The sequence below is a fragment of the Pan paniscus genome, chromosome X (genome assembly GCF_029289425.2).
Source record: "Pan paniscus chromosome X, NHGRI_mPanPan1-v2.0_pri, whole genome shotgun sequence".
NCBI classification, from domain to species: domain Eukaryota; kingdom Metazoa; phylum Chordata; class Mammalia; order Primates; family Hominidae; genus Pan; species Pan paniscus.
Window position 1 is genome coordinate 17,082,390 of NC_073272.2, and position 213,528 is coordinate 17,295,917.

At 39.6% G+C, this 213,528-nt stretch overlaps 4 protein-coding genes across 11 annotated transcripts; all 4 read right to left on the reverse strand.

Moving 5' to 3' along the window:
- Positions 1-425: 425 nt before the first annotated feature.
- ASB11 (ankyrin repeat and SOCS box containing 11) lies at positions 426-32,516 on the reverse strand. Of its 3 annotated transcripts, none has more exons than XM_055106337.1 (7): positions 32,336-32,516; positions 19,767-19,846; positions 14,637-14,693; positions 10,158-10,308; positions 6,490-6,624; positions 4,861-5,052; positions 426-620 (listed from the first exon to the last, which is right to left on the reverse strand). In XM_055106337.1, exons 1-7 carry the CDS (start codon positions 32,514-32,516, stop codon positions 496-498), a joined length of 921 nt encoding a protein of 306 aa, XP_054962312.1. In that variant the 3' UTR covers positions 426-495. The 3 variants fall into 3 exon arrangements, with proteins under 3 accessions (XP_054962312.1, XP_008972369.1, XP_008972374.1); XM_008974121.3 differs by having other exon boundaries at positions 14,637-14,744; XM_008974126.4 differs by lacking the exon at positions 32,336-32,516 and adding an exon at positions 31,281-31,719 and having other exon boundaries at positions 14,637-14,744.
- Positions 32,517-36,400: 3,884 nt separating this feature from the next.
- PIGA (phosphatidylinositol glycan anchor biosynthesis class A) lies at positions 36,401-53,283 on the reverse strand. Of its 3 annotated transcripts, none has more exons than XM_003805712.5 (6): positions 52,422-53,283; positions 48,140-48,916; positions 42,877-43,009; positions 41,972-42,104; positions 41,617-41,823; positions 36,401-38,724 (listed from the first exon to the last, which is right to left on the reverse strand). In XM_003805712.5, the coding sequence occupies exons 2-6, from the start codon at positions 48,852-48,854 to the stop codon at positions 38,458-38,460; spliced, it is 1,455 nt and encodes a 484-aa protein (XP_003805760.1). In that variant the 5' UTR covers positions 48,855-48,916; positions 52,422-53,283; the 3' UTR covers positions 36,401-38,457. The 3 variants fall into 3 exon arrangements, with proteins under 3 accessions (XP_003805760.1, XP_054962313.1, XP_057157065.1); XM_055106338.2 differs by having other exon boundaries at positions 48,798-48,916; positions 52,422-52,441; XM_057301082.1 differs by lacking the exon at positions 52,422-53,283 and having other exon boundaries at positions 48,514-48,522.
- A 9,197-nt stretch (positions 53,284-62,480) lies between these two features.
- VEGFD (vascular endothelial growth factor D) lies at positions 62,481-101,492 on the reverse strand. The gene is made up of 7 exons (XM_003805717.5): positions 100,658-101,492; positions 79,607-79,817; positions 74,519-74,709; positions 71,676-71,824; positions 69,594-69,694; positions 64,050-64,245; positions 62,481-63,144 (listed from the first exon to the last, which is right to left on the reverse strand). The coding sequence occupies exons 1-7, from the start codon at positions 100,745-100,747 to the stop codon at positions 63,018-63,020; spliced, it is 1,065 nt and encodes a 354-aa protein (XP_003805765.1). The 5' UTR covers positions 100,748-101,492; the 3' UTR covers positions 62,481-63,017.
- A 118-nt stretch (positions 101,493-101,610) lies between these two features.
- PIR (pirin) lies at positions 101,611-212,146 on the reverse strand. Of its 4 annotated transcripts, none has more exons than XM_003805716.4 (10): positions 211,808-212,141; positions 209,816-209,963; positions 198,349-198,441; positions 178,248-178,331; positions 174,417-174,623; positions 142,601-142,685; positions 124,210-124,254; positions 114,160-114,242; positions 106,986-107,052; positions 101,611-101,928 (listed from the first exon to the last, which is right to left on the reverse strand). In XM_003805716.4, the coding sequence occupies exons 2-10, from the start codon at positions 209,909-209,911 to the stop codon at positions 101,816-101,818; spliced, it is 873 nt and encodes a 290-aa protein (XP_003805764.1). In that variant the 5' UTR covers positions 209,912-209,963; positions 211,808-212,141; the 3' UTR covers positions 101,611-101,815. The 4 variants fall into 4 exon arrangements, with proteins under 4 accessions (XP_003805764.1, XP_003805763.1, XP_063457814.1 ...); XM_003805715.6 differs by having other exon boundaries at positions 211,842-212,136; XM_063601744.1 differs by lacking the exon at positions 178,248-178,331 and having other exon boundaries at positions 211,808-212,146.
- Positions 212,147-213,528: the final 1,382 nt, after the last annotated feature.

Consider the following 213,528-nt stretch of genomic DNA (forward strand, 5'->3'; position numbering starts at 1 on the left):
ATACGTGTATATATATACAAAAAATCAAAATTATACCAGATTTATTCAAGGAAAGAAAGAAAAAAAGTGGGGAAGGGCTGAAGGAAGGAACTAAATCAAGAACATATCTTGGAATACCTAACATTTGTTATAATCTTATCCACCTGAATTTATATGTGTCTATACAATATTCAGAATGTTGACTTTTAGGTACAAGAAGATCCCGAATCATCAAAAAACAGCCTATTGTTTTCACTCTACTTCACAGTTTTTTTAAGTTTCTTAACAACAAGAGCTAAAAGCTAAATGGTTTCTACTTGCCCCTTGGTTAATGAGAACATTAAACTAACCAGGAGTTTCCACTCCTCAAGTGTTCTAGCTCATGGGGGATTTACTTCGACTGAGCTCATTTAAAGATACTAAGAGTCTAAGCTGTTGAGCTTCTACATTAGGTACTCTAGGTACAGCAGACAACAATCTGTGTCATTCCAAGTATCTTCCCAGGAACACTTAGGACTATTGGTATAGGAGGAATCGTTCGAGTGGCTCTGGCAGATGTAGCTTGTGGATGGCTTGATGACATGCTCGACCGAGACACTTCCGGACACACAGGCGGCAGAGCTGGGAAAGAGCAGGTGGGCCTGAGAGAGAAATAAAAATGGTGTTAACTTCATAGTGGTGGGAGGTGGGGTGGAAGGGGGAAATCAGAGAACTGGAAGAGGCGGAAATTTTCTAAAAGCAGAAGAGAAGCTGGATCTGTATAGGAACTATAGAATGAGGTAGCAGACACTAAATACAGACAGCAGATCCTGATTTGCCCCTCTGGAAGGGATGCATTTCTTTAAGTTAATCTTCCAATGGTACTTGGATTACCAATGTTGAAGAATGAAGCTAACCAGAGGCAAGTTAGGAATGAGGTGTGGGGTCTAAAGGGAATGCATCTCATTCATGTATTGAATGTGCCAATGAAAGTGATACACGGGGCCGGGCACGGTGGCTCACGCCTGTAATCCCAGCACTTTGGGAGGCCAAGGTGGGCGGATCACGAGGTCAGGAGATGGAGACCATCCTGGCTAACATGGTGAAACCCCATCTCTACTAAAAATACAAAAAATTAGCCGGGTGTGGTGGCACGCGCCTATGGTCCCAGCTACTCGGGAGGCTGAGGCAGGAGAATGGCGTGAACCCGGGAGGCGGAGCTTGCAGTGAGCTGAGATCGCACCACTGCACTCCAGCCTGGGAGACAGAGCGAGACTCCGCCTCAAAAAAAAAAAAAAAAAGAAAGAAAGAAAGTAAGTAATACACTGGCCAAGGAGAAAATGCAAATGGAAGGACTGAACACGCAGGACTCCAAGACACAGCCACAGAACAGAGGGACAATACGGAAAGGGTGTCAGCGGGAAGTTCCACCTGTGTGGTGACAGAGGCAGTGTTAGGAGATGTGCCAGGGGCCAGATATTCAGCCCTCAAAGTACTCCTGGACCTACCGGTTCTAGCTGCCCATGAGGTGGTGCTGGCTGGGTCTCAACTTAAATCTGAAGAGGCCCTTTATTCTTGCAAGGATTCCAGCTCAATAGAGATCTGCAAGAAGGACTCAAGTCAGACCCTATTGTTCCCTGAAACTGAGTCTCATGGACTCTCAAGGAGTCTCACAGAATCATCATGCCCATGGCTTTGAATGGCTCTGAATCCTTAAGGAAAATCAGCTGATGAGAGTCCAGAACATGGTTGAATAGGATGAATGAGCTTTTGGCTGCAATACTAGTTGCACAGTCATTATTTCCTAACCTGACTGTATCAGTAAAGATCTCTTCAAGAAAACCTAATTACTGGTCTACACAAAGTTTTCCTTTTCAAAAAAATCCACTGTAACAGCATCTCACACCCCATGAAGAATGATGGACTGCATATGCGAATAGCCAGGTTAACATTTGGCTTCACATTGCCAAGGAGCATCCATGAGATAGAAAGCTACCTGGAGGACCAAACAATCGATCTTAGTTAAAATCTTGGGAAGCAAGAATAGAAAACTTCTTTACCTGTTGTCCTACTTAACCTCCTCTGCAAAATGGTAATGTAGACAAATTGTCCAGTGCCCAGAGACACTGACAGGAGAGTGAACTCTGATGTAGTTGGTATTTAATCTTTTTTTTTTTTTTTTGACGGAATCTCACTCGGTCGCCCAGGCTGAAATGCAGTGGTTCAATCTCAGCTCACTGCAACCTCTGCCTCCCGGGTTTAGGCAGTTCTCTGCCTCAGCCTCCCGGGTAGGTGGGATTACAGGCGGGTGCCACCAAACCCAGCTAATTTTTGTATTTTTAGTAGAGACAGGGTTTCACCATCTTAGCCAGGCTGGTCTTGAACTCCTGACCTCATGGTCTACCCGCCTGGGCCTCCCAAAGTGCTGGGATTACAGGTGTGAGCCACCGCGCCCAGCCAGTATTAATCTTTCTAGAGCAAGTGGCTATATTTATGAAGACAAAGGACAGAGGAGCTAGGCCCTGTCCAGGATATCCAGGTCTACAAATCCTAGTCCTAGAAACATTTTTGATGGAAGAAAATAGGAAATGTAAAAACTTCTATAAACTATAGTCTCTGCTAACAGTTGGAAAGTACCTGGTATTTCCAAGCTCGGATCTGCTAAGGAAGATCATAATTCTTCTGGTGAAGATTCAAATAAAAGAACAATGATTAATGATCTAGACTGTTGAAAATAATCCTGGCCAGGCGCGGTGGCTCACGCCTGAAATCCCTGCACTTTGGGAGGCTGAGGCGGGTGGATCACCTGAGGTCAGGAGTTCAAGACCAGCCTAGCCAACATGATGAAACCCCATCTCTACTAAAAATACAAAAAATTAGCTGGGCGTGGTGGCGCGCGCCTGTAATCGCAGCTACTCAGGAGGCTGAAGCAGGAGAATTGCTTGAACCCGGGAGGCGGAGGTTGCAGTGAGCCGAGATCACGCCACTGCACTCCAGCCTGGGCAACAAGAGCAAAACTCCGTCTAAAATAATAATAATGATAATAATAACAATAATAATAATCTAGACCAGTGGTACGCAAAGTGTGGTCCTCAGACCAGCACCATCAACATCACGTGGGAGCCTGCTAGACATGCAGAGTCACAGGTCCCATCCTAGACCTCCTGAATGAGAATCTGTATTTTAAGGAAATCCTCAAGTGAACTGATATGCATGTTAAATCTTAAGAAGCACTGATTTAGAAAGACTATTCCTAAAATGGTTAAAACCAAGCATTCTACTTGGAAGGTATATATGATGGAGTGGTTTCACAAAATGGAACTGGTGAGTGAAATAAGACCCTCCTCACTGAATGTTTCAAAAGATTCAGGGTTGGGGCCTTATGACATTAAGAGTGCACATTCTGATGGCCAGGTGCAGTGGCTCACACCTGTAATCCCAGCACTTTGGAAGGCTGAGGCGGGCGGATCACAGTGTCAAGAGATCGAGACCATCCTGGCTAACATGGTGAAACCCCGTCTCTACTAAAAATACAAAAATTAGCTGGATGTGGTGGTGCACGCCTGTAGTCCCAGCTACTCAAGAGGCTGAGGCAGAAAAATCGCTTGAACCCGGGAGGCAGAGGTTGCAGTGAGCCGAGATCGCACCACTGCACTCCAGCCTGGAGACAGAGTGAGACTCCATCTCAAAAAAAAAAAAAAAAAAAAAGTGCACACTCTGGGGTCGGATGGCTCAGAATCCTACCTAATTCTATTATGTAGCTAGCTGTGTGACCTTGTCAATGCTTTTCTTTTCCCATTTGTACCTGGCATAGCAACCAGCTACTACCATATAAAGTTCCCACTGCTCTAAAGTTTTAAAAATTCAGTGAGATTGATCTATGTTTCAAATTTAGCCCAGTGCCTGGCATACGTAAAGCTGAATAATTATAATGATCTTTAATATTCTTCAAGCACACAAATAATCAATATAGGCTCCGAAAATATTTTCTTACTGTATAGACATAAGAGGTTCTCTTCTGAATTGGTTCTCTTCTGAATTTCAGATGCTCGCCTTACCTCTTCTGGCATCAGTAGTTGCTCTTAATGCTCATGGTGGAAACGGGAATGAAGCAATGAAGAATGCAGACCCACCTACTCCCTGATCTGGAGAACAGGCAAACAACCTCACCATTTAGTCGGGTTTCTGAAATACTCTGTGTCCTCCCCTACAGACTCTGACTCAAGTCTTTTGAATTTGCCATCAGATTGTCTCCCAATATTACAAAGCAGAGTTTTGGTTTGCTCAATCATACGCTTATGCCAGGACAGAAATGGAAATTCAAGATTTTCGGGGTATAAACAAGGTTTTCTGGTTTCTTTTTTTTGAGACGGAGTCTCGCTCTGTCACCCAGGCTGGAATGCAGTGGTGTGATCTCTGCTCATTGCAACCTCCGCCTCCCAGGTTCAAGCGATTCTCCTGCCTCAGCCTCCCAAGTAGCTGGAACTACAGGCGCCAGCCACCACATCCGGCTAATTTCTGTATGTTTAGTAGAGACAGGATTTCACCATGCTGGCCAGGCTGGTCTCAAACTCCTGACCTTGTGATCCACCCGCCTCAGCCTCCCAAAGTGCTGGGATTACAGGCGTGAGCCACCACGCCCAGCCGGTTTTCTGGTTATTTTCTTGTTATGTAAAATACAAAGCAACACTCTGGTTATATGTAAATGCCCTTTGGTTGTTAGTGAATATACACAGCATATAAAATCCCAGAAGACAGGTCAGTGACGGCAGGGCCTATCACCTCCCACAATGCCACCTTCAATTAAAAAGAGAAAAGAAAAAGGAAAAAATGCTACAGATGAGACAGGAAGGGGAGAGAATGTGCTTATGGAAGAGGAATGGATACCCAGCCCTTGGTTACCTTCACGGAGCAAGAGCGCCTGCTCCACGCTGCTTTTTGGAGCCGCCAGATCAAGCGCACTTTTGCCCTGAGCATTTCTACGCTTCAGGTTAGCTCCATAGTCGGTTAGCAGGTGGATGACCTCCACATTGGACTGCCTCGCTGCAGCATGGAGTGGGGTGTCCAGCCACTGGCCATGGTCGACACTGGCTCCTTAACAAAACAGATGGCCACAATTCAACACTAAATGTAATGTAAAGCACAATGAGCTTCAAATATAGTCATTGCATATAAAGACATTTTAAGTACCATGACATACTTGACAAATGTTTGAAAATATGCAACTCAAGCCTAGAACCTCAGCAATGCCTACTAAGACTACTTGAAATTCTTTGGTGAGAAAAGTGAATTTAGATAGTTTTAGTCATTTTAAATACTTGCTTTCCCATATAAACTGTGTGGCATACAAAATAAAGTATTTGAGGCTCCTGTTACATAGTTATTATGTTTTGGGACAAAAGATAAAGCTAAGTTTATTTAGTATTTATATTATTTGGGGCTCAAAAAATGATTTCTGAACTTACTATAGAGAATAGTAAATGATGGGAAATAAAAAAGACAAAAACTTCCTCAAGATAAAAATTCACAACTAAAGGTTTTTACTAAATCTCCACCTTTATGTCAGGGGCTAAGTTTGTTGAATCTTTAACCAAAGAATAGTTTCAAGATATTTCATTTTTCCGGCCGGGCACAGTGGCTCACACCTGTAATCCCAGCACTTTGGGAGACTGAGGAAGGTGGATCACCTGAGGTCAGGAGTTCGAGACCAGCCTGGCCAACATGGTAAAATCCTGTCTCTACTAAAAATACAATAAATTAGCCGGGTGTAGTGGTGTGCGTCTGTAATCCCAGCTACTCCGGAGGCTAGGGCAGGAGAATCGCTTGAACCCTGGAGGTGGAGGTTGCAGTGAGCTGAGGTCGCGCCATTGCACTCCAACCTGGGCAATAAGAGCGAAACTTCATCTCAAAAAAAAAAAAAAAGATATTTCATTTTTCCACGGACTCTCGGTTTCTGTATATGCCTTTTAGAATTGCTTTTAAAATGACTAGATACTGTAGCAGGATAGATATAAACTAGCCTGTAGCAAATGTCTGTTGTTTTTACTGTCCAGCATCTTCCTGGCAAGCATACCTAGATTTCCCAAAGGGAAACCACCCTCTTGTTAGTTTCAGTTCTCGTGTTTCCAGTGAAGCCTAATAAATGCAGAGTAGGCTGAAATCTAGGCCTAAACTAATCAATATATTGTATTCCCTTGGCCCCCATGAGGGGTTCAAAGATGGGCATGTGACTTAAAAAGAGCCAATGCTCTTTCTTGCTGCGTATGGATAAGGAGGGCTGTAAGCCCAGGTATTGCTGGCAGCTATCTTGTGACAACCAGGGAGAACAGTACCAGGTAAATGGAGTTAACATCAAAGGAAGCAGGACTGAGAAATACAGACACTCATTTCTCTAGAGAAGTTTTGTTTTTAGCATTCAAACATAAAATGCTAACCGAATATTTTTCAACCATGACAAGAACTTCATCTTTGAAGCTGTAGAAAATCAACAAAGTTAACAGGTTTCTTCATGAAAATAATTTTGGAAATTACCTAATTCTAGAAGTTTCTTCACACAGTCTACCCTCTGGTAGGTGCAGGCCACATATAGGGGAGTTCCGAGCTGAGGCACCTCATGGTCAATGTTAACATTATTTGCCAGCAGGATCTCCATGCACTCTCTGTGACCTGGTGGAACACAAGATACCCTCACTCAAGTAAAGGACATATTAAATATTAACAGAATTATAGGATCGCTTATCTGAAATGGGCTTTAGAAATAACCTAGGTTGGCCGGGTGTGGTGGCTCACGCCTGTAATCTCAGCTTTTTGGGAGGCTGAGACTGGCGGATTCCCTGAGGTCAGGAGTTCGAGACCAGCCTGGCCAACATGGTGAAACCCCATCTCTACTAAAAATACAAAAATTAGCTGGGCATGGTGGCACACACCCATAATCCCAGCTACTCGGGAAGCTGAGGCAGGAGAATCGCTTGAACCGGGGAGGAGGAGGTTACAGTGAGCCGAGATAGCGCCACTGCACTCCAGCCTGGCCGACAAAGCGAGACTCTGTCTCAAAATAAATAAATTAATTAATTAATTAAATAACCTAGATCTCTTTTTGTAGCATAAAAACATTTTTGTGTTTGTTTTTGGAAATCTTAGGTAGAAACCACCAAAATAATACCAATAAAAAGAGGAGCATGCCCATGCTTCCCCACTCCAGCTCCTCTTTACAGCCCAAGTTAACTTTAACTAAACTAAGGGCTCCAAGTAGCACAGTTGAAATCACTCTCCAGAATGATGCCACCATTTTACAAATGGAAGTGACAAGACCCAGAGGGACAAACGACTAGGCCTATTATTACTCTGAAAAGCTAGTGCTCAAACCCAAGAGAACCCTGTCGCCTCTCCATTACAAATCTCTCATTCTCTTCTTTATCCATGCATGTGAGATTGGATATATGGCCTGCAACATTACTTTGGTTAGTCTGAAAAATACCTATGAGAAAGAATAAAGAAGTCTTAAGTATAGAATATATTTAAATACACTTTCATATTCAGTGGCTAACAACTATGTAAGCAAGCATTCTCTTTTGAGAGTTTGCCCAATAAATAGATAGACATGATAAATTTGCAACCTGTGAATGCTTTGTTCAGGAGAGAGTGCTTCTGAGGTATTGATGGGAGCTTGCCAAGAGTTAGTTCTCTTTGAAGATTTAAATATCTCCCTAAAAAATCATGTCATTACTAATTAATTTAGCCAACCTATTTTTTGTAGATAACATAAAAGTAAGCTTCATTTTAGACCTACCTGATTTATCACAAATTCTAAATTAAGTATAAATATGCATTAAAATGTACAAATCAGGACTGTCAATTCAAACTATTTGTTCACATAATTAAATATTATACCTGAATTACAGCATCAATATGTCAAGGTATTGACTCAAACTATGACTCAGCTTGTTCATAGAGGTTTAGAGCTATAAGAATCCAGAAATAATATCTAGTAAGTCCCTAAAACTACTTGGAAAATACAGGGTATTTAATACATATTTTTGAATAATTCTTGTCTTTTTTTTGAAGAACAAGAAACAGCCTAGTTTGAGTTAAATTTAAATATTCTCAGAAAGTTTTAAAAATGAATACAGAAAAGTTAAATAGCTAGCACTAATACAAGTGTATAAAATAATGAATTTGCTAATCATGCTTACATTCTGTGGATATTTATCCTTAACATGCTTTTACAATACAGAAAAATATACAGAGACACACAAATTATGTGTTTATTATAAGCATATATATGTTTTATAGGCACATAGATACCAAAAGCTCCAAATATAATCAGTCAAGCACTGCAGACATACTTAATTAATTCAAACCATTCCCAGTACTTATCAATTTTTAAACATTTGTATGGAAATACAAATAATATTAATTTTTACTTCAAAAATTTACTTCAAATCAATATTAAATTTTTAATAAAGACTTTTTGTAATACCAGCACTTTGGAAGGCTGAGGTGGGTGGATCACCTGAGGTCAGGAGTTTGAGACCAGCCTGGCCAACATGATGAAACCCTGTCTTTACTAAAAAATACAAAAATTAGCTGGGCACTGTGACAGGTGCCTGTAATCTCAGCTACGTAGGAGGCTGAGGCAGGAGAATTGCTTGAACCCAGGAGGTGGAGGTTGCAGTGAGCCGAGATTGTGCCATTGCACTCCAGCCTGTGAGACAGAGCAAGACTCTGTCTCAAAAAATTTAAAAAAATTAAAAAAAATTAAAAAAAAAAAGACTTATATGGCTGAGCACGGTGGCTCATGCCTGTAATACCAGCACTTTGGGAGGCCGAGTCAGGTGGATCACCTGAGGTCGAGTTCGAGACCAGAGTGGCCAACATGGTGAAACCCCATCTCTACTAAAAATACAAAAATTAGCCAATTGTGGTGGCGGGCACCTGTAATCCCAGCTACTTGGGAGGCTGAGGCAGGAGAATCGCTTGAACCCAGGAGCCAGAGGTTGCAATGAGCAGAAATCATGCCACTGCACTCCAGCCTGGGCAACAGCACGAGACTCTGTCGAAAAAAAAAAAAAAAAAAAGAAAGAAAGACATTTATATCATTTCCAAAGTAGTTCATTACTCTACAACTTAAAGGACTTACATGATGTTTGGGAAATGACTAACATCAGCTATTAATTAATAAATATGTATTAAATACATTTAGAACATAAAATACATAGATAAATTTAGATTTGGGTCTTTGTATTATCATTTAAAGTAATCCACTGGAAAAAATTGGCAAGTGACATGTTTAATAACCTGGAACAAATCTTTCACTTTTGCTTTTTGAAATAAAATATTTCATCTCCAGTTACACCAGCAAAGATCACTATTCTAGAGTGTTTTAACTTCACCATTGTATTTCTGATCTCAGTATAAGAGAACAACTCCCTCACTTGCTATCATCAAAATGTTGCTCTTTGGGTGTGACCTTTGACAAATGGCCTTCTCCTTTCAGTGGCATCTTCTCGGTTCAGGTCTAGTCTGTACATACAGTCTTTAAATTCCTTAAATTTACTATTTTCCTTCACTTGGAAATTAACTGACAACACAAGAGTCTAGAGTCAGCTTCAAGATTACCAATGCTATACTTTGGAAAGTTGCAGCCTTTTCTTTTCAATAACTATGACCTTGAAGTCATCAGCCCATCTAGATTGTGTAACTTATTATGAACAGTTATATTTACTATTCCATTAGAGATAGTATCAGCCTTGGCTTTCAGATACTTTCATAGTTTATTTTAGGTTAGTGGTTGGTATCTTATGGGCTTTAGAGGATAAGCTATTCTTGCCTACTAAGGACAGAGACATAAGCATAGTACAATTCAGGGAAGTCAGAACTACTGCCTTGGCTGTACCAGCTGCCACCAAAACACCAGCAAAGAGGATCTGGAAAGGCCTGCCAATAGACCATCCCCAGGAAATGGGAAATTGGAGTCAGGAAAGCATTCTGAAGTTATAAGTAGGGCTCTTTTGTGCCACACTGGTATTTCCTGAAGATTTAGGCAAATTGAAGTTACTGCTGTGGGATTTCTAGGCCACACATATTCTAATGGTGAGGAAGATCAGGGTCACCCTTGAATGACTAACACTAGACCATTGATTCATACAGATTGGAGTGAGCCCATCAATGTTTCACATGCATTGTGGTGGCTCATTTACCTCTCTTCACTGCCTCATGGATGGGCGAGGCCAGGTGCACCTCGAACTGGGCCTTGGCTCCGAACTCCAGCAACACATTGACACATGCAGCACTGCCGCTGCAGCAAGCATTGAAGAGGGGTGTGGCTCCGTGAACTGTCACTCCATTGACCTAATGATGGGCAAGGAGAGACCCAGAGGATTTGTTATTTCATTCTCACCATCTCCAAGTATTTCTTCCTATGTATTTGCCTAGAGGAATTCCCCATGCTGGTGAATAAGTGAGGGAACTCCACATCTTTACAGTATTATGAAACCTCATGAAGTTATTGGGTGGATCGAGCGAGTTACTATATGTAAACACTTAAAACATTATATGTCACCCAGTAAGCACTCAATAAGCATTTGCAACAACAATTATTTCCATTTTCCATTTTCCATTAATAAGACTCCCCTCTGAATCATGAACAAACATGGCAGGCTGTGGTCCCAAAATCCATGCTTACAAAATCCTTGGCAATTCTCCACAGATCTACTGTCTTTCTTGCCACAACTTCCTCTCTGGTCTACTATAATCCATGCAAATTACACATGCCAGCTGTTACTTCTAGAGATAGCATGACCAAGCCAAAGGGACATAGAAAATAGCCATCAACATTTTCTTAATCCAGTCTATCATTGTTGGACATTTGGGTTGGTTCCACAGGAAGGGGAACATCACACACCGGGGACTGTTGTGGGGTGGGGGGAGGGGGGAGGGATAGCATTAGGATGTAAATGACGAGTTAATGGGTGCAGCACACCAACATGGCACATGTATACATATGTAACAAACCTGCACGTTGTGCACATGTACTCTAAAACTTAATATATATAATAAAAAATATAAAGTATTTTTATTATATATATTAATAAAATATAAATAAAAAATATAAATAAAAAAATAAAAAATAAAAAGTATAATAAAAAATAAAAATAAAAATAAATAAATAAAATTAAAAGATTAAATTAAAAAAAAGAAAAGAAAATAGCCATCAACATGGTGTCTGCAACCATCTTTGGTACCTTGTAGGGATGTGGGAAGCACATGAGAACCAGCAGAGCTGGGAGACATCTTTGTGTATCAGCAATAGATTGGAAAGAACATCGGGAACCGCAGGAGTGGTAGGGAGCCTCTGATGCCATTGAAATATAGGACAGTCAAGTTTGTGATGTGAAACAATTTTGCTTCAACAACTAAGAATGCACGCTTGTGATAATCAGGATTCTAAATGTCCTTGCTTTGGACACAAAAAAAGACTTGTTTCCAGAGTTGCAATATAACCCGTGAAACAGGGTCTTGCTCTGCTATCCAGGCTGGAGTGCAGTGTCATGATCATAGCTCACTGCAGCCTCGAATTCCTAGGCTCAAATGATCCTCCTGCCTCAGCCTCCTGAGCAGCTGGGACTACAGGCGTGCACCACCATGACCCACAAATTTAGAAAAATTATTTGTAGGCAGGGTCTAGCTATCTTGCCCAGGCTGGTCTCAAACTCCTGGGTTCAAATGATCCTCCTGCCTCAGCCTGCCAAAGGGCAGGGATTACAGGTATGAGCCACCACACCCAGCCTAACCTCCATTAAATTGGAAAGTTAAAGATAATATGCTAAGATGGCAGAGACAGACAAGGTCAGGGGAAAATGTGTGTAAATTTATATTGCTAGGGGTTTCTATATTTTTACTAAAAAATATTTGGTAGGACCAGTTTGATTTGTGTTTTACTAAGTTTCATCCTCACCCTCAGTCTAGGAAGTTGTCTTCTTATGCGATTTCCTATAAATTTCTCTCTTAGTTCACGTCAACAAACATTTATTGAGCATCTACTAGGTGCTAATGTTTTGGAAACAATGATAAGACAATTGCCTCTCCTTGAGTGGGCTGAACAATTGCCTCTCCTTGACTAGGCTGAATTCCATTAGGGAAGACAAATACAAAAAGAATTTTTTTTAATTTTTTTATTTTTTAGATGGAGTCTTGCTCTGTTGCCAGGCTGGAGTGCAGTGGTGTGATCTCGGCTCACTGCAACCTCCGCCTCCTGGGTTCAAGAGATTCTGCTGCCTTAGGCTCCCAAGAAGCTGGGATTACAGGCGTGTGCCACCATGCCTAGCTAGTTTTTGTATTTTTAGTAGAGACGGGGTTTCACCATGTTGGCCAGGATGGTCTTGATCTCATGATCCACCTGCCTCAGCCTCCCAAAGTGCTGGGATTACAGGCGTGAGCCACTGTGCCTGGCCAAAAAGAAATCATTTTGAAAATATAATAAATAATTTAGATGACTATGGGAGTAGGACAAAGGAGAGGATAGACTTGGGAAAAACTTAGAAAGTAAAATTAGCAGGAGTTTTTAATTAATTAGATAGGGAGATGAAAGAAATAAGATGACTCTCAGGTTTGCAGCTTGGGAAACCAAGAGGATGTTTCTTTCACCAGGCCTCTGAAACTAGGAACCCAAGATGAGGAGCAGGTCCCAGAGGGAAGAACATGATAAGCTCAGTTACAAATGCACTGAGTTTGAGGTATTCATGGGACTGCCAATTGTGGGGGACTTTCTACTGATGGACCAACTTTCTCTTATTTCATTTCTCATTCTGATTTAAATGTTAAATGGTGTGCTACAGTATTTATTGGCTGTTTCTTTATAAAATTGACAAAGACAAGGAAACATGACTTATTCTTCTCTTTGTGCCCAACAAAACCTCCTCTCTGACCTGATATTGTCAGCAGTCTGCTTGTGACTCCAGTCATCTAGCTTGAAAGGAAATGGCTCTCACACAGCCTTCCTTCATCATTACCCATGAGCTGACTAAGTGGTAACTTAGAGAAGCACTACCTAATGAAAATGCATGACCACTTGGCAGGGCACGGTGGCTCACTCCTGTAATCCCAGCACTTTGGGAGGCCAAGGCGGGCGGATCACCTGAGGTCAGGAGTCTGAAACCAGCATCGCTGGTTTCACTAAAAATACAAAAATTACTGCACTAAAAATACAAAAATTAGCTGGACGTGGTGGCGGGCACCTGTAATCCCAGTTACTCAGGAGGCTGAGGCAGGGGAATCGTTCGAATCTGGGAAGTGGAGGTTGCAGTGAGCTGAGATTGTGCCACTGCACTCCAGCTTGGGCAACAGTGTTAGTGAGACTCTGTCTAAAAATAAAAAGATGGAAAAACAAAAACAAAAAAAGAAAATGCACGACCACAATGGCATCAGGAAAATTAGTTTTCACAAGGAAGACTTTTATATTCAGTTCTACATGTAGAAACCCGATTTCCGTATAAAGTGTTTTAAATTGTCATTAAGCACTAAAAACATTGCAGCTCATAAAGTAAATAATGCAAGGACTGAGTTAAACAACAAAATTAGAAACAAAGAACATCCGGCAACTAAACACAGAAGATTTTTAGAAGTTGTGATTTTATGATTCTATTCTGATATCTGTATTATATATTGCACCTCAGTCACCCTTTGAAAAAAGTTTGGAGATAAATTTAAAATAAGATAAAGTTCAATTCTGTAGGTTTCCCCCAATGTATTATTTATTAAAAGCTCATTCATTTTGATAATTTTGCTCAATAAAAATAGTTGTTCATTTAAGGTGTTGAATTAAGAGTGTTTTCTATTGTTCTTTAAAATCTTGTTATTAAGCCTCATACAATGTTAGCGGGATTATAAATTAGTACAACCATTATGGGGAACAGTTTGGAGGTTCATCAGAAAACTAAAAACAGAGATACCATATGATCCAACAATCTTACTGCTGGGTATATACCCAGAAGAAAGGAAAACAGTATATCCAAGAGATATCTGCACTCCCATGTCTGATGCAGCACTGTTCACAATTGCAAAGACCTGAAAGCAACCCAAGTGTCCACCAACAGATGAATGCATAAAGAAAACATGGTACAAGGCCGAGCGCGGTGGCTCACGCCTGTAATCCCAGCACTTTGGGAGGCCGAGGCAGGTGGATCACAAGGTCAGGAGATCAAGACCATCCTGGCTAACACAGTGAAACTCTGTCTCTACTAAAAATACAAAAATTAGCCGGGCGTGGCGGCGTGTGCCTGTAGTCCCAGCTGCTGGGGAGGCTGAGGCAGGAGAATGGCGTGAACCCCGGCAGAGCTTGCAGTGAGCGGAGATTGTGCCACTGCACTCCAGCCTGGGCGACAGAGTGAGACTCCGTTTCAAAAACAAAACAAAACAAAACAAAAACATGGTACAATAAAGATTTCTTAAGGTCAGCAACACAGTTTTAAAAGGTTCCTGTGAGTTGCCATGTCTGAATATTTACACACAGGGGGGTAAGCTGAAGAGAGAGGAGTAACCTAAATGATGGAATACGGACATGGATAGAACCAGCCCAGCCCTTACCCACAGTGGGTAAGCCATCTGGAAGGTAAACTATCATTAAACATTAACAGATGCATCTGGCCAGACAGACCCAAGTGGGCAGGGGCAGTACTCACGTGTGCACCATTTTCCAATAAGGCTTTGGCACAGGCCACGTGACCTCCAAGGCATGCCTCGTGGAGAGAAGACACCCGGTTAATTGTCACAAGGTTCACATTGACACCCTATAATTTAGAAAGAAGAGAGTTTATTTATTTTTTACAGACTGGGGTCTCACTGTGTTGCCCAGGCTGGTCTCAAACTCCTGGCTTCAAGTGATCTTCCTGCCTCAGCATCCTGAGTAGCTGGGATTTCAAGTGCAAGCCACCAAGCCCAGCAGAAGAGAGTGAAATACTGCATTAGTGATAGCAATGAAAGCAATGTTGTTTCACATGTTTCTGACATTTTCACAGTCTGTGGGTGTAATATTAGTACCATAGAGAGAGAAGTAGAAGTTACGATCAGGGGAGCCTAAAGACAGCATGACAGCCTCACATTCATTTATCCAAAAGAATGTTAATTCTGCATTCTGGAGCAGGTAATGTACTAGGACCTGGGTCTTCAAAACTTATGACATGGGTCTCTCTTCTCCCAGAGCCTACTGGGGAGGCAGAAATGAAAGACAAAAGAGCAAGAATATTGCTATACTGGAAGCATGTCCAAAATTAGTTTGGGAGCATAGGATATCCTTGAATCTGGCTTGGGGAGTAAGAAAAACCTTGCAAATGAGGTAGTATTTAGCTAAGACTTGAAGCATAAAATGTTTCAAGCTGTGAAGACCAAGAAAGAGTATGCCATTAGGAGAGAATAGAAACTGCAAATTCAGGAAGCAACAGGAAGTTATTTCCTGTTGCTTCCTGTTGCTTCCTGTGGCAGGCCCACAGTCGGATTTCTGGAACAGAAAGAACCCACAGAAAGTAGAAGCAGGAGATGGGAGGAGACAAAGGAGGACAGTAAGCTGGAGCTAGGTCATGAAAGGCCTTGATTTCCAAACAAGGAGGGCATGTCTTAGAGGAAATGGAGCACCTATGAAGTCTGCTAGGCTGCGGAGGGTCTGGAGCTAATAGATTAGCCTTTTTAGAAGCTTACTGGTAGCAGCATGGAGGGTTGATTGCAGGAGTAGGGATGTAAGACCAAAGCAAGGAGAGCCACAGAGATGTCACTATGAGTCTAGGAACAGGCTGGCATGGGCCTGCTGTGGCTGTGAATAACAGTAGGTATGAGGTATAGATGATGGAGTGCAGACAATTTCAGGAGGTCGAGCTGGATCTGGAACAAAACAGTAACTCCCAGGCTTAAGAGTAAGTAGACTGTGCTCCTAGGATTCATGTGCTGTGGAGTAGCAGCACTGCTTCAGCCATGACTCCACTGTGTGCAGAGGTCTCTGAAGTCCTAGAGTCCGGGGCCAGCGGACTTCTCCTAACTTTCATTTCCTCACCCAGGTGTGAGTGCCTCCACCCTGTCCTAACACATTCTCCCTCCCCATACTACCATGTGTCCCCTTCCTTGTCCTGGACTCCATGTGACAGATGACAAGGTCAGCCTAGCTGCTGGACAACTCTGACTTCATAACCTGATTTTAACAACTTGGCTCTTACCATTTCCCTCCCTCTGATGATCACGTTCTATCTGCAAAAGTGTTGACAAAAACAGTCAAACTCTAAAATATTTGAAGAGATTTATTCTGAGCCAAATATAAGTGACCAATGGCCTGTGACAAGCTCTCAGGAGATCCAGAGAACATGTGCCCAGGGTAGTCAGGGCACAGCCTAGTTTTATACATTTTAGGGAGACATGAGACATCAATCAAATACATGTAAAATGTACATTTGTTTGGCCTGGGAAGGTTGGACAACTCAAAGTGGGGGCCTGGGGCTCCAGATTATAGACAGATTGAAAATTTTTCTGATTGGCAATTGGTTGAAAGAGTTATTATCAATAGAAATGTCTGTCTGGGTTACAATAAGGGGTTGTGGAGACAAAAGTTTTATCATGTGGATGAAGCCTCCAGGTAGCAGGCTTCAGAGAGAATAGATTGTAAATGTTTCTTATCAGACTTAAGGTCTGTGTTGATGTTAAATTCTGGTCATCTTTTCCTGAGTTCCAAAAGGGAGGAGGGTATAATGAGGCATGTTCAACCCCCCTTTCCTGTCATGGCCTGAACCAGTTTTTCAGGTTAGTTTTGGAATGCCCTGGCTGAGAGGAGGGGTACATTCAGATGGTTGGAGAGGGGGTGCTTAGAATTTTATTTTTGATTTATAAAAGGAATTAGGTCCCTGGTCTGTTCTTCCCAGCTGAGTCCTGCTTTTGATCCTATGCCTTGTAACTGACCAACTGAAAGCTTCCAAAACCCAATGCCATGACCCTGAACCCCAAACTCCTACTTACACGGCCACCATCTCCTGCCAGATCTCTGGCTGCATCCTTGCTGTGGCCAGCAGCTGTGATTTCCCAGAATTGTCCCTTCATCATAAGGCCTCTTTTTGACTCCTGAATTCTGTCTATTTTCATGTCCTGAATATGACATCATTACTCTAGATCTGTGCTACATATTTCAAACTGGGCATCTAATAAGAGTTAGAAAAAGTCTTTTCATTTTTCTTTTCCTTTTGAGAAAATAAGAAAAAACAGACTAGTCCACAAGGTGGCAGAAGTGTGCTAGAAAAAACTGTTATGGTGCAAAATCTCAGAATCCCTGAAATTGTAGAAATGTAATGCTGGAAAGGCCTGAAAGATCATCTAGAGTAGATCACCTCAATTGTGCATGAGAAAATGGAGGAGTAGAATGTTCAAATACTTTTTAAGACTGGTTGTCAGTGACAGCCAGCAGTGTAACCAAGAGCTCCTGAATCTTGGTTTAATGTTTTACTCACATTTACTCACATTAGCTTAATGTTTTACTCATATCGGTTTAATGTTTTACTCACATCGATCATATTATCTAAATGTAAAATAAAGTTTATAAAAGTAGACAAATACATTTTTTAACAGTGTATAAGAGTAAAGAAGTAGGGGGGTAAAAGAAAAAGTTGAACTTTTGTATAAAGAATGCCCCCTTACACATTTAATCATATTATTGAAGCTAATATGCTTATTAAGTATAGTTAGTGCAATGTGGGATCCTGGAACAGAAATAGGACATGAGAGGAAAAACTGGTGAAATCACAATAGTGTGCAGTTTAGTCAGTGGTATTGTATCAATGTTAACTTCGTATTTTTGACTAATGTACCATAGCTATGTAAGATATCAATATTAAAGGAAGTTGGGTGAAGGGTACAGTGTATATGGGAACTGTCTGTATCCTTTTCAACTCTTCTTTAAAATTATACAAAAATTTAAAAAGCCTATTAAAAATATACCAATGAAAGTATTGAGGTGGGAGACTGAGAGAGAAGAGGTGGGTGCAAGACGTTTCATTGTGCACCTTTTTAATTTTATTTATTTATTTATTTTATTGAGACAGAGTTTCACTCTTTCACCCAGGCTGGAGTGAAGTGACGCGATCTCGGTTCACTGCAACCTCCACCCCACCAGGTTCAAACGATTTTCCTGCCTCAGCTTCCCAAGTAGCTGGGATTATAGGTGCCCACCACCACACCTGGCTAATTTTTGTACTTTTAGTACAGATGGGGTTTCACCATGTTGCCCAGGCTGGTCTCGAACTCCTGACCTCAGGTGATCCACCCACCTTGGCCTCCTAAAGTGCTAGGATTACAGGCGTGAGCCACCACATCCGGCCAGTCCACCTTTTTAAATAATTGTAATTTTTGAACTATGTGAATATATTACATATTAAAAATAATCAAATCACATCCAATTTAAAGTACTTAAAAATAAATAAGCAAGTGATAAAATCAGGTACAAAGTTCATTTGATCATTGCTGGCAGTGCTGATTTCCATTTACCTCTACTTTTTAAGAAGTAACACAACTCATAAAGGAGAAATCAAAAAACAAATAAATGAAAAATACATACACATGCACACACAGACAGAGAGAGAGAGACAGAGAGAGAGAGAAAGAAAGAAAAAGAGAGAGAGAGAGCAGTGCACCCAGTGGTTTAAATTCAAAGTAGCAAGAAAGCCAGATGATTGCCTAGTTGTGGAAGAAAGACATGATGGCTTACCTCCTCTGTATAAATGTAGACCCTAAAACATACAAAGCAAATGGAGCCTGCACACTTTCATTCATTCATTTCACAAATACTTACCAGGCCCCTACCCATTTTTCAAGGTGCTGGGGATGTAGTCATAAATATAAATAAAGTAGCCTTCATAACTAAGACTTCAATAAATGTTCCCTGGGGAGTCAGATTTACCCATTGTCAACCTATTTTAATGCTTGTTCTTAAAATAATGTATCATTGGGATAGGCAGCCTCTAAGATAGCACCCAGTAATCCTGGAATCCAGGTATTGCCTCCCTTGTATAATCCCTGCCCCTTGAGTGTGGGCTGGACTTGTTGACTCATACCTAATGAGTAGAATATGGCAGAAGTGACAGAATGTCACTTCGGAGATGAGGTTATAAAACAACTGTGACTTCCTTCTTAGGTACCTCTTGCACTCTCTCTGAGAGAAGCCAGCTGCCATCTCATGACACAGCCCTGTGGAGAGGGTCATGTGGCAAGGAATTGAGGTTTCCCAACAACCACGTGAGTGAGTTTGAAAGCAGATCCTGCCCGCCTTGAGCCATGAGATGACTGCAGCCCTGGCTGACACGTGGCAGCCTGTGAGAGACCCAGAGCCAGAATCACCTAGCTAAGCTGCTCCCTGGCCCACAGAAACCATGAAAATCCAAGTTTCTGTTGTTTTCAGCCATTATGCTTTGAGGTCATTTTTTAGGCAGCAATAGCTGACTAACTTAGCTTCAGGACTGCTGGTGCTAATGCATGCTGGAAGAGCATGAGGTGAGTTAGTGCAACAAACATTTGAGAGCATTCTCTATCATTCCTCATAGGGAAACTTCTTATGAGGTAAAGGAAGGCCCAGAGGAAAAGGAGGGAACTGGGCTGAAAATGAAGGAGCTCTCCAGGAAAGGAGAGGCAGGAGGAGGAGAGGCAGTGAGGTATGAGAGGACATACGTGCCTCGAATGGCAATGGTGGGACCTGGATAGGGTGAGCCACACCTCTGCTACAGCCAAAGCTAATAAAGAATGATGTGTAATTACAGCATAAGCATGAAGGATCAAGTCTTCAGTTCACTTACTTGTGCAATTAAAGTTTTAAGGGCCAGTAAGCGCCCCTGAGCTGCAGCTTCATGAAGTGGGGATCGATCAGCCCAGCAATCTGAAACACAAATCAAGCTCAAAGTCAAGGCCTGGAGACTTCTTCCTGTAACTTGTCCATGCTGCCCACCCACTGTGAGAGGAGGTTTGGGGGAAGAGGAGGGAAGAGGAGGGAAGCAGGTATCACGCATCAGGCTCTCTCGTCAGCCACTTTCAGCGAGACAAGCTACTGAATGTTAAATTCCTTTACGGTTTGGTGGTGCGTGCCAAGAGAAGGAACAGTCAATCTCTCTGGCTTTTGGGAGGCAATTTTAATAAGCAATAGATTTAGTTCAAAAATATAGTGCCCAGTGCTTGAATCCGATAGCTCTATGTAAGGCAAAATGAAGGGCCAAGAAAGTCAATGAGCTTCCACATTTTTATCCTTCCCCTGCCTTCCACCTTCATCCACACCCTAAAGACTCAACAGCCTGTGTATTATGAAGGAGACTCTAAGGCAGGGGTGTCCAATCTTTTGGTTTCCCTGGGCCACATTGGAAGGAGTATTGTCTTGGGCCACATATGAAATATACTAACACTAACAATATCTGATGAGCTAAAAAATAAAAATCACAAAAAAATCTCGTAAGTTTTACGAAAATTTATGAATTTGTGTTGGGCCACATTCACAGCCATCCTGGGCCACGAGTTGGACAAGCTTGCTCTGAGGGATCAGTGAAAATGTTTTTTTCCCCAAATTCCCTAGGTAATTTTATCTGCTTCATTTGATAATGAAGACATACCTATTATACTGCAGAATGTCATTTTTCAGACAATTTAATCTCCCAAAAGTTTTTCCCTAAAAGCTTTGTTGTGGGCAGCTTAGTGTGATGACTGAGCATGGGCCAGTGGAGCCAGACTGCTAGGGTTCAAGTCCTACCTTGATCACTTTCTCTGCCAAATTCAGCAAGTTACCAAAATTACTTGAACCCCAGTTTCCTTACTGGTAAAATGGAAATATAATAATCTGATATTTGTCAAGTGCATTGGTCTCTAAGTAGGCCAATCAAATACAACCACGATGTTAAGTGCTCCGGACATTGTATGATTAATAAGTAGGCACAGTAGAGCAGTGCCATAAGGAACAGCCTTAGAGCCGCCTTCCAGACATATTTTTCTTATAATTGCTTATCTGCAAACAAGACTAACTAGTTTAAATGAGCATTTGAGAAGTAACCCCCCATTAAACCTGCCAAAGGGCAATCAATTGTTTTGGAAGAAAACCTACTCCAGTTTGCAAAATGTAGGACTTTTTCACATCATGGTTGTGCTTTTCATGCACTGAATAGAATGTAATATAATTTGGATTTAACACAAAGGCTCCTCAACCTCTTGTGGGTGATCCTGATGGTGTTAAAAACTCAGGTTTCCATACCTATAAACTTGGTGAAACGAAAATCCCAGCAAAAATGGAATTGTGTGAATTTGAAATAACTGAAGGCCTTAAGGAAAGAAAGAATTTTTCCAGTGGTTGAGAATCAGGGTTAGAAACATTTCAATAAGCCCTCCTCCTACACTGAAACTCAATGTATGAACTTCTCTCACCCTTTGGGTTCTGAAAATGGGGGAAACTTGAATGCACTTTACGAGGTTGGATTGATATTGGAGCAATTAGCATGAAAATGTGATTTTCAATATATCTAGATATAAAAGTAAATTTAAATGTAAAACATAGATGTGCGTATATACGTATTTTTTTTTTAGCATGGTGCACTGAGAAAACCTGAACCTGGACTCCTTAGAGAAATGTTGATCCCAGGTCTGGGCCAGGTAAAATACAAGATGGGCCTTAAACATCTTCCAAGAAAGTAAGAAAGTGCTGGCCAGGCTCACGCCTGTAATCCCAGCACTTTGGGAAGCTGAGGCGGGCAGATCACGAGGTTAGGAGTTCGAGACCAGCCTGGCCAGCATGGTGAAACCCTGTCTCTGATAAAAATACAAAAATTAGGGTGTGGTGGCACACGCCTGTAGTGCCAGCTACTCAGGAGGCTGAGGCAGAAGAATCGCTTGAACCCGGGAGGCAGAGGTTGCAGTGAGCCAAGATTATGCCACTGTACTCTGGCCTGGGTGACAAAAAGACACAGATGCTGGCTTGATGGGGCTTCCATTGGCCAAATATGGGAAAACCTGATTATCAAAATAAACAATAAGAGATTATATCTTATCAAATAAAATGGTAATCTAGAAGTCCTCACTGATATAAATGAATATATAAAGACAGAGAAGAGAAAGTGCTTCCTTATAATAAAATCCCAACTTAGAAATTGAAGAAATAATAGAATCAGCTTCAACTCATCTCCCTGCAAAATAATGACTAACTAGAAAAGGAACAGGGATAATTTTATAGAACAGAATTGTAGACATCACTTTGCCCAAGTGATCAAAGTTAACATCAGCAAAGTTAACACCAGTGATGGAACAGATTGTCATCTGATGGAATGCGATGAGCAACATCATGTGCCATAAGAAGAAACATAATGAGAAGAACACACCACCGCTTCTGTGATATTTCTGCCCAAAATGCATAACCAAAATCTGATAAGGAGGAAACTGTGCACCAACCCAAACTGAGGGGACATTTTACAAAATAATTGGAGAGACTGAGGAACAGTTCCAGATTGAAAGGGATGATGAAACGCGCTATCTAAAGGCAAGACACCTGATCCTTTTGCTATAAAGGACATTATTAGGACCGTTGGCTAAACATGAATGGAGTCTCTGGGTGAAGAGAAGCAGGAATTTTTTGTACTGTTCTTGTAACTTTTCTGTCGGCTGAAATTATTTCCAAACATTTTAACAAGAAAAAAAAAGATTAGATAGAGAGAGAGAGAGAGAGAGAGATAGATAGATAGATAGATAGATAGATAGATAGATAGATAGAATCACTGGTGATCCCATACTCCTGATATGAATGTGTATTGCTTTTTATAATAACAAAGAAAAACAGATAAAAAATTTTCCAAAGAAAATAATTATATGCAATAGACATCATCAATTTTATGTTTTTTGACTTTTATCTTAAGTTCAGGGGTACATGTGCAGGATGTGCAGGTTTGTTCCATAGGTAAACTTGTGCCATGGGGGTTTGTTTTACAGAGTATTTCATCGCCCAGGTATTAAGCCTAGTATCCTTTAGTTATTTTTCCTGATCGTCTCCCTTCTCCTACCCTCCACCCTCCAATAGGCCCCAGTGTATGTTGTTCCCCTCTACGTGTCCATGTGTTCTCATCATTTAGCTCCACTTATAAGTGAGAACATGTGGCATTTGGTTTTCTGTTCCTGTTAGTTTTCTAAGGATAGTGGCCTCCAGCTCCATCCATGTCTCTGCAAAGGACATGATCTCATTCTTTTTTATGACTACATAGTATTGCATAATGTATATGTACCACATTTTCTTTACCCAGTCTGTCATTGATGGGCATTTGGGTTGAGTCCATGTCTTTGTTATTGTGATTAGTGCTGTAATGAACATATGCATGTATGTGTCCTTATAACAGAACAATTCATATGCCTTTAGGTATATACCCAGTAATGGGATTGCTGAATCGAATGGTATTTCAAAAACAGATAAAAATTTTTAACATGAGCATATATTGCATTTGTATTTACCCTTGTCTTTAGTTGGTTGAAAGCTGACAAGTAGAATATTTTAAACTCTCTTTGAGGCCGGGTGCAGTGGCTCACGCTGTAATCCCAGCACTTTGGGAGGCTGAGGCAGGAGAATCACTTGAACCCGGGAGGTGGAGGCTGCAGTGAGCCAAGATCGCTCCATTGCACTCCAGCTTGGGTGACACAGTGACACTTTGTCTCAAAAAACAACAACAACAACAACTCTTTGGATATTTATAATTTGCATAAACTGGAAATAATGAGACAATGTATGCATATAATTACCAATTAGTGAGGCTTTTCCTCTAATACATCTGCATCTCATTCAATATGAAATGTACTTCAGACATGTTACGCTCTTGCCTAGTTGCTCTTGGAAGTGAATGCATGCACTGGGGTTGGTAGGACAGTCTTTACCCATGGCTGCCAGCTCGGCACCCTGACCAATGGAAGAGGCAAACCCATAACTGTGGCTTTGTCATTTCATTGTTCTGACAATAACCAGTCAACCTGAGTCACTCGAAGGTACTGTAAGTATTCCATTTAAAAATAAAAACAGGATTTAAGTGGCAACTTGCAATTAAAAGAGTTAACATGGGTTATCAACATGAATGTTTTCATTATTTCTAAAACTTGTCTCCAAGTGGGCTGTGGTGATCCTCATTTTCTAGTAACTTTCCGTTACTTATCAGTCCCATTAGACTCAACTCATATACACAACATGGATAAATCTCACAAACCTAATGTTGCGTGAAAGAAGCCAGACACAAAAGAACATGTACCGTGTGATTTGGTTTCTATAAAGCAGCAGTCCCCAACCTTTTTGCCACCAAGGACTGGTTTCAGGGAAGACAATTTTTCCACAGATGAGGGTGGGCAGGGGATGGTTTCAGGATGACACTGTACCACCTCAGATCATCAGGCATTAGATTCTCATAAAGACAGTGTAATCTAGGTCCCTTGCATGTGCAGTTCACAATAGGGCTCACACTCCTATGAGAATCTAATGCCACCACTGATCTGACAGAAGGCGGAGCTCAAGCAGTAATGTCCCTCACCTGCCGCTCACCTCCTGCTGTATGGCCCAGTTCCTAACAGGCCATGGACTGGTACTGGTCTGCGGCCTGGGGGTTGGAGACCCCTGCTATAAAGTACACAAGGAAGGGAAACTTGCCTTGGGTGTTAGGAGTCAAAAGCACCCCGAGGAGAGGTGAGGACTGTTTGCAAGAGGGCATGGTGGGGGCCATGCTGATAATATGCAATTTCTTGCTCTTAGGTGCTGGTTCCTGACTGTGTTCACTTTGTGAAAATTCATGTGGTTGTTCACTTACGATTTGTGCATGTCTCTGTATTTACATCATACTTTCATGAAGAGTTTCTAAAGTAACACAGACTAGCCCTCTTTCTAACTGTAATCTCTGATCCTCTTCACAGCTCCTGGCCTTTTCCCACTCCCAGGGCAGGGTATGGCCTTCTCCAGCCCACCCAGCAGCTGGAGACAGAAGGGCAGCATGTTCTTCACATGCTTCCCACCTCCTTCTTCTAGGGTCCAACCCTCTAGTGCCTTGGGAGTGGGGAGAAACAAGAGGGACAGGAAAGGGAAACGGGATGGGAAGTGTTAACTGGAAGAGGAGGCTGGTCCTGCTTGATCAGTCTCAACTTCAGGCCTCACTCCAGGTCTGTGGCATGCCCTTCACACTGGGGCTTACACCCATGCACCTTTTCTACCCATTGGCATTTGGCCACCTCTCCTAGTGTCTGTCATCACTGCAGCATCCTCTGATGTCCCCAACTCCGATCCTGTGCCTCTGAGATCAAGGTTAACAAGCCTGTGGTGCCATCTTTCATTCCACCAAGAAAGAGGGAATGGTGGTTGTCCTGGGCTTCTCCCTCACCACATTGCTGCTTTCCAATTGTCTTCCTCATACTCATCTGGCATGGGGGGTTCAGCAAGTTGTCTCTCTAAGCAGATTTCCAACTTGAGAGTGAAATTCCAGGCTCCCCTCCTTTTGAATGCCCCTTATCTAAACTTGTATTGCTCCCAGAGTACCCATCCCATAGCTTCCAGTGAAGGGGAGAAAAGCCTTGCTTTGCTGAATGGTAACACCCCAAAATGCATGACAACCACTGCTCCACATGAAGCTGTCTCATGGCTAGGAAGTATCAGAAATAGGACTGAAACCCTAGTTATGGGGACTTTAGAACACACCTTGTTCTGGTTTTAAGAACTATTGGTTTTTAATTTCTCCTTATTCTCGTGGTAGATTGACTTGTCTTGGGTTGCTCTGACATCCACCTCCTCTCTATAAATCAGGGGTCCCTAACCCCTGGGCCATTCCGTGGCCTGTTAGGAACCGGGCTGCACAGCAGGAGGTGAGCAGCAGGTGAGCAAGTGAAGCTTCTTCTGTATTTTTCTTTTTTGAGATTGAGTCTCGCTCTGTCCCCTAGGCTGGAGTGCAGTGGTGCAATCTCGGCTTACTGCAACCTCTGCCTCCCAGGTTCAAGAGATTCTCCGGCCTCAGCCTCCCGAGTAGCTGGGACTACAGACACACATCACCACTCCCAGCTAATTTTAGTATTTTTAGTAGAGACGGGATTTCGCCATGTTGCCCAGGCTGGTCTTGAACTCCTGACCTCAAGTGATCCACTTTCCTCGGCCTCCCAAAATGCTGGCATTACAGGCATGAGCCACTGTACCCGGATGCTTCTTCTGTATTTACAGCCACTCCCCATTGCAAGCATTACCTCCTGAGCTCTGCCTCCTGTCAGATCATCAGTGGCACTAGATTCTTATAAGAGTGTGAACCGCACATACAAGGGATCTAGGATGGGCACTCCTTATGAGTCTAATGCCTGATGATCTGTCACTGTCTCCCATCACCCCTAGATGGGACCATCTAGTTGCAGGAAAACAAGCTCAGGGCTCCCACAGATTCTACATTATGGTGAGTTGTATAATTATTTGATTATATATTACAATGTAATAATAATACAAATAAAGTGCACAATAAATGTAATGCACAAGAATCATCCCAAAACCATCCCCTTACACCCTGGTCCATGGAAAAATTATCTTCCATGAAACCGGTCCCTGGTGCCAAAAAGGTTGGGGACCACTGCTATAAATGGTGTGAAATAAACCAATTGTACCACCCTAAAAGTAGAGATCCAGGGCTGGGTGCGGTGGCTCACGCCTGTAATCCCAGCACTTTGGTAGGCTGAGGCGGTCGGATCACGAGGTCAGGAGATCGAGACCATCCTGGCTAACATGGTGAAACCCCGTCTCTACTAAATGTACAAAAAAATTAGCCAGGCGTGGTGGCGGGCGCCTGTAGTCCCAGCTACTTGGGAGGCTGAGGCAGGAGAATGGTGTGAACCCGAGAGACGGAGCTCGCAGTGAGCCGAGATCACGCCACTGCACTCCAGCCTGGGCGACAGAGCAAGACTCCGTCTCAAAAAAAAAAAAAAAAAAAAAGTAGAAGTCCTTTTTGTTTCCCAACTGGAAACGAAGTAACTCTCAAGAAAGTAGCCTTTCTAGTTCCATCATTTCCCAGAACTTGCTTCAAAGGACCTTCAAGGGTTTTCACACAGAACCCTTTTCCAAAAACTGCCACAGTGGGGTCTCCTGCTTTTCTATCCTTGTTCCCAACAGAGTCTCTCACTCTTACCATTCTCATTTTGCAAATTGGAGCTAATTGTGAGAAATTGAGGATAAAAGTTACTTGGCAGCTTGGGAGTTTTTCCATTCCCTTCAGGAAGTATGCAACTGAGCTCTCCAAATAAATGAATGCTTAAGTAGGACTCAATCATTCTCTTCTAAGGCAATCTATTTTTAGTTTTTTGGCAGATCGCCCATGTCACAGGGCTGCAAACACATTATGAAGATAGTTTACTCTACAAATATGTTTGCTTATTCCTGATGAGGTGTACGGAAAATGTTCAAATACTTTTTCATTTCCCCCTTTGAATTTTTCTCAGAATGTGATTTGTATCTCAGACTGTTTGAATGACAACTTCACAACAACTTCTAAAACCGTATATATTTCAATAACATTGGTTCAGATGGAGTACAGCTGTCTAAGTTCCAACCATTTGAGATAAAAAACGATTAAACTGTTTTTGTAATTTTTACTCTAATTTCAACAAGTATTTCAGATTACTGTTTTTTTATTTAAAAAGATGACCCAACAGCCGGGCGCGGTGGCTCATGCCTGTAATCCCAGCACTTTGGGAGGTCGAGGCAGGTGGATCACCTAAGGTCAGGAGTTCGAGACCAGCCTGGCCAACACGGTAAAACCCTGTCTCTACTAAAAATACAAAAATTAGCCAGTGTGGTGGCGGGCGCCTGTAGTCCCAGCTACTCAGGAGGCTGAGGCAGGAGAATCACTTGAACCCAGGAGGCAGAGGTTGCAGTGAGCCGAGATCACATCACTGCACTCCAGCTTGGGCAATAAGAGCGAAACTCCAACTCAAAAAATAAAAAATAAAATCATATGAAACAACATCTTCTGTAGCATTTATTAAGGAAAAGAAAATTCATAAGGAATTTTAATTTTGAACCAAAATACAGGCAAGAGCCTAGCAGAATTAATGGTATTTTATGTGAAACAAAGGTAACTGGGAAAATAGAATATATTTCCTGAGATATCTAAAATATTGTAATAAAACTGAGTTAAAATAAATATTCTCCAGAATGTCCAGTCCTAGAGAGGAGATGAGACACAGTGAGCTGTGTTAGACACAATTAACTATGTTGCAGTGTATTAGAAAGAAGGCTCCTTTGAACTCTGAAGGGTGGGAGAGCTGAGCTAAAGGAGACTGGTGGAAGGTAGAGCCTCTGCCAAGGACTGGTTGTCCCAACCTAGGAAAAGCCAGCAGGCACCTGATATGCAACTTAGAGGATGGTTAGGCCAATGTTTGTGGAGACAACCAGCAAAACTAAATAAGAGCAGAAGGCTAGGTCGAGGTTTGGGCAAGAATGAAACTAAGGCGATCCTATTGGAATGGAAAAGACAGGAAAAAGGATTCAGAATGCTGAGTTAGGCAGAGGCATAGCTGTCAAATCATGGTCAGTCCATCAACAAGTGATTTTAAGCATAAAACTTAGAATAGGACTGATCTTTTAGACACAGCTTAAAATAGCCCCCCCCTTTTTTTTTTTTTGAAAGAGGGCACTACAGTTCTACAACGTCTTATCTGCACTTGTAAAGTTCCTCCAATTCTGAAAACCAAGCTTTACCCCAAATTTGATGCAAACTTGTTTAGCAGCAAAGCATGGCCAGGACTTAGGTTAAGCAATTTATTATTTGTTTTATATTTCCATCTAGTGTGAATACCTACATGTTCACTATAGAAAGATCAAAATGTTTGACTGTGGGAGGCAGCTCCAGGCCCCACCAGAAGTGCTGTGCAATAGACAGTATGCACATTGTATGATCTTTCTAACATTCAAAAGCTATTGAATTCTGAAACATGGCTGGCTGAAGGGTTATGAATAACAGATGATCAATCTGTATCTACACTATATTTTCTTTCTTGATGACCAAGTCATAGTACTAAACATAGCTTAATACAAATTAGCAAAGCTTGAAAAATCATACAATACATCTCTCCTGAGAAAGTGCCTGCAGAAATATCTATGGACTGAAGGTGGGATCCAGTGATCCATCTGGTGCTCTAGGCATAACACCAAAGGCCAAGGACAATGTATTAAACTTTAAAAAAGAAAAAATATATACATATAATAGACAAAATAAACAAAGAAGCTTAAAAACCAAAACTAATAACAGTCAACCATGGCTTAATTCAACTATGATGAGTGATCAGCAAATGTAATAGTTTAAGCCACAAAGACATATAAAATAATGTATTCCAGACTATGAAATCCACTCCCACCCGCCCACTGCACAAAAAAAAAAAAAAAAAAACTTTCCAAAAGGTTTTACAGCACAAAGAATGATATTTAATGAGGCATGTGGTGTTAAATGCAGCTTCCAAAAAAAAAAGAGTGCTCTGGACCTACAAAAGTCTAACCTGTGTGCTGGCTAGGTTTTTCCTGCCCTTCCTTGCTTTTGACATTGCTGACAATAGTTTACAGAAATAGCATATGCTAGCAGACTCAAGAAACTTAACCTTGGGCTGGGACTTTTGTAAGTCAATTAGCTAATTTACTGATTAAATGTCATATATTTTCCCAACAAACATTTGTCTGACCAGTGCAAAAGTGACCAAAAACAAAGGTGATTTCTGGTTTGAGTTTGATTTCTGGTTTAACACTTTCACAAAATTTTGTTCTTGATTTTTAATACGCCTAACTTTAAATATATTGTTATGGGATAATTTAGGAATTAGAGAGACTGAGGGGTTGAGGAGGATTTATTGTTTAGGTGTATTGGCCTAGTTGCATCAATATTTAAAGGACTGGGTTTTGAATAAAGAGTTGTTATTTTTAAAGTATTTTGTGGGGCGGGGGAAGATTTGTAATAATATAGTATCCGACTGTTAACAGTAGTATCAAAAGAAAAAACACAGAACCATGTGAAAAATACTGGTCCAGGCATGTTATTGCCTACATTCTTATAGAAAGACTTATTTAGCGGCCGGGCACAGGTGCTCACACCTATAATCCCAGCACTTTGGGAGGGCAAGGTGGGCGGATCACTTGAGGTCAGGAGTTCGAGACCAGCCTGGCCAACATAACGAAACCCCATCTCTACTAAAAATACAAAAATTAGCTGGGCGTGGTGGCGTGCGCCTATAATCCCAGCTACTCAGGAGGCTGAGGCACAAGAATTGTTTGAACCCCAGAGGAGGAGGTTGCACTGAGCCAAGATCGTGCCACTGAACTCCAGCCTGGGTGACAGAGCAAGAATCCATCTCAAAACAAACAAAAAAAACCAGAAAGTCTTATTTACCAAATCTTGGTAAATTTGGGGGTGGGGGGATTCTTGTATATGTATACACACACACACACACATACATATATATATGAAAGAAATAAAACTGGGAAATTAACATGCACCATTCCCTGCCTCTTTAACAATAATTGAAAAATGTTTTTGACCTTAGAATACTATGCTACTTGCAAATTAACCTATTTTAAGAGATTGAACAAGTAAAGATATTTGCACTACAGAATGAATGAACTGTATTTAAGAGATTTGTATTCCAGCTCCAGATTAAATTCAAACCATGCTTACATGGGTTTTGACTATAAGGAGGTTTTATACCTTTTTTAAGAGTGCACTTGAGGCCGGGCGCGGTGGCTCACGCCTGTAATCCCAGCACTTTGCGAGGCCGAGGCGGGCGGATCATGAGTTCAGGAGTTCAAGACCAGCCTGGCCAACATGGTGAAACCCTGTCTCTACTAAAAATACAAAAAAATTAGCTGGGCATGGTGGCGTGTGCCTGTAATCCCAGCTACTCAGGAGGCTAAGACAGGAGAATTGCTTCAACCAGGACCTGGGAGGCGGAGGTTGCAGTGAGCCGAGATGGTGCCACTGCACTCCAGCCTGGGCTACAGAGCGAGACTCCATCTCAAAAAAAAAAAAAAAAAAAAAGAGTGCACTTAATTAAAGACCACAAAGACAGAAATAATGTGCAGGTGCAACAGGAGAAAACATTTTTAACATGTTCTTGCCAATATTGACTTTGTTGGACTTCATCTAATTTAGACCAGAAGAATGATTTATCTATGAGAACACCAAAACTATTACTGAAAATTTTAGAAAGCCCTTGCCCAAATTGACAAATTAAATTAGAAGATAACTTTTCAGATCATGCTTAACTTGAAACTTATCAGAAGCATTACTTTTTTTTTTTTTTTGTAACTAGTCAAAGTAACATACCTCCCTGAAATGTGTGACAAATATAATCCCCAAAAGAAATCTCTTTCCATGGTCCGGACCTTCTGATACTTTCTGAAACTTCACAATTCTTCTCATTTTCCCCAGTTAATTGAAGCATTCTGATGCTTCGTCCTTGGAGGTCTTATTTCTTTAGATAAGACTGCTGTTGTCTAGTGTCTTCTGAGTTGTCTAGTGTATTGGAATCACATAAGACTATTTTGAAAGAGAATCCTGGATGCAAATTGAAATGGATACTAGATAAATAATGATGTAATCCTGGAACCCCTGCAAACACTAAAAATACACGGGGAAATTCTGAACTCTGTTTATGAATAAATACTCCTCTATTAAGTGACAATCCCAGGAGTGACAGGGATATCTGACTCATTTACTTTTGTAGCATCTCACCACAATTAAAGTAAATCATTTCTTGAAAGAAATGGACACTATTCTCTACAAAGCATGAGAATTTAAAATGTTTTGCCCAAATCTTGGCATTCATGTTAGAATAAACTTTGTTTGGAGTGCTTTGCATGCTACCATATAAAATGGGTTTAGTGAAGAGCTTTTCCTGACAGTGACAAGTGGTTAATCAATTCCAGTTGCAAATGACAGCAAAAAAAATACACATAGCTTGCCACGTTTGCTGCTTTAATTATAATTTATTAGTCATTCTATTTCCTGAGAGAATTTAGTCTGGTTAGAATGCCCTTCATTGTTAAAGTTTGCTTTAAAATATTAAAGAAAATAATTATATACAAGTGATTACTTTGGCTAGTAGAAATGAAGTTTCTCAAAATACTCTTAGTAAGCCACTACCTATTTACTTCTTAAATAACAACTGCTACAAGATCTACGAACTTGCAAAAAATAAAGCTGAAAATCCTCCACAAATTGATGCAGCCAACAGCATTTGCTACTTTAAGTGACAATTTTTCAAACTACCCACTTAAAATCAAAGTATAAATATAATCTGCCTTCCAGAAATACTAGTCATATGAATTATCTAGGAGGGATTTTCTTTAAATATTAGGAACAAATTCATGTACTTTTACCTGAAATTCCACCATAGATCTCTTCTGCTATCCTAGCCGCTTCTTTTCTATTTCCTTTGACGATATAGAAATGGGTTAGGAGAGCCAAAAAAACTTTAATTAAAAGCTTAAAGAAAAAAAAGGTAGCAAACATTGTAATAAAAATGTTTTTAAAGCCATAGAAAACAGGACCATCTTCCATTTTGGCTTATGCTCTGTATAGGGTCCTAGGACTGTAAAATTTCACTGAGTTATAATTGGTATCATATGACATCTATTTTAAACCTTCTAGCACTCAGTGCTCCTGTTACCGAGAACTCTGTAGGTTCTAATCTAACTGATTTGGCGACTGCATGTGCTGACTCCACAGCAGTGTTAAATAAACTAAAGAAACTTCCTTCTAACCAGAAACATCCAATAGTTCTAGAACTACATGACTCAGTACTATCTAACAAATAAGATTCATTTCCAAACATTTTATATTCCTAAACCCCTATTTTTCCTATTTTATGTTAGAAAGCAGGGTTGGAAAGATAGAAACTTCTCGGCTTCCACAGAAACAAAGCAAGTTATTTGACATACAAAAGAAGTGCAAATATGCTGTATGTTCTAAGTGGGAAATACTACTCCCTGGAGCATTTCATTTTCTCTTAATTCTGAAGTTTATAGAGGATTAAATCCAAATCTAAAATAAGACCAGTTAAAAAAGACCATTTACCTGGCCGGGCGCGGTGGTTGACTCCTCTAATCCCAGCACTTTGGGAGGCTGAAGCAGGCGGATCACCTGAGGTCAGGAGTTTGCGACCAGCCTGGCCAACATGGCGAAACCCCCGTCTCTACTAAAAGTACAAAAATTAGCTGGGCGTGGTGGCAGGTGCCTGTAATCCCAGCTACTCAGGAGGCTGAGGCAGGAGAATTGCTTGAACCTGGGAGGCGAAGGTTGCAGTGAGCCGAGATCGCGCCACTGCACTCCAGCCTGGGTGACAAGAGCAAGATTCTGTCTCAAAAAAAAAAAAAAAAAAAAAAAGACAATTTACCCTAAAGCTGTATGTCTGTATGTATGTATGTATGTATGCATGTATGCATGTATGTATGTATTTAGTTTTAAGATGGAGTCTTACTCTGTTGCCCAGGCTGGAGTGCAATGGTGCGATCGTGGCTCACTGCAACCTCTGCCTCCTGGGTTCAAGCAATTCTCCTGCCTCAGCCTCCCAAGAAGCTGGGATTACAGGCATGCGTCACCACGCCTGGATAATTTTCATATTTTTAGTAGAGACGAGGTTTCGCCATGTTGGCCAGGCTGGTCTCGAACCCCTGACCTCAGGTGATCCACCCACCTTGGCCTCCCAAAGTGCTAGGATTACAGGTGTGAGCCACTGCACCCGGCCAAGCCTGTATTTAATAAAAGGCCTATCTTGGATGCCTCTCCAAGTAAGTGTCACACTAGAAGCATCAGACTACTCGCCATGGTAGTTCCATCTGGGACAAGGTCCCATGGCAAGGTTCCCTCCTGATCATTCACTTGCATTTCAAGCATTGGTAAAGGTGGTGCCCATTTCTGAAAAATGTGGGCTATCCTTGATCATGGAAGAGTCATAGTGAAATGGACAAAAGAGATGCCCTAGGTTCTGGATGAAGTACCCAAATATTTCATGAATCAACCTTCTCTAGTTGGGCAATTTTCTCTTATCAGCTGGCCAACACAAGTGAAATGGGTTTATTTTTAGTTTTCCTCATCACTGTAGGTCTCTGCCTTCATTCTTGGCTATGTTCGATTTTGTAAATTTTAAAAATCAATTGAAAAGACAAGCCAAAATATAGTTATACAAGTGGCCTAATAAATCTTAACAAATGATTTATGCAAAAATATGGGAATTTCTCCTAGCATGCAGGCAAATTAGAATGACTGCCTGGTTAAGAACTGTTTCACTACATTAAAAAGCTGACATGTAAGAATACAATCTTGAGTCACAACATACAGCTCATCGATTTCAGTGTATCAGAGCACTATAAAGACCTTGAGTCGTCTTAACTCTCAAGGAACAGACATTAACATAAGATTTACTTTACTGAGCTTATATTACCTGGTAGAATGCCAGTGTATGAAAATACATGAATACAACTCTTTTAGTCCTTTTCATTTATCTTTCTTCAATTATACTCTAAGTAGGCAATCATTTAGTCATGTCAGACCAGTGATGTACGTTGTTCTATAACATTATTCAATCTTGTTTTGGTCTTTTCATTTAAAACATGGCTGTCCTATGTTTTACACGCCAAAAAAGTTGGCCATGAAAAGCTCAACTTTATTAAGGTTCAAATGGGTGTCTATACTATTTCTAAGAGACCATCTTTTTTTTTTTTTTTTTTTTTTTTTTTTTTTTTTTTTTTTTTTTGAGACGGAGTCTCGCTCTGACTCCTAGGCTGGAGTGCAGTGGCGCAATCTCGGCTCACTGCAAGCTCCGCCTCCCGGGTTCACGCCATTCTCCTGCCTCAGCCTCCCAAGTAGCTGGGACTACAGGTGCCCGCCACCATGCCCGGCTAATTTTTTGTATTTTTAGTAGACACGGGGTTTCACCGTGTTAGCCAGGATGGTCTCGATCTCCTGACCTCGTGATCCGCCCGCCTCGGCCTCGCAAAGTGCTGGGATTACAGGCGTGAGCCACCATGCCCGGCAAGACCATCTTTACTATATTTGAACATTACATTTGTGATGGGCATAAAAGGCTACTGATATATAAGGACAGTTGATTCATGCTATCTTTCACAGATGAAATCATCAACAGCACCAAGGTTTCTCAGCCTCAGCACTATTGACATTTTGGGACAGATACATCTGTTGTGGGGGATGGCCCAGAGCATCGTGGAATGCTTAGCAGCAACCCTGACCTCTACTCACTTGATGCCAATGCCCCACCCCACCTAGTAGTAACAACCAGACATTGCCAGATGTCCCCTGGGAAACAAAACTGTCCCCCCAAGCCCTAGTTGAGAACCACTGAGCCATACCCAAATAGAAATGATAAAGGATAAAAATCAGTTCCCCCAAGTACTAAAGGCTACAAATCAAATTCTACATAGAACTTTTTCATAATTTTATATTAAAAAATCCAGCCACAGGATGATACAATTTAACATCTAGCCACATCCATTTGGGAATGCAGAGATGGATAAAGAGGCTTTAAAATTACTTCACAAAAGTAAACACAGACCTATACTACCCTGACTTTGCCAAAAATAAGTTTTGGCATAAGATAAATCAAAACATAAACATAGGTGACTGCTTTCCACTGCTTCCCACAAAAGGAGTGGGAGAAACTAAATCAGGGATGTCCAATCTTTTGGCTTCCCTGGGCCACATTGGAAGATTTGTCTTGGGCCACACATAAAATACACTAACAGCAGATCATGAGATCAGGAGTTCGAGATCAGCCCGGCCAAAATGGTGAAACCCCATCTCTACTAAAAAATACTAAAGTTAGCCAGTGTGGTGGTGGGCACCCGTAATCCCAGCTACTCAGGAGGCTGAGGCGGGAGAATCATTTGAACCCGGGAGGCGGAGGTTGCAGTGAGCCAAGATCGTGCCACTGCACTCCAGCCTGGGCAACAAGAGCAAAACTCCGTCTCAAAAATATATAAATAAATAAATGAAAATACACTAATAGCTGATGAGCTAAAAAAGAAAGAAAGAAAGAAAGAAAGAAAGAAAATCACAAGTCTCATAATGTTTTAAGAAAGTTTATGAATTTGTGTTGGGCAAAGTAGAAAGCATAATTATGTAGCTCACATACACAGTATAGTTTGTAGATATTTTCCTTGTCTCACGTGATAATGCTAGGGCAGTGAAAAACAAGGGCTTATTTGGGTAAGGGAACAAAGGCACAATTGAACTCACTATTCCATGAGTGAGAGAAGATATTCTAGAAACAAAAAATGACAGAGTAATTCATCGCCCAAAGGGTATTTCTTGTTTTACTAATAGACCAAGCAACACATCCAAATTGCACTGAAAAAGAATGTGTCAGGGGCAGGGATAGCCTGTTCCACTAGTAAATAATAGTCTGTTCATAAAATAAGACAAACTCAGAAAATTATCAAAATGTCATTCTGGTCTTTATTTTTGGACATGTAGCATGTTTTAACAAATCAGTTTTTCATAGGCAACCTTTTGAAACATCAAAAGAAATACAATATATTTTTCACAAATTTCTCATCACTGTAAATTCACTTTAAAATCAACGTAAGTAGCAGGGTAGAGCAATGTGTTTCCATATACCGACCAGTGCAAACTGACAGTTACAATTAAGGTATCCAGAAAGGTTGAAAATTAAGATTTACGTGAAACAAATTTACTTCCATTTGTTAAAAAAAAAGAAAAATAATAATTTGCAAATCACATGTTTTACAGGCAAAGGCAACTAACTTTAGATCTTATTTCCATCTCAAATAAATGACAGTTTAAGAATTAAATGACAATTTAAAAAAATTAAGCAAAAATATAAGGAAAAAATGGTGGCATGCCTCTAAAACCTGTTGAATAGAATAATGGCCAAATATTACAGTTTCTCACTTTCCTATGAATACTGGCACTGTTTACTTCATGTTTATATGTGAGTTTCTATGCATAAAAATCCCAATAAGACTGAATAGTTTAAAGATCAGTCCATTTTTCTCCAACAAAACCCCTAACTTCTAGATTTTAAAAATTGCACTCTTGCTTTTGCATTTTAGTACAAACAAAACACAAATATATTTCCTTTATATCAGTGCAACCAGTTAATAGGCATGTTATTTTTTAAAAAGTAATAAATTTTGTGAATGCTGTCATTTTTAAAAATCCTATACAGAATCACAACACTGTCAGAATCTATGTAGTGCACCCACAAGTGCCTCATTGTTTTGAATTCACAGTCCTTTTCTCACAAAAACCTTAAGAGTTCAAAGAATTCATAATACACACCATGTGGATAATTTGGGGTTAAAAAACCCATGGCTCTGGGCAACAACAATTACAGTTAATAACATCCACCCACAAAGACTGTTTCTAAAATTTTCAACTTGGTTTGCTATAAATAAACCATTCTGAAGTAAAGCCTTTTCCACACTGACAATACTTATCAGACATCAGCGAGGCCACAGTGAAGGGGAGTGACTTACATTAAAAGGACAGGGTAGCAGCTGGTTTTGGGATGGCACACCTCGTACATTCTGCTCAGAAAACACGAAGGCATTTATAGAAAACTCAATTATGCACTGAAAAATGTGGAGGGTTTCTCTGCACTATCAACAGTGATATCGGTCCCCAGTATTTAAAAAGCAAAAAATACCTTCAAAAACACAACTGAAGATGGAGGCTCTACCTAGGAGAATGCATACAACAGGAACAAAGTACTAGTAGTGTGTCGGTGATATTTTTCCTGGCATTAACTGGCATGAGCATTTTTGGCATGTTGGATATTGATCTCATATCAACCACAATTACGATGAAGTAAGCCATCTGAATGGTAAACAAAGAGTGAATGCACCCCTGGTCCTTAATGGCGGGAAGCATCTAGTTCAACATTCTACACAGAGCAGGGGTTCAAAATGTGCTGGTAACTGATGGACTATCTTACTCAAGGAACCTGTTAATTATATGTAACACCTACTGAGTGAACCTAATAAATGTTCAAAGACATGATTTAGATTCCTAATAAATGTATATGAACATGATATAAAACAGTTCATATAATTGTTGTAGTTCCCCTAAAGAAAACTTGTAAACATCTGGTGAGTGTCTAATGGTGTAACATTAAAAACTGGCCAAAAAATGCCCAGAAAACGTTTGGCCCTTCAGCACCCAAAGCTCTCAAAATATAATGTTAAAACATCTCTGCTACAGGGATTTCAGTAGTCTGAAAAATTTCATACCTGAGTGGCTTAAATGTTCTCTCCTAAATTTTAAATAAGTGCAAGAAGTTTCTACACTCAGGAATTGCATAAATTTTTATCTTTCCTCAACAGAAAATATTGAATGATATAGAGGTAGCATAACTTACTAAATTAACTCTAAAAAAACAAAAACCCCCCAAAAGCAAGGTTATTTTCCATAGTCTTTATAGAACTATTACAAATGTTTAAAATCTTACAATCTAGGCTTCCTTCTACCTGGTTTCGGATATCTCATTGTTCTCACCCCCTCTTTTACTGTGAGAATAGTTATTAGTCCAGGCACCCCGTGGCCCAGTGGCATCTATTGCAACATCAATGATAGAATCTGGAGTCATCCATCTCAAGAAAATGAGGAAGAGGAAGTTGAAAACTGCCAACAAAGCAAAGATGTAGCCTGTTACTGGGCCGCAGTGAGAAATAAGTCTGTCCAGTCGTTTGTCCATTGGCAACACAGCTTCCACTGATACCCGGTCATATACCTGGAGGGAGAGAAGCCAAGTGTGAGCACTTTCACCTATCACCCCATCACCTGTCCCATGATAAACAATGACCCGATCCTGCAGGAACATTTTATAAACAAATACAAACAAAAGTTGCTTGTGTTTTGTTGTTGTTGTCATAGTAATGATATCCTTAATGAACTTAATCACGATAATTATTGCCATTTGATTCAAAACTTATTGGGTACTTATTCTGGGCAAGACACCGGGCTAGAGGCTGTGTGATACAAAGAATAAGCCACAGTTCCTCTCCCCTAGGGAGTCACCATCAATTTTAGCCAACTACTAGAATTCCAAAGTCCCGCAAAGTCTGAACAGCTTTTGGGGTCACCACTGTAGGGTCAATATTTAATTCAGCAGTGACTTCAGCAGTACTGAAGCAGGATTTGCCTTTGAAGATTCCTTGACTAAGCTGAGATGCTCTCACCGGCATCTGGCAGACATCAACCACAAGCAGAGAGCTACAATCTAGCATACTTCTGGGAACACAGAGGCTCCTCTTTCAACAGCCACATGAGGCTGTACATGTTGCTGAGCATGGATGGTGAGGACATGCAGAAGCATTTCATGGATTTCAAATAAAAGAAGATAAAGAGATGGGGGAAATTTCAGTAGATAGTATAGGTCAAATGCTGGCAAATGAAATAAAGTTTTTTGCTGAGCAAGTAGGTGGCTTGCTTTTTAAAACACTGCTAAGTACTAAGCTCTAAAATATCAAAAAACGAAGATCTTTAAACATACTTGTTCAGAACACATCAAATGGGCCAACATTCATATTTTGTAATTTGAGTATTACTTGTGCTTAGTCTCATATATTAGACCTTTAAACCGTCTCCTTTTGAACTCAAGAAAGTTATAACATGCAGTGCATGTTGTACAGGTCAACAGCCCTTGAAAGGTACGGCATGTTTTCATCGAGCTCTTTTACCCTGAGGACATTCTGAATACAAACATTTTAATCAGAATTATGTTGAGAATTATGCTGAGACTGGTGAATTGCAATTGAAAAAGTATGTTTACAGCATGAACTCCAAATTAATTTCATGATCGATTTCCTAAATAGCACAGTTAAACTAAGAAGGAGGAGTTGAAATGAATTAAAATGTCATAGGGTTAAAAGAGTAACTACAAACTGACTTTTTTGTCCAGCTTTATTTCAGATCAATTAATCTACTTATAGTTTTAAGTGATAAAATAACAATTTACTATTATGAAGAGAATGTTAGTGATGACAATCCATTATAGGCAAGGATTTACTTTTTTCTAAAAGTGTATTATAAATCACCATAGAATTAAAAAAAATACAGATGCTGTACTATTACTTTAACCAAAAGAAAAATGTGGTTACCAAAAAAATCCCAATTAGCTCCTTTACTATATGCTGACAAACCGCCACCACAGTTCTTTCCCTGTTAACTTATTACCTACAGTGGCTCACGCTTCTGGGGTTTATACGATGTCAATCAAGAAGGTCAAGTCACAACTTAACAGTGCCGTGGTTCTCAAAGGGAGTGGAGATCAGGATGGTATCATCAAAATAACCTGTCTGACCAAATATCCCTGCCAATTATACCCCCAATTCTATCTCTGCTCCTAAAGGATAACATTGGAATCTAGGGAGTGGTTGGGGAGGCAGGGGGACATCAAGATGGAGTAGAGAGAGTCTGAAAAGGCTGCCCGGGGACTCTGACATGTACTCCCAACAGGTAAGCACTAGACTCCAACTTTCCATGTTTCATATGGGGGAGATAGTACAAGACTTGTAGAAGGTCAGAATGTCTCAAAATGCTTCAGTCAAAAATGTTTGACTGTCGCAAACATCTCATGTTTCAATGGAAAATGTATAAGACAATTTTTAGAGATAAGTTTTTAGAACTTCCATTCAAATATGAGTTCATCTTATATACTGGAATTCATCATTCAAACCAAGTAAGAAAGCCTTACAGTAAAGAGCTATTCTCCTCAGCTCCAACTTGCTATCTACTCTAGGCTAAAAACTCATTGCTCCACTGAATATCACGTTGGTAGCATTACTCTAAACTACTACCTTCTCCATGTTCCACCTGGTTATCTTTCTGGTTCACAATTTCTACATACTAAGAAGCTGAGTTGTTTCTGTTCAGCTTGTTACATGGTAATAAGAGGTATGAGGCAGAGAACATCATGAAAAGGACGTAAAGGATGAAACTGAGAATGAAAGCAGTCCCTAATTCAAATTCAGGAAGCATTTCCCACAACGGTAATCTCCTACCTAAGGGTGTTAATCTATTTCCTATACCTGTCCTTTTGGAAATTCTCTGTTGCTGCTTTTTATTTGTGATTTTTCCCACGTTTGTCACGTACATTTTGAATTCTAACTTACTATGTTCTCAATCAGCCCAAAGATGCAAAAATCCTTTTCCTGGAGAAAATCACAGTAGTTAGCAAAACGGCTACAAGAGGTTTAGGAAGTAGCCTGAATTAAATATTCACAAGTTATAAAGTTGCTGCCATCAGCAAAACCATGCATTTCCTAATAGAGATGTTTGCTTTAGAATTATCAACAGCTTCAAGAAAATATCTAAGAGTAGATTTAATACTCGTCTTGTCTCTACTCATTGTGACTTTTAGAAAATTTTGTAACTTCTTTATGCCCAGTTTAATGAGGGGGCTAGACTGTATTACTGCTATTTTCAAATGTCAAACGCAATAATTTGACCAGACACTTAGCCCGGTGTGTGTACCAAAATCTGTTTCTTTTCATCTGGAAGAGATTTCATCAACTTAAGCAATAGAACAAAAATGGTAAACATCTATGTAAGAAAAAGCAAATATGTACGTGAAACATCAAGTAAGAGTTTAGACACAATCTTTTCTCAGCATGTGACATACCTTTTCAGTTCTTTCTGCAACATTCCTCCAGGTGTAGAAAGTCTTTACTATGTTATGGATGTTTTCTGGAGCTGGCAATGTCCCTGACTTCAGTTGGAAAATAGCCTTTTCCAATCCTTCACACAAAGATTTTACTGAAGGCTCACATAAAATAATAAGGTTTTCTGGAAGCACCTCAGGAATTCCACCAACTCTGGTACTTACAACCTTAAAAAGAAAGAAAGAACACATACTCCACCATAATCATACCTCAGGAAGATCAACAAAACCAGTTAAAACATTATTATGGAATGTGTCTCATTATTTTTCAAAATACACAGAAATCCCAACCATGAATGCCCTCAAAGCTTTTTACCTGTAAACCACAACTGGCTGCTTCCACGATCGCCATGCAGAATGCTTCAGTAAGGGAGGTATTCAGAAAAATATGTCCTTGAACTAAGACATTTCTAACATCCTTGTGTTCTAAAGCTCCCAAAAGACGCACCCTGATTTTTTAAATGAGAGGGGAAGAAAGAAGGGAGTGAAAACTCATGCTACAAAAGAAATTTAATTTATAAACCAAGTCTGCTATTTATATTACACTTAAATTCTTATTGCTGCTAATGTTCTCCACCTCAAAAGATTAGTATCACCAAACACTGATCTAATAGAAACAGCCTTATAAAGCAGTTGGGTTAAAACTCATACAGCGAACATTATTTCTAACTTTTGTTACACATATCAAACTTTATCTTCTCCAAAACTAGTCTGTATGTAATAATATTAATAAACTTTGATAATTTAATGTTAAAGTGCCATTTGTAAACAGGAAAATGGCCTTTTTATTAAAATTGATGCTTTACACGTACAAGCCTTGTGTTGTGTAAGTTATTGAGGAAGAGACTTGTCCAAATCTGTATGTGCAGAGCAATTTACATGATTTGAGCCCTATTACTTAAATCACTACACAGTATGGCCTGGAAATCTGCAAACGCTTCCAGTTAAAGCAGCTGTTTTTTGTGCCTTTCATGGTGCCTCCAACAATGGCCCCCCAAAGTCAAATAATATTGGGCTAATGGAAAAAATAAAATTGTGAATTAACTAGGTTTCCTATTTATATAAAAATTTTGAAAACAGTCCTTGCATTAGATTTATATCAATTATATGTATATCAATTACATGCAGGAGAAGCAACACATCTAAGGTACGCATGCAGTTAAAACCAAATAGAGATAATTGATATCTTCTCCCTCAAGACAACATGAAATTCATCAATACCTGTCATGCAGCTGGTATCTTTCCCGAACTTCTTCCAAAATGATTCTCTTTGGTCCCTCTCCTCCAATTATGAAATTTAAATCTGGATATTTCTGACAGAGTTCAGGTATTATACCACTAAGCAAATCGATCCCTGAAAATATAAAGTTGAATGTTGGAGATATTAATATTTAAACTTAAAAAAATTCACCAGAACGACTGAGAATCCACTCATTTTGAGAAGTATTAGCTATGCACTCCATAAAGGAGAGAAACTCTCTTAAACCTTTTCCAGGAGTGGAATTGTTTGCAAACTGGCAGTGGTCCCCCAAGAGTTACAATTCTTGAAGACGTAGACCTTGACATGCATTACCTTCCACACACCCAAAATATGGACTATTCTGTTTCATCTCAACAGACTATTCTTTAAGTTATTCACTTGTGTTTATACATTGCGTACTTCTAAAAAAGGTACATTTAAGGTGGCTAAGGTTTGAGTTCGTTTTCTCCAGAGCAGGCAGCTGATTGGAGATCTGGGTCTTTTCCCAGCTTTTTTTACCAGTAAGCCCATTGATCGTGGGGAAGTTTCATGATCTATAAAATAAAGATACCTATGTACCTAAAGTCTCTTTCAGCTATAAAATTCTATCAGTCTGTGATCCCACTTACTGCCACAGGAAAAGGCTAAGCAACGAAATCTAACTGCTGCCTCCACTTTGTTTAAAATGTGGCTGGTACAGAGAATTTTGCAGTGAACACTACATTATCGCAAAATTTAAGTTCAAACCAGCTATAGCCCACTTTCCTGGAGTGAGGGTAAATGAAGGCAGCAGGGCATCAACTGTTAGATCACTACAGTCCATAGAACAAAAGGATGCATCTTGGCTCCTTTTTTCTCCAAAATGATTTTCTTATAATATATAAACACAATCTCAGGTAATAGAAAACAATAAAGTAAATTATGCCCTATTAGTCTGAAAAAGTGAGTGGCTATCCAAAGTCCCAACAATGTCAACACTATTTAAGAATCTAGTTCATTAACAATTACAAAACGTACATATTCAAAAGTAAGAGTAGGCAGGGGGCGGTGGCTCACGCCTGTAATCCCAGCATTTCGGGAGGCCAAGGCAGGCGGATCACAAGGTCAGGAAATTGAGACCATCCTGACTAACATGGTGAAACCCCGTCTCTACTAAAAATACAAAAAATTAGCCGGGCATGGTGGCGGGCGCCTGTAGTCCCAGCTACGCGGGAGGCTGAGGCAGGAGAATGGCGTGAACCCGGGAGGTGGAGTTTGCAGTGAGCCGAGATTGCGCCACTGCACTCCAGCCTGGGAGACAGAGCGAGACTCCGTCTCAAAAAAAAAAAAAAAAAAGTAAAAGTAAATATAAAATAATCCACCTAGAGCTAAGTTTATTAATTTTAAAAATGCACACACACATAAGAATTGTATTTCTTAATCTTCCACCCCAAATAGGCAGATCAGTTATAAAATAGATGACAGGAGAAATGACATATATATATAGGGTCATTTTTATTAAATAATACAAAGTAGAATCCATTAAGTAAACTCTGCTAGTACTTTCAAACTATTATTGTATGTATCAAAAATTCCCATGCAGCTTTTCTGAATATGAAGGCTTCTCATTAAAATCATAGCTATCTTTGTTTCATGTCTACTAACAAATCACTCAATTGGATTTCTAGATAAACCAGAAGGTAGTTTAATGACTTTTAACATTTAGTCTCCTACAATTCCTTCAATCCATTTTCTTCCTCACCCTTTTCTTTCTCATACAAGGTTAAGAGCCCATTCTTCAAACAAACAAAAAACAACATACAGCAATAGTCATAAATGATAATAGCTAACAGTAACAGAGTGCTTGCTATGACAGGCAATATACTTTAAATTCATTATGTCATTTAATCCTGACAACTATCTCATAAGAAATGGAACTGATTACTATTACCAATGATCTATATTCTTATTCTAAGAATAAGGGCTTTTCCCCACCACTATAAAAAAATTTATTCTGGAGCCTCTAAGAAGGGTATAATGCAATGGAACCTAGAGACTTTCGACTGCCATGTGAACACAAAACAGACAATGAAAATCTCTGATCCAAACTGCTTTTAAAGCTCAGTCTAACAATATTTTTAAGAACCTTCTGATCTACACCTAGGATATGAGTGGCTGGGCATGGGTGGAGGAAGAGGAGAACTTAGCTCCAGAAAAGCTGAACTCGTGTGTCATCTCTGTTACTTACTGTGTAACCTGGGTGAGTTACTTACCCTCTCAGACTCAATTTCATGTAGATAACATCTACCCTACAGTTGTTGGGAGGGTCAAATGAGGTATTGTACCACGAACAGGCTTTATCAACTGCAGAATACAAATGTAGGTTGTCATTACCACTACAGAAGGAAGCAGGCGAGCGTGCCTACACATGCAGAGTGCTGGTAAATCCTGACTGAGAGCAAAACAGGCTTGGAAGAGAAGGCTCAGGAAAAAGACATCCAAAAAGCCTGGATAAGGAAAACTTTGATTTATCCTCTCTCTCACTTAAGACATTCCAGTGGGACTTTGATATCTGGTCCAATAAACTCCTGAGGAAATTAATTTGTTAATAAGGAATGGACCATTAATACAACTACTCACTTTTGGGCTACAGGCATGGCTGTTCCTTTTCAGAATGTTACTTTCTGCAGGGTGCCTGGCATCTGGAGAGGGTTCGATAAATAACTGTTCAATTACTGAATTGAGTACAGGAAAGGCCATACCATCACTCCATTGGTGGTTAGCTCAGCTGGTTAAAATACCACATTAGGGAAGTAAAGGTAACAGGTTTAATCTTTGCATGGGTAGTTAGTTTTGCTGATCCTTGATCACACATGTGTCATACTCTTTCTCAGCTAGCCATCTCAAGAAGATATGCTATTTGGTTAAAAAATAAATTAGGTACAATTCCTAAGTTACAAAAAAACACATCACTAATGTCCCAGGAGGAATTCAGAATACAGAATGCCAGTCGGTTCACATGTTCCTGATTAAAGAATGAAAGCATGTCATTGCCTTCAAACCAGAAAATGAAGTTCAGGCCAAGTTTCCTTGCCAACCTCCACTTAAATGGACTGCTGGGTCAATCAAGGTTCTCCATTCCAAACGTAAACTGACCAAGGCCCACATCTAGATTTTAGGCCACTCCCTAGCACACTGGCACACCACTGAATTCAGTGCTTGTCAAGAATCAGTTGTTTGTTCACACATCTGTCTGATGTCAGTTGTACTTGTTATCGTCGTGTTGAGTAATTTAATTATCATATAAACTGACAAAAAGAGTGTCCACAAAAACTAAGCTGAACAGTTTGAAAAATCCAATAAAGGAATGTCACAGAAAAAAGTTCTTGGCAGATGAGGGGTGTCCTAAACTACTGTATAAAATTGAAAACAAATTAAAACTCCTGAAGCATATCAGTTCATACGCCTTTAAGTTCTGACCCCACCCAAAAGAAACTCAAAGTAGCAATGGTAGATTATGTTTTATGAAGGAGGGTGTACAAGATGCAGCTGAAACCAGTGGCCCAGCACTCAAAGCCTGCAATCCTACATCAAACTACGGGCAACTCAGTGTGTATTAATATTTTGAGTTTAATTCAAATATTAACTATTTAAAGGGGTATGTATTTATGTATTTTTTTTAATGATTCCCTACTATAAATGACACTTTTGATTAGTGGACAGGTTTTCAAATAGCACTCAGAAGACACTGTTTTTTTATAACCAGACTGTGTCAGACTTTTAGTAAACAAGCCTCCACACATTCAACTGCAGTGTCCATTAAGTGCTGTAGAGGTACAAAAAACAGCCTCCTTGGCCAGGTGCAGTGGCTCACGCCTGTTAATCCCAGCATTTTGGGAGGCCGGGGCAGGTGGATCACGAGGTCAGGAGTTTGAGACCAGCCTGGCCAACATAGTGAAACCTTGTCTCTACTAAAAATACAAAAAATTAGCTGGGCTTGGTGGTGGGCGCCTGTAATCCCAGCTACTTGGGAGGCTGAGGCAGGAGAATCGCTTGAACCTGGGAGGCAGAGGTTGCAGTGAGCTGAGATCACGTCACTGCACTCCAGCCCGGGGGGTGACAGTGCGAGACTCCGTCTCAAAAAAAAAACCCAAAAACCTCCTTGATAATAGTGGACAGTTACAAACTAGGCTAATAGTTTATAGGAACTATCACTGAACCCTTGCGAGGTTCCCAATGTTGCTTACATTACACGAATGAAAAAACTGAGACTTAGAGATGTTAAGCTACTTGTCCTCGATCACACAGCAGGACAGACCCATCATCTGATCCCAGGACATCTAATCCCCTTTTCTTCATCACTTACCTGCCAATATGTTACTAATGTCTTATACATGATGAAATGAAACAAGCAAGCTACAATACAGTAACGTGCAGAGCAAGCCCACTGATTTTCAGTATATGTACGTACACATAAAAAAGACAGGAAAGCTATAAATCAAAATACTCATTAGGGTATCTCTGAATAATACAGTTACAGCTGATTTTAGTTTTCACCTTTGTGCTTTTCTTAGTTTCCAAAATATCTGCAATGAAAAGACATTACTTTGGCAATCAGAAGAAAAAAGCCATCTGTGAGCTCTGCCCTTTACTTCTTTTTTTTTTCTTTAGAGACGGAGTCTCGTTCTGTCGCCCAGGCTGGAGTGCAGTGGCACGATCTCTGCTCACTGCAAGCTCCGCCTCCCAAGTTCACGCCATTCTCCTGCCTCAGCCTCCGGAGTAGCTGGGACTACAGGAGCCTGCCACCATGCCCAGCTAATTTTTTGTATTTTTAGTTGAGACAGGGTTTCACCATGTTAGCCAGGATGGTCTCAACCTCCTGACCCCGTGATCTGCCTGCCTCAGCCTCCCAAAGTGCTGAGATTACAGGTGTGAGCCACCGTACACGGCCTGCCCTCTACTTCTTTACCACATGTGCAGGGCTGTTTTAATTTTTAAAAAGACCTGAAATTTAACAGCATCAGGTTATTCTTATTTTTAGTAACCATTAAAACATCAAAGGTTGGGGGACAGCATTCACCACCATCCTGAAAAATCTCTCTTCTTGGATATATAAACCAATATTAGAACTTTCTTTGCTATAATTTATAGCATTATAAAACCATAAAACAAAATGAAAAGCCAAACAATCATTATATACAAGTATTCAACAGCTTTCTATAGGGAAAAAAGTCTACAATGCAATTATAGCTATCATTTCATTACCTTTTCTGTAAACAAGTCTGCTGACAACAACAATAGTTATACTATCATGCCTTCTAAATGGGTCTGGAGTGAAGTCAGTAGGATCTACAGCATTAGGAATGACGGACACTATTTCAGGATTCAGTGCTGCTCTTAGTACAGTATTTTCCTTACTAGTATAAGACACACAAATGATGTGGTTTGTATCACAAAGAGACACGGTTAGAAGCTTGTTTGTAAGCACCGAGCTGACATCAGCAAATCCAAAAAGGGAATGGTCCGTGAAGACTGTCTGAAGCCCCATTGTCTTGGCGTGGAAGAGAGCATCATGGGCCATAGCAGAAAAAGAACTATGTGAATGGATTATCGTGACTCTCTCCCGAACAAATATGTACCTGAGCAATGGCAGACTGTGAAAGAGGGTCGTGGCTGTAGACTGGTTGTACATGACTTTCAGAGGCAAGTAATAGACTTTGAGGCCATTGGTGAGGTAACGGATGCCTTTTCGATTTCCATAAGCATGGGTGACAATTATAACCTTATGCCCTCTTTCAATCAGGCACTGAGAGAGCTGGTAAATGTGGCTTTCCACGCCTCCCATATTTGGGTAGAAAAAGTCAGATACCATGCATATATTATGGGTACGGGTTCTACATGTGTAAAGACTTCCAGGGCTAACCCGAGAGAGTGTAGCTGAGGCACGGTGGCCATTCCCAGCTCCTCCTCTACAGGCCATGCTGAGACGGTTTAGACATCAGTTCTTAGAGCAACCCAGTTAAGAGATGTGTCCTCTATTACCTGAAAAAGAGTAAAACAGGATCTCAGCTCAGAAACAAAACACATTCCATATTACAAATCCAGATATAGATACTGTTTTAATGTTAATGTAAATTTGTTAGCTTTCCCCAGAATTAAAAATAAAGCAAATCATCAATTTACTCATTTGACATTTACTTGCTTGGCATTTACATACAACAAAACTAGGTTCTACCATGTCTTAATTTTGCCCTAAAAATACTGCTACATGTAACTTTAAATAGTAAGTTTGTTACACCACAGCATATCATGGTTTACCATGTTAACAAACCAGTCTCTTCCAATAATTAAGTATATATACACACATACATACACACATTTATATATTTCCCCTTTACTCTTATACTTTACCAGCTTCTATTAATACTTATTAAATGGCCACTATACATCAGCTACTACATGCTAAGACTCTTCTATATCTTATTGCAGCCTCACCAAAACTCCATGAGTTATCAACTCCATCTTATAAATGGAAAGTCTAAAGCTTAAAGGGGTTAAGAAATTTGTTCAGTTATTCAGTGCTTAGAGGTAACACAATGTAGCAGTCTGATTCATTAGCGGTCATGTCTTCCGGTATTTATGCCCTTCTATAGTATAGTCCCTTCCCGTTGCATTTGGACCTGGTTTAGCCCATAGAAGGTAGTGAAAGTGATGTGCAAATTTTTGGCCTCGGCCTAAAAAAGGTGTGGTGGTTTCCAAGGTGTGGTGGTTTTCACTTGTGCACTCTTAGATATCCTAAGCCAAAGTGTAAGGAATCCATCTACTGTGCTAGAGGGGCAAGGGAAGAGATAATATGGAGAAGGAAGAGCTCTGAGACTACATGGAAAGAGCCAGAGGCCCAGCCAACCAGCCAACTTACCAGCTAAATGCAGCCTCCTAGTGACCACTGGCAAGACCAAGAGAACCACCCAGCTGAGCCTAGCTCACTGCAGTATCATGAAACATACCAAAATGGCTATTGTTTTACATCGTCTTGGGGTGGTTTGGTAAAAAATAACAGACAACTAAAACAGGCCAGGATCCAAACTCGGTTATACTGGTCCACTGCCTGTTTTTGTAAAGTTTTATAGGCTCATAGGTGTGCCCATTCATTTATGTGAATGGCTACTTTTGTGCTACAAGAGCAGAGTAGCTACAACAGAGACCATATGACCCACATAGCTGAAAATATTTACCATCTGGTCCTCTACAAAAGTTTGCCAACCCCTGCTCTATAGCTTAGCCACTGATTGAATTACTCTCAAAGTTTTGCTAGCATTACCTTTGTGGTTTACACTAAAACACACCCGGAGCTCGAACTATCTTTTTGAGAGCACCTTTTTCAAATGTCACCAGAGCACATGCTGCACACATGTTCTCCTTCCTTATTCAAAGAGGGTGATTATTTAGGCCGGGTGCGGTGGCTCACGCCTGTAATCCTAGCACTTTGGGAGGCTGAGGTGGGTGGATCACCTGAGGTCAGGAGTTCAAGACCAGCCTGGCCAACATGAAGAAACCTCATCTCTATTAAAAATACAAAAATTAGCTGGGCGTGGTGGTGCCTGCCTGTGGTCCTCGCTACTCGGGAGGCTGAGGCAGGAGAATCGCTTGAACCCGGGAGTCCGAAGTTGCAGTGAGCCGAGATCGCGCCGCTGCACTCCAGCCAGGGTGACACAGCGAGACTCCATCTCAAAAAAACAAAACAAAACAAAAACAAAAAACAGAAACACAAAAACCAAAGAGGGTGATTATGTAACTGCTCCCTTCACTTTTTAAACTTTTCTATCAGTTATGCAGGCCTTTCAAACTCAATGAGTGTCCCTCCCTTCAGTGCGGTGTCTAAAGATAAAGGCTAAACTAGAGATGGGCTGTATCTGGGACCATTTTCTCAATTTAAAGTGCGAAATGTTTATCTCAGGGGTCCCCTAAAGCTTTATTAATGTGAAATGCCCACTCAATATTTAGTACTACTGTACATTCTTAGACACCTAAAGCTAAAAAGAATCTTGGATATCTAGTCAAAATCTTCCTCAGCTTTACAAATGAGATTTCCAAGGCTCCAAAAAACAAACAACTATACAATGAGAAGCCATCCTAAAGCTCTGAGTTTCCGGTTTCACCTGCAAACTCAGAAAATGCCAATTAACTGTATGTGCAAAGGCTTAACTGTCTAGTCTCTCCAACAAATTCATCTACTTTTTTTTTTTTTTTTTTGAGACGGAGTCTCACTCTGTTGCCCAGGCTAGTGTGCAGTGGAGCGATCTCGTCTCACTGCAGCCTCTGCCTCCCGAGTTCAAGCGATTCTCCCACTTCAGCCTCCTGAATAGCTGGAATTACAGGCGCACACCACGACGCCCAGCTAATTTTTGTATTTTTAGTAGAGACGGGGTTTCATCATGTTGGCCAGGCTGGTCTCGAACCCCTGACCTCAGGTGATCCGCCAGCCTCGGCCTCCCAAAGTGCTGGGATTACAGGTGTGAGCCACCGTACCCGGCCTCATCTACATTTTAAATATACTCTCAGAAAGACCCCAGAAGTGTTTGTTGACCTGAGTTTACTAATTAAGATTCAATATTACCAAATATTGAAATTCCCCAAGTTTGTACTTTTAGGTGGCTTAACTAACATTTTCTTACTGTGGTCACCTAAACCCGAACTTCCAGTTCTACCAGTTTTAAAAGATGAACGATAGCAAAAACAGTGAGTAATGAACCAAATGATATCATTTAAAATGTTGTCATTAGCCTGCAACGTTCTGTGAGGAGTCTGCCCACTTCCGCCAGGTTTTCAGTCCAAACATCTTTGACATAAAAGTTCATTATGCTGCACAATCGCAGAATCTTAGCTCTTAAAGCCGAAATAAGGCTTGGAGCTCTAGTGAATACCTCTCTCGTTTTACAAATGAGAACCCAGACAAGTTGAGTGATTTGTCCAAGGTTCCCACCCAGCCACTTAAAGTGGCAAAGACATTACCGTAAAATTCTCGACCACGACCAACGAGCCCTGGGCAATCATTAGCAGTAGAGGTTCCTGAAGAACCTTAGGGAGACCTGGCAGGAGTTGTGGGTCAAGAGAATGGTACTTCCACCGACAATTCCTGGGCACTGTCTGAGCTTCATTCCCTGATTCCCTGAGAGGTCGCTGGGGAAACGCTCGGGCCAAGGAGGGGATACCCCTGCTCAGACAGCGACCCCGCTGGGTTCATGGCGGGGATGGCCAGGCCCAAAGAGAGAAAGAAAACAACCAAAGAGTGGACGTTGGTCTCAGGCCCGGGGTTCCGGAGACCCCAGTCCCTCGACCCACCCGCCTGAGCCAAGGAACCCAGCGCGTCCGCCCTAAACGCACCCTCAGCCCCAACCTACTCTGGAGACCCTCCGACCCAACTTCCGGGCTTCGAACCGGGTCGGTTTCACCCCCTCCACCACCCGCCACGATCCCACGCGCGCAGAACAGCCCCATCCGAAAGCGGCCCAGAGCGCTGGAGAGGGGCGGCGCGACGCGCACTCACCGGTGAGTTCCATGGCCGCCAGTGTCCGGACCTCCCGCGGCTGCAGCCGGAGTCCCTCCCTGCTGTCCCGCAGCACCAATCTAGGGCGTCCGCGCCCAAGGGCCGCGCCCCCGAGGCAGCCAATCACAAAGAGGCGCTGAGGTCACGTCCGAGAGAGACGCTCTGTCGTCCCCACCCTTAAGCGCGAGATGTAACGTCAGCGCGCGCCTGCGCCCGTCTCCTAGAAGCGGCCGACGGTAGGGTGGGTGCTCACCCTGGTTTCCTGGTTACAGCGTCTCTATTCCGGACGCCAGTTCTCTGCGCGCTTGCTTCTGATTGGAGAGACTTTTTGTTTGTAATCAGCTGTGCCACGGCAAAACCGTGCCGGTTCTTACCGCTTTGGGACGTTTGCCAGATAAATAAATAAAAATACACAAAAAGTCAAAACAGATGAAACTATGAAGTTTTAATTTCAGATAAAGCACAAATGATGTTTAATACAAGCATGTACCAAATATTGGGGACTTCACTACACATTCGTTTTTTATCTGACATGTAAATTTAACTAGACATCTTGTTATTTACATGGCAACTCTACACTCTGAGGGAAACATACGAGGTCTGATCTGAAATATCAACTCCCACTCGACTGGTTCAACTAGTTACGATGGTGCTTGACTAGGAAGCTAAAGAATCAGTGAGAGTGGTGTGACGGTCATCCATGCGTCACAGCTGGTACTTGGAATCCCCCATCCCTGCCATACGTGCGTTTTCGAGAAGAAATTCCTTTCTGAGTACCATCACCGCCACCATTACTGGCACCCATTTTATTAAGCCTAGTGTAAGCCTATTCATCCCTGAAAATGTCTGCTCCTTTCTGATGCTTTCCCCAAGCCTCCAGAGAATGAAATACTCTCACTTTTTAATTTTAATAGTACTTTGGCCACATGCTGGCCAAAGTATAACATTTATCAGATGATATTCAAGTTGTTTGCCTGATTGCATTCTCCCTCCTCACCCTGATCCTTGATTACTTGTCTCTTGAGATCTCACATGGACTTCTTTCTGAAAACGGAAATTGTATTTGCTTGTTAAATGTCTGCCTTCCCTGCCAGATAGTAAACTGAGGCAGGATCTGTTCTTGGTAATGGATGTTGAGGAAGTTTTAGTTTAATACATGAATTTCTTTACCCAATGTCAGCACACTCCCTGACACATATTAGATGCTCACAATAAAATGTATTGAAAGTATTTCATGGAGTGTACCTTATACAAATTACAGTGCAATAACATCATTGAAAGAGCATTTTAGTTGTGAGATTTGAAGCGAATTAATGAGTTGATGAGTAAGACTAGAGTAGCAATCGATACTTTGCCCTGTGTTAATATTGATGAAGCATCGGAGAATTACAGTGATGAAGACTCAAGGACACTTAATTAAGCTTTATAATTTGTAGTTGCTTTCACAGATAACAGCGACATTACCAGATAGGTACAGCATTTGGCCTCCTTTTCATTTTTGTAATAGGTTTTAAGACAAAGAGTGGGGGTAGAAATCCTGGAAGGTATAAATGAGGGTTAAGCCTCACTTATTGAGCCCCTGGTTTGCCCCTGCCATAGTTCTGATCACAGTACACGTTTGAAATTCCACCATGAATCTTTTTTCAAAATATAACAAATATTTCTTATTTTTATCATCAAACATTTACTGGATGTCTGCTCTGTAAAAGGCCTTGTGGGGAATACAAGAAATATTAAGCATAGTCCCTGTGTTTCAACAGCTTTTTATTTTTTCTAGCTTTTCCTATACATGTTATCAATAGTCAAAAGAAATCCACCTTTCTTAAAAGGTTCTTTGTGTTTCAAATATAGAATAGGCTGACCTTTATAAATAGATATTAATAGAGGCACACTGTTGCTGAGTCTCTGTGGGGGAGGGCGTTGAGGAGCCTGCAGGCTGTTCCAACAAAGTCTGAAAACATTGAACATTTATTTAAAGCTCCAGCTTCTGTCCTAGGCACTGAGCATTAAAAGATAAATAAATCATTATTCCGACTCCCAAGGGTTCATAATCTCACCTGGGTACATGACTTCATTTATAGTCAGTTAAGTAAAGGTCTCCATTTAAGGCTATATTCTAAAAAGTCAAAAGAAATTTGTAGTAGCAAGATTAAGATATAAATCTGGAGATGATTCTAATTATGGTGTCCTGCCTTAATGTATGGTCTCAAGGTATGTCTTGAGAGAATTTTCTCCGGAACCACTAAAATTAGACTAAGATACTTACATGCATTATATTCTGATTGCACTTAATAAAATATGAGGGCAATTGGTACCAGTTTTAGTATTAAACGACCTGAGATGATGAAGATGTAAAATAAATGTAGATATCATCTTCCCTTGAAATTCAGTTTTTGCAACTTCATATGTAAATTAGCTCTTTGGGATAATCTTGGAGTGGGAAGGCAACAAATATGTCTTGAGAACCTACTATCTGTGTACAAAGCACGATGCAGAGAAAACCTGGCATGAGCTTTACTTGCAAGGAAACAATACAGAGTTAAGGCGTATGTAAATATCTACGATAAAAAGCAGGAAGTGATAAATGCCATAAGAGAAATATAAGAAAAATATTGGGAGTTCAAAGGGAAAGAGTATTTCTAGCTGCCAGCATTTAGCTAGAAGAATAAGTAGATGGTGTCATGCAACTCTTGGGAACAGGATAATTCCAAGAACAACATGAATGAGGTACAGACAGGTGCTGTCCAGCAAACACTGCTTTGTAATCACAAAGGAAAAGAGAAGGGAAAGTGGGCAGACAGAAGAAGAGTGGCATTATCAATGAAGGTTAGAGCAAACTGGTAGAAGATATTACTAAGGAAAATGGGCTTGATGTTGAGGCGGACTTCCAGCCAAGATCACATTTTCAATTAGTATTTTGAGACTCCTAACTCCTGATTCTGCTTCAAATATAACAATAAGTGATACAATATAAATGAGAAAATTTAATGTTTTACCTGTGATTTAAACAAGAAGATAAACATTTCTGTGTATCAGAAACAGAACCAATATGCAAAATGGTGATCAGGAACAAAGCCACATAGGTCCTGGATTCTGTATGTGGCAGCAGGAAGATGTGAACCAGGGTTCAGCCCCTGTAGAATAATAGACTAACAGGGTTCCATGTGTGGCTTGATACAGGACCCAGTTTTGTGAGAGACTGTTACAACGGTGACCTTCAATAAACCAGTATTCCATATTGGCAGCCTTGTCTAATCCTCTCCCACATTGGCTCTGGGTTTGGGCATGTGACTGGAATGGCCAAATGAGATGCCACAGATGCTTAATAAGTGTTTATTTACTGGGATGCATCTTGTTGGAACCTTTCCTCTTGAAAGCCAATGACCATGCTGTGAAGCTCAGACAAGATATTGGATAATGGCAAGCCACATGGAGAGAAGCCCTGAAGAATGAGAGGTCATCTTGGGCATTCCAGCAGTAAGTGAGTTCCCAATTTAATATAACCACTGGAGTGACTTCAGCCTATACTATGTGGAAAGAACCACTTAGCTGATCCTAACTAACCCACAGAATTATGAGAAATAATAAATTGTTATTGTCTCAAAACATTAAGTTTTTGGGTGATTTGTTACATAGCAATAGATAACCAAGCCTTGTTGCTTAACCATCTCCCCTACTTGTGAATAGACATTGAAAGAAATTTTTGCCAACAGTCTGAGGATATAACTTTGCTAACAGAACTGAGCCAAGCAACATAATTTGCAATTTTCCACTATCACTGCTAGTCTGGGGGATATAAGCACACACACACACACACACACACACACGGGGAGAGGAGAGAGTGAGAGCGAGAGAGAGAGAGAGCTCTCAAGATTGGTTTATCAACCAAAATTCAAAAACAATGGAAGATATATAATATTAAGAAAGACAACACACAAATGTAACAATGGAAGAAGAATTCACTCTAGACGCAATTCAAATAATTTTTGAAATGACATTTTTAAAGGAATAAGAATTTGGAAATAAAAACATGCAGAAATTAAACAAACACCAGTGGATATAAAAGAATCAATTAGATACCTTGAACATGAAGATGTTACTAGCATTTTTAAAACTCATATTGATAAGCTTTAGGCTACACACTGTTGAAACAAAGGTTAGTGTGGTGGAAAAGAGTAACTAAGGCAGTTACTTCTTTTTGATGCAGAATATGAGATGAAATGTCAAACCACAATCAAAGCTTTGACCTAGGAAGATTGTTCCAAGAACTGGAGAAAAGGAAGGTGAAAGAGTGGCACAGCTGGAGAAGAGACCAGTTAGGCTGTTCCAGTAGTCCAGAAGCCTCCTTGCAATTTAAAGTAGGGGCTGCAGATCAGCAACAGCAACTGGGAGCTGGTCAGAAATGCAGACTCTCAGATTCTCCAGACCTGCTAAATCAGAATCTGCAATTTAACAAGATCTGGAATGATAGTATGCACATTATAGCTTAAGAAACTAGCTCTAGACTAGAGGCAATGAGGACCTGATGTTTTCTCGTGGCAATAAAAAAAAAAGAGAGAGAGACAAGGAAAATCACAGGATATTGGGATTTGTTTGAGTGATGTCTTCCTTTTCGTTTTAGCACCCTTTTTTGAAGACCGTCCTCCAGTAGCCTCCTAAAGAAGACTGCATGGGAGATCAGGGGATTTTCTAAGAACTTTAATGTCTGAAAATTTATTTTTCAGCCCTCCAATTTTATTGATAGTTTGGGTGCCAAATAGTAGGCCAGAAATTATTTTCCTTCAGAAGTTTAGCAGCATTGCTCTAGCCTGCTAGCTTTTGGTGTTGCTATTGAGAAAACTAATTTCATTCGGATTCCTGGCCCTTTGTTTGAAGTTATCATAATTTTTCTTTACTCTGGAAACTTATACATTATCTCTTAGTCTCCCGTGTCCTGAAATTTCATCATTTTGTGCCTTGGTATAGGCATAGTTTCACCTTTTGGACTAGGGACTCAGAGAGCCTTTTCACTTGCCAACTCATGTGCTTCGAAATTCTCTTGAATTTTTAAATTGTTGATTACATCTCCTATTGTGTCTCTTCTCATTTCCTGTAACTTCAGTTATTCTGATGTTAGACCTTCTTATCTTTTCACTTTTAATTTCTTATTTATTCTACTTCATAGGAAATTTCTTCAACTCTGTCTTCCTTTTTTGTTCTATTGAATTTTCAATTTATTATAATAGTTTTAGTTTCCTAGGGCTCAATTATGTCCTCTGACATTTTCTTTTTTAATAACACCTTCATTTTATTTATTAGTTGCACTGTCTCACCTTCTTCCCTCATCCCCTGGCTATTAATGATTTGAAGTTTTCTTCTGTTTCCTCCAAATTGCCTTTTTCTGTGTGTTTTACTCTCTGTCTTTCATGTTAGAAATTTTCCCTGGAGGTCTGGGAATTCATGCTTGCTTGCTCATACTTAAAAGAAAGGGACAAAGGAGCTGATCTGAGGTCTGAGCCCAGGAATGGGGCTTGTTGACCTCTTTGGGCTGTTCCATTTGATAGTCCCTCCCCCAGCTAATTTCAGTCCTTTTTAGGTCTTTTCTCTTAGGCTGGTAAGATTCCCCCTAGAGAAATACTTTTCCAGTACAGATCCAACTGCCTGAATTGTGGTTGCACCTAGTATGTACGCGTTCACTTAATCCTCTTGTTAGTTCAGCACCCTGCCCTCATGGATGTCAGGCATCCCCCATTCAGGATGCTCTCTCTTTTACCTTAGCCAAATGACTAATAACCCATCTTTTGCCTGGGCTTGGAAGGAGCAGTCACTCCACCACAGGGAATGTGGGAGAAGATTTGGGATCAAACTGTTTCTTATACAGATTTTTGGAATGAACCTCATTTTAGCACCCCTCTCATCCCTCCCACTTCTAGAGGTGCTTGGGACACCCACTTCTGAGCCTTTTGGGAATTCATCTTTCCAGACTGTTGGCTTAAATTATTTTTTTTTTCAGGTCGGCCACATCATTTACAACTTATCTACGTGCTTTTCAGCTTTCAGAACATTGTTGTTTCTGTTGATTTTATCATTTACCCTGTCCTTGCGGGCTTATGCTTTAAAAAAAAAAAAAAAATCCTGGTCCGGGTGCGGTGGCTCACGCCTGTAATCCCAGCACTTTGGGAGGCCGAGGCGGGTGGATCACAAGGTCAGGAGATCGAGACCATCCTGGCTAACATAGTGAAACTCCGTCTCTACTAAAAAATACAAAAATTAGCTAGGCATGGTGGCGGGCGCCTGTAGCCTGTAATCTCAGCTACTCAGGAGGCTGAGGCAGCAGAATCACTTGAACTTGGGAGGCAGAGGTTGCAGTGAGCCGAGGTTGTGCCACTGCACTCCAGCCTGGGTGACAGAGTGAGACTCTGTCTCAAAAAAAAAAAAAAAAAAAATCCCCTTACTCTTTAGGAGTATTTACTTTACCCAGGGCATTGGAAAAAAGAGAAAAAACAAACAAACAAACAAAAACTAATATGTTTATGCACTATCTCTATTTAGAGTCCACGCCATCAACACTAACATTTTAGAGCTATACCACAAACATAACTAGAACCCATCAATAAATGTATCCATGACTTTATTTGAATTGTGGAAACCTGAAATTTAAATCATTGTAACTTTTTAGCTTCATTGGGTTGCACACTACACAATGACTCAAATAAGGTGAGGCCAGTTGATTCCAACAATCGATCAAGGCCAGGTAAAAGTGCCATTTCTTATAGGGGTTCAAGAAGCAGTCTAATTCATTATATTTAATGTTCATTGATGACGTGATAAAATAAGAAATATTTTTACACAAGCGGTTGGCTAACTTTTTCTGTAATGGACCAAAGAGTAAATATTTTAGGCATTGCAAGCCATACAGTCTCTGTCCCCAACTACTCAACTCTGCTGTTGTAGAATAAAAGTAGCCATAGACAACACATCAGCAAATGAGCATAACTGTGTTCCAATAAAGCAGTATTTACCAAAACAACAGGCAGTGAGCTGAAAGTGGCCTATGGCCCATAGCTTACTGACCACTGTTTCAGAACAATATCAGTGATAAAATTACCAAAGGCAGACTTTCTTTCATTAAGCCATTAATAAGGGTCAAATAACAGAATTTTTTTGCTCCTTTTCATTTCATAAATATTTTGAGAATAGATTAAATTCCTTTCTAGAGTTGCAACATCTGAATAATTCAGACATGCATATAATTTAGCTGAGTTTGAAAAACATGAGCTATGTAAAATTACTCTTCACTTTTTAAAGAGATAATTTCATTGGCTGGCCACAAAATCAATGTAATAATTTATTATTTATTAAATATTTATTGAGTACCTAATATATGCAAGACATTGTTCTCACACTGAGGATTAAGACTAAATTAGGCAAAGTCCAGCTCTTGCTGACCAAATCTATTAAGCTCACAATTTTCACTGAACTATGGCTTTTCTTAAGGGCATTAAAACGTAATGTTTGTATAATTTCCTTTATCAAGTCTCTCAGACAGTATTTTAATCTTCATTCAACTCTGATCATCATGCTGCCTAATCTGTTTCCATCTCTAAAGGGCCTCCTGCCACACTGTTTTAGTCATAGATTTGTGACGTGTGCTGTCACATTAATAATTCTCTGGCCCTGTGGCGTAATCAGGGACATCATGCATTGCTGGCATTTATTGTGTTTGCTTAAAGCTCTTGGAGTTTCTCACATACTTTTATTTTGCAACAAGTTGAGGATTTTCAACTCACGTTCCAGGGCTGTTAGTATGACAAATATTCCTGTGCAATGTCTAGTGAACTCTAAGAAAGCAACAGGCCAGTTACCCCACCTCCGCCCTCAAGGACCAGACCCATCCTGACCCAGCGTCAGGGATCCAAGTGCAGATCTTGATGGTAATTGGGAATTAAGGAGGAAGAAGAGGGAGGGGTTTTAGAAGCACAAAGCCAGATCACATTGAGTTTTGGCTTAGCTTAGAATTCCCTATGATAATCTCCATCTAAATGGCAATTATGAAGCCAGAGGCATTTCGAGCCAAAACATGGTTTGAGTTGGTTTTAGGACAGATCCAAGGATCCAGTATAAGCCAAGAACATCTCAGAGGTCCCAAGCTTCTGAGATTTGCTCAGTCTTGCTTTTTTCCTTCAGAATAATTCCTTTGAGCTATAAGGTACATTGTATTGTTCAATTTCTTTTTTCACTAATCGTAACTCTAATGAAATTATCAATTCTGAGATTTAGGGAAATGAGATTATCATTTACATTTGACAGATGAGAAAACTGAGGCTCGATGACATTGTTCAGGCTTACAATGTGTTTAGGTGGCAGAGTCTGTCCTTAAATTCAGGTCTTTTCTCCTTAGTGATACATCCCCTCTTTTTACCAGTCGAGGATAAGCAAAGTAACTCCTTTAATTGTGTGGTATCCTTGAATTGTCTTCTGCCCCAGATCTCAAAGGAATTTAAGCAAATATCATGGAGAAGTTGGGAGTGGTAGAAACTGAACGAAAAGGCAAAGCAAAGAGTCGAATGCCAAGTATGTTTTAAAAAACTAAGTTATGTGCAAGCATTTTCAGAAGCCTGATTAAAAATACAGTAAAATGAGAAGGAAGAAGCCTGTTGACATCAAGGTCATAAAGTGAGGGCAAAAAGAACAGTGGCAAAAGAGGAGTGACTGGGTTGGCACCAGTAAATGACAAGAGCAATGACAATGGCAGCACAGTGGGGAGTGGTTCCAAGGCCAGGTGAAGGTTAGCTCATGTCCCCAGGGCAGGGACTGAGAGTTAACGCCAGGGAAGCATCAAAGGACCTGGAGCCCCAGGCTTCAGAGAATTTCAGTGAATGAAGGGAGAATTCAGGAACTGCTTAGAAACCCTGGCAGAGGAAGGGTAGGGATTTGGGCCAGGATCAAACAATGCCACTACCATGGGGCTACATTTGTTTACTATTCCATTGTTTATCATTGTCTTTCTCCTTTTGATTGTACTGTTCCAGGGTGTTCTGGCCTGAGAAAGTTGGGTTACACAAATTTGATCAGGACACCGTTTCCAATCATAATGAGGTCACAGTATGGTGGGGAGATAAACAGGAACACTACTATTTACACAAATGTGTTGTAAGTACCATAATGAGTTGTGTGTGTCTATGTACATATCTATCTATGCAAGATACTATGCAGGGATTAATTTTAAGTTATTTAATACATAACTTAAATCTGCTAATGCTGCTAAATTCTGTTATGGCAAAATTTCAATAAAGTCTACATCATTAACAAATTAGATGTAGGAGTACTTTGAGGAAAAAGGCTTTATGTGGCTGGGCGCGCTGGCTCATGCCTGTAATCCTAGCACTTTGGGAGGCTGAGGAGGGTGGATCACAAGGTCAAGAGCTTGAGACCATCCTGGCCAACACGGTGAAACCCCGTCTCTACTAAAAATACAAAAATTAGCTGGGCGTGGTGGTGTGCATCTGTAGACCCAGCTACTCGGGAGGCTGAGGCAGGAGAATCACTTGAACCTGGGAGGCAGAGGTTGCAGTGAGCCAAGATCGCACCACTGCACTCCAGCCTGGCGACAGAGTGAGACTCCGTCTAAAAAAACAAAAAACAAAACAAAACAAAACAAAAAGTGATAGCTGTAGAACAGAGAGAAGAACTGTGTTGCCATGAGAGTTGGGGTGTCCATGACACTGAGATTTGAGTAAGTGCAGAAACTTGGAGCCAGAAGTGGCTAGAAGAAATGCAAACTCTCAAAGAGGTCAAGGGCATGGATGGGTTCCCCTCTGCCATGGGATGGGGATCAGGTCAAGTTCAATTTAACCTCAAAGCACAGAGTGATTCGCAGTGGATTCTTGGGTCACATTTGCTTAGCCTCATTTAGGATCTTAACCTTTCTGAGAGCTATTCCCTTGGTTTCCCAAAACTGAGGTCCAGTGTTTGTGTCTCTTCCTGCACCTTCCACTTCGAAATTCCTTTCTTTCTTTAAAACACTTTTTCTTTAGCATAAATATAGAGTGGAAACATATTAAATAACATAAAATTATATGGCTTGAATAATGGTGTTTATTTTCTTTAAATACACTTAAATATGAAACATCAGATGGTAGTTCATTAAACTGGAAAACTATAAGCTGGACAGTAATCAGAAAATCAGTACTGATCATACGAATCAAATTCTGCATAAAAAAGAATCAGAATAATTCACAAGAGTTGCGATTAGCAAAGGACTCAGAGACTACAGTTTTCCTCATCTGCTCTGAGTAATCAGTCATATGACACCTGCCATTCCATGACCAGCACACCTTTCTCATTCACCAAAAAACAAAAACAAAACTAAACAAAAGGATTACATGGGTCCCCTCCTCTCCATTCCTTGGTGTGCAGAGGCATCTGCAGCTAGAAGACATCCATCAATGAACCAGGGACTCCTTAGCTGGTGTGAATGGAAGGTTGGTCTGGATTCACTGTGGTGCTGTGTAAAATGGATTTTTTTTTTAACACCTGGGAAAAAAACAGTGACAGCAACTTGGCAAAGCAGCATGCTGTTAAAAATGACAGGGATGGGGAACTTGGAACGCTGAATCAAGGATTCTTTCGGCTGTGGGGCCCCTGGGCAGCCCTTTTCTCCTTTGGAAAGCGGCAATGCTTTGCACATGCTGTTTTGCCACTTGCACATGGTCTGGTATGAAAGGGGCATCTGTCCTCACAGCTGTTGCAAAAGAAAATAAAGATGAGAATTCAGAATCAATGACTGGATTCGAAAGAATAACTCTGCTCTGATTTGATTAAGTTTTCCAGACATGTATTTAAAATGTCAGTATAAAATCCTGCATGGTTATCCCACATGGATTCAAAATCTACTAAAGTGAATCAGTAACCTCCAAGTGTTCTATTCATGAATAAATTACTTGCTATATAAATCCAATGATATTCCCTCCATTAAAGAAAAAAAAACAAACATATATAGACATATACAATGAGAGATTGAAATAAACAGGTTGATGATCTGAAACCTCCCCTTCCTAAAATATTATTATTAAGCAATATCCTAATAACTGCTTAAATTTTACCAATTTCATTGTTGTTTAAGAGCTCTAAACCCCGGGTGGGCGCGGTGGCTCATGCCTGTAATCCCAGCACTTTGGGAGGCCGAGACGGGTGGATCATGAGGTCAGGAGATCAAGACTATCCTGGCCAACATGGTGAAACCCCGTCTCTACTGAAATACAAAAATTAGCTGGGTGTGGTGGCACGTGCCTGTAATCCCAGCTACTTGGGAGGCTGAGGCAGGAGACTCCCTTGAACCAGAGTCGGAGGTTGCAGTGAGCCCAGATCGCGCCACTGCACTCCAGCCTGGAGACAGAGCGAGACTCCGTCTAAAAAAAAAAAAGCTCTACACACATAATAACAGGCAGGATTGATTTTCTTAATTTCATGATTAATCATGACTCGGTATACTCTTGCTTATTCCTTAGCTGCTAAACCTCTGTTCTATTATCCAAAAGGGACTCAGGCACCAAGGGGAAAAATTAGCTTACTAAGGAATCCCACCAAATTAAAATGGCATTTACGTTAAATGTCATGAGTAAAGGCAAGACAACTCAAGGCATTTACCTGCAGGTGTCTGGGTGAAATAGCTTGTGCTTCTGGCAGCAGGTCTCCAGACTTTCTTTGCACTCAAAGCAACTGCAGTTTTTGGGGTGCTGGATTAGATCTTTGGGACATGGTGTTTTACAGACACACTCGCAACGATCTTCGTCAAACATCATGTGTGGCCCACAGAGAGCTGGTTCCTGGAGATAAGAGTGGTCTAAAGAGAAACAGAAACGTGTTGGTCAGATAGTTGTAGTGTGGCAATTGGATCACCAAAGTTGATTGTATCTTTTATGTCATCCGTAAGTAAATTGGATTCACCCAATCTCCTTCCTATAGATTTATGCCCCTAATTTTTTCACAGGGTGAGGAAGATTAACCTCTGATTTCACAATACAAACACAGGTTTGTGTGTTTTCTTAGGTTTGTGATTTTTAAAATATCATAAGCTGAATATTTTTCATAAAATATTTTTAGAGATTTTTATGTTGATGACTTGTTTAAAATGCAAACTTCCACAACCAAGTATTAGTAATAAAATATAGGATGTCTAAGGGTTATGAGTCTAGCTGTCTCCATTTTTTGGTGGAGATTAAAAGGAGAGACACACAAAATAATTGGTGTTGTAGAAATACACCTCAGACATTCCAGGCCAGGCGTAGCAATAGCAATGCATGTCCTCACTGCAGATCATAACACTAGTATAAAAGATATAGGAGCAATAATGAACTTTGATTCCACCAACATCTGCTGGAAGATACATTCAAGTAAAGGGGAGGGTCTGAGAAGTTTTTGACATACTCATCTGACAAATATTTCTTCTAGAAGGTGTATAAAACAATTGAATAGCTACTACTCCAAATCCATTTCTGATTAACAAGTTGAAATTCATTGCAAAATAAATGGAAGAGACAGAAACTTTGGAAGAACTTGACTCTGTCCCTTTAGCATTCTTGAAGGTTTTGGAGGGACGTACATGTTTAGTAGTTTTCTCCCCAAATCTGCTTCTCTCCCAGTTTGCCTCATTTAGGGAATGGTGACATCATTCTTGACTCACCGGCTCTGGTAAGTCTGAGCATCATGTCCGCTCAGTTCTGCCTCTCTAAATTTGTTCTTTATTTTCCATCCCCACTACCACTGCCACAATTCAGTCTGTACCTTGTGTTTCTTGTGTAGATGGCTGTCGCTCTGTCACTCATCTCACCGCCACAAGTTTTATCCCTCCAACCTATTCTTCTTCACATGATTAACAAATGCAAACCAAATCACTTCATTCCACTGCTTTGAATGCATTAAAAGGTTCCCTTCCCACAATAAAAACCAATTTTCCCACCAGGACATACAAGGCCCTCCATGAACTGGATCGTAATAACCTCACAGACTCATCTTCTGTTTCTTGCTTTCATATATCCTGTGTGTTCCATTTATACCAAATGACAGCACTTTCTGTTGCCCTGATATTCCAGTGCCTCCCAGTCCCATGCCTTTGGCCTTGTCTTTCCTTCTGCCATCCCTTTTCCCTGACATCTTTCCCAATGTCTGCAGGTTTAGCTAAGTGTCCTTATCCTGTGCATATTTCCGTCCGATTCTTTCTTGCACTGATTACATTTGTCTGTTTACTTGTATGTTTCCCCCATTAAGTAAAATGTCCTGAAGGAGAAGGAGCAGGTCTCATTGTTCTGATATAAAATAGGCACTCGATGGATGTTTGTTGGGTTTATTTGGTGTAATAAAAGGGTCCTGAAGCAGGCCGATGTATGGAGCTTCTGGGAATCCCATCCAGCATTCCAAGCCATTGGGTTAAACCATATGTTCTTGCCAATATCTGACTTTAATGACATATCAAAATGAGAATCTCGTGCGGTTCAACTTTATAGTTTAAACTGTTCTGTAATGGACGACGTTTGAGAATGGGTGCTGGAAGGCTAAATCTGAGAAGTCTCCATTTTGAACTTTGTGAAGAGGGAAAATGTGAGCTCTGTAAGTCATATGCCAGTGAGGCAGATGCCGCTTTGGGGTAAGACAAGAGTAACTTGTTAAAGGATAAAAAGGCTTTTTAAAAATTCGCAATGATCACTAGGTGGCAGCAGAAGTTCACTAAGAATACTTCAGACAGGCCCAAGGCCATTGTTGGACAGGGTTGTTTAGGGAAACACAATCCACAAGGTGTTTGCAGAACTTCAGCAGGCTGTTTGGCAGAGTCTGTGCTCACATCCTTATAGCCAAGTTAAAAGAAACAAAAACTGGATGCAAGAGAACTGGTGGTGGAACAGCAAGTAGCTGAGGGTGATATCTTGAAGTATTATGTATTGATTTCCGTCCCTAGAGAGTCTGATGATATGTTCTGTTCTCAGCTTTGTTCCTTTTACCATTTTTATCAATAAACTGATAGAATTTTTTCAAAATAAATTCTTGAAATTGTAGCTCTCTTCAAGAAGGAAGGGATATATTAAGTATTTTAAAATACAGAATTGGGACCTCCTCAATTTATTCTTTTGTGTGTGTGTGTGTTTGTGTATATCGTTTGTTTTAACAATTTAGAGCAATGACCTGACTCTAACAAGACTCAATTAAATTAGACTTGGATTCACTAACCTAAATGTGCTCATCTGGGCAAGAGAAGTCACTGTAGAAAAGGCAGTTGGCTTAACAGTCACTTGTGCGGAAAAAAAGTATAGTGAGCAGTAAGCTCAGTAAATCCCATCAATTTGATGGGGCCACTGGAGAAATGAATGTGAACTTGATCCACATTGGGGACTTATAGGAGATGAGAATGAGAAACAATTGTGATCCAGTCCACCCTGCGCCTCTCACTTACATCATTGCTACAACTTCCCAAAAGGTTTCCTGCCTCCTTCCCTGCCCCGAGTCAACGCATCCTCTTCTACACTGTTGCTGATATGATTTTGTTAAAATTCTAATGGGTACTGTCACTCTCCTGCTTGAGCCAGTTGTGTGGTTTCCCTTTGTCCTTAGTATCACATCCAAGCTCCCACGCAAGAATTACAAGGTCCTTCTGCTTTGCCCCTGTGAGCCTGTCCAGCGTCTTCTCTCACATCTAACCAGCCCCTTCCCCATTATGTCCCCACCCATTATATCCCCACCATGCTGAACTTCTTCCAGTATGTTCTCTCACCTCCAGCCCTGAGTGCTCATATACCCCCTGCTTAGAACAGCACTTCTCTTCTTCCCTATTCTTCTTACCACCCTCTACACACGTGTACTGGCTGAGTGCCTTCCTAAGAATTATCTCCAGCAGAAATAAGCTGCCTCACCTAAGGCTACATCCCCTCTCCAAGGCAGCCAATGAACGGTCTACAGGGCTCAGCCTCTTCACCTAGATTTAAGACTTACCCCCGCAGGGGTTCCCAGCTTCAACTTCCCATTGGCTTAGGCTGATGCCTCTTAGCAACTGCGCTGTGGTCTGCTGCCTCTCTCTTTACCCTTTAATGCCTTGTGCCTGCCTACAAACCTCCTCCGTACAAAACTGTCTCAGAGGCTTTGTGCCAGGAAATCCTCAGCTAGAGCCTTTAAGCTCTAAGTATATTGCCCTTCCCACAGTAACTTACTTTCTTTCTCTTTCTTTCTTTCTATCCTTCCTTCCTTTCTTTTTCTTTCTTTTCTTTCTTTCTTTCTCTTTCTTTCTTTTCTTTTCTTTCTTTCTTTCTCTCTCTTTTCTTTTCCTCTTTCTCTCTTTCTTTCTTTCTTTCTTTTTTTGGAGGCAGAGTCTCACTCTGTCATCCAGGCCCGAGTGCGGTGGCATGACCTCGGCTCACTGCAACCTCTGCCTCCCAGGTTCAAGAGATTCTCATGCCTCAGCCTCCTGAGTAGCTGGGACTACAGGCGCACATCACCATGCCCAGCTATTTTTTTTTTTTTTTTAGTAGTAGTAGAGATGGGATTTCGCCATGCTGGCCCGGCTGGTTTTCAAACTCCCAACCTCAAGTGATCCTCCCATCTCGGCCTCCCAAAGTGCTAGGATTACAGGCATGAGCCACCATTCCCGGCCAACCCCACAAAAATTTTCTAACACTTTTAGAACATGAGTCACATGGAGAAAGAATTAGATTTGTTTTACATGGTTCTATAGGGTAAAACCTGAACTAATGAGTTGATGCTCTTGAGCTGGGCTGTCCAACAAGGTAGCTATGGGCCATATGTGACTATTGGGCATGAAATAGAGAGTCTAAATTGAGATGTGCTGTAAGTGTACAACACACACTGGATTTCAAAGACTTAGCACAAAGAATGTAGGCTAGCTCATAAATTTTTTATATTGATTGCATGTTGAAATGATAGTACATTGGATAGATTGGATTAAATAAAATATATTAAGATAAATTTCACTTGTTTCTTTTTATCTTTTTAATGTAAAATGTGAGTTACATATATGACTCTTATTGTATTCCATTGGGCAGTCTGGTCTGTTCTGGAGAGAGATTTCATTTCAGTATAACAACAGGAGTGTGCCCACCCCTTGGTGCTGCCTCACTGGATGGTGAGTCTCCAAATAACTGATGTATGTTCTGGTAGAGGATGGCTGAACACTTGGTGGGAAGGGTGTAAAGAACATTCAAGATCGGCATGGGCATTTAAACCACATAAATATTAAATTTCCCCACATGCTCTGTGCTGAGCTTTCGTGAAAACATTTAGAAGGAAGCTGAGAGGCAGAAGAATGGAGAGTAGGTTGCTATTTACAGTTTATAGGACAGATTTCTTAGAGTTTAGCCCTTACTGTTCTTGCTTATAGATTATAGTTTAAAACAAGCAAGGTTAAAACTGCATGACTACTTGTGACTTTTTTTTTCTTTCTTTTTTTTTTTTTTTGGTGGAACCATGTAAAGCTCTCTGGAAAATACATTAAAATGCATTCATTTTCAAGCAAATGTTCATCACCCAAAGTTACAGAATTACGGATTATGAGCAATGACAATTTGAGTATATCTCATTTTGCTCCCAGCTCCCCTTAGACCAATAGCCATATTTTGCTTTTGCTTTGCCCTAATTCCAGAAAAATTTTCTCTTATTCCCCATTTCTTTTTTCAAATTACTGGCGTGTTTTCATATGATGCAGCTGACAGAAACCAAGTCCAAAATTACTTTATGTTCCTGTGAGACTTTTATACAAATAAATTAGTAAACTGCAGTTGACTAGTATTTAGCTCTGAAGCAGCTTTCATTCAAGTTTAACATCCCCTTTCAATGTCAGTGTTTCAGGATGCTCCAACCACTCTGGGCTTTTCTTTGAGATTAAAAAGCAGAGTGATGCATTGATGGACTTACTATATGATTATGGTACAGAGGGTTCTGGAATCTGACCACTTCTATCACTCTCAGCTGTGTGACCTTGAGGAAATTACTCGATATCTTGGTGTGTCCATTTTGTAATTGTAAAAAAAGAAATAACAATAGTACATTACAGGGTTGTTGTGAGAATTAAATGAGTTAAAACATATAAAAGATTTACAACATTGTCTGGTCATACTAAGTACTCAATAACGGTTGCTGCTATTGTTGCTACTTTTATTATTACTGTTATTATTTTACTACTACCATCATTACCTTCTGTTCCAGCAAGTGGATTTTCCTCCTGTAAAACACATTTACATTTGTTGCTATCCCATAGCATGTCAATAGGACAGAGTTTCTTGGAATGGGAACAACTAGGAAAAGAAAACAATGAACCAGATTTAAAAGCTTTCAAGGATAATCAAAACTTTGGAACATTAAATAAATTCCTGAGTAGATAATAGTTAAGATTTTTTAAATTTATTTTTTGCTTTTTATACTCAGTTTGGAGAAATAAGGTTTTGAGATCTATTGCACAGCATGGTAACTATAGTCAATAATAATAATGTATTTTATATTTCCAAATTGCTAAGAGAGTAAATTTCAAATGTTCTCACCACAAAATGATAAGGATGTGAGAAGACTTAAGATTTTAAAGGAGCGGGCCAGGTGCGGTGGCTTACGCCTGTAATCCCAGCACTTTGGGAGTCCGAGGCGGGCAGATCACCTGAGGTCGGGAGTTCGAGACCAGCCTGACTAATATGGAGAAACCCCATCTCTACTAAAAAATACAAAATTAGCCGGGCGTGGCGGAACATGCCTGTAATCCCAGCTACTTGGAAGGCTGAGGCAGGAGAATCACTTGAACCTGGGAGGCAGAGGTTGCAGTGAGCCGAGATCTCGCCATTGCACTCCAGCCGGGGCAACAAGAGCGAAACTCCGTCTCAAAAAAAAAAAAAGATTTTAAAGGAGCTTAATTTGTATTTATGAACTGCATCTTACTAGATAGTGATTCTGTAATTATAAATATTCTATGTGGAAATGTTTAGAAACTAAACTGTAATTTTGGAAATTGTAATCTTCTTAAGAAGGTATATGTTAAAACTATGCAAATTATAGCTGTCAACAGTTTATTTACGAAAATTAAATATGTTCTAACATACCTCCTAAGATTATTTTCTTTTCTTTTTTTTTTGACGGAGTCTCCCTCTGTTGCCCAGGCTGGAGTGCAGTGGCGCGATCTTGGCTCACTGCAAGCTCCACCTCCCAGGTTCATGCCATTCTCCTGCCTCAGCCTCCCAAGTAACTGGGACTACAGGCACCCACCACCACACCCGGCTAATTTTTTAAATATTTTTAGTAGAGACGGAGTTGCACCGTGTTAGCCAGGATGGTCTCAATCTCCTGACCTCGTGATCTGCCCGCCTCAGCCTCCCATACTGCTGGGATTACAGGTGTGAGCCACCGTGCCCGGCCTCTAAGATTATTTTCTTTAAAATAAAGATAAAAGCATTGGCCAGAATAACAGGAACATCTTGAGAATAAATGTTGCTTTTCTACAAGTTTTCTTTTCTGCTGGAGAGAGGCGGAGGTGTCTTCTTGGTTCAATGTTAACTAATCACCAGCTTACTCTTTTACTTGCCACTCACACAATATATTTATTGCTTTACTTTTGCAAAGTCTAAGTATCTAACTAATGATCTTTTCATTCAGTTACCCTTTACTTGTTTCTTTATATTAAATCCTTTTTTTTCTTCAAATAAGTGATCCTTACCTTTGGTTTTGTCGTTTGTCTTATAAATAATCACAAAATTAATCTCAAGAGAATTTCAAAGCCAAATTAATTTTAAGTCATTTTAATTTAAAATAAGGGTTTTCCATTTGGTAATCTTAAGGGGGAAAGATTAGAAAGTTGCAAAACTCACGTGCTGCTAGTTTTGTCACTCCCCAATGACCCCAGGAATCTTCTTTGTTTTCTCTCATTTCAGGATGTAAATATACAAACAGCCTGAAATAAGTTTTATTTAATGCTTGTTCTGGAACATGTGCTAAATTTGAGGTTAGAGCGGTTTTACACCTGCAGTAGACTATGCATATTAAGAACAAACGTGTCTACAAGTAGACATGACAAGCTCATACCACTGAGCGTTTTGGTCCTACCACAATATATATCTAACATCTAATAAAAATATGTATTTGCCAGTTATTACCAGTAGGTTCAGGTTAGAAGCTAAAATATGAATAATTTGAAGATAAATTGATAACTCTACATTAATGAAAAATCCTCTACACACAGTTTTGGCAAGGCAAAAATAAGCATAATCCAGTATAAAAAAAAAAAACAAAAGTGCTTACCGATCTTCTTCAGGGATCTGGATGGATCTTCTGATAATTGAGTATGGATGGCGGGGGGCTGTTGGCAAGCACTTACAACCTGTATGATTGGCAACTTTAACAGGCACTAATTCAGGTACTGATGTCAAAGGCACTGATATCTCAAAGAGCTACAGCAGAGAAAGATAACCACAATATTTTTTTTAATTTTATATATTATTTTTAAAGTTGTTCTAGTCTGAATTTTTGCCTTTGTCATTTATGGCAATGACTTTAGCCAAGTTGTCCATTAAGAATGGAACTAAACAGTCTCATCTAACTTTATGAAGTGTTTAAGTTTGGTCAAATCTTTTAACTTTTTGATCATTGATACTCTTGTAAAATGGTACTGTTAATCCCTGCTCCTGCTTTAAATTTGAGTGTAAATCATAAGGGTTAAATGAGATTAAAGCTATGCAGTTTCTTTAGGATTTTATTAGAATAGATTATTATTCAAACTATTTATTCATCCCTTCTCACACCATCTCTATTGAAGAAATATAGTTTCCTGTCTCTTGACTTTTTATTTGGCCATGTCACTTTCTTTGGCTAGTGGGATGTTAGCAGACATGACAGAAGTACAAATTTGAACTGTGCATGTTTTATGGGGCTTGTTTTCTCAAACTTATGCTGTAGCCATGAAAAGAACATAATCCGGCAGGCTTGCTGGTCCAAGCGATGGGAAACATAGAAGTTGACTTGGACTCACACTGCAGCTTAGAGTCAAGCCCAGCTGAATCCACCCTAAACTAACTGAACCTCAGATACATAAGTGAGAGTAAATCATTGTTGTTTGGAACCACTGAGTTTTAGTGTGTTTGTTATGTAGCACTGTGTATTAATAGCTGACTGATACAAGATCATCATGCCCAAACAAATAATTATAGCTAACATGTATATCATTCTTTCTACGCTTTCCATAGGCCAGGCCCTGTTGTAAGTGCTTTCATGTTAACTCATTTACCCCTTATAACAATATTATGGGGTGGGTTTTTATTATCCCCATCTTACAGGTGAAGAAACAGATGTACAGAGAGATTATACAACTTTCTTGAGTGGTTCTATGATGTGTGGATGAGTTTGAAGTTGATTTTAATGCATTGTCCATTCAATCACCATTCCACGTAGTCCTTACTACATAGAGTATTCATTTGTTCACTTTGTTTCTAAGAGGTGGTTTGCCAAATAGTCCATAACTTTGGGGCGAGAGATAGTTTTTTAAAAACTACTATTAAAATGTTCAAAAATGCATATTTGGAAGAAAAACTGCTGTACACTTACACTTAAGTACATTGTATGAAATTAATCATTTGTTGAGTGCAGCAGTCAAAATAAAGTACTCAACTATTAAGTGGAAGCAATCCATTAAGGTTGTGTTTATTCTGACATCTCAATATGTAATGGAACTTCCATGAGTCTCAGTGAGAGTGTTTTTGTAGTGTTTACTTTGCATAAACTTCATCTTCTTGCACAATTTTTTGGCTATGCTCTAGGGAATCACATGATCATGAACTAAACCCTCTTACGTTATGCAAGCTTTTTTTCTACTAAGAATTGATGCTTAGCCCTACTTGGGTCATTTTTTTTCCTAATTGTCAAATAGTAGAGGTTAAAATACACACAAGCTCCAAGATTCTCTAAAAGAATTTAGAAAAAGAAACTCTGCAGTTTAAAGGATATTTTAGAGGGTGGAGGAACAAAATTAAGGATAAGTAAATCTATTAACAAAACAAATCAGCATTAAGAAAATTACCTAACATGGATATATTCAGTGCATGTAATTTTCTTGTACTACCTCTTTTTGCAGTTAAAAGGAGAATAAACCATATAGGCAAACTGACAAATAAGTATATCAACATTCAAAGAATTTGCAACAGATACCAAAAATAATGTAGTTTGATGTACAGTTTTTTAGTATTGCTTTCCCAAGTTTGTTACTGCTGCTCTCATATGCGACATTTATTAAAAACATGGTAACCAGAGAAAGGAAAACTTACCTACTAAGCAAAGGGAGTTTTATAAGATGAAGAGGGCTGAATTATTTCTTTCATGGGGACTGCAGAATTATTTCCAAATGTCTTTTGTGCTAGATATTCTCTCTTTGCCCCTCCAGAGACACCATCCTCTCTCCTTCCTTCCCCATCAGGCTCTGTGCCCCAGGACGCTGCTCTCCATGGGCTACATCTATAAACCCTCTTGCCTCTCCCAGCCCCTGCCCCTACTCCCTGCCAGGCTAAGAGTTGACAGTGGCCAGTCCAGAAACCCTCTTCTCCGCTTTCCCTCTGGGTTCCCATAACTGCTCCCTCCCCTTGTCTCCTCAGTCGAAGGGTGGGGAAATCTCACCCTTTTTGCTAGCTTCAGGTGCTTCACTGTCCCATCCCTCTTTCCCCAATTCTGCCCACAACCTTCATTAAATTTTTCTCAATCACTCCATTTGAGCAACACAGAAACTGCCATCAGCTATCTTCATTCCTTTTAACATCCTGTCCTAGTAACTTCCATATGGTTTTCTGAGTCTTGACATCATAGCATCAGAGAGACAATAACTGATAAGAGTTCAGGCTCTGGCCTCCCACAGACCTGGGTTTGAATCCCAGCTCTGCTATTTATCAGCCGTGTAAACTTGGATAAGTAAGTTACCTCTCTGAGCCTCAGTTTCCTCATCTATAAAGGAGCATAAAATACCCTCTTGATTTGTTTCAAAGATTAAATGCGATTATGCACATAAAGCATTTAGTACAGTGTTTGGCAACAAGGTTGTTGTAGCTATCAACACTATTATCATCAGGGCTTTAGAGACGGCAGGCTTGCCGATGTCCTCATACCTGTTTGGAAATGTACGAGGTGCTGGTGTTCATACAGATAAGGCTCTCTTCATTGCAACAGCCACCACATCGGAACACGTTCACACAAGGGGGCTTGAAGAATGTGTTGGTACTCTTCCCCAGCTCACTGGCCACCTCCACGCACGTTTCTCTAGGGCTGCACTGAGTTCTTTGCCATTCTTCATCTATAACTGCAGAGAGAAAGAAAGCTCACTGGGGCTAGCAGGTGGAATGGCCCTGGTGTGCCAACATGTGCCAGGGTTATGCTGAACACAGTCATTTTCACATTTCTACTGCTTGTTTCTTTTACTAGATGGATATTTTTTGTCAGTCCTTTAACCAAAGATTGTTTGCAGAGAAGTTACAACCAATCTCTGTGCTCTTTCCCATTTATACCATACCTTGTAGAATATAAGTATTTTATTTCCCTTTGAGGTAGAACACCATGTCCTGTACATAATTACATTGAATACATCTGGAGAAGCTGGCTAATAGGGAAGTAAATAGAAGCGTGTAAAGAAATAACATGTAAATATTATTTATCAAGCAATTTACAGGATACAGCTGGATAGCATTTCTTCTGCTTTAAAGCCAGGTGTAGGTAGGTTTTAGCATCATCAAGAAATATGTTTCTGTTGGTTGCTTAAGTAACTACAGTAGGATTTAAACTTGGCAAACGCATAAATGGAAATTGAAGTGAAACTAATCCTTACTCAAATCAGAGTTTTCTCATTTGCAAGTGCCCGATACTGATATTTATGGAAATGATAAAATAAGCCTGTTCTTATTACTGGAATGAGCAATCCTTTGACCATAGTTAATTTGAAGGTAACAAAAAAAGAAGCCTATGGGAATAAAAAAATTATATACTTTCTTGTAAAACAGTACTTGCTTTTCTCTCATAATTTATTTTTTAAATTAGATTTTGACCCTTTGATACTTAATGCTGCATAGCCTTTCTACAGGTGTTTTGGGGGAAAGATTCAATTTTATGATAAAGACAACACAAAGACTTCCTTGTAGCTTGCCATGGAACTGTAGAGTTTATTTATTATGTGTGGGGTTGTGGTGCTGGTGAAAATCTCTTGTGGTACGCAGCTTTGAAACTAACCCCCAGTGGTCCCCATCTCCTGATAGTCATGCCCTTGTGTAAATGCCTTCCCCTTGTGTGTGAGCTGAACCTAGTAACTTGCTTCTTATGAAGAGAATACAGCAAAAGTGATGGGATACCACTTCCATGATGAAGTTAAAAAAGATTGCAGTCTTGTTTCTACTTATTGCAAGCTCCCTTCTTTCTTACTCTGTCTCACTTTCTCACACACACACACTCTCTCTCCTTCTCCTTCTCCACTTGCAGGCTTTTTTTTTTTTTTTTTTTTTTAGCTTATTTTACTTTAAGTTCTGGGATACATGTGCAGAACGTGCAGGTTTGTCACACAGGTATGCATGTGCCACGGTGGTTTGCTGCACCCGTCAACCCGTCATCTAGGTTTCAAGCCCCGCATGCATTAGGTATTTGTCCTAATGCTCTCCCTCCCTTTGCCCCCCACCCACCAACAGGCCCTGGTTTGTGATGTTCCCCTCCTTGTGTATATGTGTTCTCATTGTTCAACTCCCACTTATGAGTGAGAACATGCAGTGTTTGGTTTTCTGTTCTTGTGTTAGTTTGCCGCCATGTTAGAAAGGTCCACACGACAAGGAACTTGAGGCAGCCTCTGGCCAATAGCCAGCGAGGAACTAAGACCCTCAGTCCAACAGCCTGTGAGGAATTGAGTCCTGCAAACAACAGCTGACTGAACTTGAAAGCACACTCTGCTTCAGCTGTGCCCTAAGATGCCTGCAGCCCAAGCCAACATCTTAACTGCAGCCTCCAGAGACATCTGAAGCAGAAAAACTCATCTAGGCCATGTCAGCATTTCTGGCCCACAGAAACTGAGATAAATATTGTTTTAAGTAGCTAAGTTTTGTGGTAATGTGTTATGCAACAATAGGCAAACTCTCCTTTATTTTTACTGCATTTTCAAGAACTCTCCTGAGATTATTCTGAAGTCCCATATAGGGGAATAGAAGGAATAGAGAAAACCTCTGTTTGAAGTATACTGATACAATATTACCATTTGAGATGTGACCCTAGTCCCTAAATTATTCCCTTATAACATCTTCTCCATTCCTTTCTCCTTTTTCATCCCTTAATACCAATTTTTTTCATATGTTGCTTCTTCAATCACTGAAAACATAATATGAGTTGTCTGGAGCACTGCATTATACTACACAGTCTACCTAAACTTTGTTTTTTTTTAATTTTTTTCCTCATAATAAAACATTCTATCCTGAGAAACTTTTTGTTTTTTTTTGAGACAGGGTCTCACTCTGTTGCCAGGCTGGAGTGCAGCGGCGCGATCTCGGCTCACTGCAACCTCCACCTCCTGGGTTCAAGCGATTCTCCTGCCTCAGCCTCCCAAGTAGCTGGGATTACAGGTATGCGCCACCATGCCCAGCTAATTTTTGTATTTTTAGTAGAGACGGAGTTTCACCATGTTGGCCAGGCTGGTCTTGATCTCTTAACCTTGTGATCCGCTCACCTCAGCCTCCCAAAGTGCTGGGATTAAAGGCGTGAGCCACTGTGCCCAGCCCCCAAGAAACCTTTTTAAAAATTTCTGATTATTAATATTTATATAAAAAGCCTGAAGGCTGAACACATGAGAGATAAATTACTCAGTTAAGTATTATTATGGTTATTATTTAATTCACTATAATTAATCATGAATCCTTGAAAAAACAAGAAACCAACCTATGAAAATATTCCCAATTTAAAATTCTACTTAAAGGTTGCTTTCCATTTGCTTTTTCTCTTTTTATAAAACTAAGTTTTGAAATTGGAGTGGTAAGCTTTTAATCAAAATCATATGCAATTATGACCAACATCACTGATTAAAGGCTTCATAACTCTACTATTCTTTACTGCTTCCCAGCAGGACTGCTCTGCCTCAGGAAATTACCTTGAAATCCACAAGGGAGAGTTGATAACAAATTCTAATTGGTGTAACATGCTGATTTCATTATTGACTGCTTCTAACTTAGTAAATAACTTTAGATGATCCCCTAGAAATTACGAGATAAATTCATAGGGTTTGCAAATTCCGTGATATTTTAATGGTTTTCTCCTTAGAAAATGTCAATGTCATTGACTTTTTTAAGATCACCTAGTCTTGGTTTTATGGTAACGTTCATCTTCATGAAATAGCTCCAGGTTCACCTCAGGCCTTCAGTCAGGTAATCTGGTTAAGGTCTTTGACCTCTAGATGAGGTGCCAACCCTTTGTTCTCATGAAGGCTATATTAATTCACCACATAGAAACATCTAGAGCTTCAAATTTCTGTCTGAAGTGAGCTCGAGGCTATGGTTCCTACCACATCAACTCACTTAGACACACAGTCATACACATGAACACAAAGAATCCTCTTCACACTCATGCCCAAGGTGCTACCAAAGAATATGTCCCCATCTATGCACAGCTCTCCCCACAGCCAACAACAGAGGTCTGTGCAACCCCAACATCTTTTTACAAATGGGAAAAAACAAATACAATTTTAGGTAGAAAGAAAAAAATAGTTTTGGCCTAGTGGTTAATTTGAATTATGCTATATATATAGTCAGTTACCAGGTAATCATGTTAATCAAATCTAGAATGCTAGATCAGCAATGCTGTAGCAGCTTCTTGTGTTGTTTTGACATGACATCAAAAAATTAAGTGCCTAATCAGAAACCACAGAACTTTACTTGACAAGCATTTTATTCATTATGACAGTACCTACTCACACTGGTTTTCTTTCTTTCTTTCTTTGTTTTTTGTTTTTTTGTTTTTTAAGATGGAGTTTCACTCTTGTTGCCCAGGTTGGAGTGCAATGGTGCAATCTTGGCTCACTGCAACCTCCGCCTCCTGGGTTCAAGCGATTCTCCTGCCTCAGCCTCCCAAGTAGTTGGGATTACAGGCATGCACCGCCATGCCTGGCTAATTTTGTATTTTTAGTAGAGATGGGTTTTCACCATGTTGGTCAGGCTGGTCTCGAACTCCTGACCTCAGGTGATCCACCTGCCTCGACCTCCCAAAATGCTGGGATTACAGGTGTCATCCACCACACCTGGCCTGATTTTCTTTTAAAGAATCTTCATACGTTACTAGGGAACGATCATTACCCTTATTTCAAATTATGTTATTTTCTAGTCTGGAGTTTTGATCATTTTGTCTTGAGAATTTTCTCCCTTCATTATTCTCCTAGCAATACCAGTACCCAATATTACAACTCAGTGTCTAACTTTTACTTTTCACTTTTACTAAAAAATCATACAACTTTGCAGAAATAAAAAAAAAGCTATACCTAATCTATTGGTTCGGGGAGGGGGTGGTTTTTTTGAGACAGGATCTTGCTCTGTTGCCCAGGCTGGAGTGCAGTAGCATGATCATGGCTCACTGCAGCCTCGACCTCCTGGGCTCAGCCGATCCTCCCACCTCAGCCTCCCAAGTAGCTGGGAATACAGGCACGTACCACAATGTTCAGCTATTTTTTTCTATTTTTTTGTAGAGATGGGGTCTCGTCATGTTGCCCAGGCTGGTTTCAAACTCCTGGGCTCAAGCGATCTGCCGTCCTTGGCCTCCCAAAGTGCTGGGATTACAGGCATGAGCCACCATGCCTGGCCATCTTTGGTTTTTGTCTATGTATGTATGGCAGTAGAATACTCCTTGTGGATGAATCCCCAGGTTTTATTTTCTAAGTAAACCTGATGATTGTTTTTCTATTGAGAACAATAGTCTTCCTGGGTTTTCTTTGCCCCCACATCCTTGAGTTAAATTTATTTCTATATTTTGAGATGTTCTTTTGTGTTTTTTATCTCAAAATCATATTGAATATATTTCTCTGTGAAGTAAACATTAAAAAATCAAGATTCTGCACTAATACTGGAAATCAAAGACCGACTTTCATTCTCCCTCTGACACGTGTCTGCCCTACGCAGACTTTTGGAGAAAGTAAGTGTGTTTGTCACTATCTGATAAAGAGAAAGAATTTGTCTCCACATCCACACACCTACCTTTTAGTGTTTCAATGTCATAGAAAGTTGCCGCAAACCTAGTGGACCGATGGGATGCTGAGCGAGAGTCCATACTGGTAAAACTTTTGAGCCTCAGCCTGCATCTCCACAGCTTCCAGTCCTCAGAGTGAGTAATTCGAAGTAGTTCCTCCAAACTAGAAGCAGCCCTGATCTGCTGTTCAGATCGTTCTAATGTGGACTGAGATGATCGCTTAAAAAAACAAAAATACCAGTTTAAAAACAAGTTACTAAATTTTAAATTTGTCATAATAATCTTCATTTCTGACACTTAGAAGTGTAAATACATCTGTAATTAGAGATACTATTGAAATGTATGCCAGTGCCTAGGAAAAAGGATATCTTCTAGTATTTTTGGTTTACATTCTGCTCATTTTTGATTGAATCAGAGGATTTACTTATTCTTCCTGGGTTCTCAGAACACTTACAAAGAAAATTGTAGTGCATTGAATGGTGGGCCTCAAAATGATATGTCCACATCCTAACCCACAGAACCTGTGAACATTACCTTAATTTGGACAAAGGATCTGTACAGATGTAATGAAGTTAAGGATCTTAAAATGAGATCCTCCTGGATTATCTATGTGGACCCTAAATACTGTACAATGACAAGTGTCCTTATAAGAGACAGAAGAGAAGACAGGGACACAGAGGAAGGCCATTTGAAGATGGGGGCAGAGACCAGAGTGATGCAGTCACAAGCGGGGGATTGCCTAGAGCCATCAGAAGCTGGATGAAGCAAGAAAAGATTCTCTCCAAGAGTGTTTGGAGGGCGTGCAGCCTTGCTGACCCTTCCATTTTGGAATTCTGGACTCTGGAGCTGTGAGAAAATACATTTCTGTTATTTTAAGCCACCAAGTTTGTGATAATTAGTTGTGGCGGCCATAGGAAACGAATAGATGTTTATCATATTATTTTTGTGACAGTAGCTACTGACAGTTGTTTTCATCTCTGTTATTTGTTTGAGAAATTGATCCACAAAGGCCTGGGTAACCTGACTACAGTCACAAAAAAAAGATATCAAGCCCCTGATAACCTGAATTTTCTTACTTCTAACTCTCTTTGTTTTCTTTTAAAACCTACTATTTCAAAAACATGATTTTCTTCTGACAAAATACTTTTCTGGGGTTTTACGCTCTAGAAGTATAAGAGTTTAATATTCTTATAGAGTTATCAAATACTCTTCTAGAGTTTGCTTTCCATACAGTTGCATGAACTGTATTGGCGGATACAGTGCAACTGTATTGGATGGGTTTGTAAGAAAAAAAAGACTTGGTAGATAAAAGATTTTCAGTATGTAGCCTCTTGTTCAAAATTGGGGGCTTAGTTATATAAATAATGATATATGCATACAATGAATTCTATGTGACCATCAAAACAAAGGATGTAGAGGTATATTGGGACAGAACGAATTGAGATCCTTCCTGGAATGTGCTGGAGAAATGATAAGGTGATCTATCTATGGCTAGGGCCTCCGATTTTCTCTTGCTGACCCGGTAGTTACTAGATGTTTGTTTTGCTGGATGGTTGGAATATGCAGGCTGAGGCCATTTGTAGAGCTGGGATGAGGGAGGAGGCAAAGGACCAGTGCTGAGAGAGGAGGGTGGAAGGGAAAAGTGAATGTCAGCTGCCTGCTGCAGGGCGAGGAACAGTGAAGGAAAACAAAGATGAGCAAAAGGGGCTGTTAAAAGGCTTTGCATTGGGTAGTGTGATGTACACTCTCCTCCACTGAGCCTCAAAAGCTGTAGTTAAAATCTACATCATGCATTAGCATTTTAGGAGGAGAAATTTTTTTTAGACATGCTAGTGGACACTGAGAGTTGTCCAAAAATGGGTACTCAGAAGAGCAAGTGTGGTCTAAGTCATGTGTGATTCAGCTATGATATAACCTCTTTTAAAATTACTTATGTATTTTTACTTATGCACTTATGTACATCATATATACATACTTATATGGATATATGAGGAACATCTGGAGACATATACATGAAAATGTAAACAAAGGTTATTCTTTATTTATTTATTTTCGAGACCGAGTCTGGCTCTGTCATCCAGGCTGGAGTGCAGTGGCACCATCTCCGCTCACTGCAACCTCAGCCTCCCAGGTTCAAGCGATTCTCCTGCCTCAGCCTCCTAAGTAGCTGGGACTACAGGAGCCTGCCACCATGCCCGGCTAATTTTTGTACTTTTAGTAGAGATGGGGTTTCGCCATGTTGCGCAGGCTGGTCTTGAACTCCTGGGCTCAAGTGATCTGCCCGCCTTGGCCGCCCAAAGTGTTGTGATTACAGACATGAGCCGCTGCGCCTGGCCAACAATGGTTATTCTTTAGATCAAGAGCTGTCAAACTATGACCTCCCAGCCTAATTTAGCCTGCTGCCTGCCTGTTTTTGTAAATCAAGTTGTATTGACACACAGCCATGTCCATTCATTTACTTATTGTCTATGGCTGCTTTCATACTACAAAAGCAGAGTTGAGAATTTGAGACAGAGACCTTCATGGCAGTTTCAATCTGAGGCCACTTGTCTTTTTTATTCTCAATTCTTTAATATTCTCAGCCATTATCATTTTCATTATTCCACCTATAATATTGCCTCTACTCTCTTTTTTGAAAAATGTTGGAGGCTTTTAATCATCTTACATGTCTCTTAAATGTGCTTTTATATTTAGCTATTTTTTCCTCTTCACCTCTCTCTAATGTGTTATGGGTAAATTAATTGGTTCATCTTTCCAATCACCAACTCTCCAATTGTTGTGAGTGTAGAGTTTACTTTGTTAAGGTTTTAATTTCAATCACCGTATTTCTAATTTCAAGCATTTCTACTTCATTCTTCTTCCTATCTACTTTCTGTTACATTTCTGTATATTCTTCCTAGTTTGTTTTTTTTTTTTTTTTTTTTTTTTTTTTTGAGACCGAGTCTCATTCTGTTGCCCAGGCTAGAGTGCAGTGGCGCGATCTCGGCTCACTGCAAGCTCCACCTCCCGGGTTCACGCCATTCTCCCTCCTCAGCCTCCTGAGTAGCTGGGACTACAGGCGCCCACCACCACGCCCGGCTTATTTTGTTTTTGTATTTTTATTAGAGACAGGGTTTCACCGTGTTAGCCAGGATGGTCTCGATCTCCTGACTTTGTGATCCACCCACCTCGGCCTCCCACAGTGCTGGGATTACAGGCGTGAGCCACTGCGCCCTGCCCCTAGTTTGTCATTTTAATTTTATGAATATTATTTCTTTATCTCTTTGAGGGTTGCAAATATATTTAAGTATTTCTTCAAATTATTTTAGATTTTAACTTTATAGGTATGACATATCCTGATTATTCATTTTGTTGCTGTCATTCTTAGTAATAATTATATTAACGTGATTTGGAATTTTGGTTAGTAGTTCCATTTTCATTCAGAGATTCATTTTTCTTTCTCATTATTCTTTCTCCAACATTTAGAAGTTTTATGGTTGTACCCCATAATTCCCTGGGTCCTGAATCCGAATCTTGTTGAGTATTTATGATTCAGGGATCAGCTCAGCTCACGTCCTAGTTGCAAGGAAGTATCTGCTTCCTCCTTTGCCCCGTTAAGTAATTTCATAGAAGTCACAGCTCCAGGCAGCAATGAGCAGTAACTCTTCCTTCCTCTTTCATGGATCTGATGTAGTGCACTAAAAGAGCCGATTTCCAACTGAAGCTAAATTTTTGATGGCCCCTGTCTTCTAGCCCGGATCCATAAGTCCTGCAGCTTCAGCTTCATGGCTTTAGTGCCATTTCTGTAAATGATTGTCATCTGCAGATGTTTGCCATCATTCAATCAATTTTATATTCTACGGACTAAGAACGATCTGAAAATATGAATCTACAAGGTTATCGCACTTGGGAATCCAGATGTGAGTGTGTGTCTGTGGGTGCATGTTTTTAATAAAAGCGGGAGAATTATAAGCTGGGGGAAAGAGGCAACAGACAGGAAGAAAGAAAAAGCATATGCAGGAGAGCTAAGGCAGGACCTAGAGGGGTTGTTTTGACATAAGTGCCAGAGATAAGTGGATGTAGTGTGACTAGATGAGAGGATCACTGTCAGAAACAAGAGGAAAATACAGAATGACATGGGTTTGTAGATGGCAAGACTGCCTGGGAAGCTCAGTGAGCTCATACCTGTGGTTTCTCACTTTTCTATAAAGTTTGAATCAAGGCAAAATTGTGGGAGTGAGAGGAGTGGGGAGCATGAGGATCATAGATCGGGTTTGTGAAATTGGCTTGCCACAGCTTCCTCATCTAAGAAATCTGGAGATGAAACTGAACAATTGCTAATGTCTCTGGCAGCTTTGAAATTCAATGCTTCTCCATTAAGTCTTATTTGTCAATAGTCTCTCTTTTCCTGATTATTCATTCTCTTCTAGTTGGACAGTACTCCATATACAATTCAGTCTTCAAAATAAAACTTTGTGACAATGCTGCTTCCACGTGAAAATAATGAAACCAAGCAGCTTTTTAAAGATTTTAGAGTTGAAGCATATTGAAAGGATTTTTATGTATTGAGGCAAATTTCACTCAATACTATCCAAAAATACAAGGCCAGGCATGGTGGCTTACACTTGTAATCCCAGCACTTTGGGAAGCCGAGGTGGGAGGATTGCCTGAGCCCAAGAGTTCAAGATCAGACTGGAAACATGGTGAGACCCTGTCTCTACTAAAAATACAAAAATTAGCCAGACATGCTGGTGCATGCCTGTACTCCCAGCTACTCAGGAGACTGAGGTGGGAGAATCACCTGAGCCTGGGGAGGTCAAGGTTGCAGTGAGCCATGATCTCGCCACTTGCACTCCAGCCTGGGCAATGGAGCAAGATCTTGAAAAAGAAAGAAAGAAAGAAACAAAGAACGAAAGAAAGAAAGAAAGAAAGAAAGAAAGAAAGAAAGAAAGAAAGAAAGAAAGAAAGAAAGAAAGAAAGGAAGGAAAGAAAACAAAGAAAGAAAAGAAGGAAAGAAAGAAAGGAGAGAAAGAAAGAGAAAGAAAGAGGAGAGAAAGAGAAAGAAAGAAAGAAAAGAAAGGAGAGAAAGAGAAAGAAAGAAAACAGGCAGATGTATGGTTTTATTATAGTTCTTACAGGATTCAATTCAATCTTAGAAATATTTTTAAACTATCCAACTGTGAGAACTCAGGAGAAAATATCAAATCTCTGGATTGAATTAAAGTAATTAAATGGCTCATACAACTTGCCTCATCATAAAAAATGCAGTGTTTACTCAAGTACTCAGAGTTATTTAAGCTTACTTTCCAACCCCAGAATTTAAAACCTAGTTTGAAATAACAGAAATTGCAGACAGTCATTTTGCTATTTTAAGTGGAAGTACTAACAATTAAACTTAAGTAGAAACCTGACAACTAATTCATCAAGGGCATACATTTTCAAAGGGTTCAAGAATGGTTGTTTGTTTCCAATCGGCTTTCTGCACTGGTTGATTTTTGTATAATGAACTTTATGTTATCCACTTGGGTAAGACAAAAATAACAATTAAAAATGTGTTTATCCCAAATACATACTTAAACCATTGATTTCAGTGGTTTTAATTACTAAACCTTTGCCAAGTAAATTGCTCCTAATTTCTTCCTATTTTCTGATGGAAGTGCTAATCAAAATCAAAATAATTAAAAGGTTTTCATCTAGAGGAAGAAAGTGAATGAAGCAGGGTTACCAGATCTCTGCTTTTTATTACAGCGGCAGCTTTTTTATGGTAATTAATTCAAGACTACTAGCAATTTCACTCTTAAATAACAAATCATTCTCTAATTTCTTGGCTACCACAAGCCAGCTTCTAAATTGGGAGGCTTAAAGTCTTTTTAATAAGACTTCACCATCATTTGAATGTATGCTCCTTTCTGTGGTACAATTTCAAGGGTAGTCATTTCTCCTTTTGCTAATTTCTAAGTTCACACAGCATTCTCCCCTGAGGAAGCATGAGCATCTCCATAGCTTCCTAAGTATTAATTTAGGTCATGGGTGACCAAGATGGCAGGCAAGATATTTGGAAAGGTATAGTGGTGGGGTTTGTAGGAGAAACTTAGAAGTGTCCCATGTTGTGAGGAAGTCAACGGCCTTCTGTACTCCTACCAATTTCATCTCTCAATTTCCAGCCCCTCTCCTTCACCAAAAATACATATCCAGTCAAGTAACACATTCAAAGAATGAAGAAAGGCATAATTTGGGGATATCAACGAGCCTCAGTGGAAAAAAAAACAGCAAGGGGTTCACTTTGGTTGGGCATAGAGCAAGTTTAGAAGTGGGGAATCTGGCAAATAAGTTAGGAAGAGGGGCTGGTGAAATGAGATACCACTTCACACCCAGTAGAATGGCTATAAACAAAAGGACTGACAATACCAAGTGTTGTAATGGATATGGAGCAACAGGAACCCTCACACATGGCTGATGAAACTGTAAAATTGTATTGTTGCTTTGGAAAAGAGTTCAGCAGTTCTCTAATAAGCTAAATTTATTATACAACCAACTAATTCCAATCCTAAGTTTCCAGCCCCTAGAGACAGAAAATAGATTATTGGCTGCCTGAGGCTGGGAGTGAGAATGGAGGGTTCATTGCAAAGGGACATAACGGACCTTATATGGATGATAGCTATACAACTCAGTAAATTTCCTAATATACTTGAATGAAATTTTATAGTATGTAAATTCTATATTAATATAGTTGTATAAAATTTTTAAAAAGAGGAAGGACTGGAGGCATGAAGACCAGGCTACTTTGACCCAATTTGGGAGGCAATGAAAAATGTTGCATAGTTGAACAATGGAATATTATTGGACATCCATTTTATCAACTTGCTCTTTCGTTCATTTCTTCTTGTTTTGACCTTAGTCCATGCTGTTTCCTTTGCCTGGAATGCCATTCACTCTTTGTCTAACTAAATCTTTCTCAGCTTAGATGTTACCTACTCAGGGAAACCTCCTCCATAACTCCCACCCCTGCCTAGGTCTGGTCCGTCACATGGATTTCTAGCACCCCATCCTTGTCCTTCACAGCGCTACCAGTAACACTAATGAATTGTGTCATTTCTTGTTATCTGCTTGTCTTCCCCACTAGGTTGTAAAAACCACCTGAGCAGTAATGGTATCTGTCTTATAGCAATAGTAAGAGCTGAATAAATATTTATTAAATGTATGAATAAACAACTTGATTCACCAAAAGCTATAGAAAAAGTAACCCTGAGATTATTCATGTATTCAAAACTACATCACTACATCACTTGTCTTTTGAATATCTTCTTTCAGTTCTCATTCCAGGTCCAAAATAAATGCCACTTCTTTCATCAAGCATTTTATGAAGTCCCTAACTTAGACTATATTATTTATGAACACATTGTATTTCCCTTACTAGACTGAGATCTCTTTGAGGGTAGGATATGTGTCTGATTCATCTTTTTAAAGTAATAAGCACGTAATACATATCTGATGAAGGAATTTATAAGTAATAAATACATACATGTATCTGACAAATAGCAATTGGGCCCAGGTTTGTGTGGTCTGTTGCATATTTTATATGTAGTACTGCCTCTCAAAACTTAATGTGCATACCTGGGGATCTTGTTAAAATGCAGATTCTGACGCAGTGGGTTTGGGGCAAGACAGGATGCTGCATTTCTTTTTCTTTTTTCTTTCTTTTTTTTTTTTTTTTTTTTGGCTGAGTACAGGGAACTTTATTGGTGGTACATGACAAAGTGGGGCTCCCTAAGCCCTTCCCTCTTCAGGGGGTCTGCATGGAAATTGTGAGGAGAGGAGATCCTCAGTGTGGTGGGGACTGAGCGTGGCAGGGATTCCCAAGCAGCTGAGGGCCTCTCTCTTTCTCTCATGCTCTCACTGGGGCTGATGGTCCTGGGGTGTTACTCCTTGGAGGCCATGTGGACCATGAGGTCCACCACCCTGTTGCTGTAGCCAGATTCATTGTCATACCAGGAAATGAGTTTGACAAAGTGGGGTCTAACAAGTTCCCAGGTGATGGCAATACTGTTGATTGGCTGACTGCACTTTGAGAAGGGTTTAAAGCAGGGGTTCACATTGTTAATTTTAAAGCTAGCAATCTATAAAGTGCACCAGGTAAACTTGAATAAAAACACTATCACAGCCAGGTTTGCCAGTTTGCAGAAACTATCTAACTCTTCTCTCTCACATCAACATTTGTAAAATTAATGTTATAGTGGAAAATAACATGCAGGTTAAACAAGAAAATTTTTATCTTTTTTTCAAGAATATAGCTGGCAATCTTTAAGAAAGATGATATATCCTAAATAGCTTTGCAAGTAATTTTCTTTTTTCTTTCTAGCATTTGATGTCTAGATAATTTTGGACATCTTTTTATTAGACCATGTTTCTGTCTTAATCTTAAACCTGATAACACTTGATTTGCCTTCTATAACCTATTTATTTCAAGCGTTCATATTTGAATTTCTTTGGGAAGAAAGTAAATCTGATGGCTCACTGATTTTTGAAAAGCCTGAATAAAATTGGAATGGACAGAAAGTTAGGAGAACTGACTAGATAAACTGCTACAGTATGAAATTGGTATTACAGGAGGGAAAAGTAAAATTATTCATTACCCAAAACTGACTTCTTACAGCTAGTGCATTGTGCTCATTCCAAATTCAGCAGCAGTTCTATCAGTAGTGCCATTGAACCTGGGTATACTTATGATTTCTTTCAACGTTAAAAAGAAACATAGTGTTGCTCTTTTTCTTAAAGCATCAGTGAAATTATGGAAAATTACTTAAAAAATGAATACATCATAACAGTAAAATTTATTATGAGAGCACGTAGTATGTATCTGTAGCCCTAACACACGGGATGAACATTTTACTACTACCCAGATTTGTGTTGAACGAAAACATCGTGTATTGGAAAGGAGAATTCAACAATTAACTGTTGAAATTGTGAGATTGATGCTTAAAAAGATTTACACCTATTTACAATTTGGGGACAAAAAGGCAGGCTTCGTTTTTCATATATTTGATGAAAACTGGCTTAAGATATTTGTAAATAGAATCAAGAGCAAAACTGCAGAAACTTGCACATTGGAAAGCGCAACAAGTTCCTATGATTGCAGTAAAAATATTTACTATTCTAAAAAAATGAGAATTGAAGACTTAGCCAGTCAGATGAGGTTTTTCATGAACCCATTGTGGAAATTATTGGATTAACTGAGCCAAAGTGGTTATGCGTTCTCCATCTATTTAGTTAGCACTTTGTATCGTTATATACAATTTACAATACATGTATAACTTGTAGCTATAAACATTTTGTGCCATTAAAGCTCTCACAAAAAAAAAATAATAAAGCAGGGGTTCAAAATCTTGGCTTCTTCTTGAATCTACCTGGGAATAAGCTTCAAAGAAATACTGATGCTCGAATCTTAAATCTCACAGATTCTCATTTTTTGGGTCTGGGCTGCAGCTTTGCCATCAGGATTTTTTTTAAAAAAACTTCCCAGGTGTTAGCCTTAGAGGAAGATAGGTGAGGGCTATATAGGAACTCTCTATATTGTCTCTCTACTACTAATTTAGGGCATGAGAAATGCTGTTTTTAAGTTACAAGACCCAGGTTAACTCCTGAACTTCATACAAGTCCACTAGTCTTCAAACGGTCGATGCATGCTCAGAAATAGTCTTAGTCTTTAAATCTATTTGATGTATACCTTGGGTTCAAAATATTTGTATGAGTATCTTGCTGACCTGGATTTGTAAATCCTTTTCCTATCTCAAGATACCTGACCATTTGCAGGTCAGCTCCCAACCTGTACGACTTTTTCAAGGTTGAAGATCAACAATATCGCTTTTCAGGCTAAATAGCATGATGAAGTTGGCTGCCTTATATGATGCCATCCTAAATGACAGACTAAATTGCCTCTCAAATTCCCCAAAAGCCAAACCAACCAATTTTTCAAAATAAAATTAAAGATAATAGGTACTGCTTTAACCTACTGAATTCAACAAAAAAGTACAAATTATAATCCTTTCAAAAGGCAACCCTAAAAGGTATTTGAAAGAAGATATGAGAATATAAATATACATGCCAAGTGGAAGAGGCTTTGGTTTGGGAGTACCTAGCCGGTTCCAATGCTGGTTTTGAGCTGTAAGGCGATCAACAAAGAAGGTTTAAGGGGGGACCCTGGCTACTTTTCTCAAAGAGCTTCAAAAAGCTTTTCTTGAGCCATTCCAATCCCATGCTATTAACAATCCTCCTGTTCTATATATATGGAAAAGGAGGCCAGCCTTGCTAGATTCATCCCTGGACCTCTAGAGAGCCATGGGTCTGAGACTATCCTTCCAAGGCTTTAAAAAGCTGTTGGTGCTATTTTCTTTGTCAAATTGTGTTGGCAATATGCCTTCAGGAAGCTTGGTGATAAAACGGTGTGATGAATAGAATTTGTATATTTAGAATACCCAGAAGCTTTAGGGTGAGTTATGGAAGGGACACATTTTACACAACTTTCCCTAGATTTGCTTAAAAATTTACAAGTGTTCCCTGGGGGGCGTGGTTCTCTTCTTACTCACCCTGGAGTTCAGGGACATTGCAGTCAGCAATTTCCCTTTGCAGTGAGTTTGGGGAGGTGGATTCGATTGCAATACAAATAGTTCCATGTTCCCTCTACCTCTTAGCAGCTTCTTCTGTTTCACTGGAAGAGCATTTTGCATTTCCTGTTTAACCTGATGGTTCAAGCTCAACCAAAACCACCAAATTTTTCCTGGTTTTGGGGTCCAAGTAGCAATGTCTCACTCCACTCCCGGCCTTCCTCAGCAGATGTTCTCCCTCCCCCACCTGTCGAGGTATCTTCCCAGATCAAGTTAGATTTGTGAGTCTGAGCTGAAGGTTTGTGACTTTGCCTCCCATAGCTCTCAGTTGGAAATAACATTCCCCAAGATGAAGCTTTGCCTAATATAGTAAACCACTCTGTCATCTGGAGAAACAGCTTACTGGAAAGAAAAAGCATAGATTTGAATTGTTCAAAACTGGCTTTGAATGGTATAACACTCTGGAAAATGTGTTTGCAGTTTCTTATAAACATATGCTCACCATATGACCCAACAGTCCTACTTCTGGGGATTTTACCCTTGATAAATGAAGCCTTATGTTCACATAAATACATGTACATGAATGTTTGTAGTAGCTTTATTCACAATAGCCAAAAAACTAGAAACAACTTATGTGTCATTCAATGGGTGAATGGTTCAGCAATCGATGGAATACTACTCAGCAATAAAAAGGAATGAACTACTGGGACACTGGTAGAATCTCAAAGGCAGTATGAGTGAAAGAAGCCAATCTCAAACTGCTACATACTGTATGATTCAATTTATATGACATTCCCAAAAAACCAAAATGACAGTGAACCAAAAATACAAAACGACAGTGAAGGAGAACAGATCAGTGATTGCCAGAGGTTGGGAGGCTGGGAGGAGGGTCTGACTATAAAAGGATAACGTAAGTGAATTTTTGGGGGGTGATGGAATAGTTCTGTATCCTAATTATGGTTGTGGTTATATAAATCTATACATGTGTTAGAATTCATAGAACTACACACCAAAAGGGAAAAAATCCATTTTACTCTATAAGTTAAAAAAATAAGCTGTCTTTGAATCCAGGCACTACCTTTTCTTTTTCTTTTCTTTTTTTTTTTTTTTTTTAGCTATTTGACTGAGGATATGATATTTGACTTCCTTAAGGCTTGGTTTCCTCATTTATAAAGCAGCATTGTTAATAATAGGTCACCTCATAAAGCTCATGAAGAGATTATATGTGGTCATATGTAGGAAAGGGTCAGGTATATGGTAGGCACACAATAAATGTTGCATTCCTTTCTTTCCTTCCTCTTTCCTTTCTTTCCTTCCTCTTTCCTTTCTTTCCACACTTAGGTGTGTCCTGTGTGTTGGGGTTTAGAAGTCTGTGTTTTAGGGTCCCTGATATTCCTTAGAAGCCGGACAGGTGAGCTTGAAAAGAGCAAGACACGGCAACTCCATAGTAAATAAACATTAAAAAATTTTTTAAAAGACAACTTTCCCAGTGTCAACCAAAGACAAACTTTTTCTCTCCACCTTGCCTCCATCTCCTTTTTAAAATGGTTCTAGGAGGTATTTTCAGATAGAAGATGAATTTTAAGGTATCTGCTCAGGCTTTAAATGTCTTTAGAAGTGTGTAAAGAAAAAGCAACCCACATTTTACATTTTGATGTTTTGTTATTAGGGTCTGACTTTACCTAGAACAGATGACACCTGATGGTATAGGGTGTACTAACTAGGGCAGGGAGAACGCACACTTGCTAATAATTATTACTGTAGCTATGGCTGCTGTGGCTGCTCAGATGGAACCTGCCAAGGGTCTGATCTTGCTTCTCTGAAATCCAGAAACCTGGCCATTTAAGGTTGGGGTGGGCTCGTCTTTCATTTCAGAGGCCTCATGCTACCATTGGTGGTTCTGGTGGCTCTTTTCTTTATGCAATTCTATATTTAAATGAATATATATGAAATCCAAGTTGTTTAATTAAACTTAGACTGAGGAAAGGAACTACAAATGCAGGAAAAGAGTGTGTGTGTGAATGTATGTGTGTGTGCGTGTGCATTTGTGTGAGTGTGTGTGCATGGCTGTCTGGGTTTTTTAAGGACATACTAGGGGACTAAATGCCTGGGACCTCCACATCCTCCAATTTGATGAAGACTGCTTGTGGTTTTCTCCCAGCCAGATCATCTAGCACTGGGGGAGATGGCCATGCCCTGCCTTTATGTGTTTGAAATCTGTGCTCCACTCAAATGCCTCTGTTCTCACTTGACATAACTGTGCTTAGGATATGTGGGGGCAGATGGGTGTGGGATGGGCTTGAATGGCAAGACAACCCCAGACCCTCTAGAAGTATGCTCTGAATAACTCCAAGGGGTTTCTGAGGTCTGTTACAGTCTATCACTGATCTCCAAGATCAAGGGCCCAGTGTGCCACCCAAAGCCTTTATGGTGATTAGGCTATTGTTAAAAACAATTTCATTTCCACTCCTGACTCTCTGAGGGAGGGATATATTTCCCAGCCCTACTGACCAATGAGACATTACAAGACATGATGCAAGGAGAGGCTTGAAACTCACCTATGATTGCACGTTTTTCTATTTCCACCATCATTGCAAGCACATGCTCCTGCTAGCCCACTGATCAAAGGAGGATGAGAGACACCTGGGGCTGACCTGCACCAAACCTAAGCCTTGAGCCTTAATCCTCTGACTCCCAGCTGACTTGGAGACATAAGTGAGAATAAGGTAGTGATGTTTTAAGCCACTGAAATTTGAACTGCTTTGTTACACAGCATTATTGTGGCAATAGCTAACTGCTACAGCCCTATTCCAGCTAAAGTATAGCATAATCCATTGGATGGGAAAAAGGATCCTTATGCAAAACTTTATTGTCCCTTCTACAAAGCAGCCTTGCTATGCCAGCGGCAGTCAGCCCAGAATACCCTCTTTCACATTTCTTCCCTAAGGATCTAGTGTCCCATATCAAAAATCCACTGATCTCCTCTTCCTCTTCCTTATCAACATCCTCTGCACTCTCTAAGATGCCCAATCATCCCTAGTCTTGCTGTGACAATGTACTTATAAATGAAGCACACCATTGCAAAGTTGTTTTCACTTTTTCATTCCACTCTGTTCTTTTTGTGCAGTTTCTTATTTAGGGTGTTTTTTTTAGCATATTCATTCAATCAAAATTACACTCTTTCTAACACTCTCCATAATGGAACAGTAAGTAACAGCAAGAATTTGCCATAGGGACATTCAACACATGTTATTTTCTCTTTCCAGAAGCAATGTTAGCCAAATCTAGATTTCAGGAAACCAATACTCATCTCCAATATGTGAGTGTTATAGTTACTTAGGAATACTCAGTGAATGACAAAAAGAGAATCAGCATAAAAATTTACATTACTAAAGTTTCAGGCATAAAATTATCCTTCCCACTGGCCAAATTGAACTCCCTGACTGTTAGTAAGACATGCAAATACTTAAGACATCTTTATTTTATAAAAACATCATTTCCACTCATATGTCTGGCACATGGTAGACATTCCACAAATATTTACTGAGATGAATATGTGTCTTTCCTTTTCCCAGGGAGAAGATGCCTCCTGAGAAATAAACCTGTCTTCCTTCAGCACACTTTACCCCATTGACCAGCCATGGTTGTTTCCCATCTTCACTAAAGTTGTTCTGAATGTGGTAATGTGATTTCCTAAGCAAAGTATACATTCTTCCGTGCATTAAAGGAGGCATGACACATGACAGAAATCAGTGAATTTTTTTTATTCCATCTCCTTCTACTCCTCCCAAGTTGTCTCAATACAATTCATTTTCCAGCACTGCTGTAAAATTGAGAATGTTTTTGACATTCTACAGTCAAAGGTGTGTTCAGAAGCACTTAGAAGTCACCAATGTGAAGAACTCACCATGTGTCACAGTCATTAATACGGTTTGTCAAATATTTCTATCTCTCTGCCTTCTGAGCGCATGGTGGGATTGCACTTCCTGGCCCTTTGTGGCTAGATGGGGCAGTGGGTCAAGGGGCTGCAACTAGAAGTAATATGTGTCACTTCTGGGCCAGAGAATTTAAGTGCCAGGGTGAGGCGCTCTCAGGCTCTCCCTCCCTCTGTCATAGTGATTCCTAACATTCAAGATCGGATACTCAGCCAGCTTCATCCCCATGTGGATTTGACCCCAGATGAACCAGGCTGGTCATGTGGTATAAGCAATAAATAAGTCTCTGTTGTTTATGAACCACCAAGATTTTGGGGGTGTTTGTTTTCACAGCATATCCTGGCCTAACCTGATAAAGTATCTGACCAGAGTATTTTGCCATAATTTACCATGATTTTACAAACAACCTAGCATAAAATGAAAGCATAGGTAGCATTTCTAAGGATCTCAGGGATGAAGGAAAACATCAAGATGTTGAAGTTTTGTCCAGACCCCTGTGCAGCCAAATGCTACTTTGCTCATCTCTCTTTCTGTTACCAACAGGCTGGAATAATGGGCTCAGATGACTTCCTTCTATACCTCTGGCTCCTAAAAGGGAACGCCTTATAGGATGGCTTGTGCCTGGAAGGACAGTGGAGAAGTCTTTGATACATCCACACAAACCCTATCCTATGCCCACAGGAAAATAGCACAGGGTGAATATACTGCCTTAAAAATGCTTTAGAATTTTTTTTAAATCATGAAGTCAGACAAGCCATCATGAGAGTAGATGTTGGAGATGATTTAATGCAGTAGTTCATATCCTGATCCTGGATATCTAAAAATCCTGAGGTCTAGTTCATCAATCAGTCAACAAATACTGTTTTTAGTATCTACTCTATTACAGGCTTTTCACTGGTGATTGGGATGCTGCAGTAAACAAGACAATTAAGAGCTCCTTTTCTCAAAAACTTGTATTCTAGTAGATGGCGACAAAGCAATAAATGTATACACAGGCAAATAAAACATGTCAGGTATGGATGTGTACCATGATGAAGATAAAATAGTGTAATAATTTATATATAACACAATTGCCAAACTATGACCCATGGGCCAAATCTAACCTGCAGCCTGTTTTTGTATGGCCTGTTAGCTAAAACAATTTTTTACATTTTCCAATGGTTGAAACAATTTTTTTTTTAATTTCATGATGCAGGAAAATTACATAAAATTCCATTTTTAGTGTCCATAAAGTTTTATGGGAGCACAGTCACACCTTACATGATCTTCTCTGGCTACTTCTCCAACCTCAACAACTGCACTTCTGGCCTCCACTCACCCCACCTCCAGCTGCACCGGCTCCCTGGCTAATACCCAGACATCGAAGCCAACTTGCTGCGCCCACCATGGCCACTGCACTGATGGTTGCCTCTGTCTCTCTTATTACCTTCAGGACTCTGTAGAGACATAACTGAATCAGAAAGGTCTCCTCTGATTTATTCAGTACTGTATCCGCTCCCCCTACTTGACTTTCTTCATAGCATTTATCACACCTGACATGTTACAGATTTGCATATTGTCTGCCTCTACCCATCACACTTGGAATGCAAATTCCAAGAGAATTGAAACATTGTCTTATTTCCTGCTGCATTCCCAGCCCCTAGACTTATTTCCTGCTTCATTCCCAGCCCCTAGATCAATGCCTAGATATATAGGTGCCCAATAAATACCTGTTGAAAAAAATAAATGAATGAATTGTCAAATATTGGAAAGCTCTAATGAGAGACAAGGCAGATTCTTTATGAACTAGGACATCACAACCAGCTAAGGCTTTCATGATGCAGTAGCAGGGGGCCTCAGGGTGTGTTTGCTGTATAATGCCCTAGTGTCTTGGTAGGGACTGCAAGAACTAGTGGCAAGGAAGACAGAAGAGTGAACTTACCACCAGAAAAGCAAGGGAAGAAGAAATGCTTCCATGTCATCTTTGTCTCATCTCAGTCACATTCCCAATTATATACAGTTTCCACTCTCTCTGTTCATCCTAAGTTGTAGAAAAAAGTTGAGCCTAGAAATGTTCTCAGAAACAATTTTACTGTCATTTGTGTGCCTATTTCTGTAGCACCTCTATCCAATTGTGGTAATAATAAATGTATCTGGGAGTCCCAGATCTTATTACCTCAAGTTCTACATGGAATCATGTGTGTGGGCAAATACTATATTCTCATTCCAGAAATTGTCTCTGGGATTTATAGTAAAGGTTTATCCACAGGTCTAAAACAGGATTTTTATGTTAAGAAATAAGTCATACAAGGAAGTACTATATTGAAGATGTAAGATATTGAGGATTCTATTGTATCCTGGGTACCAATAATACGCTATAGTGATATAAAAGTTTCAGCCACCAGTTATAAGTGAGTAACTGGATTAAAACAGATGTGTATAGAAGCATATAATTCAACACACTTAACTACAAGGTCATAAATAAAGAAGAAATTAATGGGAAGTATTTCAGATGTCTTTTGTGCCAAGGACTGTGTCTGACAGAAAAGTGGACAAAAGCTTGCTGGGCCATTTGACCAACATCAAAGTCAATGGACTTCCCTGTACATGACTTTGGAACTGGAAATCGGGCAGGGAGAAGGAGTGGGACTGCTTCCTGGAATTAAAAATATGGAAAATACACCTCAGTCCTTGTTATTTGATTCACTGTAGAGACAATTTCAGAAGAAGGCAAGTAACACAAATGTAAAGAAGTCTTGTGAGCCATGTGGCTTCTCATGAAAGAAGTATCCCACATTCCTGTGGATCTTGGACTGATTCTAGTCTTACACAGAATGTGAAAGACTCCATCACCCACCAATATTCTTCTACCAGTGTAATTAAGAAAGAGGGTGGATTAAAAAAGATAGTACACAGGGAAGACAAAGCAGAAAGAAACAAATTCTGTCAGAAAAAAGTTGTGAAAGCCTACTATGGCCTGGTATTCCTTTGTTGCAATAGTGACATGTCTTCATTAGTGACATTGAAAAGATTTATGAAGGCTGGCTTTCCCCAGCATCTTCAGAAGACTCACAGAATTTCTGGGGACAAGAATTGTTTATTAAATAAACCAGAAATAGTGCTGGCCAGAAGGCCAAATTATTTACCAAATGTCCAGAGTGTCTACCACATTGTACTTAGGGCTGTCACATACAGATATGTCTATATGCATGGAGCACCCTAGAGTTGTGCAGTGCACATCGTGTACAACTGTATATGACTGTCTGAGCTGTATTAAAAAGCTGGAGAAAATAGAAACAGAAATAAATTCCACATCTAGGCCGTAATCTGATTATATTAATGAATGATGCATAGGTACTGGGTTAAGCTTATTTCTAGAGGAAAACGTGTTCTTCTTAGACTGAGAAACTTAACAGCTAAATAGTATACACAGTGGATTTGGAATCTTAAGTTGAGATTTTCAAACAGATTTGTCTCAGTTCACATGTTCCATGCACTGCTGACTCCAAACAGCTATCCTTGCAAGCACAAGTGGTAAGACTAATGAAATTAGGAGGCCTTACACCCAAATGGCATTAAGCACAATCATCCAGAGCACTAGTAGCTATTTCATGATTGCTACAGGAAAAAAAAAAAATCTTCACAGATACCTAGAACTATCGTAGAGGCAATGCTAGTCTAAGCTGGAAAACTGGACAATCTTCAAAGCCAGAAAGTGAAAACTGGGCTGGGGGTGGCTGGAGGACAACCTAGGAGCAAAATTGGCATCACCATCCATTCTGGAAAAGAGGTGGTTAGAAGAGGGGAGGGTGAGGAGAAAGAAATACATATGGACCAAGTACCGAGGAAGACCATGAATTTCTTATAATAAATAAAACATTTTATTTCAAAAAGTAAAAAAAAAAAAACAAAAAATTCAAATACCACCACCCTAAACCATTACCACCATGAATACGTTTTCACACTACATTTTAATTTTAACAAGAATAACTTTAACATTTAGAAACATTATTTCCTCTTAGATTTTCTTTTCTTAAAAGTTGGGGAAAAAAGAAAACTATAACCAATATTATATATCTCATTATCCTTTACCACTCAGTCATATCTATGCCAAAACTTCTGTTTAGCTATAGGCAATCCTTTCCTTCATATCAGAAATAATTTTTTTTTTTTTTTGAGATGGAGTCTCGCTCTGTCGCCCAGGCTGTAGCGCAGTGGCGCGATCTCTGCTCACTGCAAGCTCCGCCTCCCAGGTTCATGCCATTCTCCTGCCTCAGCCTCCCGAGCAGCTGCGACTACAGGCGCCCGCCACCGCGCCCAGCTAATTTTTTGTATTTTTAGTAGAGACGGGGTTTCACCGTGTTAGCCAGGATGGTCTCGATCTCCTGACCTCGTGATCCACCCGCCTCGGCCTCCCAAAGTGTTGGGATTACAGGCGTGAGCCACTGCGCCCGGCCCATATCAGAAATAATTTAATTGAGCGAGGGGTAGGGTGGATATAAGTTCAGTATATGTAGCTTCACTTTTTAAAGGAAATTCTGATATATTCTGAAAAAAAAATTGCTAATCGTATTAGTAAGCATAGAATGAAAAAAATTGCTAATCATATTAGTAAGTATATAGTGCTGCATCCTCCACGTGTAACAACTTGTTTTCTGTCACATGCAAATTCAGCTGCTTTCCTTCGTTACTCCATTCAACAAATTTATATATTAACAGTACATTCAAAGCTTTTAAAACTTCACAGTGCCAGCCGGGCGCGGTGGCTCACGCCTGTAATCCCAGAACTTTGGGAGGCCAAGGCGGGCAGATCATCAGGTCAGGAGATCGAGACCATCCTGGCTAACACAGTGAAACCCTGTCTCTACTAAAAATACAAAAAATTAGCCCGGCATGGTGGCACGTGCCTATAATTCCAGCTACTCGAGAGGCTGAGGCAGGAGAATCGCTTGAACCCGGGAGGCAGAGGTTGCAGCGAGCTGAGATTGCATCACTACACTCCAGCCTGGGTGACAGAGCGAGACTCCGTCTCAAATAAATAAATAAATAAATAAAACTTCACAGTGCCCAGGACACCTGAGACATTCTTGGTGCTTGTGCTCTTTGAAAGAGCTGAGCAACCTAAAGAATATGACTTATGTCCAACAATTCAGTCTCCTTTATTATACCATCAGATAAAGTGATGTTTTACAAGGAAAATGGAAATATTTTAAAACTCGAGGAGCCCAGCACATCTAAAGGATTTCCGTTTTATGAACTTACGAAAAAGCTGGACAGTCGGAAAAGTCTTACTTGCTTCAAACAAGTCAGACTGTTTTCTCCTGTTACCTATGCTTACAGTCAGATTCCCATTTACCTACAATCTGGCCTTGAGATCCAATATCAAGGCTGGTGGCAGTAAAATGGAGCCAAACACTGTGATTTCTCCCATGTAAATTCGGAATTTGAAAAGTTAGAAAAGTGCTGGCTGCCAGACAAGGTGACTTCCCACTCACCTCCAGCTCAGTGTTCAACATTTTAAAATATCAGCCCCCACCCTTGCCAGGCCACCAACGCCAGCCAGGAGCCTTTGAAGACACTTTCCCCGTATGCAATTTGAATGTATAACGTATTTTAAACTACATACCATATGTACTGTATGTATGTCTGTGCGTGATGTATCAAAAGGGTAAAACTTTTTCATCCCTCCACGAACCAATTTTCCCCTGCTGAGGGCGATATCACCCCTGTTGAAAATGCACGTCCTAAACAACAGCTACAAAAACTCAAACTCACATTTAATTGTCTTTTCAAGGCCAGAAGTTCCTAAATCAATAATGATTTAGCACCACTTCAGTCAAAACAATTACATCCGAATCATTTTCAAAATAGAAGCTTAAAATATACATAATCCATGAAATGCATAAAATTGGGCTAAGTATTGTTCCAGCAGTCAGCAACATTCTGGTTAATTTTTTGCATTACTCTCTGTTCGTTAAGCTCTATTTGATGCTTGCTCATAGAACCAAAGATTTGATTAGTGTTGAATTTTACACCTTTCAAGAAGCGAAAAAACCAAACACTCTCTGAGAAAACATTTTTCTGGATGGCAGCAATTGGTAATTTGCAAAAGCAGATAGAAAATGTTCATAGAAAGCACTGCAATTTTCAATTTACCAAACGAATAAACTAACCTCTGCTGCTCACAAAGACCTGAAAATAAATGGCCCACAAAGTTATCAGTCATAAAAACAAATCGGTGTTTCATTAAAAAACCACTGTGCCATCTGCATATGCAACCGAGGAGAAACTTCTCCATCCAAAAAGATTCCAGACTGCTCATGTTCTACCATAACTTCAAAAAACAACCAACCCCCACCCCAGCATTTTCAAATACTCATGGCCAGAAGTTTAATAAGACTAAGAAACAGAACAGTCACCAAGAAATGCAGGATATATCCTGTCCAGTCCACTACTAGGATGGTTCTGCATTTTTATATTGTTTCAAAAATAGTGAGGGCAAAGAAAGTCCTCTGTATGAGCCAATAAAAAGAACTTCATCACATTAAAAATTGAGCTCACCTACCTTCACTGGTCCATGTTCATTACTGGAGCCCTGCACCAGCTGGACGTACAACATCATGAAAATATTCACCACTACCCACTCTCTGTACATTTTGAATATTTCAATATCCACTGATTACTAAGCAGTTGACATCAGGCAGCTAGAGAAAATTGTTTCAAAAGGCATTCTCCAGAAGGAAAGTTTGAAACCTCAAAACTTCACACAGAAAACCAAATAATCAGTTCTGATCAAAATCCAATGAAATTATTTCAATTAGGCAAGGTACGCTTTTTTTTGCACAATCTTAGGGGTGGGGAGAGAGAGATGAAAAAAATCAAAATGTTCTCATGCTCCAAAAATAATCAGAAGGTGGACATGTCTTCCACCTGAAATTAGAAAGCACTCTAAATTTACTTCATGTCCAGAAAATTAAAAAAATCTCTCCAACATATGCCGCAGGTTCTAGTTGCTTTGTAAGGAGGTGGTGTGGCCACCAATGCTTACAGCTACAGAAAGCTGGAACCCAACTCTGGATTGAAACTTTTTTGCACAACCTTCATGGAAGCTTGCAGAAGCATGTGTCTTAAATCTGACACAGATTTTGGCAGAAAATGCAGAGAAGTCTTGGCTGTAATCCTGTTGCGTCCCTACCAATAGCAGGGCAGTTTTAAGAACTGACTCAAATGTTCAGGGCTGCCGTTATTTTAAAGCAGATAACCTGTAACATGAAACCCCAGCACATAGCTTTGACCTTTCTATCTCAGTGGGATTGCTTAAGAAGGGACCTCAGATGCTCATGCATCTGCTGCCAATGACACACAGAAAGCAATCAAATATGATTTTTAAAACCTGCACATGCACAAAAATAATAAAAACATCCATCCATACATGCAAAAAAAGGCAAACATACATACACAAAACGACTTTTTAAACAGAAGCTTAGTAACTTAGGTATCTCAAATGAAAAACACTGATTTTTAAAGAAACAATGATTAGGTTTATTTGCATGTGCCAGGAAATATCCTACATTTATTGTTACGAAAACCATGTTATCACGTTAGTGTGGAATTCTTTAGAAGCACCGGCTAAATAAGCTTTATAAATGGAATGCCTTCAATGGCTCAATCTCAGAAATGGCAAAATTCTAGGACACATCGAGACCTGCTCTTCTGCTTTCCACTAGTTCCCAATCTTTGATTTCCAGATTTTGGCCCTTTCAAACCCATTTTTTGCGTTTCTGAAATCAAGAATAGCTTGAGAAATCTCTTCATTGGTGTTCATCACAAATGGACCTAAGGCAGAAAGAGACATTCAGAAAGTTCTGGGTGGCAATATTTTCCTCTACCACTAGAAATGATATATATTTCTGTAGTTCTTAATTTAAAACAAAATCCAAGCACAACCGAAGAGTAAAAGTTTATTTTCACAGTGTTCAATCCCCAAGGACTGTAAGATGAGTTTCTTGACTAGGATTGTATATGATTATTGATTATAAAGACGAAACTTCAGATAAATGCAATGGCATCTCACCCATTCAGTATAGGTTTCTCACCAGCAATGGTGATCTTTTTTATTAAAAAGAGTCTTAGATTTGGTTCTATTACAACCATTTTTGTAGTTATTTTTATAACATTAGCTGATGTCAAGAATTGAACCCATCTGATACAAAGAACTGACAAATCTTATCATAGCTTTGGTGTCTAAGCAGCATATAAGGCTGTATACTTATTTGAGGATTCTAAGTCATTTTTTGAAAATCAGCAGCACCTATTGACAATAAACAGAAGATTATAAAAATTTCAAGTCGAAGAGCATCATTTTTTAAAAGTTTTCTAGGGGTTGGCAAATGTTTGCTAGGAAGGGCTAGATAGTATGTATTTTAGATTTTGTGGGTCAAACAGTGTCTGTCTCAACTACTCAACTCTTTCATCAAAGTGCAAAAGCAGCCATAGATAATGCAAAAGTGAATAGGTATGGCTGTGTCCCAATAAAACTTCATTTACAAAAACATGCAGTGGGCAGATGTAGCCCATCGACCATAGTTTGCTGACCCTTTTGTCTAATTGCTGGGTCTGAACTCGGATTTTGCTAAAAATGTACAAGAAGTCCTCCCCTAATCTACCAGGAGGCAATGTGTGTTTCTTCCCCTTTCTTCATATATTGTAGGGGCAGAGAGGCACTGGACTGTCTCACCCCCATGATCTGCTAGATGAACAAGGCCAGCTTTTATATGGCATTGACAGTGTCTTTAGAGCAGTTGACAGACTTGTTCACTCAGTGTATGTCCTCATCCAGCCTGCAGAAGTTCCTGACATTCCTTTTATGGAACTGCCTGCTCTAAGGGGCTTTCTCTGGGAGATTCTGATTAATATATAACTGTATTGCTTAGAGAAAATAACATATTCAAACTTCTTAACCATTGTTATCATATCAACATGGATTTGGTGATCACTATAATTTAAATCTTCAGAAGGAAGACACAGGATAATATGTCTTGATGATGCTGAAATCTTTGGAGAGGATGTGGGGAATAGAATACAAGTAGAAAGAAAACACCCAGGCATCTAAATCCATTCATTCAATTACCTATCTATTACGTACTGAATGCCCATTAAATGACAGACATTGTGCTAGAAGCTAGAGACATAAAGATGAAAGACAAATAAATGGCAGACTCCCTCTCCTCAAGGATTCAAATCTATCACACAGATATGAAAAGAAATCATTACAAAACTGTTTGAAATATGGAAGGATAAAAGTGTAAAAACTATAAAATCAACACAGAAAGGGGGAGGAGGAGAAATCCAGGAAAGGATTCACAGAGGGAGTGATGTTTGAGCAGTCACACACGGAGGAAAGGCATGTCCAGGCTTAGTATGCTGGAGGAATACTGGAGGGGATAGGGGTACAGTGGTGGAAGGAGGGATCAAAGGGGGAAAGAATGGCGATCTGAAATATAGGAAGAAACCAGACCCTTCTGGGCTTTGGATGCAATCTACAGGAAGAAGTTTGGACCTACTTTTGCAGGTGATTATGAATCACTGTAAGGTTAAGTAGGGAGTAATATAATATGATTTATAATTTTTAAAGAAGACTTTGGCATCGAGGTAGAAGAGCAGGTATCTAATTTGGGAGGCTGAGTCAATGGTGGAATTGTTAAGGGTATTTGAGATACAGGACGTGGGAGGCTTTGGATGGAGCAAGGTGTTCGGTTCTGGATATTTTTTGTTTTGTTTTTCTTTTCTTTTCTTTTCTTTCTTTTTTTTTTTTTTTTGAGACCGAGTCTTGCTCTGTCGCCCAGGCTGGAGTGCAGTGGTGAGTGGTGCGATCTTGGCTCACTGCAACCTCCGCCTCCCGGGTTCAAGTAATTCTCACACCTCAGCCTCCCCAGTAGCTGGGATTACAGGCACGTGCCACCATGCCCGGCTAAATTTTTGTATTTTTAGTAGAGATGGGGTTTCACCATGTTGGCCAGGCTGGTCTCAAACTCCTGACCTCAAGTGATCTGCCAGCCTCGACCTCCCATAGTGCTGGGATTACAGGCGTGAGCCACCGCGCCCGGCCCAGTTCTGAGTATTTTAACATAGAAGTACTAGAGACAATAAAGTGGTTTCCCAAGCAGAGGTTTTTGGTACATTGTTGAAACTATGGATCTGGAGCTCATGAGAGAAATTTCATCTGGAAATGGAGGTTTGGACTATATCAGGTAGGAAAGAAAAAGAGAGTTAACATATGCAGAATAAACAATAAACCCAAGAGGTACCCTGGGGAAGACAACTTTTTAAAGGACACGCAGGGGAAAGGGAAATGCAACTTGGAAGATGGGAGCAGGTACTGAGTCAAGGACCAAATTCTTGTGCCTCATAATTTTGCTATGGTTGGGACTTGTGGAGCAGTACTCCCATCCCCCAACTATTTTCTGTAACAATGGTGTGCTTCTAGGCTTCCATTTTGACACTTTCTGGGGTACTCTGCCATGTTTCTCAATTTATAACGTGCACATGAATCAGCTGGGAATCTTATTAAAATGCAGATTCTGATTCAGGAGGTCTGGAGTGAGGCCTGAGATTCTGCATTTCTAACTATCTCCCAAGTGATGCTGATACTGCTGGTCCATGGACCACACTTTAGGAAACAAGTATAACCTCTGTTATACAGGGAAGCATTGGAAGCTTAGAGTCCCCTAAAGCTAACTGATGAAGCTTATCTCCTCAAATCTTCAAGGAGAAAACTGAATCCAGAAAGCATGTTTTTAAATTGATCAACTACAAGGGTTGTGAACAAGAAAATTATTTGATAGTTATCTATAATTCTCTTTCAAATTATAGCTTTCATCACTTCTCTAATTAAGCCTCTGAAGCCCCCCTCTTGTATAAAATGGTGTGTCTAACCTCTTGTTATGTAGAACTTTGGTAGAGTGGAGCGAACATAAGACATGGGGTCAGGAGACTAGGGTTCGAGTCCCAGCTCCACTGCTGACAATCACTTTCCATTAGAGAAGCTACAGGGCAGAGCAATGGACGACCAGCATGGTAAGAGGCAGAAGGGCAGGGTGTTTGGAAAACAGACAGCCTGAGTGTGAATCCAGCTATGTAACCTTGAGTAAGCCAATGAACCTTTGACCTTCTGCTTCTTCATCTGTAAAATGGGCATGAGAGTACCAACCTCATAGGGTTGTTTTGAAGGTTAAACGGATTAACATTAGGAAACTGCTTTAACCAATGTCTAGGAAATAGTAAATTCTATGCAAGTATCTGTTAAGTAAATAAATAAAATATCTGGATTTTATTTTCCTCATCTATAAAAGAGGCATGACTACATCATGGCTAAGGTTATTTTCTATCCTAACATTCTATGATTTCCTGTGCTTAATCTGTGGATGAATAATTAAGGACACACGATGATAAGAGGAGAAAGGGTCTTAGGTAATTCATGAGATCTGTGCAAGTTCCCAATCAAGAGATGGTTGTGGCTGTCTTTAAACACACATAAGTAAAAGAAAAACTTAAATGTCTGAGTTTTTAAAAGTTAAAAAATAAAAACAAAATGCTTTGCTTCTCAGTAACTGAACTTTCAAGGGACATATTTATTTTGTCTGATTACTCTGAGTTTGTATGTGCAGGCATACCTAGTGTCCCTGTGTTCCAAGCCACTGGGAGAGGATCCACACGACCCCAGTGTAGGGTGGCTTTGAGCAGTCCCACTCCTTTGATCTGTCACCTAATTCAGTTAGACTCTTGCTTTTCATTATTGGTACAGAGGAGATTGCCTAAAATAAGACTTCCATCTCACACGTTTTTCCCACCTAAATGTTAGTTACTAGGAATAAAGATTATGACCCTACTCAGTTTGTCTGAAGGCTTTTTCCAGAAAAACAAACTATAATATTGCAGTGCTTTTCAGTTGAGAGAAAAGGAAACAAGAACCACAAACCTTTGGAATGGAAATCGGATGCGTACAAAATGGCTGTCAAATGCTACAGGCAAGGCAGGGTACAATTTAATGTTCCCCCTGAAGTAGTTAGTAGAACAAAAAAGACTATTTTTAAAGCAATCCGTGTTCTTTAAATTCATGAGCAGCTGGGGTTTATCTGCAATCATTGTGTGTACCTGGGAATTCATGCAAGGCAGGGAAATGCAATGGGATTTTAATGCATGTTGAAGTTAATAATTGGTGAAGTGGACATATGTTTTGTAAGCATTTATCTAAATAATAAAATGGGTTTTAATTGCTTTTAGATGTTCCTCATTTAATCAAACAACAATGATATGAAGAAGTCAAAACCCAAAGAGTTGAAGTAATCGTTATGGGTACTTAAGCCAGGATTTTCTGCCTCTAAGTATAGTACTATTTCGGCTATATCAGTTACCTCTACTCATTTTTTTAAATAAACAAAAAATAACAACTATTTTCTTAAAAATACTATTCCTAAGAGTTTCATATTTTTTACTAAAAATGCAATAGACTACAGGACAGTATTGAAATCACCTTTATTTTTGATAAAGATAAAAAGGATGTTAAAGTTCCCAATAGACTGTAGACTCTTTTTTCAAGTTAAAATTCCCTATGACATAATACAAAAATACTATTTTTGTTCTTCCCACAGTTCCAAACTCAATATCCTATACATAATAGGTATCTAAGAAATGTTTCTTTAAAAAAAAAGAGATGAATAAACGTCACATATATATTTCCCTCTGATGTCAGAAAAATTAAACAATCCTCAGATTTATAGATGGAGAGACAGGACAAAAAAAACCAGCTATTCTTCCCAACAATAGTATACATGTATACTGTTTTCAAAGAAAAGGAAAATCAGCCGAGAAAATCATTGTCATTTTGGTCTTACCATGTTGGACAACTGGTTCTCTTAATGGCTCCCCAGCAATTAAGACAAAGTGGCTTCTCTTGGGATCCTAAAGTTAACAAAGAAAAAATCAAACAATAAACAGGCTTATTTTCGAAGATCAAATTGTGAACAATTTGAAATTGACATGCTAGCCAAATAGGCGATGTTCCTAATTCTGAATATAATTTTCAAAAATATTTTCTGTGCAACACTCAATATAGGCATGTTTATTTCTTACGTTGTTTAGTAGCAAGTAGAACTCAAGAATAAGTCCAGGCCACCAAAATATTAACATTCTCAAATTTAAGAAGGAGAACTTAAATTAAGATTTCTTTAACTGGAAATATCTTCACGACAAACCATGTGATTAAATGGCTTATCATGGGATTTATGATTTCTCAGTTACCATATAATTTTTAAAAGGGAAGATTAGTTATGCAAATCCAAAATAAGATTTTATTACTTTTGAAAATTATTACTAATAATGTAAAATATGCCCCGGAAATATTGCACTAAATGGAACCTTATAAAAACAGAGCATCCAAGGGACATCTGCCCAAGCAAATTTCCCTCCAAAAGGGTCCTATTACGTTAAAGTCTCTAAAAGTTTTTGCTTAGAATTAAGGATTCAATTTTTTTCCTGAAACTGGAAAAAATATTAACCATAATATCCAGTGCTAGTATGGATACAGGGAAAAATACACTTTCATATATCGTTTGGGAGATTTTCAATTGGTGCAGTAATCCTTCCAGAGAGCAATTTGACAATATGACTCAAAACCCCCAATATTGCTAATGTCCTCCGATCCAGTAATGACAGTTTTAGCAATATAGTGTAAGGGAATTTCACTGTCGTAGCACTATTTATCACAGCAGAAATTGAAAACATTTCTCCAAAAGTGAGGGGTTGGTTAAATAATTATATGTTTATAAGAAAAACTATCAAGTGGCTATTAAAATTCATTTTCTCAACAAATATTTAAGTGTGTAATAAAATGTTCATAATGTCTTGTAAGTTTTGTAAATATCACAAAATGGTATGTATATACTATGGATTAAAAATACCAAAATATTAGCATTTATTATTTCTGAATAATGAGAATTAAAGCAAATTTTATTTTCTTCTTTATGCTTTTCTGTATTATTTTCAAATTGCTACAAAAATTTGCTAATTTTAAAAGTTAAAAGGGAACATAAAATATATATTTTCTAAAGTTTGTGTTTGGGGAATTGTTTTGTAATCAAATGCATTTCTGGTTTAACAATCATTAGATCATTTCATTATATAAAACTAAGTATTTTAAGCAATTCACATGTTATAATTGTAAGAGTCCTATCTATCAAAATCATACGTATATCATACATATATACACTTTTCAGTAATTTTATTTGTTAGAAATGGGTGTTTGATTTGAAATTAAGGAGAACTGTAGTTCCGTCAGAAGTGAATTACATATGTACTTAGATACACTTCTATGTGGTGTTTTGTGCCCTGGTAACTTAGTTAAGTTGAGACAATGTGGCGGTTAGTTGTAACAGGTAGTCAGAGGTGCTGCTAGACTTTAGCTTGTCCTCATCCTCCTGCATGCCATGTCCAGCTCTTCTTCCTGACTGCTAATTCTGCTAAGAACGGCCGCAGCTCCATCCCTAGACACTAAGCTGCAGAACTACAGACTTCTCCACTAGACTTCTTTTGTGGCCTCATTTTAGTGCCTGAATATGCTTGGCATTCCAGATTAACTGGTTGGTGACTTCTCTGATTCCCCAGCTTCTGCTTTCCTATCTTCATTTCCACAGCTCCTCCCATAAGCAAATGCTCCCTCTCTGGGAAGCTGTCTTGTGACTGCCCTCTCGCGAGGAATCCCAAACTAGCCAAATGGAGGGGCCACCTAGAGCAGAACTGAGGCATCTCTAAACAACAGCCCCAGCAGAGCCCAGCTCCCAGCCTGCCAGCCACATGAGTGACCCCAGAGAAACCGGCATTAGAACTCCCCACCACATGGAGAAATAATAAATGATTGTTATTTTAAGCCACTAAATTTTAGCGTGGTTACTCACTAATAGATAACTGAACATTATATATCTCTTTTCAGGCTTCTTTTAGGTATATCTTATTTAGAATAAAACAATAAACAAAGCCAAAATGATTACGCACTTTAAAATGAAGCCTTCAAAATTTTTGAAACTTCACCCCAATTCTAATAATATAGCATATTTCTAAATATGTAAGTCAATATTATACTATATCATACTTCTATTAATGCAAAGCTCTTTAATTAGAAATTATTGTAATGTTACTAGTTCCAGAAGATTTATTACTGGATTCAATAAAATTAATAATTAATTCCTTAATCTTCCATGTATTTAATAAAAACTATCATATTTCACATGACTGAAATTTGTTTCCCTTTCCTGCCTTCAACTTAAAAAATAAATGGGACTGTAGGGTAGAATGGTTTCTTCAAAAGTCTTGATTTACTCCCTACAATCTCAGGGCTGGGGTCATTTAATACATCCACTCAATTATGATGTTTTGATCACTTCTTTACATTTTAAAAAGTCTCTGTTTAACCATTGCAAGGCCTATATTTATTTATGTACCATCACTTTACTTATCCATAACCCAACTAGCTGTCAAAATATGCAAACATGAACCTAGATGACATTTTCTTTCCTTAACTTGCCTTCTTTGGTGAAATCTAATAATCTTTCCAGATATTCCAGAAAATACAGTGATGATGTAGCTGAAAGTCTCAGTTGCTGTTATCTTGAAAAGTCCTTGTCTATGATAACTTTGTCTATGGTGTCAAATGATGAAAATCATGCAAAAGCCAAGAGAATTAAATACCCATTTAAAACCCAAGTCCTTGCACGGTTCTAAATGCCTTTATGGGATTTGATTTTAAAAACCCATACAAAAGTAGCAGAGGTCCACTTACTACTTCACCCCAACTAACGTTCACCATCTTTTGGCACCATGTCTTTTGCTTTGGTGCACCTTTTCAGAGTTTCTGGTACAGAGTTAAGCTCTTCTGGGTTTACTTAATAATTTACTTTTTTAAGTTGCTCTTGTTATTCCATAAGTATTTTTGCCAAGATATGTCTCGAGTTCTGCTGATACCAACAATAAATGATCAAAGCCCAGATGAAAGTTTTATGGTTCACTTAATATGTTGATAACTTCTAAACTATGAGTAGCTACTCAGTTTGATCAACTATAAATATAAAACTCAAGATGGCAGTAGGACTCTGAGTATGAATCTAAGGCATGGGTCCCCAACCCCCAGGCCATGGACCAGTACCAATTGGTGGTCTGTTAGGAACTGGGCTGCACAACAGGTGAGTGGCAGGTGAGGTAGTGAAGCTTCATCTGTATGTACAGCCACTCCCCATTGCTCGAATTACCACCCCAGCTCTGCCTCCTGTCAGATCAGCAGTGGTGCTGGATTCTCATAGGAGCACAAATCCTGTTGTGAACTGCACATGTGAAGGACCTACTTTGCAAACTCCTTATGAGAATCTAATGCCTAATGATCTGTCACTGTCTCCCATCAACCCCGGATGGGACCATCTAGTTGCAGGAAAACAAATTCGGGGCTCCTACTGATTCTACATTATGGTGAGTTATAGAATTATTTCATTATATATTACAATGTAATAATAATAGAAATAAAGTACACAATAAAGGTAATGCGCTTGAAGCATCCCCAAACCATTCCCAGCCACCCCCATCTGAGGAAAAATTGTCTTCCAGGAAATTGGTCCCTGATGCCAAAAAGGTTGGGGACTGCTGATCGAAGGGCATGTTTTTGCATCAATAACATTGATTATAGTGATATATTACCTGAAAAAAAATTACCAGAAAGAAACTGTGCTTTAGCATGACTTATTGCATGCATTTGTTCCTACCAGACTTCATTGTTTATACTCTTGGGCCAATTAAAAGATCAAACAAGTAACTGTTATCAGCTTAAAAATTTAGTAGTTTATTTCATCATGAACTTTTACACTAAACAAGCAAAAAAGTTTTCTCTAGTTTTAACAGGATGTTTTGTTTTATTTCTGTCTTTCAATGTTTATTTTAATCAAATGCTATATATAGTCAAATGTTAATCTTTATTATATTAATGAGTTTTCCATGAATAGTGCCAGTTAAAAAGCACTGTTACAGTGAAGTATGGCTTTGATGACAGCCAGTGAGGTATTGATTGTCTTCCTTGGTCCACTACGGGTGAGTTTGCTAATCCATGAGGCTTAAGACCTTCTCAATAGTATACCACTATAAACATAAGCCAAAGGGTGAGATGGAGCCTTTCATATCAAACTCTAGTACTCCTGATCGTGGAGCCATCAGGGAAACCATCATCTTAAGAGAAAGTCCAGAGTACCATCAGTAGGTCAAAGCAGCACAGGAAGCCTTAGCCCTTGAAACAGAAGCTATTCTGGGATGACTGGTACCAGTCCAGGATTAAATGTCCAGAGTAGTCTGGAGTTGATTCCAATCTCTAAGAACTCTGAAAAAGTTCTAAGATGGAACAGGGAAACCTGGGGCAGAAAGAAGCTGTAGTCTTTTGCATCATCCCTTCCTTGTCCTCCTCTCCTGTCCTGGAGATTGGCCACTATAGGAGACACTGCCCATACTACTGGTCAACCAGTAGTCAAATGGGTGTGATAGTGGAGAACACAGAAAGGAAGAGTAGTAAAAGTGCAGGAAGAACAGAGCCAGAAAAAAAGCCAGGCAAAAAATCAGCTTCTCATTCTTGACCACAGTTTAGTGGAAATGGGATTGGCGTGGCACTGGGCAGTCACATCTTCCTTCTTTATCAAATCCTCAGGCTAATGCTAGGTTCAAGTGAGGATAACACTAGCTTGGAGCGTGAGTGAGTCAGGGTCTCTTGGAGCCTTCTTCTACCTGTAGAAACTGTTATGTGCCCTAAGCCTTCAGGTCTACTGTATAAATCCTTATTAGGTAACATGTATGTGGTATGACTATCAAATTAGATATTTGGATTCATAAACTTTCCAGTTACCATTATTGAGCATCTACAACGTAGTAAACCAAACCTTTTCTGTACAGGGCCAGAGAGTTTTAGGCTTTATTTGTCACAACTACTCAATTCCACTGTTATTGGATAAAAGAACCTATAGACAATATGGAAACGAATGGGTGTGGCTGTGGTCCAATAAAACTTTATGAAAAAGGTTTGGATTTGGCCTATTGGACATAATTTACTGACCCCTATGCTCAATCTGGAGTAGACTTGTAATATACGTAATCTCAAATATTCTTTCTAACAATCACTTGCAGTTGGCAGTATTATTTTAATTTTGCAGACAAAGAAACTGAAGCTCAGAGGGCTTTACAAACGTGTCCAAAGTCACAACAGCTAACAACCAGTAAAGCCAAGATTCAAACCTTCAGAATTTCTTTTCTGCTGTAATCTAAAGGGGACTTTCTACTATTGTGTGGATGTAAGTGACACATGCTGCCTTTAAATGCTGATTTTTTAATATCAATTTTTTCATAGAAATCTTTCTAAGGTTTTGATGGCTCAGGCTATGCTTATACACAGCAACAATTACAGAATTGCACATAACAGAACGATGCCACTGGAGCCAGGAGTGCTGCTTGCCAGTGAATTGATGGTTTCAGCTGACTCTTTTCTATGTTGGCTGCACCTGTTCTTCTGACTCCCTTCATCACTTCTTTCTGGTGTTCTGTTTTAGCTTCCAACTCCTTATCTGCAATGTGCTCTCTGTGTGTTATAGGAAGAACTGAGGTTGCCAAGTTAAACCAGATAATGTTACAAACCATTCTGATATTAGTAGGTTCTGGCCTATGTGTAGCTTTCATGCCTCTTTCCTGTATTGGATTGAAAGATATAAAATAGACATTTTTGTCGGTCAAAAGTCGCAGTTTCATGTGGCTCAGTCTAATATTAAAGGGCACTGACCCTGACATATGCATTTTTCTATTGCTCATGAGGTTTTTCTTCCGTTTACCTCACAGTTCATGGTGGTGCTGCAGATGATTAAAGTAGCAGTAGATTGCTGCCAGAAAAGTGGGCTAAGATCTAATAACTCCTCAAATCCACTGTGTTCTATAACAACAGGCAGGGTCAGAAGGCCAGAAGTCAGTCCGACTGCCTCGGCACTAGTCATCCACACACTAAAATAGTTCTCAAAGTTTGTTTTTTTCAGGAGCTTTTGCACAATTTTCTCCTCAATCCTCTTTATAAGAATGACATAAAGCAGTCAGATTGACTAAACAGACTCACAACATGGTGACTGAATTACTCAAGGGAATGAAATAGACATGAGAAAGAAACTTGGAAACTTGGGAATAAAAACCTCCCAAGACTCCTAAAATATCAGAAACTTTACTTAAAGAGCAGGGATTCATCACAAAAAGACTATGAAATGCATCCTATCTTCCTCTCAGTTCAAAGTGGGGATTCTTTTTTTTTTTTTTTTTTTTTTTTTTGAGACGGAGTCTCACTGTGTTGCCCAGGCTGGAGTGCAGTGGCGCAATCTCGGCTCACTGCAAGCTCCGCCTCCCGGGTTCACGCCATTCTTCTGCCTCAGCCTCCCGAGTAGCTGGGACCACAGGCGCCTGCCACCATGTCCGGCTAATTTTTTGTATTTTTAGTGGACACGGGGTTTCACCGTGTTAGCCAGGATGGTCTCGATTTCCTGACATCGTGATCCGCCCGCCTCGGCCTCCCAAAGTGCTGCGATTACAGGCGTGAGCCACCACGCCCGGCCAAGGTGGGGATTCTTTTCAAAGGGCTCTATGTGAGTATGCATGTAGATTTATATTTCTACTTCTATAGGGCTGATCTATTTTCACTTATGCTAAAAACAAAATAAATCAATTGTATAAAGAAAGAAAATTAAGAGACAACAAAGATGTGTTGCTTCCAGATTCAAATTTCCAGGGGTAAACAATAGGGACTTTATATGATTTCTGAAGATAAAGAATCAATAAAGATAAAACTTTAAAATAAACCCATAGAAATAGCAGAAATTAATGAAAAGACATGATAAACTTCTGGTATAATTTCTTCTCCAAGGAAGAGAGAAAAACTTTCAGTTATCCACAACATTTAGGCATTTTCTTGGAAACCAGTAGAAAGTACATGTTAAGAAAGTTAAAGGAAAATAACATACTTACCTTGTTCTCCACCTGGACACTGTCACCTTCTCCAAGCACTGCTGTGTGATGAGGTTCTATTTTTTGTTGTGCATCATCGGGCCCTACAAAACCAATGACACACTAATTTAATACCCATTATAGTACATTTGTTATATGGTTACTTATTTGGTTAACTATATAGCACCACAACATTTATTTTAATTTGAGAAATAACGGACTTAGTAATTTCCTTGAATCTCTTGGTTAATTATATTTGCTATTATTAAAGCCTGAAACTAGTTTGTTTTCAATTTTGAAAAAGGACAAGGAGATGAATCCTGCGTTGTGTTTCCATTTACACTTTAATTGATAAGCAAAGTCCTTGGCATTATGTGCTCATGTTTCCTTAGGTAAATTATAAACTTTATAAGAATTAAAAATAGTTAGAAAAATTATCAAATGCCATAATTAATTCATTTCCACAAGTATTAATTGAGTACCTACAATTGCCTAGCACTATGGGACAATACAGAGACATGCAAAGTAGATTCCTTTCATAGAAATAATTCAAAGTCCTGCTGGAGCAAACTAAATCTATACACACAAAATAATCAGAGAATAATTCAACTGAAAAATAAGTAAGTTGGACAGCTATTGAATAATAGCTATTGAACTCTGAATAAGACCCTTGGGTGGGGGTAGGGGGGAGGGATAGCATTAGGAGATATACCTAATGTAAATGATGAGTTAATCGGTGCAGCACACCAACATGGCACATGTATACCTATGTAACAAACCTGCATGTTGTGCACATGTACCCTAGAACTTAAAGTATTAAAAAAAGACCCTGTTCTAAATGTTGTGGGAATATTCAGGACAGATACATTTCCATCTCTTCTATACTGAGGTTTACAAATAAAATAATACAAATGAAAGTGTCTCTTAAAGGCAACGATAAATTCATAAGCAAAGTTCAATAAGAGAACAGGGGTGATGGGGGCTTGTGCAGGTCTAGGGACCACAGATATTTGTTGTGGAGGAGGTAAGACTTGAACAGAGCTCTGTAGGGTTAGATAAACCACAAGAGGGAAATCTGGGGAAAAGGGCATTCTAGACAAGAGAAAAGATTGCAGTGAAAATTCTACCATTCTTGGAACAGTCTTTTGGGAAGAACGATGGAAATGTAAGCTGTCTTCAGATCAGGGAAAGCCTTTAAACCCATGTTTATCTGTATAAAATTGACAGCCCTTGAGGAGGGTGTGTGTGTGTGTGTGTGTGTGTGTGTGTGTGTGAAATTACCAGATCTGTGTCTTGGAGAAATGACTCTGATGGCAGAATGTGGAGTGAATTGGAGGGGACAACACTGAAGTTAGGATGACCTGTTAGGAGTTTGCTGTAACAGTCTAAGTGAAAATGAATTACACTCTGAATTGAGAAAGTGGCAACAGAAAGATAGGGATGGATTTGACAGGTGGAGTTGAAAAAGAAATCTAAAGGATTTGGCAACAGTTGGAGAGAGAAAATTCTAACATGATTCTCACTAGGAGCAGAAGAATGTAGTGACTTGAAGATTGCAAGAGTGGTTCTGCAAGAGAAGGCTACAGACTGGAGAGGCCAAAGTGCACCACAGAAGGCTGTAGAGAGGGGGTGAGATTTGGATTAGGTCTTGCAGTTGGGAAAAACCCTGATATGTTAATGGGCAGGAGAGAGAAGGTTTCAAATTGAATGAGCAGCCCATAAAATGTCTTGGGAGATACACCTGCATGCCCTTTTGGGATGTAAATAAGGGCATTCACGTGACAAGTTGGAGCTGAATAATCAATAAGGAAATGCTTATTTAAATGAAAACAATAGCTTGAGCAATTATTATGTAAACAGAAACATAATTTGTGAATTTTGGACATATTGGTTGGAGTCCAAACAACTATATTTTCTAGAGAAGACCTTCTCACCTCCACTTTGGAAATAACCAATATGAGGCAGCAGGGTTCATTCTGATGCTTGCAAACATGAAATAGGATTCTAACAGAGCAGGAGTTCTTAACGTGGAGTTAATGTCCTCCCAAGGGGGGTCTATGGATACAATTCAGGGCATGGGTGGACTTTGATAGGAGATAAATTACATGTTTACTTTCACTAACACCTAAATTGAAACGTATCTTCTCCTTCAATCATGAATGTAGCCAACAAGCCACAGTAGTATTAGCTGGGCTGATGACTTTGTCTCCAGCAGAAATCATAGATATTTTCATATCACATTATGGTTTTGTAGATATCTCAAAATATAGTTTATGTTAATTATTACTTAAAATTTAGAGCAGGCCTGCTACTAGATCATGTTATGTCAAATGTCATTAAAGAAGCACACATATAGCTATATCCGAAACCTGTTCTTTTAACATTTTCATAACTGCACTGACTTTAAAAACATTATTTGAGGAGGCAGGAGGCTTCACAGATGTCAGAAAGGTCCATGGCAGTAAAAAGATTAACAACTTCTGTCCCAGAGGAAGTAGTGTGATGGATAATGTTTAACAGTTGGCTTTCAGGAGTAAAGGGGAGAACTAACCTGATTCCCGTAGTGTGTGCCAATATCTGTGGTGTAAATACTCCCACTGTAGCCAATTTCAACCTACTAATGTGAGGCCAGGGAAGGCACACAATCAGCTCCTGCAAGCTAGCAAGAGCCAGCCCCAGCATAATACTAAAGGTTTCTCCTCCATCAAAGATTTAGGTCAACAAACGTCATGGAAACAAATGATAGAACTCCATTGATTTTCCACTTATGCAGGGATTTGGCAATAAAAGAGAGGTCTGGGAGTTTAAAAAAAATCTCATTTAGAGTTGAGTAATATTTTTAACTGTGATACAGAGCAGCATTTCATTAAGTGTGCTTTACTGAGATCCCCTGGGAGCAATGAAACCTGTCTTCATCTTCAACTAATTCATGTATAACACCCATTACCCACGTGGTCCACTCCTGGCCCATAATTTTGTCATGTAGGATGTTTCGTGATACATATACCAAAACAGTTTATAAACCCCTTCGCTATGTTTTAATGGAGTGAGCTGGCAAAAGAGTGCTCAAAAATAATGCTGAATTGGTATTTCTCTGCACCCCCTATCAGGGGAGCTTGCTTGACTATGGTGTTCATTGGTCTGTGAGGAAATCTTAATTCAGCAACAAAAAGTTTAGCTTGTCTAAGGGGCTCTAACTCTAATTGTATGTGGGATGCAATTTCTGCCCATTCTCTTTGCAATCTCAGTGTTGATACTAAAGAGGTCATTTGAAATGCTCCACTCTAAGGTAAATATTTATTTATTTATTTATTTATTTATATATTTATTTATTTTTGAGACGGAGTCTCTCTGTGTTGCCCAGACTGGAGTGCAGTGGCTCAATCTCAGCTCACTGCAACCTCTGCCTCCCGCGATTATTCTGCGTCAGCCTCCTGAGTAGCTGGGACTACAGGCATGTGCCACCAAGCCCGGCTAATTTTTTGTATTTTTAATAGAGATGGGGTTTCACCATGTTAGCCAGGATGGTCTTGATCTCCTGACCTCGTGATCTGCCCCCCTCGATCTCCCAAAGTGCTGGGATTACAGGTGTGAGCCACCGCGCCCTGCTGTAAATCTTTATTTTTATTTATTTATTTTCTTTTGAGACAGAGTCTTACTCTGTTGCCAAGTGTGAAGTGCAGTGGTGTAATCACAGCTCACTGCAGCCTCAACCTCTGGGGCTTAAGTGATCCTCCCACCTCAACCTCCCAAGTAGCTGGGACCACAGGCATGCACTACCATGCCTAGCTAATTAAAAAAATTTTTTTTGGTAGAGGCAGGATCTTATCATGTTGCCCAGGCTGGTCTCAAACTCCTAGGCTCAAGCAATCCTCCCATCTCAGTCTCCCCAAGTGCTGGGATTACAGGCATGAGCCACTGCGCCTAACCAAGGTAAACCTTTCTTATAGACACTGGAGTCAGGGTTCCAGGTTAATAATAACTGCAAGTGTACTTTTAGCTTCTGTATTATTACATGAAATGTTTAAAACAGGGTCACGGTCACAGAAAGCAAAGATTGATTCTATCTTTATTTCCAGATCATTTTTATGTTATTCGCCCATCTGGTTATCTCCTGAACCTAAAATAAGTCTCAAAATATATATCTTATTGTTTCTGACTACTTTCAATGATAAATAGAGCCAAGTCAGATAACAAATAGTTTCCACTGGGAATCACTGCCAAGAATGTTAAATCTAATAGCACAGTTAAGGAAAAAATTAACTGAAAACAATTTAATTGCAATTTTTTTGCCTAAATAGTCATAAAAGGGCGAAATACTTCAAAACCTATTGTAAAGTTAGTGCTGCATCTTCAGTGTCTGATTAATTGCTGTACAACTTTTCTGCAAATGCCAATTTTTCTTTTCCTTTTTTTCTATTTATAAGAATTGCTGTCCTATTTATTCTCTGTTCCATACACTCTAGTACTTCTATCATAGGTTTGATATTATCAATTTTATATGTATAGTTGAAGCCTTCTTATCTGATGCAATTGAGATTGTTAATTGAAAAAGACAGTCAAACTGCTTCAAACATTTTATTTTAAATGAAAGCATAAATGTGCATTTGTTTGTAAATGTTTAGAAATACTCCTGTAGCAATTTGGGAGGCCAAGGCAGGAGGATTGCTTGAGCCCAGGAGTTCAAGACCAGCCTGGGCAACATAGGGAGACCCTGTCTGTACAAAACATTTTTAGGTGTGGTGGTGCACACCTGTCATCCCAGCTACTCAGGAGACAGGTGGGAGGAGTGCTTGAATGCAAAAAAAGAAAGAAAGAAATACAGTTAAGGTGGGTTTACTGACTTGATTGAAGCATTTTCTTTTAAAAGCATACCCATAATGCACCACCCATTAGATTATTAGAGTTTCCCCAAATCTTTCACAAATTCAAAGGCATTTTCTTATTATTAAATTTTTAATTTTTGTGGGTACATAGTAGGTGTATATATTTATGGGGTATATGAGATGTTTTGATTCAGGCATGCAATGCAGAATAATCACATCGTGGAGCATGGGGAGTATCCATCCCCTCAAGCATTTATACTTTGTGTTACAAACAATCCAATTACACTCTTGTAGTTATTTTAAAATTTGCAATTAAGTTATTATTCACTATAGTCACCCTGTTGTAAAATAGTAGATCTTATTCATTCTTTCTATTTTTTTGTACCCATTAACCATCCCAACCTCCCCCGCCCAGCCCCCAACTACCATTCCCAGCCTCATGAACTCATGGTAACCTTCTTTCTACTCTCTATGTTCATGAGTTCATATTGTTTTGATCTTTAGATCCCACAAAGAACTGAGAACATGTGATGTTTGTCTTTCCGTGTCAAAGGCATTTGCTTTAGCAATTCACTTTTACAAAGCATCTGCCTTAGTTGTTCTGGAAATACCAACTCTTTTCACATTTATTTAATTAATTTACAACTGTTTAATTAAATTACATAATTTCAATTATTGGTGCAACTAGCATAAATGGACTGAGAACAAACATAGGTGCCTTTAAGTCCACTACAACTCAGCTGATGGGAGCAGCTATGAGCAGGCAGACCAGGGAGGAGCGGATCATCCTGGGTGTTCAAGCACCTTCCTCAAAGTATTCACCATAGAATGAAGAGCACTGGGCAATTCAGTTAGTTGGATAAATGGAGGTCAATTATGAGGCCTGCTGGTGCACATTTGTGTTTCCCTGCCTTTACTGCAAGATCCAGAGCCCGTTTCAAACTGCTTAATATCACCCAAAACCAGAGCACAGAAGTTTGTGCTCAAAACGTTAGCACAAACTAAGCGTGAATCATTAGTTATTTAAATGAATTCAAAACATTTTACTGCCTTTGTAAGCCAGTTCATTTCACTAAACACAGACAAATGTTTTTAGATTTCTAAATATTTTCTAAGCACCAACAGTATACTTGATATCAGGCCTTCTAGGGGACTAGAATTCAAGCTGATAAACTGTACCAAGCTACAAGGATACAGGATGTAAACTTTTCTATCCTTTTGATCTCTGCGTTAATGTGTAAAGTAATTTTCAGCACAGCTGCAGGGAAGAGATTTGGTACTAGTATCTGTGGGATCTACTGGTTTTCTGACAATGTATTTTTTATTTTCTTTTGACTTTTTTTTTTTATCATATGATACACAGATTCCAGCTGTGGGCTGGTCAGAGAACTTTTTGCCTTAGCAAAAGATTGTTGTCAAAGGTCTCTCCCTCTATTGCACACTTTTTAAAATTACTATTCAATAGTCAGTTTAGAAGGCTCTTCATTGTTGGAAAAAGCAAATATATTAAAAATTAAGAAGATCCTTGAAAAGCATAAAGTGAGTACTTTCAGATGAGTCTCAAATGAATACTTTCTTTGAATAAGAAAATGAGAATTCTACTAGTCTTATTTTAGCTCTGTTAACTCTTTTTCTTCAGGGTGTCATTAGAGGACAATTACATAGCCTCACAATACTTACCTTTACCTTTAAAATGACTGACTTACTTTGACAACTAGTTAAACATCCAGCATTTTCTTTTTTTTTTTTTCTTTTTTTTAGACAAGAGTCCCGCTCTGTTGCCTAGGCTGGAATGCAGTGGCACAGTCTCGGATCACTGAAACTGCTCTCCGGGTTCAAGTGATTCTCCTGCCTCAGCCTCCCGTGTAGCTGGAATTACAGGCGTGCATCACCACACCCGGCTAATTTTTGTATTTTTACTGGAGACAGGGGTTCCACCATGTTGGCCAGGCTGGTCTCAAACTCCCAGCCTCAAGTGATCTGCCTGCCTCAGCCTCCCAAAGTGCTGGGATTACAGGCGTGAACCACCATGCCCGGCTGTGGAGCATTTTCTAATGTTCAAAACTCCACCTGTTTGTAGTCAAACTAAATTTATCAATGTCTTTTAAGCACTTCCTGTAATCAGTTAATATTTTAATAGCCCTCCTAAATTTCCATTTTATGCAGTCTCCTCAGATTATTTCCTCAACCCAAGTTGCAGCCCATTTATTCCAGCCCGATACACCAAGTATATATATATTCATTACATCTACTTCAACTGAACATGTTTGACATTTCGAAAAAGACAATTCCTTGCTTATCACTTCCTGCCATCTGTGGTTCGTTGGTGCCAACCTAGTTTTATAAGCAAGACAAAATTGAGGCAGTGAAGTCAGAAAACATTTTCTGGATTTTCTCTATTGATTTTATAAGTCAGTACATATTCAAGAGCTATTTCTGTTTCGTCATTTGTTTTTCCCTGATGATTTGTTCTTGCCCTTTTGTTTTTCTCATTAACCGCCCCCCCAATTAGGGTGTTGGTAGGAGGAAGGGAAGGAGATAAAATTCAAATGAGGTCATTTAGCCAGCCACTCACTGGTTAAAGCACAGTCCCAAGAGGCCAGTTGTGTGAGCTGGATTCTCTTCACAGTCCAGTTTATTCTAGACAGATGCAACTTTGCTCCAAGGCTACAGACCCATCCCCTGCCAGATGTTTTGCACTGTGGCCCATGGTCACGAGGGGGGACCAGGTCAGTAAACAGAAATGACTCAGGAAAATCCTGCCTCATCTCAAGAAAAACAAGTGGATGTGTGGGTCATTCTTACCCCGAGAACTGCAGAGCATTTCACTTGTTAACTCCTCAGGCTAAAGGTCTGTCAGGAAACAAGGCTCTAACTACTGCTTAAAACAGGTTTTGGCAATTACTCGTTAATTTCTTTCCCCTTCATTCCCTGCAATTCATTTAAACCAAAATCAACTGTCACCTTTGGTAGAGCCCACAGGCTAAGAAAAATTTTCACTATTATAAATGGTTGAAACAAACTTAAAAAAAGCCTTTCATGACACATGAAAAAACATGAAATTCACATTTCAGTGACCATAAATGAAGTTTTATTGGAATAGCCACCCAATTTGTTTATGTATCATCTGTGGCCGCTTCTGTGAGACATGGGCAGGGCTAAGTAGTTGCAACTGAGACTATATGCCTTGCAAAGATGAAAATATTTGTGATCTGTCCTTTTACAGAAAGTTTGCTTCTCCCTGCTTTTTCTCATTCTGCACAAACATTTCTGTTATCCTTACCACCTTAAAATTCATGTGCTTTCTTCATTTCCATTTGTGTAGATTATTTTGTTGCTCTTGAAATCATAAATCGGGAGCACTACATCCATAAAAATGTTTTTTTCTATTTTTATAAAGCACTATGTTTTTCTCAGGATTTTCAGAAGATCATAAAAACAAATGATATATCATCTCTTCCAGATGGTTAATATAGTTTAAGCTGTGTACATATAAACTTATGATACTACTACAAGACTTTTTTTCACACTTTCTCCAGTGCTAAACTAAATGAATTTTGCTCCTGACCCCTAATTGAAATGCTATTCACTGAAAAGGGAACTAAGCCCATTTGTACTTTATTAGGAATAAATTCAAAATGCATGAGTTTGCATTACAATTATTTTCCAGAAGAATAATTTCAGGCAATTGAACATCCTTTTTGGAGAATAAAAGGAATGGTTTAAATAGCTCTGGGTGTGGCCTCCTATCCCTGAGCAGATGTTATCTGTCAGCCAGCTGCCTGGAGCTGGGAGTGTATTGCCCAAGGAGGTGGCCATGTTAGGGCCCCAGAAAGTGCAGTGCTGGCATCCCTGCAGGAGCGGGTGGAGAGCACCCAGCTGCAGAGGGTCTCAGAAATGGGGATTCTTGGCCTGTACCTTGAGATGCCCCACCCCATCCACACCACCCATAACCGTCTGTGGGGATGAGGAGGAGAAAACGAGGGGCTGGTTCTCTGGGCTGTCTCAGAAGTATAACTGGAGATGCATATATTCTGGTATAAGGAATTTATCTGGGAGATGATCTCAGGAAACAACAGTCCAGAGTCAGGAGAGTTAGACAGAAAAGGGAAGACAGACAACGAAGGGTATGTCATCAAGCACACTCAGGTGGCTTGGCTGTAATCCCACTGGGAAACTAGTAAATGGCTTTTCACACAGGCTTCAGAGTTATCCTGCCTGATGGGTGAGGTAGCTTCTGGGAATGTTAATTCTCCAGTACTTTCATGCTGCCCTGATTGGTTTCAGAGAAAAGCCTTCAAGCAAAGTGACACAGATACTGGCTATTATTAGTTGGTCAGTGGGCACTCAGGAAGTAAGGGCCCAGGGGTGTGGGTGGGGTACCAACAGCATCTGCTATAGCTGTTTTCTCCCAGTGCTACCAAGAGCCTTTTACGGGAACCCATGGCTGCTTTTAGGAGGATGGGAAGGGGAGGAGGAGACCCAGGCAGGAACCAGGCTGCTCTGCAAGCCCCTCTCTCCCACCCGCTCTGTCCCTTCTGCTGCTGGGTTCGCTAAGGGATTTAGACTTGAAAAGACAAGTTAGATGGTGCTATCTCTGCATTGTCATTGGACAAAAGGTATGGGGTGAAGCGTGGAGAGCAGGATTGAGGAGACCTTGATTCTGGTCCCACATCTACCAATGCGTAACCCTGGTAAGTTAAACAACTTTCTTAGATTTCACGTTCCTCATCTATAAAATGAGCATTGGTTAGGTCTCAAACATCTTTTCTTGATTAGACTCAACAAGCAACATATATACAACCCTCGGAAGAAGAGAAAAAAGCCACTTTTGAGTTTTCTCAGAGGAAACTAGCATTGCAAATTCACCTCCTTCCATTTCCTTCTCCCAGGAGATAGGCAGATTCCTGCTCCCCTTGGAGTCCACTGTAGCTCCATCCCTTTATCAGTATGGAGGTTGCCAACGTCTTAGCGAGGTATCAAAACACATAATGGTGCCTGGACTTTCATCTGTGCACAGGATGTGTCATGACTGGTGTTCATATTCTCTTCCCTCACTGAATGTTCTGTAAGCTGAAAGGCACCCTGCCCTGGGCATACCTGTGCTGGGATATAGAGAGGGCTAGTGCGGGAGAGAAGGTGGCATAGTATTCAATTACATAAAATGGTGTCATCCTACCTTTTCTCCCTTCAGTAGTTTAAATTAAATTGCAATTGAGCCCTAAGTGACACAGCCATAACTTACCAATATACACATCTCCAGATATCGTGTAAATGAAGCTTGTCCACCCTGGAAAGGACCAGCAACATTAACATGTTAGTGTCCATAATGCCAAAAGGAACAAAGACATATACGTATTACAAACACAAAGATAAATTTGGAGACGAAATCCTTTTTTTCCCTTTAGATAGACATTTTAAGATTTAAGTTCTGTGAACTGTTTAAAATATACACTGACACTCATTCTCTTTCTCACACACAAACACAGACATACCCCTAAACCTAAATGACTTGGTCCCAAATATTTAAGAAGCACCCAAAGTACAGTGTACAATTCACTTGGCTGTGTATCTATAGGCTACAAGCTGTATTACCAAACAAACTATTCCTTCCAGTTGTAATGTTATGATAGTAACTGCAACACTCCAGTCTGGCTTTATCTTCCATTTGTTGTGCCTCCAGTGTGTCTGAAGTGTGAAGCTGATGCTAGAAATATGCTTTTTTTTTGAGCTGGAGAGCAGTGGTGCCATCTCAGCTCACTGCAACCTCTGCCTCCCAGATTCAAGCGATTCTCCTGCCTCAGCCTTCCTAGTAGCTGGGATTACAGGCACACGCCACCACATCTGGCTAATTTTTGTATTTATAAAATTATTTAGTAGAGATGGGGTTTCACCATGTTGGCCAGGCTGGTCTCAAACTCCTGACCTCAGGTGATCCGCCCGCCTTGACCTCCCAAAGTGCTGGGATTACAGGTGTGAGCCACCGTACCCGGCCTGCTTTTTTGTACTTAGTTGCATTCTAGTTCCAGTGCATTCTAGTTGCATTCTGGTTCCAGTGAACTCCTTCTTTTATTCTATCCTAACATAGAATATGCATCAGTTCCAGGGATGCAGGAATACATAATCTTAGGGATATAAATGGGCTCCAGGATGGCCTGTGAACTCCCTGGAATTGTTCACAGTTTTTCAAGTGTGTACACTTTTCTGGGAAGAGAGTACATAGAATTCACCAGATTCCTACCATGACCCATGGGGCCAAGAAATCAAAATCACTCACAATAGGCTATTTGCACTCTCAGCACCAACACTTGATTTTCATGGATGTTTATATATTGTACCCATGGCTCAGAAGAGATGCTGTGTTTCCACTGAGAGATATGAACCTAGAAAAGGCACAGTCGAAATGGAATCATGATATCCCTCCATGTGCCTTCAGTGGAAAAGGAGATCTGGAAAGAGAATGCAGGGCACAGTTCAATGCTGGAAGGACAGAGCCCACACTGGAGTCTCTGGAGGAGTCAGCGTGATGACAGGGTAAACAAAGGCGAGTGCAGAAGGAGCAAGGAGGCCAAAATATGTTCCAAAGATATGACTGTCATGGCAGATGGCTTGAAACGTTCAACTGGATACAAAAGAAAAGCTATAACTGAGAAAACATAAATTAAGTCTCACTAAGAAAATCTGAAGGATGGCAAAACAAACACACATGAGCAAGTGCCAGAGAATATTTTCCCATCCCCCTATTTCACAGTTTTTCCTCTCTGAGATTTTACTAGAATGAGTTTAAGCTCTCTGAAAGTAATGTTACTTATTCATAGCTTACTCGTTTTTCTCCCTTTTTTTTTTTTTTTTTTTTTGAGACGGAGTCTCACTCTGTTGCCGAGGCTGGAGTGCAGTGGTGCGATCTCCGCTCACTGCAAGCTCCACCTCCCGGGTTCACACCATTCTCCTGCCTCAGCCTCCCGAGTAGCTGGGACTACAGGCGCCCGCCACCAAGCCCTGTTTTTTTTTTTTTTTTTTTTTTTGTATTTTTTAGTAGAGACGGGGTTTCACCATGTTAGCCAGGATGGTCTCGATCTCCTGACCTCGTGATCCACCTGCCTCGGCCTCCCAAAGTGCTGGGATTACAGGCGTTTTTCTCCCATCTTAACCCACTCATATTTAGTCTTCCGAGCTTTGTCTACCATCATTTACTGAACATCTACCATGGGCATGTACTTTAGAGGAAGATACAAAAATGAATAAGGCATAGCCGGGGTGTGCAAACTGTGCACCTTTGGCAGGGGGAGGTCCATGGTAGATCCTGAAAACACACACTAATAATTTACAGCCAGATCCCATGTCTTATCTGGATGGGCTGGCTCTGCTGGAGCACTTCTTTCTTTCTTTTCTAATGAATGCTGAGCTTTTCTACTTCTATTTAGCCTGACTTGTAATCATACTCTACAACCAAACCCGTTTCTTCTCTGCTTTTTCAAAAGTTTCGCCACAATTGTTTTTCTTTTTCAGAGCACCAATAGCTTCATTTTTTCTGATTATAAAAAAACACATTAATTTAAAAATATTTTAAGAATATGAAAGTGTGGGACATCTAAACTGAAAATCTTTCTGCAATCTTCATTCCTACCCTGACATAAATATTGTTAGCAATTTGGTATTTGTGCTCTCAGTTTTTTTTTTCTTTTATGCACTATAAGTTATTTCCTTAAAAACTAGAACTAACTCAGGTTGGGCGCGGTCACTCACGCCTGTAATCCCAGCACTTCGGAGGGCCAAGGCGAGCAGATCACGAGGTCAAGAGTTCGAGACCAGCCTGGCCAACATGGTGAAACCCCATCTCTACTAAGAATACAAAAATTAGCCAGGCGTGGTGGCACGTGCCTGTAATCCCAGCTACTTGGGAGGCTGAAGCAGGAAAATTGCTTGAACCTGGGAGGCAGAGGTTGCAGTGAGCCGAGATCTCGCCACAGCACTCCAGCCTGGGCGACAGAGCAAGACTCTGTCTCGGAAAAAACAAAACAAAACAAAACAAGAAAACTAGAACTAACTCAATATTCTATTTTGGATACCTTTCCATGTCAAAACATAGAGAAGTAACTCATCCTTGGGAAAAACTGCATGCATTCCATTGTAAGGACATGTCATAATTTATACAACGAATCCTCTATTCACGGTTTAAAGGTATTAAAAAGTGGTTACCACATTTGACAAAACCTCAAAACTCTCAATAGTTCAACCAGGCTTTTATTTGAGTTCATTTTGATTGTTCTAATCTCATTTCTCCTCCACCTGCTTTGCTTCCTGTTCACCCTCCAAGCAGAAATCTAGTCCACAAATAATTGCCTAGATCTGTTTTTTTTTCCTTTTTTATCTTTTTACATGATCTGGAAGGACCAAACATTTGCTTAAAGGAATGGCCTAAGTCAATTTACTAAGTGCGTTCATATATTTTTACTCCTTGTAAAAGTCTTCTGCTAGGATATAGTGTCCATCTTTGCCAGTAATAACACAATTCATGTTGCTGATTGGAAAGCACAGAGTGTTAGAGGGCATGGAATAGAAATGAAGGCAATTTACTTTTTTCTTTCTTTTTAGCATGATGCCCATCTGCACTTGCTTCTGTTAATTTGTTTAATTTCCACTAAGCTTTGTTTCTTCAGCTTGCTGCAAAAGAAAACAAATGCCAAATTTCATGAATGCTTACTATATGTTTAACAACAGCCACAGAAGAGATCTCTTGTCAGATTTTCAGGTCCTTCTCATCTTTCTTTCTTCCCTCACCTCTCTCCTCCCACTTTTATGTCCTGCACCAAGAATTGATGTCATCCCCCAATTTTTATTGCTTTGTCAGAGTTCACACCCTGCTACATTTTCCTTTCTCCTACAAATATGGTCTGCAAGCTACTGTCTCTTTGCAGCTGAAAAGCTCTTCCCTTCCCTTGGGCAGTGATGAATAAAATGAGTTGGGAGGGAGGTCACATTTTCGTTCTGGCCTCCTAGGACAGTTAAGTCAGCAACGCATTTTAAGTCAGACCTCCTTTAGCCAAACATTAAAAACCCAAAACTTTTAAAAAATATGTAAATCATTTTCTGTGGCAGTTGCTCTCATTTCCAGGGAGGCTCCTAATTCTTGCAAACGTCCCCAGTGAGAGCTTTCCTCAGCCTACATTCCTTGCCTTAACCCGGGTCATTTTCCTTCTGCCTCAGTCTTGGAGTTCATTATTCCAATGAACTTACAAGTATTCCTTACACCTGTATGTGCAGAAAAAATAGAAAAACACGGCCTGGTGACACACCAACACCATTAACAGAGATAAGGGCAACTGGGCTAAGGAGAGATTGCAACCCTTCACAAACTCTGGATCACATAATTGCCAGACCGCAAAGCAACCCTGGTCCCTAAGATCCTCCTCCCATACCCGCAACCTCCCCCCCCCCGCCACCGGAAGTCCCCACATCAGCTTTGGCAGGTAACTCCTTCATCTAGGACCTCAACCCTGGCCTCCTAGGACAAGAGGCAGACCTGCCTGGTTCTTCCCTCCCGCTCCTCCTTCCACCAAATTCTTTTTAATTTTTATTTTAAAATAATTTCAGACATATCAAAAAGTTGCAAAAATACTACAGAGAATTATTGTACACCATTCACCTAGATTCCCCCAAAGCTAACATGTTAACATATATGCTTTATCATTCTTCTTGCTATAAATATATGTCATTCTTTTTTTTTCTGAACTATTTGAGAGTAATTTGCAGACATGTAGCCCCTTTACCTTGAAATAATTTTCAGTATGTATTTCCTAAAAACAAAGATATTTTCTTACAAAAGTATAGTGCACTTATGGAAATTATGAAATTAACATTGATACAATGCTACTATCTATGTACGGATATTCAAATTGTGTCAGTCATCTGAGTAATGCTTTTTATGGAAAAGGAGAAATAAATTTCTAGGCCAGGACCCAACCTGCGATCACACGCTGCACTTAGTTGTCATGTCTAATCTTCTTTCATTTGAAACAGTTCCTCAGTCTTTTTCTTTCATTAAAAGTACAGACCAGTTATTTTATAGAATGCCTCTCAGTTTGGGTTTATTTGATGTTTCTTCGTTAGACTGAATTGTTTGCTAATCCCTGTCCCTCCCAGATTTAGAGAATTTTCATTTATTTTCAATACTTTAATTTTTAATTCAGAAGAGCACAAAGGATGAAATAATGAACATATATGTTTGCCATACTTATTTCATAACTATCTTTTCTTTAAGATAAAAACCATACAGGTGAAAAAAAGTCCCCTAACTGGTTGCTGCCAATCCATTTTCTACACGCGTAAATTGCACCTTTTTAGAATCTCCACTTAAAATCCTTCAATGGCTCCCTGTTCTCCCAGGACAAGCCCAAACTTCTGACAGACAAACTCTTCTCAATATGGTCCTACATTTCTCCAGTATCATGGCCTCTCTGCCTGCCCCGCCTCCATATTTAATTCTATCCATGCAACTCTCTCTTGGGGAGTGGGGAAACAAAGCGCAGCAGCAAACCTTAAAGGAGGCTTTGTGGAGAACCACGGAAAACAAACCAACTAAGCAACCATGAAACAGCAACAAAAATGAGCACACACCATTACAGGCAGAAAGTTCCTGTTTCAACATCAGTGCATCACCCTCAGGGAGATCTAGGACCAGACTCTTCATCTCTTCAAGCCTGTTTGCTGGTTTGTAAAATAAGGAATGAATACGTATAACACAGAGCTGTTGTGATGAACACAGTCTAATGAGGAAACATCAAACATACTGTTTCTATTGTATGTCTGTATAAACATATATAAATGTCCTTATACATCTGTACATACATATGTGTGTTATATGTTTTTAATCTTCTCTACACAATGCCAGGCACTTAGGAGGTATTTAACAAATATCAGTTCATTTTCCTGCCCCTTTCTTCTTTTTCCACTTTCCTTCAAATCTGTGCATGTGGAGACATTACACAATTCTGATGAGGCTGTGACCCAGGCCAGAGAAGGGTCGTTGCTATGGAGATGGCCCTAAGCTCCCTGCTGCACCCCCCTCACACCAAGCCAATTAGTCTCTTCGACTGCGGAGCAAAGCTCAGCAGGGTCATCATTTCCCAAAAGAAGTCTACATTTTTGCGACGTCTCCCAAAACATCCTCATCAAGAACCTCATGGCATTAAGGATGCTGTCTGTGTCCCACCAAACACTGCAGACTAGAATTGGTGACATAAGTTGGGTTGTCTGATCATACAGCAAGTGACAGCTCACCGTAAGATCTACTAGCTTGCCAAGAATAGGCATTTAACCCCCATCTTATAACTGAATATAAACAGCAAGATAAAGAAATGTCAACTTTGTAACTCCACAATCTGAGAAAGAGATAGGTTATTACCTGAACTTGTGAGAATTCCATTGGAAAAAAATGAGAATGCCCGTTTTACCAAATTTGATGAGTGACACCAATAATAAAATGCCAAACTATATAACAAAATGGTATACACATCAAAACACTTGAGACAATTAGTTTTCCAGAATAAAATAGACTCAGAATGCACTTTATACATTACAGAACGATCATACTACAGGCTGTTTATAAGCCATGGGCATATAACATTAAGAGCTATCCCTCAGGATCCCGTATTTTAAGTAAGCACAATTGTAGCCTATAGGAGAACCCTGTCTTATGGTTTGGTCCACATTCATAATACTGAACACTCATTGCATCAGAAGCTAACAGGAAAGCTAAGAAATAAATGAAATTTAACATTTTGAATGAGAAATATATAAGCAATATAAGCTCTTTAGAATGTAAACTCAGAATACAGCCTTCTGCATGCCCAGAATGAAGCCTAGCCCGCTGGAGGGCAAACCCTGCTGATTATTTTCTTGCTAATACAATAGTACTACAAATGTATTAGAATGCCCTAGAAGCTTATCCTGTTCTTTAAAAAAAGTTTAAAATCGACACATAATAATTGTATCCTGCTCTTTAGAGACTAAGTGCACAATGATGCATTGAGGTTTTCTCATCAAGACATTTAATAAAGTTTTTAACTAAAGTAATATATGCTACTACTATTTCTTGGTTTTATTTGAACAGAACTTGTCTCCTCTTCAGACACACAGTATTCACAACTGATTTTTAATTGCTCAGAAAAAAAATCAGAAAATAATTCAAATAATGTAGACATAATCATAAAATTCTATTTTAGCACTCTAAAACAGAAACTAGTTTAGGCATTCGAACTTAGATTGAAGCCACGTTTATAGACTATTAAGATCTGAAATATACAGAACTTTAAGGATTAAATACATGTTCAAAAAATAATAGAAACCTGAAATTAGCAGGGAATGTCATAAATAACCCTAAGATTACTTCAGGATGTATTTGGACACCTAACTGTTTTTAAGAGAAAGAGGCCTTTTTTTAAAATTACAGACAGAGTCTCACTTTGTTGCCTAGGCTTGTCTCGAACTCCTGGCCTCAGTCCCCCAAAGTGCGTGGATTACAAGTGTGAGCCACCATGCCCAGCCTGAGAAAAATATTTTTTAAAAGCCCCTGTAAAATATGAAAAAAAATACACCCCTGCCAAAATTGAAACATATTTAAATTCTTAGAATAGGTTTTTAGTTTACATTGATCATCAATTTAACCTGTTTTCTCCTAAAGGTGACATAACAGAAAAACACAACACAATGAGATGATATTACTCATTTAAAATTTTCAAGAATAGTCATTTTTCTAACCTATGTGCAAAATCTTGGATTTATTTACCAATATGCCCAAGACACTACTAATAGAGTACTGTTCACTAAAGGTCCATGTTTTTGTTTGGTGCAGGACAAGATGGCAGTTAAGAGTCCTAGCAGAAACTCAGTCCCATTACTCACTAACTAATTGATATTAAGTTACTTAATCTCTTTGTACCTCAGTTTCCTCATCTGAAAAATGAGGTAATCATAATCCTTACCTCACAGGGTCGTGAGGATTACAGGTGTTAATTCTTAGGATAGGGAAGGTTCTTAGAGCAGTTTCTGGCAAAGAGTAGGCATTTAATAAATGTTAGCTATAATGATTGTTATTACTATATGACGATTCAGTGAACTGTGAACCCCTTAAAATGTTCATGGCATTCTCCATCATGGATTTTTGCCATTTTTTCCTCTGTTTCAAACCATGTTTTAAAAAATGTAATTGTATCTTACCATACATGAAAACCAATTTCATCAAAGGATACAAAATTTCAGTTAAATAGTAGAAATAAGTTCAAGAGATCTATTGTATAACATGGTGACTACAGTTAATAACAATGTATTGTATTCTTGAAAAATGCTAAGAGAGGGAATATAAAGTGTTCTTATCACAAAAATGATAACTATGTGAGGTAATGTATGTTAATTAGTTAAATTCAGTCATTCCACAGTGTATAAATACTTCAAAACATCAAGTTGTACAAGATAAATACATACAATTTTATCAGTCAATTTAAAAAATAATTTAAAAAACCATTCCAGGTGAAATAAATGTATCAATATGAAAGGCAAAACAACAAAGCACTTATAGTAGAGAGTACATTTTTATGATCTTGAGTTAGGGAAAGATGATTAAAGAAGCCACAGAAAGCACTAATCATTAAGGAGCCAATTGATACATTTAAGGCATTTTAAATTATTAAAATAGAGAAACATAGTATAGAAAGGTTAAAAAAAAGGCAAGAAAGACATTTGCAATACAAATAACTGACAATGACTAGTATTCAGAATATATAAAGAGCTCTTACAAATCAATATGAAAAAGACAATCCAGTCAAAGGAAAATGATGTTAAACTTCTTCCTGAATAATTTGATATTTCAGGCTCTGATTCACGTTAATCACTGTTCTGAAGACCTATAGATTTACATCCATAACTGTTATGTATATATTCTAAGTATGAAGGGAACTGTGATTGAATAGTCTAATATACTGCTGGGAAGTAGAGAGCTCTGCAAAAAAATTACTCATGAATTAAATCGGCTTTTGTGTTCTATGAAAAGACTCAAAATGTAAAATTCTACATGAATCATTCATGTTTGGGGCATTCTCCTTAAAAGTAGGGAAAGACTATGAAAAAACAGGCAAGAAGCCTGTGGAAAAAATCACTATGCATTTTTCGAGGTTTACTCCAGTCATTTTTAAAAGTCACAAATGAGAGAGAGAAAAAAAATCACTACTTGTTTTCGAGTCATTGACCATATGGAAAAATGTGTGGTACTTTCAACTAAGATCATAAGTGTGGAGGTCGACTCTAAGACGTCTGCCTGATCCTGCCTCCCGTATTGCCCTATGTAATTCCCTCTCTCTGAGTATGGGCTGTGGCTAGAGTCTTGCGTCTAACCAGTAGAATATAGCAAAACTGATGCAATGTCACTTCTGAGATTAGGTTACATAAAGTCTCTGGCTTCCATCTTGCTCATCTTTGTGCCTTCTGATGAACTCAGAGGCCATGTTGTGAGTTGCCCTATATAGAGCCCCATGTGGCCAAAAACAGAGAGCAGACTCTAGCCAGCAACCCTTGAGGAACTGAATGCTGCCAGCAACCACATGAGTGTGAGCTTGGAAGCACATCCTTCCCAGTCAAGCCTTGAGATGACCACAGTCCCAGATGACACTTTATTTATTTATTTTTTTCTGAGACAGAGTCTAGCTCTGCCACCCAGGCTGGAGTGAAGTGGGTGATCTTGGCTCACTGCAACCTCCACCTCCCAGGTTCAAGCAATTCTCATGCCTCAGCCAACCCCCGCCCCCCTCCACCCCCAGTAGCTGGGACTATAGGCCCGCACGACCATGCCTGGCTAATTTTTGTATTTTTAGTAGAGATGGGGTTTTGCCATGTTGGCCAGACTGGTCACAAACTTTTGGCCTTGAGTGATCTGCCCACCTCAGCCTACCAAAGTATTAAGATTACAGGTGTGAGCCGCAGCACCCAGCCCCCAGCTGACACTTTGATCGTGGCCTTGTAACAGTACACAGCTAAGTTGAGAGACATTGCAAGACAATACATGTTGTTCTAAGGCACAAAGTTTTGGGGGTAATTTGTTATGCAGCATATAGATAATTAATACAATAAGATTTATTTAAATGTATACTAATGTGACTTACCAAGTAGCTACTGTATGTATGGCATTAAAATCTACTTTTTAATCAAGGAAGATGTAGCTCCTTTCCTTTTTTTTCCCCGTAAACACAGAAGCAAAAATATATTGGTGTATCAGTTTCCTATTGCTGCTATAACAAATTACTCTAAAACTTAGTGCTTTAAAGTAACAAAAATTTTTATCTTACAGTTCTTGAGGTCAGAAGCCCCAAAATGAGCCTCATAGGTCTAAAATCAAGCAGGACTCTATTCTTCCTGGAGGCTGTAGGGGGACATTTGTTTTCTTGCCTTTTTCAACTTCTAGAGGTTGCCACTAATCCTTGGCTTGTGGGCCCTTCCATTTTCAAAACCAGTAATCACATCACTCTGACCTCTGCTTCTATTGTCATATGTCCTTCTCTAACTCTGACTCCCTGTCTCCCTGTTTCTCTTATTTAGATTCTCATTTATGACACGGGGTCCACCTGCATCATCCAGGCTAATCTCCCCATCTCAGCAGCATTAACTTAGTCACATCTGCAAAGTCGTTTTTGCCATGGAACATAACATATACACAGATTCTGGAAACTGGGACGTGGACATCTTTGGGGGGACGTTATTTTGCCTACCACAGAGGGGTAGACTATATGGTTTCTAAATAAATTTTGTTTATTGATCTACATATACTGTAAAGGAAAAGTTATAAGGTGAGGAAAAGCAAAAAGGTTCATAAAATCAAGTTTTTTCCATAACAGCTCTCCATTTTTAACATTCCAGATCCTGCCTTTAAGTATCTAGAGGCAAAGGTGCTGTAAAAGGAAATGAGGAAAATAAACAGAGTGGCTGTTGAGGGCCAAACTGTGATACAGTCAGTCAGAAGACAAGGGGGACATGAGGACAAGAAGGCACATGTTTCTTGGAAAAGACTGATATTTTCCTAGAAATATAGATTTATGTCCTTCATAATTAATGGTAACAAACAGTGTTATCTGTAAATCAGTTTACAGCAAAAGGAAAGTCAGATTGCCTTGTGCCTTGCAAGAAATGGTAAAAGTCACCATTAAAAAACTACTTACTCGTATCTTAGCCAAGATCTAATATGAAAAACGTGTGGCCAATGTGAAAGGAATCTGGTACTGTCAGAAACTCGACAAATTAGATTCTTTGTAAGTGATGCACCGTCCAGCTCAATTCCTGATATCAACTGCCTTCCAAATCATCACTGCATGAAACATCTGTTTTCTGCAAGATTAGCACAACCCAAGAGAAACGTGCCTAGCCTGAAGGAAATAAAGAGATGGTAAAAATCGATTCAAATAGTATTTATGGGAAGGAACTCAGATAAAACCTAGTCTGATTCATGAGAAACGTTTTCAGTCTCCCTTAACTGGATTTCCCTTGGAATATATGCATTTTCCCAGTATCAGGGAGAGGATGGTAGCAGTGTATGCTTCTATTGCTATCCAATTAGTCTGTTAATGATAAAACCAAGTCAACATTAAATTAGTTAGACTGCAAAGCTTATGCCAAAAGCCAAACATAATCCAGACATCCATGTCAAATCCCTTTACCATGAGTAACAAAACAATCAAAACATTATAAACAAAACATGTCCAGGACCCAGCCAATGGCCTACACATTTCACGAAATATTTGATACAACAAAGCACCCGAATAAAAAGAATTTAGACAGTCCTTGGAGTTTATGATGGAATTTGACCTGGAAAGGTGGAAAAAAAAAAAAGACAAATGGTGACCTTGATTTGAATTACTTCATAATAAAATTTATACAGCATAATTTTACCATCCAGTATGTCTGATGACAGGCAGCCAGGACTATCAAAGCTGCAAATAATGAGTGCTTTATAATACTCGAATTAATTGTTAGGCACTAAACAGAGAAGCCTCAAACTTTGTATTTGTCACCTAATGCAGTGGAAGCATGGATAAGTCTGTGTGTGTGTGTGTGTGTGTGTGTGTGTGTGTGTGTGTGTGTAAGACAGAGAGAGAGATAGGGGAGGGAGGGAGAGAGAGAGATACAGACAGACAGACTGAGAAAGAGAGAACACTATAACTAAAAGTGATGTATTGGAAAAGAAAGGATCTTTTGCTTCATAGCTGGGTTCATAACGCACTTGTTTAAAGTGGGTTTACAGACGCTCAATGCTAAATGTGCAATTCTAAGCTATTTCCTGTTGTATCCCTATAAAAATGTTTTTGAGGCCGGGTGTGGTAGTTCATGCCTGTAATCCCAGCACTTTGGGAGGCCGAGGTGGATGGATTACCTGAGGTCAGGAGTTTGAGACCAGCCTGGCCAACATGGTGAAACCCCATCTCAACTAAAAATACAAAAATTAGTTGGGCGTGGTGGTGGGTGCCTGTAATCCCAGCTACTCAGGAGGCTGAGGCAGGAGAATCGCTTGAACCCGGGAGGCAGAGGTTGCAGTGAGCCGAGATCATGCCATTGCACTCCAGCCTGGGCGACAAGAGCTAAACTCCGTGTCAAAAAAAAAAAAGTGTTTGAGGCTGGGCGCAGTGGCTCACACCTGTAATCCCAAATTTGGGAGGCCGAGGTGGGCGGATCACCTGAGGTCAGGAGTTCAAGACCAGCCTGGGCAACATGGTCAAACCCCGTCGCTACTAAAAATAGAAAAATTAGCCAGGCATGGTGGCATGCGCCTGTAGTCTCAGGTACTCGGGAGGCTGAGGCAGGAGAATCACTTGAACCTGGGAGGCAGAGGTTGCAGTGAGCCGCGATCACACCACTGCACTTCAGCCTGGGCGACAGAGCAAGACATCATCTCAAAACAACAACAACGACAACAACAACAACAACAAAACATGATTGAAAACAAATCTCAGGTTTAAAATTCATGATGACAAAATAAAATGCAAATACAGCTTTGGAAACTGACAGATATACATTCTCTCAGGAGGCAATATAAGGTGATGTCTGAGAGCAGAGCAAAAATGAACATGAACCATACACTTCCTGCTAGTGGGATTGTGGAGAAACTGGTATTCTATATGCTGCTAATAGAAAGTGTGACCGCCTCTTTGGATTGCAACCTGACAATGTCTTTTAAAACTAAGCATGCATAGATCTGGTGACCATCCCTGGAAACCTGTCTCATCAAAATAAATTTCCACATGGGAAGGCAGATACACAAGGTATTCATTGCAGACCAGTTTGCTGTAGCCAAGCACTAGGAACAAAGTGAATTCCCATTGATAGAAAATAGCTAAATACATCATAGTATGTATTTAGATGATGTAGAATATCACTGTTAAAAGGAGCCACCATTAATGATGAGTGCCTGTAGTCCTAGCTACTTGGGAGGCTGGGGTGGGAAGATCTCTTGGGCACAGGAGTTCGAGGTTGCAGTGAGCTATAATTGTGCCACTTTACTCCAGCCTGGGTGACACAGAGAAACCCTGTCTCTTAAACAAAACAAAACAAAAGGAGCTATATAAGTAAACTGGGAAGGATTTCCATGGGTATTTTTCAGTCAAATAAATAGGACGTAAAACAGTAGTTATGATTCCATTTTATTAAAATGACAAAATAACCTGATATTTGCATATATGTGAATGCACATATATGTCAGTGTATAAAAATAAGTGTGGAGAAAAATACAGCAAGATATAATTCAAGGATATATCTGTGATCTATATAGTGAGGGTACTGGACATAGACAACGGAGGACAAGGGATTGGAGGAAAGCAACTCAAAAGTAAAAAGATAAAAGCACTGCACTAAAAGGTTAAAGCACACATACACTTAATGTTATAAAAATCACGGATAGTGAAGGCTTATGTTTAAGCAAATTAATCTAAAATTTTTCTGTACTTAAATAGCCAGAATGGAATCCAAAATTAGTAGAAGGAAAGAAATAATCAAGATCAGAGTAGAAGTAAATGAAATTGAGACAAAAAAATACAGAAGATCAATGAAGTGACAAGTTGGTTTTTTGAAAAGATAAATAAAATTGACAAACCTTTAGCTGGACTAAGAATAAATGAGAGAAGACCCAAATAAATAAAATCAGAAATGAAAAAGAAGACACAATAACTGAGACCATAGAAATACAAAGAATCATTAGAGACTATTATGAACAACTATACGCCAAGAAATTGGAAAACCCAGAAAAAATTGATAAATTCCTGGATACATACAACCTACCAAGATTGAACCATGAAGAAATAGAAAACTTCAACAAAGCAATAACTAGTAATGAGATAGAAGCCATAATAAGTCTCCCATAAAAAAAAAAAGCCCAAGATCTGATGGCCTCACTGCTGAATTCTACCAAACATTTAAAGACAAATTAATACCAATCCTACTGAAACTCTTCAAAGAGACTGAAGAGGAGGGAGTACTTCCAAATTTATCCTATGAGGCCAGCATTACCCTGATACCAAAACCAGACAAGAACGCAACAAAAAAAGAAAACCACAAGTCAATATTGCTGATGAACATAGATGCAAAAACTCTCAACAAAATACTAGCAAACTGAATTCAACAGCACCTTAAAATGATTGTTCACCATGATCAAGTGTGATTCATCCCAAGGATGCAAAGATGTTTCAACATTCAACATACACAAATCAATAAATGTGACACATCACATTAACAGAATCAAGAAGAAAAAACATCATTATTTCAATAGATGCTGAAAAAGCATTCAATAAAATTCAACATCTCTTTATGACAAAAACCTTTAACAAACTGGGTATAGAATGAACGTACCTCAAAATAATAAAGGCCTTATTATGACAAACTCACAGCTATCACCATATTGAATGGGAAAAAATTGAAAGAATTCAGTTGAAAAACTGAATTCTTCTGAGATCTGGAACAAGAAAAAGATGCCCATTTTAACCACTTTTATTCAACATAATACTGGAAGTCTTGGCCAGAGCAACTAGGCAAGAGAAAAAAAAAACAAAGGGCATTCAAATAAGAAAGGAAGAAGTCAAACTAGTCTAGTTCACAGATTACATCAAATTACACTAAGAAAAACTTAAAGACTCCACCAAAAAAAACCTATTAAGACTAATAAACAAATTTGGTAAAGTTGCAGGATACAAAATCAACATACAAAAATTAGTAGCATTTATATACACCAAGAGTGAACAATCTGAAAAAAATATCAAGAAAGCAATCCTATTTATAATGGTTACAAAAAGAGATTATAAAATACCTGGGAATCAACTTAACCAAAGAATTGAAAAATCTATACAAGGAAAACTATAAAACACTGAAGATAGAAATTGAAAAGGACACAAAAAAATTGAAAGCTATTCTGTGCTCATGGATTGGAAGAATTAATATCATTAAAATGACAATACTACCCAAAGCAATGTACAGATTCAATGCAATCCCTACCAAAATGCCAATCTCATTCACAGAAATGAATCCTAAAACTTATATGGAACCATGAAAGACCCCAAATAGCCAAAGCAATCCTGAGCAAAATGAACAAAGCTGGAGGCATCACACTGCCTGACTTCAAATTATACTACAGAGCTATAGTAATCAAATCAGCATGGTATTGGCATAAAAACAGACACATAGATCAATGGAACTCATTTTTGACAAAGGTGCTAAGAACATACACTGAGGAATAGACAGTCTTTTCAATAAATGGTGCTGGGAAAACTGGATATTCATATGCTGAAGAATGAAATTAGACCCCTATCTCTTGCCATAAACAAAAATCAAATCAAAATGAATTAAAGACTTAAATTTAAGACCTCAAAATATGAAACTACTACAAGTAAACATTGGGGAAAATCTCCAGGACATTGGACTGGACAAAGATATTTTGTGTAAGACCTCAAAAGCACAAGCAACCAAAGCAAAAATAGACAAATATTATATCAAGCTCAAAAGCTTCTGCACAGCAAAGGAAACAATCAATAACATGAGGCTGGGTGCGGTGGCTCACGCCTGTAATCCCAGCACTTTGGGAGGCCGAGGCAGGCAGATCACTTGAGGCCAGGAGTTCAAGACCAGCCTGGCCAACATGGTTAAACCACATCTCTACTAAAAATACAAAAATTAGCCAGGCGTGATGGCACACACCTGTAATCCCAGGTACTTGGAAAGCTGAGGCAGGAGAATTGCTTCAGCCCAGGAGGTGGAGGTTGCAGTGAGCAGACGTCACACCACTGTACTCCAGCCTGGGTGACAGAGCAAGACTCTGTCTTAAAAAAAAAAATAGTGAAGAGACAACCCACAGAATGGGAGAAAATATCTGCAAACTACCTATCTGACAAGGGATGAATAACCAGAATATATAAGGAGCTCAACAATTCAATAGCAAAAAGAAATCCAATTTAAAAATGGGCAAAAGCTCGGAATAGACATTTCTTAAAAGAAGACATACAAATGGGCAATAGGTGTATGAACAAAATGCTCAACATTACTAATCATCAGAGAAATGCAAATCAAAACCACAACGAGACATCATCTCACCCCAGTTAAAATGGCTGTTATCAAAAAGGGAATAACACATGCTGGTGAGGATGTGGAGAAAGGGGAACCCTTGTATACAGTCAGTGAGAATGTAAATTAGTACAACCATTATGGAAAGCAGTATGAAGGTTCCTCAAAAAACTAAACATAGAACTACCATATAATCCAGCAATTCAACTACTGGGTACCTATTTAAAAGAAAGAAATCAATATATCAAAGAAATATCTACACTCCCATGTTTATTGCAGCATTATTCACAATGTACAAAATGTAGAATCAACCTAAGTGCCCAGTAATAGATGAATGGATAAAGAAAATGTGATATAAATATACAATGAAATATTATTCAGCCATAAAAAGAATGAAATCCTGTCATCTGCAGCAACCTGGAGAGGACATTCAGTTAAATAAGCCAGGCACAGAAAGACAAATATTGCACGTTCTCACTCTTACATGGGAGTAAAAAAGTGGATCTCATAAAGATCTCATGAAAACTGGTGGTTACCAGAAGACATGAAGGGTAGGGGTCTGGGAGGGATAAAGAGAGATTGATTAATGAGTACAAATATACAATTTGATAGAAGAAATAAGATCTGGTGTTTGATAGATCAGTAGGATGACTATTGTTTACAACAATCTTTGTATATTTCCAAACAGCTAGAAAAGAATAATTCAAATGTTTCTAGCATAAAGAAAAGACAAATATTTAAGGTGATGAATATCCTAATTATACTGACTTGATCTTTACAAATTATATGAACGTATTAAATTGTCACATGTACCCTGAAAATATGTACATCTATTGTGTTAATTAAAAAAATTATTTAAAAATAGACCAGACACAATGACTCATGCCTGAAATCCCAGTGCTTTGGGAGGCCAAGGCAGGAGGATCAACTTAAGGCCAGGAATCTGAGACCAGCCTGGGCAACGTGGTGAAACCTCCATCTCTACAAAAGAATTAAAAAATTAGCTGGGCATAGTGGCACACATCTGTAGGCTCAGTTACTTGGGAGGCTGAGGCAAGAGGATCACTTAAGTCCAGGAGTTCAAGGCTGCAGTGAGCTATGATCATGCCACTGCACTTTAGCCTGGGTAACAGAGTGAGACCCCACATCTACAGAAAAAAACAATTATAAAAATTAGCCAGAATTAAAAAAAAAAAGAACAAAATAGGCCTTAAATACTTGGGAATTTTTAATTATTCTTTGGATTCAAATGTCAATCTAAAGGTAACCTTTACATAACAACACCTATATCAAGCAAAACCTGTATCTCAATCAAGTATGCACTTGTGTATAAGTAACACAGGTCCGAATTTGCCTTCAGGAACACTGTGAGTCAATAGGAGCTGGAAAGTCAGGAGACAGGGATATTTTCCTTGCCCTACCTCATCCAGTAAGTGTTTGGGTGGCCTTGAGCAAGTGACCCATCTTTTAGGCCTTCCACACCTGTAAATTGAGTGGTATGGCCCACAAGGTCTGGCCCTAACATTCTGTGAGTTCTTTCTGATTTTCTTTTCTTTCTTTTTTTTTTTTTTTTTTTTTTTTTGAGATGGAGTCTCGCTGTGTCTCCCAGGTTGGAGTGCAGTGGTGCGATCTCGGCTCACTGCAACCTCCGCCTCCCGGGTTCAAGTGATTCTCCTGCCTCAGCCTCCCAAGTAGCTGGGACTACAGGCGTGCGCCACCACGCCCAGCTAGTTTTTATATTTTTAGTAGAGACGGGGTTTCACAATGTTGGCCAGGATGGTCTTGATCTCCTGACCTCGTGATCCACCTGCCTCGACTTCCCAAAGTGGTGGGATTACTGGTATGAGCCACCGTGCCCGGCCTCTTCCTGATTTTCTTAACTTGGAAGGTCCCAGCAGTATTTGTCAATTTAAACACAATTAAACATAAACAAGAGTTCATAGAACTTTGTGCTGAGTTTCAGAAACAAGCACATTCCAGAGAAAACAGCCTCTTGTTGGTTTTTTCTTTTCTTTTTTTTTTTTTCTGACATGACTACTAAACCCCAGAACCCATCATACCTTTAGGGATAGGTTGGGAATGTTTGGCTCCTGGGTCCAATTTGAAGTCCAAATATAAGGTTGGTGTGCGAGTGTAAACCTTGGACTGAAAAGGAAAAGGAAACCATCAGTGTTTTTTTCTAAGAATAAGGTTCTTCTTTCCTTCAGCTGGCCCTTCTGTAATAGGCCTGGGCCTGGATCCATTATATTTATAGTTCCTCCTAGGGAAGTGTTAAAGCCGAGGTGGGCTGCTAAAACAGCCCCTCTTAAAGGTCTTGGTCTGGAAGTTAGCCCTCCTAGCTTTACAATGTGGTTGACAAGCTAATTTCAGGATGACAGCTGTCTCCCTACAGCCAGTTCTCAAATATAGTCCAATAGTAACATTTTACTGGCCAATAGTTGCTCCAACTTTCCCACCTCCAGTCTTCCATTTGATATGGCAGGTTATCTCACAACCAAATGTATGTTTCTTCCCCATGTCTCAAGAAAGCCATTTCCATTTTGAAATTTAAAAATGCGGCCTGCACATATTTTTTATTTTTTCTTACTTGGCCCTCTGGCTAACAAAAATGGTCCGACACTGCTCGCTTGAAAAAGCCACAACTCCAAATGTAAGAAAGGCAAACTTTTGCAGGATTTTCCATTATAAACAGTAACTTTTATTCCATCAAGAGTTAAGCAGAGTTTCTAATTTAATATAATACCATCCTGAATCATTGGCATAGACTAAAATTCAAGGGATTGGAACTGTTGCTACAAACTTTATGATGTCTCATTGTTTATCACAAAGCTCCAGTGGTTCTAGTCTACTTTATAAACTTAAAATGCATATGAAAATGAAAAAGCACATAACCTTAAGCTTGGCATGGATGTGTAGTAACTGTAATTTTCATACACTGCTGGTGGGACTATAACTTGGTATAAACACTTTGGGAAGCTGCTTGGCTGTGTGTAGCACAGACGAATATATGCATAATCTATGACCCAATATTCCAACTCATAGGTGTATACCTAACAGTCACCTAAAGACAGGCACAAGTACCTTAATAGTGACAGAACTGATAATAGCCCCAAACTGGAAATAGTCCAAATGTCTTTAATAATAGAATGGATAAATGAAATGTAATATACAGTGGAATACTATACACCAAGGAGAATGAATGAACTCAACTACATGCAACAACTCAGGTGAATTTCACAGGCATAATATTGAGCAAATGAAGACAGACACAGAAGATCATACACCGTATGATTCCATTTCTACAAAGTTCAAAACAAGCCAAAATTAATTTATGATGTCAGAAGTCACAAAATTAGTTATCTTGGGAAGGTTAGCAACTAGAAAAGGATTTTAAAGGGGCTTCTGGGGGCTGGTAATGTTCTGTTTCTTAACCTGGCTGCTGCTTTTATGAGTGTGTTTACTTGGTAAACATTCTTTGAGCTGTATACTTGATCTGTGTACTTCTCTGTGTATACGTTATATGTTAATTAAAAGATTACATTCATTAAATACATGCATTTTTAGACAAAAAGAGAGAATCTGGAGCCCAGAATTATTTACTCTCCTTGATAAAGGCATAATTTTGTGGAGAATAATGATGCAAGCTCCATGAGGACATGAACATTTCTGCCTTTGTTACCACTGAATTCTCAGGGCCAACCCACTATGTCTGTCAAATGCTAGGTGTTCAATAAATATTTATTGAATGATGTTTCATAATGGAAAACTCCATGTATAGTAATACAGTTATTGACAGTAGATATATGTATATATGAAGATATATATGAATATATGTACTGACAGTACATATATACACACACACACACACACACACATATATATATACTGTCAATAACTGTATTACTATTCCATATACTGTCAATAACCGTATTACTATACATGGGATTTTACATACATATATACATACATATATACACACACAAGTGTGTGTGTGTGCATATGTGTGTGTATGTATACATATATATATATGGGGTATTCATCAACATCTTCACCTACATGTAGCAAAATGCTTCTCTTCAGGACAGGTGAATTTGGTATGGTCAAAATATATGTCTGTACATTAAATTTTGAAATAAAGAATCGTGAGTAATCTTGACTATCAAAAGGTTTTTTTCCTTTCCTCTGAATGTCTCCAATTGAAGCTTTGGGGTTTAAAATGCTCTGGTAGACTTTTGCATGGCTTAGAAGGTCAAGCTGCATTAATACAGCTTCAAAGACTAGAAAAGCAAATTCCCCCGTGTATACATAAATGAAACCAGAAAGACCTGTGACATCAAGTGCAACCTGAGGCCAAAGATTCACAATCAATCAGAGAGCTTGAAACACACATAAAAGAAGGGCAGCACACAAGGGGCACAGGATCTGATTCTCTAGGATCATTAGGTGTATAAGGCACCATCTGGAAAGGGGCTGGTTTTGTCTGATGAGGACTTCTAAAATTACCTCTAAAAAGATTAAGGGTAAACTTCATATAATATCGAATGACTCCTCTGTTCAGGCAATATTTCGCTGTCCTTCAGATAAAGATCCCTGTTTGGTTTAAGCATCTTTTTCAACCTCTGCCTCAGTGGCAGATGCAGTATCCCTTCCAACAGAGAAGAAATGCATCACAAAGAGGTTCTTGCTTTAATTTTTGCTAGCACTCTCCCAGAATGTGGCCATAAAAATAATCTTGAACTGGAAGTCAGGAGTCTTTCATGCTGTATTGCTTTTTCTTTTCTTCTTTCTTTACCTTTCTTTCTTTCTCTCTGTCTCTCTCTCTCTTTCTTTTTCAAATTTTCTTGTAGAGATGGGATTTCGCCATGTTGCCCAGGCTGGTTTCGGACTCCTGGGCTCAAGCCATCTGCCCGCCTCGGCTTCCCAAAGTGCTGGGATTATAGGTGTGAGCCACCGTGCCCAGCCAGAGGTATTGCTTTTTCTGCTGACCAATGAAACACTTATCTTCTGGGTTAATTCGCTCATCTGAAAATTTTGTGAGGGTACTTGCTGTTGTTTAAGTCTATTTCTGGTTCTGAAATTCTGATTCAGAAAAGTAATGTTTTCCTCCACCCTCTAATTTTTAAAATTCTCTTCCAATTTCTCAGACTAGAGCTAAAGAGAAGTGAGAATGTGGCTGGGGTGAGGGAGGGCAACTAGAGCTGTGGAGAGTTGGTGGGAAAGCTCTGGTTAACTCGCTGTATTCTTGCCCTCAACTTCAGTCATCAGTCTGCCCTCCTGGCTGGCTCTTTTTCCTTCTTCCTTCCTGTCTCTTGCTTCTCAACCTAATCCATATTGTTCAAAAAATAGTAGCTACCTCTCTAAGATTGCAACTACACAGGCAGAAGCACACATGCAGGTGTATTCACACTCACACAGAACGTTCTATATTCATTTATGTATTCATCTTAAAAATTTTAAACAGAAACCAATGAGAGACTTTAATAAAGCCACAAAATATATTCTATCGTCTCACAGTGTGAAAAAGTCTAAGAGAAAATTTTTAATTCATTTTGCAGATGTTTTTCACAACATCTTTAACCTAAAACAGGATTCCAATTCTAGTATTCTTTTCATATTGGGAACTGGATCATTGAGGGTGTCAATATAACATATGTCTTGAATAATAAACTACCCCAAAGCCTTCAAAACTGAATGTATATTATTCTATTTAAAATAATCTATAATGAGGCCGGGCGCGGTGGCTCACGCCTGTAATCCCAGCACTTTGAGAGGCCAAGGTGGGTGGATCATGAGGTCAGATGATAGAGATCATCCTGGCTAACACGGTGAAACCCCGTCTCTATTAAAAATACGAAAAATTAGCCGGGCGTGGCGGTGGTCGTCTGTAGTCCCAGCTACTCGGGAGGCTGAGGCGGTAGAAGGGCGTGAACCCGGGAGGCAGAGCTTGCAGTGAGCCGAGATCCTGCCACTGCACTCCAGCCTGGGCGGAAGAGCGAGACTCCGTCTCAAGGGAAAAAAAAAAAAGGTGACGATGTCAGCCTCAAATGTACCTTGAGCAAACCTGGATTCCATCTTTCCATTACATACACTGCTGATTTTCAACCATAAAGAAATCTTCCTATTAGGCACATTGTTTCCTGTGTTGTTTTGTTTATTTTTATGTATAGTATTAAACTATTAATAGAACCTCAAAATAGAATGATAATTTAATTAAATCATTCTTTTTTGGTTAAAACTTAGCTATCAATGAATCTATTTCCACAAGAGTCAAACAAATTGGTCCATAAGAAACTAAAAGAAAATATTCCCCTATAAATCTGTTGCAGCATGCACAGAGCTAATGCACTCAAATTCTATTAGTGAATTTGTTTTTTTTTTCCTTTTTTTCTGTTTCAGTTCTGATTAATAATGCCTGCAGAGGTACTAATATCCAAAGCTCTTCCCCTTTCGTCTTTCTTTCCATTTCACAATCCTGTGTTGAAAGTATTTAGGAAACTTTCCTTTAAAGTTTTAGCCTATATTTCAAAAGCCTAATGGCTTAAAATATTATGGTTCAAATATTATGCAGGGAATATTTCTAGAAGGTAAGTAATTCAATTCTTCATAAGAGATTAAGGGTAAATTTTGGCTAACCTACAACAGGGCTGCTACCAAATCCAGGAAAACCTTGTCTCTCCTTCCCTATAAATATGTCAGAACCAAACCCATAATGAGTCTCAGACACCACTCCAATAATGACCACAAAACAACCAAGACAAAACAAGGTCTATAAAACCACTTCCTTCCAAACTCCAACTACCTTCATCTTATGTCCTTCAAAGACTTCCCATTTACCCTGGCTTTTGGTAGGATACCCTTGTCAAGCTGGCTTCCTTCCTCTGCTTTTATTCATAAATGTGATCTTAATTAGGAGATGAAATCACTTCCACATGGAAGCTATGTGGCTTAAAAACATCTCCCCAAGAAAAAGAATGCAGCATGCTACGTTGCTATGTATGAGTGTGGCAAAGGAAGTATCTTGAATTTTGCCATTGCTCCTTTGACAGATAACTGCTGCCCATTGATTCCCAAATGCTGCTGTTTTTACCACCATCTTTGACTCTCCCTAAAAGCAAGTGGCAGCAATGTAGTGTCATAATGCTTTGTGAATGTAATAAATTGTGAATGTAATAAATGCATTCACAGTTCTTTGGGGGAACTATTTCAAAAGCTCTTTATGATTTAGTTATTTTTCAGGAAATGCACTCAAATTGTCAATCTTACTATAATATGTTGCTTAAGGAAATTACTCTAAGTAACCATATTAATGAGTGCCAATCCCCAATATCCTATAAGAGAAAGAAACAGTGTTTCTACTTGTTCCTAGACACGCACCCCCCATTTTGGACAACTCCCCTAATATTGGACATTGTGTTTTATGGGGTTTTTGTGTGTCATTGTTAACTTTTGACGAATCTCTTTGCACATAAATCTTTGATTACATTTCTATTTTTTTCCTTCACAGTGAAATTATAGATGTAAAGGTTAAGACATTGTGGCCAAAAGCAAATTGTTCAACATAATCATCTGGTTAAACAGCAATTTTGCTGAAAATCTCTACTGCTAGTCACTGCTTTTCCTAGTCTTGGTAATTTTGCTACACCACAGGGCAGCCTTTCAACTCTTTATGTGCTCTAAATTGTTTTTTCCCCATCCAGTCTCCTATTGTTAGAAAGTTAACATATTCCAACAGATCTCCTATTGTTGCACATTTTTTTCCTTGTCACAAACATAGAATGGAAAAATTAATTGCTGAAAAAAGGTAAAAGTTAAAAAATAACCACCCCCCCCCCGAAAACCTTTGGAAAATGGACAAAAAGTAAGGAAACAAGCTTAATCTGAAAAAAAAAGTTTAAAGGCACCACCTCCACAGTATAAATACCATTATCTCAACAACCCACATCTAGCAGTATCTGTTCTTGAACAAATCATCATCTGATCACTTGTTATACTAACTAACTTGCTTTCATCCAAATTGGTTTTGTCAAATCACTTGGTAACTACCTTTAAAAAGTGCCCATCTCATCAAAATGTTGATCATCTTATTTTTTTTCATTGTAGTTCATTTAAAAAGCAGAAATTGGTATCTCCTTACTCTTTAAATTTGACTATTAGTTTGGGTGATATTATTATTATTAATTTTAAAATAATAGTAACTATTATTAATATAAAAATAGCAATAACTAAATATGTTGAGGGCTTAGTATGTACAAGGCACTATTTTAGGGGCATCGTATGTATTAATTAAGGCCACTTGCATTTCTCTTTCAGTAAACTATCTGCTCATTAACCTATTTAACTTTTCATTCATTTATCAATTAATTTCCTCATTCAAAAAATATTGGTTGAGAATCTATAATGTGCTAGTCATTGGATATATATTGCTGAATAACAGTTCTGCTCAACCCTTGTGAAGTATTACTTTCTAGTGAAGAAGATAATTTAGAAAATTAAATAGAAAACTTTAAAATGTGGTACTTGTTAGAAAAGAAATAAATAGGATGCAGAGAGAGAAAATAAAATGAGGAGAGTAAGGGAAGTCCTCACTAGGGAGATTACATTAAAGTGAAGACTTGAATAAGAAGAGTTGAGGGTAAGAGATTTCTGGGCAGAAAAAAGAGAATAGCATGTGTGAAGGCCATGAAGCCATAAAGAGCTTGAAGTATTCAGAAACTGAGAGGAGAGCAACATGGCAGACATAAAGTGGTTGCTGGAGCGAATGACATAAGTTTAGAAAGTTAGGAAAGATTCAATCAGATATAGGCCATAGTATGGCATTTGGGATTTCTTTAAAATACAATGAGAACACATTGAAGAAGAACCAGATCCAATTTTCATCTTAAAGAGATGTCTTAAGCTACTATATAAAGAACTGGAAGGGAGTAAGAATAGAGGAGAGGAGACTCCTGAAGAGGATGCTGGAGTAGGCCAGAGAGGGATGGGAGAGAAATAGGTAGATTTGAAATAATATATTTGGAGATAGAAAGGTTTTTGCTGAGGGACTAGATGCAGTGGGTATAAGGATGGCCATCATGTTTCTACTTTGAGCAGTGAGTGATAATGTCATTTATTAAGATGGAGAAGACTGGAAGAGAAACAAGTTGTTTGCTGTCAAGACAGGGGAGGGTGGGGAGAACAAGACTTCAACTTTTGCTATTTTAAATTTGACGTGCCTGGGCACCATGCAAATGGAGATGTCAAGTTGGCAGTGGCAGATATGAATCTACATAGAGCTCAAAGGGGAGGCTTGTACTGTGAATATCAATCTGGGAGTTGTCAGACTATACATGGTATCTAAATCCATGAAATAAATAAGCTCACTTAGGCAGATGCTCAATGAAAGAGAAGACTCAGGACTGAGATCCAGGGAACTAAAGTGTTTAAGGGTCTGGCCAAGAAAACGGTGTCACCTGGAGAAAGGAAACTGAGAAGGAGCAAAGAGCAACCAGAGACACAAGAATGTATTATCTCAGAAACCAAAGAAAGAGAGGCTGTGGAGAAGGACAAAGCAATCAAGCCATGGAGAGGAAGAGCTGACATGAAGAAGGAACCAAAGAAAGAAGAAGAAGGAGAAGGAGAAGAAGAAGAGGAAGAGGAAGAAGGAGGAGGAGGAGGAGGAAAGAAAGAAAGAAAGAAAGAGAAAGAAAGAAAGAAAGAAATGAGGAAGGAGAAAGAAGGAGGAGGAAGGAGAAAGAAGGAGGAGAAAGGAGAAAGAAGGAGGAGGAGGAAGGAGAAAGAAGGAGGAGGAGGAGGAAGGAGAAAGAAGGAGGAGGAGGAAGGAGAAAGGAGGAGGAGGAAGGAGAAAGAAGGAGGAGGAGGAAGGAGAAAGAAGGAGGAGGAAGGAGAAAGAAGGAGGAGGAGGAAGGAGAAAGAAGGAGGAGGAGGAAGGAGAAAGAAGGAGGAGGAAGGAGAAAGACGGAGGAGGAGGAAGGAGAAAAAAGGAGGAGGAGGAAGGAGAAAGAAGGAGGAGGAGGAAGGAGAAAGAAGGAGGAGGAAGGAGAAAGAAGGAGGAGGAGGAAGGAGAAAGAAGGAGGAGGAGGAGGAAGGAGAAAGAAGGAGGAGGAAGGAGAAAGGAGGAGGAAGGAGAAAGAAGGAGGAGGAAGGAGAAAGAAGGAGAAGGAGGGAGGAGAAAGAAGGAGGAGGAGGGAGGAGAAAGAAGGAGGAGGAAGGAGAAAGAAGGAGGAGGAAGGAGAAAGAAGGAGGAGGAGGAAGGAGAAAGAAGGAGGAGGAGGAAGGAGAAAGAAGGAGGAGGAGGAAGGAGAAAGAAGGAGGAGGAAGGAGAAAGAAGGAGGAGGAGGAAGGAGAAAGAAGGAGGAGGAGGAAGGAGAAAGAAGGAGGAGGAGGAGGAAGGAGAAAGAAGGAGGAGGAAGGAGAAAGAAGGAGGAGGAGGAACGAGAAAGAAGGAGGAGGAACGAGAAAGAAGGAGAAGGAGGGAGGAGAAAGAAGGAGGAGGAGGGAGGAGAAAGAAGGAGGAGGAAGGAGAAAGAAGGAGGAGGAGGAAGGAGAAAGAAGGAGGAGTAGGAGAAAGGAGAAAGAAGGAGGAGGAAGGAGAAAGACGGAGGAGGAGGAAGGAGAAAGAAGGAGGAGGAAGGAGAAACAAGGAGGAGGAGGGAGGAGAAACAAGGAGGAGGAGGGAGGAGAAAGAAGGAGGAGGAGGGAGGAGAAAGAAGGAGGAGGAGGGAGGAGAAAGAAGGAGGAGGAGGGAGGAGAAAGAAGGAGGAGGAGGAAGGAGAAAGAAGGAGGAGGAGGAGGAAGGAGAAAGAAGGAGGAGGAAGGAGAAAGACGGAGGAGGAGGAAGGAGAAAGAAGGAGGAGGAAGGAGAAAGAAGGAGGAGGAGGAAGGAGAAAGAAGGAGGAGGAGGAAGGAGAAAGAAGGAGGAGGAAGGAGAAAGAAGGAGGAGGAAGGAGAAAGAAGGAGGAGGAAGGAGAAAGAAGGAGGAGGAAGGAGAAAGAAGGAGGAGGAAGGAGAAAGAAGGAGGAGGAGGAAGGAGAAAGACGGAGGAGGAGGAAGGAGAAAGAAGGAGGAGGAGGAAGGAGAAAGAAGGAGGAGGAGGAAGGAGAAAGAAGGAGGAGGAGGAGGAGGAAGGAGAAAGAAGGAGGAGGAGGAAGGAGAAAGAAGGAGGAGGAGGAGGAGGAAGGAGAAAGAAGGAGGAGGAAGGAGAAAGAAGGAGGAGGAGGAAGGAGAAAGAAGGAGGAGGAAGGAGAAAGAAGGAGAAGGAGGGAGGAGAAAGAAGGAGGAGGAGGGAGGAGAAAGAAGGAGGAGGAAGGAGAAAGAAGGAGGAGGAGGAAGGAGAAAGAAGGAGGAGGAGGAGGAAGGAGAAAGAAGGAGGAGGAAGGAGAAAGAAGGAGGAGGAGGAAGGAGAAAGAAGGAGGAGGAGGAGGAAGGAGAAAGAAGGAGGAGGAAGGAGAAAGAAGGAGGAGGAGGAAGGAGAAAGAAGGAGGAGGAGGAGGAAGGAGAAAGAAGGAGGAGGAAGGAGAAAGAAGGAGGAGGAGGAACGAGAAAGAAGGAGGAGGAAGGAGAAAGAAGGAGAAGGAGGGAGGAGAAAGAAGGAGGAGGAGGGAGGAGAAAGAAGGAGGAAGAGGAAGGAGAAAGAAGGAGGAGGAGGAGGAAGGAGAAAGAAGGAGGAGGAAGGAGAAAGACGGAGGAGGAGGAAGGAGAAAGAAGGAGGAGGAAGGAGAAAGAAGGAGGAGGAGGAAGGAGAAAGAAGGAGGAGGAGGAAGGAGAAAGAAGGAGGAGGAAGGAGAAAGAAGGAGGAGGAAGGAGAAAGAAGGAGGAGGAAGGAGAAAGAAGGAGGAGGAAGGAGAAAGACGGAGGAGGAGGAAGGAGAAAGACGGAGGAGGAGGAAGGAGAAAGAAGGAGGAGGAGGAAGGAGAAAGAAGGAGGAGGAGGAGGAAGGAGAAAGAAGGAGGAGGAAGGAGAAAGACGGAGGAGGAGGGAGGAGAAAGAAGGAGGAGGAGGGAGGAGAAAGAAGGAGGAGGAGGAAGGAGAAAGGAGGAGGAGGAGGAAGGAGAAAGAAGGAGGAGGAAGGAGAAAGATGGAGGAGGAGGAAGGAGAAAGAAGGAGGAGGAAGGAGAAAGAAGGAGGAGGAGGGAGGAGAAAGAAGGAGGAGGAGGGAGGAGAAAGAAGGAGGAGGAGGGAGGAGAAAGAAGGAGGAGGAGGGAGGAGAAAGAAGGAGGAGGAGGAAGGAGAAAGAAGGAGGAGGAGGAGGAAGAAGAAGAAGGAGATAGAAGAAGGAGGAGGAAGGAGAAAGAAGAAGGAGGAGGAGAAAGAAGAAAGAGGAGAAAGAAGAAGGAGATAGAAGGAGAAGGAAGGAGAAAGAAGAAGGAGGAACGAGAAAAAGGAGGAGGAAGGAGAAAGAAGGAGGAGGAGAAAAAAGAAGGAGGAGAAAGGAGGAGTAGGAACAAAAAAGGAGGAGGAAGGAGGAGGAGGAAGAAGGAGAAGGAGAAGAAAGACAGGGAGAGGGAGAGGAAAGAGGAGAGGGAGAAGGAGAAGGAGAAGGAGATTACCACCTCTGGTTTGGCCACATGGAAGTCAGTGGTGACTGGTTTCAATGGACCAGTGTGGGTGGATGTCAAGTTGAGAACATCAAGGAGGTAGGACAGTGGAGATGAAATGTGCAGACACATCTTCAGTGATGTGTGACTGTGAGAGGGAATGGAAAATTGGTGGCTATGAAGTCAAGGACGTTTGGTGCTTCTCATCAATTTACATGAGAGATTTGTTTTTGTTTTTTTTTTTTCAATAAAGTAAGGTTATTATCTCCCAGTTTGTTTTTGGCCTTTAATTTCATTTACAAGGTTTCTGACATGGGTCTAATCTATTCATCTTTTCCTTCCAATGCTTTTAAACCTGGAAAGTCTTTCCCCATCCAAAGATCATATAAATGTTTGTGTATATTTTTCTAGTTCAAAATGTTTAACATTAAATTATTTAATCTATGGCCGGGTACAGTGGCTCAGGCCTGTAATCCCAGCATTTGGGGAGGCTGAAGCAGGCAGATCTCTTGAGGTCAGGAGTTCGAGACCAGCCTGGCCAACATGATGAAACCCCGTCTCTACTAAAAACACAAAAATTAGCCAAGCGTAGTGGCGGGTGCCTGTAATCCCAGCTACTTGGGAGGCTGAGGCAGGAGAATCATTTGAACCTGGGAGGTGGAGATTGCAGTGGACTGACATTGCATCACTGCATTCCAGTGAGACTCTGTCAAAAAAAAAGAGAGAAAGAAAAGAAAAGAAGAAAGAAAGAAAGAAAAGAGAAAGAAAGAAAGAAAATTATTTAATCTATGTGGAATTATTTTGACAATTAACTGTGAGATCATGAGCTCTAATCTGGTTTCTTTTTATTAAATGGTTAACCAATTGTCCCAGTTGACTTATTCTTCTTTTCCTCAATTGATGATAATCTTCTTTATCCCTGTTAAGTTTGCATATATATTTGGGTCTAGTTCTGGTAGGTTCTCCTTCTACCACTTACAAGGAAGAGCCTCAATGGAGAAAACCAAGTGTTCACTTAATTTACTAGCTCAGGAGTCCCAACTAATAGAGTAAGATCTACTCCATGAGGAGCTCATGTCATCATCTAGTACAGTTCTTATGAGTTCCCAATGTCCTCATCTTCCTTCTACCACCTTCCCACTCTCGTGATCTGTTGGGCTTTGCACTGGGGATAAAAATGCATCAGCACAGACCTAGTCTCTGCACTACCATACACACTCAGGAGACTCACTGCCAGATCCCATTGCCCCTGCATGGGGAGCCATACTTTCTCATTTCTCCTGGAGATGGTAAGGCTTTGAGGAAGTGAAAAGTAGATTTACCATACTGTTTAAAGCAAACTTCTAACTCATTTTTAGAATAGGCTGATGCTCTTCAACAAAATGATGTCTTCTGTATCCAATCCAAAGCACTTTGAATTCTGAATTCTTGATTATTTTAAACAATTCTGATAAGCAATGGGAAAGATTAGTTTCCATCCCCAGTGCCAAAGGTATCGTGGGAAGGATTAAAACTCTGTAATCATATTTTGACATATACATGAAGTGTTACACAAAGAGAAGACAAGGAACTCTTAGGCAAAATGCCAATGACTCTTTGTAGGGTGGGAGTTAGAGACGGCCAAAAAACATTTTTAACTTCTATCAACCATAAAAGACTGTGGACAGTCTTGAACATCAAGCTGTCTAGCTGACCAAGAATTTTAAACATAGCCAAATTCAGTCTATAGTATTCTTTTTCAAGTAGCCCTTTAATCAGTAGTAATACTCTTGTCCTTCTCTTTCTCACCTTTTATTTATGGGAAGAGTAGTGAGGGAAGAAGGACTAAAGGGGAAGAGAATAAGGATGATGACGGGGACTCACAGTACTGAAATTTAACCAGAGACATGTTAATTGTGAAACTGGACTTTGATTTCTTCACCCTTTGAGTCAGCATCCTTGCCTGAATTTGGGTTACAGATGTTCTAATTTCTTGGAAAATTAAAACCAGAAAAAGAACAAATTCCCATGTCTTGTATAAATAATCCATCTACAACCCTATAAAGGCAACAGTATAATAAAACCACAAATGGCCCCCAAATAGGCTAACACAGAGCCTTCCTATTTGTTAACTCCAATCCATGGGTAATGTGTTCCAAGACTGAGTCACAAATCTATTAACTAATGCTAGAATATTCCTCACAAGGCTTCTAATATTTATTAGTTACATTTGCTATTTACTAAAATATTTTTAAGAGTTCTTGTAGGAAAGTGCATCAAGATGTAACACGGGAAACTCATTGGCAAAGATTTCATAGAGCTCTGGGTATGGATACTTTCATATAGATATGTTTCTTCAATTTTATGATTAAAATTAATGAAGGGGGAATTTATTATGGTCTAGGGCTTCTTCTACGTGATCATTTGCAGGATGTTCTGACACAGACAGGCAGGGGTGTCTGCTTGTACAGGCATGTGCCTGAAGGTACCCTTTTGGTGTAGAAAGAGACATGGTCATTTTGAAGCTTCCTTCCATGAAAATGAGCTAAGGCATTCCCTAACTGGAGAGAGATACACTCAGCAAACTTATGCATCAGGGCTGAATGGTGTGATAAGGCAGGGGAAATGTTCAAATAAAATGGGACAAAATTCAGGAAACCTGAGTTTGAGTCTGGTCTTCTTTCACAATGAGCTGTGTGACCTTGGGAAAGACTTTTTGCCTAGTTGGGTTTCAGCTTTCTCATTTACAAAGTGGTGGAGTTGGAGAGCTTATCTTTGGGGTCCATTGCTGCCTGACATTCTGATTCAAATGAAAGTACCAGAAGAAAATGGAACAGTAAGTGGTGGTTGGCTTTGAAAAGCATCTCATTCTATCAGGAATTCTAGATTCGTGTTGCCCTAAGAACTTTGTTCATATATTAACACACCATTATGGCAATGGAAGAGCTGAATGAATGAATTGAAAGTTTTCTGTACAACTATTATATAAATGGGCCAGAGAGAGCCCCTGTATACTAGGTGAAAATGGCCCCCATGTTGGTTACTTCCTTACACTAGGATAGGACCATTAGCCCAAAGAACACTGATGCCAAACTCCAATTTTCGCACATCAAATTGCTTTAAATATATTCCAAAATGAACAAAATTTTAGCCATTTAGAGCCTACCTACTTCATATAGACTGTGAAACTATTCCCAACATCTGCTAGCCAGAAATAAGATAAACTATTACCAGCATCTGCTAGCCAGCTATAAGACCTCAAACTGCTAATGTCCTTCAGAACTCTCTAATCCAGAGAAACCTCACCTTGCTGTTGAGTGATATCACCTGGACATGTAAGCCTCCTCTCTGATTTCCCCTACTCCTTCAGGTCTCTTGCCCTATTTCCTTTCTGAGGGGTGGCCTTGTGCCACTGTCTCTGGAAAATCTCCAGCTATGAAGAACTTTCCCTCTTACGCAACCTTGTCTGAGCACTGCCCAAATAAAGTTTGTATGTTACTGCTTCTCATGAAACTGTCTCTTCCTTGATCAACTCCCCAATCCCCAAATTTACCACATCAACCCATCTAAATACAGTATTCAAATAGGTCCTAAAAGTATTGAATATGGCCTCCTGTGTATCCACAAACAAGAGGAGAAGTAGTTCCCTGCTATTCAGCACCAGCTCAGAAAAATTGAAGAATTGACCAGATCTGCTGAAAGGCTGGAGCACTATGCAAGGGATCAGTATATATCCCCAATTCAGGTCAGGGATCATTCATGAATTCCTGTGCAAATAGGGAGTGGTCAGATCCTTGGCAAAATGACAGATGGGCCAAGGTTTTCCTTTTGAACGCTTCAACATGTATCTCTCCTCTTAAGCCTTTTCAGTCTTTAAAAGTTTCCAAGACAAAACCTTCTCTCAACAAAAAATCTGATTTCTATTGGGCTGTGCCAAACTGGTGAAGGACCTATGTGAGCATGTGATTAAGAGCACAGACCCTGGAGCCAGACCATCCAGTTAGAATCCCAGTTCTGTCACTTACTATATGTGTAACCCTAGGCAAGTTGCTAACCTCACTATGTTTCAGTTCCCTATCTCATTGTGAGAATTCAATTGCACACATTTTACATGCCTCCTCAGAGTCGCTCAGCCTCATTATAGCTCCTCAGCCCTTGGCCTCTTATGGAGACCTGTAGGTGCCATCATTGTTGCAACTGTTGACATCGCCAGATGCCTTGGCCTGTCCTAGCCGACTGTCAAGTTCTGACATCGTCTTGATTGTCCTCTCAGTGGTGGGAGTTCCAGAAGCTCCAGAGTCTGGGCTTGACCTAAGTGACCTACGGAGGCTCTGGATCCTCTCTTCATGCCCACACTTGGATACAGATCCAAGCCATAGAATGGGACATGTGGCCTATTCAGAGGCTGTCTGCAGGGGCCGGGTGACACAAACCAGAAGGGCAGGGAATTAGCTCCCCATGGGCAAACTTTGACCAAATAGGAATGGAAGATGTGGGGCAACAGACAAATTCTTGCTCCCTTAGAAAGTTCTGAGGTACAGCTTTCTGAACAGGCATCCTACATGGCCAAGAATCTGTCTCACTTCCCTTCTCCTTCACTCCCACTGCCCTGGGATTGCAAATAATACTTGCCTTGGGCTTTGTTTTCCAGAGAACCCAAGTTAAATCAGAATTAAAAGAATTGACACATATAAAGAACTCAGAACTTCACTGTCCAATACAGTTGCCACTCACTGCATGTGGCTATTGGGTATGTGAAATGTGGCCAGTCTGCACAGATGTGCTGCAAGTGTAAAATACACACTGGATTTCAAAGACTCGGTAACAAAAAGTGTGAACTATCTCATTACAATTTTATATTGGTTACATGTTGCAATGATAATATTTTGGATATATTGGATTAAATATGCTATTAAAATTAATCTTACCTGTTTTATTTTACTTTTTAAATGTTTACTATGAAATTTGAAGTTACATGTTGCTTCCATTATATTTTTATTAGACAACTCTGACTTAGAACTTAGCACCTCATAAGCCCATAAAAGATGTTGGCCATTTTCATTTCCCATCCCAAGAATTTCTAGAGATTTGCTGTCAGTAAAGACTAATGATAAAAGGGAATGTGGGAAAAGAAAAGATAGATAAGGGAAAAGGAAAGAAATATTTATTAAGTACCCTCTATGTTGCTAGGCACATTAAATACCCTACAAAAACCTCAAGGACTGTGTATTATCATCCCCACTTGGCAGATGAGGAAATAAAAGCTCAAAATAAATTTCCCAAGGTCACAGATATATTAAACAACAGAGCTGAGATTTGAACCCAGGTGTGCTTGACTCCACAGCCTATGCTCCTTTCAGTCCCTCATACTGTTGAAGGATGGACTCTAATGGTACAGTTTTAATAACATGACAGTGAGATTTTCTGTCACATGTTGGGCTTTTTAGAATCCCTTAAATCAGCCACACAGGAGGTCACCTACACCAACCAAGTTAAAAGCTGGTGTTAGACACAAATTTCTCTCTCTCTCTCTCTCTCTCTCTCTGGCCCTGGGTTCATGGAATTGAATTGGCTGTACACTATATTCCATGGCACAGGGTCATCATACATCCATGGGCACCCCTCTTGCTTTGTGTTATTTTCCTCCATCATCCCCCATCTCAAGACCATTCCCCATTGGCTCTCAGTTGAGCATATGTAATGGACATCCTTCCAATCTACCCACAGTGTATTTATTTAGATATATGGGTGTCCTTGAAAAATGAGTAGTATTGTGTGCTAAACTGCTTTCTTTTCTGATTTATTCCTCATTTTTTTCCTGAGAGCTAATAACTACAAGTGAATACAGCCCACTGCTTCTGGCGGCTACACCATATTCCATCATATGTAACCACCATATTTCACTTATTCATTCTCTCAGTGGTGAACACCTATATCAACTCTGACTCCTTTCTATTACTCACGATGCTGGGATGACCACTGTCATATGTCTGCTTGGTGAAGTTTTGATGGAATAAATACTAGGAATGAAGTTTCTGGGGCATACCCTATATTCAGTGTTAGCTTCATTGAATAATGTCAACTTGCTCTCCACAATGAACACAGTTACACCCACTTGCCAAACATGAAGTTTCCATTTCTTCCCATCCTTGCCAGCACTTCACAGTACCCAACTTTGTATTTTTTCTTAATTTGAAGGGTGTCAAGTGGAAGCATATTATTCAAATTTCTATTTTTCTGCATATTGGTGAGAGGAACATTTCTTCATATTCTCATCAGCTTTCCATAGTTGAGTACAGGATTTTAAGATCTGGTGCCTGGAGTTACCACCAACACAAGCATACAACTTTACACAAAGGAGAAATGTCTCCCCCCAAGAGAGTGGAGACGGTATGGATACACGGTTTCGTTCTCCCAACTATGTTAATGCTCTGAACTGACCAAGTACATCAATTTTCTACAGATATGACTGCTCTAGGGCTTGGAGATTTGCTTGTGCAATAAAATTTCATGGAACCAAAACCGGTATTGTGATAAATGTGTCTTTTATTACCTTTTGGGACTATTTTTAAAGTGAAATGAATGAGAATTGAGGTTGAATGGATTCAAGTTTGGCAGACCTAATGGAGCCACATCCAGTCCAGGGGAGGCAACTCAGGCTACGATGCTCAGAAAGAAAAAAGAAAATCCTTATTCTACCCAAGCAAAGCAGGGTTAAAATTGGATAAAGATGCTTTGGCATCTTATTTAGAATGCAATTTTAATTCTAGTTTATTTTAATGTGATTTATAAGGGCAAGGGGTTTTAGATCAGAACTTTACTTTTGTCTTAGAAGTTTGATGATAGGAGAGGTTTATGTTCACATTTGTGATATTTTAATATTTAGATAAAATGAAATGTGCAGTCTAGAAGACAGATATGCCTTGGTGTGAATTTAACAAAAAACTCTCCATATACATTTCACATCATTCTGGGGGTAAAATTGATCCTAGAGAACAGAAGTTAGTTTTTATGTGAGGGGGTCCACACTGATAAATTTCTCATCTCTTTCCTTGAGGAGGCAGTCATGGCTAAGCGTCCGACTCTAATATGTTAATAGAAAAAAAATCAGGGAATGTTCGAAGGAGCCTCCAGACCCCTCCCTAATATCCCCATGAGGCAATACTGCCAGCTGCTCTCTGCCTTTCTCACTAATCCCTGAGGATGAGGGGGAGGCAGGAGGTGGGATCCAGCTGGTAAGAGTAATTCAAGGGACTGAGTATGCTCAGCTCAGGCCCTTCTGAGCTCTTTTTCTTTCTCTTTCTCTCTTCTTCTGTCAAGAGGTAAGCCTGCCTCTGAAGAAGATGCCTGTGACTGTATGTACACCTCTGCCTGGACGTGGTTAATGAAGCCGGGGAAGTATTAAGAAGCCCAACAGGTCTCAGATATAAGTCGTGTGCTTTTATCTAGATTTTACTGGTAAGAAAGATGATATTTGGATCCCTATCTGGCCAACTCCTCAGTCTCCCTCTCGATTCGTTCGGAACTTGGGAAGGAAAGAAAGACATACAGGCATACCTTGTTTTATCACACTTCCTTTATTGTGCTTTGTAAATATATGTTTTTTTTTTTTTTTTTTTTTTACAAATTGAAGGTTTGTGGTAACCCTATGTTGAGCAAATCTATGGGTGTCATTTTTCCAACAGCATGTGCTCACCTCACATCTCAATGTCACATTTTGGTAATTCTTGCCATATTTCATTATCACTTTTTCATTATCACTATATCTATTATCTGTGATCTTTGATGTTACTATTGAAATTGTTTTGATGCACCACAAAACTGTGCTGACATAAGACACATCGAACTTAACTGATAAATGTGTGTTCTGACTGCTCCCCCAACTGGCCGTTCTCCATCTCTCTCCCTCTCCTTGGGTCTCCCTGTTCTGAGACACAATATTGAAATGAGACCAATTAACAACCCCACAATGGCCTCGATGTGTTCAGGAGAAAGAAAGAGTCATATGTCTCTCACTTTAAACAAAAAGCTAGAAATGATTAAGCTTAGTGAGGAAGGCATGTCAAAAGCCGAGATAGGCCAAGAGCTAGGCCTCTTGCACCAGTTAGCCAAGTTGGGAATGCAAGGGAAAAGTTTCTGAAGGAAATTAAAAGTGCTACTCCAGCGAACACACAGATGATAAGAAAGCAAAACAGCCTAATTGCTGATATGGAGAAAGTTTGAGTGGTCTGGATGGAAGATCAAACTACCCACAACATTCCCTTAAGCCAAAGTCCAATCCAGAGCAAGACCTTAACTCTCTTCACTTCTGTGAAGGCTGAGAGAGGTGAGGAAACTGCAGAAGAAAAGTTGGAAGCTAGCAGAGGTTGGTTATTGAGGTTTAAGGAAAGAAGACATCTCCATAACATAAAAGTAGAAGGTAAAGTAGCAAGTGCTGATGGAGAAGCTGCAGTAAGTTATCCAGAAGATCCAGCTAAGATCACTGATGAAGGTGGCTACACTAAACAACAGATTTTCAATGTAGATGAAACAGCCTTATATTGAAAAAAGATTCCATCTATGACTTTCATAGCTAGAGAGAAGTCGATGCTTGTCTTCAAAGCTTCAAAGAACAGGCTGACTCTCTCTCGTTAGGGGTTAATGCAGCTGGTGACTTTAAGTTGAAGCCAGTGTTCATTTCCCATTGTAAAAATCCTAGGGCCCTTAAGAATTATGCTAAATCTACACTACTTGTGTTCTAGAAATGGAAGAACAAAACCTGAATGAAAGCTATTCTGTGTACAGCATGGTTTGCTGAATATTTAAGTCTATTATTGAGCCCTACTATTCAGAAAAAAAAATATTCCTTTAAAAATATTACTGCTCATTGACAATGCATTTGGTCAACCAAGAGCTCTGATGGAGATGTGCAAGATTAATGTGGCTGCTAACACAACATCCACTTAGCAGCCCATGAATCAAGGAGTAATTTCAACTTTCAAGTCTTATTATTTCAGACTTGAAAGTCAAAATTACTCTTTATTATAATTCATATTAACAATTAATATTCAATAATTTAATTGATATTAATCATTATCAATTAATTATTTTATTAATTACAAGCATAATAATTATAATTATAAATTTCATAAGGCTATAGCTGCCATAGATGGTGATTCCTCTAATGGATCTGGGCAAAGTAAGCTGAAAACCTTCTGGAAAGGATTCACTGCTCTAGATGCCATTGAGAACATTTGTGATTCCTGGGAGGGGATCAAAATATCAACATTAATAGGAGTTTGGTAGAAGTTGATTCCAACACTAATGGGTGACTTTAAAGGGGTTCAAGACTTCAGCGGAGGAAGTCACTGCAAATATGGTGGGAATAGCAAGAGAACTAGAATTAGAAGTGGAGCCTGAAGATGTGACTGAATTGCTACAAGCTCATGACAAAACTTCAGCAGATGAGGAGATGATTCTTATCAAAGAGCAAAGAAAGTAGTTTCTTGAGAGGGAGTCTCCTGGTGAAGATGCTGTAAACATTGTGGAAATGACAATAAAAGTTTTAAAATATCACATAAACTCAGTTGATAAAGCAGTGGCAGGGTTGGAGAGTACTGACTCCAATTTTGAAAGAAGTTCCACTGTGGGTAAAATATAATCGAACAGCATTACACGCTACAGAGAAATATTTTGTGAAAGGAAGAGTCAATCAGTGCAGCAAACAACATCGTTGTCTGATTTTAAGAAATTGCCACAGCCACCCCAACCTTCAGCAACCACCACTCTAATCAGTCAGCACCCATCAACACTGAGACAAGACTCTCCATCAGCAGAAACATTAGGACGCGCTGGAGGTTCAGATGATCATTAGCATTTTTCAACAAAAGTATTTTTAAATTAAGGTATGTACTTTTTTAGATATAATGCTATTGCATACTTAACAGGCTACAAAATAGTGTAAACATAACTTTTATATGCACTGGGAAGCAAAAAAATGTGTGATTCGCTTTATTGCAATATTCCCTTTATTACAGTGATCTGGAACTGAACCCACAATATCTCTGGGGTATGCCTGTGTTATTTTTTGGTCTTCTCAACCTCAACTCCCTACATTTGACTTCCACTGAATTTTAGGCCCTCTTCAATAAACGGGTCTGCTTTTGTTTGGCTGACAGACTTTGTCAGTTAAAACCTACGAAAACACTTAATGACAGTCACCAGAACTCTTGCTCAAAACTTCTTTTGGACTGACATGTAACAGATGGCCTCAAATCCATATCTGATGCTGGGAAAATCCACCAGCCAAGTCTTGGTAGTTACCTAGAGACACTCAAAGTCTCCCAAGGCAGACAAAAACAGGTGGGTACTGACTCCTGACAAGCAGAGCTGCCACAGCCAGGAGTGGAGGCTGCTGAGGAAAAGAATCTGGCTGGGGGACTCAATTGGCAGAAAACCTAATGAAACAGAGGCAGGGAGCAGTTTACAAGAAATCTGTTTGGTGGAGACAGGGTGGAAAGGCCCAAAAATCAAATGTTAAAGGAACCAAGATGGTGCAGAAACAGTGCCGGGTTTTCTTCTTCCTTTTCACTGCCCAGCTCTCCCTCTGTCCTGTGTATCGCTTCTTTGTAACTAGAGAATAACACGTGGGGGTGGGAGGTTGGGTGGGGAAGCCAGTATTGTTCTTAGAGCCCAGAGATGAGAAGAAAATTAATCAGAGGCAGGTGACTGAAGGCAGTGGGACAGAAGAGCCTTGTTCTGGACATCAAAATGGCTTCCTTTAAAAAAGAGGCATTTAAATTTCTCTAATTGCTGTTTATAGTTGATCTAGGGTAGAAAAATTATGACCATCATGGTTTCCTTCCATAAGGTTAAAAACGATCATCTTGAACAATGAGAACACTTGGACACAGGGCGGGGAACATCACACACCCGGGCCGGTCGGGGGGTGGGGTTCTGGGGGAGGGATAGCATTAGGAGAAATACCCAATGTAAATGACGAGTTGATGGGTGCAGCAAACCAACATGGCACATGTATGCCTATGTAACAAACCTGCACGTTGTGCACATGTACCCCAGAACTTAAAAGTATAATAATAATTAAAAAATAAAACAAAGAGAGCAAGGGGGCTTTAAGGTTTTACGAAAAAGAGGTAAATTGTCATTGTTTTATTTCTCAACAAACCTGGAGGAGCCAGATCTTAATCAGTCCATATTGTATTCCAAACATAACAGCCATATTAATACAAGACTCCATTAGATGGCATCGTGAGAGCATTGTGCTTGAGTTTTGTTGGCTCAGGGAGGGAGGTAAAAGGTAAAGAATACAGATGAGAAACTAGCCCAGGTGAAACGTCATCTGTATAGTCAAGATATTTCTTTTTTTTTTTTTTTTTTTTTTGAGACGGAGTCTCGCTCTGTCGCCCAGGCTGGAGTGCAGTGGCACGATCTCGGCTCACTGCAAGCTCTGCCTCCCGGGTTCACGCCATTCTCCTGCCTCAGCCTCCCGAGTAGCTGGGACTACAGGCACCCGCCACCACGCCCGGCTAATTTTTTGCATTTTTAGTAGAGACGGGGTTTCACCATGTTAGCCAGGACGGTCTCTATCTCTTGACCTCGTGATCCACCCACCTCGGCCTCCCAAAATGCTAGGATTACAGGCGTGAGCCACCACACCCGGCCTATTCAAGATATTTCTAAAAACAAAAGAGAATAAATTTGAAAAGTTTAAAAAAACTAAGAGAGAGAAACACACAAATTACCAAATTTTACATAGGAAAGATAAGAACTTTTCCAATTTTCATACTTTAGAAAATGAATGTGTGTTTTGAAGGCCTTCTTAAAGCATTGGTTTATACCACTGAACACTGTTTCTCTGTGCAGAAACACCTCTACTCATGCTGTCTCTTTCTGCACCATCTAGACCAGGGGTGGCCAAAATGGATTCCCTGGGCCACACTGGAAGAAGAATTGTCTTGGGCCACACATAAAATACACTAACATTAATGATAGCTGATGAGCTAAAAGAAAAAAAAAATCACAAACAAAAATCTCACAATGTTTTAAGAAAGTATATAAATTTGTGTTGGGCCATATTCAAAGTTGTCCTGGGCCGCGAGTTGAATAAGCTTGATCTAGACATTCCACCCTTCTTCACCAGGTCAGTTTTCTCCTTTAGACTTAGGCCTGTTTTGTTGGACCTCCAGATTGGACTGAGCCTCCTCCTCTGCTTTCCCATTAGCCTGCCATGATTTCTAGTGTGCTGACTCACCACAGTATACTCATGCTATCAGTTGATATGTCTTTCCCTTCAACTGCATCCATCCAGCCCCCTGATTTTTTCACCTTTTCCCCTCATACCTCTATAGGGTCTTGCATGCAGCTGGCCCTCAGTAAATGTTTGCTGAACTCATCTCATTTTACTAAGCCAAAGGAATACTGAACAGCCCCTGGATCTGCAATGGATGGCAAAAAATGATTCCCTGTGATTTTTATGACAGAACATGCTGTTCCTTTAATCGTTACTATCAATGATTTAGAGCTCATTTGAGTTGAAATGTGTAAATACTTGGCTATCTTGGAGTACATAAACCTGTCCACAGGAGTAGAATTCCTTTTCAAAACAGATTTATTGAGATATAATTTACATACTATAAACTTCTAATGCTTCCAGTAATCAGAATTTTATCTGAACCCGAATTTGCTCAACACATTTGAGTGTGAGTTTGATCAAATTATTCAAAAGCTACATGATCCCAAGGATTTCTGCTTTGGTCAAAATAAAGTACTGTGTTTGCAGCTATCAACAGCATAGCTTTATATATGCTGATACCAGTTGTTTTTTTTGTTGTTGTTGTTTTTGTTTTTTTGTGAGATGGAGTCTCACTCTGTCGCCCAGGGCCCAGGCTGGAGTGCAGTGGCATGATCTCGGCTCACTGCAAGCTCCGCCTCACGGGTTCACACCATTCTCCTGCCTCAGCCTCCTGAGTAGCTGGGACTACAGGCGCCCACCACCACTCCTGGCTAATTTTGTTTTTGTATTTTTAGTAGAGACGGGGTTTCACCATGTTAGCCAGGATGGTCTCGATCTCCTGACCTCGTGATCCTGCCGCCTCGGCCTCCCAAAGTGCTGGGATTACAGGCGTGAGCCACCACGCCCGGCTGCTGATACCAGTTTTTAAAATACTGACATCCACTTTATTTATATCCATAAGAGCTCAGCTTTTAATGCAACATGCAAGAGTCTCAAGACAGCTCTCTGAAGCTGTCCTGCATTTTTTTTCTGTGGTTAGAAAAAATATGTAATGTGTTCCTGGGAAAAGACATACTATATCCTAAAAGGACAAGTCTTGATGGCCATAGAAGTGATTACAATAATATGCTAAAGTGACCACTAACCTTTATTGAAGTTGACACCTTGGGTTTTTTTAATAGCTTTTATTATGCTCTTAGTCTAAATTTCCCTGCTAAGTTACAATCCTGATCACTAGGGCCAACAAAGTATGAATGGCACAGGGTGTTACTTCTGGTTTAAAAGTGCACCTATCCATTCTTCATTCACTGGAAGGAGAGGGCTTGTCGCCACGACTGGAATGTACTTCTTAGGGATTAGGTCAGCAGGGACATCTTGAATGAATAAGAACATCTGGCACCCTTTGTGCACACCAAGAATGGTATTTCTGGGGTGAGTGGGCTGCCCTGGGCAAGAGGAAGCTTTTGTCCAGCTGATTTGAGCAGATCCTGACCACTGTTTATTTGCACATTCCTAACTGCAAATGAAGTGCCAACTATGGCTGCCTACCACAAGACAAGTTCTTTGAAGTTGCTGGGTACATTTCTTTGGTGTCTTCCTATTTACTAAACAAGACTAGCAGACCTAATTGTGCCTATTCTCAACAGTGAATCCAAGCCAAGTTTTGCACTTGTCTGTGGAATGTTGCTGATCATCTGCTCAGGCTACATGGCCTGTAGCAGGCACGTCCCGTAGAATGAACTGCTTCATGAAACCTGAGATGAGATGGACTGCATATAGCATGCTGGGGAGGCCACTGCACCTTAACCTCATGCCCTACTATTTAAAACCTTGTGAGAGAAGGATGCAAGAATATGCATACAACAAACGTTGGCCTTAGGCAAAATCCAGAGGTAGACAAACTTGGGTTTTTCTCCATCCCCATATTTTGCATCATTTCCTTCCTCTTGCCCTGCCATAACTCCACAAGTATCTGGTTGCCTATGCAGCCTGCATCAGGATGCCTAAATAGTTACTGCACTCTTACTATCCAAGTCTTTATACAAGCCATTACAAGACGTGATCCCTGCCCAATCTTTCTTTCCCTTGCTCCATCCACACAAGCAGAATTGATTCTCCCTATTCTGGAGTATCATGAGATTTTCACATACTGCTGTTTTCGTATTTCCTGTGTCACATTATACTTCTGCTGTTTGCCGGTTTCTCTCCCAAGCTAGACTGTGAGCATTTTTGAGGACAGTGGTTGTATCTTATTCACATTGTATCTCCAGGGAACTGCATGATGTACACACAGCAGGTGCCTAATAAGAATTAAGGGGAAATGGGACATGTAAATTAAATGCCGTCAGCCCAAAAATCTCATGAGTTATGAAGACAGAATGGCTGTGTGAATCTGGGCAGAAGTTGAGATGCTTGTCGGCCAGGACAGCTGAGAAGGCTGCACCAAAGAGAGGGGACCTGGGTTGGACCTTGGTGCATAGAAGCAAGGAGATGAAGATGGGGAAATCCTCAACTCCTTTTTTTCTACAGTATTTTGCAGAATTCTTTCTCCCCAAAATGCTCTGCTTCCTCCCTTGCCCGGTGTCAAAAAGAGACCAGGAAGCTCTCTGATTTATGTGGATATTTCCTTTACTTTCTCCCCCTATCTATCCATTAAAATACAGTTATAGAATGTCTTAAAAGGGGAATTTCACCAGAATTCATTAGGGTGATTGTGAATTTCTTAGGTGGAACTTTTTAAAGCACTTCTCATAGCATTGAATTAAACATGAACCATAAAAAAATCAATGGAAATAATCAGTGGAGAATGGAGTTGTTATCAGAAAGAAACACAAATTGCATCATCAAAAATCTTGGACTCCTAAAATGATAAAATCATATCGTTTCCAGAAACTGCCTCAAAGAAATAATGGCCATCCACTGTTTTAAAATGTCTATTTAATGTTGAATTTAACATTGAATATTACAGTATTTTTCTTAGCTCTTTTATATTTGTATCCATTTTTCTTATACTGAAAATCTTGATTTCTATAAACATTAACAAATTTACTAATTTGTTTTATTTCATAATACACATTAACTTGTTATGAAATTATAAAACCAACACTAACAACAAAGACTATGGAGTAAAGTTTAAAATATTTTTTGCTGCTCTTTTTGTCTTTAGAATATATCCCACTAAAATGTACAGCCAGGACATCATGTTTAAAAGCCCTTCAAATAAATGTTTTCTCTGTGTGGTTATGTTGCCAATATCTTTATACCAATTTTAGATTCTTCACTTGTTTCTATTCGTTTTTGATTTTAAGACTTGTTTCTTTTTTCTTTTCTGGTTTAACTTGATATTTTAAATATGTAAGCATTTCTATCTTTCAAAAGTAAAAATTAAAAGACATACTGAGGGAAGTTTCAGGTCCATCCTTATCCCTGCTACCCTCACCCCAAAGGGAACATTTGTTAAATATCCAGTTTTTAAATCTATCACAGAGCGCTCTGATTTATAAATACAATAAATTAAAAGAGAGGTCTTTGGAAGGGAGAATTCCTTCCCAAGCAAGTGTTGTTTTTCCTTTGCTTGCTCTCTGGGACAGCTGGAGCCTGTTCACTAAAGCTCCCTATGTCAGAAACCCAGTGCCCCTCTCACACTCTCTGCCATTAGGAGAGTATCTGTTATTTTTCTTTTTTTTAGCTAGATCCATGAACTTGCTGGAATATTTCAAAGGCAAAAAAAGTGTGCGTGTATATGTTACCTGTTTCCATGATTTAATAGTTTTTTTTTTAATGCTACTTCAAAATATTGTTCTCCTGAGCTTGAGAAGAAAAGAGCAGCCTCCTGTGGGAAGAGTCCAGCTCTCTCCACATCACACAGTGGACGGAAGCAAATGCAGGAAGACAAGTGAGGGAGGAGCTCCTTAAATGTGCCCAATATAATCAAAGAAGTCAAATTTCCCCTGAAAATGTTCTGAGTTTACTAAGATGCAAAAATGTTTTAAGTTTACCTTCCAGTATTCTGATTGCCCAAAACCCACTGCCGTTTGCATGTGCTATAAAAGTATTCCCCTAAAAGCCACATAAAATATATTTTTAATCAAGTTAAGGTAGAAGGAATACTGACAAAATTGCATTTTGGTGATAAAGTGTTTCAAATAACATCCAGCCCCTAAAAGTCTCTTGGATGAAAGCAAAACCTGGAAAATGTGGGCAGCTATTTCTCTCTAGTTCTGGTACAGGAAAAATCGTGTGTGTGCACCAGTGGCTTGCACACACAGTGGCTTGCACAGTAGCCAGGAGACTCCATCAGCTCTCCAAATCACAGGGGATTATTACAGGCTTGATTATAAATTACTTGTCAACCCACAACCAACACAGGCCAATTAGTGGGCAGGTTGCTCGTTGACTAGGAAAGAATTGCCCGAGGGACATGGGGTCTTCCAATGCTTGTACAGCTAAACCGGCAAGGGAGGGGAGATATCCACAAGAAATGGCTAGAAAGCCGATAAGTATATCCACTATTCTGGAGCTCAAGCCATGCCCTGAAAAGCTACATGGAAGAAGCTAAAGCAGATAAGAAGACACCTGCCTGTGGACTTCCAAGGGGAACCACAAGCCTCTGAACCTTTGTTTACCATTATTGTCACTGCTTGAAGAAACCTGCAAGAACAATTTGGGTCCTGCAAAAGAGTTCACATTTAAAGAAAAAAAAAAAAGATCAATCTGGCTTTTATTTCCTTACTTCCTAGTCCCTTAAATAGTTTATTTTAACATATAATTTAGCTAATTTTATTGTTCTCTTAACTTTTTAGTAAGCTCATTTTAAGCTTATTTCACTCATTCTTAATCCCTATATTGTCTATCTTCTTACTACTTTACCTTCATTTCTCTTATTCCAGAATCCATGTATATTTTAATGATTTCATTTACTCATTTGAAAATATTTATTGATCATCTGTTATGTCTCAGGCATTGTTTCCGGTGCTAAGTGCACAGTGGTATGATCTGAGTGAATTACATGAGATGTTTAGCAGGCATTTTTGAAAATTAAATTTTTTAAAGTTTGGTTATCATCCAGCACATGAATATACAGACTGTCCATCAGAAGAAAGATTCTTTTGGTTACATTTGTAGGCCACATGAAAACTGCCCAAAGATTTTGTATGGAAGTGAAAATAGCAACCACTTGTAGAGGGATTACTCTGCACCTGTTCTAAGTACTTTACAAGTAATAGCCAACCTAATCCTCCCAGCAACCCTCTGAGCTGGGTCATTATAATCTTCTCCATTTTACAGATGAGAACACTGAGGCACAGCAATCTTAAGTGACTTCTTCAGAGTGAGTCAGTGGTGAGCTGGCCTTGAACCAAGGCCATCTGGCTCCAGATTGCCTTTCTCTAACCCCAGTGGGGCTGAGGCCTCCTCAAGGTTTGCTTCTGACAACAGAATTTAGAGCAGCAGGAGGCAAGTAGAGGCGTGTTTTTGGAAAAAGAATTGTGTTCCAAAGAGAGCTGGCAATAATATTGCTGATTAGTTGTCTGATAAGGATGGAATGGGGTTTGGAGAATTTCATACTTTCATGAAATAAACATGTGATTTTGACCTTCCAAAAGTGACAGGAACTATTCAAACTATCCCATTTTAACCTTTTCTCCCTGTTCAGCCTGCACTTTAGACCATGCTGTCCTGGCAGAATCTTGTTCTGTCTTGGCTTTCCAAGGGTTGAATAAATGCTCAGACACATACAACCTGGGAAACAGGCATACAGCTACCCTTGGTAGTATCAAAAAGGCAGTTTTGTTGCTCATAAAAGCGACAGTATCTTATTCAAAACCCCCCTCACCTTTTTTGTGGATGTCGGGACTGAGGTCCAGAAAAGCTAAATAAGATTTGCCAAAATTCACAGTACTAGATCATTTGACATCTTCTATAGGAGCTTAATCAAATGATTTCTCAAGATGGGTAAACTCCTGTGTCTTGGATCCCATGCCCATTATGCATGTTCCAAAGAGTGGTCCCCAGACCACAGTATTGGCATCACCTGGGAGCCTGTTAGAAATGTAGACTCTTAGACCCCATCTCAGATGTGCTGAATCAGAGTCTGCATTTTATCAAGACCCTCAGGTAATTCACATGAATATTAAAGTTGAAGAAGTGCTGGAATTATTGCTAATTCCATTTTCTAGATATTTTAGTTGCAGAGATGGAAGTTGTTGTTGACTCTGTATTGGTTATAAATACACTAATCTCTTGAAATATATATTCTCAGCCTCACCTTGTAATTTAACCTAAAATTGTCTTCCTGATGCGAAACAATCTTCAGTTTCTTTTTATGGTAGGTCTAGATCTTTTAAGACCCAGTCATTCCTTGTTAATCAGATATTAAGGCTTCAGATGTGCAAAACTATGTTTCTTATGAGACCCACAAAGAAATCGCCAGTTGCTCCCTATCTTTAAAATGACTCTTACTGGTGTCCTTTCTTGAGTGCAGGTTAATAACCCTTCCCAAATCACAGCAAATCCCTTTAGCTTAGATGGCAGACATAAATCTCAGCCCAGCTCCTGTTCAAGTTACCGTAAATTAATCAAAATAATAACTGCCACTTATGTGATGCTTACAATGTGTCTGGCACTATTCTGAGAGTTTAATGTATAAAAAGTCACTTAATCTTCACAAAAAATCCTATTTAATAGATGAGACACTGAGGTCCAGAGAAAGTAACTGGCTTGCCCAAGGCCACACAGCTATTTCATGGTAAGGATTCTAACCCAGGCATTCTATCTCCAGAGTCCACGCAGGTAACCACTGCACCACGCTGCCTCTTGAAATCTAAATTAATGCTGCCCATGGTTCCAAGAAGCGTTATTATTAAAATTCACTCGTAAGAAAGACTGATCATTTACTTAGGAGAATATAATTCACTTCAGAGATTTTATTCAACAAAAATAAATAATAGAAGCTGGCAGGTACTAAGACATTATTTTACAAAGTTAAAACATTACCTGTGGTCTCTTATCCTTGGCTGTGATTACAAGACCACATGGTCTGCTGCTTGAAAGTGCTTTACTGGCTCCAACTTTAAATTGCCTTATGATTTCTACAAATGAGAAGTAGTTGTAAACTCTAAGGATTCGTGATATCACTGGCTTTGCTAATCAACTAAATCACTGGTCTGATTTCTCTTTTGAACTGCCGACAGTTCAACTCTTTTTCTAAATCAAATCTTATGGACAATCACAATATATGAAATCGGGCAAAGTCTTCTGCTTTGGTTGAAGCAGAAGGGGGCTTCTTGCCCTCTACTATCCATCTCACTATCCCCTAAAGGCATGTCCCTAAAACCTCAGAGTCCTGGAAACAGGGAAGGAAAATACCATGTGAGATGGAGTGAGCAGCTTCATATCTGTATTAATTCAGCTCCCTTTAGACCGCTCTGCCTGATACTATACTGAACAATATCTTTTGCTGCGACACCAGGAAGTCCTCACAGGATCTGAACCCTCTTCTGCAGAGCTCAAGGAAAAGAAACTCTTCACAAACAGCTGAAAAGGGCACTCACTGACCAATGCTTGGCAAAACAGAAACGAGTCACAGAAACACAACAAAGGGTCTTTTCCAATGGCAAAGTAAGCAATAGGTCTGCCAGGGGTGTGGACAGCAGTCAGGTATGCTTAACTTTGTGAACTTTGATTTTTTTGTCGTTGTTGTTCAATTACTTTTGTTTGCACTAGAAACACAAAACAAAATCATATACCTAGGCAGGGTACAGGTAAAAAAAAAACAAAAAAACAAAAATAAAAACAGTAAAACTTTGGTTATAGTTCAGGAAATACAAAAACTGGTAAGTCCCAACCAATAACCATGACCAATCTGTTAACCATCCCATGCATCCCATTGAGTGGTTGGTTAGTAGCCACTGCCAAGCCATTATCCCTGATGGTACACATCAAAAAATTAAAATTTACAGAAGTTAGTTTTAGATAGTTTTAAGTGCTGGTTGTGCACTGGGAGAATGGCAGAGTAACTCCCATTATCTTGATGCACTCAATGCCAGGTTCCATGTGTAGTACCCGATGTCAAGGCTTCTCCCAGATCCCCTCAGATCCCTTTTAACCATTTCTGTGCCTCCACTTCAAAGTTAATGGCCATAACCAATGACCATTGGGTAAGGGAGCATGAAAGCCCGGCTCCCTTGCCAGGGATGGGCTCGGACATCTCTGAGGCACGTTAATCTTTCAAAGTCCCTTGCAGGATCAAGGTAAAGCCACCCTCTTTAGGACTCTGCCTGAGATGGCAGCCTTGCTTCACTTCCTCCCCTGATTTGTCCTGATTCCTTTTACTGTTCTCCTAGGAACGCTTACTTAAAAATCTCTTGGATGGGAATCTTCATCTCAGGGTCTGCTTCTGGGAAACCCCACCTAAGAAAACACACTACCTCAGAGTGGTTGGTGTGAGGAATCTTATTCTCCCCAGGAGCAGTTCTGGTGTGCAATTAACATGGCATTTGCCGCACCCCTTTCCTCCCACAAATATGTCCATAATCTTTAGCCTAAATTGACTTATTTAATCAAAAAGGTGAGACTATAAACCCAAATAGTATAAAGTCCCAGTTGAAAAGAATGTACAGGGCATGTCATGTATGGGTTGGACAAATTGTCAAGTTAAAATTTAAAAATAAACTTTCTGCAATGTAGTAGTGTGCTTTCCTTACATTACTAAGTTGGACATAAGTAATTTACATAAATCTTTGTGAAGTGGAGTTTAGTCTTGCTTTTTGGTTGTTTGTTTCTTAAAGGTAGCAATCCTGCTGTACTAAGGAGCTATAATTTAAAGCATAAAATTGCACTATAAGTGAAAGGAATTAGGCTAAATCAGCACACATATTAAGACATACTTTGAAAATTGCTCCTCGACCAAACTTTATATGAGCTTGCTTTCTTGTAATTTTCCTAACTCTATGGGTTTGTAGGCAGGAAAAATTTCTGAGTTTTCTTAGATTGCACTTATTCTGACAACTATGAATCAAGTCCATCCCATGGGACATGAATTTTGGTAAACCTAGTGAGAGCTAACAATCCAGAAGGGGCCAGCCTTATGTCACTGCATGCCTCAGGTTAAACAGACACAATAGCCTGGCTTACCTTTATTCCCAGGGCTTCTCCAGAAATGACAGCAACTGTCACACCATCCTTACTGGGTTTAGGGATTTCTTCACTTTTCAGTTCCTGGTACTGAGGCTCCACCATCTTCTCTGAGCTCCTCAAATTAACCCACAGTTGTAGGCCATGGGCTGGCTCCTCTGAGCAAGGCATCTCAGCGTGCAGAATGCCCCGGCCCGCAGTCATCCACTGCAAACACAAAACCAACAAGAGGGAAATGTAACCAAGCTCCTAATAAGTCTATAGGTGGAACAATTACAACACCATCACTAAGTGAGACATCTTACCAGTGCTGCTATCAGAGCCCCTGGGCATCGAGGGGAATAATAAACATCAGTGACAATTGCTGGGGCCCTTTCCAGTTTTGCAAATGCTTCCTGTGCTTCCTCACTTGAAATCAACACATCGGAACTGGAATTCCCACAAATGGAGGAATCCTCTCTTTGACTTCCCTGAGTCTTAGATTAAGCTCTAAGATGGGGAGTTGCAGGAAGATAGTATACTGGGCTGTGTTCTCAGGAGATACAACTTAAGTAGTGAAAAAAGCAGGATTGGGCAGGGGGAGAAGCTCCCCAGCAATGCAGTTACTACAGAGGCTTTAGCCAATCCAACAGGGAGCTCTGGAGTTGAGATGAACCTTCAGAATTGTCCCGACTTGAGACAATGTGGCCAAGTTTTTATATCCCCACATCAGCAAACCATTGACTGTGGGCCATCCCCAAGTGGAAAGCACAACTTTGGGTGAGGCAATTCCCTGCTGCAGAGGGCAGTTCCTAGGAAGGGAAGCCGTTGTGAGCCATCAGCAGCCAGTGTTCCCAGACATTGGAGGATAAATATGTGGGCCTACAGATACATTTGGAGGTCCCCAGTATCCACTATACTGTGGATGGTTAACTTGTATCTGTACTTGCTCAGTTCCAGTAATGGAACCCTCGCTACTTGGAGAAACAATTATTGCCTCCACTGTTGTGCAGATTCTTCAAGTGTTTGTTCATGTCTGTATTAAAAGCAGATTAAGGACCAGCCCCAAAGACTAAATCTTGGAATCTGGAGATGAAGGTATGAACATCATAGATGCATTTCCTACCTGTCTTAGTTTGAGTTCTCCCACAGAAGTTGTGAGACAAAGACATGTGCAGGTTGTTTATTTGGAAAGTGATGCAGAAAGCACAAGTGAGAGAGTAGGGAAGAGTGAGGCAAGGGAGAAAGCCAAAAAGAGTTGTTAATGAGAAGGTTATATCTGTGGACATCTGGAATTCAATCCCAGATGAATTCCATATATGGTTCCACTGGGAACCATATATGTACTTTGAAATTGTTGCATGGAGAAGAGGGGAAGCTAGGGTATTTAGACTCTAATTCCCACCCTTCACTGACCAAGAGTTCCCATGGGAGTGTTAAATCACTGACACATATGGTCTGCCCACATATGGTCAGTGAGGGCTGGAGAAAGCCCTCAGACAGAGTAACAGCACTTGAGATGGTACTGTACACATATGGGGACCATCACCACCTGAACTCACAGTTGGGCCAAGGGGCTATGAGGCAGGCCATCAACAGCATCTTCCACACAGCCCTCATCAGGAGAAAAATCCTTAAACAAACAATGTCATGCATATCATTATTGCCATTATAATTGTGCTTGCGCTTCGAAGAATGACAGGGTTCTGTGAGCACGTGAAGTGCCCTGCTCAGTTCAAGGCAGCTTATCTGAGGGTGCAATCTTCAGGCTGAGATTCAAACAAGGAGTAAGAATTAGCCAGGGGAAGGGGAAGAGGAAGAGGATTCCACAGAGAAACAACAGCATGTGAAAACGAATCTGAGACAAGAATGAGCATTATTAGTTGAAGGATCTGAAAGGAGGCCAGTGCATACTTTAAAGATTTTTTTCTTCCATGAAGTCTAGATTTCCCTCTACTCCCATTTGAAAAGGCTTGTTAAACCTTCTAATGTAGGAGTTGGCAAACTACAGCCTGGGGGCCCAATCTAACCTGCCACCTGTTTTTGTAAAAGTTTATTGGCACACGGCCATGCCCATTCATTGACATACTGTCTATGTCTGCTTTCATGCTGCAATGACAGAGTCTGGTAGTGGCAACAGAGGCCATATGGTCCCCAAAGCCCATTTGCCCTTTATAGAAAAAATTTGTTGACGCTGCTCTAATGCAGTATAAGGTATACCTAAACACCCTCTTATGCTGCATTTCTTCTGTCTAATGATAGTTTTTGGTGTCCCTCAAAGACATCCTCCCATTTTTAAGCATTTTCCTTTTCCCTTTAAAGTTCATTTCTTCATATTTTCAATACCTTGGTTATCCTTTTTAGATATGAGCTAGTTTGGCAATACTTTACCTAAAATGGCCTATATATTGGATCTGGAAGGGGAGAATGGGGTTCTCTTTCCATCCTCATCATTTACTAGCTCTGAGGCTATGGGCATCTGTTTTTAAAAACATCTTTAAATCCCCATTTCCTCATTTTTAAAAATGAGATGAGAATAATATTATGGTTCTTTTTGCTGGGCACAGTGGCTCATGCTTGTAACCCAAGCACTTTGGGAGGCCAAGGCGGGTGGATCGCTTGAGCCTAGGAGTTTGAGATCAGCCTGGACAACATAACGAGACCCCATCTCTACAAAAAAATAAAATTAGCCAGGTGTGGTGTTGTGCACCTGTGGTCCCACCTACTAGGGAAGCTAAGGTGGAGGATCGCTTGAGCTGGGGAGGTCGAGGCTGCAGTGAATAGTGAATGCACCATTGCACTACAGCCTGAGCAAGAGAGTGAGGCCCTGTCTCAAAAAGATAATAATAATACTACTTATCGCAAAGAGATCATGCATACAAAAACTCTGAATAAACTGAAAGACACTATGCAATCATCATCCTAATCAATGTGAAGTTATAGTGGTAGAAGAAGTGTTGACCACTGTCTCACACGTATGGCTGCTAGGCAGCTCCATGGTGCAGATGGCAGAAGTCACCACTTCCACGATCAGGACATTTCCAGTCATCATATGTATCTTTGCAAGCAGCCTTCATTTCATGTTCTGCTCCAGTGAGAGGTTACTATTGACTTTTCGCCATGACCTTTTTCTTTTGCTTTTTTGTCTTTAAATTTCACTTTCATTGAAATATTATGATTCAAATATGTGAATTTATCATTCCTCAAAACATATACATATAAAATCCCAGACAGTACCTGGTATAGAGTTTTGACTTACAAAACTGGCAAATATGACCCAAGTATTTTGGGGGATTTTAATTGTAACATATCTCAGACAAGACTAGGATGATGGAGGGCTCGAGGTCATTGTCTTAAGTGATAACACCTAACCCTGCAAATGAGTTGGAAGATAAATAATACATTGTCTCAAACGCAGCAGAGAGGTCTAGAAAGATGAGGACTGAAACAATCACTGAATTTGGCAACTGGGACATCACAAGTGACCATTACCTGAATAGCTTCAGTAAAGATTTGGAAGGGGCTACTGAGAGGCCAAATCTGATCTCAGTAAGTACAAAACAAATGAAAGATAAGGAAGTTGGGATATCATTCCTGATTACTCTTTTGAGAAATGTAAGAAAAAGACTAGGTGGGAGCTAAAAAGTGATTGAGGGGTCAAGGAAAGTGTGAAAGAAGAATATAAGAGACCTGTGTGGTTTCCAGGCCGAGTAAAAGAATCTGTAGAAAGGGAAAAGTCAAGAATATAATAGAGAGAGTGTGGAAAGGGTGAATGTACTGGAAGTGGGCAGGATCAAGCATGTGCACCCAAAAACTACCAAACCACCAGCAATTCCTTGTCCTTGGCCATACCTGCAAATCTCCTGGGTTCATTTTACCAGTGTGTCCACAGAAGTCTTCATGGGCCATGCTGCCCCCTTCCAGGAGGTAGGATACCTTTGAAAAACAAACAGGAAAAAAAGTAGATCCTTTGCCTATTTTTAAATTGGGTTATTATTTAATTATCCCTACTGACTTGTATGAGTTCCTTGTATATTTTGGAACTTAATCCCTTATTGGATAATATGGTTTGCAAACATTTTCTCCCATTCCGTGAGTTGCCTTTTCATTAAAAAAAAAAAAATAGGCAAAGGACTTGAATAGACACTTTCCCAAGGAAGACATACAAATGGCCAACAGGTATATGAAAAGGTAGTCAACATCGTCAGAAAAATGCAAATGAAAGCTACAATGAGATATCATCTCACATCTGTTAGGACAGCTACTAGCAAAAAGTCAAAAGATAACAAGCGTTGGTGAGGGTGTGGAGAAAAGGGAATCCTTATACATTGCTGGTGGAACGGTAAATTAGTATAGGCATTATGGAAAAGAATATGGAGGTTCTTCAAAAGATGAAAAATAGAACTCCTATACAACACAGCAATCTCATCCTGGGTATATATCCAAACAAAATAAAATCACTATCTCAAAGAGTTATTTTACACTCCCATGTTCATTGCAGCATTATTCATAATAGCCAAGATATAGAAATAACTAGAGTATCTGTTGACCAATAAATAGATAATGTGGTATATATACACAATGGAGTACTATTAAGCCTTAAAAAATAAGTAAATCTTGCCATTTTCAGCAACACGGATGAACCTGGAGGATATTATGCTAAGTGAAATAAGCCAGACACAGAGGGACAAATACTGCATGATCTCACATAAACAGAGTAGAAGGGTAGCTACCAGGGGTCAGGAGGTAGGGAACATGGGAAGATGTTGATTAAAGGGTACAAACTTGCAGTGACAAGATGAATATGTTCTGAAGACCTAAAGCACAGCATAGTGACTAGAATTAATAGTAAGTATTGTACACTTAAAATTTCCTAAGAGAGTAATCTTCTGTGCTCTCACCACAAAAATAGGTAACTATGTGAGGTAATGGATACGTTAGCTTGATTGTGGTAATCATTCCACAATGTATACATACATCAAATCACCACGTTGTACACCTTGAATATAAACAATTTTTATTTGTCAACTGTACCTCAATAAAGCTTGAAAAAAATGAAAAAGAAAAAGTGTTATTGGGTAGCTGTGAAGACGTGTTTGCTTTTTCCACAGAAAATTTGTTGAGGAAAGTGTCAGGAGCAACTAAGAGGAGTAAACTGAGATAAAGAATCTCTGTGACTGGGCCACATTAGCCATACAATGTCTTTGACAGAATTTCACCTAGGTGCCCCTTCCTCCTAGCAGATGCATCCCCGAGCCTGCCAGAGCTCACAGCTGAGTGAAAAGAGCCGCCACTCACCCCTTCAGCCCAGCAGATGATGGTCCTGGCATGGTGGGCCCTGGAGATTGGGGTGAAAGAGAGACAGCTCCTGTTGAACCAGCAGGGTCCCTGTTACCAAGGCTTGTTCACACAGGTGTGTGGGATGGCATATGTGAGGTCTCCACACCACCAAAAAGCTGCCTCAGGAAATCCAAAGGAAACATATTTCTGACACCAAGCACACAAACTCACTAGGTGCTCAATAAATGTTTATAAAATATGTTAAATGAATTCATAGAAAATAAGTCAACTTTTCCAGGGACATGTCCATACTAAATCTAAAAATGGAAAGAAATTCTATGCTGCCCAATAGAGTAGCCACTAGCGACATGCAGCTATTTAAGTTTAAATTAATTAAAATTAAATAAAATTGGCTGAGTGCGGTGGCTCACACCTGTAATCCCAGCACTTTGGGAGGCCAAGGTGGGCAGATCGCCTGAGGTCAGGAGTTCAAGACCAGCCTGGCCAACATGGTGAAACCCTGTCTCTACTAAAACTACAAAAAAATTAGCCGGGCGTGGTGGCAGGCGCCTGTAATCCCAGCTACTGGGGAGGCTGAAGTAGGAGAATCACTTCAACTTGGGAGGCAGAGGTTGCAGTGAGCCGAGATCGCACTATTGCACTCCAGCCTGGGCAACAAGAGTGAGACTTCATCTCAAAAAAATAAATAAATAAATAAAACAAAAACAAAAAAAATTAAATAAAATTTAAAATTCAGCACCTCAGGTGCACCTGCCACATTTTGGGTGCTCAAAAGCCCCATCCGGCTAATGGCTATCATATTGGGTAGTGCAGATTATAGAACATTTCCATCTTTACAGAAAATTCCCTTTGATAGCACAGGTTTAGATAGAATGAATTTGAAAATCAGTAGTCAACTATGGTAGGCATTTTGTGTAGATAGAAAAACCTTCCCAGGACTTTCTGCAATCACAGTACCTTTTGGTAGAACAAGACTTGCATCAACTCTAAAAAGCAGAAGAAAAGTAAACCCTTCTTATTTCATTATTCTACTAAAGGGAAAAATCAAGCAACTCTAAACTTCTCATTTTAAGGCTATAGTGATTACTCTAGCAAATAAAGATTAAAAGATACCAAATAATTAGTAAGAATTTAAAATTACCTCAGGAACATGGCAACATTGTTATTTGAAATATATAATTTAGCACTTAAAGCGTAAAATGTTGTGTGTCAGGACATGGGCTCTTTTTGTGTAATCTATTTGGATTCGACATCCATTTTGTATGCATTTGGGAAATTTATCTGTTAACTCCTTCAAGAAATACCTAAATCCACAATAAAAAACAGAGTGGAAATATTGTAAGATATAAAGAAGAAAGAAAAACAAAAAATGCCCAGGAGGCAAGAGAAGAGAAAATATTTATGAAGTTCTCAGCATATACATCAGATATTGCTGTTTTACACAAACAAAATTGTTCTTTCCTCCTCTATACAAGCACTCATCGAATATGTCAAAGCCAGATTGTTTTTGTCGTCTATGTTTTTGCTTTATCCTAAGGCATAAAAAGTAGACCTAAATAGTCTTTTTTCACATGAAAATTCAAAAATTTGTTTTAAAAATCATAAACAGCAATGGTTATTATTTTGCCCTACATATTTGTATATTTAGGACATAATCATAAGATATCAATTCAAATATATAAAACCTATGATACAATAATTTTAAAATAATATATTGAGAAGGTAAGTGCACCAACAACATTCATTGAACAAATACTCACTGAAGTCCTATAATGTCCTAGGTACTGTGTTGGGAGATAAAAAATTGGAGAAGACAGATACAGTAATTGTCTTCATGAAGCTTATATTCTCATGAGGAAGACATATAGTAAGTAGGACTGGTAGAGTTGAAAGTAGAAATTGAGTTTGCAGAGCCAAGCCCCCTCCTCTCTCCCTCCTCTTGAGAGTCAGCCTATCCACAGAAAGCAAGTGTCCTCTTTCTCTTTGTCTCCGTGAGAGGGACTAGCACCCGTGGTGGTAGCCTACAGGGGTCTAGCACAGCTGGTGAGATCTGAGTAAGTCTGCCTTATTTTCAGGTGCAGTATTCAGAAGCCCACCTGCCCGCAGATATAAGCCACCTTCTCCAGTATCAGCTTTATCAGAAATAAAGGTATTTTTGTCTGCCATCTTTCTTACTCCTTTATCTTCTCAATTGGTTGAGAATTCAGGCTGGGAGAACAAGTTATTATTTATTATGCCTCCTAATACCTAAACTAAAAGCAATAAAAGCCTTGCTACTGTCATGTTGTTGACGTTTTTATATTGCAGATTTATAATAAACTCTCCTCTTCCTGAGCTAACTTTATTGGATGCCAGTTCTTGAATCAAAATATTTATAGAGCACATAATACAGTGCAAATCAGGGCTGGCTGACACAAGGACTCTCCACGTTTCATCCTGCAGAATAATATCATTGAGGTATACTGTGAACAGAATAGCCTAGGCAGGGCCTTTACCCCAGCAGGTCACAGGTAGATGGCTACAAAAATTAGAGGTTCTAGGTTTGAAGTCTAAAACCCCCATCTGGGAACTCGCTATGGTAATGGCAACAATGCAACACTGGCACAGGGATAGAAGAGACCCATTTGTATGGGAAATTAATATATGAAAGTAGCAATTTCAAATCAGTGGGGCAAGGATGTATTTCCCAGTGAATGATGTTGGAACAAATGACCATATGAGAAAAGACAGTAATCCCCCACTACATACAAAAACATGTTCCAAATGGATGAAGGATTTAAATGCAAATAGTATACTTCTGAGATTTAAATCTAAGGAAACAAAAAAAATACAAGATTTTCTGCACAATTCCATTCTCTGCAATATTTACTGCAATAGCAAAAGACAGGGACATTCTGGATGATAGGTTAATAAGTAACGCAACTAAATTACAGTGTAGCCATATAAGAGAATACTGTGCAACCGTTAAAAAGTGATATAGATCTTTATTTATTGACACAGAAAAAAATGAAATATTATTTAATTGGAAAAGCAGGTTACAGAACAGCAATTCTATTTAAAGGGGACAAATAAAACAATGTATTTAAATGGACTCATTTAAATAAAATTATCAAGTTGTGTTAGTATGCATGGAGGTGCCCGGATGAACATACATCACAATGTGAACAGTGGTCACCTCCAGATAGTAGAATTTCAGATATGTTTCTTTCCATTTTTCTGACAGTTTGAATTTTCTGTAATAATTAATTGACTTTTATACAATGGAAACAACTTTTTTGTTTTGGAAAAAAGAAAGATGCTGCCGCTAATCAGTGGATGAAAGTAAGTGATATAGTTTATTTTACATAGACGCTGATGAATATCTTGTTCCCTGCTTAGGTGAACTGGGGCTGGATAGAAAGGCAGTGAGACACAAGGAGAAACACTAAGAATCAGAAGAGTAGCTCCATATTACATGTAGGACAATGCAGCTCCGACTTTAACATGTGTTACTGTGTGGAAAAGACCTGCATTTTTTATAGAGAGCGCTTATGTCAGAATAGGAACAAAGCATTTAGGATCTAATACAAAGCTTAAAAATTTAAGAGGACAAACAAAAGTTTCCAGATTTCAAACAATCAGCCAAACTATAAGGAGTGGTGTCTAGAATTGCTTTTCTTTTCCTGCTGCACATGCATTTTTAATTAAAATAATTGCATGAGAAAGTCAATCTCCATTCTGTTTGGGCTGAAGCTCCCTTTTGGGCTCTCAAAGGAGTCCCTTTCAAATCATATTCTTTTCCATCCCCAAATATTTTTCAATTATCCAAGCCTAAGGGCTTTCAGGTTGCTTACCATCTAAAAATATGTCAAGCAACTTTAAAAAGTAAATTGTGGTGAGTATGACTCATTTAAGGATGAAAAATCTAAGTGGACATCAAGATTTTTTTTTCCAAATTTGATTTTAGGAAGCAATTTCAACACTTTTTTAAAAAGATTCAGGAAACAGTTATCCCCCCTTTCCTCTACTTTTGCAGTGTGGATGCTCCTTTCCCTGGTTATACAATTAAACCTCGTTGCTCCTATCCTAAATATCATAAAATCTGAATTAGAGAAGTCTGGTCAATGAAGTTTTATTGAATTCAAAATGCCTATCTTTTACTACTTAAAGCAAAAAACATACTTTCAGCCTTTGGGGAAAAAAAAATCAGAAACCAAGGAAACCACTGACCTTTTACTTATTATAACCTTTTATTTGTTTTTTTGCTAAGTAGTGTAAATGCTAGACTGAGACTTTACATATAAATTAATGTCTGTAGAGGATTTTTTAAAAAACTGAAGCAGTACTTCTGAGAGTTGACACAATCCAGATGATTTTTTAGGGCATTACATAATCACAAACACCTGGAGAATTGCCGTGGGTGGCTGACGAATTGTGAGTGTTATGTTTAAACTCAAGAGTTGCATGTGTCTAATTAAGTAAGAAATTTGTAATCTGAAACAGGTGTTTTCTTAAAGCACTTGACGTGCTTCTTGGTCCTGCTTCCTCTTTTCCTCCTTCTAATTCTTTCCGTGGGTCTTTACTAAATATTTTTGCTTCCTTGTCAGTTCTTATTTCCTTGTGTGTTTGTGTTTGGGGGCAGAAAGACAAAACACACAATAGTGATGAAAGAAAAGTGTCACTTGCCATGTGAAGTTTAGGAAAGGTGTACCTCAAGGAGCTATAAATTAATTCTGAAGAATTACAACGCAAGAGATAATATAGTTTGTTGTTTCTTTCTGGCTGGTATTTAGAAGGCAGAGTCTGAGTACCTCATTCAGTGTTTGGGAATAAGATGCAAGACCTGTTCTTTAAAGCAAAATGTTTATATTACAGGGAAAACTATGTTTTCCTTTAATTTCCATTTGCTTTAAAATGGTGGCTGTTTTTTTTTGTTTGTTTTTTGTTTTTTGTTTTTTTTTTTTGTCTACTAGTGGCTTGGTAGGAAAAAGAGAAAAACAAAACAAAACACGAGTTGAGGTCATGGCTGATGAGAGATGCCAGCAAGGAACATATTGCATAATAGAAGCTGCTAACTGGTCTTCAAGGATGTCTGAATCCATACAATTAAGGACTCAAGTTATTTTACAAAAATGTTTTCATGACTTGAGTAGAAACCGGGAAAATCACCCAATTGACTAAATTGACTCACCCAATCCCAACCCCACATACGCACCTTCACAAGTTCCAAAAGGTGGTTTTAACAAAAAGGAAAAGATAACCAACACGGTTCAGGTATTCGGCCAATGGATAAATCCGAGTATTTTAAAGCTCTACCAGGTCCTGCCTTACATTTCCCTGCCACCACCCTGCAGAAGCACCAGTGCTTCAGAGACTCCCGCCACTCTGCCCCCTGCAGGTGTGGCCCTGTCTCCAAAAACTACTCTGGCTTTGGGGCTCTGGTGCAAACCTCGGGTTTGCCATTTACCAGGTTTGGTATGCAGGGTGAAGTCCCTTCACTTCTTGGAGGCTCAGTCTCCTCATGTACAGCATAGACCTAGGAGGTGAGCTCTCCGAGAGTGGTAAGGACTAAGTGAGTAATGTGTGCAAAGCACCTGGCCCATAACAGGTGATGGGTAAGTCCTAGAGTTGGCACAGCCACCACAGCTCCGTGGGCAGAGATCCCATTCGTGGATCTTCATTCACGCTTCCTGGAATAGTTCCCCCTACCCCCTCCAACAGTCTCATAGTTCACCTCCTCGCTTCACTCAGGCCTCTGTTCAAATGTTACTGCCTAAGAAAGGCCACCTCCAACCAGCCCATCTGGTCTAATTTATCAATCAATTATGTATCCTCCAACCATGGTTTGTTTCTTCTTCCTAGCTTTTTCACCATGGGACACTATATTATGTAATTATTTGTTATTCATTTATTGTCTGTCTTCATTAAGAGAATGTAAGCCCCATGAAGGCAGGGACTTTTTTAACTTCCTTTTTTAACTTAGCTACTATGGTGCCTAGCATACAGCTGGCACTGAAGATTTGTTCAATGAATGAATGAATTGATCAATCAATCAATGGATGGATGGATGAATAGCATCTTATATTTGCATAGCATTTCAGCATTTACAAAGCATCTGATCCTGGAAATATGTGATCACCTATATATTACTGATGAAAACATCGTGGCTTAGTGAGATTAAGGTTACAGTTAACAATAGCAGAACAAAGATCTAAAACAACATTATCTGTCCCTGAGAATAAAACTACTTTCACTCCCCCACCCCCATGCTGCCTCACAAATGCTGACGGCATATTGCCAGTAACGTATGTGCTGGGAGCACAGGGCTTGTCTCAGAGGAGAAATCCCATGACAATTGCAATAGGAGCCAGAACTGCAGGGATTTCACACAGGTAACAAGGGGACTTTGCCAACTTCAATGGCTTCAGGCAAACTGGCTATTTCAGGCAAAGAAAGGGTCCTACTGCTAATATACACAAAGCTGAAAATAGGCCTCATGATTTCTGAGTGAAGGGAGTAGGTTTATGGAAGATCCCAAAGCTACAGGATCCTGAGATGAGGTGATCATGAAATCCTTCTTTGATGTGGGTATCAAAGAGTTCTACCTACCATCTAACTACAAAGAAAAGAACAACTGACTTATTTGTCTCTTATTTTTTTTACGTTGTTCCCATTCTCAAGTCTCCCAAACCTATTTTTTTCTTTCACTCTGATTAAAATTTCTGACATGGACATCAAGGTTCTATGATAATCATATTCCCAAACCTAACTACTCAAAAGAGCTGAATTACAAACTCCCTCAGAAACTTCCAGCTGCTTCTAGAACCCCAGGACCAGGCATGCCCCTTCTCCTTCAAACCCAGATCAGGAATAAATGTTTTGGGGAATCTCTTCAGACAAGCTACGCCTGGGTCGTCATGTAATCAGCAGCCCAACTTCTTAACTGGCACCACCTACATCTGGCAAAACTGTGCTCAAGATGTTCATTTCCATTGTTTTAATTTCTATGTTATACTGAAGGGGCCTGAAGGGAATGGTTTGCTAACTTCTATGACTACCCAAATTTCCACATAAACGGGTAGTCGGAACTATTGTTGCTTAAGAGAGCCCCCTGCTGACACAAATTATGTGTGCTCATTCTTTTCCTAAAATCAAACCTCACCAAACCAGACCTATGTCTTGCCAACAGATCCACTGATTACTAAATATGTCTTGTAGCACATGCATGGCGTCTCTGCTTAAAGACTGTGTGTCACTGTGGCAGGCTGCCATCTAGTCATTAAGGGATCAGCTATGTTGTGGCATAGAGGGAAGTTCTTCTGCTTAGTACAGTCTCCAGTTAAAAGTTGTTAAGGCAGACGCCTAAGAATGAAGTGCCTGAAAACACTTGTTTGCACATATGGTCTTGGGCAGGTTTGGGACTCACAGAGGTCTTACAGAGGAAGAGGTTTCAGAGACTCATGTCGATTTTCCTTTTAATATTTTGTTAAAATTTCATTATAACAATATTTAATTAAGCAGCTGACACCTTTTTATGGGTACATTATTATTATGATTCCCTGATTCAATTCACTGTAGATTTAATTTCTCAAACTTTGAGTGAGTGTGATCATCGAACTTGATGTTATTGGGCCCCAGGCCCCAGGATTTTGGACATCAAGAAGCAATAAAACATTTTAAAATAAAGGGGTCTGAGAGAGGGATGCCAATTTTTTGCCTTCCTTAGTCTTTTAAAAATAAAAGTTAAATTTTGGAATAATTTTTAAGTTTACATAACAATTGTAAAGATAGTATGGAGAGTCCACCCAGCTTCTCCTGCCATTAACATATTATATAACCTCAGAACATTTGCCAAGACTAAGAAACCAATGTTGATACACTGCCATTAACTAAAGTATATCACTTATGTGGCTTTCACCAGTTTTTCTATGAATATCCATTTTTGGTTCAGGATCCATGTCATCATGTCCCCTTGGTTTCTTCCATCTGTGACAGTTTCTCACTCTTTCCTTGTTTTTCATGAGCTTGATAATTTTGAAGAGTACTGGTGAAGTATTTTATAGAATACTCCTCAATGGTGGGTGGTGGTGCCAACTTTTAAATTCAGATTGTGAAAGGTAAAAATTATCTACTATGGTCATCATTTCATAAAAGAAAGGCCATTCTAACAACCAAAAAAAGGAAGAATAGCAATATCTGAATAAAGAACAGTCTTTTAAATAAAATAAATTTATCTCTAGGAAAAGGCCCACTACTTTGCTAATCATTCCTCCCTCCCCTTTCTTTTTCTTTCTTTTGTTCTGGCCCACCCAAGATAAAATGTCATTACAAACTCACAAACAGGAAGTCAGGAATCACCTAGAAGGAACACAGTGGTCATTGCTTCCATACCTTCAGGGAGCTACCACTCTAGCAGAAGATAAACCACTAAAATATGCAGACAAGAGAAATGAAAGCTAAAGAGAAGTACAAGCAAATCTAGAAGAAAGATTGATTGTGACAAAGATTCCAGAGGAATGAGGGAGTAATTCGTGGAGGTGGAATCCTCCCAGGTGGGTCTTAAAAAGAAGAAATTTGGGGGAAAAAATTAAGGTAGGGTGGGGAGAAAAGGTATACAGAAAGAGGGAAAAATTAGGTTGTAGTAAGTTATAAGCAACTGAAACATGAATTTATTATCATGTTACTACTAGATCATGAACAGTGTTGCAGCTATAAGAAGTAAGGTAAATGATTGTCCTTAAATAGCCAGGTACAATCAACCTAACCCATTTCCTCATTATACTGGAAGTTCAGAGGACAAGTGAGAGCACTATTTTGGACTTACAGATAGGAAAATTCAGATCCCTGGACCATGAAAGCATAGGTCCCACAGTAAGTGAGTGGCAGAAGGAGTATGGGGTGTTTATTCATAGTTTTATGGTCTATGTCACCTGAACAATCTCATTTCTAATGGTATTAAAAATCTTTTAATCATCTGAATGTGTCAAAGTATTGAGAAAATATCAGATATATAGAAAGGGAACTTTGTTCCAGAAGGAGTGGTAGCAAAAAAGAGTGGACAAATGTGGGCCTGGGATCATATGGGCCCACCAAATCTTGCTCTGTATGGCCTGTGTGAACTTCGCAAGTCACCGCCTCCCTGAACCTTAGTTTCCTCATGTGTAAAATGGGGGAGATAACAATTTTTACTTTTCAAGATTGTTTTGAGGCTTACAGGTAATGTATCAACATATGAAGCTTCTCATATATCAGTAGTTAATACTGTTGCATGGCAAATTTCCTTCAAGTTTAATCCCGTGTAGTCAGGCCTGTGATTCTAAGAGTCTGTTGATTGGATGACTCTGAAGCAGCTTTGTTAATAGTGTGGACAATTTGCATGAAGCTTTTTATCATATAATGATCTATGTTAATTTACTTTGGACTTATTTCTCGTTTCACTTGAAAAGCTTTATTTTATATTTGGTGATATAAAATAATGTTTTAATGATTGGCTTATAGTCTTTATTACATTTCCCCCCACTCAATTTTTCTTTCTTTCTTTCTTTCTTTCTTTTTTTTTTTTTTTTGAGACAGAGTTTCACTCTTGTTGCCCAGGCTGGAGTGCAATGGTGTGATCTCAGCTCACTGCAACCTCCACCTCCTGAGTTCAAGCGAATCTCCTGCCTCAGCCTCCCGAGTAGCTGGGATTACAGGTGCCCACCACCACGCCCAGCTAATTTTTTGTATTTTTAGTAGAGACGGGGTTTCACCATGTTGTCCAGGCTGGTCTTGAACTCCTGACCTCAAGTGATCCACCTGCCTTAGCCTCCAAAAGTGCTGGGATTACAGGCGTGAGCCACCGCGCCCAGCGCACCCCGGCCCCCCACCCCCCCAACACTCAATTTTTCTACTTAAAAACTCTTGGAATGTAGCCTTTAAGACATGAATGGTTTTTGTTTGTAATTGCAATGTGGTGTGGGTAGGATGTATAGGGAAATTTGTTGGGAATTTATTTGGACTACTTTCAAAGAATATTTCAGTTAAATTTCTACTCTCCCTCATGTGACCTACGCTTGTTAACACAGACGAGGCTTTAATTCTTTGCTGTGGGAAGTGGCCTGTGCACTGTAGGAGGTTTGGCAGCATCCCTGGCCTCTACCCACTAGATGGCAGTAGCACTCCCCAGTTGTGACACTCAGAAATGACTACAGAAATTGCAAATGAGTCGCTTCTCGGGCTTTTGGCTAAGATCAAATGTAGAAATTGCCATATGACCCAGATGGACAAATCACCTCCAGTTGAGAACCACTGACACAGACAGCACTCCACAAAAAGCAGAACTTTTAGGCTAAAGATGGTTTTATTTTAACGTGATTGTGTTAAGTTGACAGTTTCAGGATGTGAAATATTGTTCATTCATCTATAGCTAGAGATCAAGCTTGGGCTTCGAAGCTTGGGCCTTCCCCAATAATGGCCCAACCTAAAATTTTAGACCCTATAATACTCCTCCACCTCCCATCCTTCCACATCCCATTTGTAAGCCCGATTAGACGACTCACTGTTTCTACTATATCCCCATACCGCGACTTTCACCTTTACCTCCACTATCCAGAGAGTCAAATCTTACTTATTGGTTAAGGCCTTACTAAATGGGCAAATTTTCCCTGAAGCCCTCCCAGATCCTTCTGTTAGAAGGGATAGCTTCTGCCTCAAAACATGAAACTTCTTCAACTATACCCATCTTGTTCCTCCTTAATTATTTTCTAACTTTCATGCAATTTGAAAGTCCTCTGCCTCCACTTCTAAACTCATGAGTGCACTCACTATTTTAATATCCTTTCAGCTAGGCAACGTGTTGTGGAGGAGAAAGTTATCCTTTTGATTTAAGGCACTCCTAAATCTCAGGCGCCCCTCTAATGGTGCACAGATGTTTTCTAGAGAAAGTCCTCATCCCCATTACACAATGGCATATATTATTAGCTTATCTGGTTGACAGGAATAGAACACAGGTAAGGTTCACTTTATCTGGAGAGGGCAAACCCAAGTAGGAGGCCTCAGCAAGAGTTCCTGGAGAACAAGTGATCATCAGGACCTTCACTAACCATGAGGGCACAGTTCATCTTTAAATATCTGAATGGCTGGTATGCGAAGAAGGAATTTTGAAAACATGAATTTGTTAAATAATTAACAAATACAACTAAACATTCTAAAGGTACAAAGAGAAAAAAAGGGTTCAGCGAAAACCAATAATCTTGTCCACAACTTTCCCTTGTCACCCACTAACCTTCCCTAGAGGTCACATTACGAGTTTCTTGGGGGTCCTTTCAGAGATAATCCAGGCAAGTCTATGAATAAAGGTGTAAATGGAAACAACCCAAGTGTCCACCAATGGATGACCGGATAACAAAATGTGGTCTATCCATACAATAGAATATCCATACAATACAATAGAATGTTAGTCAGGCATATAAAGAAATATACATGCTACAAACTGAATGAACCTTGAAAACATTATGCTAATGTTGAAAGAGACCAACCACAAAAGGCCACATACCATATGATTCCTTTTATATAAAATAGTCAGAATAGACAAATAAATAGAGACAGAAAGTGTGGTTCCTAGAAGCTGGAGGAAGGAAGAATGAGAAAAGACTGATAATGAGTTCAGGTTTACTTTCTGGGCTGATGAAAGTGTTCTGGAATCAGCAGTGATGGTTGTGCAATCCTATAAATATATAAACCACTACTTTTTAAAAAGCTTTGTAAATACATATTTGTACCTGTTATGATGTGTTCATTTTCTCTTTAAACACCATCTTCTTTGGATACTATAACATGTATTTTGTAATTTTATTTTATTTGCATCAGGATAGTCTGTAGAAATAATCATTCATTATAATAATCCATCTTCCCCACAATAAACTTGGCAATAAGCCATTTAAAAAAGAAAAAAGGCATAGTTTTTGCTTTTTATATAAATGCTACACTATGCCACAAGAATTGTGCACCTTGCCTCTGTCACTTTCCAAATATCATCAAGATTGTTCTATATTAGGACCTATCAAGCCATGTCATTCTCCTTAATGACTGCATGGTAAGCCATGCTATTGGGCACATATATTTAAAGTACTGGTTCTCAGCCAGGGGTGATTTTGCCCTCTCTCACACCCCCAGAGGACAGTTGACAATGTCTGGAGACTTTTTTTTATTGTCACAACTGGGTGTAGGCAGATGCAATTGGCACCGAGTGGGTAGAGGCCAAGGACGTTGCTAAACATCCTGCAATGCGTGGAACAGCCCCCCCATAGCAAAGAATTATGCATCCAAAAAGTCACTACTTGTGGAGGTTAAAAAAAACAATCTAAACAGTTTATGATTGACGAATATTTAAATTGGCTACAATATTTGTCTTTATAGATAATGCTGCATAACATTCCATCTTTCAAATATATAATAATTTTCTTATAGATAATTTCTAGATATATAATTATTCCTCTACTATTTTGAATACTTTTTTATTTTTATTTATTTATTTATTTATCTATTTTTGAGACAGAGTCTTGCTCGTTGCCCAGGGTGGAGTGCAATGGCGCAACCTTGGCTCACTGCAACCTCCGCCTCCCAGGTTCAAACGATTCTCCTGCCTCAGCTTCCCAAGTAACTGGGATTACAGGCGCCTGCCATCACACCCAGCTAATTTTTGTATTTTTAGTGGAGACAAGGTTTCACCATGTTGGCCAGGCTGGTCTCGAACTCCTGACCTCATGATCCGCCCACCTCGGCCTCCCAGAGTGCTGGGATTACAGGCGTGAGCCACCGCGCCCAGCCTCTGTTTTTTATTTTTTAAGAACTGTACCAGAATAAACATTTGTTAATAAGCCTTTCTTCTTACTTTGGATTTTTCCCAGAAATACAGTCATAGAAGTAGGGTTACTGGGTTAAAGGAGAATAACTTTTTTCTAGGGAATAATATCGGGTTCTTACTGCCATTATGAGTACGATGCTTTCCCCTGTTAAAAGAAAACTTCGGACAAATTAAATTTAACAGAGTTTAACGGACCAAGAAAAAAAAATGATTAGCAGATCTGGCAGTCTCCAGAATCACAGCAGATTCAGAGAGACTCCAGGGATGCCACGTGGTCAGAACAAATTTATAGACAACAAAAGGAAAGTGACGTACAGAAATCAGAAGTGAGGTACAGAAACAGCTGGATTGGTTCAAACAAGTGTTTGCCTTGTTTGAACACTCAGCAGTGTATGAGTGGTTGAAGTATGGCTGCTGGGATTAGCCAAGACCCAGCTATTGTTACAGGCACATACTTCTAAGTTAGGTTTTCAATATTGTCTATCTATTAATTTAGGTTATGGTGCGTCCACAAGGACTCAAATATAGAAATACAGAGTCCTTCTCAAGCCATATTTAGTTTGCTTTAACACCACCATTACATCTGATTATTGCTTTTAAGCAGGAGAATTATTGATTTTTCATAGTTATTTTATATCCAGCCATTTACTAATAGGTTTTGGTTGACATTCTTAGTACAGTGGTGCCAAGGGGTGTCTTGAGAGTAGAGGTGGCTTTAGCTTCCTTCTTATATCTGTTACCTTCACTCTCAAATCATGCCAAATGAATATATATGCTAAGATTTGTGTGCTTCACTGTAATCACAACTTCAGGACAAATCCTGAGCCTTCCTCCCTCCTCCAGTCATATCACCAACCAAAGCCACATTAAGCCACTGTGAGTTTCATTCTTATTTTATTACCTACAAATAATTTTTCTCCTCCTTTCCAACACTGTAACTCTTACTTATTAATAGCTTCAAAGTTTCCAGAACCATATTAAACTGTGATGGTACTGGTAGACAGTCTTGTCTTCTTTCTCATATTAATAGGGAATATAGCTAATATCTCAGTGTTAAATATAACAAAAGATGCTCCCTGAACAATAGAGAGTCTTTATGATATTGAAAAAGTATCCTTTCCCGGTTTTCCAAAATGGATGTTGAATTTAATCAAGTCTCTTTTTTTTCAGCCTTGATGGTACGGTTTGCTTTTGAAAGTGGTGCACAGCAAGCTAGAAAAAAAAACAGGCTATGTGGGAGGTGGGAGGTTTGAATCAGGTCATAAGTTTTAGGTGTGAATCACCAGGACCTTTCCCTTCCTCTCCTGGGTATTGTTCAGGCATTGCATGCAAACACTGTCGGCTACCAACAAGTAATTATGAGCGTGGCTTTTCTGATGGGCACACCCTTGGAAACAGGGTGGTTTTGTTCTCGTGAACAAAATCAAAGAACTTGCTGAGGCTTGTAGTGAAAAAATTTTAAAAACAGTTCTCAGCCTAACTGAGAACACAGTAGACAAGGCCATCCTAAAATGTCCCTGAAAAGCAGGCAGGATGGTTTTCTCCTAATAGTTCCTAAGTTTAATTAAACAGGAGTGACCAATCATCTCAGTTTGCTAAGGACTGAGAGGTTCCTGGGGACAGGAGCCTTTCAGTGCTAAAACCTGAAAAGTCCAGAGGCTATCATTTAAGGATGATTTCAAAAGGCACAACACATGTTTCTTCCTAAGCTAGGTGAGAGGTTCATCAACGGAGTCTGATCTATAAGTACCTCCTTTTTCGAGCTAAACTTTAGCAGGACTTTCCCATGTCTCTGATTGTTCTTTGTTTCTGATAACTGAAGTTGCCCTAAACAAATCACAATATCAGGCCTGACCAGAAACAGGGTAAATGCAAAAGTATTTCACCTTTTACCACTCAGGCCTTTTGAAAAACAATCCTCCCCAGAAAACAAACTCCTGGTAGGAAAAACTGAATGCATTTCTCCTTTTGTGTTGTGACAACCAGCTGTGCCTGTTCCCTAGAGTACGCCTTCTCAATTTTCAGGCAAATTTTTAATAGAAAATATATAGCTATTCAAACCTAAGAGTTAAGTTTAAAAATGGCTTAGCCATTAACCCAGTAAAATTGGGTTCTCTCTCTTACTTATCTCATAGAATCGTATTTCTGATTTGGAAGATCTAGACCAGCATTTCTCAAATTTTAATGTGTATATCAATCATTTGATGATGTAGAAATGTAGATTCTGATCCAGAGCTCTGAAGTGGAGACTGAGGCTACAAATGATAACACTGCTGGTTCATGGGTCACATCTGAGATAATGAGAATTTTATAGAATAATATTTTCCACATTTCTTTGATCATGTATCACTACCAGTTAAAATAAATGTGAGTGTGCACTCAAAATATGTATATTAGTTACATTTTATACTTATGTGTTAGTAAAATTTCATTTTTATTAAAAAATAAATAAATGGGAGCTCCAGCACATCACTATTTTGAGGACCTTGATCCTGATAACACATCAAGTATGTGACCATTCAGTACATGCTTATGTTGTTCCAGTGCATGCTTATATTAGTTATTCTACCTTTGCATAACTAATTGTTACAAAGTTCTTCCTTCTATTTTGTATCTATGCTTTGTATTCAAAAGTTTACCTCTGAAGGCATACAAAACAAGCCCAATCCCTCTTAACACTATTGCAATTCCTATCACTGAAAATGATCTGACTTCCTTAATATATGAAGACCTTCTATAAAATAATAAAAAGAATACCAGCAACCCAGCAGGAAAAAAAAGCCAAGAATATTAAATATGTATGGTGAATGAATGTTTTAAAATGAAAAGAAAATCAATCTCGCTCAAATAAGAGAAATATAAATTAAAACTATCATAAAGCATTATTTTTCACTTGTAAAAATGGCAAAGGTAAGAAAAGTCGAATAAATACATTTATGTTGCTGATGTTGAGGGAAAACAGGAACCTTCAGAACACATCACTGTGGTGATATCAGTTGGTACAACCATCGTGGCAGATGCTTAATGAGGCCATTAAAATTAGTTTTTTAAATAATATTTTTTAAATGCTTATAGTATAATACTAAGCTAACAAAAAGATGCAAAACATAATGTGGTACCAGAAAAAAAGTACTGAATGAAAATATATCAAAATAAAAACAATAGCTATTTCTGGATGGTGAGCTAACATCACAGGTGATTCTAAATTTGTTCTTTATCCTAGTCAGCATTTTCAAAATTTACAAGCCTGTATAATTTAGAAAATGCTCCAGGGAGGTGATGAGAGAGTACAAGTGGGGCTGGCTTTAAATTTCAGCCTTTTAAAGCTCACATTAAGAGATAATGGCTTACCACTTGAGTCTCTGGCTTACCTACACTCCTGAGGAAAACTGATACAGTTGATTCTCATCATTTTTATAGAAAAAATGTTCTATATAGTTGCCATGATCACTGAATTAGAGAATACTAGACCATTGCTCCTAGGATAAATACAGGATTGTGTTCCTGCAAGCCTCTGGTCACAATATTTTGCTCAGTTGATCAATACATGACTTTGTTTTATGTTTATTTCTCTTTAAAGACACCTTATTTAACAAATATTGTTGATTAACATTGAACTCTAGGCCAAGAGTGTTACAACTCATACCTGAATAAAGTTTATCTAAGACACATATTTTCTCCTTAAGGCACATTTCAGCCTTCTTACACTTAGGAACACTAGACAGCATTAGTGTATTGTGTGTGGGAGCCATTTTAAACAGTGAAATTACCCACACAAAGCACAAAAGTGTGGACAAAGTGGCACTAAATACACTGTGAAAGGTCACTTTCTTGTGAAACAAGAAAAAAAGAGCATCGCTTCATTCAACCTCAGCTGGGAATGTGTGCATTGGGCAGCTCAAATTTTTTGCCACTCTACACATGCCCACAAATTACCACAAAAGCACCACAGGTACTGATTTGGGGGTTACAAATGAATTTTAGCAAGTAAATGAACTGACAAATAATTACAGTTACAGTTTTAAAGAAAATTCTTAAAAGAGCCAAACACTAATATTCTACAGCTGCACTCCTTGAGGGAGTTGCTTAAAGCTGAGTACCTTATAATTTATAAAGCATTCCCCCCCCAGAAAGCATTTTCCATAATGGAAATGAAAGTAATATATTTAATCATTCATTTTATTTAATATATTCATTGTCTTCAACTTTTTATTATCCAGTTAAATTCAGCCAGTAGTTACTGAGTATCTCCACATAGAGAACACAGAGAATGATCTCAGCTGAAGCAATTTATGATCCTCTTGGGTATGTGAGGGGAGGTTGAGGCAATCCCCAATTCTAATGCAAGACAGAATACAATCAAGGTCATCAAAAAGGCATAATGTGCATGAGACTGGTAAAAATATAATGCGATGAGGACCAAATGAAGGAGAAAGTGCATCCTCTTGGGATTGTCTGCAAAATTTGATGGAGCTGGTGATATCCGAAAAGACCTTGAAGGATTAGTAAGGTGGTAAGTGGAGCTATGGGATGGAGCACAGAAGAAGTAGCTCGAGCAGGAGCACAGAGTGGAGACATCTTCCAGGAACAGGGTCAGAATCCAGTATGAGTGTAGGGTAGGTGAAAGGAATGGCTTCCATTATTGCTGCAAAGCAAGCCACAGCGCCTTCAACATGTTAGCAGAGAAGGGAACTGGAAGGCGAATGGCTAAATGAGGAAGGGAAAAGAGTCCAACTACCCTGATCCTACCTCCAGAAACTTCTTGGTTCATTATCCTTTTACACTGTGGTGGTGCCCTTTCCCAAACATCTTGAACCTCCTTAACTAGACTGCATATGAGGCAAGCAGGGATATGCCTCACCCTTCTTTAGCCTCCCTCCCTCTGCTTTCTGCTCACACTTCCCAACACACAACACACCCTAACATACAAAAGATCACCCTACACCAACGCCTGCATATCGCCAGCCTTCAATAAATATTTACTCATTCACTAATTGGGTTTACAAACACACTGAGCCTTTAACAAGCCCTGGTCTCTTCTCTACTAATGCAGGTTGTTCTGGTGAGTAGATGGTTAAACATTGTAACTAGGAAGTAACAATCCCTGAGCTTCCACAGAATATATGTGTGTGGACAATGAGAATCTTTGAAAGTGCCACAATATTATGTTACACATTTTATTTCTGTATCTAACTAAAGCTGAATATTAAGTGTTCAGTAGAATCTCTAAATTTTGCAATTAAACTAGTAAATGTATATGTATGTCCTTAAAATCCTAATTTTTAGGCTATGTTATATTTGTGCCCCTTGATTCTATAATTCCTTAGAAGTTAGTATAAATACTCATGTAGTTCTTAGATTGTTTTTTGGAGTTTATAATATTACAGGAGGTTACACACATCTGAACATTCTTGGGTAGAAACAAGATAGAAACAGGTTTTTTTCTTTCTTTTTTTTTTTTCTAAGACAAGGTCTCACTCTGTTGCCCAGACTGGAGGGTAGTGACATGATTAGAAACAGGTTTTCTATATAAAAAAGTATTTTAATCACAAATAGTTTATTCTATCCCCAATGAATTATTTTAATTACAAAAATATTTTAATAAGCCAACTTATTAACTGCACAAATAGGAATGTTTTTGGTGGCATAAATTCAAAGAATACTAAAAACAGTAAATATTTAAATTTGAGTATATCTTATGTAAAATAGCCTGCAACTTATAAATGAATTTTTAGCCTATTATTTATTGCTTTTAAAATTGAATTTTCTATTAGAAGAAAGAGGTATGTTTCAAAATACACACTTCTGCAGTCAAATTATTGTACTTACTGTTTCAAAACCTCGATGTGGATGATCAGGAAATCCTCCTGGTCTACCTCCTTTAAATTCATCAAACAGTAAAAACGGATCCAGATTTTTTAACTGAAATAAAAATAAAATTTGCAGATTAGTTATGTCTTTTAAGCCATACTACCAGGGGCTACATTTATTAACAGATCTAGCAAGCCTCATTGAAAACTACATAGCCAATGGGCAACTTTTTACAATGAAAATTGCTTTCAGGAACAACTTCTTATACACACTGATATGGTTTGGCTCTGTGTCCCCACCCAAATCTCATCTTGTAGCTCCCATAATTCCCATGTGTTGTCGGAGCAACTCAGTGGGAGATGACTGAATCATGGGGACAGGTCTTTCCTGTGCTGTTCTTGTGATAGTGAATGGGTCTCACGAGATCTGATGGTTTTAAAAATGGGAGTTGCTCGGCACAAACGCTCTTTTTTTTTTGCCTGCTGCCATCCATGTAAGATGTGACTTGTTCCTCCTTGCCTTCCACCATGAATGTGAGGCCTCCCCAGCCACATGGAGCTGTTTGAGTCCAGTTAAACCTCTTTCTTTTGTAAATTGCCCAGTTTCAGGTATGTCCTTATCAGCAGCATGAAAATGGACTAATACACACACACACACACAAGGATTTACGGATTGTGTTAGAGAGTTGTCATTTTATGAGAAGCGCAAAGAGTGGACAAACATTTCATAATCATCTAAGATATAAATAGTCAAGTACAAACAAGATGTATTCTGTATCCTAAACAGATTCATAATCTTACAGGGGAACAGACTAGAAAATCAATTATTGCAACAAGATGATAAATGCTTTGGAGGAAGACAATTTTACACATATGAGAGTGGGAAGGGATCAAAGAAGGTCAGAAAACTCAGGAATATGGCACTTAATCTCTGTCTTGAAGTACATGGTTGAGTTAATCAAGTAGATGGGAGAAAAAGAGAAGGAAAGATATTCCAGGTAGAAAAGCAGAAAAACAGCTTGGCATGCTTGAAGAACTAAGGGAAACTAATCTGTTGGGGCAAAAGATGCATATGGAATTATGAGATACATGGGCAGACGATGGAGGACAAGTCCTAAATGAGTTTGGATTTTATCCTGAAGGTGATGGGAGTTTTCATCAGAGTTTGATATGATCAGATTTAGAAGGATCACTCTGTGGTAAAGGAAGACAGGAAACAAAGAATATCTAGAAGGTTATCTCAAATAGTCTGAGCAAAGGCAAAGGCCAGAACTAAGGCAATGGCAGTAGTGATGGAGAGTGGTTGAGTGACTGGGTAGATATTTATGAGACAAAAAGGAAGAGCATTAACTGACTCCCAAATTTTTAACTATGGTATCTGGGAAGATGGTAGGGCCATTCAGCACTTAAAGAACATAATAGAAGAAGCTGCCTTGAAATAGCTATGATGACTTCATTTTAGGTCATACTGAATTTGATATATCCATATAAATGTTATCTGTATAAATAGAACTATTAAGTGCACATTATATTATGCAAAGGCTAGCAGACAACTAAAGATCAATCTCAAGCTCAAATGAGAGGTAGAAACATATCTGGTTGTCATCAACATATGTTTGTGATTGTCTTGCTTATTCTTGACCATGTTATTTTATATAAATTTTAGGAAATTTATCAAATTCTATGAAGAAAAATTTTGAACATTTGATTGGAATTAGTTTTAATCTATGGATCAAATTGTGAAGAACTGACATTTATATAATATTTAGTTTTCCTCAATGTTTCCTCAATAGAACCATGGTTATCCCCATTTATTTAGGTCTTTAAACATATTTCAATAAGGATTTGCAATTCTCTCCATAAAGGTCTTACATATTTTTTAAAATTATTTTTCTAGCTAACTTGTATTTTTAATGGAATTCTACTGCAAACAGCATTTACACATTATATTTTGAACAGTTTGCTGCTGGAAATTAGACACGCGCTAGGCAATTTTTGAACCCTGCTAAGCTCTTATTAATTTTAATGATTCATCTGTAGCTTCTTTTGGGTTTTCTTTGTAGATGTTCATATCACCAGTGTATTTATCAATAAACTTTTGCTTAATAGTTCACACACAAAAAAATTGTCTTGCATTGGATTAAAGCCGTGGCAGACTGCAATTTCTCTGGGTTTTTATGGGCCTGGCTGGCCTTGACATGTCTTCTCACTCTGGGATTCAAGCTGAAACAGCGGCCACTATGGAGGGCATTATGTTCTCATAGCCAAGGTCGGGAGCAAAAAGCAAGTCAAGTCAACCATTCACAATCACATTAACACATCCCATTGGTCAAAGCGTGTGACATGGCCAAGCCCAAAGTCAGGGAGGAGGGCACTTAATCGCTCCCTATGTGTCTCATGGGTAATGTACCTAAAAATGGATGCGGGTGTAAAATCCTATTATAGAGAAGGAATGAATATTTGGTAGTAACATTTCGACCAACACCCATTAGCAAATAAGAAGGGACTTTTTTTTCATTTTCAATCGTTATATTTTCTATTTCTTTTTCTTGTATTTTTACAAGCGAGCATCTCTACAACAGTCTTGAGTAGAAATGGTGGTGGTAGACATCCTTGTCTTCTACCTGATTTTACATAGATTGCTTTATAAAGTTTTATTGGTAATCTGGTTGTTTAATGCAGGTGTTTTATAGATTCCCTTCATAAGGTTAAAGAGTTTCCCTTCTACTTCTAGTTTACAAAGTTGTTGTTTTTTAAACATGAATGGATGTTGAATTCTGTCGAATGTCTTGTCCACACCATTGAGACACTTATATGATTTTTTCTCCTTTAACCTCTTAATGTTAATAAAATACACAAATAGATTTTCTAACATTAAACCAAATTTGCTCTCCTCAGATAATCCAAACTTGGTCATGATATATTATCTTTTAATACATTGTTGTATTTGGTTGGTTAATTTTCTATGATTCTTGCAAACATTCTCATAAATGTGATGTAATTATTCTTTCACTGGCTGTCCTCGTCTGGTCCTGATAGCAAGGTAATGTCAGCTTCATGAAGTGATTTGAGGAGCGCTTCCTTGGATTTTATCCCCTGGAGAGTTTGTGCATTATTAGAATTACTTACACCTTAAATATTTTGTAAAATTTGTTTATAAAATCTTCTGGTCCTGCTGTCTTTGTTATAAACTTTTAAAGTATTCATTCAATTACCATTATGGCTATGAAACTATTCAGATTTTCCATTTTTTCTTTCTTTCTTATTGTTTTATACTCTAAGAGTTTCAGCAACCTCTTGGCAGCTCAGCTAATTAAGTTATTTATTTCAGGATTTCTACTCTGTCATATTACTAGAAATTAAAGTATGCAACTTTCTCAGTCTCCGGTTTTATCTTTCTTATTTTAACTTTCTATGAAAAAAACACGCACACACATATACATAACATATACATTATACATATACATATATATATATATATAAATTCAACAAGCTACTGCAAGTTTTTTAACCTAACCAATTCTCAATTTCTTCATTTGAAAATGTGGACTGCAACCCATATAAAGCTGGGGCACTTTGTAGCCTATCTCAACCTGGTGTTTCATCCAGTCCAATATTTAAAAGTAATTGAAAATAAATTCAAATTATTTATTGAATCCTCTCAAAAACACCAAAAGAGGCTTCAATTTAAAGATATGCTTAAAATCCCTCTTACCCCTCTCCATGTATATATCTGTCTCCCATGATTCCATTTTCTCTCACTCTAACTCTTCAAATCACTTCAAACCATCTGAAGACACCTCTTTCCTTTTCTCCTCTCCTCTCACCTTCTGTATTTACTCTTTTCTCTTCCACTAGTAAGTCTCTGCCCTTTCCAGTGAAAATCAATCAAGCAAATTTGTTTCCTTTCAGTCTTGTCATTCATTTTTCCACATCGGCTTATTAAAAGTCCAGGAACAGAACTGGGATTGGTAGGAGGAGAGGTTGAGAATTCTCATACCTTATTATACATTGCTTTCTCCTCACATGATAATATATACCTTGGAAGATTATAAGGATTGAAAACAATGAATGTAGCACACCTGGTCCAGTGCCCAAAGCACTGTAGGTTCTACATAGATGGGTGGTATCTATTATACTGCACCAGTCCTATAAATATCACAGCCATCACTTCCCTAGGTACAAAACAAAGTGTTTGAAGCTCTAAGATAACTTTTAAATTCTGTGTTGTTGTGGTTCTATTAAAATATGGGTAAAGACAAGATAAAGAAATACTTATTGTTTCTTTGTATCGAAGAGTTTTATATGAGCAAATATGCCCTGCTGTCAAACTGTGAAAACCAAGAGGTTCTCTCTTTTTAGTCCAACCCTTATCACCATCCACCACCCTCAGAACAGTAGTTATTCATTATTATCAAGAACTTGGAGCACTGATGTAATGAATACCTAAAACTGGAAGTAGCCTTGGAACTGCTTAAACTTAAAGAGTAGAGGCTGGAAGTCTTGAAGTCATGCTAGCAAAAGCCTACATTGCTGTGAATGAACCATTAAAAGCAACTCTGGTGAGGGCCCAGAAAGAAAAGAGGAGAGCTGTAGATACAGTCTCAATTTTCTTTTCTTTTCTTTTTTTTTTTTTTTTTTTTGAGACAGGGTCTCATTCTGTTGCCCGTGTTGGAGTGCGATGGCATGATCTCGACTCACTGCAACCTCTGCTTCCTGGGCTCAAGCAATGCGCCCGCCTCAGTGCCCCAAGTAGCTGGGACTACAGGTGCCAGCCACCATGCCCAGCTAATTTTTGTATTTTTTGTAAAGACGAGGTTTCACCATGTTGCTCAGGTTAGTGTCAAACTCCTGAGCTCAAGTGATCCAACCACCTTAGCCTCCCAAAGTGGTAGGATTACAGGCACGAGCCACTGTGCCCGGCCTCAATCTTCTTAAAGAATACCTAAGTAATCCTGAACAGATCGTTGTAGAAATATGGACAGTAAAGGCCATTCTGATGAAGTCTTAGACAGAAACATGTTATTGAAAACTGAAGGAAAGATTACCCTTGTTATAAAGTGGCAAATAACTTGGTTGAACTGTGTTCATATCCTAGTGTTTTGTGGAAGGTACAACCTGTAAGCAATGAAATTGGATGTTTAGCTGATGCTATTTGTACACAAAGCGTTGAGAGACTGGGTTCCTCTTGATGGCATATAGTAAAATGCAAGAAGAGAAAAATAATTTAAAGGCAGAATTGTTAATCAAAAGAGAAGCAGAACTTAAAGATTTGGAAAATTTTCAGCCTACCCATATTATAAAAAATGAGAAACATGTTCAGGAGAAAACACCAAGGGTGTGGCCAAATGACCATTTCACCATTTAATAAGGAGCTTTGTCAGCCATCAAAACAGAAACCAGGACCTATTGTTCAAGACAATGGAAGAATGATCCCAATTTCAGTGCCAATTTTCTGTCTTAGTCTGTTTGAGTTGCTATAACATAATACTATAAACTGGCTGGATTATAAACAACTGAAATCTATTTCCCACAGTTCTGGAGACTAAGAAGTCCAAGATTAAGGCACCAACAAATTTAGTGTCTGGTGAGGGTCCAACTTTCTGGTTCAGACACAGTGCCTTCTAGCTGTGTCCCACATGGTGGAAGGAGCCAGCTAGCTCTCCAGGGTCTCATTTGTAAGGGCATTAATCCCATTCCTGAGGGTTCTGCCCTCATGACCTAACACCTCCCAGAGGCCTCCCCTCCTAATACCATCATATTGAGTGTTAGGTTTCATGATAGGAATTTGGAGTAGGGAAGACACATAGATTCAGACCAAATCAGTACTATTTGTCATATTTATTGCCCATTTGATCCTTCTGGTCACCAATCCATGAAATATGAACACACATAGGAAGAAAGTCAGCACAAGAAAGAGACTGAAGAAGCTAGGGGGCTGATTAAGGTAAGAGTCAGAAGGATGAATTGATTATCTTGCCAGAAAATTGGTGATATGTGTAAGACACACTTTCCCTCCAAAAAGTAAGAATATCTTGCATTAGACTGTTGTACTAAAGTGTTATTTGCAGTACTGGGTATTAGTCCTCGTCAAACTTCCTAACATTCTCTAAACATTTAGCAGGAATTCAATAGCATGTAAAATAAACATGTGTTATCTGTAGACAAGATCTAATTTACAAAACTCTGATTTTTCTAAAATGTTTTCACTAAGTCCCCAATTCATTCACATCTTTCTCTCTCTACATATCAAATTGACAATCTTTTAACGTTTTTGAGCCACATGAGAATTTCTTTTCATTCAAATAGTTCTAAATCCTTTAGCTGCTGAATTCAAGTGGCAGCTTCCAGTCTACTTCTTTTAGTCTCTTAAGGCCAATCAGGCCGGGCGCGGTGGCTCATGCCTATAATCCCAGCACTTTGGGAGGCCGAGGCAGATGGATCCCTTGAGGCTGTGAGTTAGAGACCAGCCTGGCCAACATAGTGAAACCCTGTCTCTACTAAAAATACAAAAATTAGCTAGGCGTGGTGGCTGAGGCACGAGAATTGCTTGAACCCAGGAGGCAGAGGTTGCAGTGAGCCGAGGGAGACAGAGTGAGACTCTGTCTCAAAAAAAAAAAAAAAAAAAAGAAGGTCAATCAAAACTTGTGGCCACCACCCCTCAGGCATGTGGTACTCCCATAATAAAGCCTGGAATTTTATTTACAACAGGAAGCACTAGAAGTAGCTACCAAGAATAATAGTTCCTTGAGGATGGGGCCGATGCTATGCTTTTTTATGATGCTCCACTGAACTTACAATAATTCTGTGTACATAAAAGGTACTCCATAATATACTGAGTGGTACTTGTTTTAGGTCCATGGCATCTCTTGTAGCTAGTTGTGTTCATATGATTGAATCTAGCTACAATGTAGAAGTTGCAGGGTGGAACTTTTAGGAAAATTCCTTATAAGAGGAGGATGGACAGCAGATGAGTATCATTTTGCCCTTCCCCTCTTCCTCCTTTCTTTGCCAGAGGGTAAATGGTTGCCATTTCCCTAACAGCTGTCTTGGACTATAAGGCGATGCACTAAGAATGTACTAAGAATTATGACCTAAGATAGAATGAACACAGGTTCCTGATAAGAGTGGAAGGCCACCCTGGAGTGCCTATTTTGGCACTTTACAAAAGAGAAACAAACACTTACTTATGTATATCATTGGTTTTGGATGATGCTTTCTCTTACACACAGTTGAACCTAATCCTAACTGATATAAGGGAAATAATTCCTATGGTAGTAGCCAAGAATCAGGTGATTCTAGGTCAGCCTACATCAAGACAATACGGGAGCAGCTGAAGGAACAGGCTCCTCAAGATAGACTCCAACACCTCAGGCTACCTTCTGGGTTTACTCGGCCTCTAGACTGGAACCTGGGGATAACAATGAGAAGGCAGAAGGAAACTGCAGCACATATCCTAGACTGAGGTCTAGATACAGCCTTGAATGGACTTGAGCTGTGACTATATGGCCCACTTCCTTGACTCAATATCTAGAGACCTTGATAATGAAAAGCATCATCTACACAGGCTAAATCAGTGAAGAACAAGATTAGTCAAGGCTATTTGATGATATTAAGGGATTTTTAAAATTTTTGTAAGTATGATAATGAGATTGTAGTGTTTTTTTTCAAGTTATCTTTTAGAGATACAAATTGAAATATTTATAAGTGAAATAAAATAATGGCTGGAATTCTCTTCAAAATACTTTGAGGGGAGAAATGGATGATAATATGGATGAAATAAAACTGCCATGAGTTGATCATTGTGGATGCAAGGAACATGGAGATTCGTCATACTATTTCTCTACTTTTCTATGATGATTGAAATTCTTCATTAACAAAATAAAAATAAGAGTGACCCATGGAGAATCACATTACACCGAGGAGTGTCTGGTAGCAGGAGTGGGCATAGAAGCAAGTGCAGATTAGTAGTGGATTTCCCTCCTGCTGGGAGCACAGAGGAACCACTCCCTAGCACCTATGCTACTCAGCCATTCAAATTCCAGTCTGGCTAGGCTGGCCCATGTATAACTGTGATGAAGGGTGTGGGCCAGCCCCACTCCATCTCTTCCTTGTTATTAAATCACAGAAAGGCTCAGTGAGAGCATTGTATATTCCTCTTCTATCTCCACATTTGCAGTCAAAGGAGTCAAAACACTTGCGGCTGTGAATATTGAGTGCTGTTGTAAACACTATGCTAAAATAGCTCTGGGTCCAAAGTTTATGAGATATTTCTTTAGAGACAGAAGCTTTGGTGCAGAGTTTGAAAAATAACCTCTTGGTCGGGCGCAGTGGCTCAGCCTGTAATCCCAGCACTTTGGGAGGCCGAGGTGGGCGGATCACCTGAGGTTGGGAGTTTGAGACCAGCCTGACCAACATGGAGAAACCCCGTCTCTCCTAAAAATACAAAATTAGCCAAGCGTGGTGGCGCATGCCTGTAATCCCAGCAACTTGGGAGGCTGAGGCAGGAGAATCACTTGAACCAGGGAGGTGGAGGTTGCGGTGAGCCGAGATCGTGCCATTGCACTCCAGCCTGGGCAACAAGAGCGAAACTCCGTCTCAAAAAAAAAAAAAAAAGAAAAAGAAAAGAAAGAAAAAGAAAAAGAAAGAAAAGTAATCTCTTGATGTTAGACAGATGCTTTCATTCTCTGCTGATGGGAGGGTTAGGGAGTCTACCTTTCTGGCAAGTTGGTAGTATGTAGAGTGCAAAAATAATATGGCAACAATCTAAATGGTCAAAAATTCACGAGTAAGAGAATAATGCAATGCTTATACATGGGATATGGCATAACTATTAAAATGATGTTTATGAAGAATTTATAATAACATGGGAAGTCCTTATGCTACCATTGTTAAATGAAAAAAAATTGGAACACAAAATTGTTTGTTCTATATAATCCCATGATGTAAAATATACAATTATATGGAAACAAACAAACAAAAAGACCCTTTGTCTCAACAGTAATTAAACCAGGCTGATGGGATTAGGAATGATTCCTATCCATTTATTTTTCCTTAGGGTAGAGTCATACCTGGGGTACAGGAGATCTGAATCAGTAAAATATGGGGATCTGTAAAGCATAAGTTATCAGCCATGGACTTTTACCTGGCACCACTGATAGAACTCAGAGGGGTTGTAAACTTGGACTGCTAAAAAGTTATATCTCTATTGTCACTAACCTCTACTAATTTTTTTGTTTTTTTTATTGTGGTAAAATATACATAACATAAAATTTAGCATTTTAACCATTTCAAGAGTACAGTTTTGTGGCATTAAATATATTTACATTGTGCAACCATTACTGTCATCTCCAGACTGAAATTTAACTTCTTCAATTATGAATGTAGTCAATGTACCACAGTAAATTACCAGTACCTGTGACTTTGTCACCAATTGAAATCAAAGTTATTTTCATATCACATTACAGTTGTTAGTAGATATATCGAAATATTGTTCGTGTTCTTCACAGCTTTGAAATTCAGCAGTTACTAGAACTGCCACCAAATCGTGTTATTTAATGTAAAATTACCAGATTATGAAATAGTTTTTAAAATTGTTCTTAACCATGTTTCAGTATAAAAGTTTTCCTTGGTAATCCTATATATTTTATTTTAGTAATCCTATGTATTTTATTTTATGTATTTTAAAACATTGCTTTCAGAAGAAATTGATAGGTTTCATCAAACTGCCAAAGGGATTCACAGGACAAAAACAATAAAGAAATTCTCAGCAGATGTGTTCCTGACAGATTGGCTAATTAAAGTGTTAGTTACCCTCAATATATAATAGTGGCTTAGTAACAGGTGTGTTTGGGGCCCCAAAATTCTTTCCAATTGTTCTATTGGTGATGTAGCCTAGTAGAATATGATACCACCTCCATCTGCATCTCCCCAACACTCCCTGTGCATTTAGCCGTTAGAATAATCTTGTTTGCAGGTATCCTTCAGAAAACACTGTTTGATGGACCTCAAAAGACATTCAGGTGCAAACAGGAAGCTAATTGGAAAGAGAAATGGCCTGATGGGGCTGATGGAGAGTTGTGTTGACAGTTTTTCCTCTGCCTCAGTGGCCAATCAACATTACGCTAGGTGAAATAAGCCAGGCACAGAAAGACAATTACTGCATGATCTCACTCATAGGCGAAATCTAAAAAAATCAAACTCACAGAAGCAAAGAGTAGAATGGTGGTTACCCCGGCTAGGGGATGGGAAGATATGGAAGGAGAGATGTTGGTCAAAGGATGCAAAATTTCAGTCAGGAGGAATGAGTTCAAGAGATTCATTGCACAAAATGGTGACTATAGTTAATAACAATGTATACTCGAAATTGGCTAAGAGAGACTTTAAGTGTTCTCATCACAAAAAAATAAGTATGTGAGGTAATGAATATGTTAATTAGCTTGATTTAGCCATCCCACAATATAGACACCTATCAAAACATCATTTTGTACATCATAAATATATACAATTTTTATTTGTCAATTTAAAACATAACTAAAAAAAATTGAACCCATCAAAAATGTAGATCAGCACTCATTGAGGAAGGCCAGGAGTTTTTTAAAACCCTATAAATACATTTCAAAGATTAAAAAGTTGAGAAAGTAACCCTTTTAAAGCTTAAGTTGAGCAACAAAGTAGCATGAAAATTATCAGAGTAGAGTTTAAGAGGGACAAACCAGTCTCACTTTTCAAAATGGAATCCATCTCTGTAATGTATTTCTTCTATTAGAAAATGTTTTGGGGATCTGATATGGTGCTAGGGGCTGTATTCCCTAGGCTATGACCACCATCTGATACCTTTCTGTGCATATAAGACTTATTTCCCCCACAAATCCCAAATTTCCCATATTCAAATGAAAACATTCTCTAAAGTTGAAAGACATCTACCTAATCTATAATCACCTTCTCTGAGAGCTAGACCCATCTACACGTGTCCCTCACCAGACGTCTACAGAGTTGGGTCCCAGCAGTCTCTCAGTGAATCTAAATCCTTGGCAACGGCAGATTGGCCAGCAGTGGAGGCCTGATCTATGCTGAACCAATCAGATTCTCTCTCCTGGGAATTTGGAATTGAGAATCAGAGTTACTCCCTGGTGCTTTGAAGTGTGGGCAAATAAACTTAGGGGCTGTGTGGTGGGCATGTTTGGCGATATGCATGCTGAGGCAGATAGCATGTCAGCCCAGGGTGGCACGCCAGTGTGCAGAGAGAAGCAGAGACATTTCCGGAAGCTCAGCTGCACTTTCTGCCCAAGACCTCTGTATTCACATTACAGAAACCCCCTTTGGGCTGGGGCTGGTTTGCCCCCAATTGCAAACTTTAAAGTTTGCACTTATGCACTCCACAGGCCAGCTCACGACTATCTTGGCCCCCTCTTCCCAAATCACCATCAACATCCCACCAGTCCCTTCTGAAAAGAAAACAAGGAGCGGCCACCCAACTAGCATACCTCGGGTCGGCCAATGCTTCTCCGGACCCTCGCTCCAACCCCTTCCGACTGCTCCCGGCTGAGCACTGAGAGAGTAACTTTCTTGGAGGACCCCATATCGGAGTCTAAAAAGAGAGTGTTCTGATGCTGAGCTGTAGAGGATGGAGGGCTAAAGGAAGGACAACAAAAAAAAGAAGTCATAAAGGAGGGAACATCCAAGGACTACAAAATAAATGATATTAAGATTAGATGCGCAAAATAGTAGCAGCTACAATTTGTTGATGTCTTACTATGTGCAGGGCCTGGGTTAGGTGATTTAAAACAACCATAATGATGGTGAACATGTATGCATACCTACTAGGTGCCCAGAACCCCACCAATTATTTACAACTATCTCATGTAATCCTACAGTCATCTTGTGCGAAGGTTAGCGATACAGTCATGTGCCTGCCACATAATGACATTCAGGTCAACATTACACAGTCAACAATATATGGACTGTATGTATGACAGTAGTCCCATAAGACTATAATGCCATATTTTTACCGTATCTTTTCTATGTTTAGGTATGTTTAGATACACAAATACTCACCATGGTGTTGCAGTTGCCTCAGTATTCAGTACAGGAACATGCTGTATGGGTTTGTAGCCTAGGAACAATAGGCTATACCATATATCCTACTACACACCTAGGTTATACCAGCTAGGTTTGTCTAAGTGTACTCTAAGATGCTTGCACAACGACAAAATCACCTAACAATGCATTTCTCCGAACATATCCCCATCGTTAAGTGAAGCATGACTTTAGCAGCTCTGTTGGCCACTTACTAAAAATCTCCAATGAACACTTTGTCTTTCTTACTTCACTGAATTCTCTCGATCTTCCACCCCTTCCCCAGTGCCACTCATCTGTCAGCCTCACTGGTAGCACCCATGAGGTAGTTGCTACCAATGAGGCTGACAGATGGGGGCAGGTTTGTGTGGCGCCTTAGAGAAAATGGAGAAAAACAAAGAGGTCCCTAACTCTTACCAGAACATGCTGAAGATCTTGGCATTAAAAGAGATCTTCGAGGGTCATTGAATTCAAAGACCCATCGATTCCTGAAGTTCAGGGCCAACATTTTGGGCAAGAAATCTTTCAGCTTACTCATGAAGTCTCCTAGAGCATAGGCAAGTCACGGACCAGCTGTTCTTGGCAATGTATCTCATATTTCAGGACTTACCTATAGCCAGAGTTTGTTATTCGAAAGTCTTTTCCTCTTTGGGAGGTCTAGGTTCTAATGGACTATCCCAGAAGGAATATAATCTATCCCTATTCCACTTCAAGTGTTTGCAGACAGTACCCCCAATCCCTTAAATCTTTTCTTCAAGTGAAATATACCCAATTCCTTCAAAGATTCCTACTGAAACGAAGAGAGGTGCTTTGGCAAAAAGCAGACTCTGGAACCAGACAGCCTAGGTTTGCATCTCAGCTTCACCACATATCAGCTGTGTGACCTGAGGTTTTCTGTGGCTCAGTTTTATCTGTAAAATGGAATGATAAGACCGCCTACCTCAAAGGGGTGCAGTTAGTGCTATGAGAATGTTAGCTGCTGTTATTCAGAAGGGCTCTACTCCACAATACCCTCCACTTAGTCAAGGCCTACCCTAAAATGTATCCTCCCTGAATAGTAATCAATAAATATTTATTGGGTGATGGGTTGCAAGGCGCAGAAACGAGCTTAATACTCAAAGCAGTACAGGCCGGTCATCACCTACATCGAAGCAACCAGAAAGTATCTTTATCCCCATCTAGATTATGTCTGGGTCCTTCCAGACTCCTACGATTAAATTGTATGCATGTGAACAACTGATGAGGTACTTAGATCTCAGTGCTTTGCAGAAAGAAAAGCCGTCTACCATTTTCACCAAATTTCGTAGTACAATTTAAGTATCTCTTGTTATCTCCCCTAGGAGTCTAAAGTGAGTTGGGGAAGGCAGGATTTTGCAAACTGACCGCCAGCATTCCCTCACCTAGTGGACCCCTGCAGGAGCCCCAGGTACTCACGCTGCGGTAGCGGCACCTGGAGCCTTAGCGGCGGGGGTGACGCGAAGAGCCGCCGGGAGCGAGTGCAGGGAGGGCAGGTTAAGAGAGTGTGGGTCCAGTCGCCTCACCGTGACTCAGCGCTTCGCGGCCGGCGGCCTAGAGGAGGCGGGAGGCGGGAGTCTACGGGTCTCGGAGGCCCTGGGGCTCCGCCCTCGGGAATGTCACTCCACTCTCGCTCCGCCCTACGCCTCTCCCAGGCCAGCTTGGCGGCCCTTTGGCCTCCCTGCCTCTCGTGCCGGGAAGAGATGCTCACTCGGGTAATTTAGGCGGCACTTGCTGTGCTCCAGGAGGAAATGTGTGGCCCGGGCAGGTGCTCTGATCGGCGCTCCGGTCGGTCTTGTGGGAAATCTGTTTTTAACTGTAGTCTCCCTGTCACCCAGCCGGCGGAGCTTGGCGGCACGGATTCCAGTGCTGCCTCCACCGCTGGGAGGCACCACTTGACATGACCTGGGGCAGGTGGCTCAGTCTCTCTGTGCCTCTGGTTCCTCCTCTATAAAATGAGGATGGTGATGATAATAGTGCCAGCCTTATCGGGCTGAAATGAGAATTAAATGAGCCTGTCACATTCTAAGCACTACAGAATCGTTTGTTCCATAGATAAGTTGCCTGCTGTTTGTCAGTTAGAATTGCGAGAAAAGGAGTGCGGGAGTGGGGACGGGCAGCCATACGTCTTTATTCCTGCCTGAAGAGAAGGCACACTCTAGTGGGGAGATAATTGGTTAAGAGTTTGTATGATGTTGGAACACAGTGGGCAGGCGTTGGAGAGTTTTCCCAGAAGAATGAGGAGCTGGTACAAGCCAGTGAGGGGATCTAGTTGATTACTAGGATTATTAACTAGTGGTACAGGCATAGCTGCAGTTTCTATTCTCTAAACACCAGAAGGCTCATTGCCTGGTTTTGAGAAAGGAAAGACAGTGGTGTCTCTAAAATAAGGTTGGAAAACTTTGTCTGTGAAGACCAGATAGTAAATACTTTGACTTTGCAGGCCATGCACATTCTCCAGTTTGCCTTTGTAGCAAGAAAGCAGCCATAGATAACATGTAAATAAATGAATGTGGCTGTAGTTCAATAAAACTTTAATTATGAATACTGAAATATAAATTCATAAAATTCATACAATTTTGAATTCATATAATTTTTACTTGTCATGAAATGTTATCCTTCTTTTGATCTTAAATGTAAAACCACTTAAAATGTAAAAACCATTCTTAGCCCTCTGGCTATACAAAAATAGGTAGTGGGCTACCTACTTATTTTGGCTGCAGGCCTAGTATGCAGATCCCTGCTCTATAAGAACAGGTTAGTAGAGGAACGAACACTTTTCTCTGGGCTTTTAAAATATCAGTGGGGCTTAAACCTGTCCTCATCACCTTACTTAGGCGGTTCAAGGCTAGCTGAGATAATACACATGAACATTAAAAGTGCTATGGAATAACAAAGTATTGTTTCTTATCGTCATTGTAACTAGTTCTGCAACTGTCTCCTCTACCTCTGCAGCTGTAATAGGTGTACTAGGAGTGAAGGTTTCTCCTCTTTGTCTCTCAGAAGCCAGTTACAGGTAAAAGCTAAGTCCAAGGGTGTACATGGTTAGAGCAATGCAGGAATTCCATTTACAGGCCCCTGCAGAAAAAAGAAAAGAAAAGAAAAA

Bases quoted from the DNA above. Each gene is read 5' to 3' on its own strand.
- VEGFD (XM_003805717.5), bottom strand. From the start codon at position 100,747: ATGTACAGAGAGTGGGTAGTGGTGAATATTTTCATGATGTTGTACGTC. The intron at 79,818-100,657 runs GTAGGTGAGCTC...TGTTTTTTTAAG, and splicing joins ATGAACATGGACCAGTGAAG to CGATCATCTCAGTCCACATT. The intron at 63,145-64,049 runs GTAAATGCCTTG...CTTTTGCAACAG, and splicing joins TTTCACCCAGACACCTGCAG to CTGTGAGGACAGATGCCCCT.
- PIGA (XM_003805712.5), bottom strand. From the start codon at position 48,854: ATGGCCTGTAGAGGAGGAGCTGGGAATGGCCACCGTGCCTCAGCTACA. The intron at 42,105-42,876 runs GTATTGATGAAT...TTAAAAAATCAG, and splicing joins AGATACCAGCTGCATGACAG to GGTGCGTCTTTTGGGAGCTT. The intron at 41,824-41,971 runs GTAAAAAGCTTT...TTTCTTTTTAAG, and splicing joins CAGCCAGTTGTGGTTTACAG to GTTGTAAGTACCAGAGTTGG.
- ASB11 (XM_008974121.3), bottom strand. From the start codon at position 32,516: ATGGAAGATGGTCCTGTTTTCTATGGCTTTAAAAACATTTTTATTACA. The intron at 19,847-32,335 runs GTAAAAGTACAT...TTTGTGTTTCAG, and splicing joins GATCTATGGTGGAATTTCAG to ATTGCTGGGCTGATCGATCC. The intron at 621-4,860 runs GTAACCAAGGGC...TTTCTCTCTCAG, and splicing joins GGCGCTCTTGCTCCGTGAAG to GCCCACCTGCTCTTTCCCAG.
- PIR (XM_003805716.4), bottom strand. From the start codon at position 209,911: ATGGGGTCCTCCAAGAAAGTTACTCTCTCAGTGCTCAGCCGGGAGCAG. The intron at 114,243-124,209 runs GTAAGTTATGGC...TTGGTTTTGTAG, and splicing joins ATCTGGAGATGTGTATATTG to GGCCCGATGATGCACAACAA. The intron at 107,053-114,159 runs GTAAGTATGTTA...TGTTAACTTTAG, and splicing joins GTGTCCAGGTGGAGAACAAG to GATCCCAAGAGAAGCCACTT.